The sequence below is a fragment of the Mytilus galloprovincialis genome, chromosome 3 (genome assembly GCF_965363235.1).
Source record: "Mytilus galloprovincialis chromosome 3, xbMytGall1.hap1.1, whole genome shotgun sequence".
NCBI lineage: Eukaryota > Metazoa > Mollusca > Bivalvia > Mytilida > Mytilidae > Mytilus > Mytilus galloprovincialis.
The window spans coordinates 16,344,284-16,568,322 of NC_134840.1; the positions used below are offsets into that span (position 1 = coordinate 16,344,284).

Below are 224,039 nucleotides of genomic sequence, written 5' to 3' on the forward strand. Positions count from 1 at the left end.
TTATACAACAAGAGGCTCCCTTGGGTATTAACAAATGTGACACTAACATGCAAAACTTGCTCAGTTTTTCATTTCATTATTCATTCAGATATTTGTAAGGTTTGCTCAATTCAAAAGAATTGGGAATATTTATTGTTTTAGTGTTGACAATAGAGTTTTATCACTTTTTTATATTAAATCATTATTGCACTGATTTTAGTAACAATTTCAGGATATCTATGTAAGACCATTTTTCCGTCCCTTGAATTACACACTGAAAAGTCACTTTAACTATCATGATTAAATGTTATGATGAATATCTGATGGTGGTAAAGGGTTAATTTCGTGCAACATTTTTGGCCTTTTTATGTAACCTGTTTTCATGTTTTAATGTTTCATCTGTGTTAGGCTTGAGGTGCATGCTTCATGTTTCCCTTTATTTGTTTTCCATGTTTTGTGTCTGTAATCTCAATTTCTCCTGCTTGTCCCACATTTAATTAAAAAGTAAACTGGGACTTAATTCAAAAGTCAGTCCAGAGATTGTTTTAAATTATATCTTCCCAGGATATAAATTGCTATCAAATTATGAATAATTATATTTTTTTTTTTTAAAATTGACTATTGGACACTAAAAGGTGACCACAGAGTCTTTGTGTCCATTATAATGACTGCAGGATCTCCAAAAACTGCTAAGTAATAAATTCTAGTACTTTTTTCCCTAATATTTACAGTTTTATCTCTCATGCTTTGTTTTTCCCCGATTTTTATTTTCCGTGCTACGATTTTTTAAAAATTTTTTTTCACATATTTCTGTATTTAGAACCCCCTTTACCTGACAAATTAGTGGTTGTAACTATATAGATATCAAATAAACTTCACATTATCAATGATCCATGACAATGAGGTCAATGTCAGATGAACCCCAATAGACATACTTGTACACCATACAAAACTATTGATTAGAGTATTTGAGAAACGTACTTTGACATGAAAAGCTATTGTTGACCAATTAACAAAGTTAACTGTAAACCTATGAACGTCAAGGATGACAGAATGTAGAATGGCTAGGCCTTGCTTCCGTGACATAAATGTTGCAGACTCAACAATAAATAAAATAATCATCAACCTATTTTTTAGAGCAAGGAGTGGTACACAGAGACTTAAACCTCATCATTGAATGAAAAAAGCAAACATTACATAATTTTAGTACTTCATAATATTATTCAAACATAGCATCATAAAATTAAAATCTGTACTTTAAAAAGTGCTTTTAAATCAAATAAATTGGATATCATTTCTCATTTAAGTGTGAAGCACAGCTGATCTCAATCTTTATAAGTTTTTAAAAAGGTAACTTCATTAAATGAAATCAATAGTAATTTTAACATGTACATGGTAAAATCTACTATAAGTTACACTGAATCATGTTTTACGTGTATGCATTAACCATTCAATGTCATATTTTACAATTTCAAGATCACCAACACTACAGCATTGTGTTCTTTAAATGAATCAACCAGAGGCTACAGGAAACCAGAATTGCTTATCTTGTAAAAGTATGCAGTACTGATCTTCAATTTGAATTTTCAGATCTGCCCGGATCATATTTTTATTTAGAACCAGGACTATTTATTTTTTTCACCAAAGACCAACAAATAGCATATATTATCATCCCCTCATCATCAACAATCAATGAAATCATTTGTTGATATATAAATCTGCTTATTATTTTCAAATTTCTATGTTTAGTTTTTCTTTATCCCTAAATGGCATGAAAGGATACAAGTTCATAAAATTACCATTAAAGGGCAATAACTCTACTAAATAATTGTCTGGCAATTAAGGATAAATAGTAGATCTTGACACCCAAGGTTTTTACCTCTGTATATTATTATATCCATTTTTATTCTTTTTTTATCTTAGTTAGTAAATTTCTTTGCAATTTCAGAGGACTAACATTAAAACATCTAACAGTTTCTTAATAATCTAACTGGCATGTACTGTAAAACGCATAAAAAAAGGTAAATTATCTTCTTTGACTTGGATAGACCCTTTCTAAATTAAGATCTTGCTGATCCAAGAAATAATTGATTTGATATACAGCTGACCTGTAAGTCATGAAAGAATAAAGAATAGGTAAACTGACAAAATTTGTCAAATGCATTTCTAATAACTTATACAAATAAAACATAATGAAAATTTATTTTCTTCTGTATGAAAATATAAACTTGATTTATGCTTTGAATCAATCTGACAAGTTAATTCCTTTGATCTGAATTTAATAGTATTTAATATCACGTTGGGCTATAAAACCAGTCCCAAGGAAGGTTTGACAATCTGCAACCCAGCCACATTCTCAATGTGTCTGTCCAAAGTCAGGTAGGAGCCTGTAATGTAACGCAGTAGTTGTCATTTGTTGTTTTATATCATTTATCTTTTTTAATTGTTTTATATTTTGTCATTTTGGGACCTTTTATTGCTCTCTATATAGTATGGCTTTTGCTCATTGTTGAAGGCTGTACAGTGACATATAGTTGCTAACCTTATATGTCATTTTGGTTTCTGGTTCTTATTGGCAGTCATACTAGTCTTATTTCTATATTAAACCAGCATGAAAAATAGCCGTTAGTTTTCTCGTTTGAATTGTTTTACATTGTCTTATCAGGGACTTTTATAGCTGACTATGCGGTATGGGCTTTGCTCATTGTTGAAGGTCGTACGGTGACCTATAGTTGTTAATGTCTGTATCATTTTGGTCTCTTGTGGACAGTTATCTCATTGGCAATCATACCACATCTTTTTTATATATACTCGTGTAATACACATAGCTGTAGACAATATATAAAAGATCTATTATAAATACTTGTTAAGAAGTTCATTTATCAGTATAAAAATACAGTTAATGAAGAAAATAAAATCAGTATTTTTGACACGTTGCTTTCACTTGATTATGAACAAGCTTCTGTACAAGTTTTGTAAACTTTGCAGAAGATTTGACAAAGCTAACCACTGAAGATTTCAAACCTAGTACTACAGACTGTACCTTAATGGTTTTTTGGAGTGTAGGAAGTTGGAGTACCTGGAGAGATCCACAACCTTTGGCAGGAAAACTGGGAATCCTAGGTACCTGGAGAGATCCACAACCTTTGGCAGGAAAACTGGGAATCCTAGGTACCTGGAGAGATCCACAACCTTTGGCAGGTAAACTGGGAATCCTAGGTACCTGGAGAGATCCACAACCTTTGGCAGGTAAACTGGGAATCCTAGGTACCTGGAGAGATCCACAACCTTTGGCAGGAAAACTGGGAATCCTAGGTACCTGGAGAGATCCACAACCTTTGGCAGGTAAACTGGGAATCCTAGGTACCTGGAGAGATCCACAACCTTTGGCAGGTAAACTGGGAATCCTAGGTACCTGGAGAGATCCACAACCTTTGGCAGGTAAACTGGGAATCCTAGGTACCTGGAGAGATCCACAACCTTTGGCAGGTAAACTGGGAATCCTAGGTACCTGGAGAGATCCACAACCTTTGGCAGGAAAACTGGGAATCCTAGGTACCTGGAGAGATCCACAACCTTTGGCAGGTAAACTGGGAATCCTAGGTACCTGGAGAGATCCACAACCTTTGGCAGGTAAACTGGGAATCCTAGGAGATGAATCTTGTTTTGAGTAGAGTATCAATTCTTCACATAAGCTATTTAGACAATGAATTAACTGCAAAAGAAAACAACTTCCATTTATTACTTAATTGAAGAAAAAAAAAATAAAAACAAAATCATTAAATTTGACTCTAGATGGTACTTTTATAATATTACAATGAAATTTCATAAAGATTTAAAAAGAGGTTATTTATAATGCCATAGGTAAGAAAATCTTAGACAAGAATTCAATTTTGTCAGGAAAATATTAAGAGGCTCTCAAGCGCTTGTGTTGCTCACCTTGGTATATGGGCATGTCAAACAAAGGACACTCTCCAACATTGTAGGCGGAACTAGATCATGACAAAAATCTGTATTTGTTGATCTTGTATTACTGATATACTTTCTTTGACTTATTAATAGATCTTGCCTTGCCGATCATTTTTGTGATTTAGATTGTTTATTTATCTATCATAATGCAGTCCGGAATGCGGTTCGATAAAATTGCTTCCCTTGTTTATTTCGCTCTCCTGTCAAATCATGTAATTTCGCTACCTCCAATGGTAGACGCTACAACGATGGGTGTCGTCAAGAAAGGTACGATTAAAGGAATCAGCTAGGAATTAGACGATCACCATTGGTATAGGTGAGTTGTTTAATAGTTGTTGCTTTGGGATAAATGCATGTTTTGGATTTATTCATAATCAGGAATAGCTGGAAAGGAAAGAAACGTGTTGCTACGTGAACCCGGAAAGGCCGGGACGAATTTAAAAAAAAAACCTAGAGACGATCGTTCTGAGTGTGCCACCTACACATTCAAACATGTACACAAGCACAGTATTCCCTATCTATGTAATGTGTTTTCATAATTATGTGATATAGGGCAAAAAAAGGTAGCAGCTTTTTGTATCTTGTTGTTAAGCATTTCCAGGGGAGATAATGTTATTTTTCACGGTGTGTTCGATAGGTTTGTTACATTGTAACATTATATAATACACTCTCATAAAGTGGATTAAAATAGCCTCCCACACTCAATTAACTGAATTTCAATTATTCTATTTACCGTAGTACTATTATATAAGACTTCGGAGGTTCATATCACTTATATTCAACGTTTTTATATCGGATTTTTTTTTACTATTGATGTTGAACGGTTCAAAATAATAAAAAAAAATCCGATGAAACCGTTGAATGTAAATGATATGAATCTCAGAAGTCTTATATATTGTCCTCTAATATAAGACCGGAGGTTCATATCATTTACATTCAACATTTTTTATCAAACTTTTGTTTACTATCAATGTTGAACGGTTCAACGGTTCGACATTGGTAGTTAAAAAAAATCTGATAAAAAATAACGGTTCAACATTGATATATAAAAAAATCCGATAAACATGTTGAATGTAAATGAAATGAAACTCTTAAGCCTTACATTATAGGAATATCGTTTATTAGTTCTTTATCCTAACTAAATGTTTTTTGTGGTGTACATTACAAAAAAAAGGGGGGGGGGGTTCAAAAACACCAATCTACCTTAACAATCCTACAATATCTGTTTACAGAATGAGAGAGATATTTCGTATTCTAAAACTAATTTTTCTCACATGTTTGTTAAATATGTTGAAAATACAAACAAAATTTTTAATGTTTAGTACGTATATCCATCCCCTCTTTTTCAATTCATTAGTTCAAGATACAGCTCTGAAGAATATGCAATAACCTACATTATTATAACATGTGAAGACCAATGAAAACATTTGATATGATTTGAAAACAAGGCCAATTAAGTAGGAACTTTGGGTTTCGTCGACATAAATTATAATTCAACATTTTCGATTAATATTTTAAATTTTCTTTATTTCATATTCTAGTATATTTAATTATACATGTTTATATTTTGTGATGCATCTGATGTATAAATCCAGTGGCAGATCCGGGAAAGAGCTCTTAGTTCCGATCCGTTTGTACAGGGAACATGTGGTTGCAACCCCCTCTTTAATTGCCTGTTCGATTTTTATGTTTGCAGTGTCGAAAAGGGAGATAGACAGCAGTTTTATCAAGAAGTTATGTGAAAGTTCTGCTATACATCCGACAGTCAGGAATTATTCTGAAGTACACATGTCGACCAGAGGCATAGAACAGAGAGGAGAGGTTTTAAAGTACCAGATGCTTATCTGAGATTCCAATTCGAACTAAAGAAAGCAATATATAAAGATATGTAGGAGAAATAATCTATATGAATAAAGTTATGCCACAAAAGGAACTTGTTTTTTTTTTATATACATAATTTGTCAAACGTATCCATAACAGAAGAGATGTGAATGCATCCTTCATAGCCTTGTAATACTGATGGTAATAATTTATATAATTTCTGAGATGATATAGCAGTGCAATTGGTTTCCCCTTTCTCCTTCTTCATAGAACTTGATCATCTGAACCCTTCTTTTTTTTTTAGATTGGAGCCCTGTTAAAGAACAGTTAAAAGAGCATATGCTTAATTTTCGTTATCTTTTAGAATCATTTTTTTTTTTTAAATAAAACAGGTTGTACATTCTACATAAAATATGCCAGTCAACCGTAAATGTTAACACTCACAAAATGTCTTTAAATAAGTATGTTCATTTTTCAACTTACAAAATATGTCAAAGGTTTAAGCATCCCAATTACCATTACCATGTGACTTGAATTTTTGATTTGTCAATATCAAGCAAACTCGATATTTCCCATAACATCATAATAGTTCCGTTTTTATTATTAAAACAACAAAGGACTAACTCTTGTACAAAACTGTAACAGATTATCAAAAACTGTCTAGTAAGTACAATTTTAATCCAAGCCGCTGCTCTTTTAAGCACCGTCTTAGCAACGGCTTGGCTGAATGATTGTAAGTGTTTGGTGCAAAGACTGAAGACTTGAGACAATAACATGGAGGTAAGTATGTATAAGAACAACGTTTTAAAGAATAAAGGCGGATTCGGGGAGGTGCTTTCTTCGGAAAAATATGTTTGATTAAACATAGGGAATCACTGAAGCATGACTGGAGCGAGCTCCCCTTCCCTCCTAATGTAAAATTCTAGATCCGCCACTGAATATTGGTTTGAACAGTGCGACGAAAGTCTTCAAATGTATAAAAAAAAAAAAAGAGTCTTTGTGCTGGTTATTTACATACGGGAACGAAAATTTAACTTCAAATTGTGAAAAAGAGTGAGGGGTAAGATTCATTCAAAAAAAATATCGTCTGATCCAAAATTCGTTCGAAAAAATATTGTTGTCAGGTAAAAGTTAAAACCAGAAAAAATATTATGAATTCTGATCTTCTTAAACCTTAAAGTGTTAAGTTTTGAAAGAAAAAAATATTTGATTGGTGGAGGCGGACAATAAATGGTCGCGCTCAGACAAGAAAACCATACCCCCTTTAAAGTTAAATGATTAACTTACTTCCATGTTGATGGATTGTTTCCTGGCTTGCTTTGGTAGAGTATTGTTGCATGTTTCACATTCGAGTAATATATATACGCATGTGTAGTACATGAAATATGAAGACACCGGTGTACTACTGTAGTACTTGACTTGTAATAGTGAGCATGTATGAGAAAAATAGAGTGAGCCAATTGTAAGATGCTATAAGATAGACTAACAAGAATGTGTCCATAGTACACGGATGCCCCACTCGCACTATCATTTTACATGTTCAGTGGACCGTGAAATTGGGGTCAATACTTTAATTTGGCGTTAAAATTAGAAAGATCATATCATAGGGAACATGTTTACTAAAGTTTCAAGTTGATCATGTTGATTGGACTTCAACTTCATCAAAAACTACCTTGACCAAAAACTTTAACCTGAAGCGGGACGAACGAACGATCGGACGCACAGACCAGAAAACATAATGCCTCTCTACTATCGTAGGTGGGGCAATAAAAATGTATCGAAAATATAGCAAAAAAGAAATCATGAAATAACTCAGTGCAATCCCAATCTAAGATGCAAACACATCAAAAGAAAAACAAAATCACACTATATCTCCACATGAAACAAAACAAAAACCAACTGCAATCAACAAATAAGACGCAATCTCTCAATCATAGTTTCACAATAAAGTGCAAAAAAAATAAGAAAAAAAATTGTAAATTTGTCATTTATGGGCATTATAACTCCTATAAGAATTTGTCAAACAGTTTTGACATATATATGGACAATAAGTTGAGCTCATTATTCTGAATATAAATTTCCTATTTATAACAGTTCTAAAATTAATAGACAAAATTGCTTTTTACCCCTATGTTCTATTTTTAACAATGTCAGCCATGTTGGTTGGAAGGCAGGGTTATCTGACACATTTTTTAACTAGATACCTAAATGATGACTGTGGCCAAGGTTAGTTAAATGGGTCTCACTAGTTTCAGAAGAAAAGATTTTTGTTAAAGATAACAAAAGTTCTCAAAAAATTGTCAAAAATTGACTGTAAAGGATATAACCTGGTAAAGGGATCAATTGATCATTGTGGTTTGACTTGTTTGCAGATTTAACTTTGCTGAACAATTTTGCTGTTTACAGTTTATTTCTATCTATTATAATATTAAAGAAAATAACCCAAAACTGCAAAATTTCCTTAAAATTACCAATTTAGGGGCAGCAACCCAACAACAGATTGTCTGATGCGTCTGAAAATTTCAAGGCAAATAGGTCTTGACCCGATGAACAATAATACTCTATCAGATTTGCTCTAATGCTCAAGTTTCAGAGCTGTAAGCCAAAAACTGCAATTTACCCCATATTCAATTTTTAGCGAATGGTGGCCATTTTGGTTAATTGGTGGGGTCATCAGATACATTATTTAAACAAGATACCCTTAGGATGATTTAGACCAAGTTTGGTTTTATTTGGCACAGTAGTTTCAGAGGAAAAGATTTTCGTAAAAGTTAATGGACGACCATTATGACTATGACTGACGACAAGTGATTAGAAAAGCTCACTTGGTCCTTTGGACCAGGTGAGCTAAAAATGAGACAAAAAATTCAAAGGTCTCTCTGGTGTGCTCACTTAATCATGAAGAAGCCTATATCAAGTTATGTAAGATTCCCTGAATGGTTGACAAAGATACAGATTTCTAAAAAAATAACCACAAACTGAACTCAATTGTAGACACCAGCAGATCTAAGGATTGTCATGTCTCACCTTCATACATATATATGCCTTTCTTTTCAGACAAGACAAAACATAATCATCATATCTCATATGTGTCAAGTATATATGTTCTTCTCACTTCATGCTTTTTATAGTCTTAGGACATATCCGATTAGGATGTACTTTCTGTCAATATTTCTACAGCCATTATTTGTCAAAACATTAGAAAGATGTGCATATACTGCACAATTCTAAGAAATATGAAGGATGGAATAATAGAATTATTAATGTGATCATATCTATTGTATAACCTCTTAACTATTACTGAATTGTATCACAGAAGTCTTCTAGATTTTATTGCTTCATTAATGGAAATTATTTTCTTTTATTTGATTGTAATGGCTCCGAAATAATGACATGTTATCTTAATACCATCCTAACTATAAAGCTGTCATGTTGTATTATAATTAATCTCATTGTCTGGCTGTCTACATTTGAAATTGCTAAAGTATAAGCCACAGACAATTCTCTCTTATAAATATATCCATACTGTAGATTAAAAAATACTATTGTTCTTCTCAAAGGCTACAATATTAGCATTTTATGAGATACAGACTTTTGTGTAAGAAAAGTTATTAGACCAATATTTGTTAGTCCAACAAAAATATAGTATAAACTTGCTTTTCATGACTTATCTCCCTTGCCAATCAATTCTTGAATCAATAAGAAGAACAGATTTCTAATCCCCCCTTTTTTGGCACTTATTTTATACTTCCAAGGGCATACATAACTCTTTTTAAAGAAGTCAATGCGCCAATATTATAGAACTTGTCTTAGATATTGCTGAAACAGGTAGTCAATTCTTGCCAGTTTTATATTAAACTTATACTATAGTCCAGAAACAAATCAACAAACAACAACTACTGAACATCAGATTCCTGACTTAGGACAGATGCAAACAATTGCAGCAGGTTTAAATGTTTTAATGGTACCAAACATTCACCCTTATCTGAAACAATAGTGTAACATTGTATTTATAATACCCCGTTCTAGATAGTCAAATCAAAACCTTCCAATGCAAGGGGAAAAAAACATAACCCAATTTCAGACAATTTAGCTGAAAATGCAACCCTGTTTGTTTGAACATATCCGCCCCAGTATCATATTTACAGTGAGTATCCCCCGGATAGATGTTGATCTAGAATGGCCATTGGGGAAGTGTCGCACAAAACAATCATTTCATGTACAAAATTACTTACTGTTTTGGTTGTTTTAAAAGGTGTCTAAGTCAGGGAATAATTATAAAAGAAATCAGTAATTATGTGTTTAATTAAAGAATATGAAAAAATTGCCATATCCAATACAAGATTACCAGATTACAATATTTTTATTTTTATTTTTATCTTTTTAAAAGGGTTGGGGCATATACCCATTACGCCCTTACCTGGACCTGCCCCTGATTGCTATGTTTTATGGGGTTTGTTCACTGTTGAAGAAAGAACTGTTGCCTATCGTTACTAATATCCACACCATTTGGTCCTAGAGGAATAGTTGTCTCCCTTTTTTTTAATTAACTGTTAGTTGATGTCTGTTTATTCACAATATTTTTTTAAGACACTGAGATATATATTTTTCATAACTAGACATTTTGTTTATAGACAACTATCTAGTGTTGAAGACTGTTTTAATATTGCGCTTTGGATGTCTTTTGATTATCTGGGTTTCTGTTTTATTGATATAAAACTCAAATTACCATTTGTCTTAATTTGCCTTTTAATTGAACTGAATGAGATTAGTTCCTTTTGTCTATCAATATAATATTATATACCTATTTCTGAAGACCTTTAAAGTCCTTTGGTTTTAAGTTTCGTTGTGTTGTTGTCTCACCCCACACTTTCAAAAACTTAAATAATGTGTATTATTTATTTTTTTAAAACATGGTAGGGTTGTCACCTTTAAAAGGTCAACTTACCTCTTTTCTTATATTCTGCAGCCCTCAGATAGATAAAAGAAGATGTGGTATGAGTGCCAATGAGACAACTCCCATTCAAGTCTCAATTTTTAAAAAGTAAACCCTAATAGAACTTCAATCAGATGCACTCTTAGTACTTAAATCTCGTGGAAATAGAATTTAGATGTTAAGTATTGATCAACATTATACTTAAGTACCGATGCTGCCTCGATGATGCCTCTAGTAATCTCATTAATTCATGTGCACTACTTTATTGTAATAAAGACAAATGAAACAACACAATGAATTATTTATTTAGCAACAGGAAAAAAGTTCAGACTAACAACATATTTGTTAGAATTGGATTAGGAAATCCCTTAGTAGATATATGATCTGTGGTGTCATTATATCTATACAGCTTTTGTTCTATAATGGAATTAACATTTAATGGTGATTTCTAGGCTCAATGTAACATTATACTTGTTCTAAACAAGAGGTTTCTAGTTTCAATGGACATTTTTTTTTAACAATGAATAATCTAATATTTCAGACAAAAGGATAACAGCCAGTGAATGAAATATCAATGCCAATAGTATGTCAAGCACTGTTGTACAGATCAACTGACAAAAAACACATTAAACAACTTGATAAAAAATATTACATAACATCAAGTATCAGCATCAAGTATGATGCTGGAAGCCAACTGACTGAAGCATTATGGAAATAAGGTCATAATATTATTGGATTACATTATCGCCTCTTTATATTGTGAGATCCATGTTAGTATGGCAAATCTTTTTAAGGGTAAAAACAAATCTGTGTGATTTCCTAACCTATTTCTATATTAAGATCAGTGTAATGGAAGAATTTTACCTAACATTTTTACCAAAGAGTCCCTCAAATATATACATACTGCCTATTTGACCTTTAAGTGAAATATCCAATACTGATATGATTGCCAGTGAGACAACTATCCACCAGAGACCAATGATGTAGATGTTAGAAAACACTAGTATAGGTAACCGTACAACCTTCAACAGTGAACAGTGCACAAACCCTATACTCTATACTAATAGCAAGCTATAAATGGCCCTGACATACATAACAAACTGAAACAATTCAAAATAGAAAACCAACGTCCTGATTTATGTACAAAACAACAAAAAAGAAAAACAAATATGATATACAGCAAGGAATGACCACCATTCTGTCAGTATGTGTGGTTTATAATCATCCGGTTTGTTGCTCAACACATATAAAAACACCAATCTCTTACTGTTTCAGAGTGTATCAATCTAAGCTGTCATGCACAAATTATATTTATATTCTTCAAAAATGATAAATTATGTAAGAAATATTAAAAAGTATGAAGTATTTTATTCTAGTGAATTTTTTTTTAGTTACAGGAGAGTACATAGTCATTAATCCTGTAAGTAGTCATCATTGTTTACATACTAAAGTGTTCACTAAAACTTGGGTGTTGTTCTCTGTGGTAGGCACTGTTGAGTACGTGCACATCTTGTCTATACTCAGAACAATTAATGCTCCAACAATGTCTCAAAAACATTTTCTTTACTTTACTAGATTGATAATTTTACATTAATTTAATATTTTGTCAGATAAAGCTTCTCTTCTTTGTTTTAATTCACCAATAATCCGGACTAAAACCAAGAAAATCTATATATGACATGCACTGCTTAATGCAATCAGATTCTAGTCGGAAATTGTAAATATTTTGTCCGGATGTTCAGTCTAGAATCCTTTGTGGTATGTCTGTAGACTCTATGTCATTAAATTAGTTTCCTTTGTGAAGAAAAGAAAATAACAGCTTGTCATATAAAAGGCTGCATGGCTTGTGTCAACGCATTTAATGTTCGGCAGTAAATGATCTAAAAATCCATTACAGTGGATAAAATAAATATGGGTAATTTTTTTAAAATTCACAGAATTGAATGTTGAATGTATCTACTTCAACAGAACATTATTAGTCTTGTTTCAAGTAATTGCTTTTTGCATGCTATATATTCATAAAATGTTTGTTTTAAAAATAAATTAAACTACGAAATTTTAAAGCATCATGACATAGAGTTATTACCTCACACAAAAATATATTTTTGGGGGATCTGCTTTCAAAAATGCATTAGCTGCAAGGAATAAAAAAAAATATGATTTTTTGTTTGTTTGTGTTCAATCATTAATGGAAGTGAAATTGTGAAATAATAATTCACTTTTAGAAGCCAGTTTGGTTAAATTTTGGAAAAATAGCTAAGAAACATTGGTAAGAACCCTGATACTGATACAGGTTAAAACCATGATTAACTTAATATTTTTAACCGATACAAAATCAAGTATGCCTAGAAAAATCCAATTGCAAGAGTCTGCTATTTATTTTTATCTATGTTTATTTTGGGGCTATAATAACCATCGTCAGTTTTCATAGGTCACCTTAATGGTAAATTAGATGGCGTCTAGACTAAAATACACATGAAATAATGATACTTCTTATGTAGCCTAAGCATTTTTAATTGTTTATTTAAGACTTTTAATAATTAAGATACATAGGTTATCATATATGCAATAAATCAAATTTGGCAGCTTATGCCCCTTTAAGTATTGTCTACCTGTTTTAAACATTTTAAAACAATTTCAATGTAATAGTGTTCCTAAGGCGGTGCATTACGTTTGCACGCATTACCATTACATTTGCACACAAAAATCATTACATTTGCGCACAGCTTTTGATTACAATTGCGCGCATTTTTTTGACAGGTAAACTCAGGTAAAATACAGGTAATAATATTTATTTATTTATAATTTGTTCAATTATTTACAAGTATATTTACTCATTCCGTTAGTCTTAGTCCCTTGCTCACCAACGAAGAGGTGGAAGTGGGATTTTGAGCAAGATAAGTCCGTTTTATTATACACAAGCACTAAATCCTAGAAATATATACAGATGAAAATGTTAAAATGTTAAAACATAGCTAATTTTAAATAAAGGTAAATGTATTGATAAATTCATTACTTAATTTACATGTCTATACATGCCGAAAATCCATGTTTGTACCTTGGTGTAACTTCACGAACTAATTTGAGTCTACAATGATCACTTTATAATTGGTTTTAGAATTCAATATGGACAATAGATAATTTGAATAAAGAAATATTTTCAAAATTAATAATTTAATAACTGATAGTCATATTTATTATAAAAATAACCAGATGCTCCGTAGGGCACAGCTTTATACAACCGCAGAAGTTGAACCCTGAACGGTTGGGGCATTAGTATGGACACAACATTCAAGCTGGATTCAGCTCTAAATTTTGATTGTGATTAAATAGTTGACACAGCATAGATTTCTGACACAGAATGAATGTGGTCTAATGAACTTAAAATACTTTTTTTTCCTTTGAGCAATTCACTATGCTGTTGAATATTAATCCTCTCAAAAAAATGTTTGAAGAAATTTTCTTTTTATTTATGAAATCTGAAATGAGAAAAATTTAACCCCCCCCCCCACCATTTTTTTTTTCACATCCCCCTTTCCCTTTTTCCAAAACTGATCTCAATTCAAATTTCTAATGGAGTTTGCAACAATAACTACTCATTTAAATACATCATAAAATATTAAAATGTAACAAAAGGTGCTTGTTATCACTGAATGGTAGAGATTGTTTTAATTTATCAGTTGGTAGTAAAAGTGAATATACAGTGTATATTGTATAAAACAATGATTTAAGTTGATTCAACTACTATTCTGGACAAAGAAAGATAACTCCAATCAATTGAAAATTTCTTGCTATTGCACAATATTGTGCAATTAGATATTTCTTGCTATTGCGCAATACTGTGCAATTGAAAATATTTGCTATTGCACAATACTGTGCAATTGAAGATTTCTTGCTATTGCACAATACTGTGCAATTGAAAATTTCTTGCTATTGCACAATACTGTGCAATTGAAGATTTTTTGCTATCGCTGAATACTGTGCAATTGAAAATCTCTTGCTATTGCACAATACTTAATATAATAATTTTGGATCCTGATTTGAACCAACTTGAAAACTGGGCCCATAATCAAAAATCTAAGTACATGTTTAGATTCAGCATATCAAAAAAGCTTAAGAATTCAATTTTTGTTGAAATCAAACTTAGTTTAATTTTGGACCCTTTGGACTTTAATGTAGACCAATTTGAAAACTGGACTAAAAATTAAGAATCTACATACACAGTAAGATTTGGCATATCAAAGAACCCCAATTATTCAATTTTTGATGAAATCAAACAAAGTTTAATTTGGACCCGATTTGGACCAACTTGAAAAATGGGCCAATAATCAAAAATCTAAGTACATTTTTAGATTACGCATATCAAAGAACCCCAAGGATTCAATTTTTGTCAAAATCAAACTAAGTTTAATTTTGGACCCTTTGAACCTTAATGTAGACCAATTTGAAAACGGGACCAAAAATTAAGAATCTACATACACAGTTAGATTCAGCATATCAAAGAACCCCAATTATTCAATTTTTGATGAAATCAAACTAAGTTCAATTTTGGACCCTTTGGGCCCCTTATTCCTAAACTGTTGGGACCAAAACTCCCAAAATCAAACCCAACCTTCATTTAGTGGTCATAAACCTTGTATTTAAATTTCATAGATTTCTATTTACTTAAACTAAAGTTATAGTGCAAAAACCAAGAATAATGATTACTTGGGCCCCTTTTTGGCCCCTAATTCCTAAACTGTTCAGACCTCAACTCCCAAAATCAATACCAACCTTCCTTTTGTGGTCATAAACCTTGTGTTTAAATTTCATTGATTTCTATTTACTTAAACTAAAGTTATTGTGCGAAAACCAAGAATAATGCTTATTTGGGCCCTTTTTTGGCCCTTAATTCCTAAACTGTTAGAACCAAAACTCCCAAAATCAATCCCAACCTTTCTTTTGTGGTCATAGACCTTGTGTCAAAATTTCATAGATTTCTATTTACTTAAAACTTAAGTTATTATGCGAAAACCAAGAAAATGCTTATTTGGGCCCTTTTTGGCCCCTAATTCCTAAAAATGTTGGGATCAAAACTCCTAAAATCAATCCCAACCTTCCTTTTGTGGTCATAAACCTTGTGTTAAAATTTTATAGATTTCTATACACTTTTACTAAAGTTAGAGTGCGAAAACTAAAAGTATTCGGACGACGACGACGACGACGACGACGACAACGACGAGGACGACGACAACGCAGACGACGACGCCAACCTGATAGCAATATACGACGAAAAATTAAAATTTTGCGGTCGTATAAAAACAATATATAGTCAATTACAATTTGATTTAATCTTCATTTATATTTTTACCTGAGTTTACCTGTAAAATGAATGCACGCAAATGTAACCGAAAGCTGGGCGCAAACGTAAAACATTTTAATCCCCAAATGCGTGCAAACATAGTGCGCCCTCCTTAGGTTAACAAATTTGTGCTGAAATTAGGCAATAATGCCTTATGATGCCATTTTAATGACTTTACAGAAAAATTCCTTTATCAAGTCGTATTTCTTCTGAAATATAAAAAAAATATGATTGTTTATGGCCAATTTATTGAGCCAAATAAAACCTTTCAAGGTACTTGCTTTTGTAAGATTATTTCGTAAACTTGTTGCAAAAACCTTTCTCAAAATCCATTTATAACAACAAAAATTCTCTTTATATAGAAAGTAGCTATAATAAGTCAATAACAAAGTAGAAAAAAAGTCAGATGATTAAGTCACAAGTGATTAGGTCTTCTAAGATAATGAAGTTCCTAAAGGAGTAAATTGCATTTCCAATACCTTGTCTGTTCAGGTGAGATAACGAATATAATTTTCTACCTGAGACATCAAAGACTATTTGTACCTGAAAGTGCATGATTCATACTGATACACATCATAGAAATAGATTTTTAATGATGTAGCAATGCTGCTTTTTAATTGGCTTTATTTTCAAAATCTGTGATTCTCCAAATAGAGATATCAATTTGACATTTTAAAGTCAGGTTAACTGTCTGCTCCAAAGCCATTTTCCATTATGTTTTTAATCTATTAGCTTTGATAAAGTTGTAATGATATTCCTGGAGTGGTAACCTTTCCCCATGTTTCCAGGTAGACTCTGATTAGATCAGGAACAAGATCAATGTATGTTGAGAACCTTGCCATCTGCAGCAAATTAATCAAATTAAAATATTTCAATGATTTATTGATTTATAATGATGTTCTAATAAATTTACATTGCTTTGAACATGAAAAATATTACAAAGATGTTTACATCATTAAATATTGATAATTTTAATTTATATTGATTGGAATTAACTATGAGTGGGCTAATGATGATCAGATAAATAGAGAATAATACATGGCAAAATCTGCATCATATGTCGTATCATCCCCAAAAAAAAAAAAAAAACTGACTTTATGTATAAAGAAAAAAAAAAAAAAAAAAAAAAAAAAAAAAAAAAAAAAAAAAAAAAAAAAAAAAAAAAAAAAAAATAGGAGTGTGATAAAGGGTATGCTATGCGATAAAGGGTGTGCATCAAAGTTGCGCGATATTGATTAAACAGCAGGCTATTTATCAAATATGCAAAAAAACTGTATTTACTACTAAACATATGATAAAAGGGTCTATTTTGGATAGAATCAAATAAAAAAATATAATCAACACCTCTATTTGAAACCTATGATTTAAACAGTTAGTTTTTCAAAGGAAAATTCCAACACATTTGTTTAACTGTCCTGTTTTAAAATGATGTTAATTTTCTAATTCTGCAGTATGATATGGAAAAGTGAAAACTGTGATCTCCCCCACCCCTCCTGAATTAAAGCTGATTGATTGATTTATGGAGTTTTACACCACTTTCAGCACTATTATAAGTTATATGGTTCGCTACTGACCCCCTAAGGATCCATAGAGGGTTAGTAAAATCTATGTGAGAACGGAGGCCGAATCCCCTATGGATTTTATTCACCCTCTATGGGTTTGTAGGGGGTCAGTAATTAACTGTATAACAAATTTATCGCACGCTGGACTTTTTCTGCTGCATTTTGTTGAAAAATAAACAATGAAACACAACAACATCAATAGATGACATCACCATTAACGCGTCATGAACCCCCTATGAAATTTACTAACCCCCTACGGTGACGTACGGTACAGTCTCATAGCAGAGTTCTCCCAAGGGCCTTTTAGCATCAGGCTAATGTGATGCTATAATCTTAAATGTGATGTTATCTGAAGTAGTTTTCTTAAAGATTATGTTATGGATGTGATGCTATAACTTTTAGAAACAAGATGGTGTTTCAATTTCTCCTGTTATTCAGGATGCTAAATAAAATATCTGGGGAGAACACTGCATAGGGGGTCACCATGTGACGACGCTAAACGAATCACAACGTGATATTTTACCAGTGGTGTGATAATGGCTATTTTGGGGTGTTCTGTTTTTAGCAGGAAGTTAGAGTGTACAGAGAGAACCATAGACGTTTGACTGGAAACTTGACAATCCCAGTCATTTGAGATTATAGTCAAATTCCATGTGCATGGTTTAAACTCACAAAATTAAGTGTTGAAAGTTTGTAATATGAAGGTTTTACTAAAAGTATCACATAATCTTTCCAATATAAATGATCAATGTAAATGAGGTCATGGTCAAATTAACCCTGCCAGACAGACATGTTTACTTTAAAATCTATCCATACACCAAATATAGTTGACCTTTGCTTATAGTTTCTGTAATACAGTCTTCACTCAGACCACCAAAAAATTAACACATTTATTACTGATGAATGAAATTAGGTCCAGGATAAACATGTAAACTTTGCAAGGATCCCATATATTTTCACATGACCAAAAAACTATTTATTTTTTACAAGTAGTCACTGAAACATGAAAATAAGATCCAGGACAATGAACCTATGACAGATAGTTAGGCTATAAAAAAGAATATGTCTGTTTGCCCTTACCCTATCTACCTACCAGAAAATAGCTGCCTACTCAAAAATTTTATTGTCCTGATGTGAAAAGGTTTTTTTATCAGATAGGCAGGAATACTAATAAACTTTATTATCCTGATTTAGAATAATTTCTCGCAATTTGATTGGCTGATATTGTCCTAATAAATATCAGTACAATTTTTATCACGTCAATTGGAATTATCTCCCTTATCTATTACGTCAATTGAAATTATCTCCCTTATACCATTGACCTAATAAAAAAAAAATGATTTGCCTTAATCATAATATTTTTTATTTTTCACAGTTTTATATTAAATATCTAAAATATATTTGTTGATATTGTCCTAAAATTTAATTTGAATATAATAATATGTAATATTTTTTTTATAACAAAATCAGGATAAATTTGTTACACAGTGTGCAATTGTCCTAATACGAGAATTTATCGGGTCAATAAAATTCATATCGGGTGAGGCTTGCACACTGTGTAACTAATATTATCCTGATATAGAGTAATTTCTCACAATTTGATTGGCTGATATTGTCCTAATACATTTCAGTACAATTTTTTATTACGTCAATAGGAATTATCTCCCTTATTTATTACGTCAATGGGGATTATTTCCCTTATACCATTGACCTAATAAAACAAATAAAAAAATAGAGTTGCTTTATAGTCCTAATATTTTTTTAATTTTTCACAGTTTTAGATTAAATATCTAAATAATATTTGGTTTAGATTGTCCTTATATTGAATTTAAATATAATAATATGTAATATAACAAAATCAGGATAAATTCGTTACACAGTGTTCAATTGTCCTAATACGGAATTTATCGGGTCAATAAAATTCATATAGGGTTTGGATTCGCCTCACCCGATATGAATTTCATTGACCCGATAATTTCTCGTATTAGGACAATTTCACACTGTGTAACTAATAATTTCTTTTTGTGGAAAAAAAAGAATGCCTACCTTCTACCATCTGTCTCAACCTTTGGGTAGGATTTGGGAAAACAAAAATATTTTTTTAAGTGTGGCTGAACTTCTTAAGATTAAGAATCTACATACAAGATATATTTATACGGTCTTCTTCCCTCTGAAATATAAAGCTTTCTACATATGGTTTAGGAAACTGCTGCAGGATAATAATTCAGTATGTCTCGCATTCTGTGTCTTCCTACGCAGGTTAAACAAAAATTACTTGTTACTTTCAATGTGAAACATTATTCTAAATTAACTAACAAACCACAATAGGAAACTTTATTACAATTACAGACACATGTGCAATTAACAACAATTTATCACATGCTAAATTAATTCTGTGAAATTACAAATTACATCACATAAAACCATTTAAAGTCCACAAATTAATTAGAAATTCAATGTAAGGATATTTCTTGATAGTTGAGTCATGCAAATGATGTTTGAGTAATTTTTAGCCTGGTAATGTGGTACTATGATTCTCTACCATCAACTTAACTTGGAATTAATTTGATCCAAGCATCGGAATACATTGCCATTAATAATGTTGGAAGCAATTATCTACTTTTCTCATCAGTAAGCATCAGCGGCCAGGTAAAGATATTGAACAGGTTGACTCATTCTAACCAAGATTCCAATAAACAAAAGGTGATATCATCAAAGTACCGAGGTAAATCTAATTCAACCGGACCAAATGCCATTACATCATATAAAGTTTAAATCATTTGCAGAAGCACTGATAAAGGCATGACACAACATATGGATGCATCAGACTTTAATTATCCGCACAAAATAAAATGTATTTTCTATTATTCCAGTTACGCAATCAGATTTGCATTCAATACATGACAAAGCTGAACTAAAATAGCATACAAATTATTGGTTTAAAGCTATAAATTTGTCCTTTTTCCAGTTAGAAGCAATTTCAACAGAAAAGTGAAGATTTTTGTCTCCAAAATATTGTTTATTTGTTCATTTGTTAATAGAGATGTACAAATTGAGAGAAATGATTTGTGAATATTTGTTAAGATTACTAAATGTCACTACATGGTATAGCAATGTCTGGTTGATATCACAACATGTAAACATTGTAATAAGTATTATATAATGACATTAAAAGTAGAACCTCCTTTACTGTAAACAGTAAGTAAGAATCTATCATCTTGTTATGCAGGCCAGGGTGAGTGACAGTCTTGACTAGGAATAAAAATATTTTACACAATTTAAACTCATGGTAACTACCATAGCAATTATTTTATAAAGTTTCTGTATTTTTTGTCTGGTAATATAGTCCTATAGTTTCTGACTACCTTTAACTTAATTTTGGAGAGTTTGAGGAAACAGGGTTTATTCATTTGTTGAAATAGGCTTTGAACTAGCTTTCAATAAATGAGAGTTCTCTCATGGTGGTAAAGGTGTCTTTCGCCATCTTGGATTGTAAATAACAGAGAACCTAAATTTGATGAGAAATGTAGATAACTAATCTGAATTTTCATTTAAATGAATAACTTGATAAAATTTTAACTTATAAATAATAAATTTTTTCAAGCGTAGATTATTTTAGCCTGATTTTTGATGTTTTTATAATTATCATTCAAAGGGGAGATAACTCCAAAATAGTGCATTTCCGAAAGGATCTACAAGAAATTTTGCTATTTTATATTTTAGTCAGAAAAAACACACAGTGACCCTATCTTTTCTTATGATATTCTCAAAGCAATAATTAAAAGCTATCATCATTTTATTTTACAATTCTATCATTTACTTTAGCTTCTAATCTTATGCTTTTTCCTATATAATCAATACAAAATGTGTCTTTTTGTCACAACCTGTAGCTTGCAAAAATGCCCTGTGATCTATCATTTTTATTATATCTTTTAACATATATTACAATATGAGCCAGTTCATGCGAAAAGGTACAAAAAGTCCTTTTGGTAAACTTTACAGGACACGTTATCAAAGTTTGTTATAGTATTTTTGAAAAACAATTTTATCCGAAAAAAATTACATTAATGTAAACATTCATAAGATTGTCAATTCTATCCCGAATTTGTCAACTAAAACCGAAAAAGACGTAGAAATATCTGAATTTTTGGTATTTGAGCAAGTGTAAAATCATTTGTTCCCCGGACTAATGCTATACCGACCAGAAACTACAAAAAATTATGACACTACAGAGACAAAAGTCAATAATTTCCGTCAGATCTACAGGTTTAAAGAAAGAAAGACAACATTAAAACATGAGGGAAAATGCAAAAACTATGACATCTTGTGTTTTAGAAATTGAAATTTAAGTTAAGTTAAGTTATTTAATATTATATAAATCAATTTAAGTTAAGTTATTTAATATTATATAAATCAACCTTAGTTGCACGGGATTCGAACCGTTGCCCGGTTTGATTGCATTGATATCCGCATCGTAAGCGAGAGCCTTATCCCCACTGCTACCAGGTTTAACGTTATCAATTGGCAAATCAAGCCATTTAAACTGTACTTTGAAAATGATTGAAATATATGAAATAATTCACTAAAAATCTTGATAAAACTAGGGGGGGGGGGGGGGGGGTCTCAACACTCGCAGGTGCGTGTAGCTCACAGCTTGATGATATGAGGGAAAGTAAATGTGTTTTATAAATCACAAGTCTACTACCAATAATTATGCACACTTTTTAGAATTTCGTAAATTTTTCGTTTTTGTACCTTTTCGCATGGACTGGCTCATATAGGTGATATCGGCGAAAGTACCAAGCAAAGCCTATGTATAGTAAAAGAGTGATTTTGCCCTAACTTTTTAAAAAATCTACATATTTTAGATGTGTTTTTTGCAAACTAGATGTTTTGATAGATGCCGAATCCATTTGAAACTTCAAATCGTTGCTAAAATATTTGGAATATGGACTTTTTGCTGATTGGTGTACGGTTGCTAAGGGGAGAATTTTAGTTGCTAGGGATAATTATATGTCAATATTTGCATTAAATTATAACGTTAGATATGAAGTATTATAAGTATTTCGATATTTCATTGCTTTTTGGCAATTTCGATTTTTTTGTTTTTTTTGTGATTTTGAAAATGATAATTGAGCCAGTCCATGCAAAAAGGTACAAAAAGTCCTTTTGGTAAACTTTACAGGACACGTTATCAAAGTTTGTTATAGTATTTTTGAAAAACGATTTTATCCGAAAAAAATTACATTAATGTAAACATTCATAAGATTGTCAATTCTATCCCGAATTTGTCAACTAAAACCGAAAAAGACGTAGAAATATCTGAATTTTTGGTATTTGAGCAAGTGTAAAAATCATTTGTTCCCCGGACTAATGCTATACCGACCAGAAACTACAAAAAATTATGACACTACAGAAACAAAAGTCAATAATTTCCGTCAGATCTACAGGTTTAAAGAAAGAAAGACAACATTAAAACATGAGGGAAAATGCAAAAACTATGACATCTTGTGTTTTAGAAATTGAAATTTAAGTTAAGTTAAGTTATTTAATATTATATAAATCAATTTAAGTTAAGTTATTTAATATTATATAAATCAACCTTAGTTGCACGGGATTCGAACCGTTGCCCGGTTTGATTGCATTGATATCCGCATCGTAAGCGAGAGCCTTATCCCCACTGCTACCAGGTTTAACGTTATCAATTGGCAAATCAAGCCATTTAAACTGTACTTTGAAAATGATTGAAATATATGAAATAATTCACTAAAAATCTTGATAAAACTAGGGGGGGGGGTCTCAACACTCGCAGGTGCGTGTAGCTCACAGCTTGATGATATGAGGGAAAGTAAATGTGTTTTATAAATCACAAGTCTACTACCAATAATTATGCACACTTTTTAGAATTTCGTAAATTTTTCGTTTTTGTACCTTTTCGCATGGACTGGCTCATATAATACATTTTGGCAAAGTAAATGAAATTTGATTTGGGTTCTGATGGTTCCTGGGATTGGTAAACTAAAAAAAATTATTATGCAATGCAAGGAAAATTAATTACCACACAGTAATGATGGAGCATGGTAACCTTTAAGTTACTGTTACAGTAGTAGAAATGCTTGTACGATGTTTTAAAAGATTTTGTATAAAAAAAATATAACATAAAAAATTTCCGGAAAAGTAATAAATACAAATTCTGGAAACATACACTTTTAGTTTCCGAAAACGTAGTATTGGAACCTTGAAAAATTAGCGGAAATGCAATACAGCCTATCTGAGAACTATAGACCCTTAAATTTTTGGCATTTTGAATACTAATGCAACTTTTCCATCCCAAATTGAAACACTATAAACTGATTCCTAATATGTAAATTAAATGTTTTATCTGTAATCTTACAAAACACCTCCCAAATCAATTTACTTTATATGATCAAATTATATTATGTCTGTATCTACACAATATAATCACTATATATGAATATCTGATGCAATTCAATTTCCAAGCAGACAAAACTAAGTACCTCAGTTACTTATAATATTTTCTCCTGGAGGTAGTATGGATCTCTTATGCCATCTTGGATTGCAAAATAGCAGAACACAATGGGTCTAGACTTTTTACTAAGTCAGCAAGTTTCTATACAGGAAAAATAAACTACAAGGTTTAGAAAATTAATTGGTCTTTAAATAAAAATTTAAATCACTCATCTTTTTACAAAAGTAGAATGTTTTTGCTTGTTTACAATTTTTTTTTTAAATTTGTATATTAAAGGGAAAATGTATAATTTCAAAAGGTGTCAATAAAAAAAAAAACTATCTTATGTAATTGCAGGAAAAAAAATTCAGTAATCCCAATTTTTTCTTTTAATATTTTGAAAGCATTTTCTAAGAGCTATCTTGTCATATTTTATTTCAAAATTCTACCATTTAGTTGACCTTTTATTCACATCTGACAGGATGTTTTTTTGTCTGTAAAATCCACTCAAAATGTTTCACTTTTTCACAACCTGTAGATTGAAAAAAACTTGTTCACTATTTTTTTTTCATTTTGGAACATATCACTATATATGGTTACATTTTGGCTAAGTATGAACAAATTCATCATTTTTGGTTTTAAACTACCATATCACCCAATATAGTATTGAGAAATTTTGACCAATCTAATTTTCTACATTTTGAAAAATTACTTAAAACATCTTTAATTTCAGACAATTTTATTTGAAGACATCCTGGATATTGGCAGGAAAATCGCAATTTGCATACCAATACATTTAATGCGTTCAAAATTGACAATCATCCCTTCCAATGGAGATATTTTTTCCATGGAGAATTCTCTCTATTGTTTGTAATAACTCATTATTTTCTGGAATGATTGATAGCAGGATATATACTGATACATTACAGATATTTCTAAAAATGACGTCTCACTTCTCAAAACACTTGTGGGACTTTATAAAGAGAGACATGTAATTTATTGTGCTCTGTTTACTCCAAAGCTAGGGAGTATTACACATGTCTTCTGTTCTAACAAGATTAATGATCTGAAGTAACTTTATAAAGACATATAAATCAACTGCTCTGTCCTATTGAACACAATATAGCATTGACTTTTTGTGGGAAAGTTTCTTTTCAATTCAATTCATCAATTTGAACAAAAGCCCTTGAAAAACTTTTTTTTTTAATGTTTTTGATTATTTTACATTTGAGATCACCATTGTGTTGCTAGGTAGCCATCAGATTTTAGTTTTATTAACAGTAAAGCATGTAGTTGATTAAACTTTGAAAATTTTGGTCTTTATTCTTGCCTTTTTTATTTGGAGAAGTTTGTATTCTATTCTCTAAACATACTTTTTTGTCCAATGAATATCTACTCTAAATATATTTCTAATCATTTAGATAATTTCTTCCATTAAAAACAAAATCCTATTAGTTTGTCAATACTGCCATGTAAGACTACTTAGGTACAGACATAAGCCTTCTAAGGCCCATTAGTAAAATAAAAGAGGACAATTTAAAATAAATTATGATTTAATCTCTCTAGCACCTTAAGGATGAACATCAAATAAAGCATCAGATGATTATCACAGAAAAAGATATTTAATACATTATTATCTGTACAAGTTATCTATTGACATTATACTGGGGTTGGGTAGGAGAAATACGAGTTCTGATAAGTCTCTGGAGAACTTGATATCAATTCTCATCAGTGGTAACAGTTCAGATGTCATTTGTTTAATGGCCTATGTAGTTTTCTGCAGGGAAATGACCATAAAAATGCTACACAAATTTCATGTAAACTGTATCATCAAAGAAATAGAGTTTTAACTAGAGGCTCTGCATTTACCTCTGGCAGCTACTCAGGTAAAGGGGGTCAATACATTTTGTAAATGAAACTTTAACCATAAAATTGTAAAAAAGAAGTTCAGATTCATTGTTGATTTAATACTGATATTCAAATGTGAAGTTCACCAAAAAAAATTGTATATTGATACAGTATAAAATGGAGATGTTCTAGAATTGTTTTACAACACTAAAGATACCATATAGAAAGAACTCATCATTAAAAGACTGATAGTCAGCAGTTCTCTTCAATAAATAGGAATAATTCCCAGAAATGAAAAGGTTAAGAGCTTTCAGCCTAACGACCCTAGAATTACTACTTAGACATGTGTTAATATCTCAATGGACCATTTTTTACTAGATTATGTAATCCTCTTCCTTAACCACTCTTAGTGCTGTAGTAGACTAATTGATAAAAGTACAGTTTTGTAATAATAAACCATCTATAACACAAAGACCTCTTACATGAACATTTTTTTAGCATTCAGCTAAGGAAGAACTTGAAACAATGCCATTGTTTTGTATTTATAAACACTAAAATAAGATGGGTGTCTGGTTTAGTTATTGTTCCTTACATGAAGGTTTTTTTTATAGTTTTATTCCTTGTAAAATGTTATTTCTTTGGTTTATTAGTGACAGTGTTAAGAAAAGGCAAATAATACATAACATGCTAAACAATTATCATCCAAAAAGATTGTGCTCGTAACTTGGTCAATTTGCACACTGGTTCACTTACTAACATTCACATTTAAGTTTATTTACTTTGAAATCTTGTATACCAGTTTTGTAATTAACTATCAAAATATAAAAAAGAAGATGTGGTATGATGTTAAAGAGACAACTATCCACAAAAGATCAAAAAGACAGACATTAACAACTATAGGTCACCTGTGGCCTTCAACAATGAGCAAAGCCCATACCGCATAGTCAGCTATAAAAGCCCCCGATAAGACAATGTAAAACAATTCAAACAAGAAAACCAACAGCCTTATTTATGTAAAAAAAAATGAACGAAAAACAATATATGTAACACATAAACAAACGACAACCACTGAATTACAGGCTCCTGACTTGGGACAGGCACATATATTCGTATATTTGTCTGCTCTATGGTCGGGTTGTTGTCTCTTTGGCACATTCCCCATTTCCATTCTCAATTTTAAATTTTACATATATAAATAATGTGGCGGGGTTAAACATGTTAGCGGGATCCCAACCCTCTCCTAACCTGGGACAGTGGTATAACAGTACAACATAAGAATGAACTATAAAAATCAGTTGAAAAAGGCTTAACTCATCAGATGGACAAAAATACAAGTGGACGTGGCCCGGTACTTATACATCCCGACACAAAAAGACACAATGAACAGATCTGAGAGTACTCGCAGTTATCTGACATCTAGTTCAAAGCCACTTACAACTAATAAAATCAAAGAGCTGAAAGCTCTGAGGAAAAATGACGCCACTGCCTCTAATATTGGGATATTTTTTATGCAAGTCTTGATTTTCACATACAATTTCTTTACTTTCATTTTTTTTTTTAATTTTGAATGCGAAGTGCGACACATTGATAGTAAAAAAAAAAATTATCAGAACAGTTAATAGAAATACACAAATGTAGTAAATAATGCTCCTGATGTCATATGTTATAGGAATAATTACCCACATACTCATCAAATAAGTTACTAGTGACATAGTTATTTCTGTTACTTGAAGCAAATTCTATTTCTGTAGATTTACATAATATTGTTTTACTTGTTTTATTTCACATTGAAGATTAGACAAATAGGGATACTCCTTTGATTATTTTATTTCATATCAGTCAGGTCCCTTTATATGAAACTTGAAACCACTTCTTTGCCATATTGATATTTTATAACAACATCTGCCTATGACCCATATAATTTGATATTCATTTTTTAACCATATATCATAGTAAGCTAGTTTTTTTATTTTACACTAATCCACAATCTTTCATATCAAATTTCCGTCTCCATTTAAGTTTATGCCATTGAATCATCATGGTATTAAACACAATTCCAAGTAATTATGCTGTTATAGTGGGTCACCATATATTCAACTTGGGTGGCATTCCAGTTATTAAAATTTGTGTCTGATTGGATAATGAACTAGACCTTTAGGAATTGATCTCATAATTTAATTTGGAGTCATAGTGTGTGACCCCTACCCAGTAACAAAAATAAACATGTCAAGCGGCAAAATTTATCACCAGAGATTACAAGTCAAGAGAGGATGGATAAGTCTCCAAAATGCTTGCCAAACTGGAACTACAACAAGATCTCCAGACAAGGATGAACAAGGCGTTGAAGCCAAAGTTAATATTTATGTAAAAAGTAGTTGAGGGGCTGATTCACGGTATTGAACCAGAGGAATTCCTCTTAAAAGCATGTCAGAAGAGAACCATAACTGCCGAGAAATTCAAAGAATACCACGCAACAATCATTGTGGAAAAGCAAGTAAAAAATAGCTCTAACTGTGAGTGTATTGCCATTCCACCAAGTAAAACACCGTACAATATTCAAACGCATCCTTTGTAAGACAGTGATCGCGCCAAATCAGCTAGACGACACTGTTGTGCACGCATCAAACGTACAGAGCTTCAAATCTGTTCTCCTGCCCTGCCAATAAAACCGTTGTATTAAAGCCAGCATTGATATCGACAATTTATTCACATGTCATACAGATACAGTCTGTTACAGACTCTACTTGTGAAACTTTGTGAACAAAGATTGAGTCAGATTTCCGGTACTTCGATCTGTCTTATAACCAGTAGAAAGTGGACCAACACGGACACATTATATTTTCTTATAAAAACTAGAGGCTCTAAAGAGCCTGTGTCGCTCACCTTGGTCTATGTGAATATTCAACAAAAGACACAGATGGATTCATGACAAAATTGTGTTTTGGTGATGGCGATGTGTTTGTAGATCTTACTTTACTGAATATTCTTGCTGCTTACAATTATCTCTATCTATAATGATTGGCCAAGTAGTTTCAGTGGAAAATGTTAGTAAAATTTACAAAGTTTATGAAAATTGTTATAAAAAAATTGACTATAAAGGACAATAACTCCTTAGGGGGTCAATTGACCATTTCAATCATGTTGACTAATTTGTAGATCTTACTTTGCTGAACATTATTGCTGTTTACAGTTTCAAGTGATCTCTATTTATAATAATATTCAAGATAACCAAAAACAGCAAAATTTCCTTAAAATTACCAATTCAGGGGCAGCAACCCAACAATGGGTTGTCCAATTCATCTGAAAATTTCAGGGCAGAAAAATCTGGACCTGATTAACAATTTTACCCCCATGTCAGATTTGCTCTAAATGCTTTGGTATTTGAGTTATAAGCCAATAAAGGGCTGCGCTTTAGCGCATGATACGCCCGTTGCTCTTTTAACTTGTCTTTTATGCTTTAAATGAATTTATATGATCAACTAGAAATAGTGTGAGCCCTGTCAATAATACCCCCCCCCCCCCCAAATAATAAATAAAAATGCACAAAAAAATTGGCACTATTAAGGCTACCTCAAATTTAACTAAGTTTGTTGTCTTTAATTTTTCATCCATACATAAAATTTTGTGAAAGTGTTAGTTATTGTCCCAAAATTGGAAAAATCCCCCCTTTTTTAAGCATAAAAATTCATAACACGGAAATGTAAAATCTGAAATTTATAAAAATTGAAAGGGAGCTTACATCAATAGATATAAACAATTCACCAAAGTTTCATGGACATTGGTGAAAGCCTTTTTGAGTTATTGTCCGAAGTGTTAAAAATCACCCTTTTTTTATGAATAAAGCCCCATAAATCCAAAACTTAAAATCTGAAATTTATAAAAATTGAAAGGGAGCTTACATCAATAGATATAAACAATTCACCAAAGTTTCATGGACATTGGTGAAAGCCTTTTTGAATTATTGTCCGAAGTGTTAAAAATCACCCTTTTTTTTATGAATAAAGCCCCATAAATCCAAAACTTAAAATCTGAAATTTATAAAAATTGAAAGGGAGCTTACATCAATAGATATAAACAATTCACCAAAGTTTCATGGACATTGGTATAAGCCTTTTTGAGTTATTGTCCAAAGTGTTAAAAATCACCCTTTTTTTATGAATAAAGCCCCATAAATCCAAAACTGAAAATCTGAAATTAAAAAAAAAACCAAAGGGAGCTTACATCAATAGATATAAACAATTCAACAAAGTTTCATGGACATTGGTGAAAGCCTTTTTGAGTTATTGTCTGAAGTGTTGAAAATCCCCCCTTTTTTATGAATAAAGCCCCATAAATCCAAAACTTAAAATCTGAAATTAAAAAAAAACGAAAGGGAGCTTACATCAATAGATATAAACAATTCACCAAAGTTTCATGGACATTGGTGAAAGCCTTTTTGAGTTATTGTCCGAAGTGTTGAAAATCCCCCCTTTTTTATGAATAAAGCCCCATAAATTCAAAACTTAAAATCTGAAATTAAAAACTAGAGGCTCTAAAGAGCCTGTGTCGCTCACCTTGGTCTTGTGCATATTAAACAATGGACACGGATAAATTCATGACATAATTGTGTTTTGGTGATAGTGATGTGTTTGTAGATCTTACTTTACTGAGCATTCTTGTTGCTACAATTATCTCTATCTATAATGAACTTGGCCCAGTAATTACAGTGGAAAATATTTTCAAAAAATTTACCAAAATTTATGAACAAGAGTGCACACGCTGAAATGTCTCGCCTTCTATACTAATCATTGATATTATGTAGATAGTCCTAAGTATAAAGCTTTATTACAACTGTCTCATAAACTTAACATTAACCAAGATAACTAAACAAAGACCAATGAACCATGAAAATGAGGTCAAGGTCAGATGAACCATGCCAGACAGACATGTACAGCTAACAATGCTTCTATACAACATATGTAGTTGACCTATTACTTATAGTTTAAGAAAAATAGACCAAAACACAAAAACTTAACACTGTGCAATGAACCGTGAAAATGAGGTCAGGGTCAAAAGAAACCTGCGTTACTGACATAAAGATCATAAAATATTTCCATACACCAAATATAGTTGACCTATGGCATATAGTATTAGATAAAAAGACCAAAACTCAAAAACTTAACTTTGACCACTGAACCATGAAAATGAGGTCAAGGTCACATGACATCTGCCCGCTAGACATGTACACCTTACAATCATTCCATACAACAAATATAGTAGACCTATTGCATATAGTATGAAAAAAAAGACCAAAACACAAAAATTTAACTATAACCACTGAACCATGAAAATGAGGTCAAGGTCCCATGACATCTGCCTGCTAGACATGTACACCTTACAATCATTCCATATAACAAATATAGTAGACCTATTGCATATAGTACGAAAAAAACAGACCAAAACACAAAAATTTAACTATAACCACTGAACCATGAAAATGAGGTCAAGGTCAGATGACACCTGCCAGTTGGACATGTACACCTTACAGTCCTTCCATACACCGAATATACTAGCCCTATTGCTTATAGTATCTGAGATATGGACTTGACCACCAAAACTTAACCTTGTTCACTGATCCATGAAATGAGGTCGAGGTCAAGTGAAAACTGTCTGACAGACATGAGGACCTTGCAAGGTACGCACATATCAAATATAGCTATCCTATTACTTATAATAAGAGAGAATTCAACATTACAAAAAATTTGAACTTTTTTTTCAAGTGGTCACTGAACCATGAAAATGAGGTCAAGGACATTGGACATGTGACTGACGGAAACTTCGTAACATGAGGCATCTATATACAAAGTATGAAGCATCCAGGTCTTCCACCTTCTAAAATATAAAGCTTTTAAGAAGTTAGCTAACACCGCCGCCGCCGCCGCCGCCGCCGTAGCCGCCGTAGCCGCCGCCGCCGCCGGATCACTATCCCTATGTCGAGCTTTCTGCAACAAAAGTTGCAGGCTCGACAAAAATGTTAAAAATTAACTGTAAAGGGCAATAACTCCTTAAGGGGTCAATTGACTATTTTGGTCATGTAAACTTTATTGTAGATCTTATTTTGCTGAACGTTATTGCTGTATACAGTTTATCTCTATCTATAATAATATTCAAGATAATAACAAAAAACGGCAAAATTTCCTTAAAATTACCAATTCAGGACAGTAACCTAACAACGGGTTGTCCGATCCATGTGAAAACATCAGGGCAGATAGATCTTGACCTAATAAACAATTAAACCCTGTCAGATTTTCTCTTAATGCTTCGGTTTTTGAGTTATAAGCCAAAAACTGCATTTTACCCCTATGTTCTATTATTAGCCGTGGCAGCCATTTTGGTTGATTAGCCAGGTCACGCCACACATTTTTTAAACAAGTTACCCCAATGATAATTGTGGCCAAGTTTAGTTTACTTTAATTTGGCCCAGTAGTTTCAGAGAAGAAGACTTTTGTAAAAGATTACTAAGATTTACGAAAAAAATGGTTAAAATTGACTATAAAGGGCAACAACTCCTTCAGGGGTCAACTGACCATTTTGGTCATGCTGACTTATTTGTAAATCTTACTTTGCTGAACATAATTGCTGTTTACAGTTTATCTCTATCTATAATAATATTCAAGATAATAACCAAAAACAGCAAAATTTCCTTAAAATTACCAATTCAGGGGCAGCAACCCAACAACAGGTTGTCTGATTCATCTGAAAATTTCAGGACAGATAGATCTTGACCTGATAAACACTTTAACCAGATGTCAGATTTGCTCTAAATGCTTTGGTTTTTGAGTTATAAGCCAAAAACTGCATTTTACCCCTATGTTCTATTTTTAGCCATGGCAGCCATCTTGGTTGGTTGGCCGGGTCACGCCACACATTTTTTAAACTAGATATCCCAAAGATGATTGTGGCCAAGTTTGGATTAATTTGGCCCAGTAGTTTCAGAGGAGAAGATTTTTTTAAAAGATAACTAAGATTTACGAAAAATGGTTAAAAATTGACTATAAAGGTCAATAACTCCTAAAGGGGTCAACTGACCATTTTGGTCATGTTGACTTATTTGTAAATCTTACTTTGCTGAACATTATTGCTGTTTACAGTTTATCTCTATCTATAATAATATTCAAGATAATAGCCAAAAACAGCAAAAATTCCCTAAAATTACCAGTTCAGGGGCAGCAACCCAATAACGGGTTGTCGGATTCATCTGAAAATTTGAGGGCAGATAGATCTTGACCTGATAAACAATTTTACCCCATGTCAGATTTGCTCTAAATGCTTTGGTTTTTGAGTAATAAGCCAAAAACTGCATTTTACCCCTATGTTCTATTTTTAGCCATGGCGGCCATCTTGGTTGGTTGGCCGGGTCACGCCACACATTTTTTAAACTAGATACCCCAATGATGATTGTGGCCAAGTTTGGTTTAATTTGGCCCAGTAGTTTCAGAGGAGAAGATTTTTGTAAAAGTTAACGACGACGGACGACGATGGACGACGACGGACGACGACGACGGACGACGGACGCCAAGTGATGGGAAAAGCTCACTTGGCCCTTCGGGCCAGGTGAGCTAAAAAGTCAGTTGTTTGTAAAAAGAAAAGACTATCAAGTTTTCCCTGATTAATTATGTATCTTTAATGTTTTAACAATGTTTTAGTTTTACTTCACATAATCAATAAAGATATAAAAATAGATTTATGAGTATCTTAACAACATTGGTTGGTACATTTCGATCTTTTTGGTAATAAGAAGGACCGGAGGTATGTAAACTGCTTCCCGGTTGATTACTACACAAAAGATAATACAAGCAAATTCCAGTTTGTATGTAAAATATTAAATACGAAACCAAGCGCGGTAGACAGAGAAATGTAATGGAAAGTAAATAAGAACCAAGCGCGGTAGGCAGAGAAATGTAATGGAAGTTCAGGTCATTAGTATCGGAAACATGCCGCTGAAAGCGTCATTTTCCAAAAATCCTGCAATTAAGACTAAACTTTTCTAAATGTTTTGCTTCTTGACTGCCTATTTTGATAAATCTTAGTTGAAGTAAAACAATACCTGAATTTTGGTATTTTGCTGGCTATATATCTGTATCTGTGTATACTTTTTCTATGCAATTTTTAACTTTCCTGGAAAATAAAAATACAGTTTTGATTTCTGATGCATATATGCGTATGTTATAGTATATATACTATGTCCTTAGTTTACTCGCTTGTATGGAAGTCATTACTAAAACAGTGCAACATTTTACTTTCCATTCAAGATAGATAGCAAAGTTGTGAACATTTTTTTTATATTTACTGTTATTTTTATTATTTTTATTTTCTTTCTTTCTCAATTCATTTAATAAATGTCTAATGTGTCTAATGTGTCTGTATACTTAAAATCTACTTAATACAAATCTTAACAGTTTTCAGCGTGATAAATATATAATTCATACAAAATTAATATCAAAATGGGACAACTGTCCTCTGCGTGGTCAATACATCATACAAAATTTATATTTGAGAACATGATCTGTTACCAAACGATCATAAATTTCTCCATCGTCTAGGAATTCTATCATGTCCATTAACAAAGTAAAGTTCAAAATTAATTTCATCACGTTTACATATATATACCAATAGAGTTGACACTGGACATAGCCCGCAGTAAAAATTAACGAACAATTTGCAAACAGCAGAAAAATCTAATCACTTCAGGATATATGACAATATCAGACAAAGTCATCAGGAACAAAACATAAGGCTTAATTACACTATTAGGTGTAAGAATATCCAGACAATTACCATAGAAAGGTTGGTTTGATGTGTTTGTCAATCTTATTATAAAGCAGACGACAGCAACAGAAACCTGATGTCTAGACATTTATTTTGGTCTTGGGTGGCTTAGAGAAAAGTATTTCTAAATCAATATAACCAAGTTCTCAAGTGATCAATAATGATCCTACAACAAATTCTGTTCTGTAGAACAATTTTTTAATCACATAATTATTTCTTATTCTTCCTTTGTAAAATTTATACATAACTGAACGGCCAATCAATATCATCTTACAGCAAACGTTGATAGGCAGATGAAAATTATCTTCTTTGTTTTACAGAGCTATAAATAATCCATCTCTACTGGACCAAATGTTAAGAAGTAAAATATCTTAAGAATAACTGGTGAACATACAGAAACATACCAAACACTCCTGCTTGTCCCTTGCTATAACAGTATGGACATGTCATGTAAATCTAGAGCTTGTGCCTTGTTATAACAGTATGGACATGTCATGTAAATCTAGAGTTTGTCCCTTGCTATAACAGTATGTGGACATGTCATGTAAATCTAGAGTTTGTCCCTTGCTATAAAAGTATGGACATGTCATGTAAATCTAGAGCTTGTCCCTTGCTATAACAGTATGGACATGTCATGTAAATCTAGAGCTTGTCCCTTGCTATAACAGTATGGACATGTCATGTAAATCTAGAGCTTGTCCCTTGCTATAACAGTATGGACATGTCATGTAAATCTAGAGCTTGTCCCTTGCTATAATAGTATGGACATGTCATGTAAATCTAGAGCTTGTCCCTTGCTATAACAGTATGGACATTTCATGTAATTCTAGAGCTTGTCCCTTGCTATAACAGTATGGATATGTCATGTAAATCTAGAGCTTGTCCCCTGCTATAACAGTATGTACATGTCATGTAAATCTAGAGCTTGTCCCTTCAGTATGGACATGCCATGTAAATCTAGAGCTTGTCCCTTGTTATAACAGTATGGACATGTCATGTAAATCTAGAGCTTGTCCCTTGCTTTTACAGCATGGACATGTCATGTAAATCTAGAGCTTGTCCCCTGCTATAACAGTATGGACATGTCATGTAAATCTAGAGCTTGTCCCCTGCTATAAAAGTATTGACATGTCATGTAAATCTAGAGCTTGTCCCTTCAGTATGGACATGTCATGCAAATCTAGAGCTTGTCCCTTCAGTATGGACATGTCATGTAAATCTAGAGCTTGTCCCTTGCTATAACAGTATGGACATGTCATGTAAATCTAGAGCTTGTCCTTTCAGTATGGACATGTCATGTAAATCTAGAGTTTGTCCCTTTTTACAACAGTATGGGCATGTCATGTAAATCTAGAGCTTGTCCCTTGTTACAACAGTATGGGCATGTCATATTGTATACCAAAGAGATGCCATGTGTCATAATATTGCAGTAGATTTCATTCTGAAGTCTTATTTCTATGAATTTAGTCTTGTTCATTTCTAGTTTGTTAGAACCAAATTAACAAACATTAAAAAAGAGTTCTTACAGTTTGCAGTATTTCAGCCAATCAGTATAAAGAATTAGAGAAAATATGAAAGATTTTAAAGGTTAATATATGCATTGTCAAACCTTTCAGTGTTTTTTTTTTTCAAGCTAAATAGATGGGATAAAGATAAAGTCTCTTAACTTTAAGTGTTGGAGGAACCCTAATCAACCCCTAATTCTTTTAAAAGCCTTAGAGCTATGTTGCCTTGATATTCTCTAAATATTTCTCTTCTAAATTTCATATTTTTTTGTAAATTATCTAGACTCTACAAAATTGATATCTGAAAAGATAAAATGTTTAATAAAAAGAAAGGATCAACATACAAAGTGTTAGGAAGAATATTCAGTCAAAAAATGGTATAACTTAAAGAATCAGTTCAGATAGTGTTCTATGAAACATTGAGTTATCAAATTGATCCAAGGAATGATTAATTACCAAATAGGTCCATTGAAGGATCATATAATAAATCACATTATAGAAGGACTAATTCAGCAAATGGTCCAGTGAGGATAAGTTAATCCAACTGGACAAAAGAAAGGTCAGTTGTGAAATCACAGATTAGATAAGAAAATGGTATAAAAGATGATTAGTTAATACATTTGTTCAAGTATAGATAAGTTAGGATTAACAAATGAGTTCAAAAGAAGATTTTCAAATAAATTGATTTAAGGAAGGATAGCTCTTTTTTTTTTAAATCAGTCCAAGGATGAACCAGCAAAGAAATCAGTATAGGGAAGTAAAATTTATGAAACTTGCCCAAGGCATATCTAAGAAATTGGTCCAAAGGAAAATCATTTCATTTCAGATAGATCCAAGAATTAAAAGATTAATACAAAAAATGATTAGCTGAGAATTTGGTCCAAGAAAATTATTCTTTTTCCATGTAAAATCCTTAGAATTTGTAGGTTATAAAAAAGTCTGGTGGTGACATAAACTAATTATATTATTGAAAATAGCAATAACTACATTTCCAAAAAATTACGCATTGTTTTTTGTTAAGACTCCTATGAAAAAAATGTATTGTTTTCAATTAGACCACCCTTCTATATTAATAATTTCTTACCCTATTCCTTAAATATAGATATAAAATGAGCACAATCATAAATTGATTGGTCACATTTCAAAGCTTTAAAAGTAAAAACCTTGCTCGGAACAAAAAAAAAAACCCCAAATAATTATCCCCTTGACTTTAAAAGTGACTAGTATTAACCCTAATTAGAATCAGCTTCCTTAGTCCTGTATATACCAGGAAATAAGTAGTAGTTAATCAAAGTCTCTTTAATGTTTATTTTTCACCTTCATTATTATTGAAGATATATTTTACTGTAGTAATAAATAACAAACCATTTGTCGAAGATATTGTTATCCATGAATAACAAACTGATTGCTCTAACACCATCAAGTCAAACTTTATTATCAATGATGTCCAGAAAATGGTTTCCATTTTTGTCGAGGATCATCATGGGTTACATTTGTTCCATTCTATAAAGTCCAATCTGATTGACCATTACAATGTCCAGTAAATTACTTCTCATGAGTAGGAAAACATCCTGGGAAAAACTTGGTCACTGAATGATTGTATAATGTGGGTTCATTTATTTTTGTGGATACCAATTATCGTGGTTTAAGGAAAACTTGTATATTTGTGGATATCTAATTTTGTGGTTTTGGACAATTCCGCATTCATTCCTTTCGATAACTTAAAGTTCGTTGGACATTTAATTTTGTGGTTCCCTTGTCCCCATGAAATCCACGACAATTGGTATCCAACGAATAATAATGAATCCACAGTATGTTACTTGTAATATTAATCTAGAATTAACTAGTGACCAAGATGTTATCTCCCTTGTTGGCAGACCAGCTCTTTTCCCCCCTCAATATTTTTTAATTGGCTTGAGAACTGGTCTAAATGAATACAAGTATGATTTAATCAGAGTTTCCAATACTGCATGCAATTGAGATGTGTGGTTGCTGATTGAACACTATGCCAAATATCTGAGATATATTAATTTGAAATTAGAACCAATCAAAACAGGGTAACTGTATGATGTGCAACTTTGGAGTACACAAAGATAAATACAGAAGAATGCTATGTAAACAAATGACTTATCATTCGAAACTTCCTATTGTTGTAGCCAATTATTCAATTACTACATACCTTCAAGTATATCAATAATCTATAAACAGCACCAAAATTAGCATACCTTCTAGTATACTATCAATCTATAATTTAGCACCAAAAATAGCATACCTTCTAGTATACTATCAACCTATAATACAGCACCAAAAATAGCATACCTTCTAGTATACTATCAACCTATAATACAGCACCAAAAATAGTATACCTTCTAGTATACTATCAACCTATAATACAGCAACCATACGGCCTTCAACAATGAGAATAACCCATACTGTATAGTCGGCTATAAAAGGCTCCGACATAAAAAATATGAAACAATTCAATTGAGAAAACTAACGGCCTAATTTATAACAAAACAACTTACAAAAAACAAATATGACAGACAAGAACCAACGACAACAACTGAACTACAGGCTCCTGACTTGTGACAGGCACATATAGAATGTTTGGTTTTATGTCTCACATTGTTTTACTGCCTTTTGGCTTTCGTAACGAGTTTTTCCTGAAAAAGGTTAATCAAGAAATGTGCATTGAAACAAGAAATTTGAGAGTTTGTACATGTCTTCATTATTGTAACTTAATAACCTATGCATGGATTTTGGTCCTGATTGAGAGTACACTAATTGTTGCTTTTTTCTTTTTCAGAGATGAATAAATGACGATGTTGGAGACGAGAAACTTGTTTTGAATGTTTGCAATAAAATCTAATGTGAGAACCTTAAAATATTATTATGAATGTGAGATTTTCCAGCAGAAATAAAATGAGATATGGGGCAAATGTCTATGAGACAACAACCCCAAAAAGGAACCTCAAAAAGTGCTGTTTAGAAATTATGTAAAGGGTTGAGAATAAGATTCTTCATAAATGCACCTGTATTAACCTCTGGTAGATGTGGAGCACTAGATTTGCCCATATTTTGCCTTGGATTTTCATACTTTTTAGTTTTGTGTGTAACTGTGTCGCATTGAGGGATATTTGTTTTGTACCCTTGCTTTGTCAGTATTTGTTTTGTGAGTGAGGAAACTGTGGATGCTGATGGTTGTGTGTTTATCTTGTATCAATCTCATCCCTTGGCATAAAAAACAGGGTTGCTTACTTACTGATATAAAAATGTTTCATGTTGTGGAAATTTTTGGATGACTCCCTCATCAATTGTTCTGTCTTCTGTCTCAGTTTTATTTTTCTGGTTAATTTGACATTTGAATATCCTTTAATTTGGCCTTCCATGTTGTACCAACATGAACAAGCATAACTACTGGTAGAGTTAATAAAATATGTCTGCTGTATGAAATGTAGGTGAATGGTTTCGGTAACCACTATTTAAATAATATCATATATAAGAAATATGGGAGTATAATTGCATAATTTACATTCAGATGGTAATTTGGAGACTTTTTATATCTTTTAAGGTAATTTCTGGCATGGTTCATTATTCATACTTATACGTCACTATTTCATGACAGAAAAGAGATAATTGCAAAAATATTGATAGAATTTTCTAATGTGAGGGTAACACAATGAAAAAGAGCCTTTTCATGTTCATAAAGAAAATGATTCTTACTGTATTTATCTGTCAAACGTGGCATGTAACATTGACAGAAAAGTGGAGGAAACCTGTTTTCACAAAATTTCTGAAAGAAATGAAAACACATTTTAGAGTTGAGATAAAAGACAATTTTTTGTGATCAATATATATGATATTGAATGTTGATTGAGGTAAGGAACCATTAATCTCAAACTGGAAAAATGTCCATGTTACATGCTCTAAATTTCATTAATTGCCTTTGTTCCAAACTGTAGCAAGTTCAAAAATGATTTTTTTTTGTTACAAATAGAAAGACGCCATTTCCAGCAATACTTTGTAAAAAATTTGGAAGCTTATGTTTTTTTTTTTTCTTACAATGTCACACTTAAAGTTACATTAGTTAATTCTTGCCCATATATCTGAACTCCCAAAATAAACGTTAAATAAATAACAAACCTATCACATATAGCCTTTTGTTTTATTCTCTAATTTATATTTATATCTGCCTTGTACATGTTCTGAAACAATAATAAAAAGAAATTTGATTATGTGTCTGTAGTATACAGAAATCATTACTCAATATATTACAATGAAACACTTAAAACAAAATATAACAGTATCAAAATAAATAAATTGATGATACAAAAATCCAGAACAATCATTCACATCACACTTTCTGTAGTTAAATAATATATAGATATATGACAATGACAGCACTCCATACATAATTTGGTCTTAATATTGGGTGACTGTTTGAAAACCAGAACACTGTCAACAAACTTTATTTTCAATTTTTCCACTCTCCTTTCTATCTGACTTATGGTGATTAATTTTTAAGAACTTTTATAATTTTATTAAAATATCTGTGTGTTCTGGTTTCCTTGGCAATAAATAAAAAATATCTGTGAAATGGGATTTTATGCTAAGAACTGATCCTGACCCTATATTTTAATTTATTGATGTTCAACCCGACTTTCAGCATTTCAGAACTATTGGCAAAGGAAGCCACAGTGCCTAAAGTGAATACTGACCTTTGGGAGGAAAAGTAAAATCTGAGACAATCAATGCACCAACTAACTAACAACCTGAGTGTTGCCTGACTTGTGATGTACCGATTATCAGGTTATCTGCATGTTGATATCGTAAAATATCAGCTGCGAGACATAATATGAAGCTTTTTGTCGAGTGAGCGTAGCGAACGAGATCAAAAAGCCTTCATATTATGTCAAGCAGCTGATATTTTACAATATCAATATGCAGATAATCTGATAATCAATTTATCGGGCTATATTTGCGTGTTTCAGAAGTGTTTTCTTTGTTTCACCAGCACACAAAAGATGACTTGATAAGTTCGGGTCAAAGTTATTAACGTCGGTTCAAACATTATGACGTCGCTGATATGTCCGGGTCAAAGTTATTAAGGCCGGGTCAACGTATTTGACGTCACAAAGACATGATACGGAATAATATTAAGAGCTGAACAGAGTGATATAGACAGTGGGACGACCGATAAACAGTAGTTACACCACTCTGTCACTGCTATATAACTATGTCAGTTATTGTTGTTTTATGTTACTGATGCAGTTTTATTCTAATACTTATTTATTCTCATTTGAGTATAATTTGCATAAGTAATGCAAATATTTGAAAATTAAGAAAGTGTTCAAATGAAAACTGAAGGGGGCTCGCGGGTCTAAATCAATTTTTTTAATTTGATATAGGATTTCGCTCTATTTTTCTATAAATGAACTTTATCTTATACTTAATGAATAAATGAAATAAAAAAATGGGGTTACCGTTCATTTACGCTCACAGTCTGCCTTCAAAGAAGCATTCATTTTTGTTAATGTCCTTTTTTTCTGTTGAACTAATAGGAGAAATAGCATTAATATCGAAATAAAAAAAAACTTAATTACAGAAATTGCTTAAATTTTACAGTTATTTAGTTTATGTACTGCTTATTCGAAAACAACAATAAGAAATATAGGTCACCGATGAGTTAAAAAAGATATTTCAATTTTGATGCCAAAAAATGGCATTTTTTGCACCAAAGGGAGATAATTTGGAGCTTTTTCAATGATATTGACATTTAAAAATATTGATTTTTTGGAATGATTTTTGTACCATATGATGAAGTTACAACTACTAAAAGTAATTAATAAAATTTGTAATGAAAAATAAATGTTTAATTTTTTTCTGAAAATCTTGTACCCACAAGCCTCCTTAAATATAAATCAAGGTTGATTTGACCCAAATAGTGAGTAATTGTTTGGTATGTTTTATAGAATTTTATCATTACAGTTATATATACCTCCATGTGATTTCAAGGTAAATGCAAAATTGATGAAAAGCTGTCAATATGTCTGATAATTTTGCTGTGTTCCTTTTATTCCCCAGTATAACACATTACATGCACTGACATTATTATGTCTCTGTTAAAAGGTAAATTTTCTTTGTGCATCAATTTGTTTCAAGGACAAAGAGAATCAACCTGCAGCTGTTTGCAATGTTAAATTGATATTGTTTTACCCATCATGCCCTTCACCGATTTAGACAAAAATGTGAAAAATTAGTTTTATAATTGTCATAAAATGAACATGTACTGATATTTAAAGATTTGAGAGCAAAATATACATATTTCATGATGAAAAAGTATGATGTTTTCTTTTCAATTTTTTTTTCACTTGTGTGCCAAATCAATGAAAGATTTTGTAATGTTTGAACAACAGGCATTAAATGCCAAAAGATTAAAATAATGTCATTGTTTTTGCAGCATTAAATCATTCTGTTAACAATATTATTCTTGATGATATCAGTATGTTTGGGAGTTCCAACAAAAATAGCTTCCTACTGATTTGAAAGTTTTGAGATGTAATCTTGTGGCTTTGATCTCTGTTCAATTATATTCTTTAGAAAATAAACTTAACTTTTTTGTAATTAATGCATTCTTACTGCATAGAAAATGTGCATGGAAGTTATGAATCTACGTCTGGAGATACGTTGATATTGAACAAATGTCATCTCATTTATTTCGGTATTTTCAAGTGTTTCTTTTTTAAGAGGTAAATTGCAGTTCTTATCTACAGCATGAATGATTGGACAGTCAAATTGTAGTTCTTAACTACAGCATGAATGATTGGACAGTCAAATTGTAGTTCTTAACTACAGCATGAATGATTGGACAGTCAAATTTTCCTTCCAGTGGTCAGTTATGATGTTATACAAATTTCTATAAAACCTGTGGCAGTTGAAATATAAAACTGTTCCATTAAAACAGTGATTAACCTTAAAATTGTCAGAGTTGCACCTGAGACATTCTCATTTACAAACCTATCAATTTTCTGACTCTCAGTTATAATATCTATAAACTAAATTAAAACTGACCACATCCCTTTAACAAATATGTTGTCTTTGATGTCAAACTTGCATTAAATGTCAACTTGGGAGAATTTACAAAAAAATATAAACAAATTGATTGCAAATTACCTCTTTTATATAAAAAGCAAAAGTATTAACCAACCAAAATTGAGTGAATGTAAAGTTAATTTCTCCTCTAAATAATTAAGTCCATTCTACCATCCTTTGGTGGAGTGTTTCCCATGAAAAACTGATTCAACCAACCACTTTGATTTACAAAACATGCAAGAAGTCTTCAATGTGAAAAGCATTCACCTAATATTAAACAATAACTGTCTCTTCACATAGTCCTCTAGAAATATTTGAACATGTTACATATATCTTAAAATCATATGCATTTGTAAACATAATGGTTAAGAAATGGTTTAAAAAGCCAGACTCAAGATTCATCATATATAGACATAAACAACCAAGACAGACTTGACTGAATCAATTTTTTCCAAATAACAAAAACAGCATTATGATTTGACCTCTTGATGTCTTTTTATTACTTGTTTGATTGGAATGCTGTGTTAACATGTTTCCTTTTTCAGATTTGTATAGAAATGCAAGCTTTGATACAAGAACAAGATGGTAGACCCCACCACAGTTTGTTTAACTTAGAGAAGGTTGCTGAATTGACAGTTGTTGTCCATTCTTTTGATGTGTTTGAGCTCTTGATTTTTTTTTTTATTACACTTTCCATTTTGAATTTTCATCAGTTTGGTATTTTTGTTCTCATATCTTCTGTCTTAACACATAAGGGAACTTGAAGATATTGGCTAAATACATGACTGAAATGTCACAACAACAAAAGTTTGATCCTTGCTAACACCACATCTGTCATTCCCACAGTACTTGATAAAATGGTTGTGTTAAAGTTTTTACACAACCATACACAAATTGAACTTTGTGGTCTACTTTGTAAAAAGATCATATGTTATTTATAACTCACTGATTCTATATATAGCTGTAAAACTTAGGTCTGTGAACTACACAATCTGAAAATGAGAGTTTGAACAAATGAAATTGTTTCAAATTGTTTTTACAATCTAATGAAAGAAATTTTTTTAAAATGCAACTCCTTGTCATTTAGGGACTATGCTTTGTTATGCTTTCTCTAATTTTTGTGCTATTTTCACATTTCCTGACCGGTGTGAGAAAAATATTTCTTCTCACTAGTGAAAAATCTGTTCTCGGCAAATGATTGGTTGAAATTCAACTGTAACGTTATATTTTCTTGTTTTCTTTCCAATTTTCTTATTGTGAAGTCATGAAACTAGAGGCTCTAAAGAGCCTGTGTCGCTCACCTTGGTCTATGTGAATATCAAACAAAGGACACAGATGAATTCATGACATAATTGTGTTTTGGTGATGGTGATGTGTTTGCAGATCTTATTTACTAAACATTTTTGCTGCTGACAATTATCTATATCTATAATGAACTTGGCCCAGTCGTTTCAGTGGAAAATGTTGGTGAAAATATACAAATTTTATGAAAATTGTTAAAAATTGACTATGAAGGGCAATAACTCCTTAGGGGGTCAATTGACCATTTTGGTGTTGACTTATTTTTAGGTCTTACTTTGCTGTACATTATTGCTGTTTACAGTTTATCTCTATCTATAATAATATTCAAGATAATAACAAAAAAAACAGCAACATTTCCTTAAAATTACCAATTCAGGGGCAGCAACCTAACAACCAGTTATCTGATTCATCTGAAAATTCATGGGCAGATAGATCTTCACCTGATCAACAATTTCAGTTCCTGTTAGATTTGCTCTAAATGCTTTGGTTTTTGAGTTATAAGCCAAAAACTGCACATTTTTTAAAATAGATACCCCCAACATGATTGTGGCCAAGTTTGGATTAATTTGTCCCAGTAGTTTCAGAGGAGAAGATGTTTGTAAAAGATAACTAAGATTTACGAAAAATGGTTAAAAATGGACTAAAAAGGGCAATAACTCCTAAAGGGGTCAACTGCCCATTTCGGTATATATTAAGTAAATATTTAATTATGAGTTGTGGTAATGATTAAAGCTGTGGTTTGATGTTGAATCTGTTGAAGGATCCACCTTCGCCACACTAGTGTTGTACCTTACGACCAACAGCATGAATGATACTACAGACCAATACCAAGATGCCCGATCTTTTCCTGAAATGATCAAGATTCCGCACTGTCCAAGAAGAGAAGGAGCAAGAGAAGAAAAAACCGCTACAACCGCTGATAACCCTAATAAGAAATCAAGACCACCTAGCTGAATTTATGACACTACGCAAAATTAACATAAAGATTTAACAGAGTCTCAACCAATACAATACTTTCCCACCGGTTAAGAAAGAAGAAACCTGCTGGAAGCTCTTACAGATTCAACATCAAACCACAGCTTTAATCATTACCACAACTCATAATTAAATATATACGGATCTACCACTATTTTAATTTCCAAAATGTGCGACGATCATACACTTCGCACCATTACCGACGCAATTGGAAGCAATAACTCGAGGGTCCCAGAGCATAGCCAGTTGTTTGTACAGTATGACCGGTGAGATGGTGTCCAATTTGGAATTCACTGACATGATTATTAGATAACCACAACGTACAATACCACCAAAGACCTCCCATGAGATTAACTACACAGAACGGGATAGATGTCAACCACACGAGATGCTGTTACCATTCAAGAAAACACTAACATTTCTATTTATATATTTTCTATTTCAATTTACTTTCACTTTCACTTTCTATTTATATAACGTCACCATAACTACTATTATGTAACTTACACTTCCGGTTAAATCGCTAAACCGCAAGATTCATACTTCACTGTCATATTTCTTTGTATAATTCTCCTGATGATGCCTATCTACTAGGTGAAACATGTAGACCAAATAAACAGATACTTTGCGGTAAAAACATGAGTGTTGTTGTCTTTATTGTCGACATAATCATTTTATATGTTTAGTGGACTGTGAAAATTAGGTAAAATCTTTAATTTGGCAGTAAAATTAGAAAGATCATATCATAAGGAACATGTGTGTACCAAGTTTCAAATTGATAATGATTTCAACTTCATCAAAAACTACCTCGACCATAAACCTGAAGCAGGACGGACAGACAAGTCAGGAGCCTGTAATTCAGTGGTTGTCGTTTGTATGTTACATATTTGTTGTTCGTTCATTTTTTTACATAAATAAGGCCGTTAGTTTTCTTGTTTGAATTTTTACATTGTCTTACTGGGGCCTTTTATAGCTGACTATGCGGTATGGGCTTTGCTCATTGTTGAAGGCCGTACGGTGACCTATAGTTGTTAATGTCTGTTTCATTTTGGTCTTTTGTGGATAGTTGTCTCATTGGCAATCATACCACATCTTCTTTTTTATATATTGTTACATACCCGCCAACTTTTGAAAGTTCGCATAGGGGTTTTTAGTGCGCGACAACAATTTTAAAGGTTACAATATTTAGCAAAGTATTTTGCACAATCTGGATTGTCTAGAAAAAGTGTCATATTTGTATGATGAACTTTTTCTTAAGTCTGTTTGCATGACTCTAGTTATTGAATCGGTAGAAAAGATGAACATGGAGCTAGCAGACCAGGGTTTATTTTCTTGGGTAAAAATATTAAATGCTTGTTGAAATTTCCAATTTTGAATTATGCACAAAGATGGACCTTTAACAGGTTGGGAACAACACTCCAAATGAGGGGTAACCCTCATTGGAAGAACATTACAACCCACTGTAAAAAATGAGCACCTTTATATTCATATTATTTGATGAAACTTTTCCCCCAAGAACTATGCATCTATCAAGTATTAAATGGTCAAAACATGTCAAAAGAATTTAGTGATGTTTCTCAACTTATATCTTCTTTATTAATTTGACCTCTCATTTAAAAAAAGTTGTTCCAAATATAATGAATTTTCCCACTTTCGAGTTAAAAATCTTCAAAAATTTCTTTCTTTTTTTTTCAACTGTAAAATGACCCCTTGTTTTAGGGACAGTCCCTCATTACAATAAGTATTATGTCAATAAATTAGTGAAAAAAATTACTATTTATTATCTTTATGGTAGTACTGCATCATTGAATTTTGTCAATCAGCCATGCTTTTATCCTTAAGCTGTATAAGAACCTGCTTGCAGATGAAAATTCACCTGCCATGTTCACGATTTTACAACTGGATGAAAACAACACAAGTTCAAAATCTAGCACGTTAGAATAATCTTCAGAGAAAACATTTTTAATTGGCTTGTTAACTGATCATGAGAAACACAGAAGTTGATTGGCTGTACACAATTGTCTTACCTTGGGAACAAAATAAGGAACAGATGATTTTCACTACATCATGTTTTAGAGTTTTTTAACGATACCTTTAATATTTATATTTGTTAATAATTGCAAGGACGCATTATAAAACGTTCTTGATAAGAGTAAAGAGAATGAACACAGGGCGAACATACTATACGGGCGAAAGAACTCAGGACGAACAGCTCAATGGCAAACATGTAAACAGGGCGATTTGTCCCGATACCAAATTCACGTATTTGTACTACAAATATCTACAGTAAAAACATCAAGTTACAAGTAAACAAATAACGTTCATGTAGATGAGATGAAATCTAATAATTTACATAAATAAAAGGGTACTTATTTACGATAGTGATTGTTTTTCAATCCTTATTTACAAATTAAATGATTCAGATGCTTAATCATGTGTAAAAATCGGTGTCAGGAATCAGAAGTTGTTATGAAATTAAATACACGGAAACGAATGCGGCATACAGATGTTCACTGATCTAAATGTCGGCACCATTGGCCTTCAGAAGACTTGAAGTCTTCTTCCACCAAAAATCATTAGAGAAACAGATTCCTACTCTGTGACTCGTGTATTACGATATTTCCCCTCTCTCAACAGTTAAATTTTAATTATTTAAAAAGCTCGGCAAGCCTCGCACTTTAAATATTAAAATTTAACTGTCTCGAGTGGAGAAATATCGTAATACACTTGTTGCAGTTGTGGAATCTATATATCTATATCTTGTAACTTTGTAAGTAAAATTAGTGATGATTTCTCCTCTAACACATAATTTCATTAGACGATTCAAACTTTTTGAAAATTGTAAGCTTTTTCTTTCTATATCAACAGAACCAATCCCAATATTCACATAAAAATTATTCAAAGTGCTTGAAATTACGACGTAATTTCAAGCACTTTGAGTCAGTAACGACAATATTTCAATTCACAATTTATCAGTGTTTTTTGATTTACTAAAGGAAACAAGAAATGAGCTCAAACTGACAGCAAACTAGGTTTCTTGTATTTTGAAAGCTTAGGAGACCAGGCCATCAATGATCGTATGTCATAAATGATAGAAGTGAAAATAGTCAATATCAAACTTAATCTCCATTTTTAAGTCAGTAACAGCATATTCAAATTTGAAAAGCATTGGCAAAACAGTTCTTTAGTTACTGCATGCAAACAATATTAACTACTATTTGCCTATCTACCAAGAACCATAACTCTTAAAAAGTAAAAGTGAAAATTGTCAATATCAAATTTGGCCTCGGTTTTGTCATTAGTATAAACGACATATCAAAATTTGAAATTCATTACCAGAGCAGTTCATAAGTTTTTGCATAGAAACTGTTAGCAGCCATCTGCCTCCCACTGCTCACCTGCAGTATTTCACCATTTACATAACCAAGATTTTTCCTTCCGAAAACCCATTAAAAACGTTGTAATATAATTTTTGTTGATGTACCTTATAAAATTAAAGTATTTCACTTATTTTGTTTTTTTTAAGAATCCTATTAAATATTCATGAACATTTCACATCATATATCATTGCATAAAGAAATTTATTTACTTTGAGTTCTATATAGGTTAATAATTTTGTTGAACCACCGATAAAAGTACTGACATTAGAATTTAGAAAAATGGCATGTCTCACCATCATGACTTATTGTAAGGGAGACAAAAGTGTAAATGCTCGTAGAAACAGAAGAAATAGTGAGAAATGAGACTATTTTGTACAGCACAAAAGAGTGATAACTGTGTCATATATATCATACATCTGACCTGTAGCTCGGATGTCTCTCAGAGGAATTATTTAGGTCTTAAAGATCAGACTTAAATATTGTAAACTTAATTCTCATCATCCACTTCAAGTCTTTCAAAGTATTTTGGTTTTTAGGTGTGGCCATTACCGGTATAGTCTTATTTTAAACTTAGCTATGCAAATTGTAATTTTCACAAACACCATGCTACTTCTCTGTATATTATGAGTTGAAAAATAATTTTACAACTTGAGTCAATTTACACTTTTTATAATTTATAAAAAGGGCTAAAAAGATTATTGGTAGATTTTGGTCAAGTTAAAATTGAGAATGGAAATGGGGAATGTGTCAAAGAGACAACAACTCGACCATAGAACAGACAACAGCAGAAGGTCACCAACAGGTCTTCAATGTAGCGAGAAATTCCTGCACCCGGAGGCGTCCCTCAGCTGGCCCCTAAACAAATATATACTAGTTCAGTGATAATATACATTTTGGGAGCTTTTATATATTTGTAGTTTTTTGCAATTATGATAATAAAAACAGGTCAAAGTTGTTTTGAATTTATAGTACTTTAAAAGATTGAACATTTTTTGGATGTTGTTTATTAGCTTAATCAATTAGATGCCTTTCCCTTATAATGTATATGTTATTTTTAAAAATATTCTAATTATAAACTCATAAATCTGAACTCATTGGATCCAATAGTAAAAGGGAGCAGTTATGTAAGTATCTTAGTACAAATAGGTTACATACACTACAATGAAAATAGTGTCTTATTAATATAACACATTATTCTTATAACGCAATAGAAGTAAAAATTACAAAACCCTTACAGAAATAACTTTTAAGTTCAAGAAAAAGAAAGATGACAATTTCTGACAAGCAATCCAATCACACCCCCTTTGTCTGATTCTGTAGACAATAAATGCTCCTGCATTGTCACTTATTACCATATGCTTACACCCTAAACTATTAAGCGCTGACAAATACTTGTCTTTCAGCCATTTCCCAGACAGATAAAAGCCCTATTACTAATGCTTTCTCAGAAATGTTTATTCACACATGAGAAACCAATCGGCCAGATGGACAACTCTGACTGGACTATTGACAAACTGTTCCAGACAAATTAAAAGAACATGCCATAAGTGATTGACCGAGAATCATTCTTCTGACAGACGTTAGAATATCAGCTTGATCTTATGATGTAATTTGCCAGGATTACAGATCAATCCCATATAAAACCAGATATTGATTTCAATTCTATGTCTTCATGTTTTTTCTGCCATCAAATTTCTACAATGCTGATTAATTCAGTTGGTTTTTTTTTTACATTGGCAGTAAATCAAAAATAAAAAAGTCCAGCTTAGAATCGTTGACAAATATAATCCACGAATCAATTAATTGCTTCGTCTGAAAAAGATAAGTTTTTCTACATCTAGTGGCGCAATGAATGCATAAACAGTTTGACATTTAAGTTTTCACAGATTTCCGAGTTCATTTTCACTACAAATAATAAGATTTAAACCTCGAACACAAAATCTCATTTCGTTTTAAAATCTCTCCAAGGCCTTGATGCAGAACGTAATTAACTTTGCAGGATCATTTGCATCAAGTGCAGCAAGCTGTCACATGGGGTCTGATTTGAATTAGTTTTCCTAATCTATTCAAGTTTGATATTCCCTATTTATGTACGCTACATGCAAACAAATGAAAATGTCCAAAGGCAACTTTAAAGATTCAAATTCATTTTATGAATTTGACTAATTTTTTTCTCTAACTTTTTACTAATACCCTTGGATGGTTAAGTACAATGACTATTAGTCTTCACACATGCAGCATTACTCATCTTATTTCAACCTTGAGAAATATATCAGCTGTTTTCAATGTTTACTTTATCAATTTCTTTGCATGAAAAATAGTACTTTTAAATCAGTATGTAAAGAGAGATTAGCTGTATCTTTTACTATTGACTAAAAAGGAAAAGTGCATAGAACAAGAAAGTGTCCTGAGTACACAGATGTCCCAAATACTTTCATTTTCTATGTTCAGTGGACCGTGAAATTGGGGTCAAAACTATAATTTCATATTAAAATTAGAAAGATCAAATCATAGGGATGTGTACTAAGTTTCAAACTGAGTGGGCTTCAACTTTATCAAATAAAGGGCTGCACTTTAGCGCATGATACGCCCGTTGTTTGAAAGACGACGGGCGTATAAAAATGGCAAAAAAGACTACAATGATAATGAGTAGCAGCAAGAAGATAACAGGGAAAGTGAAGATGGTGAAAGTGACTCTACTGAAAGTTATGATCTAAATGAGGAAGTAGGTGATGAAAGTAAGGATTTCATTGACGACGGGCGTATAAAAATGGCAAAAAAGACTACAATGACAATGAGGAGCAGCAAGAAGATAACAGGGAAAGTGAAGATGGTGAAAGTGACTCTACTGAAAGTTATGATCTAAATGAGGAAGTAGGTGATGAAAGTAAGGATTTCATTGATGATGAAGATAAAAATTTCATTGATGATGAGGAGGCCTCTTCTGAGAATGAAAATGAGGATTTTTCTGATGATCAGGACAGTGATTACAGTGAAGAAGACACTGATGATTAAACCTAGTTCAGCTTTTCAATATTTAGCATAAAAAACAAATATCATTAACATTGGCATATAACATAGAAGTCTTCAATGCAATATAAGGAAAGTGATATATGATTATGGGTTTTAGTAATTCTATGGCTGATTTCCAAATTTTATAGTAGTATGAAAGAAGGTAATTTTCTTGGGGTATATTGCTCATAGTTAGATTCTGTTGAACACAGTAAGGAATCCATACTAAATTATACAAAGATGTATGCAAAAGTTGTTTAAATGGTGCTTAATATGGTGGATAATGATTATTACCTTTTTATTGTTTAGAATATTCACAAGATGATCATATTGATAAATGTTTAGGAGACTTGATTTCCTTATTTTTTTCATAAAATGACACCCTTTAACATTTAAGGAATATTTAGTCACATGTTAGGATTTTCATGTTGTCACTTGTTCACTTATTATGTGCTATTGTAGACTAGTTATGTTTTATAACATTTTTTATTGCGCTCAACCCTTCCACCAAAACCGAACTCTATAAAAAAAGCTGCAATGCTAAGGTATCATTTGTGAATTCAATTGCAACCAATTTTAACAAGAGTAAAACATCCTATATGCAAAAACAGTATTTGATTTTTATCCAAAGCTTAGATCATGAGTAAAAATGTTATCATAAAATGATATATGCCTCAGGGAACAGTTAGTATCTCAGGGACTGCTAATGTGCTTTCATCCTTGCAACCATTCAATAATAGTACAAACGTATGACATTCATGGAACCTATTTTTTACAAGAAATTTAATGTTTTAAATTGAACTAATGATTTTACAAATTTTATGTTTTCATCAGATTTTATTAAGTATTATTGTTACATCAATAGATATAAACAATTCACCAAAGTTTCATGGACATTGGTGAAAGCCTTTTTGAGTTATTGTCCGAAGTGTTAAAAATCCCCCTTTTTTTATGAATAAAGCCCCATAAATCCAAAACTTAAAATCTGAAATTTATAAAAATTGAAAGGGAGCTTACATCAATAGATATAAACAATTCACCAAAGTTTCATGGACTTGGTGAAAGCCTTTTTGAGTTATTGTCCGAAGTGTTGAAAATCCCCCCTTTTTTATGAATAAAGCCCCATAAATCCAAAACTTAAAATCTGAAATTAAAAAAAAACGAAAGGGAGCTTACGTCAATAGATATAAACAATTCACTTAAGTTTCATGGAAATTGGTGAAAGTGTTTTTGAGTTATTGTCAGAAGTGTGGACGACGGACAGACAGACGGACGGACGGACAACGGTATACCATAATACGTCCCATCTAAAAGACGGGCGTATAAAAACTACCTTGACAAAAAACTTTAACCTGAAGCGGGACAGACGGACAAACTGATGCACAGGCCTAGGTGGGGCACTTACTGTCGATTCATTCATTTTTGAAAGTACCAATTTTCCTTGATTGCAGAAAAAATGACTTTTCGTAGATATGTGATTTTCATGGTTTTGCCAAAGTCTGCATACAACCCAATAGAAAATCTGTAGTTCGTTGAACATCTAAATTTGTGGTTCACCTCTACCCACGAAAAACCACAAAAATTGATATTCAATGAATAATGAATCTACAGTACATGAAAGATATTTACTTTAGATTCTATGTCCATCATCAAATATAAAGTAACAAATCTTAGTGCATGCCAGCAATGTAGAAGAATATCCTGCTTATAGTTTTTTCCTCTATTTGAACTAACTGTTGTTATTCAATCATATTGTGTCTGGTATATTATTTAGGAACATCAATTTGCTATAAACTCATACCTTGAAGCAGATAAAATTTATCTTTATCCACATTGAAATTCTGTGGGTTTAGCACAAGATTATATTTTCCTGCACTGATTACATATGGCTTTACTGTCTGAAATCTCTTGGGATGTACAGCCACCAATATTAGAGAATATGTCTGTATGATGTATGAGTGTCAATGAGACAACTCTCCATCTCCATCTTCATGTATCTTTTGTTTAATTAAACAGATTGAATGTTAGAAATAAATATAAAATAATTCTGCATACAATTTGTAATATCTTCTTATTCAAAAGATATGTTTTCAACCACTTTTTATAGTAAGAGAAGCAACATTATCTGCAGTCAAAGATGCTTTCAAACTCATTCAAACAAATATCAATCTTCTATTTTATTAAATTTACACATTCAATTTTAATCCATACTTGGAAAAGAAATACATATATGAATCAGAGAGAAGGGGTCAGGAGGGGTCCTGAAGTCCTGAAATCCTGAAGTCCCGATTTAAATAAATCTAAATCCTGACACCCCGAACTTCAAAAAAAAGAATTCCCTGACCCTGAAAGGGTCAATCTCAAAATCCTGAGCTTAAAAACACTCGGTCCAGGAGTCCCGATAAATGTCCTATCACCCCTCAGAGAGGATTTCATTTTCATAACATAAAAAAAAAATAAACTAAATATTTAACAAAGATTTATTGTTAATGCAATGGCTTCCATTTAACTTTTAAGTACTCTGACTTTTTAAAAGAAGTTCAACCAAACTCCTAGTCATTTCATTTTGCCAAAATGTCTCGAAAAATAAAATCAGCAATTATCAAATGTCAAGACTCGAAGACATTTACAGTAACATCTATCCTATAAAGGATGACTGAATTCTAACCAATAAATCTATAAGACTTGATTATAAATCATTGGTGTCTTGGAAAACAAATTACATAATACAAGTAGAATTAACCAGAATTGCTTCCATTCCAGACAAATCATACAAGTCATTGTAGAATTCCCTGTCATTTTATTACATAATGAGAAAAACTAAACGGATAACACAAATTATTTGGCTTTTGGAATTCTCACCAATAAATATTGGTTACTAACAACTGAAGACAAAACATTCCATGTATAACATAAAATATAAATAAAATCCATTTGCATGTAAGAGCATCATAAATATAGGTTTCGGAAGCTTTTCGTGGTAATTAGAATTCGGTTAATAGTTTGATTTATTCCTTTCAGCATACAGTAATACAAAGCACTTGGCATTTTCACAAATTAAATTATTTTGCTTGGATGCAGCTACCTATTTCTGCCTTATAGATTTGCATTGTACGAAGGATATTGTTTTCAATCAAGTTAATATGAGGAGAACTTATTTTTTTGTTCCTGGAATATTTGACTTTTTTAACAGTACTTATCTTAAGCCAATAACAGCTACAATTCATATTCAAAACACAAAAGAGGATATAAAAAAATCCTCATTCAAGGGCAATCACTCTATGAAGAGTCACAGTCATTTTCTTTGTAAAAGATTACAAACTTTATGAAAAGTTGTTAAAAATTGGATATGAAGGTCAATAACTCGGAGTTAAGGGCTCAATTGACAACTTTAATCATATAGACTTATTTGTAGATCTTATATTTTAATTTTGCAGTTGACAGTTTATCTGTATCTATTATAATATTCAAGATAAAAACTAACAAGAATGTGTCCATAGTACACGGATGCCCCACTCCCACTATCATTTTCTATGTTCAGTGGACCGTGAAATTGGGGTCAAAACTTTAATTTGGAATTAAAATTATAAAGATCATATCATAGGGAACATGTGTACTAAGTTTCAAGTTGATGTAACTTTAACTTCATCAATCAAAGCGCTGTAAGCGCTGAAGGCAGTTAACCAAAAACCAAGGCAACCGTAATTATGAAAACTGTGGCAATGTTGCCTCAACATTAAACATTCACATATAGTAAATTCATGTTTATCTAATGATTTATTTATTAAGGCAAATAATTTATATGTTATCAAGGTTTCAAAAGCAATGCATATATCAATGTATTTTTTTTATGGTGAGTCTGCAGTGGTACAAGTTCCCAATGATTGCAGTTGTTCTACTTGGTAGTTAACCTTGATTTTTATTTGACTGCTAGAAGTTCAATTTGACGTAGTATGAACATGTAATAGTATGAATGGACTGGTTTCCCTGGAAAGAAAACTGAGTTTGTGTTCTATAGTACAAAAGTTATGAGACACGAATCAGACAAATGTTCACTACAACAGGGATCAAAGATGAGGTCTGACTGACTTGCCCATAGTAAATGTAAAATTAAAATGATTTGTTATTTTGTCCCATACATATGAATATATATAATTTAGGGGTGGGGATCTCAACGGTTTTCAAGTTCTCAAACAGGTAGGGGTAGGCAGAGGATTTAGGGGGCAGGGGGCCTGGCCCTTGGGAAAAAATTTGGTTGCTTATATAGGGAATCACTGAAGCGTGACTGGAGCGGGCCCCTCTTAGGTCAGTCAGTGGGCCCAACTTATGAAAATTTCTGGATCCGCCACTGGGGGTAGGGTGACCCTAGGGACTTCCCCTACATTTCATTTTATTTATTATATTGTCCCATACATGAATATATATGGTTTAGGGGTGGGGATCTCATTGGTTTCCAAGTTCTCAAACAGGAAGGGTAGGCTGACCCAAGGGACTCCCCCTATATTTCATTTACTTAGTTATATTGATCCATACATGAAAATATATTGTTTTGGTGTGGGGATCTCGACCATTTCCAAGTTCTCAAACAGGAGGGTTGGGATGACCACAGGGACTTCCCTTATATTTCATTTGATTTGGGACAATACCCCTAATGCGCCTTGAAATGAGGAACACAAAAGTCACGTGTAAACAAAAAATCTCTGTGTAGTGATATTTGACACATTTCTATGATAAACAAATGACTGAGCTGAACCATTAGTGTTAATTTAGAAAGTAGGGGAACACAAAATAAATGTGTAAAAACCATGGAGCTATTAAATGTGTTCAAAGTATTAAAATTTCAAAGAACTTATTGTGTTAAAAATGGGATTTTTTACCATGAGGAGCCACATCGCAAAAGGATTCTCGGGGTTTGCTAAATTACGGAAAAATGAATCACACTTCGTACCCCGAAAATTTAACCACATATGTAAAAATGTCTCAGCTTCGAAACAAGCCATCATACATATACAAGTTTACGATATGGGCTGAGCAACAGAAGAAAACGTTACCATTACGGCCTATGGAGAAACAATTGCGCATATTGCCCCATCTTCTAAGACAAGATCCAGAGATATCTTAAGATAATTTCACCTTGTACACCACAGAAAATTGTGAAAGTGATGGTTAGTAGTTTTTTTATTTATACCTAGTTATCATAAATGATTTAAGATAAATATTATTGATAAAGAACAGCAAAAATTCAATGAATTTTTCGCTTTTAAAATCGTTACTGGCACGGGGCTGAACACTTTTTTTAGGCACAATCATAACTTTGTTTACCCCGAGAGATCCGAAAGGAATTGTTTATTCAATTGAAAAAGGCAGGAAAACTAACATGTAATATGAATTAATTGTAAGTAAACATGACACAATATAGTCTTTGTTATGTAATTATCACTCTGGTCTGCAGGAATAGCTGATAATCAAGGGAGATAACACACTTCACACGAGTAAAGTGAGATACATCATCACATGCTTTTATACAATGATTTGGCCCTGGTCAGTAGATATCATATGCAAATAAACAGAAAAAAACCTTGTACATGTATTAAGAAAATCATGTATTACTATTGTTAATGCACACGAGCAAACACAAGATATTGTCATTTCTCGGTGAAAAAGGGGGAGGGCCAACCCTCTTGAAAACAATATTGCTATTCAACTACATGTATTAAGCTAGTTAGCTACTACCCATTGCTTCTAATATAAACAGTTTAAATGAAGGTGGCTAAGCCACAAGGGAGAGGCATTTTTCTTTCTTTGTGATAAAACTTTCAAGAATTAGATTTTTCTCTCTCGATAATACTTATGTACTTAAATTAAATGATAACACAGCCTGAGTAAAAAATTTTGTCTTATTTCAGTTCCAGACATATCATTACTATTAAACATGAGATGGCAAACTAAAGGTTTTAAAAAGTCCTGAATAACTGGTAAGCATTTTGATTTATTAGGTAAGCTCTAAATTATTTATTTATGGTATTTGTGCAAATGAAATTACAGTCGGTATGTTATAAATATGCTTATATGAAAACTGTTGCTATGGTCTTGCTATTAAATGAAAAGGCTTGGTTACTGATCTTTTCGACTCAACATTTCGAGTTAAATCTTGCGGCAACTGATTCTCATGTAACACTGCAAACTCTATTTAGCACTATTTTGATCTGTCATTATTTAATGACACCATAATACGTGTGATGTCACAATGTTTCCTATAATACCTCATGTGGATTTCTCACTGAGAAAGGGTTTTCACTAAAATACATGTAAAAAGCCTTTTTTTCTCAAATAGAATTATGTGAATGGACAAGTTTTGAAAATTTGCACTTCATTGCACTCTAATTACATAATAAGAATGACTTTCCCAGTCGTTTTGAGGGGTTTTCATAGTATTATATACCAGATGTCTACTAGTAAGAATAGTTATTTTGGTGGTTTTTTTTTATGAAATCTACATTTTTGCATAATTTCTCTGTCAAAATGCACTTTAAGACACAGGAAAATGTTATGGAATGCTTTAACAGGGTCTGTATATTGTAATTTAAGGTTATCATCAGAAGTTTTGTCCTTGTTTTGACTAGTAAAGGTATACTGGAAGAAATTAATTATACATACACGTTGTATTAAAAATAAATGAATATAGCGATAAAAGTGTCATTGCCATATAGTGCTGAAACGACTTTATTATTTTTCAGAAATGGACAAAAATACACAGATTTATTCAGAATGTCATACCGATGAAGATCACCTAAAAATATTTGGAAAAATCAGAACTATGGATTTCAATATGGGACAATACCCCTAATGCGCCTTGAAATGAGGAACACAAAAGTCACGTGTAAACAAAAAATCTCTGTGTAGTGATATTTGACACATTTCTATGATAAACAAATGACTGAGCTGAACCATTAGTGTTAATTTAGAAAGTAGGGGAACACAAAATAAATGTGTAAAAACCATGGAGCTATTAAATGTGTTCAAAGTATTAAAATTTCAAAGAACTTATTGTGTTAAAAATGGGATTTTTTACCATGAGGAGCCACATCGCAAAAGGATTCTCGGGGTTTGCTAAATTACGGAAAAATGAATCACACTTCGTACCCCGAAAATTTAACCACATATGTAAAAATGTCTCAGCTTCGAAACAAGCCATCATACATATACAAGTTTACGATATGGGCTGAGCAACAGAAGAAAACGTTACCATTACGGCCTATGGAGAAACAATTGCGCATATTGCCCCATTTGTTATATTGTCCCATACATGAGTATATATGGTTTAGGGGTAAGGATCTTGACCATTTCCAAGTTCTCAAACAGGAGGGTGAACAGTGACCTCAGGGACTCCCCCTATCTTTCATCTGATTTGTTATATTGTCCCATACATGAATATATATGGTTTAGGGATGGGGATCTCGACCATTTTTAAATTCTAAAACAGGAGGGGTGGGGTGACCCCTAGCGACTCTTCCTATATTTCATTTGATTTTTCATATTGTCACAAACATGAATATATATGGTTAAGGGGTGTGGATCTCGACCGTTTCCAAGTTCTCAAACAGGAGGGGGTGGGGTAACTCCAGTGACTCCCCCTATATTTCATTTTTTATTTATTATATTGTCCTATACTTGAATATATGCACGGGCGGATTCAGACGGGGGAGAGTTGCGGGCTTGCACCCCCCTTAAATTTGAAAAGCATGGGTTGTTCTCAGCTTAATAAAGAAAATTCCGATAATTTTACCTCAATTTTTTTTAGCCTCGCTCTGCTCGGCGAAAATTTAAGTTTGCGCCCCTCCTAACCTAAAATCCCGGATCTGCCCCTCATATGGTTTAGGGGTGGGGAGCTCGACCGTTTCCAAGTTATCAAACAGGAGGGGGTAGAGTGGTTCAAAGAATGCCACCTATATATCATATGATTTACTTACATTAAGGTATATATAATATAGTTGCATTATTTGTGAAAATAAAGAATGAAACTTTCAGCTACTTTAATCGACCCTTCAAAATTGAGAAAAAACTAATAACCCCTCGAAATTGCAGTAATATGTTTACACTTTAAAAGCATCTCACATGCATTATCATCATTTATCATTTATAAAGAAAATTTAGACTGTGACCATGAACATGTATATCGTTAGATATACTGTTCCCAGCTGTCACGTTGTATTGGATTTTTAAATTAAAATTTATCAAAAAGTAATTTTTAGTTTCTGAATAAAATATTTTTCTGCTTTTTCTTTCTTTAACATATATCTTTTGGTTTACAATACTAGTGTTTATATTCATTTACCATGCATAGATGTATTTTTTCACCTGCTTGGATTTATTTTGTAAATGATCGTCAAACCCGGAATTACCCTTATCCGCTTCCGGAATCGGATCCGATTTTGTAAAATTTTGTCTTCACGGCCGCCATTGTTATGTGTTTACAATGTTGTTTTTGTCAATCAGATACGATTTTACGGGATTTTACTCGAATTTATACAATATTTGTCGGCGATTTTCTGTATAAAGCTAGCGGTTGAACAAATTGAACATCGCCGTCATGAATAATAATAATAAAAATAAGTTTTTAGCTCGTTTAATTGGAGACTTTGGTGAACATGGTGAAAAGGTTTGCAAAGTAATTTCTTATTTTCTTTCAAATGTAAGGCGACTACGTCGGGCGTAGCTAGAAACCAACTATCCTAGTCGAAATTCCGCAAAAGTGGAAGGTCGCGGACCACCGCTAATTTGCACACCTGCCTCCAAATTGAAAAGCTACGAAAATTTCTTTTTCTAATTTGAAATTGCCGCCAACAGCATGAACAGTTGAATTATATAATAGACTACTGACGTAGTTGTACTACGTATTGCTGACAAACAATATTCCTACGACTTTGGTCATTTGGGAAATCTAAACTGCTTGTCTTAAGAGATTTTCGGCGATTAAATATTTCATACAATTGTTCTTTGACATCTTAGCTAAAAGCTCAAGTCATAATGAACTACACAAGGATTTTTAATAAGCACTACTTCCTATGTGTAACTTTAAAACTTTTGGATAAATCGACGATCATTTAAGGTTTTTCTGGTCATTTTTTTTGTAATCCAGAATAAAAAGTATTAAAAAAGTGTTCAATTAGTTATATATAGCATAGTAACAAGCTAGATAATAACAATGGCAAGTATTTCAGGATTTATTGGATAGAACACAAATCTAGGGTGCTCGCATAATGCAGCTTAACTGCATAAAAACTACCTTGACCAAAAACTTTAACCTGAACTTTGCACTATCATTTTCCATGTTCAGTGGACCATGAAATTGGGGTCAAAACTATAATTTGGCATTAAAATTAGAAAGATCATATCATGGGGAACATGTGTAATAAGTTTCAAGTTGATTGGACTTCAGCTTCATCAAAAACTACCTCGACCAAAAACTTTAACCGGACGGACGAACAGAGGCACAGACGGACGGACGGACGAACGGAGGCACAGACCAGAAAACATAATGCCCCTCTACTATCGAAGGTGGGGCATAAAAAATGAAAATTTTACTTAAAATTATCAATTCAGGGACAGCAACCCAACAACAGGTTTTCTAATGTGTCTGAAAATTCCAGGGTAGATACATGTTGCCCTCATGAACATTTTCCCCCCATGTAAGATTTGCTCTTAATTTTTTAGTTTCACAGTTATAAAACAAAAACAGCATTTCACCCCTATGTTCTATTTTTATCCATGGCAGCCATCTTGGTTGATAGGTGGGGTCAACGGATAACTAGATACCCTAAGGATGATTTAGGCCAAGTTTGGTTTTATTTGGCCTTGTAGTTTCAGAAGAAAATTTTTGTAAAAGTTAACGGACAACAACCCACCACTACGACAGACGCCAAGTGATGAGAACAGCTCGTTTGGCTCATTTGGCCCAGGTGATCTAAAATGACATAAGTTTTCTTAAGTACCTGTAACAATATTTGTAATGGTAAATGAATCTGGATCTTTTGATAGAAAACTGGTCACAGACGTACTAACTTCAAGTTACTTGTTAATCTAAAATGAGAATGTTAGATTAAATACATATCAAGTGAAACAGTTTGCTACAAATATCAGCATCAGTAAAGTTCTATATCAATGTGTATATTATTATTACTGTGTACGTTGTATTACATGTCTTTATTTAAACTGCTATGTGAACTTTAAGGAGATTAAGGATTTAAACATGAATCAAATAGCAATGTGAAACCAAAAGACACAATGAACAAGCAACAGTGCCCACTACACAATATGATACTTAGAAGTATTTTGATTATTGTGTAATTGGGTTGCTGTCTGATTGATCCTTTCATTAATATCTTAATAATACATGGAATAAATCTGTCAAGTACAAACAATAATCTGATACATGTAACACAAAAGTCTCAAAATACAAAAGACAGCTATACTAAAAGCTGATGAGATTCCTGACTAAATATATCACTTGTTACACCCAATAACCACACAATAATACAGAACACAAAGACACAATGTATTGCAGCCATACAACATAACAGAATAATTATATAAGAAATAATTGTACTTATTTATCAAGTAAACTTATTCTTCCCTGTTTTTCAAGCAGTTGTTTAGTTATTTTGTATAGCACTACTACAGTTATAATGTTATAGGACATTTTTTTCTTGCATGATAGCTTATTTTGATGCTGAAGACATGACAATATCTTTCAACTTTAATAAAATCTTTCATTTCCAAGGGTTTTCTCAACATTCAGGGTGAAAATTGTTTTATTTTCATCTATCATAGATACGTAAATTGAGGTTTTCATCTGCTTGTCAGTGAAGAATATACTGTATAAATATGTTTCAGGCCTCAAGTTTGTGCTTTTCTCTATTTGCTTTAGACTTTTATTGTATTTTTTCAAAAGTTTGATCATTTGGTCTATTTCTGAAGCACACATGAAGGACAAGGTGACTCAAGAAACGTGGGGTGTGCATTAGAATTAGGTTTATACATTTACATATTAATAATGTTAAATACTTGAATCTTTGTCAAATCTTCATCTGTTCTGGTATTTCATTACAACTTCTGAAAAAAAGTTAAAAAAAATGAAATTTTGATCACTTTGGATCCTAACAAATTATCATATCAGATGGTTTGTGTTTCAAAATAAGACATTTTATATCAAGATAAACTATCATTGTCTATTAAAACAGTTTATAGCACCTAATTTTATCATTTTATTTTCATGGAATTTTTTCACAGTAATTTTATTTGATTTGTGAACATGGTGAAGTATATGATAGAATGTCATATTTTTTTTTTCAGAATACCTTTGTTTTTATTGGGTTTGGTGAGTACGATTTTCTTTGTGTACATGTTCATTTAGAATATAACTGTGATTTTCTATCAGGCTTTTTATGATTTTTAGTATCACTTTGATGTATAACATTTTATTGTCAAGTATACAAGTGCACCATAACCGCACAAAGAACAATTTCCCGAACATTGTGCACCAAAAAAACATCCAGCTAATATGTCTTAATTATAGTTACATGACATGGGAATGTGTATTCCCTGACAAGACAATAGTGTATTAGCTGTCAAAGGGAAATGACATAATTCTCATCATCATTTGTTTTCTTGTTAAATTAAAATTATGTTTGGAATCAATCATTGATCAACAAAGTATGTCTACAATTTTTCATTTATGTACTTGTCTTACAGCATTGGGAGACATTTATCCATCTTATTTTTTATCTTTACATACAGGGACTAATCATTTTTGATATAACTAATCATAAGAAAATGTTCATTAGAATCATCCTTGATAAAAAAAAAGATAACTTTCCATTGTTAGCATTTAATCTTAATCATAATATGAACTAAAATTATAGTACCAGTAGCATACAAATTTGTTTAAGGACTAGGCAATCTTCCCAGGAAGACTTTGATAAAAATAGAGGCTCTCAAAGATCCTGTGTTACTCACCTGTATAGTTACTGATGCTTTGGAAATCATGTAAATAAGGTTAAAAGCATAATTAATAGTATTAGATTACATGATATAAGATATCATTAGATACTATTATGATATCTAAGATAATAACAAATACTGCAAAATTTCTGTAAAAGTACTAACTCAGGGGCAGCAACACAACAACGGGTTGTAGGATTAAGGATTCATAATTTCAGGGCAGATAAATCTAAATCTGCTGAACATTTTAACCATCAGTCAGATTTGCTCTTAATGCTTTAGTTTCAGAGATATAAACCAAAAAATTGCATTTTACCCCTATGTTCTATTTTTAGTCATGTCTGCCATGTTGGTTGTAAAGCAGGGTCATTGGAAACTTTTTTAAAACTAGATACCCTAATGATGATTATGGCCAAGTTTGGTTAAATTTGTCTCAGTAGTTTCAGAGAAGACATTTGTAAAAGATTACACAAATTTACGAAAAATTGTTAAAAATTGACTATAAAGGGTAAAGAACTCCTTCAGATGTTAAGGGGGTCATCTGACAATTTTGGTCACGTTTGACTTATTTGTAGATCTTACTTTGCTGAACATTATTGCTGTTTACAGTTTATCTCTTTCTATAATAATATTCAAGATAATAACCAAAAACTGCAATGTCTGGCCAACACACTTTTCATCAGATTAGCAAATTAATGAGTATCTGCAAATCTTCCATACACAAAACCTGACAGTCCAATGTACATAAGGGAGGTAATCTGGCTGATATTTCCTACATAGAGTAACAAATGTTCACTACAGCAATATCGAACTGCCAAAATGCCATTTCTTGGGTTTCCTTGAAAGTCGGATAGCAGAATCAGTCAAGACAGTTAACATCAAAGAGATAATACATAGACCAGTAAATTAAAAGGACCAATGACCACCAGCTTAGCCTTGAGGGAAAAGTACATGTAGTAAAGAGCATGATAGATTTGTAGTACAGACAAAGTGCATGTTACACGACTCCAATAAAACAAGATGACACTAATGTAATGACATCATCTACAACATCACTCCATCATGTTACATAATATTTGACAATAGCTTCCATATATCACTATGTAATTGGCAGGAGAGGTTTCCTCACTGTCAGACAGGATAATCTTTATCTCCCTACATCAGTTGGCATTGTCATATCCCATAATATCACTAATTTATCACAATTACGTTTTCTCCAAGTTTGTCACAAACAAGGAGAAACTTTTTGCCAATGTAACTAAACACAACATGTGAGAAATTCCATCATTCAATTTTGCAAAAAATTACACTTAAAACAGAATTTGAAAAAAAAAAAAAAGAAAGTTCCAATTACAATCTCTTTGACAGCTGCTGAGAAAACTGAAGAATTGACATAATTACTGTTTAAAGAGGTATTATCAATGAATGATAAAAGATTGTCTTTTGGTAAAGTTCTGTGAATATTCCCAGATCTGTACTTAGTGTCTTTTTGTGTTGTTTTTTGGTGCTTTGTATTGATCTGATGTGTTTAGCCTATTCAACTTATTTTGAAGTTTGTTTTTATATTGAACTGTTACACTGCTGTACAAGGTTACCAGAAGGATTTGGTCCGAGCAAATAAGTTTTTAAGGGAGTTAGCTTGCTTCTCAGTTTTAAAATAATCAACTTTTAAAAACACTAGCATATATTGATAGGGGATTAATAAAGGAATCAAAAGAGCAAAGGTCACCATGCTTGTTTTCGAGATATAAGCCATTGAAATTTTGGAGGAAAAATGTTCTCTCTTGACTTTTCATAGCTTTATCATTGACAAGTTTAAGTCCTCAAAAACTATTAAAAAATAATTAAAATTTTATTAAGACTTTAACAGACAGCTTATCATTATATACATGTGAAAGAATTATAAAAAGAAAAATGGGGGTCACAGGGCAAAATTTGTTCAGGCAAACAAATGGATAAAACCAGAGGATTCCGAAATCTGACCAAAATTCCAAAACATGACAAGCCAGCTTCCTTATACCCTGTACTCTCTATTTTCCTGTCCCAAGCCAAAAGCCAGTAATTTAGTGGTTGTCATTTGTTGCTGTATATCATTAATGTGTATGTTTCCTTTTTATTTTGGCACTTAAATCAGGCTGTAAGTTTTCTCACTTGAATTGTTGGACATTTGTCTTTTTCTGGCCTTTTAAAGTTACACTAAGCCATTTGGGTTTTGTTCATTGCTGAATGCTGTACACTGTTCTTTAGTCATTTGGTCTCTCAGAGGGTAGATAGTTAATGGAAGTCATATTGCATCTCCATTTTATATATCAGTAGCTACACATAAATAAGAGTGCACAATCACAATCCCTGCTTTACTAATCATAATAGAAATTTTATGTTGTAATTAAGTTTTTAAGATCAAAGTTTCATTACACAGGGACAAACCTAACATTATCAATGACAAATAAAAGGTTAATGTCAGATTATTGCTGATCTAATGGGTATGGTATCTAAGAAACCAACTTTAACATTGACCACTGACTGACTGAGGCATAAACATGTGGTATAAGACATATTTATGGTCAAGTATAACTTGAAGAAAACTTAACAATTGTTGTTACAGTCACCACCAGGAAAACACCTCCTATGGCTCACCTTCTGCAACTTATGTCGCAGGCAAGACAAGAGTTTTTTTAAACAGTCCCTGAACCATGAAACTAGTGTCATTATAAGACAACAGACTTATGGGCAAGATATAAACATCAAAACCATAGACATTTATAAACAAGAAACTACGTCTGCCACCTAAAAATCATTAAGCTTCGACACATTCTTTTTAACATTTGTCCTATTTCTAGCTGTTATAATCAGTCTTGTAGTAAATTTCCATTTACATGATTTTTTCATTGATGAATTTTACCCATACATGGCTGTAGCTAGGCAGTTCTTACAAACCTTGACTATAGACAAGATTCAGATTGCAGTTTAACTATTAAAGGCATATGGGGTCATTAACCCAGATACCCCTCCCCCTTTTTCCATCAGAACATCTACGCCAGGAGCCTGTTACCACTTTTTTCTATTTATATAAGAAATAATTTTTAATTCAACTGAATTCTGTAAATGACAAAAGATAATTTTGGTTCCATCTGGACAAGACTTTATAGGATATCCCTATTTTTGGAATCATTGACAATTGACCTGAAAATTTGTGACACTTGAACTACTACCAAAATATTACAACAATTAGTTTTGCCTTCAGATGTCAAGACTTTCAAACTTTCTTTTATGACATCTTATTTTATCAGCATGTCTAGTAAGTCCTGTAATGGAGTGCAAATAGATTTAAGGTGTTTAGTGTATTGGCCTTAAGAAAAATTGTTTAAAAAAGGCAACTACAAGTTAGCCAAAAACAGCAATGGGCATTAAGTGATTGCAAATGAAGTATCATTTTAACAAGATATCTAATCTGACAAGAAATGAAGGTGAACATCATGGTGCTTACATAATTCAAAGTCAACCTTTTCTTTACAAATGTTTTTTCACAATTTTCATTTTTCCAATTACTGAAAATATCACAAGATAAATGAAACATTCAAATCATAACAATTAATAGTGCATATCTCTTATACCAAAAAACATAGTTTGGAGAGGTACCAATATGAAATAGATAGAATTCCACAATCACACAAGCCCACAAAAAATACTTGGTATTTTACTTCTCAGTTCTCATCTATGTACAACCCTCAGTTATTATGCATCTAACTATATAATGCCTAAAGACATTTACAGAAATAGTATTCCGTCTATGACCTTCACTTATATAGCTGCAAGTAAACAATACTTATAAATGTCATGTTTTTCAGAAGTGCTTATAGGCAATATACATTGTACTTAGATACTTATAAACTAAGTGGGAAGATTGTTCTTTTTATTTTTTAAGAATGCACACATTGCAATGCTAACAATGCTCCAGCTAGGCCATTTTCAGCATGTCCAGTGTCTGGCCATTTACAGTTTCCTGGTCAAACTTAACCTTTATCAGCTAAGAATACCCAACTCTTTATTGATTGATTGATTGATTGTGTTTTAACACCACTTTTAAACAACACTTTAGATTGTTTCGTCACAGCCAGTCTTTATTGGTGGAGGAAGCTGAAGTGCCTGAGAAAACCGCTAACCTACGATAAGAAAACTGACAATCCTAGTCAATTAAGATTGGAGTCAAGTGCACCTGCAAGAGTTGGGTTCAAATTCACAACCTCAGTGTTGATTGGCTAGTGATTACAGTAGTAGAACTTAGACCACTTGACCATCGACCACTCTTATTCAAAGTATCTAAAATCTGAAATAACACGTATGAAAGAACTTCAAATCTATACACCTTACAACTCATTATTGTTAGGCCATTGACCAAATACACAGTCTATTTGTTAAGTGGAACTGGAGAAATGTGTTACCAAAATTATAAGTTCATTCAACATATCAATAAATCAGTATAAGAAAACAGGAAGTAAAAGACAGGAGAAAGATACCAAAGGGAGATTCAGACTTATAGGTAAGTACTTTTAAACAGGTCTGAAAAGTGCTTTCTAAATTTTGTACTTACACCACATCAATGTGAAGCTAGTGAAGTCAATATGATCACTTATCAGTAGACTTGGGAGAAAAATCAGATGATGAAAATATTGTTGGACAAACATGTACATGGACAAAGGCAGAAACAGACAAAGTGATTTCAATATAGCCCAAAACAAGCTCCTAGAGTGAGAAACAATATATTAACTGTTGAATTACATACACCTTTAATGCCATATATCATAAGACATTGTCAAAACATAAAAAGTTTAAACCCAGACAAAGTTGTATGAGAAGAACCAAATAAAGAAGAAATAGTACTAAAACATAATGTCAAAATTGGGTTTTTTCTTACATCACTCAAACTGAAATGATTTAGATAACAAAGAGAAAAGCCCTGTGGAACTAATCTTTGAAAACATGAATTTAAATCAAATATTGAAAAGTTCATAGTAATAACATGCAATTTTCTATGGAAAACCCAATAACTGTATAATGTAGTAAGAAGTCGTTAGATGAAGAGAAAGAAAAATCCAAGTTGTGAAACTTGAACTACAGTTATATGGAAAACTATCAGCATTCACATAAATTGTGACCCTTTAGAAATCTAAACTACAGATCTATGATTACTGTATTTTAATACGAAGGAAAATATTGGAAAAAGTTCTGCATAAAATTTCTCTTTTCACTCAGAATTAAACCATTTTTTGTCAATTTCACAAAAAAAATATCTACAAAGCTGGGAAGGTAAAGTTACAATAGATTGGATCAATCAAATGTGTTTTACAGGAATATATTGATATGACAAGCATTTGTGTGATTTTATAGACAAATATCCAGACAATTTGATTTATTAGTGAGATCAAATACAGGGCAGACAATACATCATACTTACATGGTGATACATTTCATCGATAAAAGGGAGCTAATTCTAACAAACTACTTCAATATTACAACATTATCAAATATCTTTAATAATTAACTGTGCCTGGCAGGAAACCATACAATTAATCTAGCAATCCATATGATGGTGATAAAATGATTTAAATGACAGTTATATAAAGGATGTATCTTTGTTACATAATATCTGTATAACAGAATGAAATTAAGAAATGAATTCTCAGTGGATCAAAGCGTAATGATTTCATTTGTTTATGCCATAAAAGTAGTATTAATTTCAAGTTTATGCAAATGATGCTGACAAAGATATGGCCATTGGTCTCATAAATTTTTTTTTAAAAGTTTATAACAACAATTAATGAGAGAGCCATATCTCTTGCACGTTAAAGACACCCTTGGAGATTTCGAAAAAAGAGTAGGCTAATGCCGCTACAAGGCAGCACTCGCACCTGCAAAGTGGAAAGGGATTAATATAAGTTGCAAAACTTGTTTTCCAATCCACTATAAATAAATATGTTTAAACTAATAATTAATGGTCAATACTGACAATTCATTTGTTAACCCTATAACTATGACAACAGAGCAATTGATGATTTCAGTCATCTGACTTTACTTACTTGTTGAAGATTTTGGCTGTTTGATGTTTCTCTCTAGTTTCTGAAAAAAAAAATTGAAAAACTTTTAAAAAAAAAACCACCAAGGCCAATAACTCGATCCTTTAAAGTTTAATTGACACTTCTGTCCTGCTGCCTTATTTGTAAATCATTTTTGCTGAACAATTTTGCCTTTCAAATTTTCTGTCTGTCTATCATAGTTTTGTAAAAAAAAAAGCCTTAAAATTTTACTGATAAATAGTCTTTCATTGGTAATAAATCCTATTAGAAATTAATTTACGAATTTGGTTCAAGACCTAGCTAATTGGTAGATCTTACTTTACTGAACATTTTTTTCTCTTTAAAGTTTCTTTTTAACTATAATATTTTTCAAAATAATAACCATAAGAGAAATTTCATAAATAAATATTATTTCAGGGCCGGTGTCATATGGTATTTTGAACCCTAGGGTTTGAAATTAGCAGAAGCCCACTCGCCAATGGCCCCTAAAATTTGGTGTGGGTTAGTTAAATTTCTGTTTTTCTTGTATAGGACTATATATGTAGGCTACATTAAATGAGTATTCCACGAAAATTGTCCTCAATCCATGAAAATGATATCCACAAAAATAGATAAATCCACAGAACTTTGATAAGACAGATTGTATTGATGACAGAAAGTCTTCATTTGTCTGGAATTGTATGTACATAGCTGCAGTAAATTAGGCTAGCTTTAACAATTGCATGATCTTCACCAATGCTTTTATATTCACAGAATCTTTAATGAGATGTTACTGACTTTTCTGAATATTTCTGAGTGCCAATAATAAGCAACAATGCCAAAATAACATCAGCATTTTAATGAGATATTACATGTATCTGCCCTTACCACTGAATCATCTTGCCATATTAAAGCTATCAAACCTAGTCCAAAAAGATGGAATTCATGTTTTTCATTATAGTGCCTAACAAGATTGTGTGAGGTAGACAAAATTGACCTTAAAACGATCGTATTGTCTTTTGATGTCCAAAAATAGGCAGATCGTATATATAAGTACTTTATCTAATGACTACATAAATTTGGGATTTATTATTATTATAATATTCGAATGAAACTGAAAAATGCATTTTTTTGTTAGGATAAACAACAATTTTACCTGGCGTAGCCGTGCATAAAATGTTTTTCTGCATTTATATTCGAAAAAATGGTGTTTTTAATGGAATCGAACGTAAAAACAGTAAACTTTCCCTTTTTTCTTCGCAAGAGGCTTTCAAAAATATTTTATATAATGTGAATTCGGAAAATTATGTGAAAATATAAAAAAGTGGCAATTGTTACCTTTCATACCTTAAGTTTCATAGATAAAACGTAATATGGACTAGTCCAGTGTCCAGCATGCAGGTCATTTAATTTACTGTACACATTCACGCACAGTTTGATTTAATCAATATACTTGGACGAAAAGCATGAACAGTTTGAAGGTAATCAAAAAGAACTTAATCCAATCAAATTGCATAAGATTCAATAACAATGTCCAGTCCACATTATAATAAGTAATAGGGGTAAACTGGGTAGGGAGAAAATGACAGATATTTCAAGTTCATATTTATGCAATGACGAATTAAAATTTGTCGACAAAAAGTTTTGCTACAATTTCAAAAATATATCGTTCTGTATTGGTATAGTTTTCGGACCTTTCATTGGCGTATTTAAAGCTATAAAAAGTTTGAGCTTCAAAAGTTCACACAATTATGGACTTTATACAGAAAATTTGTCCTTATAAAATATTTGATAGTTCACAAATGGTACATGATTTTAAAGTAATATTATTTCTTAAAACACTGCAAAAAATTTCATTCATATTGATAAAGTGCGTTGAAATGAACAGTGGTATAGCAAACATCGAATTCCCTCACAAAATGTTATCACACACTATAGCCATATATTTGTTTTTTGGTTCATTATTTTGTACACAATTTAGGCCATTAGTTTTCTTGTTTGAATTGTTTAACAATTGTTATTTAGGGGCCCTATATAGCTGACCTTGCGGTTTTGGCTTTGCTCATTGTTGAAGGCCAGATGGTGACTCATAGTTGCTCATTTCTGTGTCATTTTGTCTGTTAGGGAGGGTTGTCACATTGCAATCATACTACATCTTCTATTTAAAATTATAATTTTTTTCAAATAAAATCAATTTACAAGTGACCAATATTATGGAGAAAACTGTAAACATTTTATGAACTTATTCTTTATCAGTTGTCAAACAAATTTTATAAATACATACAATACATGTTATAAGTTAATTAGTTAGCCCATGATTTTACGGGGTGAGTTGCTTTATAAGTTACAAGTATCTCAAAAGAGGTTGAAGTTTAGAAAAATTACATGTACATACTATCAATTGAAGCATGTTTGACATGTCAAAGAACAAATGTGGGTTTTTTTTCAAAGATGAATTAATTAAAACGAACTACAAGACTTGCTAAATTAATATAAAATGTCAAGCACCTGCAGTCATCAATTTCATGATACATTTCAAAGATATTTCATGCTATATAGTCTGGGATATTTATCTTTTAATCTGTTTATATAAAATATTGATAAAGGTTGTATTATCATGATCACGAATAGTCAAAGGGAAGAAATTCAAAGTCAAACTTTATCTAAAGCTCACTCTATCAAGGTAACAAATTACAAAAACCTAGAACTTTGTTCAATAGAAAATGGGTATTAATGGAAATTATGTCAAATTTGATGTAAAGCAACATGACTTTGATCTGGATTGAAATGTGATTGCACTTTATCGTGAGTCACAAGCATGAATAAGTAAAAAAATATACAAAAATGTATAGATTTATGATTCATCATTAAAAATCAATTTAAGTTTTTTTCAATGTAGAAACAAATGGAAAAGCTTTTCTGAAGTTTTATTACAATACATGATACTTTTTTTAATGTTAATGGATTACTTGAAAATTAAAAGTTGTGAATTACATTCATTGAGTCTCTACATTTACAAGTGAGTCAGGACAATCTTACTTTACAAGGATACTTGTTATCAAAGCTTTAATGTCTGTAGTTACAAAAAGCAGATAAATCCACCCGTGGCGTAGTGGTTAGTGCATCAGACTACTAACAGAAAAATTCTGGTTCGATCCCTGTTCCAGGGAGAAAATTTCATAGACTGAATTTTCGGCTCTCCCTTGACACCCTTTGCAAGTATAGTCTTAAATCAAAGCGCTGTAAGCGCTGAAGGCAGTTAACCAAAAACCAAGGCATTCGTAATAATGAAAACTGTGGCAATGTTGTCTCAACATTAAACATTCATATATAGTCCATTCATGTTTATGTAATGATTTATTTATTAAGGCAAATAATTTATATGTTATCAAGGTTTCAAAAGCAATGCATATATCAATGTATATTTTTTATGGTGAGTCTGCAGTGGTACAAGTTCCCAATGATTGCAGTTGTTCTACTTGGTAGTTGAACGGACTGGTTTCCCTGGAAAGAAAACTGAGTTTTTGTTCTATAGTACAAACGTTATGAGACACGAATCAGACAAATGTTCACTACAACAGGGATCAAAGGTGAGGTCTGACTAACCTGCCCAAAGTAAATGTAAATGATTTGTTATTTTGTCCTATACATATGAATATATATAATTTAGGGGTGGAGATCTCAACGGTTTTCATGTTCTCAAACAGGTAGGGGTAGGCAGAGGATTGAGGCCCCCCCCCCTTTTTGGGAAAAAATTGGTTGCTTAAATAGGGAATCACTGAAGCGTGACTGGAGCAGGCCCCTTCTTAGGTCAGTCAGTGGGCCCCCACTTACGAAAATTTCTGGATCCGCCACTGGGGATAGGGTGACCCTAGGGACTTCCCCTAAATTTCATTTTATTTGTTATATTGTCCCATGCATGAATATATATGGTTTAGGGGTGGGGATCTCATTGGTTTCAAAGTTTTCAAACAGGAGGGGTAGGGTGACCCCAGGGATTCCATCTATATTTCATTTAATTAGTTATAGTTATTTTATTTGATTTGTTATATTGTATAGTTAAGTATGAGTATATATGGTGTAGGGGTAAGGATCTTGACCATTTTCAAGTTCTCAAACAGGAGGGTGTACAGTGACCTCAGGGACTCCCCTATCTTTCATTTGGATTGTTATATTGTCCCGTACATGAATATATGGTGAAGGGGTGGCGATCTCAACAGGTTTCAAATTCTCAAACAGGAGGGGGTGGGGTGACCCAAGGGACTCCCCTATATTTCATCTGATTTGTTATATTGTCCCATACATGAAAATATATGGTTTAGGGGTGGGGATCTGGACCATTTTTAAATTCTAAAACAGGAAGGGTGGGTGACCCCCCCAGCGACTCTTTCTATATTTCATTTGATTTTTCATATTGTCACAAACATGAATATATAAGGTTGCACCCCCCCCCCCTCCCCCCCTTAAATTTGCAAAGCATGGGTTGTTCTCAGCTTAATAAAGAATATTCCGATAATTTTACCTCAAATTTTTTTAGCCTCGCTCTGCTCGGCGAAAATTTAAGTTTGCACCCCTTCCTAACCTAAAATCCTGGATCTTCCCCTCATATGGTTTAGGGGTAGGGAGCTGGACCGTTTCCAAGTTATCAAACAGGAGGGGTAGAGTGGCCCAAAGAATGCCACCTATATATCATATGATTTACTTACATTTAAGTATAAATAATATAGTTGCATTATTTGTGAAAATAAAGAAAGACACTTTCAGCTACTTTAATTGACCCTTCAAAATTGAGAAAAACAAATAACCCTTTGAAATTGCAGTAATATGTTTACACTTTAAAAGCATCTCACATGCATTATCATCATTTATCACTGATAAAGAAAATTTAGACTGTGACCATGAATATGTATATTTTTAGATATACTGTTCCCAGCTGTCACGTTGTATTGGATTTTTAAATCAAAATTTGTCAAAAAGTAATTTTGAGTTTCTGTACCGAGGCGGGTGTAGGGGGGCTTGGGGCCCGGGCCCCCCCTTTTTGGGAAAAATTTGGTTACTTATATAGGGAATCATGACTGAAGCGGGCCCCCTCTTACATTGTAGGTCAGTCAGTGGGCCCCCACTTATGTAGATATCTGGATCCGCCACTGCTGTATAAAATATTTGTCTGCTTTTTCTTTCTTTTACATATATCTTCTAGTGTTTATATTCATTTACCATGCATAGATTTATTTTTTCATCTGCTTTGATTTATTTAGTAATTGATCGCCAAACCCGGAATTATCCTTATCCGCTTCCGGAATCGTACCCGATATTGTAAAATTTTGTCTTCACGGCTGCCATTGTTATGTGTTTACAATGTTGTTTTTGTCAATCAGATACGATTTTACTCGAATTTATACAATATTTGTCGGCGATTTTCTGTATAAAGCTAGCAGTTGAACAAAATGAATATCGCTGTCATAAATAATAATGATTAAAATAAGTTTTTAGCTCGTTTAATTGGAGACTTTGGTGAACATGGTGAAAAGGTTTGCAAAGTAATTTCTTATTTTCTTTCAAGTGGAAGGCAACTACGTCGGGCGTAGCTAGAAACCAACTATCCTACTCGAAATTCCGCTTGCAAAAGTGGAAGGTCGAGGACCTCGGACCACCCCTAATTTACACACATGCCTCTAAATTGAAAAGCTACGAAAGTTTCTTTTTCTAATTTGAAATTGCCGCCAACAGCATGAACAGTTGAACTTATTATATAATAGACTACTGACGTAGTTGTACTACGTATTGATGACAAACAATATCCCTACGACTTTTGCCATTTGGGAAATCTAAACTACTTGTCTTAAGAGATTTTCGGCAATTAAATAGTTCATACAATTGTTCTTTGACATCTTGGCTAGAAGCACAAGTCATAATGAACTGCACAAGGATTCTTAATAAGCACTACTTCCTATGTGTAACTTCAAAACTTTTGGATAAATCGACGATCATTTAAGTTTTTTCTGGTCATATTTTTTGTAATCCAGAATAAAAAGTATTAAAAAAGTGTTCAATTAGTTATATATAACATAGTAGCCAGCTAAGTAATAACAATGGCAAGCATTTCAGCATTTATTGGGTAGAACACAAATCTAGGGTGCTCGCATAATGCAGCTTAACTGCATAAAAATGATGATAGTCCATCTGAAGGGGACAATAAATGACTGACCCGTGTTGAAAGAGAGCTATATCTCTTGCCTGTTAAAGGCACCCTTGTAGATTTAGAAAAAAAGCAGGCTGATGCAGCTACAAGGCAGCATTTGCACCTGCAAAGTGGAAAGGGATTAATATAAGTCTAAAGTTGCACTCACCTGTTTCCCAATCCACTATAAATAGTTATAGTTAGATATGTTTATAATAAACATGTGATCTGTATTCTAATGAGAACATTGTTGGTTTTCTTGTTGTTCAATCATTATCATGTGATCTGTATTCTAATGAGAACATTGTTGGTTTTCTTGTTGTTCAATCATTATCATGTGATCTGTATTCTAATGAGAACATTGTTGGTTTTCTTGTTCAATCATTATCATTGGGGATTAATATCAGTTTGTTTATTTGTAGTCTGGTTCTAACCGGTTTTTTCTGTATGGAAATTTTATACAACTTTATGTTGTGCATTGCACTACTGTTAAACATGTCTCCTATTCATTACTTTGCTTTGTGAACTCTAATTTAAAGTAAGCCTCTTGATAGAAGCATGTAGAAAGACAGAATTTCTGCTTTCTATAACTGCAGACATTCTTTCATTAAATGTGCATATTTATCAATTTAATGTTTGTGGTTTCATTTGTTTAGCAGCACTGTAATGATTTTTTTTATTCTGAACAGATTATTATAAATTAGATGTGATATATTTGCAGATGACACTTTTCAACTATCCTACAAAGTAACAAGAGCCTTGGTCTATGTGCATATTAAACAAAGGACACAGATGGATTCATGACAAAATTGTGTTTTGGTGATGGTGATGTGTTTGTAGATCTTACTTAACTAAACATTCTTGCCACTTACAATTTTCTCTATCTATGATAAACTTGGCCCTTTAGTTACAGAGGAAAATATTTTGTAAAAATTTATAAAAATTTACCAATGAATAAAAATTGTTAAAAATTGAATATGAAGGGCAATAACTCCTTAAGGGGTCAACTGACCATTTTGGTCATGTTGACTTATTTGTAGATCTAACTTTGCTGAACATTATTGCTGTAAACAGTTTATCTTTATCTATAATAGTATTCAAGATAATAACCCAAAACAGTAAAATTTCTTTAAAAATTACCCATCGGGGGCCAGCAACCAAACAACCAGTTGTCCAATTTATATGAAAATTTCACGGCAGTTAGATATTGACTTGATAAACAATTTTACGCCATGTCAGATTTGCTTTCAATGCTTTGCCTTTGGTTGCAGAGTTATAAGCCAAAATCTACATTTTACCCCTATGTTCTATTTTTAGCCATGGTGGCCATCTTGGTTGGTTGGTTGGCTGGGTCACCGCACACATTTTTAAAACTAGATGCCCTAATTATGATTGTGGCTATGTTTGGTTAAATTTGGCCTAGTAGTTTCAGAAAAGATTTTTGTAAAAGATTCAAAAATTCACGTAAAATTGGTAAAAAATGACTATAAAGGGCAATAACTCTTTCAGGGGTCAACTGACCATTTTGTTCATGATGACTTATTTGTAGATCTTACTTTGCTGAACATTTTTGCTGTTTCCCATTTATATCTATCTATAATAATATTCAAGATAATAACCAAAAAACGGCAAAATTTTCTTAAAATTACCAATTCAGGGACAGCAACCCAACAACCAGTTCTCTGATTAATCTGAAGATTTCAGGGCAGATAGATCTTTACTTGATAAACAATTTTACCCCATGTCAAATTTGTTCTAAATGCTTTGGTTTCAGAGTTATAAGCCAAAATCTACATTTTACCCTTATGTTCTATTTTTAGTGTTGGTGGCCATCCTGGATGGTTGGCCAGGTCACTGGACACATTTTTTAAACTAGATACATGTACGCCAATGACGATTGTGGCCAAGTTTGGTTAAATTTGGCCCAGTAGTTTCAGAGAAGATTTTTGAAAAAGTTAACGACGACGACGCCCTGAGGCTGGAAGCCAAGTGATGAGAAAAGCTCACTTCGAAGGGCCAGGTGAGCTAAAAAGTAAAATAACAAAAAAACTGAATTCCAAGGAAAATTCCCAATCGGAAAGTCCTTTATCAAATGGCAAAATCAAAAGCTCAAACACATCAAACAAAGGAAAACAACTGTCATATTCCTGAATTGGCACAGGCATTTTCTTATGTAGAAAATGGTGAATTAAACCTTGGTTTATAGCTTGCTAATCCTCTCTTGAATTACAGTTGAACAAGCATTGTTTGCTTTAAAAAATCAAACTGTATATTTCAAACAAATCAATGGAATGAAAGTAAAAACCTTTGAGTACCTAGATTTTTGGCAAAATATAAAGTGGCAGTATTGAAGTAATGACCTTTTAAAGGCTTCATGAAGGGGTAATACCACCTTTGTTTTTCCCCAATGAGTCTTTTATAAGTGTTTTTGTTAAATAGTAATTTTTCAAAAAAACAAACAAAATTCATAAATGTAAACAATTAAAGAAAAACTTAGCATGAGAAAAGTCCCAAGTCAGGAGCCTGTAATTCAGTGGTTGTCGTTTGTTTATGTGTTACATATTTGTTTTCGTTCATTTTTTTACATAAATAAGGCCGTTAGTTTTCACGTTTGACTTGTTTTACATTGTCTTATCGGGGCCTTTTATAGCTCACTGTGCGGTATGGGCTTTGCTCATTGTTGAAGGCTGTACGGTGACCTATAGTTGTTAATGTCTGTGTTATTTTGGTCTTTTGTGGATAGTTGTCTCATTGGCAATCATACCACATCTTCTTTTTTATATTATCCAGTCAAAATTATACATATAATTTATAATAACCATCACTGGAAGTTAACCAATCAATATTAATTGTTACCCCTCTTGTCCTGTTTACAAGCTTATTAAACCATGTCTCCTTTTAAAAAGTCGTAGAAACTCCTAATAATAAAAAAAGTGCTTTGAATCACCCAAGGTATATCATCAGGGGTGTGGAAATGCTATGCCCGACTCGCCCGACTCGTACATTTGAACAACCGGACAAGTAATTATTTTTGTCTCGGTTGCCCATGGACAAGTAAAAAAAATATACAAGACAAAGTTCGAATCCAACAAAAATATAGAATTAATTCCAAAACGTATAAAGATGTTTAATTTATGTAAAGAAACCAATAGTCAGCGAGTAAAAACATCAATGGCCAAGAATAAATATTACATAATACCGAAATAGATCGATAACAAAATTGAAAAAAAAATAGGTATGCGAACCCAAGTCGCGTAACATTGCATTGACTTTGTCCATTGACCCGGGATCGTCGATTAGGTTTTATTCATTATTCACCGGAAGTATCATTAGGTCTTTCCACTTTTCTGTGGAAAGACCTATTGTTTTTCTTCTGATTATTTTTTTTTTTTTTTTTTTTTCTTCCGCCTAATTTTGTTCTTGCGATAAACATTTGTTTCGCAATATGTCGCTTAGATATTTGGTATATGATATCGAACAGTTTATGCGCTTTTGAAATTTACCCTGCGTAAACGAATACTTTTCTTTGTAGGAGTTATCTCCCCAAACACTGTTTTCCTTGTTAGCGCATCTCCTTCGCAACCGTAAAAGATTATGACAAATTTATTTTACAAAATTGTTCGTTATGTCCTTCGCATGATTTGTCCTATTTTGACCGAAGCGATATGACCGCTCCATATGAGAGTTATTTCCCCTTATGCATCTGATATAAGTGATATGAATTTCTATCTTATAAATCATAAGTGATAGAGACCTAGGATCTTTTGATTTGAGGTCCTTGGTCCAAAAAAATGAAAATTAGGTCAAGGTCAAAGGTCAAGGTCATATTCTAATATTTGAATTTGGCTTATTTTCACTTATATCCAAAGACTGTATAAGATATCAACAAATTATTTTTACTAAATTGTTAGTTGCGACATGTCGTAAGATGTAAATTTTGATTGCAAGCGTACGTTGAATGTAAAAGGGAGTTTTCTCCCCTCTTGTATTTAAAAATACGCGTTTGGTGATATAACTCATTAACTAAATATAATAAAGACCTATGGTCTTTTGATTTGAGGTCCTTGGTTTATGACCTTGAAATTGATCTCAAGGTCATAGCTTAATTTGACGTTCTAGATTTTGACCTTTGCTTTAATTCTATATGTATACATGATAAAGATATACAACTTTTAGAAAAAGATATCAAACCATTTAACCTTGTAAAAAACAACCGGAAGTGACCTTTTGTAAACCGGAAATAGCTATTTTTTTGTACTTTATTAATATAAAAGTATATAGAACCAGATATTTTTGGAATCAGTGTCAAGTAAATATTCAAATATAATCGGAAGTAACATTTTTCAAACCGGAAGTAACAAATTATCTCCCTTATTTAAAAAAAAAATGTATGGAAACAATATATTTTTGGAATCAGCTTACTAGGAGCTATCATTTGACGATTGAAATGACATTTTAAACTTAGTTTCACAACTTTTCATATCAAAATACATTGTTTTGATGGAAAGACCTTCAATTGTTCTCTGAACAATTGGTTTTTAATTTCTTTAGTTTTTGTATCGACAGTCAGATTGATAAATATTAAATATTAAAGACACCGGTCAAGCAAAACAAAAAGAGTTAGGAGTCGAGTAGAAAACCTAAAACGCAGATGGAGAAGAGCACGTATTTTAAAAAAGATTTGAAAGCCAGAATTTCAGACATAGTGTAAATTAGATTGCCCTGGCTATCTTGGATGGAAATTCGTAAAATAAATAATTTGTTGTCTTATCTTTAGAAGACAGGTCAGCATCATTTGTTGTCAAAGTGGTAAATAGAAGAGATGATTGAATTGCCCCTCAAGACAATTATGAAAGAAAAAAAAACGTGTGTCAGTTGAGAGAAACACCAAAACTTCACCATGTTCATTAACTGTCCTCTTAATTTAGTATATGTACCTACTGGGTACAATTTTAATTACAAAAACTGCTGTAAAATCGTCCTCTGCAATGTTATCTCATTGGTTGGTTTGCTGTTAAGTTTCTGTCCCATTGATGTTAACCCACTTCAATATTTTGTTGAGACCATTAGGGCAAGTAACTTTTTTTACGGACAAGTAAAATTTACAGTTTTACTTGCCCAGGGACAAGTGCTCACAACAAATATTTCCACACCCCTGATTATATGTTTATACATCAATTGAAATGCCAGTGATATTGTTTGCCTCAAATTACAGCCGAAATTTGGTCTTTTCCCCTAGAGAAAATTCCCATTTACTTAATACAAGAGTGCACACGCTGAAATGTCTCGCCTTCTATACTAATCATTGATATTATGTTGATAGTCCTAAGTATATAGCTAAGCTTTATTACAACTGTCACATAAACTTAACATTAACCAAGATAACTAAACAAAGACCAATAAACCTTGAAAATGAGGTCAAGGTCAGATGAACCATGCCAGGCAGACATGTACAGCTAACAATGCTTCTATACAACATATATAGTTCACCTATTACTTATAGTTTAAGAACAATAGACCAAAACACAAAAACTTAACACTGTGCAATGAACCGTTAAAATGAGGTCACGGTCAAATAAAACCTGCGCGACTGACATAAAGATCATAAAATATTTCCATACACCAAATTTAGATGACCTATGGCATATAGTATTAGATAAAAAGACCAAAACTCAAAAACTTAACTTTGACCACTGAAAAATGAAAATGAGGTCAAGGTCACATGACATCTGACCGCTAGATAGGTACACACAATCATTCCATACAACAAATATAGTAGACCTATTGCATATAGTATGAGAAAAATAGACCAAAACACAAAAATTTAACTATAACCACTGAACCATGAAAATGAGGTCAAGGTCAGATAACACCTGCCAGTTGGACAAGTACACCTTACAGTCCTTCAATACACCGAATATACTAGCCCTATTGCTTGTTATATCTGAGATATGGACTTGACCACCAAAACTTAACCTTGTTCACTGATCCATGAAATGAGGTCGAGGTCAAGTGAAAACTGTCTGACAGACATGAGGACCTTTCAAGGTACGCACATATCAAATATAGTTATCCTATTACTTATAATAAGAGAGAATTCAACATTACAAAAAATCTGAACTTTTTTTTCAAGTCGTCACTGAACCATGAAAATGAGGTCAAGGACATTGGACATGTGACTGACGGAAACTTCGTAACATGAGGCATCTATATACAAAGTATGAAGCATCCAGGTCTTCCACCTTCTAAAATATAAAGCTTTTAAGAAGTTACCTAACACCGCCGCCACCGCTGTAGCCGCCGCCGGATCACTATCCCTATGTTGAGCTTTCTGCAACAAAAGTTGCAGGCTCGACAAAAATGGCTTAAAATTCCTTCCAAAAAGTCTTACATTTTCCCCAAACAGTGATGACATTGGTAGTAATGTTTGTAAATATCATATTCATGTTATTATTTTGATATTAGAAAGCACTTTTGGGATCTGGTTTTCTGAGGGCCCTCATGGGGCTTTTGATTATGTGATTACTTGGCCGTTTTTTTAATGATTATTTGATTATTAAGCCAAATATTTCATGATTATTTGATTACCTAGGACTGTATTTTTAGTTTATGATTATTTGATTACTAAAGATAAGCAAATATTTAATGATTATGTGATTATATTGGCAAACAAATGGTGATTATGTGATTACTAGGACCCCCCCATGAGGGGCCTCTTTTCTGATCAGAATCATCATGGTGTTTGTAACACAAAAAGTCATGTAGTTTTCAATGCATTAAGTACCATCATTGCTTCTGTTTCTTTCCGCTCTCTGAAAAGTATCTTTCAGATTGAAAATGTCTGACAACCAAAATATACATGAAAAAACAGTGCAAAAAAGACAGCAAAGGTCAGCAAAAAATCGGAGATGTGTTTAGAATAAAATATGCAAATTTCCCAATTTCAATAGAAAATAGGCATTTTTCCCAACAAAAACGGTAGAGGTAGTTTTGAAAAAAGACAACAATATCACTGAATGCAGGGTTAATTCCCTACAACTGTCAAGTTCAAGGAAACTTTATTTTAACCCTCTTTCATATATATGAGACAAAATGTGGCATACCATGTGTTGGTGGCATTACACCTATAGAGAGGACATTAATATTTTATCATGCTCATTAAATGCATTCAGACTCTCTTGAACTGAATTTTAATGTACATATTATTATGCATTTACTTTTCTACATTGGCTAGAGGTATAGGGGAGGGTTGAGATCTCATAACTCATGTTTAACCTTGCCACATTTTATTGCCTGTCCCAAGTCAGGAGCCTCTGGCATTTGTTAGTCTTGTGTTATTTTTAATTTTAGTTTCTTGTGTACAATTTGGAGTTTAGTATGGTGTTCATTATCACTGAACTAGTATATATATTTGTTTAGGGGCCAGCTGAAGGAAGCCTCCAGGTGCGCTGTTGTTTGTTCTATAGTCCATTTGCAAGTGTTTTTTATGTGGGCTCATGATCATAAACATTTAATCTTGTTAGCCCACATGGCAAGCGCACTTTGAAAATTATTATTATCAATAACTTCTTTATCAAGTCAGGCTTAAATGAATACATTTATACGTTGTTCATTATTTTCTGCCATGTGTTTTAAGAGAGATGTTATGCATTTCCAGACTATGTGGTTTTGTTGTGTTGTCGAATTATTTTGGTACAAAAAACATACACATATCATTCTTGTTCACTGAAGGACTACTGAACTTTATAATTTATGCCACTTTTAAGAAAACGACAAGACAGTTTCCAAACAAAATTTGATAGTTTGTTAGTCATCCTTTTTTTTAAAAAGATTATGTTGCATCTTCAGACTAAGGGAGACAATTCAATGATTATAAAATTTACTATTCAAAGATAATTTGCATTATTACTCTACTTACTGTCAGACTTTATGACATTGTCAATTAATCATAGTTTTTTTAAGAATAACAAGAGAATGAGACAGGAACCTACTCCAAGAAGATCAATACTACACTAGAGTCTCTCAATGGATGGGAGAATGACTAGATTATATGATTTCACCCCAAAATTGCCAGACATATCCTAGTAGTAGGAGTTGAAATCCGCAAAATAACATGGAATAACAAGAAGTAATTGTAACAGGATGCTTTTACGAAGTCTCCCAAACAAAGCTCCCATAACTCACCATTCCTATGGTCCCAGTATTCATTTGATTCGTTTAAATGTCCCATACAAGAATATATATGGTTTAGGGGTGGGGATCTTGACCTTTTACAAGTTTTCAAACAAGAGGGGTTGGGGTGTGACGCCCTAGGGACTTCTTTTTTATTTCATTTGATTTGTTTTATTTTCCCCTACAAGAATATATATGGTTTAGGGGTGGGGATCTGGACCGTGTAAAAGATAACAGCACATTCTCAAATTGAATGGGGTGGGAGTGACCCCTAGGGACTTCTTTTTAATTTCATTTGATTTCTTTTACTGTCCCCTACAAGAATATATATGGTTTAGGGGTGGGGATCTGGACTGTTAACAAGTTAAAAGCACATTCTGAAAATCACTCATTTAAGTAAGTCCCCTGACTGATAAGACAATGTAAAACAATTCAAACGAGAAAACTAACGGCCTTATTTATGTAAAAAAATGAACGAAAAACAAATATGTAACACATAAACAAACAACAACCACTGAATTACAGGCTCCTGACTTGGGACAGGCACATGCATGAATAATGTGGCGGGGTTAAACATGTTAGCGGGATCCCAACCCTCCCCATAACCTGGGACAGTGGTATAACAGTACAAAAAAATTTGGTTTGCATTTAGAATTTAGAATAGTCCAAAACAACTTTGAGATGTTGTACTGTTATACCACTGTCCCAGGTTATGGGGAGGGTTGGGATCCCGCTAACATGTTTAACCCGCCACATTATTCATGCATGTGCCTGTCCCAAGTCAGGAGCCTGTAATTCAGTGGTTGTTGTTTGTTTATGTGTTACATATTTGTTTTTCGTTCATTTTTTTACATAAATAAGGCCGTTAGTTTTCTCGTTTGAATTGTTTTACATTGTCTTATCAGTCAGGGGACTTACTTAAATGAGTGATTTTCAGAATGTGCTTTTAACTTGTTAACAGTCCAGATCCCCACCCCTAAACCATATATATTCTTGTAGGGGACAATAAAAGAAATCAAATGAAATTAAAAAGAAGTCCCTAGGGGTCACTCCCACCCCATTCAAATTTGAGAATGTGCTGTTATCTTTTACACGGTCCAGATCCCCACCCCTAAACCATATATATTCTTGTAGGGGAAAATAAAACAAATCAAATGAAATAAAAAAGAAGTCCCTAGGGCGTCATACCCCAACCCCTCTTGTTTGATAACTTGTAAAAGGTCAATTTCCCTACCCCTAAACCATATATATTCTTGTATGGGACAATTAAACGAATCAAATGAATACTGGGACCATAGGAATGGTGAGTTATGGGAGCTTTGTTTGGGAGACTTCGTAAAAGCATCCTGTTACAATTACTTCTTGTTATTCCATGTTATTTTGCGGATTTCAACTCCTACTACTAGGATATGTCTGGCAATTTTGGGGTGAAATCATATAATCTAGTCATTCTCCCATCCATTGAGAGACTCTAGTGTAGTATTGATCTTCTTGGAGTAGTTTCCTGTCTCATTCTCTTGTTATTCTTAAAAAACTATGATTAATTGACAATGTCATAAAGTCTGACAGTAAGTAGAGTAATGATGCAAATTATCTTTGAATAGTAAATTTTATAATCATTGAATTGTCTCCCTTAGTCTGAAGATGCAACATAATCTTTTTAAAAAAAAGGATGACTAACAAACTATCAAATTTTGTTTGGAAACTGTCTTGTCGTTTTCTTAAAAGTGGCATAAATTATAAAGTTCAGTAGTCCTTCAGTGAACAAGAATGATATGTGTATGTTTTTTGTACCAAAATAATTCGACAACACAACAAAACCACATAGTCTGGAAATGCATAACATCTCTCTTAAAACACATGGCAGAAAATAATGAACAACGTATAAATGTATTCATTTAAGCCTGACTTGATAAAGAAGTTATTGATAATAATAATTTTCAAAGTGCGCTTGCCATGTGGGCTAACAAGATTAAATGTTTATGATCATGAGCCCACATAAAAAACACTTGCAAATGGACTATAGAACAAACAACAGCGCACCTGGAGGCTTCCTTCAGCTGGCCCCTAAACAAATATATATACTAGTTCAGTGATAATGAACACCATACTAAACTCCAAATTGTACACAAGAAACTAAAATTAAAAATAACACAAGACTAACAAATGCCAGAGGCTCCTGACTTGGGACAGGCAATAAAATGTGGCAAGGTTAAACATGAGTTATGAGATCTCAACCCTCCCCTATACCTCTAGCCAATGTAGAAAAGTAAATGCATAATAATATGTACATTAAAATTCAGTTCAAGAGAGTCTGAATGCATTTAATGAGCATGATAAAATATTAATGTCCTCTCTATAGGTGTAATGCCACCAACACATGGTATGCCACATTTTGTCTCATATATATGAAAGAGGGTTAAAATAAAGTTTCCTTGAACTTGACAGTTGTAGGGAATTAACCCTGCATTCAGTGATATTGTTGTCTTTTTTCAAAACTACCTCTACCGTTTTTGTTGGGGAAAATGCCTATTTTCTATTGAAATTGGGAAATTTGCATATTTTATTCTAAACACATCTCCGATTTTTTGCTGACCTTTGCGGTCTTTTTTGCACTGTTTTTTCATGTATATTTTGGTTGTCAGACATTTTCAATCTGAAAGATACTTTTCGGAGAGCGGAAAGAAACAGAAGCAATGATGGTACTTAATGCATTGAAAACTACATGTGTTACAAACACCATGATGATTCTGATCAGAAAACCAGATCCCAAAAGTGCTTTCTAATATCAAAATAATAACATGAATATGATATTAACAAACATTACTACCAATGTCATCACTGTTTGGGGAAAATGTAAGACTTTTTGGGAGGAATTTTAAGCCATTTTTGTCGAGCCTGCAACTTTTGTTGCAGAAAGCTCAACATAGGGATAGTGATCCGGCGGCGGCTACAGCGGTGGCGGCGGTGTTAGCTAACTTCTTAAAAGCTTTATATTTTAGAAGGTGGAAGACCTGGATGCTTCATACTTTGTATATAGATGCCTCATGTTACGAAGTTTCCTTCAGTCACATGTCCAATGTCCTTGACCTCATTTTCATGGTTCAGTGACGACTTGAAAAAAAAGTTCAGATTTTTTGTAATGTTGAATTCTCTCTTATTATAAGTAATAGGATAACTATATTTGATATGTGCGTACCTTGAAAGGTCCTCATGTCTGTCAGACAGTTTTCACTTGACCTTGACCTCATTTCATGGATCAGTGAACAAGGTTAAGTTTTGGTGGTCAAGCCCATATCTCAGATACTACAAGCAATAGGGCTAGTATATTCGGTGTATTGAAGGACTGTAAGGTGTACTTGTCCAACTGGCAGGTGTTATCTGACCTTGACCTCATTTTCATGGTTCAGTGGTTATAGTTAAATTTTTGTGTTTTGGTCTGTTTTTCTCATACTATATGCAATAGGTCTACTATATTTGTTGTATGGAATGATTGTAAGGTGTACCTATCTAGCAGTCAGATGTCATGTGACCTTGACCTCATTTTCATTTTTCAGTGGTCAAAGTTAAGTTTTTGAGTTTTGGTCTTTTTATCTAATACTATATGCCATAGGTCATCTAAATTTGGTGTATGGAAATATTTTATGATCTTTATGTCAGTCGCGCAGGTTTTATTTGACCGTGACCTCATTTTAACGGTTCATTGCACAGTGTTAAGTTTTTCTGTTTTGGTCTATTGTTCTTAAACTATAAGTAATAGGTCAACTATATATGTTGTATAGAAGCATTGTTAGCTGTACATGTCTGCCTGGCATGGTTCATCTGACCTTGACCTCATTTTCAAGGTTTATTGGTCTTTGTTTAGTTATCTTGGTTAATGTTAAGTTTATGTGACAGTTGTATTAAGGCTTAGCTTTATACTTAGGACTATCAACATAATATCAATGATTAGTATAGAAGGCGAGACATTTCAGCGTGTGCACTCTTGTTTTTAGTAATTGGGAATTTTCTCTAGGGGAAAAGACCGAATTTCGGCTGTAATTTGAGGCAAACAATATCACTGGCATTTCAATTGATGTACATGTATAAACATATAATCAGGGGTGTGGAAATACTTGTTGTGAGCACTTGTCCCTGGGCAAGTAAAACTGTAAATTTTACTTGTCCGTAAAAAAAGTTTCTTGCCCTAATGGTCTCAACAAAATATTGAAGTATTTCATTGTTAGCTAATATATGATTCTAAGCACTTTTTTGCATCACAAACAAATGAAATCCATTTGTTTATATTGTGTAAAACTTTAGGAAAGTAGGAAATGGGTTAACATCAAATGGACAGAAACTTAACAGCAAACCAACCAATGAGATAACATTGCAGAGGACGATTTTACAGCAGTTTTTGTAATTAAAATTGTACCCAGTAGGTACATATACTAAATTAAGAGGACAGTTAATGAACATGGTGAAGTTTTGGTGTTTCTCTCAACTGACACACGTTTTTTTTTCTTTCATAATTGTCTTGAGGGGCAATTCAATCATCTCTTCTATTTACCACTTTGACAACAAATGATGCTGACCTGTCTTCTAAAGATAAGACAACAAATTATTTATTTTACGAATTTCCATCCAAGATAGCCAGGGCAATCTAATTTACACTATGTCTGAAATTCTGGCTTTCGAATCTTTTTTAAAATATGTGCTCTTTTCCATCTGCGTTTTAGGTTTTCTACTCGACTCCTAACTCTTTTTGTTTTGCTTGCCCCGTGACTTTAATATTTAATATTTATCAATCTGACTGTCGATACAAAAACTAAAGAAATGATACTTCCGGTGAATAATGAATAAAACCTAATCGACGATCCCGGGTCAATGGACAAAGTCAATGCAATGTTACGCGACTCGGGTTCGCATACCTATTTTTTTTTCAATTTCGTTATCAATCTATTTAGGTATTATGTAATATTTATCGTCCTGGCCATTGATGTTTTAACTCGCTGACTATTGGTTTCTTTACATAAATTAAACATCTTTATACGTTTTGGAATTAATTCTATATTTTTGTTGGATTCGAACTTTGTCTTGTATATTTTTTTTACTTGTCCATGGGCAACCGAGACAAAAATAATTACTTGTCCGGTTGTTCAAATGTACGAGTCTGGCGAGTCGGGCATAGCATTTCCACACTCCTGGCCTGAGATCTGATTAAATTGTGATTTCAAATGGTGCAGATCCAGTACCAAGAGACAAGACCATGCTTACTACACTTCATGCAAAGCTGACTATGGTGGCCCTAATTACGTAACCAAGCTTATGGAGACAGCTACCCACCAGCAAGACTACAACTCTATCAATTTAACACCTTCTGTTACAAGCATGTTCATTAGTGGTACCAAAGTTAACAATGTAGCTTAATCAGAGGTACTTTTTGCCAACTATGTATGATGGCTTATCACTTTATATTGAATTATACATTATGAATAAATATTTGAAAAATCCTTATCTTCTATTTTATGAAGTAAAAAAGGATATTCATGTGTTTAAAGGTATGGAATTATTGTTCTTTTAACCAAAAAAAGGGAAGATATGCAGTTTAAACATACACAAAACCATTGTGTACCTCGATAAAAAGGTCGATAAAAAATCTCCACCTGAAAATATCTAAATCTCCAGTTGTAGCTTGACCTGTTGACCACTCTGTCACATGTTTGATTTCCCGATAAGTCATAGTTTGACTTTGTGAAAATAACAATTTACATTAGAAACATCATAACCTCCCCTGTAACTGTATCGAATGCCCTTAAGGGATATCCTCTTTCGTGTGTGAGAGTGAGTGTGTGTTAGGGGGAAAGGGAGGGGGGTGGGTGGAGGGATGGAAAAAAAGGGGTGCCAATCTGCTGAAATGCTACTTTTTTCGGCTTTTCAAAGGGAAACGTAAAGCGAAGAAAAATTATAAAATAGTAATATTATCATTTTTTACCAGAATGAACAGGTGATAATTTTTGAAAAAGGAAAGACATCAATCCAAAATAATATGATGTAACCTAATTGAATTTAACAGTTCAATAAAACAATGTGCCAATTACTAGACACTTACACTTACATAAAAATTATTTTTCTCGAGATGTCATCTCTTTTTAACATATATTTTCGTTGTCTTCTCTACTCCACACTTTTTTAAGAAATGCCGGGAAATATCACATGTAACTTCCGGTGGGAGAATGTATCTGTAAACCCAAAATTATTTAAATTTAGCAACAAACCATTACGTTCGTATTAATACACCCATCAGTACTAGGACTGACCAAGGATGCCCATGTATAGTAAAATCAAGGATTTGTATAATAACTCTACAAATCATTGGTAAAATCCTATACAAATCCTTGCACTGACATCATCTTACCTTACCAGGAAATCCTCTCCGTCCACTTCGGTACAACAAGGCCGTAACTACCATTGAGGCAGGTGAGGCAATTGCCTCACTAAAATTTCGACACTGATTTTTTTTTATGGTAATAAAATATGAAATATAATAGTAATTTGTTCTGTCTCAACCTTAATTTTTATGACTGGTCATCTCTCCCTTTAATAATTCTAGTAAACAAATGTTATTTATGACCAAAACTGGGGTTAAGAGTCTGAGTATTGCATATAACTTCATTGTAACTAATGCAAAAACTTTAAATATACTGACAAATCAAGTTCTGGGAATCGCTAGGGAGCATATTCTCTGTTTCACCAACTTTACTTGCTCTCTTTTCATATAAACAAAATATAAATAATATGAAATATGCATGAAAAAGTCTTTATCCATGTTTCTTCAACCTTAAAATTAACATCGCATATTCAAATTTGACATTATTGAGGAACGGTACGTAGGACCATTAAAACAGTATTTTTTTCTAATTCGGGACTACGGAATTTCTGTCAATTTCTTGTCTTTATATTCGAAATTTCGGGATCAGACACCCCAAACCCCCGACCCCTAAATTTATCGATTCTGGGACTAAATATCTTGCCTCTGAATATTTCGAGAAATAATTTGAAATCACGGACCTACAGGTAAACGGCGAAAACTCTAGTCCAATTCCCCTGTACCCATATCATACTAGTAACATAACTCTAGATAGAATCATATACATATATATATTTGTTATGGGGCCAGCTGAAGGACGCCTCCGGGTGCTGCATTGAAGACCTGTTGGTGATCTTCTGCTGTTGTCTTCTCTATGGTCGGGTTATTGTCTCTTTGACACATTCCCCATTTCCATTCTCAATGTTATATCTTATCTCATTCTATCCTTAGTTTGTTTACTCTTTCTCAGCATAAAAGCGAGTTTAATGTTTTGTAACAGCGACTTGTGCTTACAGGAAAGCTTAATTCCCTTTTGCAAACAAAACTGTTACTACCGATGCTGCTACCGAATTGATGATGCAGAAGGAATCGCTCAAGAAGACGTCGATCATTGTGTTAATGATGGAACTTGTACTACTACAGCTAAAATCAAACAATGCCCTGGACATGCTGAAACGACTGAAAACTTGGGAAAGGGCATGCATGAGTTTCGAGAGATTGTGTGGGCTTGCCATGCCCCGTTTTCATCGCAATAAGGATGTCAGCAGACCAAATATTCTGAAACAATTTGACGAAACCGGCCATAGAAAAATTGACAAACTCTACTGAAATCGATGTTTGTTAGAATGTTCTGGCGACAGACTCAAATTGAGATTTGGATGTTTATCTGACATATAAATTTAAATAACGTTTTTGGTTAAAAATTTGGTCATCAGATATGAAAAATTTATATAAAAAGTGTCCAAATCTTTTACATTGTCAAACCCTTTGGAAATGCCTAGAATGCAGGATTTTGCACCATTCATTCCATACCCACCAAAAAAAGATTTCGCTCGGCTCAATTATTTTGCCTCACTAAAATAATATGTCTAGTTACGGCCTTGTACAACCTCATTTGAGTACTAGTAAATATTTCACCTCCGCATCCAGTGGCGGATTCAGAGGGGCGTAGAGGGCGTACGCCCCCCTTTTTGCTCGGACTTATTTTTTTTGTAAAATGATTAATCAGACTAGACTTCGTGAACTTTGGCATTTCCCGAGTATTTAATTTTTATACGACAATTCTTTACTTCTGAAAGATATTTTTCACTGGTATTTACTGATTGTCAAAGTCATGTGATTTGCTATGGTGGAGTTGACCACTCCAGTGCGTTGAAAAAACGACACTCGGTCATTTTGAAATTCAAATTACAGTTATACACATTGCTTAGCGACTGAGGATGTCATGACGTCACAATCACGAAACCTTCAAAGCGATACAGGATTGAGCAAGAACGTATTGACTTCTATGACAGACTAATTTTCCTAGGAAATCATGTCCATGTCCAGTTGGAAAGCAGGTCACGGTTTGACCCCAAGTTTATCAGCAACAATAGAGTCACGTGACCATGAAAATTCAGTAAAAAAACGGATGAGACAAACCTCATTTTAACTTACTGAATACTATTGTCGTAATAAAAACTTATTGACCTAACTAATCTCTAGTATCCATAGTTTATTCTCGTCAAATCTCACACATCAAATCAAAGTCCTTTATTCTTTATTTTATCTGTAAACTTGGAGTTTGGGTGAAAATTGTCAAGTCTCCTGAACGAAAAATCTAAATATTTACGAGGAAACTAAAAATGATGGGCTGAATTTAAATTTAATAAAGCATCTCATTAAGACAAACACTCGATATGAATATCTCGGCAATAGAATGTTGGATACGCAAACGCCAAATTGATTTCAAACCGAAGCGGTGGTATTTATGCCGATTTGTGCAAGTGGTTATCTCCCCTTAATATCACCAGTCAAAAATAAATACCCAGCAAAATGCATAAAAATTAAAAAAAGGAGTTTACTACAAAAGTTAGAAAGAAAATAAACGAAACTCGATTTATAACTATGTTGTGATAATATAAAGAAGAGATACTTCCCCCTATTTTTCAGAGAAGGACTAAATGTAAATATTAAAAGACAAAATATTACTGCAGTAAAAAAAAATAATTCAGAAATGTGGATAATGACACCTACATGTAAAATTAAAAACCTAACGTTAGCTATATTGAAAGAAATTAGATCTGGCGGATGAAATATACTACATGTAATATTTATATGTGGGATCATTCCTAGCAGAGTTTTTTTAAACACTTCTGATTATATTTAATGCAATAAAATATAGTTTATGCAATTTCAATAATCTTTCTGAAAATTGATATAATTATTAAATAAATATTACTGATCATATATATTTTATATTCTATAAAGTGTGACCAAGAGTCACAACAAATTTCTTCAAATTAAGAGAGCCCTTAAACTCTAGCCTATGTTTCTTAGTTGAACAGTAAAATACAAAAAAGGGATTTATAAGTTTTATACCAAAAATATTGACAGAAATTCTGTAAAAAAATATGCTTTAAATTATAAGTGAAAGTGACACAATTTTGAATTTCAGAATCATTATTATTGTAAAAGTAAACTATTAGATTAGCTTGGACAGTAGCCCTTTGTCTTATTTCTCAGGGTATTTTATAGATTATGAAAGTAAACTTTTTGGAAAAAATGGGGCTTCTTCTCTTGAACAGGTTGTTGTATCAGCTTCTTTAAATAGTTACACATTTATAAACAAAGTATTGTATATATACTTTACCTGAATACTAGTAATAGGAAATGAAATGAAACTGGTGCATTGGGACAAATTTTGTGCATTTTACTTCAATAATGATCAAAGATGCTTAAATTTGACAAGAATTTGCAATTTGAATAAATTCAATTTTGTAAGAACACATCTCTATGAATAAACTTCTTGTTTGGCTCAGCCTGACTAAGTGGCTTGATAAGCTAGTTTTTGCTCTTATTACTATAAAATTGAGAATGGAAATATAGATTATTAATTGTAAAGAGATACTAATATAAGCAAGATTTTATTAACTGACCTTCATTTTCTTTTTTCATATGTTTTTTTCCTACAGAATTTTCTTTGCAATGCATTTTCTATTGCTATTTTTGTTCTTTTGTCCATCCATACTGTAGGCTATCAATAATTTGTCAGATCTGTTAGAATTTTCCAAGACGCTTAGCTTTAAACGCAATAAAGAAAATCTTTGTTTGTTGTTTCACTTTTCCAATGTGTAAATTTTTACTATGCACATGACCGTGACACATATTTTGTTATAAACGTTAACGTTACATGACGTATGTTGAAAAGAGAAAACAATGTCACCGTCAATTTGTGTAGGGGATCAAAAGGGGTTTTAGTTACTTTAAAATACAAGTATCGTATGGAATTGTGAAAATCCACAACTTTTAATCAAAATTTCATTCATGTCTTTAATAAAATCAGTATTTTAGAGCACTTTGAAACAGGTACAATGAAAAGAAGCTAAACTTCACTGTTTTGAAGTAGAAACGTAGCTAAAACCAGATAAAAATTGACATGGCTGGTGGTCACTAAAATTGATGTATAAAAGTAAAAAATGATGGCTTCAAAACAGTGTATAAATTTGAAATAGGTTTCCCGGTTTCATTTAAGATTATAACCGTTCTTTTCTGTATTTGGATACGCAAACGTCAAATTAGGAAAAATCGATTTTTTTGGCGAACAAAAAAGATGGCTATTTTTTTTAGAACGGACAAGATAAAGGAATAGCAATAACAAGCTATTTTTTGTAATGTTTGTATGTCGTAAAGAAATTATATTGGTCACAAAACCTACAAATTTTAAAATTTAATTGTAATAAAAGCATGACAAGTTGCAAAAATTACTTTAAACGTCAATCTTTTAGCCGATTGATTTGGCGGACTTTTTGACGTTACGGACGACTGTAGCGCCACCTAATTAATTCCCCCTGCTATTGTTGCTGATACAGCTTGACGACAACGACTGTTTCCAAGGACTTGCTTTCCAACTGTGTCATTAATAGTTCTAGGTTAAAATGTCCATGCTCTTAATTTTAAAAGGTGAATATAAATGTAATATGTTTTAATATTGTTAAAGAGTTGTGTTTTAATTTTTTTAAATAAAATTTATGTCCCCAGACTAATTTTCCTAGGAAATCATGCGTATGTCATTGGTATTCCTAGGTAAACATGTCCATGTCTTTTATTATAAAAGGAAAATGTTATTTGCAATGGGAACTCAATATTCATGTTTTAATTAGGTTATAAAGGAAATGTCCTTCGTTTTAATTGGGAAAAAAAGGAAATTTTCCAATCTTATCTAACATTTTTTTCATCTATTTTAAATATATTTTATGATATTATAAAACTATAAAAAAAAAAATAAAAAACAATTCTTGGAACAATTTTTCCTAGGAAAACAAGTGCCAGACATATTTTACTAGATATGGACTTATTTTTCTAGGAACATTTGTCCTAGGACTTATATTCCTAGTAAAATCATGGACATGAACTTGATTAACTAGGGAAAAAAGTCTGGAGGACAAATTTTACTACCGGACCAAATTTACTGTTACATAAGCACGTGGAAAGATAGGGTTGACGTAGAAGCATTATATTGGAAACGCACTTACAATCGGGAAAGACAATGGAAAAGGTTTCGATGCGACCTTACTAGTACGATTTCACTGTGACTATCCCAATTTCACTACGCCTTGTAGATTATGTTAAACATGGCTGTTACACTACTTTGGTAGCTGTATTGATTTAATGTATGCCTGCTAACTTTTCTCTGGGTCATATCACTTTTTTTATATTTGTTGATTCTGTCAGGGGTCCCAGACAACACTGTTCTTCTGTTTTTATGCTTTTACATTTCTTTTGATAAAATCTTACATGTAATGAATCATTTTCATAATTTCTGATGTTATCATCTGTTATTATATGCAGGTATAGTCTATACTAACTATATGTTCAATGTTGAACGAAAACACATTTTTTTATGAAATTTTATACCAATTTTGTCATTGCAAAATACCGTTTTTGAAAAGATTCCTCGGATACTTTTTTAGATCTATTCTTTGAACTTTGAGGTATTTTGTTAGTATTATGTGAATTCCATGTCAGATCGTTTGTAATGGTACCACTGGTCTTATGTGTATCAATATATTTAATATTGAAATTCTCGATTACTTATTTATTTAAATCAATAGCTTTAATTCACATGTGTAGTGGATCAACTTTATTACCCAATGGGTAAATTTTCATTCATATTTCAAAAATCAGTACTTTTTTAAAATTAATACAGCTTGGCGAGCCTTGATTCATAGATATAAATTGTTGTTGTTGGTGGTGTTGTAGTATGTCAGTTTGAATAAGGATATCCAGGTTTCAATGCCCTATATATATATAGTTGTGGTACCATGGGGAACTTACAGCTAAACAACAGAGCACCGATCCATGTAGTGTTAGAAATATCATTGTCGGTTAGTACTAGTTTTACTTGCATCAGATTCTCATTTTGAAAAAATATTTATAAGAACATCGAGAAACAGTTATAAATTATTTAAGCGATTATAAAACACCGTGAAATAGGCCCAAAAGTATTCAGAATCAAGCGTGTATGCATGCCTTAGTGCGATATATTCCTTAATTTGAAACGATTTCCAAAATTTTATAACAGCAAAATTTTAATAATATCCGTACAAATTGCGGAGACCTGTACTACTCATTGTCCAACTGTCAAAACGACGTACGACCTGTGCAGTTTCTACTTATCTTTCATAGGTGGAACCTGATACGACCGTATGACTAGCATATCTTTGAAAGATAGCTGGAATAGCTTCCTTCTTATCCATAACATTTTTCGTCCAGCAAGTTTAAACTGAATATAGTATAGAATGGAGACGAGGAGTGTGTCAAAGATCGAGACAACAACTAACCCGACCAAAGAGCAGAAACTGAAATGACACATCAGTTTAGATTGAGTAATACTAGTGTATAAGGAATAGAGAAGCCAAATATCTTTTTATATGTATGTATAATATTGAAACAGGAAAGAAATTTGTCAAAACAGATATTTGGAATTTTTTAGTATCCACATTTGATTCACACCGTCCCACATAAGGGATTCCCTGTCTTCTGCTTCAGTCTTCTTATTTTGTCAAGACATAAAAAATCACCATTACCTCACTTTCTGATGTTCTATTATGGGTTATATTGATCTTCGCCTTTTCCTTTTTCCACTAAGAGTCCAACTTTATGACACTTTTGTAATGGTTGTATGTTCTTTTCGTAAGACGTGTCCAATCTTTTTCCATCTCATAATTTTTCTTTCCATCTCCTAAGTTCCTTTGTGATGTCAGTAAGTTTGCATAGGTAATTGACAGATCTAGCAATATAACGTTCTTTCCTAGGTCGCTAATGTCGTTTTTGGTATCCACAAAAGTAAAAGAAAAAACATGTTCTTCATCTTTGGTTGGAACTCCAATGGTATTTATAAAGATCATGCAACCATATATATAATAGTTATCTGCGATAACGGACCAATGATTGATCAGGATTTCCCATTTGGTAAGTGTCGTGAGGCTCAGTTATATAGCTGCGGAAATGTAAATTTATTATATATGTTTGGTCTTCAATTAATTCCGTCTCGTGATTTGTGCTCAATTGTAAAAACTATCATAAGGACCTAAGAGCTACGGTTTCGCGGCTGGAATATATGTTGAGATTCCAAATTAATTGTCAATGCATGGTACCTAAATCCTTTATCAAGCAGTTTATGTAATGCAAGCTATAAACACAAACGATGTTGCTATATGGATATATAAATCAACTTTAGCCCACTGCCGCTTTGCATAGTCCTCAACTGAATCCATAAGTATTTAAAGCTGTGTTTTCCAAAATATTGAAACTAGACAGTAAAATAAACGGGATTGTACTTTCGCATGATGATTTTTTTGTATCGTCAAGACCTTCTACCTCAATGGTTACCAAATTACAGCGTCTGAAATTAATACATAGTTTTATAAATGCTATGAAAAAAGTTGTTAAGACACTGATTTTGATGTTGATTTCGACTTCTAGGATTTAAAAAGGGGTCGAACAGTTAATATATATACTACGACTACAGTACTATTGTTTCAATAGTTTATCACTTTATCGCGTAGGAATTCCACTACAAACTATCAGGTATGTAAGATCTACGCTATGATCAGTAATATTTGATAATAGCTTATCTAGTGTAATTACCATGATTACTGCAGATACAAGATTATGTATCTTTAAAAAATGTATAAACTTAACATGATTAATGTTTATTTCCATGTCATATCAACTATTTCGCATGAGAAAAAACAGACACATAGCGTTGAATGTAAGGACATAGGAAAGAATTACAGGAATTTTACATGTAAATCGAGGACAACGATAGCATCTTCAACGCTGCAATTATCCTAGGTATGTTTAATTTTCATCACTTTTCAGGACACATTTATTTTCGTAACTTTTCACAAATCTTAAAACAAAACAAATCTTGAATCTAAGAAACAAATAGGTCCAATTTACCATGAATATTGCATAAAAAAAAAATGAACCCAACAGCAATATGTAGTGGTTAGTAACATTTTAAGGAAATGTGTAACACATTTGAAAACTGTTTAAGTGTATGTATGCATTGCTAAAGACTCTTTAATGATAATGTTCCAATTACAATATGATTCGATAATATTTAAATTTTCACTATGTGAGTGACAAAAATGAAGGGGAAATAAGTGTTATCTATTTTTTTCTAATACAAACATTTTGAAAATGCACATGATATGATTTTTTTTGTAATTGGTAATTTTTCGTGCAACCTAATCTTACAATTTTTTAAATTTTATTCCAACGTGTCAAATTGTCACTACAATTAAGAATGGCTATGAAGAAACAAAGTTAAAATTAAAAACCAATTGTTCAGAGAACAATTGAAGGTCTTTCCATCAAAACAATGTATTTTGATATGAAAATTTGTGAAACTAAGTTTAAAATGTCATTTCAATCGTCAAATGATAGCTCCTAGTAAGCTGATTCCAAAAATATATTGTTTCCATACATTTTTTTTTAAATAAGGGAGATAATTTGTTACTTCCGGTTTGAAAAATGTTACTTCCGATTATATTTGAATATTTACTTGACACTGATTCCAAAAATATCTGGTTCTATATACTTTTATATTAAAAAGTACAAAAAAATAGCTATTTCCGGTTTACAAAAGGTCACTTCCGGTTGTTTTTTACAAGGTTAAATGGTTTGATATCTTTTTCTAAAAGTTGTATATCTTTATCATGTAGACATATAGAATTAAAGCAAAGGTCAAAATCTAGAACGTCAAATTAAGCTATGACCTTGAGATCAGTTTCAAGGTCATAAACCAAGGACCTCAAATCAAAAGACCATAGGTCTTTATTATATTTAGTTAATGAGTTATATCACCAAACGCGTATTTTTAAATACAAGAGGGGAGAAAACTCCCTTTTACATTCAACGTACGCTTGCAATCAAAATTTACATCTTACGACATGTCGCAACTAACAATTTAGTAAAAATAATTTGTTGATATCTTATACAGTCTTTGGATATAAGTGAAAATAAGCCAAATTCAAATATTAGAATATGACCTTGACCTTTGACCTTGACCTAATTTTCATTTTTTGGGACCAAGGACCTCAAATCAAAAGATCCTAGGTCTCTATCACTTATGATTTATAAGATAGAAATTCATATCACTTATATCAGATGCATAAGGGGAAATAACTCTCATATGGAGCGGTCATATCGCTTCGGTCAAAATAGGACAAATCATGCGAAGGATATAACGAGCAATTTTGTAAAATAAATTTGTCATAATCTTTTACGGTTGTGAAGGAGATGCGCTAACAAGGAAAACAGTGTTTGGGGAGATAACTCCTACAAAGAAAAGTATTCGTTTACGCAGGGTAAATTTCAAAAGTGCATAAACTGTTCGATATCATATACCAAATATCTAAGCGACATATTGCGAAACAAATGTTTATCGCAAGAACAAAATTAGGCGGAAGAAAAAAAAAAAAAATTAAAAACCAATTGTTCAGAGAACAATTGAAGGTCTTTCCATCAAAACAGTGTATTTTGATATGAAAAGTTGTGATACTAAGTTTAAAATGTCATTTCAATCGTCAAATGATAGCTCCTAGTAAACTGATTCCAAAAATATATTGTTTCCATACATTTTTTTTAAATAAGGGAGATAATTTGTTACTTCCGGTTTGAAAAATGTTACTTCCGGTTATATTTGAATATTTACTTGACACTGATTCCAAAAATATCTGGTTCTATATACTTTTATATTAATAAAGTACAAAAAATAGCTACTTCCGGTTTACAAACGGTCACTTCCGGTTTGTTTTTTTCAAGGTTTAATGGTTTAATACCTTTTTCTAAAAGTTGTATATCTTTATCATGTATACATATAGAATAAAAGCAAAGTCAAAATATAGAACGTCAAATTAATCTATGACCTTGAGATCAATTTCAAGGTCATAAACCAAGGACCTCAAATCAAAAGACCATAGGTCTTAATTATATTTAGTTAATGAGTTATATCACCAAACGCGTATTTTTACATACAAGAGGGGAGAAAACTCCCTTTTACATTCAACGTATGCTTGCAATCAAAACTTACATCTTACGACATGTCGCAACTAACAATTTAGTAAAAATAATTTGTTGATATCTTATACAGTCTTTGGATATAAGTGAAAATAAGCCAAATTCAAATATCAGAATATGACCTTGACCTTTGACCTTGACCTAATTTTCATTTTTTGGGACCAAGGACCTCAAATCAAAAGATTCTAGGTCTCTATCACTTATGATTTATAAGATAGAAATTCATATCACTTATATCAGATGCATAAGGGGAAATAACTCTCATATGGAGCGGTCATATCGCTTCGGTCAAAATAGGACAAATCATGCGAAGGATATAACGAGCAATGTTGTAAAATAAATTTGTCATAATCTTTTACGGTTGCGAAGGAGATGCGCTAACAAGGAAAACAGTGTTTGGGGAGATAACTCCTACAAAGAAAAGTATTCGTTTACGCAGTGTAAATTTCAAAAGCGCATAAACTGTTCGATATCATATACAAAATATCTAAGCGACATATTGCGAAACAAATGTTTATCGCAAGAACAAAATTAGGCGGAAGAAAAAAAAAAAAAAAAAATAATCAGAAGAAAAACAATAGGTCTTTCCACAGAAAAGTGGAAAGACCTAATAATCAGAAGAAAAACAATAGGTCTTTCCACAGAAAAGTGGAAAGACCTAATAATAACGTTCAGTAACATAATATGGATCAAGATCTTAAATTGTCAGCATCTGTTTCATTGTCAGCTGAGGGAATTTAAGGTAGATAGGGTGTCTTCCTCCATTTTGGATTTTGAAATACTAGAAAACAAGGTCTAGATTTTTGATGAAATGTGCAAATTTTTATACTAGTAGGTAATTCATGTGTAAGAATTTTCATTATAATATAGAAAATGCCATGTTTTATCATATTTATGATTGTATTTTACAAAAATAAGAATACTTTTGTTTGATTCATTTTTTCCCAATTTTGTCAAATAAGGGGAGGAAATTCAAATGCAAGGGCAGATAATTCAGATAGTGTTACTTTTACAATAGAATGTGTTAGGAATTTACCCATTTTTACACGAAGCAAGAAAACGAGTCCGGTAACCCCATTTTTTCTTTTTCTTATCTGAAAGCATAATATTGGAGCTATCTTCTCAAATTTTATCTCAAAATTCAATGGTGTGGTTTGCGGTTTATGGCGGAAATGTTAGTTTTCCAAGCATAATCTATACAAAATCTTTACAATTTGCACAACCTGTAGTGTGAAAATAAGTCCGGTGACCCATTCTTTTTCTTAATGTTTTTAAACAAGCAGGATATGAACTACATTTTGGCAAATTATTAAAAGATTCTATGGATTATAATTTAGACACCCCATCTACCTTAAAGGAGACATCTCTCCAATCTTACGGGACTTCACCAGTGTTCAATGATGCTTGATATAGGTCTGTGAGTATAGGAGCAAGTTGTTCTGCTGCTGCTTTCAGTATAAAGGCTGGTATGCATTATAAATGCATTATCATCGGAAGTCAACTACCATTACCTTTCAGTTTGTCCATTTATTACCAAAAACGAAAACATTAGGTAAACCTATTTGTAGAACATACATATGATGGTTTGATGTTTATTTATAGAAAAAAAAGATTAGAACAGATTAATGATGGCAATGTCTACTCCGTGCATATTTCGTTAAGACTCTTATTGTAGGTCACTATTAAAAGCTTGGACGTCATAACAATAAGTTATTTAGAAAAAAAAAGAAGAAAAAAAAAAAAACAATGACGTAATAATAGTACCCCAAAATATTATTCTCACTCGTAGTTGAATATCACTTTACCCGGAAATTAGTTCTGACTGGTAGTGGAATATCCCTTTACACGGCCTTATATCGGTATTCTCCGCACCCGGAGGTGGTACTCAGCTGGCCCTAAAAACTGTGTACTTGGTCCGAGTGAAAATGGACGTCATACTAAACTCCAAATTATATAAATGAACTAAAAAAACATTCAAGGCTCCGTGTTGAAGGCCGTACCTTTACCTATAATGGTTTACTTTTACAAATTGTAATTTGGATGGAGAGTTGTCTCATTGTTACTCATACCACATCTTCCTATATCTAAGACTAACAAAGGCCAGATGATCCTGACTTGACTGAGACAGGCGCAAAAAAATGCGACGGGGTTAATATAAAAAAGAAGATGTGGTATGAAGGCCAATGAGACAACTCTCCACTAGAGACCAAGTGGCACAGAAATTAATAACTATGGGTCACCACACGGCCTTCAACAATGAGCTAAGCCCATACCGCATAGTCCGATATAAAAGGCCCCAAAATGACAAATGTAAAACAATTCAAACGAGAAAACTAACGGCCATATTAATGTACAAAAAATGAACGAAGAACAAATATGTAACACATCAACAAACGACAACAGTACAACATAAGAACGAACTATAAAAACAGTTGAAAAAGGCAGAACTCATCAGAAGGTTACAAATAGAAATTCAATTTTTTTTTTACATCTAACAAAAGCATAGAGTGGACATGGACGGGTACTTGTATATCTCAACAATAAAAAGACATTACTGATTTGAAAGTACTCGCATTTACTGACAGCAAGAGGTTATAAACTCCTTGCTGACAGCTAGTTCAAATACACTAACAACTAATACAAAATGCATCTAAGACTAAATTATCTATCAGTACACATCCAACATCCAATGGATTTAGTGTAAAGACGTCATAAACAGAGAAAAACACGACATTGTGTTTTTTTTAAAAACAATGTATGTTTTGTTGACTTCTTGAATATTCATCGAATGATTTGATCGTCATTTAAATGTCTCTATCAACACATCTTTATTTTAAAAATTCAGATTAAATCTGAATTTTTAAAGTAAAAGATGAATGATAAATATCATTTCACTTTATCAGTGATCCGTTAAAGAGTTTTTCAGAAGAAACTAGTTCAGATCATCTGGCGAAAGGGACTACGCCTTACTTGACAAGAAATTCATGTTCTTGACTATATTATATGGTAAGATTAACATTTATCACTTTTTATCAACTATGTGTTTGTAAGAGGGTATGTTATTTACTTTATAAGTCGTGATCGGTTTACATCTGTTCAAAATATAAAAAAGCTAAGAAACAGGATAATAAGGGAGGAGAAACGACAGTATGAATCCGCTATTCGGTGCATCCACAGGCTTTTTACAAACTCATGATATATATGTGGTTCCTGGAACATTATAGACATGTAACATGTAATAAGACGAAGGCAATATTCATTAATTCATACAACAAAAATGAATATCAAACTTAAATCAACAATCGGCAATGGCAATGAAAACCGATGTAAAAACTTCAAACATACAAATTCTCTCTCTCATTTATTATAAACGGCATCTTTTCTATTGTTTTTCCCCATGGAATAATTATTCTCTGAACAATTTTTAGTTCAAGCGTAGATTGGCGTTTGTTGATAGAAATAAAGAAGACTTTGTATTTTTGTCCATCTGATGAGTTAAACCTTTTCAACTGATTTTTATAGTTCGTTCTTATGTTTTACTGTTATACCACTGTCCCAGGTTAGGGGGAGGGTTGGGATCCCGCTAACATGTTTAACCCCGCCACATTATTTATGTATGTGCCTGTCCCAAGTCAGGAGCCTGTAATTCAGTGGTTGTCGTTTGTTTATGTGTTACATATTTGTTTTTCGTTCATTTTTTTTACATAAATAAGGCCGTTAGTTTTCTCGTTTGAATTGTTTAACATTGTCTTATCGGGGCTTATTATAGCTGACTATGCGGTATTGGCTTTGCTCATTGTTGAAGGCCGTACGGTGACCTATACTTGTTAATGTCTGTGTCATTTTGGTCTTTTGTGGATAGTTGTCTCATTGGCAATCATACCACATCTTCTTTTTCATATTTGTTGTTTTGATAATGTCGGCTTAAATCGTTTCAGATTATAAATTAGTCTTACATTATCTTTGAACTTACGATGAGTTTTGTATAGTTAAACGTGTTTTATCATTTAATGTAAAGTCACAAGCTTTATCGATAGCAACACAAACATTTTGGGCCTATAACCATTTTTAAATAACTTATACAGATACCTGAATATGACCTGAAGTGGATAGGAAATAGAATTTGACCCTTTTCTGTTTTCATTCATCCGGAACGGTAAGTTCAGTTTAATTTAAAAAAATGAATGCACAGAACTTGATTTTGTTTGAATCCCATAGGCTGTAATATTTCTAAGGATTGATCAGGACAAACTGCATAGAACTTGATTTTGTTTACATTCCATAGCCTGTAATATTTCTAAGGATTGAGCGAGACAAGGTCAACATTATTTATTTCTTAAACATGCTTAATCTTTAGCATACAGTATTACTGTTTTCTTTTATTTTGCAAAATCAAATACAGACTTCGATATAGTCCAAAATACTTATATGTACCATTAAAAATCAGATCCGACAAATAAATTGGTCATATAAATGTCCTTGTTAATGTCATTTCTCGTCACATTTATTAACCATAAAATGTCTTCAAAACGATCTTATAATTAAATGTTAGTTGTTCATGTATTGGAAGTCTATACTTTCCATATAATGGGTGAGGCCAATTTGTATTATGGTAGATTCATTCTTGTTGTTTAACTTCACTGTCAACACTCAATGCTATATCGTTGCTGAGAAAATGTATATATTTTAATCCAAAACAGTGAGTTTTGCTTTTTACGCCAAAATGTATATATTGTGAAACCGTGTTTTTTTTAGTTTTAAAATTGAGAAGGGAAATGTGAAATGTGTCAAAGAGACAACAACCCGACAAAAGAGCAAGAAACAGCCGTATGCCACCAATGGGTCTTCAAATCCCGCACCCGGAGGCGGGCTCCCGCTGGCCCCTTTGAAATGTATACTACTTTCTTTATGAAACTAAAGTAGTTTCGAGGTCAAACCCATCTCCTTTTCGAAAATGATTTAAACTTTTAAATCAAGGTAACACCAAACTTGATACTGGGATATAATTTCTATTTAAAGTGAATAATATACAAAAATAAAAAAAACAAAAATTTCAACGTAATTATTATGTTTCTGTCCTATATATTTGGGTAAAACTATATACATTGTAGAATTTATAGAAATGTTTAGATGTTTATTTAGAACATATATTGGAATCTTTTCTCTGATACTGTCAAGAGTAGTAAATTAAACTGCACCTACTGGGAAACGGTTCACTGTAATATTGTTCTTGGGTAAACTGAATATTTGTATGAATCTTTGTGGTTTGTAATTGGTCTGAAAGAATAAATATGTGGATAATGTCGTGTTCTTGTATCGGAGTGTGTGAGTAGATCTGTCGGGTATATGGCTTCAAGATGGTGTATGATTTTGTAGAAGATGAAGATGCGTGTGCTTATTCCCCTTTTCTCAAGAGTTGTCCAATTTAGTGCTTGCAGCATTTCAGTGACTGAGCGGGTGTTATTGCATCTGTTGCATGTGTACCTAGCTGCGCTGCGCTGGACTATCTCATGTTGGTGTGTTTGTGATTTGGTTTGTGGTTTCAAGACGCAGCTGCTGTATTCCAGCTTTGGTATTACAAGTTCAAATATGCTTTTTTGTTTAAATCTTTTTGAATTTACATTTAAATTTCTCTTAATGTAATTGAGCTTTTGTGTGGCTGCAGCTGTGATGTTGTTCACATGTTTGTTCTATTTTAGGTCAGTTCGAATGGTCATGCCCAGATATGTTTTGCAGTACATGTTGGTAGAGAGTATAGTCAAATTTAAATAGGGTTTTCTTGATTGTTTTCTGAAGGACTGAGCACTTGTCCGGACGCAATGATCTGAACCAGTCCTTCTTCCGTTTGGTTGCTGATGTAATGTCTTCTTGCAGTTTTTGTCTGTCTTCTTTTTTGTGTATCTTCTTTGTTTCGTATTGTTTTATAAACTATACTGTTATCTGCAAATAATCTTAGGTGCTGTGTTTAATGTATTCATTAAAGTTTTTTTTATACACACAAGGAACAGGATATGGCCCAATACTGTTCCTTGGGGAACACCAGCTGTTACGTATATTTTGCTTGATTGAACACCATCAATAATGACTGTTTGCGTGTGAGATGCGAGGAAATCTTCTTTCCATTTTAAGGTGTTCAATGCCATACTATTTCAGTTTGTTGACGAGTCTTTTGTGAGATATTTTGTCAAATGCTTTTGCAAAGTACATCACACATTTACGTAAGTTTGGATGTTATTGTTGTTATATTTTACTAGTTCTTCGATGAGATACGAGTTGGGTTTCACACGATCTTGATGCTCGGAATCCGTGTTGAAGCTCGTTCACAATTTTGTTATTTTCTAGTTAGTCCATCATATTACTGGCTTTAATGAGTTCCATGATCTTACATAGTACCAGACAGACTTGGGGTAATTGTAATTGTAATCATTAATCAGCTGTAATTGATTACAATTTTTCAAGTAATCAGTGTAATCATTAATCAGCCAAAAATCTGATTACATGTAATTTAATTTAATCAATTACTTTTCAAAATACCCTGTAATCATGATTACTTTTTGATTACATTCTGATTACAATGAAAAAAATCTAAAATTGTGTTTTGGTCATTAAATGAACCTCTTTGTTATTCATATTTGATAAATTTTAAACATACTAAAATTATTTGGTTACTTTAAGCATGTCTACTTCAGTAAAAAATAAACTGTTACAGTATTGAAAAGTCATCATTAGCCTAAGCAGAGACATATAATACAATTATATATCTTTTATCTTGGTAAAATATTTTACATACATGTATATTCATTGTTTTATAATGATCTTCATATTAATATTTGATAATAACTGTTATATATTCAAGTAATACTTTTCTTTAACCCTGAATTATAATCTTTTGTTAATTTTTGTGATTTTTATCAACTTTTGACAGGTAGGAGACTAATTAAGGTTTGTTTTTATTGCAATTACCAATTGAGTATAGCTGTAGGGAAATATATATGATAAAAGATAAATCAGACATGAACATTTATCTTATTAGCACAAACTAAATTAAAAGTTGGACAAATATGTTGTTTAAATTTTTTGTATTGGACTGGACATGTAAAATTCAATGATTTTTAGTACTTACATATTGTTTACAATTTGATTAAACACTTCTATTCATATTTAACATAGTTTTAACTGGTAACTTTATTTCATCCATACTTAAACTTCCATAAACTGCAACTTGGAATACATATAAATTATGAAAGAGGTCAGAAGACAAACAAAAAACTCTTCATTATGATTAAATTTAATTCAAAATAATTCAGAGATCATTGGTGATAAAATGTAATGTATATATGTAGTGAAATTTGGTGTTTATTTAAATAAATGAAGTTTAATTTGAAGTTATCATTTTATAATTGAACCAATTAAAATACTTTCTCAAAAATGCTATAGTGTTATTGAACGTTTATTCATTCACATCATTCAAAATGTTTTGTTTTTAAATTCATTGTAATCAGATGTAATCATGATTACTTTGCCAATGTAATCATTAATTTAATCAGATACTTTCAGAAATGATGTAATCATTAATTTAATTTAATCGTACAAATGACAAAGTAATTGTAATTTAATCAATTACATTGAAAGTAATCGGACCCATCTCTGGTACCAGAACACACCCGTGATATCGCGGGTCCGTGACTGAATTAAAGTATATAACTATGCGCAAGCCTTATTTTAGTATTAGTATTGTCATCTGATAAAGTCATGCCGATTATAAGATACACAGTTTTCTCTGCTTTCAAATCTTTCTGTTTGAACCCGTCGAACTGGAACTTATCAATTATTGATAATATTAATTATTTGGAAAACAAAAGTTTCTGGAATGGAGTATTTTTTAGTCAACAGCATTGTCCTATATTAGTTATAAATAAAATTTGACAATTAAGTAGTGTCAACCCTGTGATTATGACCCGTGTAATTACTATATAGCATATCAATCCTGAATACACCATTTGGTGGTGCGCCTGTCAGATGTGGAACGTATAGATAAGGTAATCGGTAACAGATGAATGTACTATTGGTATCGGTATCGGACTCGACCCGGAACTTCTTAATTATTGGCAATATTAATTACGTGGAAAACAAAAGGACCTGGAATGGTGTAATTTTTAATCTACACCTTGTAACTATATTAGTTGTATATAAAGTTGAATTCTTAGATTCGTCGTTTTTACGTGATGACGGCTGACAAATTAGACCTCGTAATTTTAGTATTATAGATGCATGTGAGTGATATGGGTCTATAATTTATTGAATTGTGTTCATTCTCTTTTTAAATACAGGACAGACATTTGCTTAAAGGGGCACTAGCTCTCAAATTCGTGGTCACCGATTTGACTCAAATTCTCATATTTGATTTATAATAATGTAAAACATTTATCCTAACTACCAAAAGTCTAAAATAAACAGTTTACAGAGCATGGAGTAGATAAATATAAAGGTTCGTTTCGTGTGTATTTTAGTCCAGACGCCATCTAATTAACTATCGATTTGACCTCAGATGACCATATAAGCGATGTAAGCATAAATAAAGATATGAATAGATCAAACCAACACGTGCATAGGATTTTTTTTTAGGTCTGTTTGAGTTTATTTTATAGATTAAAAATATATGTTTCTTATTGTTTTTAACCGTATAAGAGTGATTTTATATGGATCGAATCAGTAATCAAATGATTTACCGTAGTTTCACTTTCATTGTTGACATCCTTTTTTTTTAAATAACCGGGGCCAGTACACGTACAATGCATGCGTTGTCAATCTCTAGCAAGGGGTTAAATTGAAGTTCACATGAATACGGATTTAATGAGGTCGACTAATTCACTTGCAAGTGAATGAGTAATTATCGCTTAATTTGACAAAATTGAACCATTTTGGATGCTAAAAGCGAATTATTATTTCACTATTTCACTTTCATTATTTATTGAACAAAAAAATAATCTTACTTTAGTTTTTTTTTATATATCTCGTAGCTAGTGCCCCTTCAAGTACTGTTCCGCAAATTTGATCTGAACCAGTTGCTTCATTATGATTGATCTTGTCCAGTATAATATTACTCCCTTCTTTGAAATGGTGATGTTTTTCATTTTTTGATAGTTTGATTTTTCATACTTTTAATGTATGTGAATGAGGTTGTTTTTTGTCTGATGTTGTCTGGTTCTTCTACTGGTAGGTCAAATATCATTTTTTCGATGTCATTCCAGTAGGCATTACGCATTTCTTTTTGTAATGTTGTTTTTAAGTTTTGTATTTTTTCATTTTATCCCGACAGTGTTTGCTCCTTTTATGTAGTCCTTTTTGTTCGGTGTGAGCCAAGGCTCCGTGTTGAAGGCCGTACATTGACCGTTCTTTTATTATAAATTGTTATTTGGATGGAGAGTTGTCTCATAGGCACTCACACCACATCTTCCTATATCTATTTTAACTTTTTTTATCATGATTTTTAAGCTGTCTTGTGTGTGGTTGTATTCCGGGGGATGATTTCTTGACTGATTGAAGTAGCCATTCTGTGAATGTATTCCACAGTTCATCGGTAGGCTGTGATAATGACCTTCGATTACTTGTGGGAGTTTCTTTACTTCTTCTTTGTTGTTTTCCAAGTTAGCTTTTTATACTGGTAAGTTTTTCTTGTATTTTTTTTGTTGCGCTTTAGAAATAGTGCTGATCGGCATAGACGATACCATTGTCTGCATTCCCGATAGTTGGCATAGGCTCCACTTCGTTGACTATGCTTGGTATCTTGATGAGTTCAAGATCAATTGGTCTGTATCCCCTTGTGGGCTTTTTTACAATCTGCTCAAGTGAATTTTCATTTAGAATGTTTAGAAGTTGTTAAAGGGGCTTGATATCTGGTTTGCTAGGGATGGTGCATGGAATATTCCTGTTGATGTTCCCAAGATTAAAGTCGTCACCAAGAATGATTTGTATTTTGGTTTATCCGATCTAGTGAAATTTTAAGTTGTTCAATGGATGTGCCATTATCAGATAGAGGTAGAAAATAACTCCCAACAATTAACTTTCTGGCTTTTGTCATATTTATTTGTACCCAAATAGACTCTGAGTCTGTTTGTAGATCTCTAATTTCAGAAAGAGTTGTTTTTTTTTATGTTAACAATATGTAGTTTTTCATAATCTATTAATTCAAATTTTGATCACGTTTTACGAAATACTGCGCCATGTTTTCAGTCCACGAAACAGTGATACTTAAAGTACTTTTGTAAATATTTGTTTTTTGTCCTTTTGTGAAATTGATTCAGATAAAATCCACGTCAATGACATACCAGGTCGTTAATGGAGTGGTTATAAAAACTTAACAAAGAAACCTGGCTGTTTTTATAATAAGTAGCCTATGTATTAAAAACCGAATAAATTTCTGGAGTATTTATGCATATTTGAATGAATTTCTCTCCCTAAATTCTTGTCGCTTTGAATAAAAAACAACAACAAAAAAAACAACACATTAACTAAATGTAAGTACTGGATGTTTAGGGGACGACCATTCGCAATTATACAACTTTTACAAAATACACGGTTGCTACTTCGGAAATCGGAAATTAACTAAGTGTTAATCTGAAATTAAACATCTATTGTGGTTAAAAATGTCTGTTGTCTTCTATGATCATTATAAATGCATTTTTTGTTTATACATTTACTAAAATAATGTATGTATAACGATCGAGGTAAGTATATATATATATATTATTTTCTGTGACTGTATCTTGCATTAATTTATTATTTTCTGTGACTGTATCTTGCATTAATTTGTGGGATCCTTTACTATAGACAATTGAGCTGATCTGTAACAATAACATCTCCATGCCTTATATATCATGTACTGTAGTACGACGCTAGATTAAAACTGACGAGGAAAGGTAACACACGGCCACCGAAAGCTTTATTATTGTGAAGCCCAGGTGGTCGTCTGGTCTAGCGGAACGGCTACAGTGCAGGCGATTTGGTGTCACGATATCTCAGTAGCATGGGTTCGAATCCCGGCATGGGGAGAACAAAATTTGATCTAACATTGTTGGGTTGATGTTAGATCTGTAAATTTAATTTGCGAAAGCAGTAGCATGGATTCGAATCCCGGCGAGGGAAGAACAAAAAATTTGCGAAAGCAAATGTACAGATCTAACATTGTTGGGTTGATGTTTAGACGAGTTGTATATACATGATGTACACAGCCATGTATCACCATCATTGCTGGTGATCCGATGAATAAATCTGTTGTAGAGTTGTCACTGACTCAGACGTACTTATATATATATATATATATGTTCAGTCCCTTGATTACGACTCACATGTTTCATTGAAAAATGATTAGTAGTGTTGATTGAAATAAACGCGAAGTATTCACTATAAGTTATACCACTAAGCTTCAGTCCTAAGCCAATTTTAATTTAATTTCAGTTTGATAACCAAACCGGTTGTACGTATGCCATATCTCAAAAAAATAGTGTTGTGGTTTTAATACATATGCCATGTGTTTGAAGTTGTTTTCCTCCTTTGACGATAAGAGGTTGGAAATTTCCTTTTATTTTACTGCAGTCCGTCTTATTTGACTTTTATTGGATTTAAAAATAAAGTCACCTCTTTTACATATTTCTGAAAGACTTGACTGTAATTTATACTCGTTGTCTCGGTATATTCAATAAAATGCACAATTGCAACACAACATAGCTTTTAAATGTGTAATGAAGTTTTAAAAAATGGGTTGAAAACAAAACACTAATCGTAAATTACATGTCAAGACAGAAAATGCAAGTACAAACAAAAATGGTACAGTGTAAATATTATTGTACTTTAAATTTTGTTGATTTACAGGTTCTAACATGAAGGCTCTTATAGTGTTTGTAGTGTGCTTGTCGACAATATCTTATATAGAAGGTAAACTATCACATCTTCCTAGTTCCTTATTAAGTATTCGTTGTCATGATTAGTATAAGGCGTGGACTATTTTATACACAAACTAACTATGTCACTGTCTGTATAACGATACATCATTACATATCATATATATATCTCTTTATTTTACAACAACAAGATATAAAACACTCACAGATTTTAAATTGATAAACTTCATTAGGATATATACTAACTTGAGAAGCCAGTTTTATTTAGTTTTTACTTATTAAGTTATTATAAGACGGCAACGAAAACAAACACAATTGAGAATGGAAATGGGAGATATGTCAAAGAGACAACAACCCGACCAAAGTCTTGTGTATAAAAAGGAGTTGAAAAATTAACTTAAAATAAACACCATTCCATTACGTCTAGTTATTTTGATATAAAAGTTTCACCCAATTTATTTACACTATAAACCCAATATTTAGTAAAATTTGATGTCTAACTACAGGCACTCTAGAGGAGGACTTGGATAAGTTACAGCAGGACTTCAGTAACTGGTTGTTTTCAGAGAATCCACAATTCGCCACTAGTATAAACATACATAAGTATGACGACAGACTCGACGATTATTCACTAGATGTGTTCGATAGGTGGAAGGTATCAGGCTTTCTTTTACTATACGTTATGATTCTATACCAATACAAAGAGAAGATAAAATTATATAACGGTATCACCAATATATTTATACAGTAGATATTCAAATACTTAGATGTACATATTTGAACTTACCAAAAAAAGTAATTACATTATTGATGTGTTTGAGCTTTTGATTTTGCCATTTGATTAGGGACTTTCCGTTTTCAATTTACCTCGGAGTTCGTTTTTTTTGTTATTTTACTTTTTGTACTAGTATATGCAAAGTAATTCAAAATATTTCTCCGTATATATACGAGTCAGACAGATATAAATTGGAGTTTATACATCATAATAAGAATTATTAAACCCAAAGATCCGTATTTTTGAAGAAATAGGAAAGTTGCATTAAGCTTTGTCATTGCATATTTGCTGTTTAACTTTTAACAGTTTGTATTTTCATAATTTTTGTATACGTTTATTTTTCTATGAAACGAAATTCATGCTGGTTGGTTTCTTTTGTAGAATGCTGTTGACGGTTATCTTCAACAACTTGCGGCTATTCCAAGAAATTCGTTATCTGCAAAATATAAAATAGACTTTGATATATTTGAGAATTTCCTCAAAACATATCAAGAGGGTTATAACTGGAAAGAGTAAGCATATTATTTTGACACTGATACTCATCTATACTAATATCGACTAGTATAGTATAGTACTTAAAAATCCTATGGGGAAGAATATAGAATAATATTAGGGATTCTACTTTTTATATTTTTCCCATTTGTGTTTCGGGCACGATACATTGCTTTTTTATATGTAGGGAAGATCGTTCTGGACTGTCACTTGACCAGTCTGCTACCAATGTACAACACATGTGTAAATGAATATTATATACAGAATAAACGACATGGTGTATCAAATATGTGTAAATGAATATTATATGCAGAGTAAACGACATGGTGTATTAAATGATTCACGTACCACCGTTTAGTTCATTCGATGAAGTATATGTTAGAAGTCCCAAGTCAGGAGCCTGTAATTCAGTGGTTGTCGTTTGTTTATGTGGTACATATTTGTTTTTCGTTCATTTTTTTTTATATAAATAAGGCCGTTAGTTTTCTCGTTTGAATTGTTTTACATTGTCTTATCGGGGCCTTTTATAGCTGACTATGCGGTATTGGTTTTGCTCATTGTTGAAGGCCGCGGTACGGTGACCTATAGTTGTTAATGTCTGTGTCATTTTGGTCTCTTGTGGACAGTTGTCTCATTGGCAATCATACCACATCTTCTTTTTTATATTGTATATCTGAGTTTTACTATCTTAGTTTCCAAATAGTATTTACGAACGGTTTTTGACAATAGTGATACGAATGTACAAAACAGGATTTTATGACATACTGAAAAATATATGAAATAAAAGCAGTTTTCACCTCTGATCTTCTGACATTGTTACATCTTTTAGCAGCATATGGTTTTTGATTTTTGTATAAACTGTGGATTACAACATTGATTTTGTTTTCAGCTACAATCCTTTGAATCCAATAAATTTTCTTGAAGGACCACACATTGATCCAGACTATTTAGTTAGTATAACACCCCAAAATACACGTGGAGATTTTGAAAATTTCATAGCAAGAATAGAAGGCTTCCCGAAGCAGGTATGGATACTATGACTAGAGATATTCAAATCATTGTACAATTAATTTAAAATACTTTTTTATAAATGTATTTTTTTTATTATTTATACGTATACTTATAACATTTGTAAACAAACAAGTATCACGGAAATATTTCTTCCTATGGATAGAACATTCAACTTACAAATGTTTCTTTCTTTGTCAAGTTGTAGTTTTAAATTGTGTTCTTTCTACAACAAAAATGAATGAAAATTACAGGATTGTTGCAACGTCAGATTGAACATATCAATTGATATCTGTGACCTGTGACCATATGTTTCACAACGTTCAACCTAATCACGAAGGGGTTCGGATAATTTCGAAATGAAGTACATATTTCTCAGATCTTAATAAATTCACTGTTCTCATAAATTTTGATATTTTAAAAAGCCAAAGATTAAGGAAATTATTTTCATTTTGTTTTCTTTGCTGAGTTTAGCTGCAGCAGATAAAAGCACGATTTGAGAAAGCAGTCTCACAAGGGAACACATATAACAACGTCTCTATTGTAAGTAAACGGAGTTACATCAAATATAAATTGCATAGATCCTTCAATTTTAGCTTCATTTTCGTTTTCATTTATTTCTTATCGGTTGTAATTTGATTTCAAGTACATTTATGATGAAATAAAAAAAAATATGTTTACCAAATTTTCATTTTCCCCAATTGTTTTCCTTTAGTACAGGTGATATTAACCCCTCTGCTTCTCAGTTTTGTTCAATCGTAATTCATGTTTGTTTTGTTTCTTTTTGTTTTACATTTTTACTAATTTTATTTAGTTCAAGGTACCTTCTATGATCGACCATGGTATAACATCCAGACCAGAGGATTTCAGTTTTTACTCTCCGTTTAACGACACACTAGATAACATCACAACTATACCGAATAACACAAAGTAATGTTGATTAACATAGACTTATATTATGTACATGTTATAATAGTATATACCATAAGATGCAACCACGTTCAATTCAATAAATCAGTAAAATAGTTTTTACTTCTAACAAAAGGAAATTTTAATGCCTGATATTCCTTAATCCACCAGCCGATTTGATATTTCTTTTGTTCGTATGCACTGTGCTGATATTGTATTTGTACGTACAAAATGTATATATTGTCTACACGTCGAGTTTAAGTTTGTTCTGATCAGAGATTAACGTCTTTAATCAAAGTTTGTGTAACAAAATGCGCATTCACGTCGTTTCCAAATAGCTAGTTTCATTCAGTCATTCGATTTATCGTTATGTTTAATTCTTTCTAGATACTCATTTATTATCTTTTACATACTCATTAATTATTTTCAAGTTATTTATTGTCTTTAATTAAGTTATCTATTTATTACGTTAGAAAAAAGTGAAATAACAAAAATACCAAACTTTAAGGAAATTCAAGACGGAAAGTCCTTTATAAAATGGCAAGTCAAAAACTCCCAAGGGAAAACAAATGGTAACATTTTATTTAACATACACATAGTCATTGAGTATATTGAGTCAATATTGCAGGAATCTGTAAGGGGGGTGGGGACTTACTTGATATTATAAACTGCAGTAAAATAATATGAAATTTACAACTATAATATGTTTGTTGCTGTTAAATAACGTTAGATTATCTTTATCTAAGTTTGAGTTATCTTTTAATTACGTTCGCATTATCTTTAAAAAATTTCGAGTTAATTTTTTTAATTATATTCAAGTTGACTGTCAATTATCCTCAAGAAATCTTTTATAAGTTTCGAGTTTTATACTTTCTTGCAAACCCTGATATTGCAATTGATCAACTTTTCTTTGAGTAGGTGCTATCGACTCTTAGATGATTTCTTGCTTCAAAAGGCACACGCACGATTTTGAGTTCATATGATAAAATGTTATAGATATAGGAAGATGTGGTATGAGTACCAATGAGACAACTCTCCATCCAAATAACAATTTATAAAAGTACACCATTATAGGTCAAGGTACGGCCTTCAACACGGAGCCTTGGTTCAAACAGAATAACAAGCTATAAAGGGCCCCAGAATTACTAGTGTAAAACCATCCAAACGGGAAACCAACGGTATAATCTATATATATAAAACAAAATGTTCCTTTGGTGAAATTACAACTTATCCTTTCCAGTTCCAGTTGCTTTTTCCGAGACTTATATAATTCTATTAAAATGTTGTGATTAGCATTGCACAATGCTTGATCAAATTAAAAAAAATTAAAGTGTCGTTTTTATTTTTTGCCATAGTTCTATTTACCTTTGTCTCTTTTTGTCTGTTTACTTCAGAACTGAATTACGTAATAGAGCAAAGACAGCCATTAACTCATATTTTCAGTCATTGAGAGATGTTAAAACATATCTGACAACGGTAGGTGTATCGTACATAAACTCTAGCGACTAACACTTCCATAGAACATGAGTTCATACCCAAGTATTGTCTTAAAGGGATATATTTGCTTTTCTTTTCCTGGTTGTATTTTTTGATGTATAATGCTGAAAATGAAATTTAAAGCCAGGTGTACAACCTGTTTTATATGCGTAAAGATACTCATGGATGATGAAAAAAACCTGTTAATGGAGTAGCTGTTGTAGACTTGTAAAGCATTGTAGTCTTCAGGCAACCGGCGCACTGCAACTATTTAGACCTGTATTAAATGTGTTTCATTTGGATGTCGAAACAAAACCGATGCACTATACATATATATATATTACGGATTACAAATGTGTCGAGGTTTGTGATTGGATAACAACACAGAGATGTCAGTATATATTCAGGAAACTGCCGGGGTATATACGACGTTTTTGTCCCCAATTGGAACCTCAAAAACGTCATCATAACACCGGTTACTATGTGACGTAGTCAAAAGCTATCAGACTGTCAGAGGCTCACTGAGGGAAAATAATGACGTGCTTCAGTCAATAATACATTTTTGATACAAAATCACGCAATTTACACTTTTAATACTTAAATTTAATGTTAAAAGTGTTATTATAAATTATTACATACACGATAAAATTGTGTTCACAGCAAATTAGAAAATCCTTCACGTATGCCGAACATATCAGGTTGGGTTTTTCAATATATATGTGTTGTCAACAAATACCTGCACTGGAAAATAACATTAAGTCAGGGGTAATCCGTAATATATGTGTAATTCAGGTCTCAGAAAGGGTATATACTGTGACATTCCCGGCTTAGGGCTTATATCCCCTTCGCCTTCGGCTCAGGGGATATAAACTCTAAGCCGGGAATGTCACAGTATATACCCTGTCTGAGAACTGAATAACATATAATATTGTATCACTGAAGAGACATTTATTGTCGAAATCCGGATCTGGTGTACTAAATATTTTTGACACCTTATGTTTGTGGCATACCATCTTGGCCACAAGTTTATTGTTTTCTGTTTAGTATTAAATTTATATATAGATCCATTTTGTTACATCTTGTGATCAATTTTATTTGGATCGCCAATGGCATTCAGCAGGGTTAAAGAACATCAGTTGTTCGACCTGTTAGTCAAATGCGTTTTGTTTATATATACTTTTTCACTTTTTTGTCTTTTGGAAAATGTTGGTTGTGCGTATTTAGACCCTTCTACAACGAAATTTGTTTTACATGCACACGTAAAACAATTGCCGTTTTTGGAAAATGACGCAGTCATTGTTCCATAACTGCCGACCTGATTTCTCTGCCTACCTCGCTTGGTTTCGTATTTACTAATTTCAATACAAACTGGAGGAATGTGCTTGTGTTATCATTATGCATGAGCATTGTGTAGTAATCAGCCAGGAACCAGTTTACAAACTAACTGGTTTCTGTTTGTATTCCACTACAGTCGAAGAAAGTGTTGTAGTTTGACAGGAACCAGTCCAGAATTTTGTAAACTACAAAACGTAATCGGTTATTATCATTCCGTTTTGGTGTTTCATACCGACTTATATGGTTTGAATAAGCTTAAGACCCTTCAAACATTAATGTGATAGGTATATTAAAGACTGTTTTACAAAAGGATGAAACTGTTTTGCTTTAAAAGTCGTACTATAATGATATATGTTATGTACGGATTTCCACTCTCACCGGTTAATTTCTTCTTTTACACGTGCTTTTGAAACTTCCTGTTTAAACATCGCAAGTTTTAAAATTGTTTTTTGAGTGAATTAAACTTATTTTAACAATCACGAAGCGTTCGGGAATCATTTCAAGCAGTTTCTTCTTCTCTTTGATGATGGAAAATAGGCTTTCTCAAGAAAATACCGCAAACGATCGCAGAGGAATTGAAACGTACAAGTCAAGTCGGCACCTGGTTAAATTGGCATCTAGTCAAATCGGCACCTATTTGACGTCAATTCGGCTTCCAATAATATTTATTATAATATTTTCTATTCAATTAATTAATAACTGTTACCAAGTACATAGTGAATATTAGGTAAACAACGAGACCAAAGTGAATATGTTGTTGTGTATAAAAGTAAACAACGAAGCTATTGTTTTAACCATTAGACAATTATTAAAATTAAATGAAAAACTATGAGTCCCTTTCAATAAATCAAACTTTCATGCCAAATAATTAGCAAATTTAAGGTGGTTTTTTTTCAGTAATGTTTAAACAGCATTAAACAAACAATCCTGTAAAAGACTTAACTGGTTAAATAATGCATAAAAATATCCAATAAGGCTATTTTATTTTTTTCTGGGACGCCTTCCTAAGACGTTCGTAGGAAGGCTTCCTAAGAAGGCGTCCCAGAAAAAAATTAACATAAGCCTTGTGGTCATAGGAAGCCGGAAGGTGTCCCAGAATAAAATTTAAAAAGCCTTGCCAGACGTAATAATTATTTGGACTACTCATATATATCATTAAAAATACACCAAAAAATTCATGTAGTTGAGAAAAATAAATACATTCAAAATGTACATGAACATCCAAAAAAGTGAAAGTTAGTATTAACTCTTTTTGCTTTAAAAATTTACAACTGCATTTAAGTATTGAATGCTTTCTTTTGTAAATTCATTGAGGTGTAAACGCGTTGACCGAAGTACTTTTTGTATGAAGCGCGTAAGCGCTTCATTCTAAAAATGTGCACACGGTCAACGCTTTTGCAACCCTATGAGGTTACAAAAAGAAACATTCAATACTTATAATTACTTTTTTTTAGCTAGGATCATGAAAACACGAATTTTATAACTTTTTTATTCAATTCATCTGTGCATCTTGTGTGGGACCACGTGTTATCATGAATGAAAAGTTTTATTGAGTGATGCAATTGCTTGAGGAATAACATGTGATGTGCAGTTAGCCAATCAGAATAAAGTATTATAATGAAACATATATCAAATGTAATTATAACAAAATACATTACGTTGTAAGAGTTATCTCCCCAAACACTGTTTTTCTTGTGGCCACCTCTCCTTCGTAACCGTAAAAGATTTTATTTTACCAAATTGCTCGTTACATATTTAGGATAAGAATATTCGTTTGAACCATAGCTCTATGGGGACTCCATATGAGAGTTATTCCCCCTTTTTCATTTGATTCAAGCAATATGCATTTTCAACTGGTAAACCATAACTGATAGAGACCTAGGGTCTTCATGAGGTCATTGGTACTAAAAATGAAAATGAGGTCAATGTCAAAGGTCAAGGTCATATTATAAATTTTGATTTTGGCTTATTTTCACTTCTTTTCAAATACTGTATGACATTTTGACAAATAATTTTTCATAAATTATTAGTTGCGACATGTCCTTACTTGTATATTTTGGTTGAAAGGCTGCGCATACAATAAAAGGGAGTTTTTGTCCATCTTACATTTAAAATTACGCGTCAAGTGGTAGTACTCATTAACCAAACATATTAAAGACCTAGGATATTTTGATTCAAGGTCCATGGTTTGTGACCTTGAAATTGAGGTCAAGGTCATAGGTTAATAGGACGTCATAAAGCCATAGGAACTAACATTTTAAACTGATTTTTCATATTTCAATATGAAAATAGATCTTTTCTAGTGGAAAGACTTCAATTGTTCTCTGAACAATTTGTTTTTAATTTACATCATATTTTGTGGGAGAAGGGGGTTCAGACTATGTGGTATCAGGTCTGTTTGCGCCCAATACACTTTCGCACCTCGCACGTTCACACCCAAGGTCCGTTCGCACTCTACTCATTCGCGTCCAATTTTAATTCAAATTCAAGTTGAATAATTGGAAAATCATGATTGTTGTTTTAAATTGCTTTGGTGTAAATACTGAATGCATTTTTAGCTTGATATGAGTAAAACATTGAAGATTTTAAAGGAAAAACACAAAAAATAATTGTTTTTAAGCCCTTTGATCTGAAACAACAAAACAATAAAATATAGGAACCAAAATATAGCAATCCACTATTATAACCAAAACATGATAAAATTTATTCAACACACAGAAAAAAAATAGTCAGAATCTCACTTCATTATGAAAGAGGTCAATGAAACAAAGTATAGCAATACACTAACCAAAACATGACTAAGAGTTATTCAACGCTAAATAAAACGTTGACAAAATACCACTTTATTTAGAAACGATTATTATTATCTTTAACAATACGCTATCCAAAACATGATTAAGATTTATTCAACACAAAAAAAAAAATGCTGTCTCACTTTATTTTGAGACAATGACCACAATTATACTTATAAGAAAACACTTGCTTACAGAGTTATTAAACACAAAACCAATTAAGATTAGTTGCGAACATGTAGGGTGTGAAAGTGAAAGGGGGCGAACATGAGTTGGTGCAAACGTGAATGGCGCGAACGGACCCGGATTCAGCCTATGTGCCAGTGAGAAATATAGAAGCCTTTCTACGGTATTTATTTGTACAATTCAGGTAGTCTTGACCTATTCATTTGTCTTAAAAAAAACCCCAGCCAGTTGGCACCTTCACTTCACACACACACATATACGAATATCAATTATATGCTTACGAGACATGTTGCATTGTTAAACTAATTACGGTATGTGAAAATCAAGACTTCCATAAAAACTATCCCAATATTAGAGACAGTGGCGTCATTTTTCTTCAGAGCTTTCAGCTCTTTGATTATTCAACGCAATCATAGGTTTGAACGTAGTTTTCAATTTAGACTTGCATATACATATATGTACATACATATATGCGTTTCGAAAAATAGATTGTTTCAGAAATCATTTAATTTATATTTTTTGTGTCCTTTTGTGTATTACCGCAAAGCTAACAGTGTATTTGCTTATGTGACAACAAACCCGCTTAATTTCAGTTAAAGACACACTTTTTCCTCAAAGCATGTATAGTTCATTTGTTAAATAGTTATCTTTCATTAGAAAATTCAAACAATCATTTTTTATTTTTTTTATTTTAAGGATTATTTTCAACATCTTCGAGACAGTTATGGTGTCAGCGGTTGGGACAGAGGTTCACATTATTATACGTCAGTTCTACAGTGGCACCTGTCTTTGCCACTCACACCTGATGAAGTTCACCAAAAAGGATTGGATGAAGTGGAAAGAATATCCAAGGAAATGAAAAAGGTGAACTAGATATTAACAATCCAACTTTAGCCTCAATCATGCCAGATCTTCTTATTTCATACTGTTTGTGGCAGCTGTCTAAAGCATGTATTGAAAAAAGATAGCTGTGATTGTAATATCGAGATCATAGACTACTCAGAAGGACACTCCACCCTATTTATGCCTCTAAATCTTAAACAATATTTTTGTTATCTAAGAATGATGTATCTTCATGAAAAACTTTAAGTAATTACATTTGAATGTTTTTACTTTGATTTTCCTGATAAGAAATATATGGAAAAGTTTAGTATGAACCTAAGAATGACGGAAATATCCAAACTGCTGACAAAATGATATACACATGTGTATTTTAAAGTAAGAACTAAGGTTTTTTCCGGCGTAGGTATTCAAATCATCGTTAAGTGGTTGTCAGTTGCGCTACATATTTATCGAAAAATATCTATTTCAATCCAAAAACTGTAAGAAATTTAAGAAAAGGGTAGTGCTATGACTTTCAGACATAGAATTTGATATTCCATTTTTTGATTTCTTAAAATGAAGGACCAGTTAAATAACATTCTTCTTCTTTACACTGTATCAACGATTAAAATAAAAATGAATGTCGAGGTTTGTGATTTTACACAATATTTAGTGGAACTTAAATGCAAAACCGAAAATGCAATGAAAGTTTTAATTAGTAATTTATTTATATGAATAGTATAAAAAAAAAATGCTTGTGCATGCTATGTTTTTTTTCAGATAATGGCCAAACTAGGCTTACATGGGTCTGTTAAGGAAGCGTTTGATACCATCAAAAATGACACCAGATTTCATCTTAAAACAGGGGTAATATTAATCATAAACAATAGAAAAGTATCAGAAGTCCATGTCTAGTCTAGAAGTATAGCAATAGACTTCTCATAGTATCTATTGTAGCTGTGTATTATAACATTAAATTCAAGTGGCTTTGGAAAAACAAGAAAATCTTTAACGTAATAGTTGCCAGAACTTTATTACCAAATATTTGGCAAACATAGGAAAATGCATTAAAGTCATATGAAACGAGTGACTGGTAAAACATAATGTTTATTCAATTCTTGAATCAATGCATGTATTTATCATAAACTTAGTCTTCTGTGCACGATTTTATCATTTTTTACGCAATCATATCGTATAATCTTCAATTTTTTTTCTCTCTGTCTGTTATTATGTGAAAATATGGCGGCTAATTATTTGCCGTGTTTTGAAGCCGTAGTTTACCGATAGCCACCTTATAGTAAGCAATCAACAAAGGAACATGGATATTGAGCACGTGTATAACGTGTACAATCAGATAATAGTTTATTTAAATGAGAGATCCATGCATATTGCGATCACCGGATTTTTACAGGACGGGTCACGCTAAGGTCCTTTTGCATACGGAAAATATGTCGGCGAATTGCTTCCTGGAAGCAAGCAATTAAAAAAGTAAACTTTATCTAAATGTGCACAAATCAAAGAATTTTCTTCAGGTTTTATAAAGAAATCTAATCATTTAGTTATAAAAAATTTATGCTTAATTCTTTTTTTAAATTTGAGGTTTCATATGACTTTAAACTTCAAGAGGGTATTTAAAAAAAATCGAAACATTTAAAACATTCGAAAGTCTAAGGAATCGCTAACAAGCGGAAACACGTGAAAAATTTACCTCAGTTATACTGCTGACTATAAAAAAAATTCCAAAGGTGAACACATGAAGCAACATGTACTTCCCAACAGATATATGTGTTAGTTAAAGTTCTTACATTTTTAAGGCAGACATTTTAGCCAGATTCAACCACATTATACATGAGGAAATAGAACCAAAACTACCACTTATGTTCAAGAACTTACCAGACCTTCCAGTGGAGTAAGTATATTTTAAAATCAAACTTGAGGATAAATAAGAAAATCAGAATAGTATCAAAATATATGAAGACATAAGTTCAATAATGCAGTAAAAATATATGACATTTTACAATCAGCCTATTATTGATGCTTGTTTGTCGATATCGTCTTCATATAATTAAAAAGTCATTTCGATATCAAACGACGTAAGGATCTTAAAAAGTATAAAATTGTTCAAAATGTAACATTTCTTATGTGATAAGCGTAATAAAAGATAATTATCCCAATTTCTTTCAATACACTTTTATATTAATATTGAAATAGCATTTGTATTGAAATTTATTCTTGACGCTAGTACAATTTCAATATTTCATGTCATTTAAAAGTTGGTAAAACAAAATTTATGTCACAAACTGTATTGCACGAGATGTGACTATGAATGTCTCTTCAGTGATGCTTGTGCGCTCATTTAATATCTTCTTTACACAGGGTACGACCAATGCCTAATGATGGGCCAGGCGGGCAGTACTTGACAGGAACAGCTGACGGGTCTAGGCCAGGTGTATTCCAAGTTAACCTTATGCATCCTGATGAAATGTACGTTATAACGGGTATCCGATTTTCTAAATATGAAGATGCATACGAATACGAAAGTTTAATTTTGATTCGGTTCACATATAACAATACAAAAATAAGGTCTTAATGAAAATTCTGAGAAGTATCATAACACTTATTGTTATGACAAAGATCTAATCGTTTTAGTTTTCACTGATATCTTGCGTTTCCCTCGGTTTTGGTTTGTGACCCGGATTTGTTTTTTTCTATCGATTTATGAGTTTTGAACATTGATATACTACTGTTGCCTTTATTGATAAAATCTTAATTTGTTAATATATTCAGAAATACTGTTTTTCCATTTTGAAATCAATGTAGCAAATCCACTCATGGAATTGTCCATTGGCAAAGTAAACCAATTCTGTTTAGTTTACACCAGTGGTGTTATATATTTTTTCTATATCAAATGAAGTCAAATAGCAAACTCAAACATGTTGATCTCTTTAATGATATAAATATGCGTAGCTTTTATTATTCAGGGTAACAATAGATTTTATGTCTTTAGCAATACACGAAACGAACCCAGGACATCATTTACAGGTAAATATAAATTAGGTGCAAAAAGTTACAAAAGATGCCGAAATGCTGAAAGAATTATAAATGACCTTAAAAAAGGGTTGTTATATCATACAAGCACGAATTTATCTCATGTAAAAGATACTAAAAGTAACAAATACCGGGGGTGAGCTCCGGTCCTTCGGTCAAGTCAGCAGGTCCTGCTCCACATGTGGTGCCCATCAAATAACACTGAAAGCTAAAGTATCTCCCTGAAATAGTTAAGATACTCTGTTTGGGTAGGGTAAGTATATTTTACATCTGTTGGGTATGCAACTGTTCAAGTTCACTATCAACTAAAATTGCATAGCGAGATGTTACTGTTAAATTGTGATGACTTTATTTTATAATTGTTTGATATTCTACAGTTTTATATTCAGTGTCTTTGTAAGGAAATCAAGGGTCATTCGCAAATAATATGTCAAAGAATGACAAGCAACATCATTTCTGAAGGGAAAACAAAATCGAAAACAGAAACCCTACCTTAAAAAAACACGGTGTGTGGGCAGATGTATCAAATGGCAATCAGTTGCTGCTTAAGTAATGACGTTCATTGATTTGCTAAGGAGTTTAGAAAAAACCAGAAGAGGTTGGAATTGTGACAAAGAAATAGGGAATCAATGCATTGACATTTACCACGACATAACTACTAACTTTAATCAGTTCTAAACTCTTTTTAGAGCTGTCAGAATGATCTGCGCTAAAACTGTTCTATAATAGAACTGTTTAACACTACTACGGTAGCATATTTCTAAATTACGTTAATTAGAGAAGCTCTCTGATTGTAATTTAGAACAGGGGCAGTAAGATGTAAGAACAGATCTTCTGGTTTTAGATAGGTAAAAGAAAGGTCAAATAACAAAAATACCGAACTCCGATGAAAATTTAAAACGGAAAGTCCTATATATTAGATGGCAAACTCAAAAGATCAAAGAGATCAATAATTTGTTTATAATTTTTCGGGCATTTAGCTATCATTGTCTATCATTGTCTATATATACATATATATATATATATATATGATATATATCACACTTACAGATCAGCACAGGACTGGTGGCCAAAATAGCAGACTTCCGAAGAAATGGCATCATTGAAAAATACTTTCAAGCTCCTGCTTTGTTTCCATTTTATACAGCATTTGTAGAAGTAAGGAATGAATAAGAGAACAGATGCTTATTTTCAAATAGTTTGTTGGTATCAATGTAACAATGTAAGGTATATATTGCTAGACAATAAATGCCATAATACACACAGTACAATTAGTTTTATAAAGTACTCACAGTACAATTAGTTTTATAAAATACACATAGTAAATTTCGATTTAGACAGTACACACAGTACAATTTGTTTTATAAAGTACACACAGTAAAACTAGTTTAATAAAGTACATTTCGTACAATTAGTTTTATAAAGTACACATAATTCAATTGGTTTTATAAAGTTCACATATTACAATTTGTTTTATAAAGTTCACATATTACAATTTGTTTTATAAAGTACAAACAATTCAATTAGTTTTATAAAGTTCACATAGTACCATTTGTTTTATAGAATACACACAGTAAAATTAGTTTTATAAAGTTCACACAATACAATTTGTTGTTTAAGTACACACTGTACAATTCGTTTTATAAAGTTCAAATAGTAAAACTAATTTGATAAAGTACAAACATTGCAAATAGTTTTATAAAGTACACACAATACAATTAGTTTTATAAAGGTCACACTGTACAATTAGTATTGTAAAGTTCACACGGTACAATTAGTTGTATAAAGTACACGAAGTACAACTAGTTTTATAAAGTTCACATAGTAAAACTAGTTTGATAAAGTACAAATATTATAATTAGTTTTACAAAGTACACACAATACAATTGATTTTATAAAGTTCACACAGTACAATTTGTTTTATAAAGTACACACAGAACAATTCGCTTTATAAAGTACACATAGTACAACTAGTTTAATAAAGTACATACAGTACAATTAGTTTAATAATGTACACACAGTTAGAAGTTTTATATAGGAATCACACTTTTAATCAAATAGGAACAAAATAGACATGCATTGCCCATACCTTATGAAATGACCAAAAGGGTGAACTATCATTCATCTACTGTTGTTCTATTTATTATTTTGGGATACTTATTTTTCGAGATTGATAAATAACCCAATTAAAAAAAAAATGAAATAACAACAAAAAATATAGTGTTTCCTTCATGCTTGATAATTGGTATAAACGATAACAAACTACAGATTGTTATACTATATAAAAAATAATTAAATGATATAAATAAACTTCTATGTACTAACTACAAATGACAACTGTATGCAGATGACAGCATATAACAGTAAATCAGCTTTTGCAATTTAAAAAACTGTCTTTGCCAGATTAAAATGCTTAATTAATAATGTTAGCTTTATAAACATAAAACTTATAAACCCAAAAATGGAGTCTGTATATGTGCATTTAACTTTAAATAATATCATTGAAAAGAGTAAGAAAACATAGTTCATATATTTAATTTCAGGGTTGGGCCTTATATGCCGAATCATTAGGAGAAGAAATGGGTCTTTACAAGGATGATTATGATTTGTAAGTTTAGATGTTAGCTTTTCTCTCACAATAGTGAGGCATTCCAGAAGTTAGATTTTATTTCAGATCAGCATGCAATATATTTGACTGCACGTGCTATTCGTGACACCATTTAAACAATGAAGAGAAAAACAAACGTACGGCTTGATAAAACTTGTAGCTTAAATTGGTAGTCATATACATTGAATCCTTCTATTTGTTGTTTTATTGGTGTGTTAAAACTTTTACTGAAAATTACACTTTAGCCATTGTTAAATAATTACGTAATTAAAGGTCACATATTGATTTATTGTAGGCTCGGTAGATATGGGTCAGAAATATTTCGTGCATGCAGACTAGTTGTAGACACAGGCCTGCACTCCAAAAAGTAAGAACATAGTTATCTTATTTGCTACTTGTACAAGAGTAAAATTTCTTTCTTATGTTCCATCTTATTTGTATTTGTAATAATATATTATTAACATTAAAACTATAGTAAAATAATAACATTAAGTAACTAAAAGCTGAAATATTTCCGAAATATTTGAAATAGTATGGATTAAGATGATAGTAAGGAAACGGCTATCAAAATGTAAGAAAACAAATATACCGAACATCAAGGAAAATTATAAACGAAAAGTTATATTATAGTGATAACAATATGTTAGCAAAACAAACAGATATAATTGGTAAAAATGTAAAAGATATGTGGTAAAGCAGTCAAGATTGTGTTGCAATCTTAATTACTATAAAAACACACAACTATGGAAACAAAAACAAAAACCCCACAAAATGGCTTCTAGACACTATAGACAAAGCACATAAGCAAAAGTAAAAGACCACAGACTAAGACTCGAAAACATATAAAAAAACAAACTTCCAAAACTGGCTCATAGGACATTATTACTCCAAAAAAGACTACGTGTTAGGTGTATGGTGTTGGTGTGGTTCAACCCTCGTCCTGCGCGAGTTACAACCTACATATTGATTTATAAATCCAAAAGAGTGACATATTTTTTTATTTCGATAGCTGGACACGACAACAAGCAATCGATTATATGGCAACTTATACTGCATATGGGGAAAGTGGGATTGCGACTGAAATTGACAGATACATCACATGGCCCGGTCAAGCGTGTGCTTACAAAATAGGAGAATTAAAAATTAGAGAGCTTAGGAACAAAGCAAAAGTTGAGTTAGGTAAGATTTAGCACGAGCTTATGACATGGTATATTAGACAAAAGAAGTGTATAAGAAATAATGTCTTTTTAAATATTATTATGCAAGTAAACTTTCCAATATAAAAGACGCACTTAAAACATGACGTTAAAGAGAATACTTGGAAGCCACTTGACAATAGAATGTACAACAATCAACAATAATCATTAAAAACAAAGGGGAACACTGCAGTGTATAAATAATATGATATAAAACTATGATATATATTTTTTGGAATGTTTTATCAATCTGAATTATTGCATTATATCTCTTTTGTTGAATGAGTGACGACTTACAGCATGATATAATAGTTTTAAATTATTGAGCTACAAGGCAAAGGCAAATTTCACAAAACAAACTTTATAAAAAGTAAGATAATAGAATTACTGAACTGAATAGGAAATTCATACGGAAAGTCCGTTAGCAATGGTATTACAAAATCTCAAACACATCAAACGAATGCAATCAACGGTCATAATTGTTTTCTTAGTACAGGCATTAAAATGGTGGATTAAACCTAGTTTTATCGCTAGCTTAACCTCTCTCTAATCTTGTTAAATCACAATTGTACTTCAACACACTTACTGTACCCAATGACACTTTGTTTATATGTTTAATAATACGATACTTGCACATTGATGACAAGAAAAAAAAACATAAATATGGTTGAAATGTCATTGAATTATTTTTCAGGGGAGCTTTTTGATATAAGAGATTACCATGCTGTCGTTCTTGAAAATGGAGCTCTACCTCTGACAACACTTGAAACTATTGTTGATGATTGGATTGAAAGATCGAAAATAGCAAATGCTCGCACATCAGGTGAGATTTTCGGATGTTAATATTTACTAACATTTTTGATATAGAAAGGTTAACATTGGACTTACTAAAGTTACTATTGTTTCATTGTTTTATTTTTATTTTCTACCATTATTTTTTTTCTTTCTGACTCATGCATGTGCTACATACACTATCTGTTAGGTATATAGAACACAAAACGTCTTGTTTATCTCTTTGAATGTTTTGTACTAGTAAATTGTATTTCGATTTTCAGCTATATCTTATTAGCTGCTTCATCTGTTGAGGACGAAAAGATAGCATTGCATGAACCGATACGACACGTTATTGTTCGTAGTTTTATATTGTATTGTTTATGTTTTGATTTTGGTAAAACAAACAATGACCAAAATGCAAAAGTGTGAAGTATTCGAAATACTAAGGATTGTCTTATCCAATCCATTACCTTAGCCGTATTTGGCACAAGTTTTTAGAATTTTGGGTCACAAATGCTCCTCAACTTTGTACCTGTTTTGGCTTTTAACTATTTTGATCTGAGCATCACTGATGAGTCTTATGCAGACGAAACGCGCGTATTAAATTATAAAACTGGTACCTTTGATAACTATCTAATAATGATGCAAATACGACATTCTGAACAATTTAGTTTTTTGTTTTGTAGACTTGTTATTCTTTTTGTCGTTGCTTTTTTTTAAGAACATCCAGCAGAAGACCTTGACAAACTACAAACCGACTTTAGCAACTGGTTGATGTCAGAGAATCCAGGAACGGCTAGATACTTAAACATGCATGGTTATGATGAAGATGTCAGAGACTTTTCTCTTAAATCATTTGATGATTTAAAGGTATACAATAATTTGAACACCGAATTATAACAAAAAAGAATGTGAAGATTTCAAAATGGTTAATCTTGCCGGCAATAAACCTGCAATATCCGACGAATGTGTACTGATAAATGGTTATATTGAAGACAAAAATAAATTTGTTAACAATAGAGAGAGATACACTATAATAGCAATGACTGCAGTTTTCCTCTTGCCACTATCCCATTATTCAGCAGTTTAATGACATATGTACCCGGATAAAGCCTTTCCACATTCATATATTAGAAGATATATGTTTTGTTTTATTTCTTCGATTTTTAGAACTATTTGACCTTAGGCAATGCTTACTTTTCATTTTTGAAGAATGTCTCCTTGTTACATATATTTTTTTAATATTTTCTAAAAGATGACTGGTTGTGGACACCACATGGCGATGTTTCCATAGAATTTGACTTTTTCTAGTAAATACTTCATATGCTGATATATACAGTGAAAGTTGTTTGCATATCTGTATATAATTAACTATGTCGAAAGACGTTCATAATGTCAAATCATAAAAATACAAATAGTTTAGACTCTAAATAAACTTAGGTGCAGTTTGGGTACTGGGATGTTAATTTTACGATGGTTGTCTAACGATTCTTTAAATTAAAAACCTACAAAAGAGGGACGAAAGATACCAAAGGGACAGTCAAACTCATAAATCTAAAACAAACTGACAACGCCATGGCTAAAAATGAAAAAGACAAACAAACAACAGCACACACGACACAACATAGAAAACTAAAGAATAAACAACACGAACCCCACCAAAAAACTAGGGGTGATCTCAGGTGCTCCGGAAGGGTTAGCAGATCCTGCTCTACATGTGGCACCCGTCGTGTTGCTTATGTGATATCAAATGATTATGATATGCTTTATGTTCAACTAAGTCAAAGCCTATCGACGAATATAGTCAGTTTGAAGTTCATAAGATTTTGCTAGTCTGGTTTTTTTATTTGTTCGTTTACAAATGGAAGTATGCACTGAACCTGTGCGTACCTTTGTTATATTTAGGAAGACGTCGACAATTTCCTTATGAAGCTCAACAATATACCAAGAGGTGCCCTAAATGAAAAGAACAAAGTGGATTTCGATATATTTAAAGACACTTTAATAACATATCATGATGGATACAAATGGCGATGGTGAGTTCTTCCGTGTATGATATACAACCGAGTGTATGATAGATAACTAATCAAAAACTCCATGAATTTGACTCATGATTTATATAGTGGTGGTTAGCTAGGTTGTTCTGGCTAACTGTGTTGCTTGCAGAACATGCTTTAACATGATTGCATGTTGTTCGTCTAATGTTTTCATTTTCATGGTTTTCATGAAACTAACATTTGGGTTTTTGAGGGTTTTTTTTTGTCATGATACACTGGGACGTATTGTTTGTTAATATGTATTGTTGAAAAGGCATTGAAAAATACCTTGAAAAAATCCAAACTCATACATACACTTCTTTTAATTACGAAAACATAGATGACCAAGTTGTTAATCAGTTCCTGCTTTCTATTACTGATTATCTTAGCTGTATTTGGCAAAACATTTAAGAATGATGGTCCTTAATGCTCTTCAACTTCGTACTTTTTGGACTTTATAAATTCTTTGGATTCGAGCGTCTCTGATGAGACTATGTAGACGAAACGAGCGTCTGGCGTAAATAGAAAATGTAATCCTGGTATCTATGATGAATCTATTTACAACCACTGGGTCGATGCCACTGCTGGTGGATTTTTAGTTCCAGGAGGTATCACCAGCCCAGTGCTGACATGAATTATCATTGATATGGTCATATTTTTAATTTTTAAACTGTTTACAAAAATTAAGAACTTTTTTCAAATACTAAGCCTTTTCAACTTCATGAATAGAATTCCTTTCCTGTATTTGACAAAACGTTTAGGAATTTTGGTTCTCAATTCTCTTCAACTTTGTCCTTTTTGTCCTTTATACCTTTTTTGGATTCGAGCGTCACTGATGAGTCTATGTGGACGAAACGCGGGTCTGGCGTAAATACAAAATTTAATCCTGGTATCTATGATGAGTATAATTACTGTGCTATGGGTTATATTTTGTCTTTTTTTCTGGAATATGTCAAAGAGTAATAATTGTTTTTATCAATTAAGACATTCAGTCTGTTAATACTTTTAATGAAGTATAGAATGATAATATGTGAAGGACATGTTGAATTCACTACATGTAAAATGATGATAAAACCTGTATTCAGGTATGCCGCTGTCAATCCAGTTAATTTCTTAGAAGGACCACAAATTGACCCTTCAGCTGATGTTGAGATATTACCAAAGAATATGAACCTTTCTGACTTTGAAAGCTTTATAACAAGAATAGGGAAATACCCAATACAGGTAAGATGTCGCCTTCCCTAAGAATATAAACCTTATTGACTTTGAAAGCTTTATAACAAGAATAGGGAAATACCCAATGCTGGTACCATTTCTCTTTCCCTAAGAATATGAACCTTACTGACTTTGAAAGCTTTATAACAAAAATAGGGAAGTATCCAATGCAGGTAAGATGTCGATTTTCCTAAGAATATGAACCTTACTGACTTTGAAAGCTTTATAACAAGAATAGGGAAATATCAAATGCAGGTAACATTTCTCCTTCCTTAACAATATGAACCTTACTTACTGACTTTGAAAGCTTTATAACAAGAATAGGGAAGTATCCAATGCAGGTAAGATGTCGATTTCCCTAAGAATATGAACCTTACTGACTTTGAAAGCTTTATAACAAGAATAGGGAAATATCAAATGCAGGTAACATTTCTCCTTCCTTAACAATATGAACCTTACTTACTGACTTTGAAAGCTTTATAACAAGAATAGGGAAATATCCAATGCAGGTAAGATGTCGCCTTCCCTAAGAATATGAACCTTACTTACCGACTTTGAAAGCTTTTTAACAAGAATAGGGAAATATCCAATACAGGTAACATTTCTCCTTCCTTAAGAATATAAACCTTACTGACTTTGAAAGCTTTATAACAAGAATAGGGAAATATCCAATGCAGGTAACATTTTTCCTTCCTTAAGAATATAAACCTTACTGACTTTGAAAGCTTTATAACAAGAATAGGGAAGTATCCAATGCAGGTAACATTTCTCCTTCCTTAGGAATATAAACCTTACTGACTTTGAAAGCTTTATAACAAGAATAGGGAAGTATCCAATGCAGGTAAGATGTCGCCTTCCCTAAGAATATGAACCTTACTTACTGACTTTGAAAGCTTTTTAACAAGAATAGGGAAATATCCAATACAGGTAAGATGTCGCCTTCCCTAAGAATATGAACCTTACTGACTTTGAAAGCTTTATAACAAGAAAAGGGAAATATCCAATGCAGGTAACATTTCTCCTTCCTTAAGAATATGAACCTTACTGACTTTGAAAGCTTTATAACAATAATAAGGAAATATCAAATGCAAGTAAGATTTCTCCTTCCCTACGAATATGAACCTTACTGACTTTGAAAGCATTATAACAAGAATAGGGAAGTATCCAATGCAGGTAAGATGTCGCCTCCCTAAGAATATGAACCTTACTGATTTTGAAAGCTTTATAACAAGAATAGGGAAATATTCAATGCAGGTAAGATGTCGCCTTCCCAATGAATATGAACCTTACTAAAAAAAGAAAAAGAAAGGATAGGAAAATATCAAATGGAGGTAAGATTTCGTCTTCCCTACTTCCAATGCATGTAAATATGTTTTAATGAGCACCATATTGAATGACTTTATAAGAACTTGCGTGATGGGTCTTAGACCAATTCATTTGAACGATGTAGATGTAGATGTAGATTGCATACCTATCAAATAATGTTTTGTAAAGACACATATTCTATTTTATAAACATGTTAATGATGAATACCATGCCTTCAACTTTTTTCACATGGCATGTATGATTTATTGCTTCTTTATATATAAAAAAGAATTGAATAACTATCAAAATAAAAAAGGTGACACAAGTGGCTGCTATTTTAGAATACTTAATAGATATGAATGAAAGGGTTTCTTATTTTTTTGTTTTGCACTGTTCACCTTTAAGGGATCAATATATTTGTCAACTTTGTCATAAATAAATGACTGTGTTTAACGTATAAGAGATAATTGTATGCTTTCATTTATACCCACTTGTGTAAAAATATTACGAAAAAAACCCGAAAAAACGAACATTCATGATAATATATAATGTTCTTCTTTGGCAAGGTCTATCCAAATATTGGAATTGATAGTATTAAATCTATGTGTAATAGTCGTCCCATCTTCAGTAGATATGACAAAAGAAATATGTGAAACAATATGAATACTACTAGGGGCTGAAGGTCGCCTATATATTAACAATTTATAGCAAAACAGAATATTTTTCTTGATAGATGAACCAGTTTAAGGCTAGAATGGATAAAGCTATAAGTGAAGGTCATACAAATCATAATGCATCTATGGTAAGAGTTATAGTAAAATACATTAGTTTACACCTTATGTTATTCTTAATTTTTTTTGTAGTTATTTAAATTGTGAAAACGTTTGTTATATACATATACGTTTGATTTTATCAAACAAAAAAATAAGAAACTGTCAAATAAAAAAAATATTGAAAAGGTTAAACAATGTTACACGAGTTGTTAAATGATATAGTATCTTACCTCCTAGCTATCAGATCTATGAATCTTATTGGTTGAACATGAACACGTTGAAACCATATACATTTAATATCATTGGGCATGTTTTATTTTAATACACGGTTAAAAGTTGTGCTACGTCCCTTTATAAAAACAATATCCTTTTAGTAGAAGAGTTAATTGTTCTCAAAGTAACATTTCTTGTTAACAGAAATCATTATGATATTGTCATGCTTTTATACAAAATAAATTCGCATTGTAAAGAATTTAATCGAAAGTGCAGTTTACTGTTTTTTTAAAGTTATGATATCAAATTTTCCCATATTAGATAATCGGTTAGATAAAAATGATTATAGAGACACAAACAAATATCAATCTTTCGCTTAAAAGTTTGTAAAGGTGTGTAATGGTTTTATTCAGTTAAGGTGTCATTTAGTGTAAACTTTTCTAAAAAAAAATTAAATAGGCGTCATTAAAAGAAAAAAAGGTAATGATTATCAATCATATATATGTTAAAAAGGGATAAACAAGCGTTAATCATATATTTTCATACTTTGAATTCTTTACAAGAAACTACTCATATATCCCAACAGTTCAGCTGGAGTCAAACACGCGACTCCACACTTAAAGTTAGTGGTGGGGTTCGTGTTGTTGTTGTATCCCTATTTGTTCATGCATCTTTGTCAATATAATGGAATTTGATGCGATTGTCGTACAAGTGAGTGGTTAAGCGTAAGTAACAAATGCATGTGTTTTTTTGTACCTTTTTTGGATAAATGTTTGTTTTGAGATTGTCAAACAGTGATGACTGCTGTACCCATACTTTGACACTATTTTACCTATTGTGTCTGTTTAGTTCACGCATCATTGTAAATGTAATAGAATTTGATGCGACTGTCATACAAGCGCTATAAAACCAGGTTCAATCCACCATTTTCTACATTTGAAAATGCATGTACCAAGTCAGAAATATGATAGTTGTTGTCCATTCGTTTGATGTGTTTTATCATTTGATTTTGCCATTTGATTATGGACTTTTCGTTTTGAATTTTCCTTAGAGTTCAGTATTTTGTGATTTTACTTTTTTTTATCATTTGATTTTGCCATTTGATTAGGGACTTTCCGTTTTGAATTTTCCTCGGAGTTCAGTATTTTTTTTATTTTACTTTTCATACCTTTATTTTTCTTATGGTGATTACTTAATAATTAAAGTGAGGACTGATTGAAAAGTAAGCTTTACGACAAACGGGATGACTTTATATGTTTTTATTTTGTACTTATAGAACACTCATATATAAGCATTCCAGAAATTTATTCACATATCCAAATTTATAATGCTTTTCATGAAATTGAAGTTGCAATCACATACCGATGACCGTTATGTAAGTTAATAGACACAGATGTTATTTTTTTCCAAAATACATTTGATGACAACCAAGTATGCAACTAGTTAACATATAGTATATTACCATGCGCAATACACCAAATGCAATTACTAGATAGCCTCTTCACGCATCTTCATTTTGAGTTAATTTGGATGTATATTAATAAACGTATTCAGTCTTCTAATTAGTAACTGTAGAGTTCGGTATTTTTGTGATTTCCATCTCTTATAAACGAAAATATATATTTTGTGCGTTCAACGAGATTTTCTTAATACTTTAACCAGCAACGCTGATACCCACATATAAGCACCACATAAGAAATGCATAAGAGGTCAACTTTGACTGAAGAAGTAATAACCTTTAGCTAAGTTAGTTTCTGAATAGTTTTTTGATTTAGCAATAGCTGAAGTGTCGATCCAGTTTTAGAAAACAAAAATAACACTTGACACATTTCGTGAGTCCGTAGATCAAACTTAAAAAATACTTTAATCAGGAGCGTAAAACCCACATATTCGAAAATCCAATGAGAAGTACAAACCTCAATAATACCAATATAATATATATACCCTAATGTTATTTTAGTTCCGTGTTATAAAGAGATTTGAAGACATCATAACATCGGAGCCAGAAGCTTTCCCACTGTACCTGCCGTTCAATGACACCTTAGACAATGCTACGTCAATACCAGACGATAAGAAGTAAGAGTACAATTAGTCAACGTGTCAAAGTTTATCAATGACACGTTTGATACGGTGCTTTTTGTCCGCGATTTGCTTTTTGTCCGCTTTTGCTTTTTGTCCGATTATTTTGCTTTTTGTCCGATACTTTTGCTTTTTGTCCGTTGCTTTTTGTTCGTTTTGCTTTTTGTCCGATAATTTTGCTTTTTGTCCGATACTTTTGCTTTTTGTCCGTTGCTTTTTGTCCGTTTTGCTTTTTGTCCGATAATTTTGCTTTTTGTCCGACATTTTTGCTTTTTGTCCGTTGCTTTTTGTCCGTTTTGCTTTTTAGCTCACCTGGACCATAGGAATAAGTAAGCTTTTCTCATTTTCTCATTATTCGTCGTCGTCATTAATTTTTACAAAAATCTTCTCTTCTGAAACTACTGGCAAAATTAAAGCAAACATGGCCAAAATCCTTAGGGTATTTAGTTTCAAAAAAGTATCCGATGACCCCGCCCAATAATTAAGATGGCCGCAATGTCTAAAAGAAGAGCATCGCATAAAATGTAGATTTTGGCTTATATATCTGAAACAAAACCATAGAGACAATCTAACAAGGGATAAGAACATTTCGCCTCATAAAATAATGTGGACCAGTCAGAACTTTTCATGTGGGTCAATATGAGCTCTTAATTTAAAAAAAAGTGGGACAATCGGGAATAAGCCCTACAGTCTTGAGCAATTCTAAAATAAACACTGTTGATGTATCTCTTTTAAATTTTCTATTAAAAAGTGTTTTACATTTACGAATGCACTATATTGTATCTGTATCTAAAATATTAAACGCATTTATTTCGTGATAGAAATTAAGTAAATGCTTAAGTAACCATTTTATTACTTTTCCCCCTCTTTTCGAGTTTGTCAAACAAAAATAAACTACTTTGTTGAAAATGCTGTTGTGTTAACCAAAGTTTCCTTAATCTTATTACTTGAATAACCTCGAACTTCCTCGTCATTTGGATATAGTTGCTAAATAATTCCGAAATGTATGGATTAATACAGTTTATCTAAATAAATAGCTACACATGTATTACGTAAACTTTGTGATAGTGTTCCAAAAATGAAGTTTGTTTGTTTGTTATATTTGTAATATTTGTAATGTTTAAGAAAAATAAAGTTGTTGGAAATATGACGAAAATATTACCAGACTTAAAAAAGTTTTTTTTTAACTGAAATGTTGCAAAATATTTTGGAGCGACTGTCAATCGGCCATTGGGATATAAGTGCAAATGGTGACTATATATTATTAGCGGGAAGAAGAAACTGTGCGTTTAAGCAATAACATGTCGTAAATGTGTGCACTTCCACATGAAGCAAACGCCGACACCATTTAACATAATGATAAAACTATTCAAACGAGAAAACCATTGATTTACAAAACACTATACGACAAACAAATACAGAAACAAACAACAACTATTGAATTACAGATTGAAACTCCGTTCCTGACTTATTCGTATGATTATCATATATAATATTTAGCGCGGTTAAACATCAATTTAGAATTTCAATAACGAAACCATCACTCAAGGATTATTTGATTTGATAAATTTCTAAACTATTCTAAAGTTTCGAGCATATAAAAAAGAAGATGTGGTATGATTGCCAATGAGACAACTATCCACAAAAGACCAAAATGACACAAACATTAACAACTATAGGTCACCGTACGACCTTCAACAATGAGCAAAGCCCATACCGCATAGTCAGCTATAAAGGCCCCGATAAGACAATGTAAAACAATTCAAACGAGAAAACTAACGGCCTTATTTAAGTAAAAAAATGAACGAAAAACAAATATGTAACACATAAACAAACGACAACCACTGAATTACAGGCTCCTGACTTGGGACAGGCACAGATTTAAATAATGTGCCGGAGTTAAACATATTAGCGGGATCCCAACCCTCCCCCTAACCTGGGACAGTGGTATAACAGTACAACATAAGAACGAACTATAAAAATCAGTTGAAAAAGGCTTAACTCATCAGATAGACACAAATACAAGTGGACGTGGCCGGGTACTTATACATCCCGACACAAAAAGTCACAATGAACAGATCTGAGAGTACTCGCAGTTATCTGACAGCTATTTCAAAGCCACTAACAACTAATAAAAAGTCATGCCTCTGAGACTTAACGTTCGTTTAAGTCTTTGAATATCCCATGCATTTTACAAATTGGTGTACGTACACCATTGCTCACACGTTTGAGGATGACAGACTAACTTACGACCAGAATGAATAAGAATTAGTCTTTATAACAAGATCTAAAATATTTCTAGTGTAAAAGATTTAAACCTCGCCACATTATTTATGTATGTGCCTGTACCAAGTCAGGAGCCTGTATATTCAGTGGTTGTCGTTTGTTTATGTGTTACATATTTGTTTTTTCATTTATTTTTTTGACATAAATAAGGCCGTTAGTTTTCTCGTTTGAATTGTTTTACATTGTCTTATCGGGGCCTTTTATAGCTGACTATGCTGTATGGGCTTTCCTCATTGTTGAAGGCCGTACGGTGACCTAATGCTGTTAATGTCTGTGTCATTTTGGTCTTTTGTGGATAGCTGTCTCATTTGCAATAATACCACATCTTCTTTTTTATAAGAATGCCAACTCCTCACACGTACAATTATTACTTCATTTTCTTTTTTTCACTCATCTAATTATTATATCTATTTTAATTCAATATTGTATCCATATAAATGTATATGAACGCTTACATATATATAATTATTGCGATATCATATATAAGAGAGAGGCAAAGTGTACCAAAGGATAATCACACTAAAAAGGGTTGAAACAAACCAACAAAGCCGCAGCTGAATGAAAAACAACAAGATACACAACAGTCCACAAAACAAATGGTCCGAGAACACAATTAATTAGTAGTGCATTTCTTTTAGAACATAAATGAAAATTAAAAAAATCCCACCTGCGCTTTCTCAATGAAACTTTTACAGTGTGTTGTACTAATTTTGGGACAAATTATATCAAAATTATAGAAAACTTCATCGCGTCTGACTCAAAATATGGACAATTTTGTGTTTAGGGTGTCTTGAAATCTTTTGACAGCTTCCGAAGTGCTAATTTTTAACCTTTTTCATCTGGACCAAATCACTACTTTCCTGTAAAATTCTGGACCCAAATTTTTTTACAGTGTAATTTCACCCCCCCCCCCCCCTTCTTACAATGTGAGGCATTAAACAAGGAGAAATAAATTTGGAAGGGGTATACAAATTATTGGCAAGTAACCCACTGTTATCACTAGGGACTAATAACGAAAATCAAGGGACGACAATTGTGGTCTCGGACGAAATCATTGAAATTTAGAATCTGAGCAACAAGAACCAATGCAACTGTGATGATGTATGGTTAACTGGAAGAGTAAGATAATCCTGCTCCGTCCATTAAGTTTTAAAAAGTCATGTATTAAACTCAAACTCTCGAACACGTTGTCTTGGAAGATCTTTATTCCAAGGGGGTCCTTAATAGTTGCTTTTTGATAATCCTATAAGGAGTTTATAATTTAACTCCTTGCGAACACTTTCATAAGGAACGAAAATTCCCATCTGCATCTTTTTGAAAAGATTGCAAATATTGTTTAAATTAAATAGGGTATCCCATTTCAAACCCAGCGTCTCGGAAAATCTCATTTTAGGGCACTAGACAATGATTAAATGTAGTAATTCGATAATAATACATGGATTTCTCGCGAAAACATCGTTAAGGCGAAATTTAAAGTTTGTCTTGGCTGATTGAAGAAATTTCACAATAAAAACTGAAACGCAAAACGCAAAAACGCATAAAGATGTTTATTCAGGACAATAACTTATATAAAACAACAGCAGAAATACATATAATGTATCACCAATGGAGGTTGTAAAATACTGTAGGTGATACTTAAACGTAATGTTCTATTTATTTTTTTGTCGTTAAGGGGACTGGAGGGTATTAATCCATTATTTTTTAAATATACATGTAGGATTTTGCTTGTTTTTCTATAGATGAACTTTTATCATATACTAAATAGAAAAATCAAATAAAAACATGGGGTTATCGTTCACTTAAGCTCACAATCTGCCCTCGAAAGAAGCAACCATTTTTGTTAAGGTACTTTTTTTAAGTTGAACTAATAGGAGAAATAGATATATATATATATATCGAAATAAAAAAAGAACTAAATTACAGAAATCGATTTAATTTTACAACTGTTTAGTTTACGTAAAGCATATTTGAAAAATATCTATAGGTCACCGATGAGTTGAAAAAGACATTTTAATTCTAATGTAAAAACAAAATGTCATTATTGCACTAAAGGGAGACAATTTGGAGCTTTTACAGTGATATAAACATTTGAAAAATAAATCTGAGGCCAAAATCATTCGATTTTTGGGTTGATTTTTGAGCCAATTCATAAAGTTATAACTAATAGTGTAATAAATAAAATTTGTAATGAAAACAAAAATGATAAAATTTTTGCTGAAATTACCCTCGAGCCTCCGAAAGAGCAAGTATTGCACAAAAAAAAAGGAATCATCCTTTAACGGAAACAACTCTTGAAATCATCGGCTATTCGTCGATGACTAAAGGCTATTTATTTCTGAAATCTAAATTTTGTTTTGCTGTTCTGAGTTTTCAAGATGTTACATGCAGCTAAAATATTGGTAAAACATTTGAAAAAATACTGATCTGTATAAAATTTACACAAAAGTAAACGAATGAAAGCCACTGGAATGCAGTTCAGGACTCGGATAAATAAGCACATTTAAACAAGAGTGCACACACTGAAATGTCTCGCCTACTTTACTCATCATTAATATTATGTTGATAGCCCTAAGTATAAAGATTTATTACAACTGCCACATAAACTTAACATTGACCAAGATAGCTAAACAAAGATCAAATGAATTATGAAAATGAGGTAAAGGTCAGACGAACCATACCAGGCAGACATGAACAGCTAACAATTCTTCGATACAACAAATATACTTGACCTATTACTTATAGTTTAAGAAAACAGACCAAAACACAAAAACTTAACACTGTGCAATGAACCGTGAAATTGAGGTCATGGTCAAATAAAACCTGGGAGACTTATATATAGATCATAAGATATTTTCATGCACCAAATATAGTGACCTTTGGCATATAATATTAGATAAAAAGACCAAAACTCAAAAACTGAACTTTGACCACTGAACCATGAAAATGAGGTCAAGGTCAGATGATATCTTCCCGCTAGACATGTACACCTTACAATCATTCCATACAACAAATATTGTAGACTCATTGCATAAAGTATAAGAAAAACAGACCAAGACAGAAAAATTTAACTATAACCACTGAACCGTGAAAACGAGGTCAAGGTCAGATGACACCTGCCAGTTGGACATGTACACCTTACAGTCCTTCCATACACCGAATATACTAGCCCTGTTGCTTATAGTATCTGAGATGTGGACTTGACCACCAAAACTTATTCTAACCTTTGTTCACTGATCCACGAAATGAAGTCGAAGTCAAGTGAAAACTGTCTAACGGGCATGAGTACCTTGCAAGGTACGCACATATCAAATATAGTTATCCTATTACTTATAATAAGAGAGAATTCAACATTACAAAAATTCTGAACTTTTTTTTTCAAGTGATCACTGAACCATGAAAATGAGGTCAAGGACATTGGACATGTGACTGACAGAAACTTCGTAACATGAGGCATCTATATACAGAGTATGAAGCATCCAATTCTTCCACCTTCTAAAATATTAAGCTTTTCAGATGTTAACTTACGCCGCCGCCGCCGCCGCCGCCGCCGCCGCCGCCGGATCACTATTCATATGTCGAGCTTTCTGCAACAAAAGTTACAGGCTCGACTAAAATGACAGGTTATATGAACTGAGTGGCAATAAAAGCACAAGTCTAACACTTGCTTTTTAAAAAATTAAAATCTTTATTTAAAATGGTCATCTTTAAACAAACAAAAATTGAATATGAAAATTTACAATTCCAACAATAGATCGATATTAAACAGAAATGTTTCATTATCATTTTTCGGCTACAATTGGTATATGAACCATCCAAATGTCAGAATATCAACATAGAGTATTTACAAAGAATGTTTCTGTTATGTTGTGCAACTAAATCTCTACAGCAAATGGTAGTGACAACACTAGATGTTAATTAGGATCCAGCGAAAAGCCAGGCTTTTGTCCACGAAGGTAGCAAATTGTCGGTGTGACTATCGCTGACGGCTTTTGGTAACACACGATATGGTTGTTGGTCATGTTGTTATCACCAAGGGAAGGTCATCGTGCTCTTAATTTCCACACAAACTGATATAGCTCCAAAGGTTTAACAATGAACACCAATGGACACTCATGTCAATTGGAAGGCCACGCGGAATCAATATCGGAGATGTTAAAGACAAATGCATCGGTCATGCTGGGCTTTTGTTGCTTAATGTCTAAATGGACATGGCCTATAATTAAAAGATCCTTTTGCGGAATTTGTGGATTATTTGGTCAACTGTATACAGTCTACGAGCAATTGCATCCTGGGAAAAGCCTCATTAGATAAACCCCAATTTGTTTGTAATTGGTTGTCAGAAAGACCTGGCATATAGTCTTATATTTATTGAACTTACTTACTTACAATAAGGGATAAGCCAGCGAGTAAGTCAGCAAAGGGTTAGGGAAGTACCTTGGTATATAAAAAAGTCGAAATAAACAATTGCCGGCTGGCCAAGAGATTCTCCACGTGGGGTATGATGCCAGAGGTAGAAGTAGGCATTGCCTTAAAAAAGGCACAGATCACTTAGACCCAAGACCCGTACGAGTTTGACAACAATGAATTAAAAGGGTAAGGTGGTACCTCTGTTTGCAACGAAGTCGAAATACACTTTAATAATTGCCGGCTGGCCAAACTAAAAGATTCTCTACGTAGGCCATTTTACCAGAGATAGAGGAAGGCATTGCCATACAAATTTCTTATAGCACTTATGCCCTAGACCCGTACGAGTTTGACAATAATGAATCAAAAGGGGGAGATGGTACCTCTGTTTACAACAAAGTCGAAATAAAGTATTGCCGGCTGGCCAAACTAAGAGGTTCTCCACGTAGGCCATTTTACCAGAGATAGATATGGTAATTGCCTTTAAAATGGCATATAACACTAATTACAAAGACCTGTACGATTTTGACTGCAAGGGGTTAAAAATAAAAGGTGTTACCTTTGTTTACAACGAAGTCGAAATAAACCTCTACCTCTGGTATAATGATCCACGTAGAGAATCCCGGAGTTTGGCCTACCGGCTACAGTTATTTTGACTTTAATGTGAACAGAGGTACCACCTCCTCATTTTAGCTCTTTACTGACAAACTCGTACGGGTATATGCCATATAAGTGCTATAGGCTATTTTAAAGGCAATGACCACCTATACCTCTGGTAGCATGGCCCATGTGGTGAATCTCGTAGTTTGAACAGCCGGCAATATTTCATAACGACTTTGCGATATACTAGAATACCCTCCTTTCCTTTTGCTGGCAGAAGTGCTATAAACCATTTTAAAGGCAAGGCCCACCTCTACCTCTGGTATCATGATAAACGTGGATCATCTTTTATTTTTGGCCATCCGGCAATAGTTTATTTCGACTTTGTTATATACCAGGGTACCCTCCTTACCCTTTGCTGATAAACTCGTACAGATCAATGGAATAAGAAGTATGGGCCATTTTAGATGCAATGTCCACCATTACCTTTGTTATAATGGCCTATGTGGAGAATTTCTTTGTTTGGCCAGCCAGCAATAGTTTATTTCGACTTTGTGATATACTTAGGTACCCCCCTTACCCTTTGCTGATTAACTTACACGGGTCTGGGACATACGTGTTATGGCTATGTTAGAGGTAATGCCTACCCCATCCTCTGATATAATACCCCGCGTATAGAATCTCTTAGTTAGGCCAGTCGGCTTAATTTATATTTTCGTTGTAAAAAGAGGCATCGCATCCCCCCTTTAACCTTTTGCTGACAAACTCGTACAGGTCTAGGGCGTTAGTTTTATCAGCCATTTAAAAGGCAATGCACACATTTAACCTAGGATTAATGGCCAACTTGGAGAATCTCGTACTTAAGCAAGCCGGCAATAATTTATTTCGACTTCTTTGTAAACAGAGGTTCCAACTCCCTCTTAACCCTTTGATGATACCGCGTACTTCTCTAGGGAATAAGTGATTTAGGCCATTTTAGAGGCAATGACAACCTCTACCTCTGGTATCATGGCCCACGCGGAGAATCTCTTAGCCATCCAGCAATAGTTTAGTTCGACTTTATTATATACTAGGGTACCAACCTTACACTTTGCTGACTAACTCGTACGGGTCTAGGTCATACGTGCTCATGGTCATTTTATAGAGGCAATCCCTTCCTCTACCTCTCATATTATGGCCCGCGTGGATAATTTCTTAGTTTAGCCAGCGGGCAACAGTTTATTTCAACTTCGTTATATACCGGGCTAATTCACCCCCCTTTTAACTCATTGTTGACAAACTCATTCGGGTCTATAGCATAAGTGCTATGAGCCATTTTTAAGAGAATGACTACTCCAACATCTAGTATAAGGGCGCACATAAAAATGTCTTAGTTTGGGCAGCCGTCACTATTTTTGGTGGACTGTGTGATATACTAGAGTATTCCCCTTACCCTCTTCTGACCAACTCGTACGGGTCGAGGACATAAGTGCCATGGCCCATGGACCATTTAAGAGGCACTGCCTACCTATACCTCTGGTATAATGGCCAACGTGGAGAATCTCTTAGTTTGAAGAGCTGGCAATAATGAGGTTTATTTTTACTTCGTGATATACCGGCGAAACTCATGCCCCTTTTAATTCGTTGCTGATAAACTCGGTAGATCCAGGACATAAGTGCTATAAGCCATTTATAAGGGTTTGACTACCTCTTCTTCTGCTATAATGGCCTACCTGGAGTATGTCTTAGTTTAGCCAGCTTTCAATAGTTGTTTTAGACTTAGGGATATACAAGAGTATTCCCCTTGCCCTCTGTTGACCAACACCTACGGGTCTAGGATATTAGTGCTTCGAGCCATTTTAGAGGTAATGCGATATATTGTAAAAGACATGAAATTTCATGTACAAATCATTTATAATGTGAGTATGGTCTGTATTTAACTCCTAAAAGGACATGGTATTTTGAAGTTCAAAATGAAACCTGCCAAAAATATACACATTTTATATCGGACATAAAGCAAAATTATCGGACAAAAAGCAAAACGGACAAAAAGCAACGGATAAAAAGCAAAAGTTTCGGACAAAAAGCAAAATAATCAGACAAAAGGCAAAACGGACAAAAAGCAACGGACAAAAAGCAAAAGTTTCGGAAAAAAGCAAAATAATCGAACAAAAGGCAAAACGGACAAAAAGCAACGGACAAAAAGCAAAAGTTTCGGACAAAAAGCAAAATTATCGGACAAAAAGCAAAAGCGGACAAAAAGCGAATTGCGGACAAAAAGCACCGTATCACACGTTGGTGGTAGATCTTTACAGAATGGTTTTTTTTTTGGTATAAATAAGGGTACTAAAACGGTAATGGCTTTTGGAAAATTGTAGAAATTGATAAGATAATTCCATGCCATAAGTCAAGCACATAGTCATAAAGTCATGCGCACACAGAAAGTGCAAACACCATAAAATTCATAACTTGCAATAAACGAGGAAATAGTATAAGGTTTAACGTTTTTTTACAATTAATATTTCAAATGATGAAATGTAAACGCACCGACATAATACAACATAATATTCATTGACAATAAAAAAATTGGCAGCGTCTGTTTTCCACAGAACACCACATAATACCGTTTTTACTTTAGATCTAGATGGATCGAATTCTTCAAATTTTAATGCACAAACATTAGAATAGGAGATTATAATTACAAGATATGGAAGTATTGATTATTGAAACCTGTTTTCTTATTTTCAGAGCAGAACTACGTCGCCGGGCAAAAGAAGTAATACAGAAATATTTAACTTCATTAACAGAGATGAAAGATTACATACAAAATGCAAGTACACAATATAACATACACTTGTTTTTTTTTATAATTTAAAGATTTTTTCATTCGTGTTGCATCAACCATCTCGTCACAGAATGCTTGGAACAACGATGATAAATTTGGGTTGGATTTTTGATTGAGTTAAACTGAAGACGAATATGTGATACTCTCTGCTTCTATCTTAAGCGAAAAACAATTTGAAACAGGAAAAAAGTGAAACGAACCTTTAATCATTTTAATGTGTTAAAAAAAAATAAAAGAATGACAATATTTTAACAGCTTATATCTTGCAAATCAATTAAATTGACCTAAATACGGTACATGTATAATTGTTCCGATATGGACATTTAGTGAGAGGTTTATCGCTATAAAACAAGGTGCTTCAATCCATCATTTTCTACGTTTGAAAATGCATATACCAAGTCAGGAATATGACAGTTGTTGTCTATTCGTTTGATGTGTTTCATTATTTGATTTTGCCATTTAATTAGAGACTTTCCGTTTTCAATTTTCCTCGTAGTTCAATATTTTTGTGATTTTACTTTTTTCTTTTTGATGCCCCTGATTTTTTTTTATCAATAAAATGATTAAAGAGAAGGAGCAAATATTCAGTATTGTTGTTTATATATTTTTCTTATGGTCAATCAAAGTGAGACCAGTCATTTTTTATGGAAGCCAGTATCAGTTTTTTAAATATTCGATTTTATTTAATTCTTTTTCTAGACTTACATGAAACACCTAAGACAGGCTTTTGGAGTTAACGTTTGGACACATGGTAACGAGTTTTACGAAGCTTGTCTAAAATGGCATTTATCACTTCCACTGAAACCAGAAGAGGTTCACCAAAAAGGCATTGATGAAGTCCATCGGATATCATCAGAAATTCAAAAGGTATAAATAAATTGTAGTAAACTGACTCACACACATGATAATTCTATTAAGAAATTCTATCATGTATGTTCTAAGGTAGCCTAAATGTGGGTCGTTCAAAATAGTTATTATATTGGTATTATCGAGGTTTGTACTTCTCATCAGCTTTTCGAATATGTGGGTTTTACGCTCCTGATTAAAGTATTTTTCTTGTTTGTGTATGGCGAATGTTCAAAGGCCACACAGTTATTTTTCAGAGTTCTATTAAATTTTATTTAACACTGAGAAGGAAGTATTGGTTGACAATTAACTCTAATTTACGTAATTATTGCTTTTCAACGACACTTTTATGAAATATTTAATTTGCACAAACTATTTCAAAACCGACGAACAGCTGTCTTATACTTCATAATTCCTAAAACTTGATTTTATATTTTTTTAATAGATCTTTAAAAGACTAAACCTTACAGGAACAACCAAAGAAGTCTTCGACTTAATTAAAAATGATCCAAAATTTCTACTAAACAGCACAGTAAGTACATAAATAAATATCTACATGTAATCCGATGCAGATATAGATAACTGGTTATCCGATACAGTCGACTAGTTTACTACATGTAATCCGATACAGTTGACTGGTTTACTACATGTTATCCTATACAGTTGCGTTGTTTACTTCATGGAATGCGATAGAGATGAGTGGTTTGTTACATGTATTCCCATAAAGTTGACCGGTTTACTATTTGTTATCCGATACAGTCGACTGGTTTACTACATGTAATCCGATACAGTTGACTTGTTTACTACTTTTTATCCGATACAGTTGCCTTGTTTACTACATGTAATGCGATACAGTTGACTGGTTTAATACATATCGAATACAGTTATCTGGGGTACAAAATTGTAAACCTAATATCTATGATGAGTGTACCTTCAACCAATGAGTCAAAGTTTATCTTCGATGGTATCACCAGCGCAGTAGCTAGCACTTCTGTGCTGTCATGCGTAATCACTGGTATTGTCATAATTATAATTTATCTGTTTTCAAGACTTACATAAGTAGTTTTTGTCCCATTAAAGACTTATTTAAATGGATTTGGCAAAACCTTTCCGATATTTTTGGGTCCTCAATGCTCTTCAACTTCGTACCTTATTATGCCTTTTTCAACTTGTTTGATTTGACCGTCACCGATGATGCTTTTGAAGACGAAATGCGTATCTTGCTAATAAATGTTTAAACCTGAACTATGATGAGTTTATCTACAATTACTATCTCAATGTCACTGCTGGTGCAGATATTCTCCTTGAGGGTACAACCATCCCAGTATTTACTGTATTTGGAAAGATTTCAACAGTTGTAAATTACTGTCATCTTAACTTACCACAGATCGTCCGAAAAAGTAGACTCCTTTTTTGCAGTATATCGGTACAGTCAACTACTTAATCACAGGCCTTCGAACTCATTTGAGTTCATTATTATTTTTGAAATGAAAATAATATAGTTATAGATGGGGTATTAGATGAATTAATTTTCCCATAACCTGTGATTTTGCTATCAAACTGAAACTCCTGAGCAGATCTTGTAGTATCTGATTTATTCATTTTTGTATTTTGAAACCTCCCCAGAATCCTTATTATGTAATATATGTTTCTTCGATTAAATGCATGGATAGATCACAGTTTAATCAATACGCCTCCGGTTGCGGGAGTTTCTCGCTGCATTGATGAACAATTGGTGGCCTTCGTTTGTTGTTTGCTCTATGGTCGAGTTGTTGTCTCTTTGACACATTCTCCATTTCCATTCTCAATTTTACTATGATGTAGGCGCTTTAAAAAAAACAGAGCTTCTCTCGATGATAACAAACACATACAGAAAGTAGTTTAATTCCATCCTCTTTTTTATACTAGTCAACTGTAAAGAAATAAAGAATCTATGATTGCATTTCCTTTTAAATGTTCATTCGTTTGAACAGTAAAAAAAAATAAGTGGGCTTGATTCTATTATGGAATAATTGTATTTCAGAATAATTGATATATTCAACTATGTTTCTCTCAAAAAATGTAAGGTTAGTAACAGTTTTCTATTCACAAATACAAAATTGAATTACAAATGCACTTTGAGTAAATTTCAATATCCGGTTGCAAATCTTACTTCTGACAAAAAAAACCTAGCTGTTTACAACTTAAATCATATTTAAGAGACAAATGTTACATGATCACACCTCCTTGGAGCAAAATCTGTTAAAAGGGGTTCTAAACGGTAACAAATAAGAATAGACAAACTAGAGGCTCTTCAGAGCATGTGTCGCTCACCTTGGTCTATGTGCATATTAAACAAAAGACAGATGGATTTATGACAAAATTGTGTTTTGGTGATGGTGATGTGTTTGTAGATCTTACGTTACTGAACATTCTTATCTTCTTACAATTATCTCTATCTATCATGAACTTCGCCAATTAGTAAATATTTACAAAAATTTAAAAAAAAACATGACTGTAAAGGGCAATAACTCCTTAAGGGGTCAACTGACCATGTTGGTCATGTTGACTTATTTGTAGATCTTATTTTGCTAAACGTTAACATTATTGCTGTTTACAGTTTATCTCTATCTATATTAATATTCAAGATAATAACCAAAAACGGCAAAATTTCCTTAAAAATTACCAATTCAGGGAAAGCAACCCAAAAACCAGTTGTCCGATTCGTCTGAAAATTTCAGGGCAGATAGATTTTCACTTGATTTACAATTTCACCCCATATCAGTTTGCTTTAAATGTTTCGGTTTCAGAGTTATAAGCCAAAATCTACATTTTACCCCTATGTTCTATTTTTAGCCATGGCGACCATCTTGGTTGATTGGCCGGGTCACTGGACACATTTTTTAAACTAGATACCCCAATGATGATTGTGGCCAAGTTTGGTTAAATTTGGCCAAGTAGTTTCAGAGGAGAAGATTTTTGTAAAAGTTAACGACAGACGACGGACGACGGACGCCAAGTGATGAGAAAAGCTCACTTGGTCTTTTAGGTCAGATGAGCTAAGAATGACACAAAAGGTACTTCTATTATTCATATATTATGTATTAATATTTAAATCCTTGTATTTGTAGGATGCAATATTAGAGGAATATAAAGATATAATATTTAAAAGAATACAGCCTAATCTTCCCAAACTATTCAAAAACCTTCCAAATCTGCCTCTAGAGTAAGTATATTTGCCTGAAATAAGAGTGAAAAGGAGGAGGGAATAAATAATAATCTTATCCTCAAAGGGTAATGAACTTCAGGTGTCATTTTGTTGAGGTTTGTTTTCATAATATTCTTATATACAAATTGCAAGTAGATTGTTGGAAAAACAGGTCAGTGATACAAATTTACCTACATCCTAAATTGTTTTAATCAACTTCTAGAAACCACTTATCGAATTTCGTTCTATTTGCATGAAAAATACTCAAACCAACAACATGTACAAGTCAAGTATGTTTGAATACGTAGATACGTGAAAACAAACCGCAGAATATCTTAGTGTTAGAATTAATATGCACATTGCGATTAATCAAAGGCTAAGGTATTAGGATCACAATTTTTGTTACCTGGAATGCAAAAAATCGGAAAGCTTTTATATAATCATAAATCTTTGCAAGAAAAATCCTTCAGATGCTCACAGCATTAGTGTGACATATAATTTGTTCTTCAATTGTGTCTTTCATATTTGTCTTTGGACTTTGGACTTTGAGATTAATTTGGAAATGCCAAAATTTCCTACTATCCCCTTTGAAGTTTTTCAAAAATAATCTAAGCAAACTTTAAAGTTTCCTCAAACAACGTTTTGTTACAAAGTTTGTTTTCAAGAAACGGTCGGGTCATTTTTTTTTTCGAAACTGCTATGTGTAAAATAACCCTTATTGGTCAAAGTTGTTAGCATTTTTTTGCCATTTAAGTGACACCACAATTGACATTTCTGTTATAGAATATAAAGCAATTTGGGAATCCATGTTTTTAATTTATAAATAAAATTAACATAATTTGAAAATAATTGAGAATTCATCATCGACTTTCACTACCCCTTTGGTATCATATAAGGATCAGATGATGGCACTTATTATATATAATACCTTTTTGTTATGCCTTTATCACTTTATCATTTTTTTCCAAAATTTCAATTTAAATATATTGCATAAAATCGGGTTCAGCATTTATTCTTAATATAATGTGATACCACTTATATCATACTTAGGTGAAATGCTTTTTTGTGTAATGGTATAAATACAATAAGGGAACTGGGACATGTTTGTATTTCTTAATGTGACTAATTTCCTGTGTAACTGGGACATGCTTGTATTTCTCAATGTGACTGTAATTCCCTGTGTAACTGGGACATGTTTGTATTTCTCAATGTGACTGTAATTCCCTGTGTAACTGGGACATGTTTGTATTTCTCAATGTGACTGTAATTCCCTGTGTAACTGGGACATGTTTGTATTTCTCAATGTGACTGTAATTCCCTAAGTAACTGGGACATGTTTGTATTTCTCAATGTGACTGTAATTCCCTGTGTAACTGGGACATGTTGTATTTCTCAATGTGACTGTAATTCCCTGTGTAACTGGGACATGTTTGTATTTCTCAATGTGACTGTAATTCCCTGTGTAACTGGGACATGTTTGTATTTCTCAATGTGACTGTAATTCCCTGTGTAACTGGGACATGTTTGTATTTCTCAATGTGACTGTAATTCTCTGTGTAAGTTATATACCTTGTATCAAATTTCAGAGTGAGACCATCTCTGACAGATGGGCCTGGGGGTACGTATCAGCAAGTGTCGCCTGATGGATCTCGTCCTGGGATATTTTATGCTAATTTGTTTCATCCGGATGAAAGGTAAACACAATTCACTATATCAAGTTAATTATTGCAACAGAAAATATACCCGTCGTGGTAGTAAACTTATATGCTTCTCTTTCGATTCTTTTGATAATTATATATTAGATATAATAAGATGCCGGAAAAAAACATCACATGCTATTAATTAAAAACATTTAGAGGTGGCCAGAGATGCATAATTTCATACAAAGTACTAGTGAACCACAGAGCAAAGCCTTGAGGCTAATTGAAATATTCATATTACATCAAGAAACTAAAATGTTTTTGATCAGTTCTAAACTATAAGTAGTACACAACCTAAAAATGTCAAATTATTAAATGAAAGAAAAATCTTCCCCCAAGAAAACCTACAATACCTGAATAGCTGTCCTATCCATGTTTAACAAAAACACAACAGATTTACGGTGTAAGAAAAAAAACCCAGCAAAAATAACAAATTTCACATATTGCTTATTATCATATTTTTTTAAGCTTTATATTTAAAAATAGTTTTCAAGCCGTTTCAATATTTCAGTCCGACGTTTAACTTTGTTGATCTGGCTCTGCATGAAGCCCTTCCTGGACATCATTTACAGGTTTGTATTGCACTATGTAGATGTCGATACACACATATTTATAGTCTTTTATTCTGGGAATACCACTGTCACGTGTAATATAATTAAAGTCAATTTCATTATCGTCAGTTTATTGTCTCAATAATGTATGCCATAACCATTTAATGTAAACGTATTTGTGCAATAAATATTGTCTTTTGTCTATAAAACTATAATAGGTTTCTGCCGCAAAACATAGAATAAATGAAAGCAAGCATGCGTTTCCTATAACTAAAGGCAAAGTTCCCAAGTTATAGAACACACGGACCTCCATAATAACCCCTTCACAAATCAAGAGGTAAAACTTCTGTGTTTGAAACAATAAACCGGTGTCTGTACAGACAGTCATGCTCTAAATCTCCCGAAACTTAGAAACTAAGAAAGTGTTGACTAGATTAACAAAGGTGATCACATATATATGTTCCATCAACACAAATATCACTTAACGACAATAAAAGGTTTAGATTTATTAAAGGCAACTTATGACGTTGGAAATTAAAATTAATACTTAAAAAAAAACACTGAAAGAGGATTGAAAGATACCAGAGGGACAGTCAAACTCATAGACCGAAAATAAACTGACAACGTCATGGCTAAAAAAAAAACAACAAACAGACAATTAATAGTACAGAAGACTAAAGACAAACCCTACCAAAAATTGGGGGTAATCTCAGGTAATACGGAAGGGTAGGCAGATCCTTATCCATATGTGGCACTCGTCGTGTTGCTTATGTTATTACAAAGCCGATAAAAAGTCTTATTCGGTAGGTTACACTCGTTAAAAGGGAAGGGTATTGTAGTTACGACATAAGGAACATATCCCATATCATCTGTGAAATGGTTATTCCATAACGGTTATACCAACGGCTTAATAGATATTTAAATTAGACATGTAAAATGACAGCAACAAAAGTACCCTGCAACAAATCCATCAAAGATTGCTTCTAGAAAGCTCACATTAATCATCGCTTATATAAAATAACTGAAACTATTTTGACAAAGTAAACTAGAGGCTCTAAAGAGCCTGTGTCGCTCACCTTGGTCTTGTGCATATTAAACAATGGACACGTATAAATTCATGACATAATTGTGTTTTGGTGATAGTGATGTGTTTTTAGATCTTACTTTACTGAACATTCTTGTTGCTACAATTATCTCTATCTATAATGAACTTGGCCCAGTAATTACAGTGGAAAATATTTTCTAAAAATTTACAAAAATTTATGAAAAATGTTAAAAATTAAATATAAAGGGCAATAACTCCTTAAGGGGTCAATTGAATATTTTGGTCATGTAAACTTATTTGTAGATCTTATTTTGCTGAACGTTATTGCTGTATACAGTTTATCTCTATCTATAATAATATTCAAGATAATAACAAAAAACGGTAAAATTTCCTTAAAATTACCAATTCAGGACAGTAACCTAACAACGGGTTGTCCGATCCATGTGAAAACATCAGGGCAGATAGATCTTGACCTGATAAACAATTAAACCCTGTCAGATTTTCTCTTAATGCTTCGGTTTTTGAGTTATAAGCCAAAAACTGCATTTTACCCCTATGTTCTATTATTAGCCGTGGCAGCCATTTTGGTTGATTGGCCAGGTCACGCCACACATTTTTTAAACAAGTTACCCCAATGATGATTGTGGCCAAGTTTAGTTTAATTTGGCCCAGTAGTTTCAGAGAAGAAGATTTTTGTAAAAGATTACTAAGATTTACGAAAAAATGGTTAAAAATTGTCTATAAAGGGCAATAACTCCTTCAGGGGTCAACTGACCATTTTGGTCATGCTGACTTATTTGTAAATCTTACTTTGCTGAACATTATTGCTGTTTACAGTTTATCTCTATCTATAATAATATTCAAGATAATAACCAAAAACAGCAAAATTTCCTTAAAATTACCAATTCAGGGGCAGCAACCCAACAACAGGTTGTCCGATTCATCTGAAAATTTCAGGACAGATAGATCTTGACCTGATAAACACTTTGACCACCATCAGATTTGCTCTAAATGCTTTGGTTTTTGAGTTATAAGCCAAAAACTGCATTTTACCCCTATGTTCTATTTTTAGCCATTGCGGCCATCTTGGTTAGTTGGCCGGGTCACGCCACACATTTTTTAAATTAGATATCCCAAAAATGATTGTGGCCAAGTTTGAATTAATTTGGCCCAGTAGTTTCAGAGGAGAAGATTTTTGTAAAAGATTACTAAGATTTACGAAAAATGGTTAAAAATTGACTATAAAGGTCAATAACTCCTAAAGGGGTCAACTGACCATTTTGGTCATGTTGACTTATTTGTAAATCTTACTTTGCTGAACATTATTGCTGTTTACAGTTTATCTCTATCTATAAAAATGTTCAAGATAATAGCCAAAAACAGCAAAAATTCCCTAAAATTACCAGTTCAGGGGCAGCAACCCAATAACGGGTTGTCGGATTCATCTGAAAATTTGAGGGCAGATAGATCTTGACCTGATTAACAATTTAACCACATGTCAGATTTGCTCTAAATGCTTTGGTTTTTGGGTTATAAGCCAAAAACTGCATTTTACCCCTATGTTCTATTTTTAGCCATGGCGGCCAGCTTGGTTGGTTGGCCGGGTCACGCCACACATTTTTTAAACTAGATACCCTAATGATGATTGTGGCCAAGTTTGGTTTAATTTGGCCCAGTAGTTTCAGAGGAGAAGATTTTTGTAAAAGTTAACGACGACGGACGACGGACGACGGACGACGGACGCCAAGTGATGGGAAAAGCTCACTTGGCCCTTCGGGCCAGGTGAGCTAAAAATGACATGGAGGCTATTTATATGAATTAGTGATTCGAATTTTTACCGGCACCATCATGATTGGTGGAATGTGTTATTGAAGAACACATGTAACATCAATGTCGCATCTATATCCCACTTGTTTGAACAAATCCTATCCTCTTTCTCTCGATTGTAAAATCACCGAATGCGATTAACCATCGGAGTTGTACTTGCAAGAGCAACACAACGAGTGTCACGAATTCATTACTCTCCCGAATACTTGAGTTCACTCCCGATTAAATATGGTTCTTGATGCTCATTCTCTACGTTATGCTTTTTAATTTGGTTTTGTTCCTTGTCTTTTCGGTTTTTGTTTAGCTATGGTGTCGTCTGTTATGATTTGAGATTGGGTCCTGGAATCTTCTATGTAAGATTTTTCTTCTTTTATAGCTTGTCGAAAGAAATTGTTTGACTATTCAATGCTGTGGTAGATATTACATTGACTCAAACAGTGAAGGGAATAAAGCTGGCGAGGAATTTAAGTCAGTCAGATTTAAACACTGCGACACAAACAGACCACAAAAACTCTTTCACTTCAACAAGTGATATTTTCAGACGTAAATAAGGCACAACACAAATGTTAATAAGATATTCCCCTAAAACAAAAGCTAGTATTCTTATTGAAGAGATTATTTATTATTTTATATTTGTTCCTTACAGCTAAGCTATCAAGGTGTTGCAAACATTCCACTTTTCCGAACCACAGGGGTAGATTGGACTTACATGGTGCCGACAGCTTTTCCATCATATACTGCTTATATTGAGGTCAGTAAAAATAGTTCTTATTTAATTAAGTATTGTGAATTGCATTGATATATTTATATTCTTGTATCTACTTCACTGTGTTTAGAGAATAAATTTGTTCAAATATTCTAAAAAGAAATAAAAATATAAAGGTTTCGATAGTTATCAGATACGAAATAAATGATTCAGAATCTACAGTCATGAATTGTGTGTGCATGCTTTTCTTCAAACATGGGCGATACATAATTATTCACATATACATATATAAAACTGTATGTATTCTTATAAAAATTGCATTACACATATTGTTTTACTTTTTTTAACGTAGGGATGGGCATTATATGCTGAGTCACTAGGAGAGGAAATGGGTGTCTTCAAAAATGACTATGAAAGGTAAGATTCACGTTATTTCCTAATACAAATGATGAATGTCTTGCAGTGGTTTGTATTTTATGCTTGTATGCATTTCCATCTAGAAAAGTGAATTATTGAGACCTGTAGCAGACAGCATTAGTATCTTGTATCAAAATTTTTTTTTTGTAGCCACAAATTGATTTTATATGCCTTATTACATTTTACTTTTATTGAGTTTGTTTTGTGTTGAAGTTGGACTAAGCACACAACTCATATTCATGTTGCCAATGCAGTAACGATCGGTTGGATTTGATGTTTTTTTCCCTTTTCTTTAACAGTTATAAAAATATTTTGACTCATCCCATAAAGATATTTAGTATCCTTGAACATTATCCACGTATTGTCGTAACTTCAGTGTGCATTTCTCAAATTTCTCAATTTGCATAAAAACTGATAACTTTTCTCTGACTGTTTTTACACTAAATCCTTTGGATGTTGGATATGTACTGATTGACATGTGAGTCATTATAGATACATATTTTTTGACACGTTAACAGTAACGTTGCACATCTGTACTTATTTTATTGTTGGGATGTATACATATCCAGCAACAACAGGAAGATGTGTTTTGATATCCACAGGGTATAATGTTTTGGTCTGTCTGTCTGTCTGTTTCCGATTTTAATCATTCAACAGTTATTTACTTGCATTTCAAGCTTAACACTTACCGGAAAATAAGCCCTGCGGCAAACATTTTCCGCAAGCTTGCGGCAACATAATTATTCAAATTAGATTTGCCTCAAGCTTGCGGCAATTGTTTGCTGCAAGCTTGGGGCAATTGTTTGCTGCAAACTTACGGCAAACTTGCAGGAACTAAACATATACCAATGTCATGTATGTACACATGCAATTTATTTATTTCATATTACACAGCAACATTTTTAAAAGTCAATTCCTGTCCTTATACAAACAATCATTGAAAAAAATTCTTGCAAACTCGTGTGATTTAAGGAAATACATATGTATGCATTTGAGTTTTGAAAAAGTGGCAGGAGTCATTCTCAAATGACATAATATACCTGTATTAAAAAATGAAAAAGGTAAAATCTCAAATGTGTATTGAGTATAAAGCTAGGTAATAATTGCATTACAGAATTTAACTTAATCTTAAAAACATGATCATGATGGTGCAGTACATCAGTTACAAATTCAAACTTATAATAGCTTAAGTTTTTTAATCACACATACATGTATATATAGTTGCTTACTTAATTATGTATGATGATAACATTAATCATTTTCTCAAAACATGCAGTCCTATTAATCATTTGTACTTACACAATTACATACTGATTATCCCATATTATTGAACAAAAATGCCTCCTTGATCTATTATATGTGAAATTTCAAAACACAACCAACATGACCTAGCCACAATTTCAAATTGTTAGCATCCAGGAAGTGCCAACTAGGCATGCCCAGTCAATATTGTGTAATTCCTGCAATGTTCTGGCTAACATATGGAATGGTCAAAGTTTTCTGCAATCTTGCGGCAAACATATTGAATGGTCAAAGTTTTCTGCAATCTTGCGGCAAACATTCTTAATTATTTTAAACTTTCTGGCAATCTTACGGCAAACATTGATGTTTCTGCAAACTTGCCGCAAACTTGCAGGAATGTTTGCCGGAAGTTTGCAGCTAGCGGCAAACATCTACAAACACTATTTTCTGTGTTCCTGCAAACTTTTTGTTTGCCGCAAGCTTGCAGCAAGTTTGCGGCAAACAATTTAGTTTCATAAGGGAACCCGATAATCCGTTCGTTTACTTTATAAAATTATCAACGATTTTATATAACCATCCAGTTTATGCATATTGGTAGCCCAAAATCCATTGGAAATAGACACAGTAGAAACAGCAAAAGAAGTAGTAACCTTACACAAAGTACAAACTCAACCAATTCAAATGTACTAAAATTACCACTAAAAGGTAACCTAGGTACTATGATGGTAAACTGCCGCAATATCATTGACAAAAAAGCCGAACTATCAGCTTCCATATATTACATCAAACCAGAGAACTTTAAAATCTACAGAAATGATAGCGGCACTCTTGGGGGCGGAGTATTCTTAGGAATACATGAAGATCTCATTTCAACTGAATTCATTGAACCCGTCACAGACTGTGAAATTGAATGGGCTATAATTAAATTGAAAAACAGCAAAGATCTTCTCATCGCATAATAGTACTTGCCTCACAGAAACATGAAAGACATAACAAATATTAAACTATTACTAGAAAAGTTAACTACAGGAAAACCAAAACTTATCATTATTGCTGGAGATTTCAACTGCCCAGATATCGACTGGATAAATATGGAGATAAAAACAAGAGCACTAGACAAAGAAGTACAACAAGCACGTATGGACCTATCTATTGAATACGGCCTTGTCCAAATACACGACAAACCAACAAGAAAGGGAAATCTGTTGGATCTGGTATTCGCAAACAACACTTCCCTTATTAAATCAACTGGCAATGCACCAGGAATTTCAGACCATGATATCGTCGTGATAAAAGACTCATTGATAAAACCATACTATTGTTAACAACGCCCACAGAAACGATACATGTTTGGGAAAGCAAACTGGGATCAGATTAAAACGGACATAAATATGATAACAAAGGACATCTATAATCATATACACGATATGCCAATATATAAAACCTGGCAAACATTCAAAAAACGGAGTACAGGCAACAATTGACACCAATGTACCATCTAAAATGATAAAGAAAAAGCACTCTGTTCCATGGTTAAACAGAAAAGTACGCAAAATGCTAGAAAGGCAAGCAAGGTTGCACAAACATGCTAGAAAAACTGGAAGCTACAAAGAATATTAACAATACCAAAAAGACTGCAAACGCCAATTTAGAAAAGCAGAATGGAACTATATTAATGACATCATCAATGCAGGTTTTGAAAAGAATAGTTCACACCATTCTGGAACTATATGAAAGCAAAGAAACAAGATATTATAGGAGCAGCACCACTAGAGTCAAATGGAGGCCTCACAAACGACAGCAAAGTAGAGGCAGAAATTCTAAACAACCAATTCAAATCAGTATTTACAAAATTAGATCCGAACTCACAAATACCACTGCTAACAAAAAGATCAACTTCAAATATTTTGAAATGTACCTTGTGTCTTTTCTGTTGCTGGGTTGTAGAAAACCCTGTCACGTTTGTTTATTTATTAGTTGTTTTTCTGCTTATTATAATTGTATCGATCTGATGAATTAAGCCCTTTTCAGATTAGTTTTATAGTGTGTTCTTATGATGCAAGTGTTACACAACTGTCCCAGTTTAGATTCAGGTTAAGGGGATGTTTTGGCTCCAACAAGCTAGTTCAACCCCGCTACATGTTGTTTGTATCCAGTCAGGTTATTCAGTGGTTGTTCTACATCATATTTTATTTCTCGTTCATTGTTTTGTCTGTTAGTTTTCGCGTTTGATTTACATTTGTCATTTCGTCGTCTTTCGTTGACTATGCGTGTTGGGTTTTGTTCATTGTTGAAGGCCGTAGGGTGACATAAAGATGTGTAATTCTATGCCATTTTGATCTTCTTCCATGCTAAGGACTAGAAGGCTTTAAGTTCACTAGACGGAGATTAGGTGGAGAAATATCTCATTGGCCATCACATCATATCTTCTTTTTGTTATATAAAGAAAAGCAATCCTCGCTTTCGGCTAAACGGGAATTTATATTTTGGTAACTATATATTGTGATTGAATTGGTTCAATTCAGACTTTGAATTTGTATTTTTTGTTAATTAGTTTTTAGTTGTTGTTGTTCAAATTAAAAGTGCGTAAGCCGCACAAGCCTTTACGTTAGCGGCCGGCTTATCTATAGAAATGTTATCTATCTTGTAGTAATACTCAATCCCAATGTAACGACTTTGTGGTTATAAATTTATAATACACAATTTGTGTCAGATATCCAACTAACTAGAATCGATAGAGTGCCAATGCATATACTCGGATAATAACGATGGTTCGGTTGTAATATTGTAAAGTTGTTCGTTAACAGCACAAATTTATGTTTATAGTACTGTAATATATTAAGATCTTAGCTGAATAGCTATCAATTAATGTTATATATGATTTGTAAAACTTCATCATTTTTTTTATCTTGGATACACAACCGATTATTCTTTTCTCTAAAATTAAGGCCATATTGTCTTTTCTCAGTTCTCAGATGTGAAACCACAACCTGAACTGTTCAGCAATTAAATCTGTCACAAGATGATAACATACTGAAGCTGTTACAGATCATACAAATTCAGACCGGACTGAAGAGTTTCGCGGTTTAACATCACTGGTAGACAAAGAAGAAATTTATCACTTAAAATTTTGATAATAATTACCCATAGTAATTAAGATATCTTATAATATCTCTAACATCTAACTTATAGTGTTAGTTTGCATGCTGAGTTTCAAAGTAGGTATGTGGTAGAGTGTTTAGCATTAATATTTATTTTCTCTTAGAATAATAAATATTAATTAGTAGTTTTATTATATGTTTATTAAGAGATCATCATTTCTTCTATTCTCTTATATCTTCTTAGTACAGTTTTACTCTATTGTTCTGGTTCATTAGTCAGTCAGTCATGTGTCATATTATCTTGTCTACTATTGGTCACAGTCATTGAGTTCATAGTATTTGCCATTTTTTTTATATATCTTGAGAGAAAGCTTTACATGTAGCAGCCATATTTAAAATAGTTATATAGTTTAATATTCTGGACACTTATTCCATATTAATCAGGTCAGTTACTAATATTTCTAAGTCTTTAATATTTGCACAGTATTCCTTTAGCTGAAATCTTGACGGAAACCAGTAAAGGAAAGATATCATTAAGTCCACTGAGTAAACAGTTCAAACACCTCAGATTTATAGATGATATACTTTACAGAGAGATTACCATCGACGAAAAGATACTTCATCAACTCATCATACCATCTTCACACATCAAATTAGCATTAGAAGCACTTCATGACGAAATGGGACATCCAGGCAAAGACAGCACCACCAATCTAATAAGAGAACGTTTTACTGGCCTGGGATGAATAAAGATATTGAAGAATGGATTCAACGATGCGAAAAATGTATCAAGAAAAAAACAGATCTAGGAAGAGCACCACTAGTCAATATCACAACAACTCAACCAATGGACCTCATATGCATTGACTACTTTACTCTAGAGCAGTCAAAGGGAGGAATTCAAGACATCTTGGTAATCACCGACCACTTAACACGTTATGCACAAGCCATACAAACACGCAGCCAGACTGCAAAGACAACTGCAGAAGCATTGCTCAACAACTTCATCGTGCATTATGGTTTACCTAACAGAATTCACTCAGATTAGGGTCCATCCTTTGAAAGTAACATCAGTCAGGAACTTTGCCGTCTTACAGGAATAAGAAGTCTAGAACCACACCATACCATCCGATGGGCAACGGCATGACTGAGAGATTTAACCGAACATTACTGTCAATGCTTGGAACTCTACAGCCAAAAAATAAGACCAACTGAAAAGCGTACGTAACTCCGTTAGTAAATAAGTACAACTGCACTCGACACGAAGCAACCGGACAGTCACCTTACTTTCTGATGTTTGGCCGACACCCAAAGCTTCCCATCGATTTAGCATGTGAACTTATAAAGGACAAAGAAAGAAAACCACAAACTAAGTACATCCAAGAATTGAAGAACAGACTAGTAGATGCATACAAGCTTGCTCGAGAATCAGCAAAAAAGGCACATGAGAAATAGAAAGAACATTACGATTTGAAAGTTAGAGGAGCAGTCGTAGAAAAAGGCGACAAAGTATTAGTGAAGAGTTACGTTTGATAGTAAACATAAGCTGAGCGATAAATGGGAGAACGATATTTACCTATTACTAAAACAACCGAACAAAGATATACCCGTCTACGTTGTACAGAAAGATAGTGGCGAGGGGCGTAAGCGAACATTACATAGGAATCTTTTATTGCCTGTGGGATATATTTCAAGTCAACCACCAGCGAAAGAATCATTACCTAGACCAGTTCCTAGACCGAGAACAAGATTGCAAAAGAATATCAACAAGAACAACTCGAACACAGACTGTAACATGGAGGAAACCGATATCGATAGTGATGATGATTATGAGATATTTATACATCAACGACCAATGGTTGACAACACTTCAGCCAGTGTTGATGATGATGAAACAGAGAGTCTTGATGGTCACGAAGAAGAAGTACTACAAACTCCGGAGTCAGATGGGGACGCCCATGATATAGATATAGATGTACAGGAATTATATTCCTTGCACGAAAATGAAGAGCAGGAGGTGCCTTTAGAACCAGAAACGCTTGATCCAGCTCATGATGAAGATGATATACCTCCAGTTTTGCCTCGTCGATCAGGTCGAGAGAGGACACAACCTAAGTGGTTACAGTCTGGTGATTTTGTGACGACGTCTGCAGTTCCACCTACTGATACACCTGTAGTGACACCAGCTGAGTGGAGACAGAAGGCAGATTACCTATCTAGCTGTATTGCTAGAGGTTTATTTTCAGGGATAGAGCTAGAAGCAGGGAAGGCTTTATTAGCCATTTTGACAGACCATTGATGTTTTATATTTTAGCTTTACTATTGTTACTATTAATCTTGTATTTGATAATATTTCAGTGGATTATCCTGATTGATTCATACTGTATTTATTAGTGATTGCAGCTTCAGATATTATACTATTTTATTTTTATTTTTCATAGATATTATGTTGTATACTCTGAAATGACGTGGATGTCATTTTAGATGCCAGTGGAGTATGTGGTAGAATGTTTAGCATTAATATGTATTTTCTTTTAGAATAATTAATATTAATTAGTAGTTTTATTATAAGTTTATTGAGAGATCATCAATTCTTCTATTCTCTTATATCTTCTTAGTAGGTGTAATACAACCAAATCATGGTACGTCACATCCGGTTGTATACGAAAGCAGGTCTAAAAAAATATTCCCTTGAATTTGACAGTTGTAGGTAATTCATCCTACATTTTATTGCAGTAAAAACATGGTGGCCGCCATGACTAAAAATAGAACATGGGGGTAAAATGCAGTTTTTTTACTTATAACTCAAAAACCAAAGCATTTAGAGCCAATCTGACAACGAGTAAAAATGTTAATCAGGTCAAGATCTATCTGCCCTTAAATTTTGAGATGAGTCGGACAACCCGTTGATAGGTTGCTGCCCCTGAATTGGTAATTTTAAGGAAATTTTGCTGTTTTTGGTTATTTTCTTGAATATTATAATAAATAGAGATAAACTGTAAACAGCAAAAATGTTCAGCAAAGTAAGATCTACAAATGAGTCTACAAGACCAAAATGGTCTGTTGACCCCTTTAGGAGTTATTGCCCTTTATAAGCAATTTTTAACCATTTTTCGTAAATCTTAGTTATCTTTTACAAAAACCTTCTCCTCTGAAACTACTGGGCCAAATTAAACCAAACTTGACCAAGATGGCCGCCATGGCTAAAAATAGAACATAGGGGTGAAATGTAGATTTTGGCTTATAACTCTGAAACCGCAACCTTTAGAGCAAATTTGACGGGGTCAAATTATTTATCAGGTCAAGATCTATCTGCCCTGAAATTTTCAGATGAATCTGACAACCCGTTGTTGGGTTGCTGCCCCTGAATTGGTAATTTTAAGGACATTTTGCTGATTTTGGTTATTATCTTGAATATTATTATAGATAGAGATAAACTGTAAACATCAATAATGTTAAGCAAAGTAAGATTTACAAATAAGTCAACATGACGGAAATGATCAATTGACCCTTAAGGAGTTATTGTCCTTTATAGTCAATTTTTAACAATTTTCATAAAATTTGTAAATTTTAACTAACATTTTCCACTGAAACTACTGGGCCAAGTTCATTATAGATAGAGATAATTGTAAGCAGCAAGAATGTTCAGTAAAGTAAGATGTACAAACACATCACCATCACCAAAACACAATTTTGTCATGAATCCATCTGCTTCCTTTGTTTAATATTCACATAGACCAAGGTGAGCGACACAGGCTCTTTAGAGCCTCTAGTTTGGAAAGTGCAAATTTTACAAAGACTAATAGGGGAAAATCAATGGTGGTATTACACCTAATATGGGAAGCTGTACATGCACCTTTGGCCTTGTGAGTAATCTCATGTGTTTAAATTTCTTGCTATTTAAGTGAAATATTACAAAAAATGAAATATTCTGAGTGGATCGAGTCTCCCAAACACATTTTATGAAAAAATTGTCTTGAAATAGGACTCTACCATGAATATCAGTTGATAATCTTTTTATTTTTTTGGGGGGGGGGGGGGGGGATGGGGGCTTTTTCTCCTTATTTCTTATATTCTGCTATGATAGAACATTATCACAGGAAATATTTAAATAAAGATATAGTTATAAGTAGATGAAGTTATTTTTTATGCTGTAGCGACAAATTATTCACTAAAAGAGAAGCCTTTATGTCCCTGTCTGGAACGCGGCCTAAATTAAATTTTTACGTAAGGACTTATTGAAACCTCCTTGGAGATAGTAAACTTTTATATGGATTATTCATTAAGCTAAAATGCTTTAATTACTCATTTCTTATAACATTTTTACCATAAATTAGTGAAAGTTACCCCATTATTTTTATTTATTGGCCTGAAAAATAGAAATTTTGAGGAAATAAGAGGTATAAATTGACCAAAAGAGACCTTTTAAAGAAGACAAAGAGGTCCATTAGTGGTATTCATCTTCCTAAAATCATCTTATGTGTCATATTTAACTGTTTTTAGGCAGATAAGATAAATATTTGATCATTTATTGGTCCACACTTTATTCTATCTTGATGCAGCTTGGTTTGGATTTGTCGAAGAAATTTTGCTCGACGTTAGTCTTTCATTATATTAAATTTTTCTCAAACTATTGAACTGATTATGACAAAACTTGACAGAAATGCTTGAAATAACCAGTATAACAAAGGAAAAAAGTTACATTCAGTTTATTGAACAAAAATGTCTTCTTTATAGTACAGTTCTACTCTATTTTTCTGATTCATTAGTCAGTCAGTCATGTGTCATATTATCTTGTCTATTGTTGGTCACAGTCATTGAATTCATAGTGTTTTGCCACTCTTTTCGATATATCTTGAGAGAAAGCTTTACATATAGCAGCCATATTTAAAATAGTTATATAGTTTAATATTCTGGACACTTATTCCATATTAATCAGGTTAGTTACTAATATTTCTAAGTCTTAAATATTTGCACAGTATTCCTTTAGATCTAGTTTGAATCTGAGAGAAAAATGTATTTTGAATAAGCCAGAATGATTGTGCATGAATGATAGATATTTTATTTTAAAGAAGTATTTTCATGAACTCAGAGAAATATAAATATATATCAAAGATATATTAATGATACATGTATTGGTACAGTTATTTTATTGTTATAAAAGGTCTAAAGCAATGTCTACTGAACATTTTACTTATTGTTTATAAATGCTATGCCGATATAATTAGTTCAAAGCTGTAAAGCCAACCACGATGCCAACACGTTTTCTACTGAGTTACTTCTTGGATAAAAATAGACTAACTGGCTTGATCCAGATTTAAGACATATCTATAACACGACTATATAGTGTGTTGGCTTCCTTTAAATCATTTAACAAATGAGATTTTTTTACAGATTAGGACGTTATAGTGCTGAGATATTTAGAGCATGCCGTCTTGTGGTTGACACAGGCCTTCATCATTACAAGTAAGTGACCTTGAACAGGTGTTCGCTGTGTATTTACTACACCTTATCTTCTGCGTATGAGCCTCCTGTGATTAGGAGCACCTCCATATTGCCCTTAAATCTAGATACATGTACAGTCAAACTTTTTTCAGATTTAAATATTTATAATAATTATAATAATAATAAAATTATTTATTCAACGAAGGTAACACATTTAACCATTACATGTTAATCTTCCATGAGGCCTTAAAAAACTATAAATACAAGTAGAAAACAGAAAAAATAGTTATACAAACAAAATTAAATACTTAACACAGTATATGTCAGCTTAAATATTGAATAAGTACATATGCATTCAATAGAAGAAGAAAAAATACATTAGTTTCTTGCATCTTTATTCTGTTCAGTTAGAAAATAGTTTGAACAGTTGGTCTTAAATGTATCTAAATTATCCATTTCTTTAACATGTTTAATATTATTTGGTAAATTATTCCAGTTAATAAGACCAGAATATTTAAATGTTCTTTTTGAAAATTCAGAATTAGGTCTTTAAAAGCTGAACTTGGATATCATGGATTTAAACATGTTAAACTATAAAAAAGGGCCAGATGAGCTTTTCTCATCTCTTGTTGTCTGTCATGCTTGTTGTCTGTTGTCATCAGTCCTTTTACTTTTTATACCAAAATCTTTTCAATTGAAACTCCTTTGCCAAATTTAATCAAACTTTATCACAAACAGCATTGGAGTACGGGGCGCCGAATTGGACTCTTGTAATTTTGTACGAACAAAAGTGAGTTTTGTTCAACAAAAATGAGTTCAGTTTAACAAAATTTGTAGCATACTGCAAATTTAAAATTTTGTCATACAAAATTATCTTTCAGTAGACAAAAGTTAGTTTTGTCATGAAAAAATTCATTTTTGTAACACAGACTTTACTTTTGTTACCTAATTTGAAAATTGGGCGACAATAGTCAATTTTGTATGCAAATTAGTTTAGTTTGGATTCTGTGACCTAATTTGCATACAAAATCGACTTTTGTGACAAAAAATTGACTTTTGTGAGACAAAATTGACTTTTGTGAGACAAAATTGACTTTTGTGAGACAAAATTGACTTTTGTGAGACAAAATTGACAAAATTGAATTTTGTCATCACAAAATTGATCAAAATTGTGAGACAACATTGACAAAATTGAATTTGCCGTCACAAAATAGACTTTTATGAGACAAAATTGACAAAATTGAATTTTGTCTCACAATAGTCAATTTTGTCTCACAAAAGTAAATTTTGTCTCACAAAAGTAAATTTTGTCTCTCAAAAGTCAATTTTGTCTCACTAAAGTCAATTTTGTCTCACAAAATTGAATCTTGTCTCACACAATTGACTCTTGTGTTTTAATTTCCATATCAGGTAACAAAAGTCAATTTTGTATGCAAATAAGTTTATATTTGCATACCTTTTTGACAAATTTGACTTTTATCATGACAAAAATGAATTTTGTCTAGAAAAATGAATTTTGTCTACAAAAATGAATTTTGTCCACAAAAATGAATTGTGTCTACAAAAATAAATTTTACCATCACAAAATTGAAGTTCTCATAAAACAAGTCTGTATCATATAGTTTTGTTAGTCAAAAATGATTTTGTTATGACAGAATTGAATTTTGTACAAAACCACAAGAGTCCCATTCAGCGCCCCGTATGGAGTGCCTAGCTGAAAAACTGTGTCTGTTAAAAATCAGCTTATTTCTGGAGTTAATAATTTGGTATGATAGGGGGGGGGGGGGGTGTTTATTTTCCCTAAAACTTGATAAAATATTGTGGTCAAGCAGATGACAAAAAAAATATTGAATCTAGTTTTTCCATATACCTTCAAGTGTTAAATAAAAAAAAAAAATTATGATTGATAGTAACATACCTAAATAAAAAAAAACGATGTGTGGCATGCTGACTGTCCTAAGAAGGGGCTGGCTCTAGTCATGCATCAGTCTTTATCTCTATAAAAAACACCTCGGAGAATGGGGGGGGGGGGGGACTCATTCCTGGATCCACCTAAGATGGTTGCTCTCTAAGTTTATGGTTCTCATTGATATTGTACTAAAAGTTTCCATACCAAAAAAGGAAGGTTGGGATTTTAGGCAACAATGATAAAAGACAGAGATAAAGTGTAAACAGGGGAAAAAAATATGCAGCCAAACAACATGAACAAGATCAATAAAAGAGAAAATTTTGTCACAAATTATATTCTAGTCAACAAGGTCAGGTAGTGTCCATTGTTGAAAATGCACTTACAGCTAAGTGAGCAACACAAGCTTTGAAGAGCATCTTAGTTATTTCAACTTTTACAATTATTTAGTTTATGTACAATTTATTTGAAAACAATAATAAAAAATATAGGTCACAGATGAGCTGAAAAAGATATTTCAATTTTAATGCCAAAAAATGGCATTTTTGCACCAGAGGGAGATCATTTGCAACTTTTTCAATTGTCAAATACTCGGGGTAGTGACTTATGGGTATCGTACCAAAGTTTACACCTGGATATTGTAGGGTGCACCGTTTCTTATATTTTTATCATTAATTTGTTAACTTTGGTCTCTGACACACAATAACAATTTGTGGCACGTGTTACTGTCTCTGAACAGACCTTGTGTTAAGCAACAACCAGTGCTAACCTGTGCACTATTCCAAACTTTGCTGATGTCTACCTATGCTCTACTATCCTGTGCACTATCTTGCTTATTCAGCCTGTGCACTGCCTAACCAGTGCACGTATTTCCGCACCGTCGCCTATGCACCTATTACCCGGTGCGTAAATACAACTTTAATACTCCTGCAACCTTATTCAGGTACACAGATAGATTCTTATTCAGAATCTATTAAGTCTTTTATAAAGTTTAAATAATTACCTTTTTGCTTCTTATAGACGTCTTGACTATCCACTAAGCGACCCTTGTTCTGACAGCGCATCAGTTTATATACTAAGGTTTTGGACCATACCATTTACTTTGGACGATACCAAATGTCTTATTCCTATGAGTGTTTATATATACCTAAACCCGTATTGGTAAACATTTGAACGACGGCCTTTATGTTTACGACTACCGATCGAAATATTTCCGCCTATGCTAACCACGACCGGTCCGTTACTGATTCTAAATATAATAAATATCCATAGCAATGTAAACAAAACAAAATCGAAAGTAGACAACCGTTCAATTTTCAAACTATACGAGTCGTATAACAATGTTTCTGCGTAATAAAAGTAATAATAAGTTAAACCCTAGTAAAATAAAACAGATGAATTAATTTCATCACATTACCCACGCCTCCAGGAAATGCGTCCACGCATTTATCGAACACAATTGAGCACATCTACATCAAGTGGACATTTTTCAGTCCCAAACTCTACCCGGGTATATCCTCTAGCCATGTCATTGAAAACCCACAAATATAAATATCGTGAAACAACTGTTACTTCTTCAGCAACTATAACCCTTAGAACAACTCGTAGATATATGATGTACCCGACATGACAAGATTCCCACTCAAATGTATACTATTGTCTAAAAACTGAACAAAACGTTTAATATGTGCACCAATTTAAACACTTCAACTTAATCCTAAGTACCCTTAAATGGTTTTACATCTTTATTTCAAATATGCATGCTTTTTAATGGCAGATTTTTAAGCTACCTAAATTTAAACCATGAAAACTAAAAAGCCAAATAGTACATTTGAAAACCACCGAAAACATCACAAAGCCAAAACCGGAATGAAATAATTTTGCCTAACAACCGGCCACTTATGGACCACTCAAAGAACTTGTTGAGAGGGATCTTTTATTTGCACAAAGCGTGGTACTCCTTGAACACGGGACCTCGGATTTGACGTCCCCATCTGACGGACATACATATTAAAATATACAACAAAATTACATTTAGATAGTGATTCCTTCACTTTTCCAATACTATTTTTTATATATTTACTAGAACACACCCGTGATATCGCGGGTCCGTGACTGAATTAAAGTATATAACTATGCGCAAGCCTTATTTTAGTATTAGTGTTGTGATCTGATAAAGTCATGCCTTAGTTACACTGCTTTCAAATCTTTCTGTTTGAACCCGTCGAACTGGAACTTATCAATTATTGGTAATATTAATTATTTGGAAAACAAAAGGTCCTGGAATGGAGTATTTTTTAATGAACAGCATTGTCCTATATTAGTTATAAATAAAGTTGACTTCTTTGATTCCATGCCAAGAAATCCTCGATAAAAATTCCGGTCGACCCCCTACGGCAGTCATTAGCAACTAAAGATTTGATTTCACTCAAGAAATTAATGTATGACCTTCATGTACGTGTCGCTTAGAACACGGCCATATACCAAATGGTCAAAATTAATCATCCATGTAATTTGCTCTATGGGGTGTTTGCAGAATTTCAACAAAGGCAATTTCTTGGCATGGGAGAAAGGAAGAAAGACCATTCACAATTTGTCTTATATTTGTTTTTCTCTTTTTTAATTAAATAAAAAAAAATAATAAACCTTTCAAATGTACAGTTCATAAGATAAAAAATATTCCCTGTGGAACACCTCCCCCCTTTTTTTGTGCTCTCTATGTTTAACCCTCGAATTAAGCTTTTAAATCTTATAAAAAATTAAAACCTTACTTTCTAACCAATCTATTCATGTACCGGACCGGCAACTTTCTTTATTTAATACGAAAATCTACAGTGCCGTTATACACATGCATGTTGTTTGCTTGGCGTCCCTTCCCGAAAAGAAAGAAATAGCCTAACTCCAAGATACTATATTCCTGCATCACGTGATTTTTACCGCGTGGAGCTTAAATTTGAATAAATACCGAATATGGAAAGTGAAACTACATAAAGTCCAAAGGCACAAATAAGAAAAAAGAAAGGTTTTTTTTTTTGGCAAAGGGTGCCGGGGTAATTCTCTCGGTGTTCAAAATATACATGAAATATTTGCCACTGCCCCTTTTCTGTTTTATGAATTTTGACCCTGAGTTTTCTATCTGTTACATGCCAAGAAATCCTCGCTAAAAATTCCGGTCGACCCCTACGGCAGTCATTAGTAGCTAAAGATTTGATTTCATTCAAGAAATTAATGTATGACCTTCATGTACGTGTCGCTTAGAACACGGCCATATATCATATGGTCAAAATTAATCATCCATGTAATTTGCTCTATTGGGTGTTTGCAGAATTTCAAAGGAGGCAATTTCTTGGCATGGCTGTTTTACGTCATGCCCGCTAACAAATTGAAAATTGTACCTATACGCCTTACTTTAAGTCCAGATTTTTAGTATTCGTATTGTTACCTCAGAAAGTCTTACTGATTAAAATACTACAATAGGTAACAATTTGACAATTTAGTAGTGTCAACCCTGTGATTATGACCCGTGTATATAGCATATAAATTCTGAATACACCGTTTGGTGGTGCGCCTGTCAGATGCGGAAATGTACAGATAAGGTAATAGGTAACAGGTGAATATACTTTTGGTATCGGTATCGGACCCGACCCGGAACTTCTTAATTATTGGCAATATTAATTACGTGGAAAACAAAAGGGCCTGGAGTGGTGTAATTTTTAATATACACCTTTGTACTATATTAGTTATATATAAAGTTGAATTCTTTGATTTGTCGTTTTTACGTGATGACGGCGCTGACAAATTGGACCTCGTCATTTTAGTATTATAGATATACATGATAGGAATATATATACAACAATGAGATCCAAATTTTCGAACAAAATCATGAAGCCATGCCGGCTGCTTGCTAACCCTGCGTGGACGCCCTGTGTACTCTGACTCATCCCTTGAATCACTTTGATCAATAATGCTGTCAGCACTTTCAAGCTCCTCATTGAAAATTTCGGGCAACACACTTTCCGGAATAAAAGCATCATCTTAAATTTCAAGTTCATTCATCTCTGTTTTTCCTCTCAGATGTTGGCCCTTGCACAACCTCGTTCTGTCGACATGTATAACCTGTGGTCGACCACGTCAACCACAATTAATGAGATAATTCACATCCGAGTATTCTTTGAGTACTCGAAAAGGACCACGCCAGTAAGATGTGAATTTGGAAGAATGATCAGCTTTTCGAATTGGAAAGAATACATATGCTTGGTCGTCTTTCCTAAATTTGCTCCAGTTTAACTGTTTTTCATAATACTTTTTCTGACGCACCATTTCCTGTCCTACGTGTTTTCTAACAAAGTGGTGAGCTTCTTCCATTCGTTCTTGAAGTTCCCATGCCTATCTGTTTTGTGGAATTTTCTTTAAATAATCAGGTACCTCGTACATAAGGTCCACAGCTGTAGCAACTTCGCGACCTAATCATGCGATTAGGCGTACATCCTGTGGTCTCATGATGAGCTGATCTATATGCCATCATAACGTAGGGCAGTAAGCAATCCCAATTCGAATGGTGTTCGTCAACATAAGCAGTCAACATTTTTGCCAATGTCCTATTAAATCTCTCTACCATTCCGTCACATTGCAGATGATAGGGCGTAGTTCTATCTGTAATAACTGACATATTTCACCATTCCGTCACATTGCAGATGATAGGGCGTTGTTCTATCTGTAATAACTGACACATTTCTTGAAATAATTCGCTCTCAAACTGCGCAACTTAGTCAGAGTGAACTACAGTAGGCACGCCGAAACGCGTTATAACCTCTGCTACTAGTAATGGGCGTGGCGCTAGTTGTTTTGTATTGCTCTTGCATAGAACGGGTTCCCTGTTCGTATTCACTTACGTAAGGTCCAAACAATGATGGTGCATCATCAGCTCGTTGAAGCTGTGTTTAGACTGTGCACTCTGTGACATCACCGAAGTCCGTGCGCCTCGTCTGAACAATACCAGATTCTGTCAGGGTTTCTATGTTGCTCTTTTGGGGTAGAATGTTTTGGTATCAAAAGCCTAGGATTTTGAGTTTGTCTCAAATTCTTTATCTCTTGCTTTACATCATCCTCTAATATACTGATATGTTGTTGTAAATCGTCCATAGTTAATATTATCAAGTATCGATACACTTGCCAATATCCCACCGCTGCCACCAAAATTATGGCACGTACTCGGGGTAGTGACTTATGGGTATCGTACCAAAGTTTACCCCTGGATATTGGAAGCTGCACCAATTCTTATATTTTTATCTTTAATTTGTTAACTTTGGTCTCTGACACACAATAACAATTTGTGGCACGTGTTGCTGTCTCTTAACAGACCTTGTGTTAAGCAACAACCAGTGCTAACCTGTGCACTATTCCAAACTTTACTGATGTCTACCTATGCGCTACTATCCTGTGCACCGCTATCCGGTGCACTATCTTGCTTATTCAGCCTGTGCACTGCCTAACAAGTGCACGTATTTCCGCACAGTCGCATATGCACCTATTACCCGGTGCGTAAATACAACTTTAATACTCCTGCAACCTTATTCAGGTACGCAGATAGATTCTTATTCAGAATCTATTAAATCTTTTATAAAGTGTAAATAATTACCTTTTTGCTTCTTATAGACGTCTTGACTATCCACTAAGCGACCCCTGTTACAAATGGAAGTTTTTAGCGACCTTGACTGGCTATACAGCCCTTGCACGGTCGGGAAGTATGTTTCCGCTGAGGATCTGACAGCGCATTAGCTTATATACTAAGGTTTTTGACCATACCATTTATTTTGGACGATACCAAATGTCTTATTCCTATGAGTAATTATATATATCTAAACCCGTATTGGTAAACATTTGAATGACGGCCCTTATGTTTACGGCTACCGATCGAAATATTTCCGGCTATGCTAACCACGACCGGTTCGTTACTGATTCTAAATATTACAAATATCCATAGCAATGTATAAAACAAAACAAAATCGAAAGTAGACAACCGTTCAATTTTCAAACTATACGAGTTCGTATAACAATGTTTCAGCGTAATAAAAGTAATAATAAGTTAAACCCTAGTAAAATAAAACAGATGAATTAATTTCGTCACACAATGATAAAAACCTTTTAAAAGTCATCTAGGGCCAAACTGAATAGATTTTTTTTTGTTTATTTTTGTACCATATCATAAAGTAACAACTAATAGTGTAATAAATAAAATTTGCAATGAAAAACACAAACGTATTAATTTTTCGCTGAAATTTTTGTACCCGCGAGCCTTAGACCTTAAGAGCTGCTTTATTTGCATTTACAGTTGGACAGAGGAACGTGCCATAAATTACATGCTGAACTTCACAGCATATGGACAAAGTGCTATAACGAATGAAGTAAATAGATACATAACATGGCCCGGCCAGGCATGTGCATATAAAATTGGAGAACTCAAGATAAGGGAACTACGAGTTAAAGCAGAAAAGGAACTAGGTATGTTTGTTTTTAACAAAAATTGTGTATTGTTTAAAAAATAGAATGTGTGGTATGGTTACCAATGAAACAACTCTCTACCTGAGACCAAATGACGTAGAATTTAACAACTATGAGTCACTGAACAGCCTTCAATGGTGAGCAAAACCCACACTATCTAGTAAGCTAGAAAAGACATTAGACTTTTATCTCTTATGTCCTGTACAAGTCATTTTATTTCTTGTGATTTATGTAATTGGTAAGAAGCATAATTATTTGTTATCTGTTTACTATGAAGTATATTTGATGTGGAAAAATATAAAGTTGACTTGTATATTACCATACATTATCTAATGTTTGCCTGAAAGCATGCAAGAACCTTAAAATAACATATATAAAATAAACAAGAGTGCACACGCTGAAATGTCTCGCCTTCTATACTAATCATTGATATTATGTTGATAGTCCTAAGTATAAAGCTAAGCTTTATTACAAGTGTCACATAAACTTAACATTAACCAAGAGAACTAAACAAAGACCAATGAACCTTGAAAATGAGGTCAAGGTCAGATGAACCATACCAGGCAGAAATGTACAGCTAACAATGCTTCTATACAACATATATAGTTGACCCATTATTTATAGTTTAAGAAAAATAGACCAAAACACAAAAACTTAACACTGTGCAATGAACCGTGAAAATGAAGTCAAGGTCAAATAAAACCTGCGCGACTGACATAAAGATTATAAAATATTTCCATACACCAAATATAGTTGACCTATGGCATATAGTATTAGATAAAAAGACCAAAACTCAAAAACATAACTTTGACCACTGAACCATGAAAATGAGGTCAAGGTCACATGAAATCTGCCCACTAGACATGTACACCTTACAATCATTCCATACAACAAATATAGTAGACCTATTGCATATAGTATGAGAAAAAACAGACCAAAACACAAAAATTTAACTATAACCACTGAACCATGAAAATGAGGTCAAGGTCAGATGACACCTGCCAATTGGACATATACACCTTACAGTCCTTCCATACACTGAATATACTAGCCCTATTGCGTATAGTACCTGAGATATGGACTTGACCACCAAAACTTAACCTTGTTTACTGATCCATGAAATGAGGTCGAGGTCAAGTGAAAACTGTCTGACAGACATGAGGACCTTGCAAGGTACGCACATATCAAATATAGTTATCCTATTACTTATAATAAGAGAGAATTCAACATTACAAAAAATTTGAACTTTGTGGTCACTGAACCATGAAAATGAGGTCAAGGACATTGGACATGGAAGCATCTATATACAAAGTATGAAGCATCCAGGTCTTCCACCTTCTAAAATATAAAGCTCTCAAGAAGTGAGCTAACGCCGCCGCCGCCGTAGCCGCCGCCGCCGCCGGATCAATATCCCTATGTCGAGCTTTCTGCAACAAAAGTTGCAGGCTCGACAAAAACCATACATTTATACATTTCCTAGTTTATAAAAGAAAAAGCATATTTTTTCTATTTTATTTAATTGTACTATCAAGATGTAGTACAAACAGATTTATATTGTATTCCATAGTACAAGTGTTAAACAACATTATATTTGTTTTACATCAATGGCTTTACTTTATACATTTTGTAACTTAAAGGCATACGATACAGTTTTGATCCCGTAGATTATTTTTCACCTGATTAAATCAAATATGTAATAAAAAATATACCTTCCTGTGCTACTTTTTGAGTAAAATGAGGTCAAAATTTTGTATATTTGCTCAAAATTCGGATTTGTGGCCGTCTTTTCCCTTTTAAAAGAAAGACATAACTTTTTTGTTTAAAAAGATAAACACAAATTGTTTTTATTAAATAATTTGTAATTTCTGTATTTCATAAGTATCCTAAAAATTGATACATTTTTTATTCAGAAATAACTTATATTTATCAGATGTTCATGAATGTAGAAAAAACATAATTTTTTGCTGTATATATATCAAATTTTAAAAAATTGCACTATTTACGTTTTCATGAAAATTGGCACGCATAATCTTCTCGCCTAATCAAATGGCATTTTAAAAAAGAGGGGTCATGAACTCGTTTTCAAGTTAAATAAGTTTGAATGATAAAAACCAGTCAAAAACTGCATCTTTTCTCGATAAGTCATAGTTTGACGTCGCAAAAATAACATTTAACGTTAGCAACGTCATTACCTCCCCTGTAACTGTATCGTTTGCCCTTTTAAATTGCAAATTGTCTATTTATAAAAGATATTGTTCTTCTAACATTAGTTATTACTGTTAACTTGTTCTCATCCTGAAAATGCATGAAATATTTGCCACTGGATATTACGCAACCAACAATCAATCAATATATCATGGGTATATAATTATATTTATGCTCCTCTGAACAGTTTTAAAGAAGTAACTCACTAAATAGACTATATTTTCCTGGTTCAAAAGTATTTTTCACTTGGTGTCTAATAGTCTGGGACATAATATATTATCAATATACATGTATACTATTCCCAGTCTACGCATATATATATATATATATATATATATATATATATAGTTTATTGAATTGACTACCGTTACCATTGTTATTCAGAAGAGATGGATAATGAGATTTATTTATTTTTATAGAAACATTGCTTTTGTGTTTTGCATGGTATTTTGATACTACTATGTCATACTTAGTATAGTTAGTTTGAGAAGTGATATTTTGTTGAGCATCTTGAGAATATGCTCAGTAGTAAAGGAATGAAAATGAACTGCTTGCAACTATTTGTCGAAAATCAGTATTTTATTAAGTGCTTGCATCATTTAAAGTTTACTCAACTGCATTCTCAAATATTTTAATGTTTAATTGTATAAATTATATATAACCTGTGTCACTTGCTTGTTCACATATATTGTTGTACATTGAGATATTTCAAAAAACAATTTTATTGCAGCAGTGATATTATTGAAAACTTGTAGTTTGATATAGATTATGTGCAAAGGAATTTGATTGCAGGAGATCAGTTCAAAATTGATGAATTCCACCTAGTTGTTCTACAGAACGGAGCCATGCCATTGTCAACCCTGGAGACAGTTACTGATTCCTGGATAGATCAAGTCAAAAACACACTGGGCACAACAGGTATATTGTATGCATGTGAACATATTATATTCAAGCATATTTAGAATTTATTCGACATAATCATATAATACATAAAAATGATTTTATCCATAAAGTAAACTAAAAACACCATTTTGACATGTAATCATGACAATGTTTAAGATTGGTAGTGTTTTATAATAGAGCATGTAGAGGTCGGTCATTTACAAATGTATCAACCGTATCATATATGTTGACGTGTACGCCTGATCTGTAGATATACCAAAAACAGTATGTGATCTTGAGCTTTAATATTGTATATACTTTCAATAATGCAGATGAATGTGTTTGCTTCAATTTCACATGATTTAAATGTCGTTTACATGGGAAAATGGATATAAAACGCATGCACTTGAGAAATGTGAAATTTAGTCTTATAATAACTCGTCAACTTCCAAAGAAGATCAATGAAATTGTGTTTTGATGTGCAGAATATTCACTATGCGGAATGTATATATTTCATCTTTTCAGGCTTTAAATTAGAAACAGGGCAAATATCACGTCTTATCTGGTTTTGTCCCGTTTCGTACAAATATATGTTTTTCCGAAAAATATCCATAAAATTGAGAATGGATATGGGGAATATGTCAAAGAGTCAACAACCGGACGAAAGAGCAGACAACAGCCAAAGGCCACCAATGGGTCTTTTATGTAGCGAGAAACTCCTGCACCCGGAGGCGTACGTGCTTCAGCTGGCCACTGAACAAAAATATAGTGTTTCTCGTTTCTCGTTTTGTTTATATAGATTAGACCGTTGGTTTTCCCGTTTGAATGGTTTTACACTAGTAATTTTGGGGCCCTTTATAGCTTGTTGTTCGGTGTGAGCCAAGACTCCGTGTTGAAGGCCGTACTTTAACCTATAATTGTTTACTTTTTAAATTGTTATTTGTATGGAGAGTTGTCTCATTGGCACTCACACCACATCTTCCTATATCTAGTTCAGTGATAATGGACGTCATACTTAACTGCGAAATATACACAAGAATCTTAGATTAAAAACCATACAAGACTTACAAAGGCCAGAGGCTCCTGACTTTGGACAGGTGCAAAATTGCAGTGGGGTTACCCTTTCAAAAAAATGAAGCACAACGTATGATAGTCTAAAGCTCGGGATCACATTATTTTTTGGTATATATGCAGATGTTTCTTTTTCATCTCTGTGAGAGTTGGTATTTTTCATCAGAAGAAATAATAAAAAGTTAAACAGCATCAATATTGTTGAAAACTTCATCTTGATAATTACGGATTTCGGAAATAGCGCGAACTAGAGCTGTTCCTATTTCAAGTTTTCTAAGGAGGTAACAGCTACACGGGAGACATTATTTTAGATCTCGGCAGCTATGATTCCTATTTCGGTATTATTTAAATGAATTTGTTACAATACTAATAGTAAATGCATAAAAAATACAATTCATCAATATAACTTACGATCTCAAATAAAAGAACCGCTTGTTAATACTTTAAGTATATTTATTGAAAAAAATGAAATTTCAAGGATAAGAGTATTTCGTAAGAATATATTATCGGGCTAAAAGTAATTCCTGTATAACATTTCATACACTTATCCAGGAATTACCCTTAACCCGGAAATTTACCTTTATCCAATTACCCTTAACCAGGGAACAAACATATTCTGTGATATTTTTTCAACAAAGCAAAATTTGTTAATTTTTTTTTTTTAATTAGATTTACAGTTAATTAATAAGTATTTATTGCTATATAGTATTTCGATTATTTTGAATAACGCACTGATATTTAAATAATTCTTCTTTGCTAAGGGAGAATTCATTAAAAATTTAATTTTATGGAATGGAAGACAACTGAAACTTATTACTCTTAAACGGAAACGCGTTTACTCTTATCCAGAAAATGTAATGTTTTATTATTGACTAATTGTCAGCACAGGAGGGCATTTCCAATATTTAATCAACTAAAAATAAATAGATATACATATGATACAGTTGATACGTTTGTAAATGACCGACCTCTATTAGCATGTACTCTCAATTTCACATGCAATGTTTCCATGAGGCGTTAAAGGTGAAATGCATAAGCAATATAGCTCCTATTTTTGTGATTTTGTATTTTTTTTTATGAAATTCCGCATTTATACAATATATTTTATATTCATAACATATATGCTGCAAACCTTCCCCTTGATAACATAATCATGATAATTTTATTGACACATAAATAAATAGTATTGTATTTTTCAATATATGGTAAAGGCCTTGTTTTAAGGGGGCTGGCAGGTATAAATCATTTTTTTAATAATATAGGATTTCGCTGTATTTTTTTTATAAATGAACTTTATCATATACTTTATAGTAAAATGAAATAAAAAAAATGGGGTCACCCTTCATACAAGCTCACAATCTGCCTCTGCAAGAACAAACACTTTGGTGAACGTCCTTTTTTCTTTTGAACTAATAGGAGAAATAGAGGTAATATCGAAATAAAAAAAGAACTAAATTACAGAAATCGATTAAATTTTACAATTATCAATTTTAATGCCAAAAAAATGCAAAGGGAGATAATTTGGAGCTTTTTCAATGATATAAACATTTTAAAAATCATCTGGGGCCAAATAGAATCGATTGTTTTGGTTGATTTTTGTACCATATATATCATAAAGTAATAATAAAAAGTGTAATAAATAAAATTCATAATGAAAAAAAAAAACAAATGTTTAATTTTTCGCTGAAATGTTTGTACTCACGAGCCTCCTTAATCTGTATGTTATGTATTCTATCATATGGAATTATAAATATAATAAAGAGATGTACTTTGGTGTGTTGTACTCTTTGTAATGTTACTGATCTATGCCATGCTATATAACTAAATCTCTATAATTATATTTAGAAACACCAGAAGATAAGTTTGATGAATTGCAGACCAGTTTTAGTGAATGGTTGCTAGCTGAAAATCCTGAATTTGCTACAATAATTAATGATCGTAGATATGATGACAGACTCGATGACTACTCTATCCAGTTATTTGACAGATGGAAGGTAACAATTATTTCCATTATATCCTAATCATTACCTAATGTCATGTATATAATTTGTTAATTATTTCAAACATAATGTCATGTTTTTATTTTGAAATGTTTTGTTTAAAATAATGCCAATATTTTAATCATGGTTGAGCAAAGGATCAAGAACAACATTCCTAAAACAGTGAACCTGTTTCGTTTTTATTTCAGAATTACAAATGTATTCATTAAAATCCCAAACAAGTTTGAAATTTACATGATTTAGACTGATAAAAATAATATTATGTATTTCTTTAGGAATTCATGGGATTCCCTCAATGTTTTATTTCTCTTCTTTGTGTCTCAGACCAGTTCAAAAATCAGTGCCAATCAACAATTTTTACAAGAATTATGCCCCTTGGAAATATTGATTTTATATATTGAAAATTGTATAATTTGATAGCACTCTCACAAGTTCAAATTTTGACAGATTTGTAGCAAATATATATCAAAGGTTTATGTCAGCAATGTCTTAGACATTATTTTGTCTTTTCAAATCATCTTTTAAAACAAAATGCCAAAAGAGAATGCTTCTTACACTAAGTATAACTTCATTTGTAGAATTCAAACTAAGAACAAAGCTGATAAAAAGGGATGCAGTGGATGCTATAGTAGCATTAGTTCATGTTATTTTTTTTTTAAATAAAAAAAATCATGGAGACTGTTATTGATTCCTGGAAAGATCAAGTAAAAACAAAATCAATTCCATCTTGATGATTTGTCCTTTTGTATTTACATAGAACCAAGTTGATTGGTATCTAGACCAGTTATCAAAGATCCAAAAAGATAGATTGACCGACAAGTTGAAGGTAGATTATGATATATTCAAAGATTTCCTGCAGACCTACCATGATGGATATGAATGGAGAATGTAAGTTAACTTAAAACATTTATAATATGATAAGTTATGTAGCCATAGTTCTAGGATTTTTTTGACAATAAAATTACTTAGGATTACAGTTGTAGACAAAGTGTTCACCTATTTAAGTATGTGCACCTGTAGAATTTAATAATGTCCCCCATGAAATAATGTCCAGTGTGGACATTATTTCATAGTTAATACTGTGCATTGACAATATTTTCTTATTTAAATATGTCCCTGACACAATTTCTTATGAAAATATGTCCTTAGGTATGAAAAAGTGTCCATGAAAATGGACATTAATGAATACTTTAATTCAGTCTAGGTGGACATTTTTTCACAGGACATTATGTCCGCCAAAAATATTTTTGATATGATTAAAGTATTAAATGATATCCATTGCCTTGTTATTTCTGGTTGTATATTTACCTCTAATTACAAACTTTAATACATTAATTGTTAATTTTACTTGGACAGAGAATTGTCTCATTGGCACTCATACCATCCTTATCGTCCTATTTCTATATTTTTAATATATATGCATCATGTGTGTGTATAATGAGTTAAATTCAAATAAGTAACAGATGCTGTTCAGTATTACTTTCCTTGGAGGACACAATTCATTAACAATTACTACGAAAAATTGTCCTTACAGGTGTAGGTGGACCATATACTTCATAACTGTTGCTGTAAAATCCTGTCCACTTAGGGGACAATATTTCATGGCAATGGCCATTATTTGATACCAAAATTTTATATTTCCTTTTGCCTTCTTCTCATAATAAATATTAAAGTTCTTCACATTTGATTTAATACTTTTTAAAAACACTTCATTCTTAATGTTCTTCTTTCAAGCATTAGCCGAATATTTCTTTGAATAAATGTCTCTATATTCACTTCCATCCATTATTTGTTTGTTTAATTTTGTATATTAATCAATTTCTAATCAATCTTTCAGATTTTATTAAAATTCAAGTATAATAAAACTTTTTAAGTACCTTTGTATTATTTCCTTCGGAGGACACCATAGCAACTACTATCGAAACTTGTCCTGTGTGTGGACACTAATTCATAACTTTTGCAGTTAAAATCTGTCCATTTGAGGGACAATATTTCATGGCAATGGACACTACTTAATACCAAATTTCTATGAAACCTGTCCAGGTGGACACTTTTTCACAGGACAATTTTGTCTTACACACCTCCCTACTTTGATTTTGTAATGAGATTTTATCCTGTTCTTGTAATGAGATTTTATACTGTTCTTTCAAATGCTATATTTCAAGTATTTCCATCATAGTCAAAAGAGGAACAGTTCTGGAGAAGCATTACAACTTTCCAACTGATTACATGTAATCTATCTGTCAGATCGCTAGAATAGCAAAGAATAAATATATGATACTGTTTTATATTGATTTGTAGGTACAATGCTCTAAATCCTATAAATTTCCTGGAAGGCCCACAATCTGATCCTGATACTGTTGTTAAGAATATGGCAAAGCATACAAAAGGAGATTTTGAAAACTTCATAACGAGAATCCAAAATATGCCAATTCAGGTAAATATATTTTACTCCTAACATAATCTGGTCAGTGGACTATTGATACTCATACACTTGACAGAATTCTATATTTTACTCCTATATAACATAATCTGGTCAGTGGACTATTGTTACTCATACACTTGACAGAATTCATCAAAAAATACCAAAATATCTTTCAGATTACCATTAATTAACAATTGAAGGAAATCTCAAAGATAATAATTAGAAAAAAACTTATCGAGGTAAAAAAGTTCAACTTTCAACTTTTGAAAATTAGTTCAAAAAGTATGGATCATAGATTTGATTGATAATTGGATAAATGATCAGCAAGGGATTTATCGATCTTGGAAAATTCAGGAAAAAACTGCTAGATATATGTAACACTCCCAAACGTGTCTTTCCCCCCAAACGTGTCCGATTCTCCCAAACGTGTCTTTTCTCCCTAAACGTGTCCGGAATCTACAATATTTCCCAAACGTGTCCGATTTCATAACCCCCAAACGTGTCCGATAATTGTTATTCGCCAAAACGTGTCCAATATTTAACGCCAAAACGTTACACGTCTTTTAGCGCTTTTACATGTATCTCTTAAATAAAATCGCTGATAACGTTTACGGCAATTCTATGATGGGAGACACACGTGATGAAGATGTCATTTATCAGATTAAGTTAGTTCGATGTAGGTTTTTAATGATTATAATAATTGCAAAATTAATCTGTTAATATTAAGTAACTTTGACTGCAGTTGTTTATTGTCCAGTTGCAAGTATTTCATATTCGTTTAGAGCGAACATACACATAGTTCTGGAGTTGAATTAATCGTTAACTTTGATAATTATTTTGTACTTATAAACTCCGATGTTGCCTTTTATATTTAACCGAATATTGCATGGCGGGGTTTTTTACTTTTGTCAATAGTTTGTGTGTATTTCAAAAGCCCATCAAATTATAAACTTGTTATCCTGGTTTTTAATAAATTTTAGGTTTCCACCATCACTAAAGACACACGATAAGAAACATTACGTCCAGTGCCAAATATTTCATGCATAAGTTTTATAGATTTTTTTTTTATGAATATTACTGTTATGTGATCAACGCCGGTTTTAAATGCAAATTTATTTTGTAGTATATAAATAAACTTTAGAATGTTGATTACGTATTGTCCAGTTGCAAGTACTTTATGCATATTTAGAGCGCACAATAGTTTTGCAAGTTTTAATGTTTTTACAGTTGTACTGTACACATTAACTTTAAACTAAACTTTAAACTGTATTGTCCAGTTGCAAGTATGTCATGCATATTTAGAGAGAACATACCAGTTTTAATGTTTTTGCAGTTCTATTTAGAGAGAACATAGGCTACCTGTTTTTTTTTTTGTTTTTTTTGTTTTTTTTTACATTTTAACATACATGTTTTAATGTTTTTACTGTTCTTTTGTTAAGATAAACTCTAGACTGCTGGTTGCATATTGTCCAGTTGCAAGTATTTCATGCAAATTAGAGAAAACATACAAGTTTTAATGTTTTTTTTTCAGTTCTACTGAATAAATTAACTTTAGACTCTTGATTGCGAATTGTCCAGTTGTCAGTATTTCATGCATAATTAGAGAAAACATTAAAGTTTTAACGCGCAGAGAAAGGGACACTTTGACCCGTTAACTGTACTGTTTAACTCAACATGTTTGCTTACAATTTACAAACGAAATAGCAGAAATGACGCCCCCACTTTAAGCCAGTTTAATTCTTCCGTTTTGAAAAAGTACTAACGTGCATATGTATATTTTTAATGAAATGGTAAAATTAGTATACGTTAATGAAATAGCAATAACCAAATAACGCTTGATATGGACACGTTTTGGGGATTGGACACGTTTGGGGGTTAGTTGAGAAATGGACACGTTTGGGCATTTATACAAATGACACGCTTTGGCGCAGTTTTCAACTAGACATGTTTGGGGGAATCGGACACGTTTGGGGGGAAGGACACGTTTCTGAGTGTTACATATATACCAATACACAAATATTTTTATGAACACTTTTTTGTATTTTTTTTAGCTTGGGCAAATGAAAGAAAGATTTACCAAGGCAATTGAAGTTAATCACACATACAATAAAGTATCAATTGTAAGTTTCATGCTAGCTTATTCACAATAAAGTATCAATTGTAAGTTTCATGCTAGCTTATTCACAATAAAGTATCAATTGTAAGTTTCATGCTAGCTTATTCACAATAAAGTATCAATTGTAAGTTTCATGCTAGCTTATTCAAAGTCAACTCACAAACCATGTCAATCATTTGAAATTAATAACAAAAAGTAGAAACCTGATTTTATAAAAGACGTTATTGCATAGCAAGATAATATTTCCCACAGAATGTAACCAAAAGTTAGCATGCAATAAATTCTAACATTGCACTAGTGCAATAAATCTTCAAAATTCATGACGTCATCAACGACAAAATCTTAGTTGAAACCAATATTTATTTTTAAATATTATTAGCTCACCTGGTCCGAAGGGCCAAGTGAGCTTTTCCCATCACTTTGCGTCCGGCGTCCGTCGTCGTCCGTCGTCGTCCTGCGTCCGTCGTCGTCCTGCGTCCGTCGTCGTCCGTCGTCGTTAACTTTTACAAAAATCTTCTCCTCTGAAACTACTTGGCCAAATTAAACCAAACTTTGCCACAATCATCATTGGGGTATCTAGTTTAAAAAATGTGTCCAGTGACCTGGCACAAACCAAGATGGCCGCCATGGCTAAAAATAGAACATAGGGGTAAAATGCAGTTTTTTGCTTATAACTCAAAAACCAAAGCATTTAGAGCAAATCTGACAAAAATTGTTGATCAGGTCAACATCTATCTGCCCTGAAATTTTCAGATGAATCGGACAACCTGTTGTTGGGTTGCTGCCCCTGAATTGGTAATTTTAAGGAAATTTTGCTGTTTTTGGTTATTATCTTGAACATTATTATAGATAGAGATAAACTGTAAACAGCAATAATGTTCAGCAAAGTAAGATTTACAAATAAGTCAACATGACCGAAATGGTCAGTTGACCCCTTTAGGAGTTATTGCCCTTTATAGTCAATTTTTAACCATGTTTCGTAAATCTTCGTAATCTTTTACAAAAATCGTCTTCTCTGAAACTATTGGGCCAAATTAATCCAAACTTGGCCACAATCATCTTTGGGGTATCTAATTAAAAAAATGTGTCCGGTGACTCGGTATTCCAACCAAGATGGCCGCCACGGCTAAAATAGAACAAAGGGGTAAAATGCAGTTTTTGGGTTATAACTCAAAAACCAAAGTATTTAGAGCAAATCTGACATGGTGTAAAATTGTTAATCAGGTCAAGATCTATCTGCCCTGAAATTAACAGACCAATCGGACAACCCTTTGTTGGGTTGCTGCCCCTGAATTGGTAATTTTAAGGACATTTTGCTGTTTTTGTTTATCATCTTGAATATTATTATAGATAGAGATAAACTGTAAACGGCAATAATGTACACCAAAGTCAGACCTGAAAAGAAGTCAACATGACCAAAATGGTCAATTGACCCCCTAAGGAGTTATTGCCCTTTATATAGTCATTTTTTAACAATTTTCACAAAATTTGTAAAATTTTACTAACATTTTCCACTGTAACTATTGGGCCAAGTTAATTATAGATAGAGATAATTGTAAGCAGCAAGAATGTTCAGTAAAGTAAGATCTACAAACACATCACCATCATCAAACCACAATTTTATCTTGAATCCATCTGACAGTGTGTCCTTTGTTTAATATTCACATAGACCAAGGTGAGCGACACAGGCTTTTTAGAGCCTCTAGTATTGCTATACAATAAAAGGGTAATTGCATGAATATTGGGGAATATTGTCCCTCGTAGAACATATATTGCACTTGCAAGCTTGTGCAATACAAAATTCTACTCGGGACAATATTCCCCAATAATGGACGTCAAGCTGGTTACTTATTCCCTATTCCCTATTCGTTACCTATTCGTTACCTATTCCCTATTCCCTATTCGTTACCTATTCGTTACCTATTCCCTATTCGTTACCTATTCGTTACCTATTCCCTATTCCCTATTCGTTACCTATTCGTTACCTATTCCCTATTCCCTATTCGTTACCTATTCGTTACCTATTCCCTATTCCCTAGTCGTTACCAATTCGTTACTTATTCCCTATTCCCTATCGTTACCTATTCGTTACTTATTCCCTATTCATTATTCGTTACTTATTCGATTTTTAATATCCTTCCCCCTTTTTAATTGTTTCTACTCTTATATCTGGTAATAGTTCTAAATTTGTTGAGGTAAAATGATCTTTTTATGACCTATTTATATGTGTTTGTGCTCAACCGATCCTTTTACTTTATGTTCGATACTCATTTGTTCCTTCTTTGATTTTTATACGTTCTACCTTTTAACTGCTTTATGTCCGTATGTTTGAAGATGGATCTTGGTTCGAAGCGATGAAATCACTGTGTTAGCGCTTGTATAAAAAAGAAGATGTGGTATGATTGCCAATAAGACAACACCCCACAATAGACCAAAATGACACAGAAATTATCAACTATAGGTCACTGTACGGCTTTCAACAATGAGCATAGCCCAAACCGTGTAGTCACCTATAAAAGGTCCAGACATGACAATCTCAAACAATTCAAACAACAAAACTAACGGCCGTATTTCATATACAAAAAAATAAACGGAAAACAAATATGTAACACAAAAACAAACAATAACTACTTAATTTCAGGCTCTTGTCTAGGGACAGGCACATACTAACATAATGTGGTGGGGTTAAACATGTTAGCAGGGTGTACATCGTTTCGGAGCATGCTATTACCTTGTTTAATTCGTTCCATCACTCGCTTATACTTCGCTTATAATACGTGTATCATACGTTGCACCTTTTAAAACATGATTTTCAATTGTTTTGTTGTCTCTGGTGGTAGATTTGGGTTCTTAGAGGTGATATAACTCTATAAGCGCATATGTACCCGTTCCAGCGCTCGGATAATACCCTGTTAAATATTCGTTACTTATTCGCTTTTAATACGTTTGTTGTACGTTGCACCTTTTAGAAAAGGATTTTCAATTGTGTTCATATCTCTGTTGGTAATAATGTGTTCTTATAGATGAAATACCCCTATTATCGCGTATGTGCCCGTTCCAGCGCTCGGATAATACCCTGTTACTTATTCGTTCCTTATTCGCTTTTAATGCGCGGGGTATACGTTGCACCTTGAAATAAATCGTTTTTTAATTGTGTTCATGTCTCTGGTGGTAACAATGTGTTCTTAGAGATGAAATGACCCTATAAGCGTGCATGTACCCGTTCCAGCGCTCGGTTAATACCCTGTTACCTATTCACTTATCATACGTTTGTTGTACGTTGCACCTTTTAGAAAAGGGTTTTCAATTGTGTCCATGTCTCTGGTGGTAACAATGTGTTCTTAGAAATGAAATGACCCTATAAGCGTGCATGTACCCGTTCCAGCGCTCGGTTAATACCCTGTTACCTATTTGTTACCTATTCGTTACCTATTCACTTATAATTAACAAATTAATGTTAATTTGGTAAGGTCCAATCTACCAGAATCACATGAGTGAACAGATGATCACATGATGCAAATCAGACTTCAGAGTGGAGAAAGTCAGGAACTGAAACTTCCATAATGAGGGTGGGCACAAATCACAACTCGGGCGGGCATGTGATTCTGGTAGATTGGACCTTACCAAATTAACATCAAACTACAACTTAGGTAAGTTTTGTTTAATTTGTTAATTTAGTAAGTCCAATCTACCTATAGAATCACATGAGTCTTTAAAGTTCAGTTCTGCACTTTCAGTAAAATCTTTGTAAAGTAGCAACAGTTATACTAAAAACACTACATATTCCACTACTTGGAAAACTCTACTAATTCTAAATTTCGGAATTATATACATCCTTATATACACAAACTATCTTATTTTCTCTTGGCCAATAAGATTTCATTACTGAAGGAGCTGTCATTAGTAATTGGTCTTTGATAAAATTTTCGAAACACACTATCTTTCCTCCATCCAGCTGTGCGAAGAATTGTAGCTATAGGAATTCGTCCACTAACATAGGAAGTAGCAGCTCCTCTAGTACTATGAGGTGTAAAGATTGTCATATCTATTCCAGCCATAATTAAAACTTGTTTAATCCACTTAGCAATGGTACCCTTTTTTACAGGTTTATACGGTTTTTGGAAACTCAAAAACAATTGAGTGTTATTTAATCTTAATTTATTTGTGCGTTCTAAATATTCATGTAATGTATGAACCACACAAATCCTATAATCTGGCTTAAATGCTTCTATAAATATCTCTGGTAACTGATATCCAGGTCTAGTTTGCTTAAGCAAGTCTCCATATCTAATTTTAACTGAGTATGTATCAAGTTCCAAATTCCTAATATCTATTAAGAAAATACTCTGCATTCTCTGACCTGTTGTTAAAGCTAATAACATAGCCAATTTAAATGTTATGTTTTTTAATGTAATATCTTTGTTCCAAGTCTTTAAAAGACTTAGCACCAGTTCCACATTCCAGGTACAATTATACCTAGGTAAAACAGGTTTCTTACTAAATATTCCCTTCATAAATTGTTTAACATGAAAATGTTTTCCAATTTGCACATTAGTAATAAGATAAACAAAACTAGATACTGCTGATTTAGCAGTATTAACAGCACTATATCCTAAGCCGTTTAGATGCAATTCTAACAAATATTTTAATACACTATTTACAGATGGATCAAATCGATCCGTTTTTTCTTTGTCACAAAAAAAAAAAAACAGCCACTTTTTGATATATGTCCATACTGTTTTTTGGTAGAATCTCTCCAGGAATTGATGATGATGTCGGCAGCCTCTGCTGATACTCCTCCCTCACACATTTTATTCCTGAGATCTCATGTTTTTCAAAGGATGAGTTTGATTTGTTGTGGGATTCATCAGAATCGTTTCCACTTTTGACAAAATATATGGTTGATCGCAAATCATTTGTAGTAGCTGCGGAAACCAAGGCTGTGTTGAAAATAAAGGTGCTATGACTAATGCGGTTGCTTTTTCCTGACAAATTTTCTGTAACACTGCACTGATCACACTGAAAGGAGGGAATATATATGCATAAAATGTATTCCAAGTTAAAGAGAATGCATTAACAGCCAAAGCCTTCACATCCGGGCCAAAGGATACATATTGTTCTAATCTATTGTTATGTTTTGATGCAAATAAATCAATGTCACATGGACCAAGTTGATTCATTATACACTCAAAAATACTATCAATAATCATCCATTCCATATCTGAATTAGACTTGTGTCTGCTTAACGCATCTGCTTTTATATTTAACTTCCCTGGGATATGAAAAACACTAAGCCAAATTTGTCTATGTATACACCACAACCATATCTCTTTAGCTAAATTATTTAACTCTTCTTTTCTTCCTCCCATTTTATTCAAATACTTAATAGCAGTTGTATTATCAAGAAATAATTGTACATGTTCATTACGAGTTCTGCAACAAAAGGCTTTTAATGCAAGAAAAGCTGCTTTCAGTTCCAAAAAAATTATATGTTTATTACGTTCACTCAAACTCCAAACACCTGATAATGTAAGATTATTTGTTACATCAAGAGCTCCATATCCTAACATACTACTGTCAGATTCAATTTTTCTATCTGGTGGCTTAAAAACAATTGGTTTATACTTATCATGAATGTTTTCAATCCACCAGTTTATACATTGTTTACTCTCATTTGATAATATAATTTTAGCATCAAAATTTCCTTTATTCAATTTTAATTCAACATCCTTTTGTATTTCTAAAGTTTTGTAAAAAACTGGTGCATATAAGACACCATATTCACTAGCAACCAATTTTCCAATTAATTGCGCAAATTCACGTATGGTAACAAAACACTTCCTTAACAAAGTTCTGCATAATTCTACAATATTTGCAACTTTCTTTGGTGCTAATTTCACTACCATGCTCACAGAATCTATACTGAATCCTAAAAATTCAATGTTTTGAGCAGGCACAACAACTGATTTTTCTTTATGTATAGTAAATCCAAGGCTATCAAACAATTTCATTGTTTCTTGAACATTATTTAGACATTCCTCATAACTATCCCCTACCAATAAAATGTCATCAATATACGCACAATTAACATATCCTTCTTTCCTTAAAGAAGATAACACAGGTTTTAACAACTTTGTGAAAATGCGAGGAGCTGGTGATAAACCATTAGGCATAGCTGTAAACTGATACAATAGTCCTTTCCAAGTAAATCTCAAAAATTTTCTATCTTCCTTTTTTATTCCTAAGCTGTAATATGCATCTTTTATATCCAACTTTGCAAAGAAATTTTTATTTTTTACTAATTCTAATGCTGACTTGAAAGTTTCCATCTTGAAATGTTTATATTCCAAATGCTCATTCAGATTACTTAAATTTAATATTAATCTAAATGATCCATCAGCTTTAGGCCTAATAAAAATACTAGATAATACTTCCCCATACTGATGAATTACAGGTTCAATAACCTTTTTGTGTAAAAATTTTGTTAACAGATTGTCGATAACTATTTGTTCACTTTCATTAAATTTAATTTCTTTCCGTGAACATTTACCACATGGTTCACATTCAAATTCCAAGTAATAACCTTGACATACAATATTCAAGAGGTTTCTATCACTTGTAATTGTTTTCCATGTCTCACTATACTGAGATATTTTTCCCGCAACAAAGTTGTCAGTAGTATTATGCAGACAATTAAGATTTAATAATGTACATGTACTTACATTACTATTACTAACTGTGTCCATTTCTAATGACCCAGATTCCCCTTTCCTTTCTTGTTGTAGGGTTTCTTCTGCTCTCGTCGAATCTGGGCCTTTTTAGCTAAAAAATTGTTTTTAAAACCACTTTTCCCTTTGAAACTTCCATTGGCATTGTCAGACTTAAAATTATCATTCCGAGAATAAGTGTCCTTAACTTCAGGAACATGTGCCTTATCCCTGTTCCATGTACTTTTAACTTTCATTTTATTGCCCAGTTTAGTACTATCGTCTATTTCTTTCATCCGTTGTTCCAGATTTTCTCTGTCCCCAAATAAATAGTTCGGCGAAATTTTCTCATCTTCGTGGCTCAGGGCTAAATATTTTTTGTCTAAAGCTGGCGTTAGCAACTTCCTTCTTTGACTAGACAGATCTCTATGAGCATACAACAACAAATTTAGGGAGTCCAGGGATAGTTCAAACGTTTCTTCCGATTCTTCCGATGAGCTTTTCAAAGACTTTTCCATTAGCTGAACAACCGGTATCATCCCTTTAACAAGATACCCCTGGGTTCTTTGCAAGGATCTGTCATTATCTTTCAGACGTTTAGATGTTTCCTTAGAACTCCACAGCACTTTGTTCACTTTAGGAACCTCTAGAAATTCACAATTCTCTGGCCGAACAAATTTATCCACTAATTCCTGAACTTCTTTATTTTTATGATCTACGGCAGACTCCGCCCCTTGATTAACAATTTTTGCTATCTCATCGTGTACCGGCGATCCTAATCTTGGTTTCTTAGACAAAATGTTCTCAAATTTTTTCATTTTTTTCATTTTGGACATACTCGTCGTAACTTTTATTCTTTTTTGAGGTGGTTCCTCCGCCACATGATCCTCCTCATCTTCCTGGGAAGACTCATAATCCCGTTCCGATTCCTCCTCCGAGACACTGTCATAAAAAGTATTCGGAGATTTGCCCCGTCTATTGTTTCTCAACTGCGTCGGCGCACTAGGCCCAATCGGATCAGCTGTTTTGTGAAGAACCGCATTTTTAATTTCAATTACGGACTTGGTAAGCTTATTAATAGCTTTCTGCTGTAAAAAATAAAGTTTTTGATTGTTAATCAATTGCTCATTGTATTGAGCTAACAAATCCGGTCTCTGTTGATTAACTTCGACACTTGCGGTAAAAGGTACATAATTAGGCTCCGCCCCCTTTTTGTTTTTATCAACTGTCGCTCGCTTTGGAACAGAATGTAAACGGGTAGGCTGTGAAGATGATGGAGCGCCAGTATGAATCAACTGAAGAGAACCATCATCCTTCACCACTATTGCCTGGTCTTGGAAAACATTGCAGTTTTCCACCACTGGATCCAAAATAATAAATTCCTCTGCCATTGTTCGGAATTTCCTAAACACACGTGCCCTCTCTATCAGCGCAAACACATTAACAAAGAAAATTGTTTACAAACATAATTTCATGTCAAATGAAAATTATGAATAACATCACTATAGTAAAACTTTCAAACTACGAACAATTCCTGACTATCCAAACACTAACATATACGAAATTTTTTTTTTTTTTGTCTCCTAAATAAATAGTCTAACTTTGCATTACAAAGGATCAACCTCGTTCTGATTTGCATCATGTGATCATCTGTTCACTCATGTGATTCTATAGGTAGATTGGACTTACTAAATACGTTTGTTGTACGTTGCATCTTGTAGAAAAGGATTTTCAATTGTGTCCATGTCTCTGGTGGTAACAATGTGTTCTTAGAAATGAAATGACCCTATAAGCGTGCATGTACCCGTTCCAGCGCTCGGTTAATACCCTGTTACCTATTCGTTATCTATTCGTTACCTATTCACTTATAATACGTTTGTTGTACGTTGCACCTTTTAGAAAAGGATTTTCAATTGTACCCATGTCTCTGGTGGTAACAATGTGTTCTTAGAGATGAAATGACCCTATTAGCGCGCATGTACCCGTTCCAGCGCTCGGTTAACACCCTGTTACCTATTCGTTACCTATTCGTTACTTATTCGTTACTTATTCACTTATCATACGTTTGTTGTACGTTGCACCTTTTAGAAAAGGATTTTCAATTGTGTCCATGTCTCTGGTGGTAACAATGTGTTCTTAGAGATGGAATGACCCTATTAGCGCGCATGTACCCGTTCCAGCGCTCGGTTGATACCCTGTTACCTATTCGTTACCTATTCGTTACTTATTCGCTCTTAATACGTTTGTTGTACGTTGCACCTTTTAGAAAAGGATTTTCAATTGTGTCTATGTCTCTGGTGGTAACAATGTGTTCTTATAGATGAAATACCCCTATTAGCGCGTATGTACCCGTTCCAGCACTCGGTTAGTAACCTGTTACCTATTCGTTACCTATTCACTTATAATACGTTTGTTGTACGTTGCACCTTTTAGAAAAGGATTTTCAATTGTGTCCATGCCTCTGGCCTCACGGTCATAAAACTTTCGAGCATGATTTTTGTACTCAGACTCGAAAATCAACCAATCAAATTGCTGGATTTTATGTTTTGAGCATGATTTTTGTGCTCTGAGCACTGAGCAAAGTTTTATGCCTTCAAAGCCATGTGGTAGCAATGTGTTTTAAGAGATGAAATGACCCTATTATCATGCATGTACCCGTTCCAGCGCTCAGTTAACACCCTGTTACCTATTCGTTACCTATTCACTTATAATACGTTTGTTGTGCGTTGCACCTTTTAGAAAAGGATTTTCAATTGTGTCCATGTCTCTGGTGGTAGCAATGTGTTTTAAGAGATGAAATGACCCTATTATCGTGCATGTACCCGTTCCAGCGCTCGGTTAATACCCTGTTACCTATTCGTTACCTATTCACTTATAATACGTTTGTTGTACGTTGCACCTTTTAGAAAAGGATTTTCAATTGTGTTCATGTCTCTGGTGGTAACAATGTGTTCTTAAAGATGAAATGACCCTATTAGCGCGTATGTACCCGTTCCAGCGCTCGGTTAATACCCTGTTACCTATTCGTTACCTATTCACTTATAATACGTTTGTTGTACGTTGTACCTTTTAGAAAAGGATTTTGAATTGTGTTAATGTGTCTGGTGGTAACAATGTGTTCTTAGAGATGAAATGACCCTATTAGCGCGTATGTACCCGTTCCAGCGCTCGGATAATACCCTGTTACTTATTCGTTCCGTATTCGCTTTTAATGCGCGGGGTATACGTTGCACCTTGAAATAAATCGTTCTTTAATTGTGTTCATGTCTCTGGTGGTAGCAATGTGTTCTTAGAGATGAAATGACCCTATTAGCGCGCATGTACCCGTTCCAGCGCTACACTGATACCCTGTTACTTATTCGTTCCTTATTCGCTTTTAAAACGTGTGTTATGCGTTGCACTTTAAAAAAGAAATATTTTTGTGTCTCTGGTGGTAACTGTCGGTTCTTACAGGTGAAATAACCCTAATAAAACATATGTACCCGTTTCAGAGCCCGACTGATACCCTGTTACTTATTCGTTCCTTATTCGTTTTTAATACGCGTGGTATACGTTGCACCTTGGACTAAATCGATTATCTATTGCTTTCATGTCTCTGGCGGTAATTGTGTGTTCTCTGAAGTGAAAAACCCCTATTAGCGCATATGTACCCGTTTCAACGCAACACTGATACCCTGTTACTTATTCGTTCCTTATTCGCTTTTAAAACGTGTGTTATGCGTTGCACTTTAAGAAAGAAATATTTTTGTGTCTCTGGTGGTAACTGTCGGTTCTTAGAGGTGAAATAACCCCTAATAGAATATGTATACCCGTTTCAGCGCCCGACTGATACGCTGTTACTTATTCGTTCCTTATTCGCTTTTAAAACCTGTGTTATGCGTTGCACTTTAAAAAAGAAATATTTTTGTGTCTCTGGTGGTAACTGTCGGTTTTTTGAGGTGAAATAACCCTAATAAAACATATGTACACGTTTCAGCGCTCGACTGATACCCTGTTACTTATTCGTTCCTTATTCGCCTTTAATACGCTTGGTATTCGCTGCGCCTTGGAATAAATCAACTATCTATTGCTTTCATGTCTCTGGCGGTAATTATGTGTTCTCTGAAGTGAATAAACCCTATTAGCGCATATGTACTCGTTTCAGCGCAACACTGAAACCCTGTTACTTATTCGTTTCTTATTCGCTTATAAAACGTGTGTTATGCATTGCACTTTAAAAAAAAAGAAATATGTTTGTGTCTCTGGTGGTGACTGTCGGTTCTTAGAGGTGAAATAACCCTAATAGAACATATCTTTCCGTTTCAGCGCTCGACTCAGTGATACCCTGTTACTTATTCGTTCCTTGTTCGCTTTTAAAACGTGTGTTATGCGTTGCACTTTAAAAAAGAAATATTTTTGTGTCTCTGGTGGTAACTGTCGGTTCTTAGAGGTGAAATTACCCTTATAGAATATATGTACCCGTTTCAGCGCTCGACTGATACCATGTTACTTATTCGTTCCTTATTCGCTTTTAATACGCTTGGTATACGCTGCACCTTGGAATAAACGATTATCTATTGCTTTCATGTCTGGCGGTAATTATGTGTTCTCTGAAGTGAATAAACCCTATTAGCGCATATGTACTCGTTTCAGCGCAACACTGATACCCTGTTACTTATTCGTTTCTTATTCGCTTATAAAACGTGTGTTATGCGTTGCACTTTAAGAAAAGAAATATGTTTGTGTTTCTGGTGGTAACTGTCGGTTCTTAGAGGTGAAATAACCCTAATCGAACATATGTACCCGTTTCAGCGCTCGACTGATACCCTGTGACTTATTCGTTCCTTATGCGCTTTAAATACGCGTGCTATGCGTTACACCTTGAAATCTTGAAATAAGAATAAGTAACAAGGTATTAGCCGAGCGCTGGAACGGGTACATACGCGCTAATAGGGTTATTTCATCTCTAAGAACACATTGTTACCACCAGAGACATGCACACAATTAAAAAACGATTTATTTTAAGGTGCAACGTATACCCCGTGCACTAAAAGCTAATAAGGGACAAATAAGTAACAGGGTATTACCCGAGCGCTTGAACGGGTACATGCGCGCTAATAGAGTCATTTCATCTTTAAGAACACATTGTTACCACCAGAGACATGAACACAATTGAAAATCCTTTTCTAAAAGGTGCAACGTACAACAAACGTATTATAAGTGAATAGGTAACGAATAGGTAACGAATAGGTAACAGGGTATTAACCGAGCGCTTGAACGGGTACATGCGCGCTAATAGAGTCATTTCATCTTTAAGAACACATTGTTACCACCAGAGACATGAACACAATTAAAAAACGATTTATTTCAAGGTGCAACGTTTACCCCGCGCATTAAAAGCGAATAAGGAAATGAATAAGTAATCGGGTATTATCCGAGCGCTGGAACGGGTACATACGCGCTAATAGGGATTTCCATCTATAAGAATACATTGTTACCACCAGAGACATGGACACAATTGAAAATCCTTTTCTAAAAGTTGCAACTTATAACAAACGTATTATAGGCGAATAAGTAATGAATAAGTAACAGGGTATTAACCGAGCGCTGGAACGGGTACATACGCGCTAATATGGTCATTTCATCTCTCAGAACACATTGTTACCACCAGAGACATGGACACAATTGAAAATCCTTTTCTAAAAGGTGCAACGTACAACAAACGTATTATAAGTGAATAGGTAACGAATAGGTAACAGGGTATTAACCGAGCGCTGGAACGGGTACATGCACGCTAATAGGGTCATTTCATTTCTAAGAACACATTGTTACCACCAGAGACATGGACACAATTGAAAATCCTTTTCTAAAAGGTGCAACGTACAACAAACGTATTATAAGTGAATAGGTAACGAATAGGTAACAGGGTATTAACCGAGCGCTGGAACGGGTACATGCGCGCTAATAGGGTCATTTCATCTCTAAGAACACAGTGTTACCACCAGAGACATGAACACAATTAAACAACGATTTATTTCAAGGTGCAACGTATACCCCGCGCATTAAAAGCGAATAAGGAACGAATAAGTAACAGGGTATTATCCGAGCGCTGGAACGGGTACATACGCGATAATAGGGGTATTTCATCTATAAGAACACATTATTACCAACAGAGATATGAACACAATTGAAAATCCTTTTCTAAAAGGTGCAACGTACAACAAACGTATTAAAAGCGAATAAGTAACGAATATTTAACAGGGTATTATCCGAGCGCTGGAACGGGTACATATGCACTTATAGAGTTAAACAATTGAAAATCATGTTTTAAAAGGTGCAACGTATGATACACGTATTATAAGCGAATTATAAGCGAGTGATGGAACGGATTAAACAAGGTAATAGAATGCTCCGAAACGATGTATACCCTGCTAACATGTTTAACCCCACCACATTATGTTAGTATGTGCCTGTCCCTAGACAAGAGCCTGAAATTAAGTAGTTATTGTTTGTTTTTGTGTTACATATTTGTTTTCGTTTATTTTTTTTGTATATGAAATACGGCCGTTAGTTTTGTTGTTTGAATTACTTGAGATTGTCATGTCTGGACCTTTTATAGGTGACTACACGGTTTGGGCTATGCTCATTGTTGAAAGCCGTACAGTGACCTATAGTTGATAATTTTTGTGTCATTTTGGTCTATTGTGGGGTGTTGTCTCATTGGCAATCATACCACATCTTCTTTTTTATACAAGCGCTAACACGGTGATTTCATCGCTTCGAACCAAGATCCATCTTCAAACATACGGACATAAAGCAGTTAAAAGGTAGAACGTATAAAAATCAAAGAAGGAACAAATGAGTATCGAACATAAAGTAAAAGGATCGGTTGAGCACAAACACATATAAATAGGTCATAAAAAGATCATTTTACCTCAACAAATTTAGAACTATTACCAGATATAAGAGTAGAAACAATTAAAAAGGGGGAAGGATATTAAAAATCGAATAAATAACGAATAAGGAATAGGGAATAAGTAACGAATAGGTAACGATAGGGAATAGGGAATAAGTAACGAATAGGTAACGATAGGAAATAGGGAATAAGTAACGAATAGGTAACGAATAGGGAATAGGGAATAGGTAACGAATAGGTAACGAATAGGGAATAGGTAACGAATAGGTAACGAATAGGGAATAGGGAATAGGTAACGAATAGGTAACGAATAGGGAATAGGGAATAGGTAACGAATAGGGAATATGGAAGAGGTAACGAATAGGTAACGAATAGGGAATAGGGAATAGGTAACGAATAGGTAACGAATAGGTAACGAATAGGGAATAGGGAATTGGGAATAAGTAACCAACTTGACGTCCATTCCCCAATATTCATGCAATAACCCTATATTGTTTGATAATTTGTTCAATCATATATTTCAACATTTTTTATAAAGGACCCATACTTTCATTAAATTTCTGTTGATTGCAATGACCAAATATGAAATATGAACTTTTTTGATAAAAAGAAACATATGCATATATTGTCTAACAAATGACAATGAAATTTCTCCAATAAAAACATTCGTTTTTTCTCCCAGGAAAAGGTACCAAAAATAATAAGAGAGATGATTACTGAAGACAGCGAAAACTTTGTGTTATACAAACCATTCACAAAGGATTTAGACCAGATTTCAACCATAAACCATGAAGAAAAGTAAGCTTCAATTCAGTTTAATCCTCATCTATAATTCATTAGTTAAAAAGAAATTATAACAGACAGGAAATAAAGCTTCCTAAGAACACAGCTATATTACATATTTACTTGCATCTTTTCAAATTTATTCCATTATTAACATGATTAGTGACATTTTTTTTCAAAGGTTTGATTTATCCAATATTAAAGCCCATACATAAATTTTATACAGCTGTGGTGCTTTTCTGGATATTCCTGTCAGTGCTTGTTCAGATTTTTTATAAACCTAATCTTATTGTGAGAAATTCCAAATGAAGATATATATGTTACTATGAAAATTATTTGAAATTTTGAAATTTTTATAAAAACCCCTATTTTCTTTGTAGGGAAAATATAAAGGAAAAGGCGAAATTAGCAATCACTGATTACATGAGGTCTTTAAATGAAATGGAGGTTTTTATAAATGAGGTAAGCAATCACATATAAGTAGGAATGTTCATGTCAAATATGTTAAGATTCAACAAGATACTACTCATATACACCTGCCTTCTTCGAAACAATGAAACTTTCAGATTTAATCATTACATATATTGAGAATTAAACAAAGGACAAGGTACACTAAGGGCCGTATTTGGCCCCCTTTTTTGTAATTTTTTTTTTTCATGAAATAAACGAAATTATAATCGGAAATAATTTGCATATATCTGTTCTTTAGAAGCTTATGCGGATTTTAATTTTTGGTAAAGCAGAAATCCGATTTTGGGTTGCTTAAAGTTACCTAATTACACCAAAAGGTACCAAAATGTTGATTTTTGGACTGAAATTCTTCGTTTTTAAAGGCCTCCGCCAACGTGAGCCACAGAAAAGAATGGTGATAAGGATAGCATTCAAACAGAATTTTCTGATAATGAAGAGAAACTTTTGGCTCACGTTGGCGGAGGCCTTCAAATATGAATAAAACTATCTCCCAAAAAAAAACAACAACTTCGCCGTAATAGTAAAATCGGAGCGAAATCGGAGAAAGGGCTGAAAAACTCCGCATTCAACTGTGATTACCAGACACCACCAACTACATCAAGAATATTTCCAAAGGTGAGGTTTTTAGTTTTGAGATTTGGCAATCATTCTTCAAATTGTATTTTTTTTCTTTTTATCAATCTAGATTTTGTTTAACCAATTTGGATCAACAAACAAATGGTGAAAACGTATCATCGGCATTTGGCACACACGATAAAACAGCCATTTTCATGTGTACCTGAGACCGGTTGAGTCATGATATAAATTACAGCTACAAAGAATTTGAATGAAAATAATTTTTCGTTTCAAGTAAAAAATATACTCAGAATATGTGAAAATTGGGAACAAAATATCGGTCCGGTTGCAGACGACTTTGCGAAATTGACTACCGCCGAAAACAACCTTTTTTGCTTTCAGCCTTACAGTATCATTTTTCTTATGAGTTAACATGAAAATTTAACAATTTTTGCAAGTAAAATAATTTCCAATTTCCGTATGAATTCGACTACAAATAGAATTAACGGAGAACATAACAAATTAAAAAAAAAAAAACAATAGTGATAAGTATGTCATTTTACACTGTAATTGTCATGATGACAACGTAGTCGACTGGGAACGCCGTTGCCTTTTGTTCGGGCGTCTTACGTTCGAATCTCACCACTACTATTAGTATTTTTTTTTTCATTTTTTTTACTTGTATCATTTTATCATTTTATTTTATTTCAAAAAAGAAAGAAAAGCAGAAAAATGCTCGAGTTCATGATATAATAGCCAGCAATTTAGTCTGATTTCTAAACATAAAGTTTTAGTCACTTCAAACGGTATGCAACAGATTTTTATTCCAAGTTTGAGCCTCAATCAATTTTTTTTGCCCTTGGAATCATTTTTTCAATATGGGACGACATCAAAAGATCAATGAAGTACATTTGTATAGCAAACTTATATCAAATAACTTGGGTGGAATGATAAAATGGCTGCTATTTTTTTTCTTTGACTTCGATTTAACATGTATCCCTATTGGTCAATCATTTTCCCCAAATTAAGTTAAGGGAGTGGGGGGGGGGGGGAATTAGTGGAAAAACTATGTGAATTTTTATACTACATTGAACTTTTGATTTCGTCCCTGAGAGAAGTTGAATAGAAGTCATTTGAAGAAATAATATTACAGCCGATTTCATTGAGTGTGTAGCCAAAGGTAACTTGGGCAGTGGCGGATCCAGGGGCCGGGGGGGGGATCTGGGGGTTTGAATCCCCTTTTTTGGACGATCAATGCATTTGCAAAGAGGATAGTACACCTAACCTAATAATGACTGAATGGTTCAGCTAACAAGCAAGCTTACCAAAGATATTACCTTTGCCTACACACTCAACGAAATCGGCTATAAAGGGAGTTCATATATAAATTGTAGATATAACATAGTTGTTTCAGACATACACGAAATATTTTAAGGTTTAACTTCTATCAACAGATAACATTAACATGTTTTTAAAGATAGATTTTCCGGCCCTTGGTTTTTAAAGTAAAAATGAAAAAATAAATATATATACATATATCATAACATAATTAAACGTTACACAAATGCTCGGACGACCTGATGCTCAAGGTTTCATATAATATATATTTTTCTGTCTTATTACAGATATAGAATTGACATCCTGATTATGTAAACCATGGACACCACATAATGAAATTCATGGACGTTCGTATGCCTGTTACAGTTTTCGAAATTGGTATAGTTATTTTGTTAAACATGTATAATATATAGATATAGGAATATGATGTATGAGTGCGAATGAGACAACTCTCCATCCAAGTAACAATTTATAAAAGTAAACCATTATACATCAAGGTACGGACTGCGACACGGATCCTTGGCTCACAGCGAACAGCAAGCTATAAAGGACCCCAAAAATTACTATAAGACTTAATACTTAATCACTTTTGTTTGAAAAAACTTTCTCTCATATTTCAATTTGGCTCAGTATAAATTCGATATCAGCAGCATGACTGTTGTAGTCTTCGGTCACTTTTTTATCAATTGTATTATAATTCAGAATGTGAAATACATGTCTGTAGCCGATGCCTCCTTACTATATATTTTACAAGATAAGAGAATGTAGCCTTTTTAGGCTGTTTAATAAAGATAAATAATTTTGCAGCCGCTCATTATATATTAGACATATATTTCGATATCTATTTCAGGTACATCCATAAGGGGTTACAGTATTTACATTGATAGAAATGAAGAAACATAAGGAATGGTAAATATATACAACACTATTTTTTAAATTATTTTATACATATTTAACAAAACTGGTTGCAATGGTCTTCTCGGCACAAGACCATACAATAAGCACAAGTGTCAGCTGGATTGAAATGATTCGGCATTGAAGGTGATCTGCTATTGAAAAGATGAACAAAAATAATGATATATGGGAAACTTAATGTTGGGTTAACGTCACTGATGAGAGCCACCATTCAAACATCACAATATTCTAAGACTGTTACTGCATGTTTAAATATATGCTGCATGAATTTGCATCTCGTATGGCATACTAGATACTATACAATTAGTCTTATACAGCATATCACACCCAGTCTAAAAGAGGAACTATATTGCATTCGCCTTGTCCATCTGTTGAATATTCAAACTACCGCGACTGTATAATAGCATAACGTTCTCGTCATTATACTTGTGTATAGATACATTTGATTTCTGTTTGATATGGGTATATTACGGAAAATATTGTTCCGAGCCTGGTCAAAAGAGGTATGAACAACTTCCACCTTCTTTTTTGAAACTGGCTTAATCTGCTCCTGTTTTTTGCATTATGGTTCACAGGAAGATAAATAATACAACTAAAAATAAAGGTTAAATTAGAGTAAACGATTTTGGATTAAATAATTAAAGTAATTTCTCCTTCATTTTCATTTTTAGGTAATGCTGTGAGGATGCCTACCCCACGAAATTTCAGTTGCATTATATGTATGAAAACGCATTTAAAAGAGACAAACCGACGAGCAATATTTAATTCTGGATTACGGAACTATGTAGAGTCAATTTTAAAAAGACATGTGTACGAACATGACGCAATTTGCTTAAAATGTAGAACAAGAATTCAACGAGAAATTCAGGCTAACAAATTAGTTAACAATGTGACTGTTGCAGAAAAAAATAAAAGCAATGAAAAAAAACAACCAAGCTCTGGAGGCGTCCTTAGTCCAAAAACAATACAACTTCCAATATGTTCTACCACAAAATCACACCGTATGTGTATTGTCTGTAAGAAGCAGAATTCAAATAGGCATAGACTTATTGTTGTTCCCAATGAAGCCAAGACACAAACATTTATAGACAAGGGCATCTTTATTTCCACGAACAGTAGGTGTTGTTCTGATCACCTTGTTGGTAAATACTTCAAGCAAGAGGCTCTGAAAGCATTAAAGCATACTTCTCCGTCGACATTCTTCAACCGTACGGATGTAAACAACTTGTTGGATAGAACCAGGTCAATGCTAAAAGATGTTGGAAAACTTAATTTTGATGTCCAGATAGCTATGTCAGATGACGATTTTGTTAATCTCACTGGACTCTCCAAACAACCGTTTGACGTTGTCGCCACACATGTTACAGACTTAAGAAACTCTCAGGTACGCTCAATAAGAACATGTCTTGCTATTCTCCTAGTAAAATTACGCACTGGATTATCGAACACAATCTTGGGAACTCTTTTCAGCCTTAAGTCCTACAATATACGGCGAGCCGTACACTCAGCTCGAGAATCTCTAATTAAAAATTTTGTTCCATCATTTTTAGGATTTAACCATATGAGTCATTCCGTTTTTGCCCAGAGCCATACAACTCCAACTGCCAAAACATTGTTTACAGGAAACAATGAAGACACAGCTGTTCTGATCCTAGATGGGACATACATATACATACAGAAAAGTTCATACCACAAGTTCCAGAAGAAAACCTACAGTATGCACAAAAATCGACCTTTAGTCAAGCCCATGATTATAGTTGGATCTGATGGCTACATTTTGAGTGTCTTGGGGCCATATTATGCCAATGGCCACAACAACGATGCCTCAATTACCAAGCATTTATTTAAAACCAATGCTGAAGATATAAAGAAATGGATAAAGGACGATGACGTATTAGTAGTCGACAGAGGTTTCAGAGATGCTCAAGCTTTCCTTGAGAGTATGAACTTGAAGGTAGAGATGCCTTGTTTCATCAAAAAGGGACAAAAACAACACACTACTGAGGAGGCAAATTCTTCACGACTTATAACAAAAGTTCGATGGGTAGTTGAAAGCGCCAATGGACGCATTAAACAGTGGCGCTTTCTCGACAAGGTCGTTTCAAACCACTTCGTTCCCTATATTGGAGATTTTGTCAGAATTGTTTCTGCATTTATTAATTGCTTCCGGGCTCCACTGATTAATGATTTTTGCAATGAAGAGATCGGCCAAACTATGCTGGATAAAGCACAGCTTGGTAACCAGGTACAGAAGTATGTCGAGGACAATAATCTAATTCGCAAAAAGGCTATTTATTCTGAAGTAAATGGCACGGAAAACGTTTTAGATTTTCCGAAACTTACTCTCCAACAAATCAGAGATATTACAATGGGAGTATATCAACTGAAGCAAGCCCCAAGATATACAGAAAGCCATCTATCTGATGACAATTACATGCTCCAGACTTGCCGTGACCGTCCTAATCTATTACGAGTAAAACTAACATCCAGACATTCGTCCTCAAGAGTGTACAGTCTATGGATTGAATTTAGTGGAGATGAAGTCACTGGTTGGTATTGCACCTGTAAAGTTGGCGCCCGGGTGGTTGGTTGTTGTGCGCATATTGCATCTACAATGTGGTACCTTGGTTATAGCAGGTGGGAACTAGAGACACCAAGCACGTGTAAATATGCAGATTCAATTTTGAATGCAAAAGATGTGCCACTTGAAACAGATTCCGATTCTGATAGTGACGGTTTCATTGAGGAGTGAATCTCTGACACTCATATTTATTGACAGAGGTTAAGATGTAAATGCATAGATATAGTGAATTTATTCAACAGGGGGTGGGTTTTTTCATTGTTGTATTAACAAACGATTTTTTTTCGGAGATCAGCATTCGATTAAAATTGTTCTTGTCTTGCGGAATACTTTTAGATTTTAATGTTGAATACTTTTTTTTCTCGCTGATCTACTGTTAATTATCTGCTCACTAATTAAGAATAAGAATATGTTTGTACACATTTTTAGTCACATGTCAGATATATAAAAAAGAAGATGTGTTATGATTGCCAATGAGGTTAGATCCACATGAGTTTTAGTCATAGCTTAGGTATCAGTCTTTTTGCTCTTACTGAACATACTCTACATTAAACAATATTTAAATCTAAATAATGAACTACAATTATACTGAAATAGAAGATAGTTTGGTACACCTTGTCAGCAAATCTTGTTAAAGTTTTTCCTCATTGGAGCTGATTGACGTGTGATAATCACGTGTGATGCTATGTGTCTTTAATAAACAAGACTTTGGTCACTTTGGAGATTACCCTGTTTATGTGGTATTATGTACATATATACCAAAAGAAATGTGTTGATATATGATTATGCACTATGATAGGTTTATCTAATTACCTTCACTTTTAATACAAACATCCGACAGTTTTGATTCAGACCAATGGCGTACATTTTGTTGTCCATATTACACTATATCTTAAGATGCTTTTTACAAGTTTCTGCGTAATACATACTTAACCTAGTAAGTTATACCTGTTTGGCGGTTTATACTCTATACTCAGAATGTTGTCTCTTTGACATGCACATTCCCGATTTCAATTTCATCTATATGCAGTGGAACTTTTTACAAAGGATGATTTTCATTGGTTCCACGAACATTCACAGAACATTGTGTAATTTTGTCAAAGAAAACTGCCTGTTATTTCATTATTTATATAATTGTTTGATCATTGAATAAATCAATAGTTCCAGTAATGCATTCTGTTTTTTTTTAACTTAACTGCTATTGTACAAGGACTTAACATAATACTTGTTGAGAAGGCCTTGAAGGTCATAATAACTTTTTTTTTTTTTTTTTTTTTTTTAAACTTTTTCGTAAGACTTTATTATTTGTTGTTTTTTTTTGGGGGGGGGGGGGGGGGTGGCGTTTTTTTTTTCGTTTAGTAAACACCAAGCTTCAAGTTGGATAGTGATAAATCTACAAAATATCAAAACCGTATAGATGACAAATTAACATAAGAAAAGTACAATATCAGCGTAAATCATATAGAGAAAGGTCGTTGCTACGCAATGGATACGGTTGCTAGGTAGTTTCCAAGCATTAAAAAGCTAACAAAATGTAAGTTATTTACAACTGTCATGTAATCACCTAACAATAGATACCTAGCTTTGGTCAACACATGAGGGGTTGCATAAACCTTGAAGAGATATTAAAGGCTGTGGTTGCTTAGTATACAGTGCTGTTGCTAAGGGTCATTCTTGTGGCGAAGATATGATAAATACTCGTATTTAATAATTCAGATAAATGAGACATTATAGTTAGAGATTTCCATATATGTATTGTACAATGATACATTTTTATTCATATAAAAAAAAACACATTTTTAATGAATATGGTTAAAAATAGCGCATAAATAGCAGATTTTAAATCTGTTGCTAGGCAACCAACAAATGATAATTACAAAAAAAAATTGTCATTTTTTTAAGCTTCTATATTTAGTCTATTAAAATTATAAAATTCAATTCATTTGGACAGGGGCCAAAAATGGCCCTTATTGTACCTTGTCCTTTAAATGAATGCTGGATAAAAGAACAACAGAGATAAAAACTCTTCTCTAATTCCTCGTCAATTTATCCCTTTCTGCACGCATTGTATGACAAATATTTATTTGTTAAAATCCGTCGAATTTTCTTGCTTTCCCCTGAATTTCCTATTGTGATGGCATAAAAAAAAGGCGACCATGTCTGATGACATCACATAGAAAGAACACATCTTTTTGCAGATCATTGGAAAGGAAGGATTAACTGAAGTTTGACTGAATATTGTTTGAAAATCATTAGAGAAACAGATTCCACCACCAAATCTCATGTCATAAGATATTTAGAATCAACAAAATGAAGATTGAAAATATAATACACACAATTTATTATGCAAGTAATACAAAAAATTGCATTGTGTTTTTATTACTCTGTCACTGATATTGGAAATCATTTAAACAACACACACATACAGGGACTTGTGTCAAGTTAAAGTGTAAACTATATTTATTCATTTGATAATTGCATATGTAAGTGTAAAATAGATAAGAATACCAATATGCCTATTTCTGAAATGTTATACATGTGTTTTTGATATTGTGTTATTGAGTTTGTGTCCCATTGACAACTACCCCTAAACTTACCTCACATCTTTTTTTCTTTATAAGTCTTTTTTTTAAATAAATTTCCATAAGATACTTTCGACACCAAACATTGGAAAGCCAAATATTTTTAACAGTTATTAAAACATATATTTAAAAGCTTTTTGTTCCCTACATTGACTTGAATGAGAATCTATTATTGTAAAACTTGACTATTTTTTTGTTGTTTATTCCAAGGTTACTTTAATTCTAACTAATAGCTTTCTGAACAAAGTTTGTACAATGAGTTTAGTCAACTGTTAGATCATATATCCACTGGTTACTTAAAAATGAATATTGTTTATGTAATTGTAGACTTATCTTAAGCACACAAGACCAGGTTTAGGTGTAGGGTCGTGGGATAGAGGTATGGACTATTATAAGGCTTGCTTGAAATGGCATACCTCACTGCAACTTAGTCCAGAAGAAGTTCACAGGAAAGGATTGGAAGAAGTTTCCCGTATTTCTACACAGATGAAAGCTGTGAGTTTTCGCAGTTTAAAAATATTAAGAAAATTGACTTAAGAAGGCTGGAGGGTACAAAAATTTCAGCAAATTTTTAAACATTGTTTTTCATTACAAATTTTATTTATTGCACTATTAGTTGTTACTGTATGATATGGTACAAAAATCAACCAAAATATTTTCTTCAGCTAAACCATGGATAATAACTAAAATTCTCAATTAAGAAAGTTGTGCTTATATTCATTACATATATACAAGTATTTCTATCTTATACTATACAGTACTACAAGATATCTTTCACAACCATTCAGAACTGTAAATTGCAGAATAGAAATTATGTTGTTTTTCCTTTTGTAAAGTTTCCATTTCTGGTAACTTTATACATTGCGCTTGTGTATTCCCTCTAATTATCTTTTTTATTTCGAAATATGTCATTTAATTAGGAATTTCAGTAATTTTGTTTCATGTTACATTCAATTTAATAAACTCATCATAGATACCAGGATTGAATTTTGTTTTTACGCCAGACGGGCATTATGTATACAAAAGACTCATCAGTGACACTCGAATCCAAAAAAGTTAAAAAGGCCAAATAAAGTACGAAGTTGAAAAACATTGAGGACCAAAATTCCTGAAAATTTTGTGAAATACAGCTTAGGTAATCTATTCCTGAGGTAGAAAATCCTTACTATTTCAAAATTCAAAGTTTTGTAAACAGTTAATTTATAAATAAGACCATATCAATGATAATTCATATCAACACTTGGCGGCTTGTTTTTATGATACCTTTATTTATTTTTTTAGGTTTATTGAATTAAGTGTTTTTTTCTATTCTATAGATATTTAGGAAAATGGGAATGAATGGAAGTATAAAAGATGGTTTCAATCAACTCAAAAATGATTCTTCATACTTCTTAAAAACAGAGGTGAGTATATTTTTTGCTTATTCATACTCATAGTGTCAATTATTATACTTTAAAAAAAAACCTGATAAATATTATAAAATAAAATAAATTATTTCAATGAATAATTCTTTGAGATTCTATTTTTTTTCCCTTTTCTGCATTATCATTAACTTATAAATAAGAAAAAAGATTTGGTGACCGTCTCGAGGTGAAGCAAATGAATCTTTTACTCATAAAAAAATGTCATCTGTTATATTGGTTATTCTCATCCGATTCTGTCTAATGCGTAGTCCGTTGCTGTGTGTGTTACATTTTAATGTTGTGTCGTTGTTCTCAAATATTTAATGCGTTTCCCTCAGTTTTAGTTTGTTACCCCGATTTTGTTTTTTGTCCATAGATTTATGAGTTTTGAACAGCGGTATACTACTCTTTCCTTATTTATTAATAACATGTTGATAATAAATCATGAGATCCTACAATCTAATATATTGAGGTGTACTTCACAGTACACCTTGTCAACAGCAATAAGTATGTACTTACAAAAAAAAATGTTTTGTTATTTGATATCTGTAGGATGAAGTCGTTTCAACGTTTGAGGATATTATTGAGAGACAGATAGAACCCAAACTAAATACTCTGTTCAAAGACAATCCTAATCTACCACTAGTGTAAGTAGTTACTGTTAGAGGAGAAATTTTTGTGGAGGATTTAATTTCGTTTATTTCGTGGAAGGTATATATCCACGAAATTAAAACACCCACGAAAATTTAACCTCCATATAACAAATTGTATAATACCACTAACATTCAAGGAAACGATGAAATTAAATCCCCATTAAATCTTATGGAGACAAAACCACGAAATTTTAACCCCACAAAAATTAATGTTTCTACAGTAGTTAGGTATTTATTTGCCTAATCATATATAGATTGCAATATTAATTTGTTTTACATTTTCTAGATCCGTCATCAATATTTTTCTTTTTTCTGTAAAAGCAATGAAATACCAAAGGTCTGTGTTTGTTGGATTGATATACAAATGTATGTATTTAGACCGTTGGTTTTCCTGTTTGAATGGCTTTACACTAGTAATTTTGGGGCCCTTTATAGCTTTTTGTTCGGTGTGAGCCAAGGCTCCGTGTTGAAGGCCGTGCATTGACCTATAATGGTTTTATTTTATAAATTGTTATTTGGATGGAGAGTTGTCTCATTGGCACTCATACCACATCTTCCTACATCTATTATCTGTTTTAAACAGATTCTGATCATATTATGCATTTAGTTTTTATTCTGTACAGAATTTGTTTTGTTGGAAAATAGTGGTAGTTAAAATGAATATAAGTTTTTAGCTGTTTAAGATATATAATTGTATTTTTTTTATCTATGTATATAGGTGTCCTTGCATTTTTCCTTCTACATATTTGTAACATCTTTTATTCATTTATATGATGTCATTGTTTTTGTTTTCACCTGTATGTCATATATATATTAACACCATGTTCAGGACTTATAAATATAAACTTTTTATTGTACTATAGAGTTGAACCTATGCCGTATAACGGACCCCTAGGCATGTATTTAACAGGGTCCCCGGATGGAACAAAGCCAGGAACATTCCAAGTAAATGGACTACATCCTTCGGAAATGTAAGCTTACATTTATATGATCTAAACTGATAAAATATTTCTAATAACACAGACAACAAACATGCACCAAAATTAGTTAACTAAATGAAATTTATATAAATAATTGGTCATAAAGATGTTTAATACATGTTTTGAAAAGCTGTTAATTTGTCTTCCTTCATATGACTTAAAATGAATTACTTATATGTTGGAATTATTATGACACATTTAGTTTATATATTTTAGATTAAAATTTCTTTTAAGATCGGAGATAAACTAAATGTGGATAAAAATACTGCAAAGAACTGCTGCAAAATTTAGATAAAGAAATAAAACAGAATTTGAAAAAAAAAAAAAAAAAAAATTTAGAAGTGAGATATATAAGGAAACACATTCACCAGTCATCCAATAGCAGATCCTCTTCTTTCACAAGAAAGGAGGAAAATGCAAAGAGGGCAAAGTCTAAGAAAGGCATACCTGTCCATAAGACGTCAAATTCAAAATGTTGTAACCCAATACACATATGTGGAAATACTGGGCTATGTGCTGGTCTAGAGGTGACGCTGTAGTAGTGACTTAACATGAACATTGATATAACCAAAATGTTAAATCTGAATGGTGCCAGGGATGGTTTCTTCCAATGGTTACAATACTGATACTATACTATCATTCATATTAAGTGTATCTATTTCTTTTCCAGGCCAACATTTGGATTTATGGCATTGGCTCTGCATGAAACAGTTCCAGGCCATCATCTACAGGTTAGACTTCTTGCTTTGTGATCTGATAAACATATTTGTGTTCTTAACCCATGAATATTCATATTGGGCATCAAGCTATCCTATAATTCTTTATTATGACAGTTGTTGGTATATAAAACTATTTATAAACTGTGAGTATTCAAATAAAGATAAGAATTTTGACCAAATCAAATCTTTGTTCAGAAAAAAAGTCGTGTGGTTTAGTGGGACGGCTACAGTGCAGGCGATTTGGTGTCAAGATATCTCAATATATATAGCAGCACATGACATACAAATCTATGGGAGTGTGGATTAATCAGTACAGAGATTAATTCAATTACACAAATAAAATTATAGATTTCCTAACAATCTAATTTTAACACACTATTTAATATATAAATATAAGAATGTTTAAAATATTTACAAAATGATGAAAATAAACGCAATATTTCGCTAGACCAACTAGCTTTATCAAGCGTGCATCTATCCAGGTGAAATCGGATGTAGATTATAAGAAACTTTTGCAGCTCAATGTATATGTTGCACTTAGCTGCCTTGAAAATAAGAAAATTTTTTGCAGCTCAATGTCTATGTTGCACTTGAATTTAACTGCCTTGAAAATAAGAAAATTTTGCAGCTCAATGTATATGTTGCACTTGGATTTAGCTGCCTTGAAAATACATAATTAGTAGTTGAAGTTAGCAACGTCCATTGGCCAATATTACGGGATAAATAGGACGATGCTTTGTTTTAAATTATTCTTTATCTTTCCTGTATCTTTTCTCGTCTTTTTCGTTAAGACCATATTTTAAACATTCTTATATTTACATATTAAATAGTGTGTTAAAATTAAATTGTTAGGCAATCTATATATATATATAGAGTCTATAAGAATCTACCAACCTTATATATATATGTGAGTCTAAAAGATTGTGTAACAATACCGATACCAATACCTATTAAGTTTACTGGTTGGTAGATTCTTATAGACTCTCTATATATATATGCACATTCAAAATATTTCATATATAAATATTTTAACTGTAGATATTATTTGATAATATAATTGTTTAAATAACTTATTACAGATAAGCATACAATCCTTAGCTAAGAATGCTGGTTTTAGACGACATGGTTTAGACAGTAAATATTTCCAGCCACCAACACTATTTCCTTTTTATACAGCTTTTGTAGAGGTATATATATATATATTTATCAATTCTTTCATGCATGATATGCCATATTTCATAAATAGACTGGTAGAATGTATATCTGTATAATTTCTATCCTTTTTGAAAGTAGTAGGGGTTCTTTTCTAGATATGTGCAAATTAAGAATTCAAACATGTTTGTCTATTTCTGTCCTTAAAATAGAAAATTCAGAGCAGAGAAAAATGGATCATTCAACAATTAAATTCAAATAACAAGTTGATTTGCAGGTTAAAATCATGATATAGGGTCAGTTAGAATGTTTTATATGCATGGTAATTATCATTGTCACAATTTATTTTTAAATTACTGTATCATACATAAATTATAAAGGTGTGATTCCATTTGTATGTTTTGTCTTCTATCCAGTATATGGGTATTTTAAAAGTATCTCATGCATTCTTTTTTTTATCGTATGATCCATGTATATTCATTTCAGGGTTGGGCTCTGTATGCTGAATACTTAGGAGAGGAAATGGGTGTTTATAAGACTGATGCTCAAATGTAAGATTTTGTATGTTTACAAATGATGAAAAAAATTTTTACAATATTTTTGTCTATTTTAACTGTAACATTACAAGGATTTCAGAAAGATTGTTTTAGGGTTTATATAAGTCTGCTATAAAGTGTGATGAGTTTTCAGATTCTTCACTCAGCAACTTCCTGTTTACCAAAATGTTTGGGCGGGGTATCATCTGTGAGCAGTAGCTTGCAGTTCCACTTGATACATCAAGTATTTAATTCACATTTATGACTAATTTTTAAGCTTGCAGCGGGGTTAAACGTTTAAATGATACCAAACTTTCTCCCTTTACTGAAACAATAGTATAACATCACAACATAGAAAGACACACTATTAAATATTAATTGGAAGGTTTGACTTTATTAAAGAGACAAAACACATATTTAGAAAATACCACATAGATTTATAGACCTTCACGGCTTCCTTGTGAGACTTTTCAAGAACAAAGTAAACTACAGTCAAACCTTCATATAAAGGTCACCCTAGAAACCAGGAAAAACTGACCTCATAAGAGGGGTTACCTTTGAATTAAGGTTTAAAATGAGAGGGACTTGACAAGATTTTTCCTTTAATAGAGGTAACCTTTATAGCAGGTTTTACAGTATTGGAGACTGTTGGGAAGATGCATACTTTTTTAAAGCTGAATATAATTTTATATAGGTTAGGTCGTTATAGCGAGGAAATATTCAGAGCCTGCAGACTGGTAGTTGACACTGGACTCCACTATATGGGGTAAGGATTTTAAATAAATTTTACAATTTAATGAACCTATTGAATCATATCAAGTAATAATTTTATTTACTAGAATATATAGAAGGATATCTGAAATCTTAACCATAACATCAATGGCTATACAAAGTAAGGAGATGATTGCCTATAATAAACCTATTCAACAGAGTACAAATCAAGTGATTGATGCATATATAGGTCACCATACAGCTTTCAACAATGAACAGAAACCATACCCTGACAAAAGGCAGCTGGAAAAAGCCCTGCTATAACAAAATATGGAACAATTCATATGAAAAAATCAACAACCTGATAAATGACAAAACACTTAACAAAAAAAAATAATACGAAAGACATCATCCAAAAACAACCACTGTTTTACAGGCATCTGACTTGGGAAAAGTAAAATCACAAAAATACTGAAATCCGAGGCAAATTCAAAAATGAAAGTCCCTAATCAAATGGCAAAATAAAATAAAAAAAGATAGGAAAGGCATATATAGAATGTGGTGGGGACAACACATGTTTGTGAGGGTTGTTTCCTTCCTAACCTTAGACAGTAGTGTAACAGCACACCAGAACTGTTGTAGGTGGCTTGACTCATCAGATGGCAAGGATGCACTAAAAACAACACATAGACGAACGAATCAAAACAGATGGCAAGGATGCACTAAAAACAACACATAGACGAACGAATCAAAACAGATGGCAAGGATGCACTAAAAACAACACAAACACGAAAGAATCAAAACAGATGGCAAGGATGCACTAAAAAAAAAGACAAAATAATCAAAACAGATGGCAAGGATGCACTAAAAACAACACAAAGACAAAAGAATCAAAACAGATGGCAAGGATGCACTAAAAATACAAAGACAAAAGAATCAAAACAGATGGCAAAGATGCACTAAAAACAACACAAAGACAAAATAATCAAAACAGATGGCAAGGATGCACTAAAAACAACACAAAGACAAAATAATCAAAACAGATGGCAAGGATGCACTAAAACCAACACAAAGACAAAATAATCAAAACAGATGGCAAGGATGCACTAAAAACAACACAAAGACAAAAGAATCAAAACAGATGACAAGGATGCACTTAAAACAACACAAAAACAAAAGAATCAAAACAGATGACAAGGATGCACTAAAACAACACAAAGACAAATGAATCAAAACAGATGGCAAGGATGCACTAAAAACAACACAAAGACAAAATAATCAAAACAGATGGCAAGGATGCACTAAAAACAACACAAAGACAAAAGAATCAAAACAGATGGCAAGGATGCACTAAAAACAACACAAAGACAAAAGAATCAAAACAGATGGCAAGGATGCACTAAAAACAATACAAGGACCAAAGAATGAAAACAGAAGGCAAGGATGCACTAAAAACAACACAAAGACAAAATAATCAAAACAGATGGCAAGGATGCACTAAAAACAACACAAAGACAAAAGAATCAAAACAGATGACAAGGATGCACTTAAAACAACACAAAAACAAAAGAATCAAAACAGATGGCAAGGATGCACTAAAACAACACAAAGACAAATGAATCAAAACAGATGGCAAGGATGCACTAAAAACAACACAAAGACAAAATAATCAAAACAGATGGCAAGGATGCACTAAAAACAACACAAAGACAAAAGAATCAAAACAGATGGCAAGGATGCACTACAAACAATACAAGGACCAAAGAATGAAAACAGAAGGCAAGGATGCACTAAAAACAAAGACAAATGAATCAAAACAGATATCAAGGATGCAAAAAAAGAAAAACAACTAACACAAAGATATAAGAATCAAACACTGATCTAACAGTTTTGTAGAAACCTACTAGAAAGTAGTTCAAAGCTAATAACAAATTATAAATAAATTTATGTTCTTCTACACCCATGTATCAATTAATACACATCCAATGGATTTAGTGTTCAGACATCTTTAAAAATTTTGATAAAATAAGTCAAAACCAAATCAATGATTACTTGCAAGACAATAATTTGACCTCATTTATATCCAAGTAATATATGTTCATTTAATTTTGGCAGTCGAATAAGTCTCATTGTAGTAAAAATTCATTACCTGTCATACATATTCTATTTTACACCAAGAACTGTTGGATGACCAAGGTTAAGACTGTGAAGTGTATGAACAGAACTGAATAAGCAGCTGTGAAAAACACTGAAGTATATTGGCACTCTGAACAGTATTGAATAATAAGTGTTTCTGATCAGAGTGTTTTCTTGGTAAACTATAATTATAAAAGGACAATGTTGTTGCTTCTGAAAACGTTATATAGTCTAACTAAATTTACAAATTAATTAGTGCATCTGAAGTTTTTGTTTCCACCAAAAACATGTTGGTTTCTTTGATAAGACTTGCAGCACATTATGATGAACATTTTTGGTTCTAGGTGGTCTAGAAAACAAGCTATAGAATATATGTCAAACTACACTGCTTCAGGTGAAAATGAACTGTCTAATGAGATAAATAGATATATCACTTGGCCAGGACAAGCATGTGCTTATAAAATTGGAGAACTGAAAATTAAAGAATTAAGAAAGAAAGCTGAAGAAGAATTAGGTATAATTGTATCATATTGTTTTATATACACAACTACTTTAAAATATAACTACTGGAGTTTCATAGACATGTGTAATTTTTTTGCCAAACCATAGCATCATTGTAGAAAAACCTAGTTTTGAAATGCTCAAATGTTGAATCAGATTTTACAATTCTTATACTATTTTTACCATAATACTTTTCCATACTTATGTTGAAGAGAGACATAGGAAAGTACCTACTTAAAAAAAATAGAGAATGAAAATGGGGAATGTGTCAAAGAAACTTTAGGAACAATCCGACCTAAAAGTAAAATAAAAAATAAAACAACCAATGGGTCTTCAATGGATCTTCAACACAGCAAGAAGTATTCGTCATACCAAAATGCATATTTCAATATTTAGAAAAAAGTTACTTTACATACAATTGGACAGATAAACATGCATGTTCATTGGATTTTGCAAAGTATTCTTTTATTTATAGATTTATAAGTAAATTCCAAAAATACAGGTTTTGGTACAATCAACTGTCTGTGACACCATACGTGCAATTATTGGTAACAGAAATCGTATACAATTTTTTTGCAAAGACAAATGCATGCCAAAAACCAACATTAATAGACTGCAAGATATAAATACATGATTGATGAAGCTTATTTGGATGGTTTGTCATTAACTGTTGGTTACTTTAAATATCATTAGCTGTGTTTGGATAACAACATTACATTTGGATGTGATATTATCTGTCTTTCTATATTATCCATGTTTTAAATTTGAATGAACTTGTAAAATTGGTTATCATGTATCAGTTTTATTTTTAAAATTTTAAAATTGACAATGCAATTACAAGAAATAAAAAAAAATATAAAACAGATGAAATTCTTTTTATGTTGTTAAAATAGTAAAGCACACATTATGATAATAATATTTTTCAGGAAACTCATTTGATATAAAGGATTTCCATTCTGTTGTATTGAAAAATGGCCCAATGCCACTTAACATATTAGAAACTGTTATTGATAGCTGGATAGAAGAAGTGAAAAGGAAACCACCAACCACTCCTCCAAATAGGAAGACTAATACTAACACTGGATGTCTAACTTCACCACATGTTTACTTGCAGTCTTTATTATTGTTTGTGATAATGCACTTTGTTAAAGATTAAATTATTGCTTTTTTATCTCATATTTCTATAAATACATCATACATAACATTTAATGGCTTTGTTGTAAAATGAAGTTTGTCTTGTTATATGTACACATAGATGAAATTTATTAGAAAAAAGAAAATACAAATTTTCTCTATCATTCTGTTCTATGTTAATAAAAATAAACAACCATTACGTTTAACCTTTATTCCAGAGTGCGACTTTTGTTATATAGTGAGTTTAACCTTTATTCCAGAGTGCGACTTTTGTTATATAGTGAGTTTAACCTTTATTCCAGAGTGCCACTTTTGTTATATAGTGAGTTTAACCTTTATTCCAGAGTGCCACTTTTGTTATATAGTGAGTTTAACCTTTATTCCAGAGTGCCACTTTTGTTATATAGTGAGTTTAACCTTTATTCCAAAGTGCCACTTTTGTTATATAGTGAGCTAGCACAAATCATAAGGTACATAAACCTAAACATACCAACAGTTCAACACACAAATGTCTGTGCAATGTGTCAAGTGCTTGATCTTAGTCAATTGTTGTCAATGTTGTTTGTTGCTCGCTAACACCAGAGACATATGTATATGTGTTGGCTAACACATACTAATTGGTGACTTAAAGGATAACTGAAACATTGGAGTTTTTAGATATTCATCTGGTCAAAAATCCAATAACCACAAACATGGTCGCCACTTCTTAAAATTAATCATAGTTTTAAACTACAGTTTTTGGCTCTAAAAACAAAGCAGTTAGAGCAACATCTGGTTAAAATTGTCAGCAGGACAAAAACTAAAAGAAAGGATTTTGCAGATGTATAAGACGACACACATTCACACACGATCTACGCTACACACACATTCTAGGTGAGGGATTCAAGCTATTATAAAAGACTTTTGTTTACTGATTAACACCACCTTCTTGGCTGTCAGAGAAGCATCAGATACCAAATTGGTTTTACACAGGTTTCAAATCAGTGACATACTGCACTTAAGATGAAAACTACCAGGAGGCTACTGATGGGGTTCATAGTATGACATTTAGTGAATTCTACCGGAGGCTACTGATGGGGTTCATAGTATGACATTTAGTCTACAAGGAGGCTACTGATGGGGTTCATAGTATGACATTTAGTCTACAAGGAGGCTACTGATGGGGTTCATAGTATGACATTTAGTCTACCAGGAGGCCACTGATGGGGTTCATAGTATGACATTTAGTCTTTTCTTTATCTAACATTTTAAAAGGAACAATATTAAAATAGCATCATTTGGTTGCACTTCAACTTCTAATTGCCCTTCAGACCACTTAAATAAAGATATGAAAATTTCACAATATGACTCATATACCATCATAGAAACGAAAGGATATTAGATGTAGATCCATGACACAAAATCAATATATGCACAGCAAACCACAAAAAAAGCAGGAACAGATAACTGCTGTTCAACATCGTAAGGTCATAGCAATACTTTCAACATTTGTCTACTTAATTAACAACACCCCTTACTGCAAGTTTCAGACGGCACATAGCACCTGTTTCAGCGAATGTTTTGCAAACTTTCGATCAAGCCCTACTATGAATTGAAGAACAAACCCTGAGAGTAATATGAATAAAATAAATCATTCCTAAAATGAAATTATCAATTTGATTGAATTTTGGAAGGTAAACTGTGCGAATAGACACACCAGCAAACTTGACAATACACAACCTGTATATTGTATAAACTCATGCATGTTTCAATTATACGAATAACTAGTGATGTCTTTTTCGTTCTTAATGCGATTTTGTGATAATGTTAAACTATGATTAGGGAACAAAAGTGTGAGTCAAATGACTCATTCCAGAGGGTATTTATATTTACATGTGGTACATCTTAATGTATTAGGCGAATATTATATATATACATGAAGAAGAGAACAACGGGAGACATTTTTCAGTTTTATTGTACCATGTTGTACAAATGTATATCTTCATGCCTGAAATATAATGAAATATATAATTATTATCGATTGTTCGACAAATAAATCTAATATCTTTTTATATAAAATGCACGATTTATCTCATAATGTTTTTTTCAGTTCACAGATAAGGAACTAAGAAGTAACTTTACACAGAAAGCAAATATCGGCTTTCATAATGACAACATAGTTGATTATTCATAATCGTAACATCTTACATACGTTTGTAATCTCAAACTTCGCTTTAAAGTCTATCACTGTTTTCAGAAGGTATATTTATGAAAAGATTCAAGCTAATATTAGAAGCTTCCTTGATACAAAGACATTTCCAGATCTACTTATTATTAATTCTAAATACAATATGCTAACAGTTTGATGTACCTTTTTATTGACAACGATCCCGTCTACATACATCATCTGCAGAAGCCTGAGACAACACTTTAGACTGGTCCATTTTTATAACTTCATTACCTACAGGGAGGAAACGAAGAGTTCTTAAAAATATGATTTCCCTATTGACTGATTGTACAAATATACGGCTCAATCAAAGATTTCTAATATATTGACATATTCAGACGTGTAAGCAAGTTAAAAAAGACGATTTGGACGGAGGGGCATTTTGTCTTATTCAATAGGTGTTGGAAAACACTAGGCAGATAAAGCATCCCTATATAACCTCCCGAATAATCTATTTATCAAACGAATAAATGTTTTACATCCACGAATATTTGTACAAACAACTTATTGTGAATTAAAATAAAGTCATGGTGTAAAGCGTAAAAACTATAGACAGACTATTAATATTTATATAGATTAAACTGTTAGTTTTCCCGTTTGAATAGTTTTACACTAGTTATTTTTGGAGCCCTATATAGCTTGCTGTTTGGTGTGAGCCAACTTGAAGGCTCAGTGTTGAAGGCCGTATTTTGACCTATAATGGTTTCCTTTAACAGATGGTTTGGATGGTGTGTTGTCTCATTGGCACACATATCACATCTTCTTATATCTATCTAAGTATTTTTCTGTATTTAAATAATATCTAACAAAATAAAGTCCTACTTGTTCATATTATTCTGACAGTCTAGCGGGTACTGGTTTTTGTTTTGCTACGAGGCTTACTCTGTCAATGTTGATTTCTAGACACATTTCTTTAGCAGTGATCTGTAAAACATATAATAGTAAATTACCATTTTCATTTATAATATATACGCTAAAATGTAATAAGATAAACAATTCTTATGCACCACGTTTTGTAATATTAATTTGCAATTGATAACCTCACAAATTTCAGATGTCATAATCGCACAGCTTAACTAACGTACTCTATAGACTTTTTCTGTTTATTTCATCTGTCTTCTGGTTAATTTTGTTTTTTGGGCTGTTTTATCTTATTTATTTTTACCCCCATATCGCATTTTTCTTTATCTATTAGCAAGCATCATTATCAGGTTTAATAACAAAATATTTTAATATATGTAGCAACAACCAATGTTTTCAATATTTACTCAAGTTTGTTAAGGTAACATTTGATAATAGTATTAAAAAATGTCTGACCCAATCAAAGTACAGATCCAGTTGATTGGACTGTAACTCTTTTTTCTTATAAAGACCATATGTACTAGTAGTATTCATGGAATCAATATCAGCCTCCATTCCGGTCGGTAAAGCAATTTCCATAAATCCCATAGTGCTGTTTCCACCTCGTAACCAACTTGAAAGAAATCAAAGTCGATTTAAATAAAATGAATACATACAATAATATAGCATTTATTAGCCAACAAGAATAAATGATAAAATATTAATGAGAATACGATTATTGTATATGAACCGTACTGAATTGGCCGCAGTACATATGTAGCAGAGTGATTTTTCATGCTTCATAAATTATGTAATTTGCACTTTTGAAATCATTGATTTATATTAAAAATCTACTTATCAAATTCTTATTGAGTCTTTAGTTTAATTATTTCACTCTTGCAAAGTATTTTTACTAAAGGATATTTATCCTTTATGACTTGATTTAGTATATAATTTACGTATTGAGT

General features: G+C 32.7%; 2 protein-coding genes and 3 long non-coding RNA genes across 11 annotated transcripts; 4 read left to right on the forward strand and 1 right to left on the reverse strand.

The window, feature by feature from the left end:
- Window positions 1-3,348: 3,348 nt before the first annotated feature.
- On the reverse strand, window positions 3,349-90,593 carry LOC143067269 (uncharacterized). 4 transcript variants are annotated; one of them, XR_012975902.1, is made up of 9 exons: window positions 90,497-90,593; window positions 70,077-70,116; window positions 63,064-63,111; window positions 61,992-62,079; window positions 44,277-44,322; window positions 40,382-40,443; window positions 39,962-40,031; window positions 34,012-34,082; window positions 3,349-3,694 (listed from the first exon to the last, which is right to left on the reverse strand). It is a non-coding gene; the product is annotated as an uncharacterized LOC143067269 (long non-coding RNA). The 4 variants fall into 4 exon arrangements; XR_012975904.1 differs by lacking the exon at window positions 3,349-3,694 and adding an exon at window positions 19,673-19,859; XR_012975901.1 differs by lacking the exon at window positions 39,962-40,031.
- On the forward strand, window positions 4,023-6,148 carry LOC143067271 (uncharacterized). Its single transcript, XR_012975907.1, has 2 exons — window positions 4,023-4,264; window positions 5,645-6,148. It is a non-coding gene; the product is annotated as an uncharacterized LOC143067271 (long non-coding RNA).
- On the forward strand, window positions 56,641-59,290 carry LOC143067270 (uncharacterized). Of its 2 annotated transcripts, none has more exons than XR_012975905.1 (3): window positions 56,641-57,164; window positions 57,906-57,974; window positions 58,737-59,290. It is a non-coding gene; the product is annotated as an uncharacterized LOC143067270 (long non-coding RNA). The 2 variants fall into 2 exon arrangements; XR_012975906.1 differs by lacking the exon at window positions 56,641-57,164 and adding an exon at window positions 57,180-57,394.
- Window positions 90,594-98,673: 8,080 nt separating the features above from the next.
- On the forward strand, window positions 98,674-220,221 carry LOC143067272 (uncharacterized). Of its 3 annotated transcripts, XM_076240396.1 has the most exons (52): window positions 98,674-98,812; window positions 103,948-104,050; window positions 105,130-105,200; window positions 112,916-112,978; window positions 113,451-113,599; window positions 114,101-114,231; window positions 115,101-115,236; window positions 115,694-115,762; window positions 116,034-116,149; window positions 117,523-117,604; window positions 122,614-122,781; window positions 123,520-123,606; window positions 124,554-124,648; window positions 125,116-125,223; window positions 125,721-125,781; window positions 126,838-126,945; window positions 128,331-128,395; window positions 128,691-128,762; window positions 129,405-129,574; window positions 130,286-130,414; window positions 131,087-131,235; window positions 132,271-132,401; window positions 133,487-133,625; window positions 135,655-135,723; window positions 137,868-137,983; window positions 148,004-148,085; window positions 148,800-148,967; window positions 149,392-149,478; window positions 152,057-152,151; window positions 153,720-153,827; window positions 154,345-154,405; window positions 157,903-158,007; window positions 158,315-158,379; window positions 168,117-168,188; window positions 176,405-176,574; window positions 179,572-179,697; window positions 182,578-182,726; window positions 183,490-183,620; window positions 185,034-185,169; window positions 187,209-187,277; window positions 201,558-201,673; window positions 202,039-202,120; window positions 210,428-210,595; window positions 211,417-211,503; window positions 212,056-212,150; window positions 213,020-213,127; window positions 213,807-213,867; window positions 214,935-215,042; window positions 215,494-215,558; window positions 216,238-216,309; window positions 218,735-218,904; window positions 219,818-220,221. In XM_076240396.1, the coding sequence occupies exons 4-52, from the start codon at window positions 112,924-112,926 to the stop codon at window positions 220,045-220,047; spliced, it is 5,391 nt and encodes a 1,796-aa protein (XP_076096511.1). In that variant the 5' UTR covers window positions 98,674-98,812; window positions 103,948-104,050; window positions 105,130-105,200; window positions 112,916-112,923; the 3' UTR covers window positions 220,048-220,221. The 3 variants fall into 3 exon arrangements, with proteins under 3 accessions (XP_076096511.1, XP_076096510.1, XP_076096512.1); XM_076240395.1 differs by lacking the exon at window positions 105,130-105,200; XM_076240397.1 differs by lacking the exons at window positions 98,674-98,812; window positions 103,948-104,050 and having other exon boundaries at window positions 105,114-105,200.
- Window positions 206,289-208,722, forward strand: LOC143069808 (uncharacterized; the record flags this gene model as incomplete). Its single annotated transcript, XM_076244614.1, has 1 exon — window positions 206,289-208,722. A coding segment is annotated over one exon (1,401 nt), but the record flags the coding sequence as incomplete, so codon positions are not given.
- Window positions 220,222-224,039: the final 3,818 nt, after the last annotated feature.

Bases quoted from the DNA above. Each gene is read 5' to 3' on its own strand.
- LOC143067272 (XM_076240395.1), top strand. From the start codon at position 104,029: ATGTTCTTGACTATATTATATG. The intron at 133,626-135,654 runs GTAAGATGTCGC...TTTTCTTGATAG, and splicing joins TAGGGAAATACCCAATACAG to ATGAACCAGTTTAAGGCTAG. The intron at 182,727-183,489 runs GTAACAATTATT...GTATTTACATAG, and splicing joins AGTTATTTGACAGATGGAAG to AACCAAGTTGATTGGTATCT.